We start from the raw sequence: 288,358 nt of genomic DNA, 5'->3' as shown, positions 1-288,358 counted from the left end.
AAAGACATGTGCTCCTGGTAGGGAGTAGTCTGTGTCAGTAACATGCTGTATGTTGTCAGGGCTGGAGGAGGTGAAGTGGGTTGTGCGTGTGCAGTGCTATATGCATGAAACACCAGGCACATTGAGAGCTCCTGCATGATTAGCAGTTGCTATACAAAAAGATTTTCTGCTGTCCCTGTCAGAGCTGAGGACATGGTCAAGATAAATTGGAATCAGGACTATATCATCAGAGCTTTGATGGGATTAACCTGCTTTGCCAAAGTGCACTGATTCCCATTATTGGTGTTTGTGTGGTCACCTATTGTGTTGATTCCTGGCTTTTCAATGCATCTGTCCTCTGCTACTTCAATTTCTTCTCCCCTGTCCCAAACCCTCTAATGGCAAAACAGCAGCTTGTTCTGATCTTGCCATCAAGCTAGAGAGTAAGATTGTTCCTCTTCAGAGACCGATATTTACTGATCGGTCTATTAGGGCAATGCTTCTCAACCCTGCTTCTGGAGTGTCTTTTACTTTTCCTTCTGGCTGATCTCTAAATGATTGAGGCTGAGTGATTCTTTTTATTTGGTGATTTGACCTTTTCAACCTGTTTCTACTTTTAGACTTTGGTTTCAAAGACTCTGCTATGGACATGTTATGCAAAAAAAAACTGATCAATAAAATTCCTCCTACTCTGCCCTCAGGTTGCTTATTAAGTGGTAGTTGCCTTATTTGTTTCTAAGAATCTCTTAACAGGAGAAAAAATGTTGGTATGATGTTAATTAGTATTTGGTGATGCCACTTTGTCAAAGACTTAAACCAGGTGATTTCAATCATTGTATCATAGACTGCAATGAGAATTTAATCTCAAAAGGTCCAATCACTTCATTCAGTCCATTACTTGAAAGAAGGCAGGTGTGAAACTCAAAAACTGAGCATTGATGCTATCCAACTACTTTTGAATTAGCTTAATCAAGAGCTCAGCTGGCATGGGGGTATTCCAGTACTGGGGATGAGTTTTTACCGAGTTAAAATCTGTAGAATATTCAGTAGAATTTTCCAGGGTTCTTCCATAGTTGAGTTCCAAATAACTGATGAAGTCTGCATTTGGGATATACAGTAATTGGGAATAACTATATGTAGATCGCTATTGCGGTTGGGTTCCTAGATAAGTGTGTAGATCTTATGGGCAGCATGGTGGTACAGTGCTGTCTTGCAGCACTGGGGCTCTTGGCTCACTTCCTGGTGTGCTATCTGCAATACTAAATTAAATAAAGTGGTTAGAAAATAAATGTGATCTAGTTGCTTTTTTAATTTTTTATGAATGCCTTTCCTACTGTGTCCTTCAGGTGAAGCCCATGAGAATTGCCCTGTGCTAACTAAAGCCACGCTTGTGCATTCTCGCTAGTTCTCCAGTGGAATCAAGCCTGTGCCACCGAACGCCCAACCCAGGTCTGTCCATGACACATGGCCCTCAGAAATGTACACATTGCAGACACATTCAGAGCAATTAAAATGCTGCCCTTACAACTCTAGACGGTTGTGGCTTTCATAAACAGTGCACTGAAGCTCGTTTTCCAAACTTGTAACTTTGTTTTTCCTTACTGCCACACAGGTAGGCTCCTACTTTTATGAACATCTTTTCTGTTTTTTGTGGGGGCTGGAGTGAAGAGTGTTGATAAAGATAGCTTGTTGTTCAAGCTCGCATCTTTTGTGGTTTTATGTGCTTCAAAGCAGGACTGTAAACTTGGCAAGGGAGTGAACAGAGTTGACAGCACTGCTCCAACTCTGTAAAGATGACAGAGCAGTGTTAATCATTTTTTCACTTTTCTCTATTTGTGTCTTGCCTACAGGTCCGATAACTCCCCTCCTTTAGTAGCAAGACCTCGCTTGACTGGAGTCCCATCCAGAAAGCTGATGGCAGCTTCCAGAGTGGAGGACAGCCCCAACCAAGGTGCTGACAGCTGGAGCTGCTGGCCTGTCATTTGTTTGAATGAGTTTGCTTGTGTGTATGAGTGTGTGCTGAGAAACCAGCCGTGAGACTGGGCAAAACTGAACAGTAATTAATCATTATACTGTAGGTTGGGGTTTGAATGGGGCACAGTCGGTTTCAGTTTTTTTCTTTTCTAGACTACATTACTGCATTTCCTAGTCAATGTCTTGGGTGAAATAACTGTCTTTGTCCACAAAAAACACAGTAAGTGTTCATTATTGCTGCCTACTGGGTCTTATTTGGAGATAAAGAAATAAAGAATAACAACTGCCTATATTTCTTCTCAGTTGATTTTGGCATTTGTACTTCGGCATGAGTGTCAGTGTGTCTGCTGCTGTGGGTTTTGACAGGTGAAGGGTGTTGAGAAATGTGGACTTTGTTTTGCAGGGGTGACCTCGGATGTGAGTGTAGTAGGACAGTAACTGACTTGTTCTAATGGGCCTGCCGAGCCTGAGGAGGACAGGCCAATAGTGGTGTCCCCTCCTGCTGACACACCCCCGGGCCGAGTGCCCCGCAGGGTGTCCAGAATCCCCAGACGTGAGTCGGCTGCACCATTGGTTAAGATGTCACTGATGATAACAAGGACTGGCTCAGAAGGATAATTTAAAAACACAGACATCCCATTCCAATTGGTCAAATTCCCAGGAACAGAGGAAAATTAACTATTAAGCCTTGATTCTTTGTTAAATTATATGCTATGTGATGCATTATGTGATAGTTTGCCCACAGAGGAATGATAATATCAGATGGGAATGCAGGCTTTAACTAATCTAATGTAGTCAATGGGACTCTGGATCATGATGATAGACTGTGATGCTCTGTGTCAACAAATATGTAACATAGGTAAGATGTGATGTTATTAAAGTCATAATTTGTTGGTGTAATTTCTGACCCTCAATTTGGTGAGTTGCTTTCAGTCTAATCTGGTTATTACCACATTATTATTTTACTTTTGTTGCATCCATTTCAGTGATGCCTGTCAGACTGTGTCATTAAATCATATTTTCCAACTCACTTACACTTTAAAAATAGAACAGGTGATGCAGTTATTAATATTGTTTTTGAAATGTTGAGCATTTCTTTGTGTTGGGTACATAGAAGGTACCTTCTAAGAAACAAAATTGTAGAGGATGTTTCCACCAAAATATTTACATTAGTTCATGTTATTGCTTATGACATGACTTGCTTCTACTGTGTTGCTTTTTATTCATAAAAGTTTTGTAACTCAAACATTCCCCTTATTTCTTAAATTCAAGTATCTCTTTTGACCACAGAGGTAGGGTGTTTGTCTTAAAAAGGCTCTTGTGTATTTTCTCCATGAGATTTGTTTGAAACTGGGACAGAAAATCAGTATTTGTAAGGTTAAGTATGTAGCAGTTAAGATTTAGAGTCTGTCAGTGTTGCAACTTGTACTGTAGATCAGTGTGATGGGCTGTGCTGCAGTTGTCTTTGAATAGGATGGAGTTCATCAACTGAACCAAAGGAAATAAATGGCAGCTACATGGAAGTGCATTTAAAACCAAGAACAGGAGGCCCATCTTTATGCAAAAGGTTGTAGGAGTCTGGAACAAGCTAACCAGCTATGTTGTCAGATCCAATACCCTGGTTTCTGGAGGAGATTTTCAAATCAATGAGTCACTAATTACCAAATAGGTTAAATCTGCCAAATGGCCTCTTCTTGATTCTAACTGATTCATGTGTTCATATGTTCTCATGAGCTAAGTCTAAGTCTCAGGGCTATTGTTTCGATCACTTTGTCTCTATAGGAGTGTTGGGGAGCTCCACTCGAGATGCTTCTCAGCAGAACCTCATGTCGTGCCCTGGGCATGGCACCAGCACTGGCAACACAAGTGTCGAGCCCCTGTGGGCAGGCAGTCCAACACAACAGTCACCCCTACGTTGAGGAGGTGAGTAAGAGGCTGTAGTGCCAAACAAATGACAAAGTTCAGGTGTCTGTGAAGCAGAAGTCTCTTTATTCATATACATATGGATGTCCGGCTTGCAACCACCAGACTTAAAAAATAAGTAGCTGAAGATGGTCCTTTATACCTTAAAACACAAAGAGTTACTATGACATATTCTAAACAAATGATGAAACAGCAACACCTGCCAATTAATTACATCTAAGTTGCAGACTAGACAACAGTTAGTTCTTTTCATATTCTGGGCGTACAGCCAGCTTACCAAATACATGCCCTTATCTTACTGACCAAGGACAGGCAGCATCTTTATATACATTTGAGCACAAAGCCTACGTCAAGCCACTAGACTGCATAGTTTGCAAAAACATACAAAATCAAGAAAATGATATTATTATCTCACTTCCTGGGCATCTCTCTTATCTCTTCATTCTTCAGTCCTCCCTTAGAACCTTATTGTTCTACCAATTATGTTCTACCTCTAGATAAGAGATGTAGAAACCTTTCCCAGGAAATCATTCTTGACCTCTGTGTTCCCTTCATGGCGTACAATTAGCACAGAAGCAGCAACTTTAGTACACACGTTTTTCAAGCAGGATGTTAAAAATATGATCATTATAAATAATACCAGGCCCACAAATAATAATCGAACCAGAGACCCTCCCCATGTTCCTAGCACAGACTGTAGCCACGCACCAATGCCCCAATCATCTGGATTATAATTATGATATATTTTTATTGTTCTTCATCATAAATGTGCTGTGCTAAGTCATTAATGTGCTCAGAATTGTCTGGAATACAAGTAGTGCTTAGTCTTCGCTCACCTAAACAGCTGTCTATCACCCTAATAGAGGATGGTCTAGAACTGTGATTATAGCAGGGAGCATACGGTTCGTTCCATTCTAATACATTTGAGTTACACTCAGACTAAAAGCAGAACTATTTACCCATGCCAATAAACCTAAATAATCACCTCTATCAAAGGGGATTACTCCCATGAGCATCTTTTATAGCCTTACAAACCCAACATGAGCTCTGATTATTATTTGTGGCTGATTGATAAAGTATTGATTCCATATCCCCATTTATCAAAGTAAAACTCCTTACACTTAACAGGCACACTGTCGGCCCCCCTCAGGAAGCCCATCAAACACAGAAACAGTCACAGCATAATAATTCATGTTCACTCAGTCTCTGGTGCAGTGGCTCGGTGGCAGTGCGACGTGTAGATGGCAGAGTCGGTTGTCAGTTGCACTTGATATGGTCCCTCCCCAGCGGGGTTGCAACATCTGGCAGGGTATATCTTCCTCACCCACACCCACTCGCCAGGCATCAGGTCGTGTCTTCCCTCTACTGGAGGTCCCCAAACGTCCAGCACCTGTTCACCAGCCCCATGCACTGCTTCAATTAACAATCTACAATACTACAATAGAGAATTAGCAAATTCAATGATCCATTAGCCAGATTTGGCCCTCCCGGAAGGTTCGTTGGTTGGCCCGTGATGATATCAAACAGGCTCTGTTACACAGTTCTGTTTGATCCAGCCCGCAGGCTACACAGGACCACAGGCAGAACATCTACCCATGGTGTTCCTTCAGTCTGATGTTTCGTCGATCTTTCAGAGTTCTGTTCCTTTGTTCCACTGTTCCAGCAGACTGAGGGTGATCTCAGTCCATCTCACCCCAAACAATGCAGCCACAGCCTGACACTTTCCCTGTGAAGTGCGTCCCTTCATCATAATACAAGCGGCAGGGCAGTGCCCACCGGGAAAGCAGATTATAAGAGCCCAGGTTTCCCTTTACAATTGTCAATTTGCCAGTGCATGAAAGGTTCCTCAGGAGCAGGCCTTTTGAGCTGTTGCACCCGCACCTGAACGGTAGTTGAGTTCCTTTGATAAGCATAACATCGAGATACCACAGAAGTGGCTACTGCTTCAAACCAGGTCCCCACCCAGTTTTGGGTAACCAGCACACCATTTGACTCACACCCGGGTGTCCGACAGAGTGCATTTGTCGGGCTACAAAGGGCATTAGGCTGTGAGGGCATGCAGGGCGTCCAGTGTGCTGGCAGCACCATACCCAATCATCATGCAGCCCCACATTCTTTTCTAACCATGTCCATTTCTCTGCTTTAGAGGCCTCAGCCTGAATGTCCTGTAGCTGTCCCCTTTTCACCAGCAGAGGTTTCACAGAGGTCTCAGACTCCTGCTCTACCAGGACTGCTCACCTGACAGCTGCATCTGCAAAGTTGTTCCCTCGAGTTACTGGAAACATTTCTTTATTATGTGATTTACACTTTACCACAGCTACTTTAGTCAGTAGCTGCAATGCGTCTAACAGTTCAGAGACAAACCCAGCATTCTTAACTGGAGTCCCTGCCGTGTTGAGGAAATCCCTATTCCTCCACCGCCATCCAAAATGTTTCAATTAAATCTTTTCATTAGGTCTGCTGGTTCTACACCAGATTATTCACAGTTTATACAGGCACAACACATAAACATGGCCCCTTGGCCACCGCATCGAGGGGTCCTGAATAATAACCCACCAGACGCTGCCTACCTCCATGCTCCTGCGCCAGCACAGCAGCTCACAACCCATTTCTTTCACTCACACACAGATTACATACAGATGATCCGTCTGAGGGAATCCAGTCCAGGGCCAGTGCCTGCAAAAAAGCTTGTTTCAAAACATTAAAAACGGTTTCTACTGCAGGGGTCAAGGCAATTTTGTCTTTAGACTGCACTGCCCCCCTTAAGCCAGTTCGTCACCGGGCGAGCTCGTTCTGAGAAGGCATTCACCCTGGCTTTATCATGTAGTTGGTTTTATACCCTTTTTTCCGTCCGAAGATCTAATACTTGGAGTAGCCCGGCCTTATGGATTCCCTCATTAGGTAAAACAATCACAATATCACATAGCTCTATTAAGGTAGTTCACATAAATGCTATTTCATACAGAAATTCCTTATAAATGCTGCAGGGCATCCTAGCCCAATAGGACTAGATCTCTCAGCCCTGCTTATACCCCTAACTGGGCTTGGAGACTCTTGTCTTTTCCCTGTAAAAACGTTATGACCTGGGGGTTGCCAGGACCCGTCTCTATCTCTATTATATGAAGTGTCTTCCCAATCCGACCCCCCTTCTGGATACGGCCAGTCCGGATATCTGTCCCAGTCCTCATTTTTGCCTTTTAAAGGTCTCAGATCTGGATATAATTTAGGTGTTACATTCACATTACTGCATTTCCCTAATTCGTTCTTGAGGCGTTCTATTTCTTCTTTTGCTTTTGCTTTTTCAGTATATATAACTTCATGTCGTTCTGCCAAAGCTTTTAGCTTCACATCAAGACATAAAAACAATTTAGACATCAAGAACCATCAAACATAATTAGTAATAATGTCTTCATCAGCATATGTACTCTGTATACAGTATATAACTGTATTTTATATTAATTTAATTTTTATTCCAAGCATCTTCTTCTGTTTTAATGCTGTATTAGGCAGTTTTCACAGTTAGTGACTGTAAAATATATTTAATTGTTCAAGGATTTTTCAAAGAACTTGTTAAAACCTGAAAGAAATGTGACATTATAATGAAAAGCAATGTTAATCAGTATTGAATAGGAAAATGTGTGCCTATCAGTTCTAAATTAACTTACATTACTAATTCTTCAAAACACATGATGCCATAGCTTCAATGCCATAGCACACAAGTGTAACTACACTATATTATGATCAAGTCCTGTCTATATACGGGCCTAATATTCACAACTATAGTATTTGAAGCCCTAAACAGACAGTATTCTGGAATAGAATATTAGAGTGGTTTAGCTATAAAAAATACAGCCTTGAAATGAAATGACCCAATAATAACAAACAGCTAAAATCTGTTCAGGGGTTCAGTATATAGGAAATAACAATGAAACAGGACTAATACAGTATGTTCTTTTTCCATCTACAGTATATTTGGTATTTGAGGGATTTGATCATTTTGGGACCAGCCAGATTGCTTACAATGATCAGGCGCAGTTATTTATCTCAGAAATTAAAACATTTTTACATTTTTGTAGACTCTGGTGGATAACTTGTGAAAGCCTTTACCTGGCTTTTAGAAAACACCTATCAAATCCCTTGCATGGCACTTTCATCTATGTACTGTACTTAGCTTTTATCAGCAGCATTATAGAGTTGCTGTCATATGGCTGTAAGTTATGTTACAGCAGCAAAATATAGTGGAAACTCAAAATAAAATGCAAAAAGGCTTGCCAGATATAACAAACTATGGAAGATATTAACTGACGTTCGGGAGGGATAACAACGACAAGTCAATCTCACACAGCTGTTCCTAATCACCAGCATTATAAAACTAGCTGCATACAGTATACTGAACTCCAACACCTCCCTTCGCATTTATCTCAAGCATTCCTCCTACGCCCCATCTCCACCTTGCAGCTACCCCTCGGTTCACTCAAATGATTGGGGTTCGAGACTGCTTGTCTTTTGGCCAGGAGGCTGGCTGCCTACTAACCAAATGGGTTAAACCACATTTTTCTAGGTAGTGTTGTAACAGAAAGAATAAGGTTCTGGATCCCGAGATGAAGTTAAACAGAAGAGTTTATTGCATGCAAGGAACAATAAAGCCGAAGTCTTGTTTCCTGCAAGAAACAACAAAACCAAAGTATTGTTCCAAGTGCCCGTACAAACTTTTAGTTTATATAGCCCTTCCTTGCCGCTTCTGACGTCACTCGTTATTATAGTAAACGGGGGAGGTCACGTGTTTGGCCAGTTTACAGCCTTTTGGCCAAATGGTCAGGGATTAAGTCCCCAGGGAGTTTCCTAGCTCGCATCTGGAATCCTTATCAGTTAACCCCCTTCCTGCCATAAACTCCAGCCTTAGAAGTCTAATCTTCATTCAGAAAGGACTTAAAATTAACCTCGTCTTCACATCTTGTATCCTACTTCAGTAGGTATTGCAAGCACTCACAAAACATTCAGTTCTTGGATGTTGTTGTCCCTAGTGAAATAAATGTTATGAACACAACTCTAACGGCATCCAATAATAATAATTATAAGACGCAGTAGAAAAAATATATAGAATTTATGGAAGTGTTTTTATATTGTGTTTGTGTCTTTAATGATTGGGATTAGACTCTGAATATACTGTATGTGTATGTGAAAATGTTTTTATACTGTACTTCCCCAAAAATACAAACAACAGCAACCAAGTCCTAAGGGTGACAAGTAGTTACAAAATGTTTTATTCTTCTCTTTTCAGAAAAGTAAATTAAATCAGATCTGTTCTGTCAATTTGTATGAATTCTTTTTTTTACAATCCTAGGTGTTTATGCTACAGATGATATATTCTTGTACAATTTAGTTTCAGCTGAGATCTGAGCAGCTGATTACTCTAAACACTATCCTATCCTATCACTATCCTGTTCCCAGGGTGATTTTGTTGCTGGCTACACAATTGTAATTTCTGTTTCTAATTTGCTAATACTGGCACTGACATTGATACTGACAACACATCAGTATTGTTTTTTTTTAGGTGGAGCAAGTACAAGTAAAAGTATATGAATACTATGAATTACTATTCAATGCTGTGAAACAATTTACGTCTTGGGGTCCTAAATATTTCAGAGGACTCAAATTAAAATCTTTTACCAGGACTGGTCCAGCTGGTCTCAAAACCGAGCCATGCCAGGATTCCCCAGGGTTAACTTGTGCTTGTCTGTTATTACAGGAGAAAGCAAAGCTACCAGTAACAGCCCACAAGATGGGGCACGTCCAGGACCAGAAGAGGAGCGTGGGGAGTGTTAAGAAACGCCTGCGCATGATAGGGGGGGATGGATCTGCAGAGGAGAGGGATAACATCTCTTTTCCGCCTCTGAACAGTACCCCCCATATCACAGGTCAGATCAGCATCTCCCACACATGTGCACTGATTTTCTTTCTCACTTTCTTCCACCACTTTCTTTCAAGGTCAGGATTTTTTCCTTCTTCTAGAGCTTTTTTACTGATGCCCCGAGGCAGAAGCCTTTCACGATCTGCTTTAGTCAAATCAGTGGTGACCAAACTGATCACAGAACGTTTCCCCACTCTGTTGTGACCTTTAGATGAGCTGTCCCCTGCCCTTAAAGGGAAGAGGAGAAATGGTCCAGAGCACCCTGGGCTGCAGTGCTTCTCTAGGCCCTCACTGGCCCTCACCCAGAGCCTTCAGTTTCTGGCCTCTGACGACTGGTAGGCATAAAGCAGTACAATCAGCATCCAACTATTCCGTTTTCTACGAATACAGTTCTGACTAGTGAAAATACAGACCTTGTTGCCCATAGCTCTATACAGTTAGACCTCTTTCCTTATCCTGGTTGATGTATTTCTTTCTGTTCACTGAATTCAGAGAGAGGAAGGTTGACGGACTGACCTTCATAAGGCGTCTGTCCCTGCATCACCCTGCCATCCTGATGAGCAGACTGCATGATGTCTCCCTGGCGCTCGTGCAGGAGGTGTGATCTCTCCAAAATATTAATTGTTCATTTTTATGATTGCTTTTCACTGTTTTTGTATCCATTCTGAACCATTTATATAGAATGGTTCAAGAGAGGGGCACAGACGAGGCTCTGCAGTGCTAACAGTGGTTTGCATTTCCCCAGGTGAAGAACTTGCGATCAGCTGTGTCTAGGATGGCAGTGGTGTGTCTGGGAGACATGTTCACCTGCCTGCAGAGAGGGATGGACCCGGAACTGGGCAACACAGTTAAGGTGCTGCTACACAAAGCCGGAGAATCCAACACCTTCATCCGACAAGGCGTAGACAGCACACTGGACTGCATGGTGCAGAGCTGTACCCCTGCTTGTGCAATCAACGCACTGCTGAATGGAGGTCTGAGGTGAGGGCAGAAATATACAGAATAGAATAACACCCAGAATCTTAGGGTCTCACTCCAGGAGCTGTGAAGGGTCATTTACATTTCATGGAGCTTGAAATCAAAGCATGTAACAAAGAATGTTTACTACAATACTAATATCCATTCATTTTCTAACCACTTTCTCCAGTTTAATAGGGTAGCTGGAGCCTATTTCTGCAAACAGCGGGTGTAAATCAGGCCAAACCTTGGACTTGTCACCAGTCCGTCACAGGACAGACACATAGACACGGACACGTGCGCACTCACACCAGAAACACATGAGAACACACAAGCAGATAGCACCATAGGTCCAAAATTGAACCCATTGGACACTGCGTGGCAGCAATGCTAACCACTGCGCCACCATGCTGCCATACAATGCTAACATACAGTACTTAAAACAAATATAAAAACAACATTAGACGGCGAAATACAAACTTTTATCATTTTAAAAGCAATCTGGTTAAGCATTGGAAAATGAGGTCCACATTGCCAATAGTTAGGTGACAAGCTGATATGGTTTCAATCAAAGTAACAGCTCAGTAATATACAATACAATGTTCTGTGTGCACAATCACCTGAACTCCAGAGTGAGGGCATGTATGGCTCATCACCTGGCAGACCTGGTGGAGAGGATGGGTGCACGTAACCTCCCCAGGGACCTCACCAACCGCATCCTGCCTGCTGCCACTCGGCTGGCACAAGACGCCTCCCAGGAAACCAGGTACAAGCTCGCGCTTTTCCTAGACGGATAAGATGGTGACTTCCTTCAAGGAGTCAGCTTTGCAACTCCCCAGTGCAATGAGTCTCATGCAAAGATTTGTCATTTCAGACACTTTGGACAGCGGTTGCTGTCTTCCCTGAAGCACCGACTTTGAGCAAAAGGTACTGTCTGTGGTCTGCGGTCCTGTATTTTATAGTACAGCTCTAATTTTTAAACTGAAACATTTCATTTCCTTTAAATTGAAAATGTAGGTCTAAAATGTATAAAATCACAATCTACATTCACAAACACTTAATAGGGGACAATATACATCATTAATAGTCAGACTGTTTATTTTGTTAAAATGAATATTACATGTAGTATGTGCTCTAGAAACTTATAGATTATTAAATATTGTAATACATTTCTACCAATGCATTTTTTAGGTTATTCTTTTACATTTATAGTACTAATCTGGAATATGTTTAGCTTCCAATGTATTTCAAGGTATCACTCACTAATTAAAAACAACTTTATTTTTTTAAATGTCTGTTATTCATAATCAGTGAATGAATTAAAGCAATTACTGAATTGTGTGAAAGATGAAAAATGAAAGTACTGTGGCAGGCCTGTTCTGGTACACCCTTAATTAAATGCAGATGGGCTGGAGCTTGAGGCTCCCAGTGATGTTGCTTGACTGATTGATGGACGTATTGTATTCCGTATGCTTCATGTACATGATCACCCAGCCCGTTTGTCTATCCTGGTGCCAACTTCCACCTTTACCAACTCTCCCACTTTTGTGTCTGTTAGACTTCCACAGAGAACAAAATCAGAAAGTTCACAAAAAGCAGGATGTGAGCTGTTGACTAAGTGCACTGGAAGCAAGCGCTCATGATTGAAGGCTGATTTCTAGAAAGTAGTCCCCAAAATGAATAAACCGATAAAAGAAAACATAAGAGAAATATATGTAGAAAGAAAAGTCATTGCTTATTGCAAGACAGAAGTTAAAGATGCAATTGTTAAATGTTCTGAGTAGCCCAGGGCACAATACATAGAGGTTAGAAGAAGTGTTGTGCTGTTTTTACAATTGGCTTTGTTAAACCAATATGCTAACAACAAAATCAGTTTGGTTTCTTTCAATTTGATTTAAAAATACAATTCAAATATCAAATGCTATATTAAATGTTTATTGCTGCATTTAGTCTTAATCTATTCAAATTTATCAATGAATAGATGGGGCAAAAGACAGGGTTTTTAGTGACAGAATAAATGTTTATATTTTTTATAGAACATTTAAGCTTGTCTGTCCTTCAGGTTTCATTACAATATGGGCTTTGTTGTTTAAAAACATGTTTAACAAAATATTCATCAGGAAACAATGGAGTGTGATGGAAGTGAGCATTTCTTTACAAAAATGACTTTTGTTCATCTTTCTCACAGGGTTACTCCACCGTCCTTCGCTCTTTGACATCTAGCACTGCCACCTTCACACCGGAACTGTCCAGCTACGAAGCCATGACTGCCCATGATCAGAACACCCTTCTCAGCCGAATGACAGGACTGGCATGAAGCCTTCAGCCAAACATGTTTGAAACAAGGAGTACAAGAAACTGTTTCACTCTTGAAAGCACCAGGCTCATACAAAATACAAAATGGGCTTTGTCTTTTAAGAAGGTGTTGAATAAACCTACATTTCCTTTCATGTGTTGTCATCCATTTTGCTACAGGATATAACCTTGGAAGCACACTAAACAAAACCTATGTACAAAACCTCTGACTAAGAGTAGGATAGGTGATTGTTATGGATAAATGAAGATTGTTACGTCCCAGTGTGTGTTCTCTGTGTGTTTTTTGTTATGTCCACACTGCTGACCTTTGATTGTTCCCCCTTCCCCATTGGCCAACCATCACACCACTGTTTCAATATGATGTCATCATCAATCAGCCTCAGCCAGTCAGAACTCATTTTATTCACTATATAACATGGAGGCTTTCAGGAAGAAAAGGCCTTTTGTTTGACTTCGGTCCCGTTTGGTTTTGGTTATCGCTTCGCTTCGCTTCTGGTTATTGCTTCGGCTTCGTTTGTTGGTTTGTTTTGCTTTGTGTGTGTGTATTTTCGTATTGCTTCGGCTTTGTTGTTTTTTTGGTTTTTTTGTTAGTTTCTTTGTACTTTTGTTTGTTTGTGTGTTCATCCTGGTTTTGCCATTACCTTGCCCCAGTGTTACATGTTCAACTTTTGTGTTCTTTTGTACCCTGCTCCTGTTGATTACTCTTGTTTTCCCTTATTTGTATTCCTGGTTCACTTGTGTTTTTGTGTGAACTTTTGTATATAAAGTTAGTTTAGGTGGGTAGCTGCGTCAGCATGCGTAGGCTGCAAAGGAACAAGTAATAGGTTTATTCCATGCTGAAAAAAAGAAGAAAGAGAACACAACGTTTCGGCCGTGGAGCCTTCTTCAGGTGGAGCCTTCTTCACACCTGAAGAAGGCTCCACGGCCGAAACGTTGTGTTCTCTTTCTTCTTTTTTTCAGCATGGAATAAACCTATTACTTGTTCCTTTAAAGTTAGTTTAGGTTGTTGGGTACACTTACACACTTAGTTGATTTTGTATTAGTACACTAGTTTAGCACGGGTGAGTGCCATTTGTCTTGTATGGTTTTGGGTAGTCAGTGCAGGTTAGCTAGGGTGTTGAAGATGCCGAAGACTGTGTGTTTCGGGTTTTCTTTTGTAGTCAGGTTAGCTTTCCCTCACTGTCCTAGCCAGCTCCATTTTGTTTGTTATTTTCTTTCCTTTGGCACCACTCTAGTTCCTTACCTTTGTTATCACGCTTCCTAGTCCCTCACCAAAACCCACCTGCTTCCAAAAGAATTATTCTAAATGTTACACCCCTTTACCCCTAGACACTTGGGGTCGTAACAAAGATGTACTGAACAAAGTAACATTTTACACACATCAATAAAAATTTAAAATGCAGACGCATTGAAAACTACCCCAAGAAAGCTAGCGCCTTTTTCTTTCAGTCTTACTTCCACAGTGGAGTCTTAGATCATGGTTGAACTGAATTGAACGGGACATATTTTAACATGCAGTGTTGCTAGGGCTGCAAACATCAGTACCTCTTCCAACAGGAGACACTTTTATGTTAAAATGCGGAACTTTGTGGGTCACAAGGGTCAGCTTGCAACCGTACTCGCCTCAAAAGCTGAGGAGTCCTCACGCGTCATTCTGTTGCGGTGGGAGACATGAGTGAGCACAGTGTCATGTGCTGATGAGCAAGTTGCTCAAACCTAACGTTTCTGAAGCGGTGGAACGGGCAGTACGGGAATAATTACGAGGGTGGAGCATTGATAGTGTTACGCCGAAATAACAGATTTGCAACTTTTTTTTAGTCAAGAAGCAATACAAAAAAGAGAAAAATCTCCCACTCCTCCTCACTGAAACATTAATCGCAGTGGCAGCTCCTCCACCTTCTTCGTCTCAAAACGCGACTCCACAAAAAAGATGAACGAGGTCGGATCTGTAATTGGAATCGCATTTTCCAAATTCCCAGGTTGCAGATTTATTTTAAGTTGTATTAATAATGTATAATCTTCGGGTAAAATATTTTTTTCACCTGAGCATTTGTTTTCAATTAACCTGAACGTCATTTTCGCAGATCGCGTCTCATGTAGGTCACGTGCTCAATCTGTAAAGTGCCACGCAGCAATCAGCGTGTCGTCTCTGAACTCACAATTGCGTTATTACTGAGAGAGTGACGCATTGCTCAAGGGGTTAAAATGATCGTAGTTTCTCATATGTTATTACTTTAGCTAATGCTCTTCGCCAGGGCATATGTAAAAAAAAAAACGTATTGTACGCCCAGTAGTAATGGTCAAGAGAGTGGCAAGCTATTGCAGCAAAACCTTCCCGGATTAGGAATACCGCAGCAAAGCAGAAAGGTACCTATAGATTTAAGGAGTAGTTACAGTAACCTTTAAGAGAAGTTGCTTTCACTGAGACTTTATCTGGTATAACATTAGGGTTTCACTATAGGTCTACTAGTTAAAAATAGTGTAACGCTTCGGGGTTTAGGCAGGCACCCTTGCCTTCTGCCTACACAGGTTGGCCCCGCACCGTGGGGGACACGAACCCAGGCCTCTGGCGGCACTCAACAGGGATCCAGCTTGTTGAGCTAAAGAGAGACCTCTCTTTGAAAATCTCTATGAAAAGCTCCCAAATACAAATAAATCAGAGCAAAACACCATTTATGAAAAACTCAAAATTTTTGAATTGGCTATCAAAGACAACCAAAACCCCTTAGACTCCCCAATCACTGAGCAGGAGCTACTGGACAAACTCCAGGCCCTCAGACCATGCAAAGCCTGTGGCCATGATGGAGTCATAAATGAGATGCTGAGACACAGCAGCCCAAAGTTGCAACAAGCCCTGCTCAAACTCCTCAATCTCATCATGACAGCTGGATGTTTCCCCGAGGCCTGGAACCAAGGACTGATCACGCCCATCTATAAGAGTGGAGATAAACTCGATCCCAACAACTACCGGGGCTTCTGTGTGAACAGTAACCTATTACTGGGGAAGGTATTCTGCAGTATCCTAAATACACAAATACTGGCCTTCCTTTCCGAACACAGTGTCCTGAGCAAGAGTCAGATTGGCTTCTTGCCAGATCACCGCACATCTGATCACATTTACACCCTATACACACTGATAGACAAACACGTCCACCAAAAACACAAAGGAAAAATTTTTACCTGCTTTGTCGATTTCAAAAAAGCATTTGACTCGATTTGGCATGAGAGATTGTTTTACAAACTACTCCAAAGTGGCATAGGGGGCAAAGTGTACGACATAATTAAATCAATGTATTCAGAGAGCAAATGTGCAGTGAAAATTGGAAACAAAAGGACTAAATTCTTCACCCAAGGCCTTGGGGTGAGACAGGGCTGCAGCCTGAGCCCAACACTGTTCAATATCTATATCAATGAATTAGCAGGAATGTTGGAGCAGTCTGCAGCTCCTGGTCTCACACTACACGACACAGAAATCAAGTTCCTGCTCTATGCAGATGACCTGGTCCTGCTGTCGCCCACAGAACAGGGGCTGCAGCAGAACCTGGCACTGCTGGAGCAGTACTGTCAGACCTGGGCACTGACAGTCAATCTGGACAAGACCAGAGTTATGGTTTTCCAGAAGAAAGCCAGACCTCAGGGAAACAGGTACAAATTCACACTGAACAACAACACATTGGAGCACACATCCAGCTACACATATCTCGGTCTCACCATCAGCTCTTCCGGGAGTTTTGACCTGGCAGTGAAGGCACTGAGGGAGAAGGCACTCAGGGCTTTCTACGCAATAAGAAGGAGGCTCTTCAACATCAACCCACCAACAAGAATCTGGCTCCAAATATTTGAAAGTGTAATCCAACCCATTGCCCTATATGAATTAGGCCAGTACCCACTATTGTTAAACATACAGAAAAGGATATTAAAGTATTGAATATCGGTATTGGCTTTCGTATTAGCCATACAGAACATTAAAGTGCCCCTTTTCCATTCAGCGGGTGCCTGAGCCGCTGTGTCCTATCTTCTGACAGTTGCCGTTGTGAATGTCTGTAGAGTGTATCTTATTTTTAGTAAATAAAGTGCATTTTTGCACACTATATGTGCAAACGTTTTATGATATGTCGCTGTTGTGAATGTCTGTGGACATGTGCTGGCTGGACAGGAGGCTCTACTGTACACAGAGAGCTTAGAAGACAAAGATATCAAAAATTTATATATCACCTTTAAAAGTGGAATCTCAAAGCAAAGTAAATACCCAACACTGATTGAACCCATCTGCCATGCTAATAAAACACCTTGAATTGAATTGAATTGAGGGAGAGAGGGGGGGAGGGTGCGCGGCAAATAAGATACACTCCACAGGCATTCACAACAGCAACATATGAAACGTTTGCACATATAGTTAAGTTATTACTTGGTTTTCAAAGTGCAATGAAATACAATATTGTTGTTGTTGCTGTTCTTGTTGTCTTTATCCTGTAAAGCGTTTTGAGAAGCCACCTTTAAAGGCGATATATACTGTAAAAGCGCTGATTCTTATGGAATGTGTTCCGCCGGGGATTCAAATTTTTTTTAATTTTTTTTTTAATCGCGTATCTAAGGAAATCTCAGTGTAACTTTGTTCATGAACAAACAGTGGCATGTTACATTATTATTCGTTTTTTTATTTCGAGAGACTGGATAAGTAGTTCAAGTGTTTTTTTTAACTTCCTGAAAAACAACTAATAATTTAACTATATGTGCAAACATTTTATGATATGTCGCTGTTGTGAATGTCTGTGGACATGTGTTGGCTGGACAGGAGGCTCTACTGTACACAGAGAGGGGTGGGAGGAGGGGACAAGCCGATACATTCTCTTAGAGTTTGATTAATAGGGAATATAATACAAAAATATTACTAAAAATAAGGTACACTCTGCAGACACAACGGCGACTGTCAGAAGATAGGACACAGCGGCTCAGGCACCCGCTGAATGGAAAAGGGGCACTTTAATGTTCTGTATGGCTAATACTAAAGCCAATACTAATATTCAATACTTTAATATCCTTTTCTGTATGTTTAAATATAGTGGGTACTGGTCTAATTCGTCCCTGCTCCCGTTGTTAGGTGTTAATGTGTTGTTAAGTGTGAATTTGTACCTGTTTCCCTGAGGTCTGGCTTTTTTTCTGGAAAACCATAACTCTGGTCTTGTCCAGATTGACTGTCCGCGCCCAGGTCTGACAGTGCTGCTCCAGCAGTGCCAGGTTCTGGCGCAGCCTCTGTTCTGTGGGCGACAGCGGGACCAGGTCGTCTGCACAGAGCAGGAACTCGATTTCCATAATTAATGCAGATCAGTAAATCAAGGGACAAAACAATTATTGCGCCCGGGTCCTCAATGGGCTTTGACGTGCTAATGCGTTGGTTTAACAGTCTGGCTGTGGCAAGCCTCTAATGTCTCCCGACTTCGGCAAAAGGCACCTAGCCTTCCTAGGATTGTTGACCGGGGCGGAGGACATTCGGGAATGTAAGTCTGAGAAAGACAGTCTCACGTTTGTGGACAGTCTGTCCACAAACAAAACATGTAAAAAAAATGTTTTTGTCAATGGAAACCGGTGTGTGTGTCTCTCTCTGCTGGATGTCCCTCTCACTCTCTGCTGAATGAATAAAAGCATTTTATTAAAAACGTATTTGCGTTTGTCTGGTATTTACTTTGGTCCCTTTTAACTGTTTTTCGATCTACTGTATTGCTTTGAGATGCCACTTTTAAAGGTGATATGTAAAATAAAGTTTTTTATTATTGTTATAGAGAAACATGATCAGATTTTCCCTGGTTCAGAAAAAAAGATCTAAAGTGCTACACCTAACATTCTTAATTCGATGTATTTAAAGCAGTGAACTACTGTAGGTGTAACATAACATTCAGAAATACAATCGAGAATAGTTTTGTGGTGTTTGTTTAGATTAAACGTTCCTAAAACGTATAACGTAACAAAATTAAAGACGATTAAAATCTGTAATCTTTCCACTTGTACCGTATGTCATCGGAAAGTTTCTGCTTTGTGTAAGGATGGTATCAAAAAAGTAATCTTAAGTGGTGAGAAAGCTGTGCTCAATGTATTTAAGGGACTTAAAAGTAAAAGGAGATGCTTCATATTGCTTGACTAATTTTAAAAACTAAGTTATAAATGCAGACGCTCCCTCGGTGCCGCGCCGGGTGTAAATATCAAAATATACATTCGTCCCGGGCACAGGCCGAAGAGCGCCCGGCTGGGGTGCGTGGGGAAGAGCAGGACACTAGTGAAAGGCGGAGTTTAGGAAGGCGTACAGTCTGGGCAGGTATAGATTACACTTTTCTAAAACGTATTTGAAAAATAAAAACGATTACAATCTAATCCTTCCACGTTTGATCCCAAAATCCCAAGAAATATAAATCTAAACAGGTAGAAAGCTATGCTGAAAGTTTATTAAGATACCTAGAAGACAGAGATACTGTATCAATTTATGTTGCATTAGCCTGATTATGATTAAAAAAACACATATAATTAAACACGCGTTTGCGATTTAAATCAAAACACGATTTAAATCAATATAAATGTTTATATTGTATCGCATACTGTCCAGCCTCCATTTCTCTATAAAAATTTACTCTATTACACACACACACAATAGAAGCAGGAAGCAGAAGCAGGGACCGTTGTCAGAAGGGAAGAAGGTGACTATTCATTGTTATCAAAAATGACTTAGAATCGATCATGTTGTGATATTTTGAAATATAAAAGTCAATTGATTGTCCATAATATCGCTATTCTATTTTTCCGAAGAAATGTTTGTTAAAAGAAAAGTCCAGCACCAGCTGGATTTGAACACACAACCCGTGAGTTGGTAATCGGGCACGTAGACCAGTAGGCTACAAGGGAAGTCGCATGAAGAGAGAGGCGAAACAGCCCTACACAGCCCTGTCGCAGTACATGAATATAATCATATCATTATTAAATTCTTTAGATATGCGATTCCATATTATATTCCCTTTTAATCAAATTCTAAAAGTATGCTTGTTGACTCCGGTATCTCTTTAGTTAAAGACTTCGATGCTTAAAATGTTTAGGGAGAAATGGAATACTGGTGTGTATTTTTTCTTTAAAGTACCAAGACCAGCCATATACTGTATGTTTATGTTCCAAAATTAATATCGTTTATGGCCTTCACACGCGTTACAGTATGCTCCTATTCTTTTTATGCTCAGCTACTAAGATTTCCCTTCAGTGGTAAAATTCAATATCTACAACGGGCACAGCAAAGACGTTTACTATAAGTCTTTCTACGACAGACCAACGGACCACGAGTGCCCCTGTCGGTCAACCAATCACGTACTGCGGTGCCGCGCGTCATCTTGCGTCACACTGCGCGACGCCACCTGCGGTACGTATCTGTAACGCACACTTTGAATGGCTGCATCTGTAGTATGTGCTCTAGAAACTTATAGATTATTAAATATTGTAATACATTTCTACCAATGCATTTTTTAGGTTATTCTTTTTACATTTTTAGTACTAAGCACAAAAAAACTAATCTGGAATATGTTTAGCTTCCAATGTATTTAAGGGTATCACTCACTAATTAAAAACTACTTTATTTTTGTAAATGTATGTAATTCATAATCAATGAATGAATTAAAATAATTACTGAATTGTGTGAAAGATGAAAAATGAAAGTACTGTGGCAGGCCTGTTCTGGTACACCCTTAATTAAATGCAGATGGGCTGGAGCTTGAGGCTCCCAGTGATGTTGCTTGACTGATAGACGTATTGTATTCCGTATGCTTCATGCACATGATCACCCAGCCCGTCTGTCTATCCTGGTGCCAACTTCCACCTTTACCAACTCTCCCACCTTTGTGTCTGTTAGACTTCCAAGTGGAAGAAGAGACTTAATGGTGGAGAATGAAACATCACAGTGAAAACATCAGAAACAGACAGAACTTGCGTTATTTGTGTTTAAACTATTCTCTGCTGTTTCTTGGTGGTTTCAAGTGCTTAATAAAGTCGTTATTTTGAAATCATAATTGACCTTGCTTCTTCATTCTTTATGTATTGCCCGTGGCTCATATGCCTTAGAATGTTGGCTCAGTGCTTGTTCAAGCACATCATGGAAACTAAATGCAAGTACAGCAATACCACTGCATTTATTTCTCCACTCTCTCTGTACTGTATGTATTGTAATGCTATAGTTATTTCTAGAACTAATTTCTGCCTCTAAAGACAGTGTATGAAGTTAACTAGATGTTCTGTTATTTTTTAGTTAAAAGATTAAGAACATAAGGTCTCCCAATGTGAAGAGGTCATTTTGTAGATTGCACCTAAATGATACAAGGATCTCATCCAAATATTTGTTGCAGGCTATCAGCTTCAGCAACACTGAAGTACTGTAGCTTGTTCTTTACTTCATGGTTTTAGATGCACTTCCTTTTTCATTTCTACTTTTACTCCCAAGTTTGATTTACTGTTTATTATGAAGATGTCTATGGAGTTAACTCTGTCTATCAATGCCTTTGAGGATTTGGAATACTTGAATGGGTCCTTCCGAGAGTTCTTTTAACCTGTCAGCATAGGATATTCCTTTCAATCCCAGAAAGTATCTGGCTATTTTCTTTTGACTGATTCAATAGATCTCTTGTGTAAACACCATTCAACACAAAATTTCCAATAACAGTATACTTGTCCAAAAACAGAATCTTACCATTGTTGATACAGTATGTTCTCTTCAGTTTGGCTTGGATGCGTGGTCCCTTCAGACTTATATTTTGATTGAGTGAAGGATATTTTGCACGATCTGAACCCTAACCCTAACGCAAATTCATAGCTAGGGTTATATACACTGCATTGCCCTGAGGGAGAATGCTGTCAAAATTGCCCTCAAAGCAAACGTTTGCAAGAAATTGATAACACTTATCAAACCCTTGCATTTTGCATTGAATGTACATGTATTTTATTGAATAAAGCCCAGAGTTTTAAGGTATACCTGACTGTTACCATAGTGCGTAACTAACTGGAACACTGCGGGAAATACTGCTCAATATGGGTTCGTGCAAACAACCCGCATATGACCACAGGAAGTCAGAACAGCATCAAAACAAACTCAAAGTAGTCTCCAGTTATCTAGCCTGTAAGCAGGGAATAAAGCTTTGTTTGATTTCTGAAACCCTTTCTTTATGTCCTGTTTTCATTCAGGTAAGGGCCAACTATATACAGTACTGTACACAATACTGCTGACAGACAGACACAGCCTTTTGTTGTGAATCTCTTTTTTTCTTGGTTTTATTTAATGTGGCACTATGCAGTGGGATGCTGTTCACAAGCCAATAACATTTAAACCACAATACCCACAATGCTGCAACTAAGTGTTTTACACACTAGGCAAGTCCTCTGACCTTTCCCAGCCTTGCTTTGGGTTGTGAATCGACACTTGACACATGCCTCCAATGTAATGAAACTTTATTACTTTTTCTTATCAAAAAATAAATTTAAGCTCTCTAGTTATTTTTAAACTTCTTACTAAACTATGGAACAGTTGCAGGGTTTTAAACGTAAAGTTGTTTTTTTTTCATTTTAACACAACAAAAGTCTTAATATCTGAGGAAAAACTGAAGACATAACTTAGGAGAAGTCCTCATTGGTTGCAAAAAATGATCAATTTTAACAAAACATTTTGAAATATAATCAAACAAATTAAACATTGCTATTTCTCATGGCCATAAAAACAGCCACACACACACAAAAAACCCTTTTCAGGCTACGCTGCGTGTAAGTTCAAAACATCTACCGCTAATCCATGGAACAAATGAAAATATGTAGACCTATGTTTGTTTACACAGTCTGAGTAACAAGCAAAACAAAATCCCAGACAATTTTTGGAATTTAATAAATCCCAGTCAGACCGATGTTTTAGGTCTCAAAAAGAGGACATGCTAAATGTCACACGCCACACTCTCCCTCGCAAAGGCCACTACATTCCCAAACCCACTGTTTCACAATCTCATTCCTAATTGAACCCATCACATTCCCACATGCACCAGGTTCCATAAATTATCACTCAGACCAATTATCCAACCACGTCCCTTTCCCTTCAGTATTTAAAGTTCCCTCACAGACAAATTTTTGTTTGCTATTGAGAACCCTCCCAAAGTATTCTTTTGTGTGTGTGTGTGTTTCTAAATTTTTTTTGATTGATCTCCTGGCTCCTAATCTTTGCTCCTGCCTTTTTGACCATGCTCTTTGGATTTTGTTTTTTGGATTAGTTTTCTGAGATTTCCCTGGTTACTGGACTCAGTGCTTCTCCAATTGACCAAGTCCCTGGATTATGTGTTTTGGATTGTCCCTGTGCTACTCCACATTCTACAGGATTTGTGGTTATGCATAAGGATCCTCTTATTCTACTGATTGGTTCCCTGACACTAAATACTCAGCAATGACTTTTAATTAAATGCTCTCTTTTAATCAAATTGACATAAGATTGTTTTAATGTTGCCCTTGACTAATAAAGTGAGCAATGTTTTAGGTTTAAGGTGCATTCAGACCCAGCTAAAAGCCTTTGTTTTGGCTGTTCTGGAAGACTTGGAGCATGCCCTGACTGGCCTGCAAAGGGAAGACCCCAGCCTGAAAATTAGGACAGTTGCTGACTCATGACAGGTGATAATGGCCAGATTTTTGTAATACTTCCCATGTTTTCAGCTTGAATAAAAAGAGTAAAGATAATGTGCACACCTTCCTTTGATACGTCTACTGTGGAGTTGTCTGTCTTTCTATAGCTCAGTTAAACCTGAATGATTAATTGAAACAGTTTTAGAAAACAGAGGATGTTGGATAGCATAGCTGTGTTTTAGGACAGAAAGGAAAAGTGGTTTTGCAAGGTTGCTCATTCTATTCAAGCTCATATTTTGATGCCCTGAGATCTATTTTCTGCTCAAATGAGTGGAAGGTTGCATGAGTTCTTTGGAGAAAATCTGACCCTTAACCCTAACTTGCCAAAACCCTTAGCTAGGGTTAGGATTAGGATTTTAGAAAACAGAGGATGTTTGATGGCATAGCCGTGCTTCAGGACAGAAAGGAAATTTAGGAAAAGTGATATTTCAGTGTTACCTGCACTTTTTTTTCTTGCATTTATTGCTCTATACACTGCATTGCCCTCAATGGGAACCTTGTGTAATTTTCCCTAACAGCAAACGTTTGAAAGAAAGTGGTTAAACCTTTCAAACTATTGTATTTGGCATTGAATGCACTGGTATTTTAACAGGTGTAGCTAATATGTATTTGGTTTTCCTGACTCTTAACCTATTTAACGCTGATACCATGCTCATGGAGAGTATGATTCCACACAATTTCCAATCAAAGAATAATTGTCAAAAAATGGAATTGTACCACAGTTGATACATTTTATTTATTGTGGCAAGGTTTCTAAGTCTTTTCAGACTAATACTTTCATGCCCTGAGTTATATTTTCTGCTTAAATGAGTGTTGGGTTGCATTGAAGAAAATCTGAACCCTAACCCTAATTACCCAAACCCTTAGCTAGGGTTAGGGTTAGTATTAGAAAACATAGAGGAGGTTTGGTGGCATAGCTGTGTTTTAGGAGAGAAGAGAAATGTAGTAAATGTGATATTTTAATGTTCTTTTGACTTTTTTTTTTCTTGCATACAGATGCAGCCATTCAAAGTGCGTGGTACAAACCTGTACTGCGGGCAAATCATTATGTCATAGCGCATCATACCGCGGTACGTGATTGGCTGGCCAAAATGACCAACAGGGGCACTCGTGGTGCGTTGGTCGGTCGTGAAAAGATTTAATCTCTTTACTGTGCACGTTTTAATCCGCTTAGTATTGAGTATTTATATGGAATTTTACTACTAAAGGGAAATTTTAGTAGGTGAGCATAAAAAGAATAGGAGCATAACGCATCTAAAGGTCATAAATGATATTAGTTTAGGAACATAAACATATTATGTAAACTGTATATTGCTGGTCTTGGTACTTTAAAGAAAAAATACACACCAGTATTCCATTTCTCCCTAAACATTATAAGCATCAAAGTCTTACATGTGGTTATTTTGGATACATTTTTACGTGCTCCTTGCTACTTCTGACCATGTTACTGTACGTTTATACAGTATTCGGTACTTTGTGAGAAAAGTGATAGTTTTAAGCTTTTCTGCGAATACCCTCGATATTGGTGTAAACAGAAGCATACTTTTAGAATTTGATTAATAGGGAATATAATATGGAATCGTGTATCTAAAGAAATGAACAACGGTATAACTATATTCATGTACTGTTGCACAAACAGTAGTATAAGACTTTCCATTGAGATGTGCTTGTCACATGACTGCCTCGGTGGTGTTATTACTTAAGTGACTGACTTGTAACCCTGAGGTCGAGTGTTCAAGCCCAGCTGTTGCCATCAGTTTTCTTTTAACAAATAAACATTTCTTTGAAAAACTAAAATAGCAAATATTACTGGCATTATATTGAGATTTTTATATTTCTAAATATCACAACATGTTCATACTGTATGTACACAGCGGTACCGAAGGTTTTAGTGTAGGGCGCAAATTCACGTGAGCCTGAAAGCTCTACATTAATGTGCAAAGGGTATCATCTCCCTCTCCCTCGTAAAGAATAAGGGCAAGTCCACCTCCCCCACTCACGTGTTTTCTTAGCAAAACAGATTCACAATGCAAAGCTGTCAGTTTTCTGTGTAAAAAAAATCAGTTTGAACACCATGGGTGCTGGTTTTAAGACGCTGCTGAGTAAAGAATAGGAATTTTCCTGCGGTCAGCAGTATTGTGTATATAGTTGACCCTTACCTGGATGAAAACAGGACATAAAGAAAGGATTTCAGAAATCAAACAAAGCTTTATTCCTTTGTTTTGTGGTCTGGGTAACCGAAGGCTACGCTGTTATGCTTCCTATGGTGATATATGGGTTTTTCGCACGAAGCCGTATTGAGCAGTATTTCTCGCGTGGTAAACCTGTGTACACAGCGGTCCCCCCCGGGTTCCAGTTAGTGCGTAATTACGCACACTGTAAAAAATGTCCGTAGTTCTAACGGTGAAAGACTGTAAAGTAGCGAAGGTAAAAAACTGTAAATTATAAAACATGAAATTACCATTTAATTAACAGTTAAACACTGTTAATGTAAAATACAAGAAAATTTGATACTTTTTGCATTATTGCTTTGTAAAAACTGCATTATTTTACCGTAAAAACCCTTAAAACAACAGTAAAGTACACAAAAACACTAAACAGTAAATCACTGTGTTTACTACAGATGCATGCTGTTAGAACTGTTTTTTTCCCTTTGTGTTTTTTAACAATAAATCACAATATGGTCAACAAGAATATGTGTGTACCTCTATGAAAATAAACCATTTTAGGCCTGCCCTGGTCTCTCCCATTAATTAGATTACATGATCATTTAGATTTCAACGACTCCTTTAGATTCAGAGAGGACTTAACTTGAAGAGTGTTTATGATTATAAGTAATGATTTGTTATTATAAGTGATGACTCCAAAGTCTTTACAAATAAAAACTAATGCAGTGTCATGGAATTATTATTAAATTGATATAAAATGTAATGTGTGACATGTTTTAAAGTCCAGTCTTTATTTTATTGGCCATATGCATTATATTGCATGTATATGGCATTGCATCATATTAATAAAATAATATGTTAAAAAGCATAATTTTATGTTAAATCATATTTTTAACAAGCATTTTATGTTTTAAAGTTATTGCCTTTTGACTTGTCCAATCAGCGCTCAAGACGTTTTTCTGGAACGGACATAAGCAAGCAACACACCGACCACGGCGAGCTGCTGGTATTAAATTTTGTTTTTACATGAAATCTGTCTGGTGAGCACAAATAAACACATTCTGTAAAGTTAAAGTTCAATAATTGTTTTAGTTATTTGAATACAGCTTTTGTGTTGTAAAGCGTTTATTTTATTTTCACATCTTTAATGTCATAGTAACTCACATGACGTGGACCTGTTGGCTGTCTAGATGGTAACCTTTTATCCTTTTAATATATAACCTTACACATTGGAAATGAATGAATTCGCTCCCATTTCTTTGATTTGAAAGGTTTGTAACGCAGTTTAGCAGTCTGTCGTGCTGTAACCATGGCGAGGCGAACTTCATGTTTAAACGATATCTCGCATTGGTTTTTGGTTGAGTTCAGTATGAGTAAGTTTTGAATATGCATTAAAATGTGCACTTGCTGCTTTTGTAGTTTAACACTACAAAGTCTGAGGGAATATGTTCTGCACTGCAGACTGCATCGCAACGAACCTCGCACCATTTTCAAATGTGTCGCAGTTGATTGCAAACAGTCGTTTTCCAAATACGAAGCATTTAAGAGTCATTTTTATCGGCACCATAACAGCTCTACCACTGCTGTGACTGCACATGCAGTGGTTGATACAGCCTTGACATGCAGTATTTCACTATGTGGTCATCAGTGCCGGGATGTGCCCAGTCTTGTTGCTCACTTAATGAACCATATGAAGGAAGGTCGTGCAGTTAACTGTCCAGTGAGAAGGTGCAAAAGTGCTTTTCAAATCAAGTCCTCTTTTACCTCTCATATGTCTAGGAAGTAATGCTGGGCGATAATTCGATAATGATAATTATCGCGATATAATTTTCCTCGATATAATTTTAACAAAAGTTCGATAAATGTTCGATATATATGTTTATGCTTTGCGCATGATATGCGCATGCGCACAAAATACTGCACGAGTGCGCGTGCGTGTTGCAGAGCGGGCAGCTAACGTGGTGTTGTTGACCCACACGGTGGTGGCTGACAGGATTGGAGTTAGAGTGGAGAAATGAGCGACACTGAAGCAAATGTAGTGCTGCCAACGACCAGCTCGAAGGACGGTGACATTCGTCATTCAACTTCGGTAATTTGGAGATATTTTGGCTTTTTACGATCAGACATAAAACAGAGCAGCGTGCACTGCAAACTGTGCCGCAGATCTGTGCCAGCAAAGACAGGCAACACCACGAACCTATTTCACCATTTAAAACAACATCACCCATTAGAACACGCAGAAAGTAAAAAATTACAGTCACAAACTAGTGTTGTTAGTGGAAGGGGACCATCTATAAGCACCAGGCCAGTATTCAGTGCGACTACACAGCAGCAAACCATAGTAGCATCATTTTCGAGCACCGTGCCTTACGTCAAAAAAACAAGAAGACATGAAGACATCACAAATGCAGTTGCATATTGCTTTGCAAAAGACATGCTTCCCATTAGCATGGGACCCCTGGATTGGTGGAAGGTGTATGACAAAAACTTTCCAAGAGTGAGCCAACTAGCAAGGCGCTACTTGTGCATCCCTGCCACCAGCTCCCCCTCTGAGAGGATTTTTAGCACAGGAGGGAACATTGTGACCTGTCATAGGGCAGCTTTAAAACCTGAGACTGTAGACAGACTTGTCTTTCTTGCCCGTAACTTGTAGGGTAATGGCTTTGCTTGTTTAAAACTTGAACAGAAAATACTGACCACACTTGAGATTTTTCTTTTGTCTATTTAATTTGCTTACATTGTCAGTTAAAACACCTATAAAATGTTGTAGGTGTTTGTACAGTCTATACAAAAGGTTTGGCATGCTGACCAGGATGAACATTTCTTTGTCTATTTTTTTTATTGATATTATCCTTTAAAGCACTTTAAACTTTGCAGTCTGTCTGAGCCATCTTCTATTTATCTCACTGCAGTATTTAATTTTTCAATTAAGATATTTATTTTGTAAATTTTACTCATGCATATTTGGACAAAGACTTAAATACTCTCTACCTCAGATTTGTTTAATGTTTCTGCTGTTTAGAAAGTGTTTGTTGTGTTCTTAAAATAAAGAGTTGTTTAATTTACCAATTAACTGTCAAGTTTCTTCAACTTTCACTCAGGAGAAAAAATCTGCCTTTAAACTTAATCAAAATAATGATTTGACATTTATCGTGATAATTATCGATATCGACTGATATGAACATTTTTTTCGTGATAATGTTTTTGGCCATATCGCCCAGCCCTACTAGGAAGCACAGGAACTGTTCAGTTAACAGCATTAGTGATTCACATCGGCATTCTGCATCAGAGATACCGTCTGTTTCAACTGAGCAATGTCCTGCTGACCTGGATGCAAATACAGGTGAGTCAGAAGAAAGTGAAATGGGCTCGTTTCAAAACTTTGACGATTTGTATTTGAGAAATGTTAGCCTATTTTATCTGAAATTACAAGGACAGTTTCTTCTCCCAGCTTCTACAATACAGAATATTGTAGATGAGATACAAAATATTCATGAATTGGGACAGACATATACTTTTAGTAAGCTACATTCACTTTTGCAGAATTTGTCGTTACCCAAGGAGACTATTTCTAAAAACTTTGCTACTGTGAAGGAATCAGACTTGTTTTCTATGTGTCATAAGGGACCGATGCAAACAGAGTATTCAAGGAGTCGGACCTTTAAAAAAGTATTCAAATATGTTGAACCAAAAAGAATACTTTTAGGCAGAGATGAGAATCGGACAGAGCAATTTGCATACCATGTACCTGTGAAAGAGACATTGAAGTGTCTGTTAAATTCAGATGTTGGGAGGAATTGCATTTCGATGTACCTGCCTGAAAAAAAACACTACTGATGTCCTTTGTGATTGCACAGATGGCCAAATACTGAAGTGCAGAGATTTCTCTCAAGACAACCCAAGCCTCCAGCTACTGCTCTATCAGGATGCTGTTGAGGTGGTTAACACTTTAGGGTCTGCACGAAAGAAACACAAAAGTTTGGCTGTATACCTCTCTCTTTTTAATTTGCCAGCTCATCTCAGGTCAAACACAGATCATATGCAGCTGGTTATGTTGTGCAGAGAGAGACTTTAAAGACTTCGGCCATGAAAGTGCTTTCTCACAGCTAGTAGCAGACCTGAAAGACCTTGAGGAAAATGGAATTACTTTGTCACATCAATCTGTTATAAAAGGCACTCTTGACTGCATTGCTGGAGACAATTTGGGATCCCACTGCACTGGCGGATTCACTGAAAATTTTAGTCAGTCCAGCTATTTTTGCAGGTACTGTCTAATTACTAAAGATTAATTCCAGAGTGTTGACCCAAATTTATGTGGTCCGCTACGCACCAATTACAGGCCGAAAATGCAACAGAAGTTCAAGGCATAAAGTCCGATTCAGTTTTCAACTCTTTGAAGAACATTAAAGTGTGCCAACCTGGCTTGCCATCTTGCCTTTGTCACGATATTTTTTAAGTCGTATGATGTTGGTCTTTACATCAAGTACTTTAAGAAGAAGTGGTTCACCTACCCAATTCGTAACCATCAAATCAGGCAGTTCAAATATAATGGCTCTGATGCTTTCACAAAACCTTGTGAGGTCAGTTCACATGGACCTAAGCTGGCAGGTCAGGCCATTCAAAATTGGAATTTTTGCAAATGAAAGATAGTTCTCCATTTTATTCTGCGCTTTACAGTGAAACTGTCAAAGATGCAGTCAGTCAGTTCAGCTTCAGTGAAACAGAAACAAGGGTTTCTGTGGAAATACAGTATAAAGGAACTGTATTCAAAAAGGGCCAACTGTTTGTCATTAGAAATGATGAGACAGTGGAGTTTGGTGAACTTTTTCTCATGTTTATCACAGAGGAGCGTGTTGATTTGCTGACCAGGGTGTTCATAGCCGATTTTCTTCCTGAGTATCATTTGTACTCGCTAAGAAACACCAGCGAAAGGGTTCAGTGTCTGAACATTGAGAACTTGCCTTGCAGATTAGAATGGCATATGTTTAGCAATAATATTATTTATGGTACCTGAAAGTTTCAGGTTGTTGCACAAAGCTAAGGTATGCGTATACGTGATCTGACAACTGGAATCAATTTCCTGTCGTTAAACTCTGTTTATTTTTAATTTTTTTTTTTTAATGGCATCGACATCCTACATTTTGCAAGGATGTAGGGTAGTTCCACTGAAACACAGCATAGTGTCTTATTAGGTCAATACAAGTCTTGTAACATTGGATTGTATTGATAATCGATGCTAAAACTAAAATAATACAAACCAAAATGTGATATTTTTTGCATCATAATATTTCACTGTTTGTTGTTTGCACAGCTGAACACACCCCACAAAATGAAATTTCTGTCATCATTTACACACCATCAAGCTGTTACAAACCTTTATGAGTTTCTTTCTTCTATTGAACATAAAAGAAGATATTTTGAAGAATGTGTGTAACCAAACGTAGTATGAAAAAAATACTATGAAAGTCAATGGGCACCAGTAACTGTTTGGTTACATTCTTCAAAATATTTTCTTTTGTGTTCAACAGAAGAAAGAAACTCATACAGGTTTGTACAGCTTGATGGTGTGTAAATGATGACAAATTTCAGTTTTGGGTCAACTATACCTTTTAATAAATTTTAAAGACACCAAATTGATGATTTTTCTCCGTTTTAGTCATGGATGAGTGAGAGCAAAGCAATGTAACCAGTGCAATTGTTGAGTTACTCAAAGATCTTTCATCCTCGGTGCTGCAATCAGTTGTGGAGACACTGAACTCACTTGGAGTACCATCACCTGAAGATTTTCAATATGTTCAGGAAGCAGATCTCCTGGCAGTATTACGACCCATTCAGGCCAGAAAACTTGTATCTGCCTGGACCCAGATCAGTAAGTACATTTCATCTTACGATTTCATAATGTATAAAAATGTAAAAGTGTTCTTAAATAATCTGGTTTCATAAGTGATCAAATAAATGTCATTTTTTACCTCTTTGTCTTTTATGAACAAAGTGCTGATAGCTTGTCAAGTTCTAGAGAGAGCAGCAGTGGCACACTTTCATCTCTATGTTCGTCATCTCCATCATGTGGCAAGGCTTCCAGAGTTGCTTCAGACTGGGCCGACGATTTTAAGATTCTATGGCAGAAGTTTCCAGGAGCATTGACTCAATGTTTAGAAAGGAAGAAAAGACCAAGTCCAAGATTGCGACGAGATATGGTCAGAATTGTCGTGTCTGAAATGATGAATGTACAGATGCAGCCATTCAAAACAAGCGGGCGATACCGCATTATTTTGCGGTGCAACGCAAGTTACCGTATATTCTCGCATAGTACCGCATGATACCGCATGTTACCGCAAGTAAAATAATAGTATCCGGAATTTCCGCAAGGTGGAGCTAATAAAGCTCAACCTCTCATGTTTGAGCTGTCGCCATCAAAGTCTTTACCGAAGATATTACTAATAGTATTTATAATGAATGACCTTGGACAAGCTGTAAACTCAAAGTATTGCCCTGGTCCACATTCTTTTTTCCATTGACCGTCTTTGTAAAAGTAACACCACAGCATTTCATTGATCCAATCACGCATTTGTTTCCAATCATGCAAAGTACAGTAATTTTTGAGAATCTCCGATTCACCATGCCTTTCACATGCTCATAAAAGATATTGATTTAGGAACATAAACATATTACTGTATGCAAACTGTACTGTATACAGCATGCATATGTATATTTAATGTCTTTACTGTGCCCGTTTAAGTATTGAATATTTATATGGGATTTTACCACTGAAGGGAAATCTTAGTAGCTGAGCATAAAAGAATAGGAGCATAATGCGTGTGAAGGCCATAAACAATATTAATTTTGGAACATAAACATACAGTATTACAGTACGCAAACGTAATTTGTCTGTTTAGGTTTCTGTAGCATTCCACACGGCTGGGCAGCTTGTTCCCCCCTCCCGCCCCTCTCTGTGTACAGTAGAGCCTCCTGTCCTGACTGGTGGAGCTCATTCAGCTGTGTCTGGAGAGAATCCAGGGTATCAGCTTCAACCACATGGCTAGGCAGCTTGTTCTCCCCTCCCGCCCCTCCGACAGCGACATATCATAAAACATTTACATATATTGTTAAACTATTACTTGTTTTTCAGGAAGTTAAAAAACACTTGAATTACTTATCCAGTCAATCTGGACAAGACCAGAGTTATGGTTTTACAGAAAAAAACAGACCTGACCTGCGCCAAAAAATAAATAAAAACCGGTCTGACAACTCTTAAGCATACTGTGGTTTCTGTTAACACAAGTTTATCAGTGAAAAGACAACGGGCATTCTCAGAGTAGAATAGTCGTGCTTTCCAATCAAAGACAGTCCCCCTTCCCCACACGGAAAGACAGACAAATGTTTTCACTGCCTATTCAGCTACAGGCTACAGGCGTGCGAAAAAGCTACAGGTGTGCCAATTGCAATTGTTTTTATTTTTAAATACATTTTGGCAAAGTCATGTTCCATAAAAGTACGGTAATTAAAAACCATTAATACTTTCGCTTAGGTTTAAATAAAGTCGATGTTTTCTCTTTTGGCTAGACTTGACTATTTAGCCATGAGATATACAATAGATTGTCATTAAACAACCTTATGTTTATTAATCTTCCTTGTTATGCACAGTGGGAATGATAATGTAATGAATTAATTTAATCACAGAGTGCTCATAAGCTGGATTCTCTCCAGACACAGCTGTATGAGCTCCACCAGTCAGGACAGGAGGCTCTACTGTACACAGAGAGGGGCGGGAGGGGGGAACAAGCTGCCCAGCCGTGTGGTTGAAGCTGATACCCTGGATTCTCTGCAGACACAGCTGTTTGAGCTCTACCAGTCAGGACAGGAGGCTCTACTGTACACAGAGAGGGGCGGGAGGGGGGAACAAGCTGCCCAGCCATGTGGAATGCTACAGAACCCTAAACAGACAATACACACTAGCCGAATATTTGACCAAGATAAGAAACAACAAAAAGAAACAGACTCTGATTAAGTACAGGCTCAGTGACCACAGCCTGGCTATAGAAACTGGGCGACACAGGCAGACCTGGCTGCCCAGAGGGGACAGGCTGTGCTCCCATGCCAGCAGGGAGAAATAGAGACAGAGGTGCACTTCCTACTGCACTGTGACAGATACTCTGGGATTAGAGAAACATTCTTCCCGAAATTCAGAAATCTAATCCCAGAGTTCCCACACCTGCCAGAATCACAACGGGTCCCAATCCTACTGGGAGGGGGAGGAGGGAACTCAGTGGAACTGGCAGCCCAGTACGTGATCTCCTGTCACAGCCTGAGGAACAGTGAGCCTGTCTCCCAATAATACTCCCTCTGTCTACAGTATATGTCAATATTTTATAATGTCTTTGTTGTAAATGTCTGTAATATGTCTGTAGATTTGATATTACTTTTATTTTTTGTTTTGTTTCATGTGAATCTCATTATTTTATTTGCTTTGGCAACACTGATTGTACGCATCGGTCATGCTAATAAAGCAACTTGAATTGAATTGAAATTGAGAGAGAGAAAGAGAGAGAGGGTGAGCGAGAGAGAGAGGGATAAATACCCAGGGGTGCAGAACCAGGGAACTATTTACATGGAAAACGGGCAATCTCCCCAGACTGTACCCCCGTTTCACTGTGGGACAGCTGCACTGGTCAGCGGCCTTCCTATACCCCGCCCTGACCACTTCCACTCCTGTCCTGCCCCTCACCGCGTACCCCAGCCGGGCGCTCTTCGGCCGCTGCCCGGGGCGAATTCACTATAATAGATTAGCATACTGTAGAGGAAAACACTATAGGCATCGTTGATATGAGGACTTTTGAAACCAAATTTCCCAAATTTAATATGTGCTTTTCTATATTGGTACAGTAGGACTAATAGGTTCTAGTAAAAACTTACAGTATTCAGAATTGGTAATGGTTACAAATCACATTTTATGATAAGGGACTCTGGTCGCAATCCTAAACGGAAAGCAACTCAGTTTATACTACAGTATATTTCGCTTTGCTTGGTGAAATTGGCATGGTCACTTGTTCTCAATATTTATAGATATCCATCAATACCACATCAATCAACGCTATTATCAGTTCAGGGAAAGATATTCTGCTCGCAATATGCATGAAGGTGTGGCTTTTAACAGCAATTGTAACAGCTCTTATCCATTACTAAAGGGTGGAAATATTCCATTGTAACAAGAAAAGGAAGTAGATAGATTTTTATATAATACATGCATTTAATTTACTATCCTCAGATGGCTGTTTATTCTTATTATGAGAGCTTGCTTTGTTGGAATTAGCTTGCTAATTCCAACTGAATAAATTAATTTTTCCTCAAATATAACAAAGAGAATTATGTTTAGGGAGAAATGATTTTTTCAAAGAAATGTTTGTTAAAAGAAAAGTCATGGCGCTGGCTGGATTTGAACAGCCGACCTCTCACTTACAAGTCCGGCACTTAGACCACAGCGCTACTCGCAAGGTCACGTGAGGAGTGGTGAAACAGCCCTACACATACTATGTCAAGAGACATTGTACAGCGTGTACTATTGTGTTGTAGTACATTAATATAATTATATCGTTATTAATTTCTTTAGATACGCGATTCCCTATTAATCAAATTCTAAAAGTATGCTTGTTTGCTCCGGTATCAAGCGTATTCGCAGAAAAGCTTAAAACTACCACTTTTTATACACGTTATTTCACGTTAAAGACTTCGATGCTTAAAATGTTTAGGGAGAAATGGAATACTGGTGTGAATTTTTTCTTTAAAGTACCGAGACCATACTGTATGTTTATGTTCCAAAATTAATATCGTTTATGGCCTTCACACGCGTTATGCTCCTATTCTTTTCATGCTCAGCTACTGTACTAAGATTTCCCTTCAGTGGTAAAATCCCATATAAATATTCAATACTTAAACGGGCACAGTAAAGACATTAAATATACATATACATACTGCATACAGTACAGTTTGCATACAGTAATATGTTTATGTTCCTAAATCAATATCTTTTATGAGCATGTGAAAGGCATGGTGAATTGGAGATTCTTAAAAATTACTGTACTTTGCATGATTGGAAACAAATGTGTGATTGGATCAACGGAATGCTGTGGTGTTACTTTTACAAAGACGGTCAATGAAAAAAAGAATGTGGACCAGGGCAATACTTTGAGTTTACAGCTTGTCCAAGGTCATTCATTATAAATACTATTAGTAATATCTTCGGTAAAGACTTTGATGGCAACAGCTCAAACATGAGAGGTTGAGCTTTATTAGCTCCACCTTGTGGAAATTCCGGATACTATTATTTTACTTGCGGTAAAGACATTTACAGATGCAGCCATTCAAAATGAGCGGTAAAAACCCGCGGTACAGTAACCTACCCGCAGGGCACCGGAGGGCACCGCGGTAAGTGATTGGCTGGCCAAAATGACCGACAGGGGCACTCGTGGTGCAATGGTTGGTAGTGAAAAGATTTAATCATTTAATGTCTTTACTGTGCACATTTTAATCCGCTTAGTTTTGAATATTTATATGGAATTTTACCACTAAAGGGAAATTTTAGTAGCTGAGCATAAAAGGAAGAGGAGCATAACGCATCTGAAGGTCATAAACGATATTAATTTAGGAACATAAACATTACTGTATGTACATAAACTGTACTGTGTATGGCTGGTCTTGATAGTTTAAAGAAAAAATACACACCAGTCTTCCATTTCTCCCTAAACATTTTAAGCATGAAAGTTTTATGAAACGGTACCCAAATATGTGATTGCTGTATAGAATGAATTTTAATTTTTAAAAATTATTTAACACGAAAATTAAGCTGTTTACATCTTCCGCCTGAGAACAGTCACCCGTTGCTACCCAACGCAGAAACACAGCCACTAACTAGCAAAGAGAGGACATTAGCTAGCCAATATGATAAAGAAATAAATGATTATTTTGTTAATTTCTTTTGCACATTTATTTGAACATTTCCATCGATTGTACAAGCACTTGGAAACTGTCCAATCCCTAGTTCATCAGGCATTTTGTGTCTTCAGGGATATAATGCCAGCGAACTCTTGTTTTTATGTCCACTATAACTACGCTGGGCAAACGTTCCGAGGTCAAATTCTTCCAGCACGGGGGTACCTTTAAAGCGGAGACGACGGCACCGAAATTTTTGGCGCGCCTTCTCTTTAAAGCCCTGGCCAAATATGAAGACAGTACGTACAGTTATAATTCAAACGGAATTAAAAACTACACATCCCAGTTACCATGGTGGTGCTTGTGATCATTGCGTTTAACCAACGAAACAGGGCGGAAAATCAGTCACATGACTTTGGGGCAGAGTTTCGAAAGCTTAACCTATCAGCAACAAAGCGAAATTTACACGATAGGATACCTCAAACTGTCAGTTACACGACTGTGTATGTCGCTTAAGCCACTCCTATTTGGCATTTTAGTTATGGAGGCGAGAAGAAGCCCCCCCCTCTGGGTGTCTGATTTGCCGCCATCTTTAACTGTTCGGTGTCCGAATCGGAGTAGCTACGCTTACGAAATAAAGTTAATCCCAACTACAAAACATATATTTTTGTGGTAAGAGGGCGCAAAACATCAGTATTTACTGCTATTAATTACTGTACGATTTATAGTTGAAATCTGAGCCTAGATATAAAGTTAGATATAAAGTTAAAATCTCGACAAAGCAATGTAGGAAATACAGAGAAAATAAATCCTTTCTGACATCTAAAATCAGTTTCGATCAAGGTCTCTAAAACGAACAAGAAAAAGAGGATTTTCGGAGGGCAATTACGCTGTGTTTATATAGAATAACTGATTTATGAGCAATCTAATTTCTTGTTCGTTTAAAACAGTGAAATGTCAGCTGCAAAAGATCGCACCAGAAACAGCACTCTCTCTGCCTGTCATAGACGTTCAGGAAAGGCTGAATGAAGTCATGTCAAGTACAATAATTTGGTGATCAATAATAACAGTTGTAGGACAGTGTATAAGGAGGATAAGGATTTTGAAGTTGACTCGAAATCTGATAGGTAACCAGTGCAAGGACTTGAAAACAGGTGTAATGCATCCCTGATAGGATTCTTGCTGTCATATTCTGAACATATTGAAGATTGCTCAGTGTGGATTTAATTTCCCCAGTGAACAGGATGTGCATTTATTAATTCTAGAAAAAAAAGCCTTTCTTGATTTCTCTAGTTCCCTTTAAAATAAACTATTATTCCACAATCCAGAGTATTACATGGCCAGTATTTACACATGATATTTGTGATTTAAAGAAATTAACACAAGCAGCTTTTGGAGATTTAAGTGTTGGCTGAGTTATTGCAGGATAAAAGACTAGAGATGTTGGTAAGAAGAAGATAATTTGGGGAAAGCTGAGGAATACACTTATAACAAGAACACTTCCTAATGGGGTTAGGCATACTTTTGATGAAGATGATGAAGTTAACAGACTATATGTTTACATAGATACTGAAATAAGGATTGTATTTTAGATTATGTGTAGTTGCTGGCATTGAACTGTGTGTTGGATGCACATGAATTGAAGGAATGGGCAAACATAGCTGATGCGGATCCACAGAGCCAGCATATTAAGATGTTTATAATTAGAGGCAATTTGTTTAAATAACTAGGTATGGATACTGATGTGCAAGAGAGGTGGAAAGGCTGTTTCCTTAAGCCAGCACTATAAAATATTTTATTCTCAGTGAGATGCTGCCATTTCATAGTGGGTTTCTAACACTGTGTATAGTTCCATCCACACAGTGCCTTTACTTCCATCCATTTCTAATCTCTTTATCCAGTACAGAGGATTTGGAGCCTATCCCAGTAAGCAACGGACACAAGGCAGAATACACCCTGGACATAGCGCCAGTCCATCACAGGACAGACAGACACAAACACACACACACCAGGGCCAGTTTTCCCATAAACCAATTAACTTACCAGTATGTTTTGGAGTGCGAGAGGGAGTCATATCACACATATGGAGAAAAACCATGTAACCCAGAGAGAACATGTAAACCCCACACACACAGGATGGCAGGAATTGAACCTAGGACCCCAGTGCTGCAAGATAGCAATGCTAACCACTTCGCCACCATTATAAATGGATGGATATCTTAGTTATCTTTCTAGTTCACAGGTTTGCATGCATAATTTAATTTTGAAAGCCACTGAGACATCAGGTACTACTGTTGTATTTATGAAAAAGAAACAAAACAAAAAACATACTAACAACTGTGCCATCCTACTCCTTAGTTAATACATTTTATTATTCATAAACAGTTAACATTGTTAGCAAAATATTTTGAATTATATTTAACCCTATTTTTTCTTTAGTTTTGTATTTAACTTATTATATGATAGTCAGACTTAATGTATATTTGAACAATGAAAATATATTTTTACAAGATGCGGGGGAAAGTGCAACAACTTATTACAGTGCTAAATTTAATATTATTGATTGCTAATAGTTTATGCTAACACCTAACTTTCTTAATTAGATGTATTTAAAACAGTGAACTAAGTGTAACATACTATTCAGAAATACAATCGAAAATAGTTTTGTGGTGTTTGTATGGATGAAACGTTTCTAAAATGTATAACGTAACAAAATTAAAGACGATTAAAATCTGTAATCTTTCCACTTGTAATGTCATTAGACAGAACAACACGTTTCTGGTTTGACTAAGGATGGTATCAAAAAGTAGTCTAGGTGGTGAGAAAGCTGTGCTTAATGATAATTAAGGGACTTAAAAGTAAAAAGAGATGCTTCATATTGCTTGATTAATTTTAAAAACTAAGTTATAAATGCAGACGTGATTGCTGCCATAAGCGCTCCAGGCAGCAGAATGTTCGTTCTGTACTGCTGAGCTCCGCGCCTCCTCCCTCTCTGTAAAATCCTGAGTTCGGTAAAATGTTTCAGGCATTGATGTGAAGGACAACAGAGCTTTCACTGGCCGATTATCATTATTATCATTATAATCATTATTATTAATAATGATATTAATTTAAGGGTCTAAATATCTAAACATATGTATCTGTATAGCAGGTAGTATCACTGTATTCCACTTTCTTTGTAAACACGGAAAAACAGATTCACAACGCAAAGCTGTATCGCTGTGTAAAAAAACCCGGTTTGTAATGAGCTGCTGAGCTAAGAATAGGAATGTTCCTGCTGGCAGAGGGGGTGGAAAGTGCCTGCGGTCATTTAATTAGTATTGCAATTCGCACTGATTCCCTTGCGAAGATATGGACTTAAGAATATTCGTGCCTGGTCAAAAAATGGCATTAAGCACTTAAAATTAATATGGTTAATAATAGTAAACTGTAACATGCTGTAACAAGATCGGCTAAACTGCGAAGAAAATGCTTTCAGAGAAAATGTTTCAGGTGTGAAGAACATAGATCTCCAATGCAATTTCAACCAAACCTGTTCCCACACACCCTGCCCCCACTACCATTAGAATATACACAAAGCACTGAAATATTTCGAGCTAATGATCAGGTGACCCGAGAGAAAGCGAGAGAAACACCAAGGGGTGCGGAACCAGGGAACTATTTACATGGAAAACGGGCGATCTCCCCAGACTGTCCGCCCGTTTCACTGTTACCTGGATACCTCTTTATTTAGAACTCACTAACACTGATTTTTAGTTTAGAAGGATTCAAGTAGGGTTTTACATGAAAGGCAGCGACCTTAATCAAGCCCAAATCATAATTGAACCCATTCAGAGCCTACATTACATTTTAGCGTTTCATTCTGAGCAGAAGACCCTCACACCTGAAGAAGGCTTGCGTTTTCTCTCTTCTCTTTTAAGCATGTGTACAATGTGTAATACAATTACAATGTGTAATTACAATGCTGTAATACAATTTGAATAGTATGGGGGGGGGGGGTGTCTTTCGCTGGAAATCTCGCCTGCTTCTACTTTACGAGTACAACCCCCTCTCTGCCAGAGTGCTGGCTGTGACGAATTAAACCGGTTTCACAGGTATTTTCAAAGTAGGAAGTACAGTGTTAACTGGTAGCTGGTTCAAAACGCGATTCAAATCAATATAAATGTTTATTTTGTAACGCATAGGTGACTATTCATTGTTATTAAAAAGACTTAAATTCGATCATGTTGTGATATTTAGAAATATAAATTTGTTTGGTGCGAGTGAGGTTTTATTTAATCTCTGACCAAGGGAAACGTTTCATTTTTTCAAAGAAATGTTTGTTAAAAAATAAAGTCATAGTTCCATGGGATTCAATCACAGACCATGTGACATGGGAGTCAGGAAACTAACACACAGCGCCACCGGATTTGATAACGCTATAAAAACGCTATAAAATAATGTGACTAGGCACAGAACAAGTTTACAGCACAGTACAATAATAAATGCTGACCATGACTTTAGAAGCATAAATTGCCTTACACTCAATTTAAACACAAGCTGTCTTTAGCCCTCTAAGCTGGTTCATACAGAAATGTAGAGATCCAGGCTCAGAACACACAGCTTCATTAGCGAATACATATGCAGGACAACTAGAGAAGACGTTTTACAGAGGATGGATTTTTAGAAACATCCCATCAGTGACATCACTGAAGTCAACTCCTAGGTACTGTAACTGTCGTGTGGATAGTTTCACAAGAATCGGACAAAGGTTTAAGCATCGCTTGTTCTAGATAAAACTGCAAAAAAAAAAACAACAACCCATAATGTACTTCTTTGCGGCTCTGTTTGCCCAAATCATATATTCACAACGTGAAATCTAGAAAATAATATTACGTAACCAAAATCCGCAATATGGAAACAGAACCTGTGTAATTGTTGATAGATGATGTACTCGTAACATTTTTACAAGACGAACTACAACATTTAAAAAATGACTTGTATGTACTTGATATCTCTTATCAATCCACGGCGACATTGTTAAAAGCAGAGTCCCAGCACAAAACGAAACTAAAACGCATACCGTTTCGAGCTTCTTATTAGTTGCTCAAAAGTAATTTGACCGTATGAAATGCATAATATAAACCTAGAAACATATACGTGAGCAGTATTTACGCACTGTAGTATCGGTGTTAAGACATACCTCTCAAATACTGTAAATCAAGTTAAAAAAATCTCAAGACCGATTCTGGTCATAATGAAACCATGTTTCGTGTATGTTTTCCTTAAAGTACCGAGACCACCCATATACTGTATGTTTATGTTCCAAAATTAATATCGTTTATGGCCTTCACACGCGTTGCAGTATGCTCCTATTCTTTTTATGCTCAGCTACTAAGATTTCCCTTCAGTGGTAAAATTAGATATGAATATTCAATACTTAAACGGGCACAGTTAAGACATTAAATATACATATACATACTGTATACAGTACAGTTTTCATACGGTAATATGTTTATGTTCCTAAATCAATCTCTTTTATGAGCATGTGAAAGGCATGGTGAATCGATTCTCAAAAATTACTGTACTTTGCATGATTGGAAACAAATGCGTGATTGCGAAATGCTGTGGTGTTACTTTTACAAAGACAGTCAATGAAAAAAAGAATGTGGACCAGGGCAATACTTTGAGTTTACAGCTTGTCCAAGGTCATTCATTATAAATACTATTAGTAATATCTTCGGTAAAGACTTTGATGGCGACAGCTCAAACATGAGAGGTTGAGCTTTATTAGCTCCACCTTGCGGAAATTCCGGATACTATTATTTTGCTTGTCATATTATAGGAGAATTTACGGTAACTCGCGGTATTTACCGGTAGCTTGCGGTAGACTGCGTACAGCGTACCGGAAAATAATGCGGTATCGCCCGCGCATTTTGAATGGCTGCATCTGTAAATCTTTCTACGACCGACCAACGCACCACTAGTGCCCCTGTCGGTCAACCAATCACGTACCGCGGTATGACGCGCGATGACGTAGACAAATGCCCGCGGTACGTGTTTGTGCCGCGCACTATGAATGGCTGCATCTGTATGTGACTGTCCCAGTAAACAAAGCTCTACAGCCATTGCCAAAAAGATGGTGGCCAAATACCCTGCATCCTTGCAGGATGTTATCGAAGGTGATATAGTTGGTTCAGGGTATCACTCGCTGGTCAAGCAGATTCAGAATCGCATAGAAAATGTGAAGAGACCCAACGTACCGAAAATCAGAAAACGCAACAGAACAAAAGACTCTGACACAGAGGAGATTCCTGCTGAAAAAAAGGCAGCGGTTCAAGACACTTATGGCTGTGTGAATTGGGATTTAAAATGTATGCCACACAATGAAACTAAAGAGAGCCAGTTGCATAAACAAGAACGGATGAAGATCATGTCTAAAACAACAAATATTGACCCAGAGGAAGTTAGCAACCTTCTGAAAGCAACATACTACTCTCAACGCAAAGACATAAACAATGGAGCAAGCATGCAACAGCTTTGTGAGAACTGGCCTTTTCTATTTCAAGAGGTTGGGACGTGTGTACACTGCAAGCAGCTAACCGGAATTGATCTGAAGGAGATGTTCCTTAAAAGCTTGGATAAAAAGGGACAGTGGCTCCTGAACTTTCTTAAAACAGTTGGTGCAGAAAAGAAGACAAAAGTACTGCAAACTGCTGCAAAACTACAAGTTATGAGGTGTCAAACTGAGGGATGCAGTGAAGATTTGAAAGATGTGGTGCTTCTTCTGCTTACCTACTTTGATGAAAAGGAAGAGGTGATGTTTCATCATGTGGAAGAGTCTTGCCTTGTCGAAGATGTGGAGGTAGACAAGTTACCAGGCAACACCCTGCATCATTGTCTGTGGGAAGTTTGAATGAATAACATTTAGTGTCATATTTTAAAATTTAAAGGGATAGTTCACCCAAAAATGAAAATTCTGTCATTTACTCACGCTTAATTTGTTCCAAACCTGTATACATTTCTTTGTTCTGCTGAACACAAAGGAAGATATTTGTGGGGCACCATTGACTTCCATAGTAAGGAAAAAAAATACTGTGGAAGTCAATGGTGCCCCAAAACTGTTTGGTTACAAACATTCTTCTAAATATCTTCCTTTGTGTTTTTGGGTGAACTATACCTTTAATAGGGAAGGTTACTGCTACAGGTCATTCACGGTTACATTGTCAGAATGGCTGGTTGTGAATGTCGGCACACTGAGATTAAAGCTCCAAAATATATTAAAACCAACGGCATTTTATTGTTTGTTTATGTCTGTAGGCTCTTCCTGCTACACATCGAAACTATTCATGCTGAGCATCGACCAAAAGATTACAACTCAGCACATTTCTACATTCATCTCAGCAATGTGCATGATGTTTGGCAGTTACTACTGTTTTAACATTCATTACCCTTCGGAACTGGGTTCTACTCTGGAGTTCATGCAAAGGTAGGCATTAAACCATTTCTTTTACATGAAAGTGGTAACACTTTACAGTAAGGTCTCATTTGTTAACATTAGGTAATGTATTAACTAACATGAACTAACATTTGTAACAGTATTTAATCTTTGTTTTTGTAAGAAATACAGTCGTTCATTGTTTGATCATGTTAGTTCACAGTGCATTAACTAATGTTGAAAGTAACTAAGATTAATAAATGCTGTAGAAGTATTGTTCATTCTTGGTTCATGTTAAAGGGTTAGTTCACCCAAAAATGTAAATTCTGTCATTAATTACTCACCCTCATGTCGTTCCAAACCCGTAAGACTTTCGTTCAACTTCGGAACACAAATGGAGATATTTTTAATGAAACCTGAGAGCTTTCTGTCCCTCCATTGACAGCCTACGCAACTAACACTTTCAAGATCCAGAAAGGTAGTAAAGACATCATTAAAGTAATCCATGTGACTCCAGTGGATTAACCTTTAATTTATGAAGCGTCGCGAGTGCTTTGTTTGTGCAAAAGAGCATAATTTACTACTTTATTTACAAAAAATATTATCCAAAGCACGTTCACACAATGTCTGCTCTCGCATCAATACAACACACGCGTCGTGATGCTCTCGTGAACAAGTGTTACAGATCAATATTTTTGTAAATAAAGTGGTAAATTGTTTTTTCCCCAAACAAAGCACTCATGTTGCTTCATAAAACTGAGGTTAAACCACTGGAGTCACATGGATTACTTTAATGATGTCTTTACTACCTGTCTGGACCTTGAAAGTGTTAGTTGCGTAGGCTGTCAATGGAGGAACAGAAAGCTCTCAGATTTCATTAAAAAGATCTTCATTTGTGTTCTGAAGGTGAACAAATGTCTTACGGGTTTGGAACGACATGAGGGTGAGTAATTAATGACAGAATTTTCATGAACTAACCCTTTTACTAAAGTAGTTAACTAATGTAAACATATGATACCTCATTGTAAAGTGTTACAGAAATTGTTGAAATCTTCACCAAAAAATGGAACATTGACTAGATGGTGAGAAAATAATGACATTCTAAATCCATTCTGACTGACTTCTGCAGATCACAAATGATATATATTTTAAAGAATGTTGCAATGCTGATTTCCATAAAAGTTGACTAATAAATGACTTCCTTTGCAGTGGTACTCTCTAAAGAGTACACAAACGTTTTGTTGTGGTTAAAGGTATAGTTCACCCAAAAATGAAAATTCTGTCATTATTTACTCACCCTCAAGTGGTTCTGCTGAACACAAAAGAAGATATTTGGAAAAATATGGGTAACCAGACATTATCTAGTCCCCACTGACTTCCATAGTCATTTTTCAATTACTCAATGGGCACCAGTAACTGTTTGGTTACCCACATTCTTCGAAATGTCTTTTATGTTCAACAGAAGAAAGAAACTCATACAGGTTTGGAACAACTTGGGGGTGAGTAAATGATGACAGAATTTTCATTTTTGGGTGAACTAACCCTTTAATCAGTGTATATTTGTGAGCAACAAATTCAGTTATTAAATTCTCTTTTTAAGGTGCTTCTTCAGCATAAACCCAGAGAAGGGCACCAAAGTTGAATCGAGGAAAAACAAAAAACAGCTCCCAGTGAACCCCCGAGTCCCTGCACTCATAGCAGACCTTGCTGATCACGAATGGAGAGCAGATTAAGGATGGACAAAACCTTTTTTGACAGATGTCTGAAGATTACGTTGGCACTGATAATGCTTTACAACTTTGTGTTATCTGGATTTACACTGGAAGGTGCTTGAACTTTAAATGTCAAAAACGACTTAAATGTGAGTCCTGTCCTCTTAGAAAGCTATTTTTTGGCTTAAATACTGTTTTGTACTTATGGTACGTATGGCACTATACCAGTAATGATTTGGGCAGCCAACAAAACATTATGTGTACCTAAAATAAAATGTCACTTTTTCATTAATATTTAGATGTTTTAACACTGTCTCTACAAAAACTTTTTTTCTTGGATTTCCTTGTTTAACCTTCTGTTGGAAAAAGAAGGAATTTCTAGAGTGTGTTAAAAGAGTAGTTCACTCATATTTAAATTACTGATGATTTACTCACCCACAGGCCATCCAGGATGTACATGACTTGCTTACTTCATCAGAACAAAAATGAACAGTTTTTTAGGAATGATCTCCCACCTCCAATGCAAGTGAATGGGCATCAATTTTGGATCGTCTGAAAGGCTCCTTTAGGCACTATCAAAATAATCCACACAGTAATCCACATTTCAGCCCACCAATGAACATCTTCTGAAGTGATGTGTGAAACAAAGATTAATGGGGAAAACGCCACTGAATCCTACTTAATCACACCAACCAGTAGAAGTGAGACATCAGTGTTTTCATTGAGCAAATTTTTAGTTAATAAAGTTTGAGTCATTTTATTTCTCACACAAATGTATTGATTCATTTTAGAAGACGTTCATTGCTCGACTGGACTTGTGTGGATTATTTTGATACTGCCTAAAGGAGCCTTTTGGATGACTAAAAACTGATGACCATTCACTTGCATTGGAGGTTGGAGATTAATCCTAAAAAAATGTTAATTTCTCTTCTGATGAAGAAAGAAGGTTTTGTACATCTTGAATGGAGTAAATTATCAGCATTTTTTTTATTTTAAGTGATTTTATATCTGAGAAAGATAATGTTCATATGGTTATGCTTTTCATGTCCTTTCAATTTATACATTTAAGTTTTCCTACTGGAAGTTTTGTTTTGTGCATCTGAGATTGTAAAAAGCTGTATGTTTATGCTTCCAAGCATTTGGTTCATGATTAATCCATTCTGATAGTAGAATGGTGTGCTGTCTTGTTCAGGTTATTGAATGTGTTGCTTTCTGGTAAAGATTGTAATTATTCCAAATGTTTGTTCTGCAAGTTGAAGCCGACATGGAGCACTTCTTTTACTGCTGTTTTAAGGAGAAGAATATGGTTGGCCAAAGTATGTATTCACTATGTTTGTGGTATTTAAATAAAAAGTGTATTTGCTTTTCATACCAGTTCTGGGTGTCTTGTTCAATTTACATTTCTTTTACACAAGTACTTTTTTCTGGCAACCACAGCTGCCAGTTTTTACCATAAATTTTACAGTTCACTTTTAAGTATACCCTAAACAGAAGAACATTTCAACAGTATTTTTTTAGGTTAGATTTCTGGCAACCACAGCTGCCAGTTTTTTACCGTAAATTTTACGGGATGTTTTTTACAGTGCATCGATGAAAAACCGGAGGTTTAAAAAAAGAGAATTAGCTCACTGATAGTTTTATGTGGAGGCTGTGAACATTTTCACATGTCGTCGTCTTTAAAATGCATTTGGTTTGAAGGCTTTCTGTGTTTCCCTTCCAAAGATATGGACAGAAGAATATTCTAGCGTGGTCAAAAAATGGCTTAAAAACGACATAGTGAAGGCCGTGAAAACAGCCACATGTATTTTGTACGCACACAAGTGTTTTCGTAACTCTAGGAGTTATCGTGAAAAAGCTACAGGCGTGCCAATTGTAATCGCTTTTATTTTTAAAGACAGTTTAGAAAAGTGTCATCTATGTGACCCAGTGGTGAATAGCGGCCTGTTGTGCCAAATCCACTAGATGGCGCTCCCTCTTAGCTCGCGGCTCCTGTCAGTTGAGTTCAGCGTTCTGCGCATGGGCAGTAGGGACTAAGAGGCAGTGAGTTACCGTTAAAAAGAACCCGAAATGACTACAGAGAGTTGTAACGGTAAATACGGTGTTGTTTCCCTATTTACACCCTAAATGAGTATAAAGGGGTTTCATAGGATTGAGACAAGATTAGCAAGATGGATATTAGATTTTAACGGAGTACACTGAGGCGGTAGCCAGTTTTTAGACAACTTCTCGGGCTAGGGATATCTGTTTATTGATTTGTAAGTAATGGGTTTCACATGCTCCTTGTATTTTCTGTTCCTTCATTCTTTACAGAGACTTATGTTTAGCACCGTTTGTGAAGTGTACGCAATTGTAAGTATTATACTAATTATTGTCGTAATGTAGTTCTCAGTGAGGTGACCTGCGCAGCCTGTGAGCGGCTTATTTCTGCGCGCGCTGCGTGGCGAGTTGTTTAAACTTCAGCTGTGACGTCATGTATTTATTTTGTTGTTGTTCAGTGTAGACGCGTTTCTGTAACGGTCAGATGGAATGTAAAAAACTGTAAAACTAAACGTTTTCTTTGTTTTCCCCTCTGCGTGAAAGAACCACTGCCGCATTTTGTGTATATACAAATATCGTTATATGTCATTTCTTTTATTTTTATTTTTTAAAACTAAGAACAGATCAGACCACATACTCACCTAGAAATAAAGAACCCCAAAATTATATTTGTGGCCTGTGCTAATTATTCTTTGCCAGGCTACATCTATACAAAAAAGTTTAATACCACTCGATATTAATATATTTACAGAGAGAAGCTCTCGGATCGTGGTCACCGGTGACCACTCGTGTCGTTTCTTTTTTTTTTAAAGATAAACGCAAGATTTTTTCAAACCGCTCCACAAAGTTTCTCATATGCACGTATTCTCCAATATCATCACAACAAAACCATAAAGTTTGTTTCCACAGATATGACACTATTGTGCAATAAACCAGTAAATTAAAGAACTAGCAGAACCCCAATGAAAACACCCGGCCAGGACAGCATGTCAATATCATACCTTTTTACCAACAAAACCGCAAAAGCTTAAACCAGCAAAATATATATATATATCCCATGTTTTTACCTTATTCTGAAGCATGATGTTTATCCAAAATAACCCAGACTAGCTCATCTCCAAACCTGGAGGCTATTGAAGGTTATTGACTTTGTAGTAAATGTGTGAAGAAGGACCGCGAGAAATAAGGCGATCTGATTGGTAAAAAGCGCTGTCATTCATTGTATTTTCAGCCATTCAGAGGCCTCAGGGGGTAAGACTTCCTCTAGAAGCCTCAGTTTGCATTCCACCTGCCTTTTAGCTGTCAATCATTGACTCAGAAGGGGTAATCAATCAGTTTTTTATCAGTTTCTTCTCAGTGCTCCTTTTTTTCACACCGGAAGGCAATTGTGAGGTTTTTTTTCATTGTATAACAGCAGATAAAGGCTCTTTAGCAGTGTCTAAAGGTTTTTATAGCAATTGCAATGGTTTTTATTCTTATTATTTTCAATATTTTTATGATTTTTTATTATAGGCGTGAAATTACATTCCAGGTCCAGTCTTCTCAAAACATGATGTAGAATTTTTTCTAATTGATCAATTTGTCCCAGATTTTTATCCAAGCTAGTAGTCACCTAGAACAAGGTTTTCAAATCATTCCCAGGACCCTGACAGGCCTAGAATTGAAAATTCTGACCTCTGAATACCAAAAAAACATTTTTGCCTGCTGTTTTTTGTTTTGTTTTTTTTCATATGTTTGTCTGCAGAGTGGACACATTAAGAAATATAAGAAATTTGTTTACACTCAAAGCCAAGGGGGTTCGTTTCAATTTAAGACCTGAACCAGGCTCTTGCTATGTTCTGCTGCAGAGATATAACAAATGTTTAAGGGGGAGGAAATTCCAGGCGGAAATTGGCTAAATGTGTCAATGGTTAGAAGTGGTTCAGATCAAAGATCAAGCACAGATCAAACAGCAGGATCTCACACACTGGGACTGATCTGTGATCTGTGATGTGGTTGAGTGTGAATTGTGGTGCTCTAGCAGCACAGTCTGTGCTGTGCTGAAAAAAAATGGTTGAACAACTCTTAAGCTTACTGTAGTTTTTGTTAACAAGTTTATCAGTGAAAAGACCACGGGCATTTTTCCTCCCCCCTATGTTGTCAGAGTAGAATAGAATTTATTATTAGCACAATTTATTACAGTGCTAAATTTAATATTATTGATTACTAATAGTTTATGCTAACACCTAACTTTCTTAACGCGAGAAATACTGCTCAATATGGCTTCGTGCAAAAAACCCGTATATCACTATAGGAAGCATAACACCGTAGCCTCCAATTACCCAGACCACAAAACAAACGAATAAATGTTAAATGAAATGTCAAAAGAAAACTGAGGACATAAAGCAAGGGTTTCAGAAATCAAACAAAGCTTTATTCCTGTCGCCTAAGTTGGGAGACATTAGAAGCTTGCCACACCCGGACTGTTACAGTAACGCATTAGCAAGTTAAAGCAATTACGTTGAAAAGCCGGGTGTAATAATTGTTTTCTTCCTTGATGTTCTGATCTGCAAGGCAGTTTGGCCACGGTGAATGTGGATTCCGTCTGGCATTGCCAGATTGTGAAAAATAAAAGTATTTTATGAAACACACGTTTGCGATTTTAATCAAGATGGGGGTAAGGGAGTCTTCTCTATGACACTCTCCCTTATAAAATTAACGTGAAACAAAACAAAAACTAAAAATAAGATACAGGTACAATCGACAGACATTCACAACATGTCAATGTTTTATGATATGTCTATGATGGGAATGTCTGTCGATTGTATCTTATTTTTAGTTTTTGGTCAGACCACAGCCAGGACCCGCCAGGCCCCACAGCCCCATCTGCACATACCCCCACAAACCCACCCGCACACACCCCTTCTCCCGCACCTCACCGCGCCCGGCCACCACTGCGTCACGCAGCTGCCAGCGCACCTCACCGTGCCCGGCCACCACTGCGTCACACCACACAGCTGCCAGCGCACCTCACCGTGCCCGGCCACCACTGCGTCACACCACACAGCTGCCAGCGCATCTCACTGCGCCCGGCCACCACTGCGTCACACCACACAGCTGCCAGCGCACCTCACTGCGCCCGGCCACCACTGCGTCACACCACACAGTTGCCAGCACACCTCACTGCGCCCGGCCACCACTGCGTCACACCACACAGCTGCCAGCGCACCTCACCGCGCCCGGCCACCACTGCGTCACACCACACAGTTGCCAGCACACCGCACCATGCCCGGCCACCACTGCGTCACACCACACAGCTGCCAGCACACCGCACCGTGCCCGGCCACCACTGTGTCACACCACACAGCTGCCAGCAGACCGCACCGTGCCCGGCCACCACTGCGTCACACCACACAGCTGCCAGCTCACCGCACCGTGCCAGGCCACCACTGCGTCACACCACACAGACGGTGTGACGTGAAAGATGGTGACGTCACCGTGCAGGTGAGCAGACACACTCTCTAATGTCAGGCGTATGTGTTAAATATATTTAGATCTTTGAATTAATATAATTATTGATTTCTTTAGCCTCACAGCATTGTCCAAAAAATACTCTTCTTGTGTCTAATTTTTAGTTAAGCAGGATTTGAGCTACAGACCATAAAAAAACAGGATTCACTTTTTTCACATATTGATGATAATGATATCGGTAACAGTCTGAAACTATCCGTTGTTGTTAATAAATGACTTAGATTCAAACATGTTGTGATATTTAGAAATATAAAAAAGTCAATAGAGTGTCCATAATATTGCTATTTAAGTTTTTCAAGGAAATGTTTGTTAAAAGAAAACTCATTTTAATAGCTGGGTTTGAAAACCCAACCTTTTGCTTAGAATTCAGGCACTTAAACCATCACGCTACTGATACAGTCACATAACAAGTGGTGAAACAGCCGTACACATCAATAGATATGTGTATATACTACTGTGCTACAGTACATGAATATAATTATATTGTTATTCATTTCTTTAGATATGCGATTCCATATTATATTCCCTATAAATCAAATTCTAAAAGTATGCTTCTGTTTACTCTGGTATCGAGCGTATTCACAGAAAAGCTTAAAACTATCACTTTTCTCACAAAGTACTGAATACTGTATAAACGTACAGTAACATGGTCAGAAGGAGCAAGGAGCAAGTAAAAACGTTTCCAAAATAACCACATGTAAGACTTTGATGCTTAAAATGTTTAGGGAGAAATGGAATACTGGTGTGCATTTTTTCTTTAAAATACCAAGACCATCCATATACAGTACAGTTTACAGACAGTAATATGTTTGTTCCTAAATTAATATCTTTTATGAGCATGTGAAAGGCATGGTGAATCGGAGATTCTCAAGAATTACTTTGTATGATTGGAAACAAATGTGTGATTGGATCAATGAAATGCTGTGGCGTTATTTTTTGTCAATGAAAAAATAGTCTTTAGATTTACAAAGAACGTGGACCAGGGTAATACTTTGAGTTTACAGCTTGTCCAAGGTCATTCATTATTAATACTATTAGTAATATCTTCTGTAAAGACTTTGATGGCGAAAGCTCAAACGCTGTACATGAGAGGTTGAGCTTTATTAGCTCCACCTGGCGGTAATTCCGGATACTATTATCTTACTTGCAGTATTATACGGTAACCCGTGTTATACCCGGACACTCCCACCGCGTTTTACCGCGGTATAATCTGCTCGCTTTGAATGGCTGCATCTGTAGGAAGATAGTTCTTTGAGTGGAATATTGTGAAAAGCCTTTGATAAATATTTGACCTCTAACCCTGACTAGCAAAACCCCAAGCTAAGTATCCCTTCCTAGAGCATGGCAGTGGATCCCAATCCTCCGCAGTCAGCCCCAGCGTGACACTAGGGTGAGGGTTTATTCCCATACAATGTAGATAGTTTCTGATGGCATGGCTGTGTTTTAGGGCTGAAAGCATACTTAGGAATATAGTTCTTTCAATGTTTTCTAAACATTTTTTTCTGACCTATATGGCTGTATACAGTGCTTTGCCCCAAAAAGGAATGCTGTCTGAATTGCCCGACAAGCAACAGTTCGAAAGAACCTGTTTTAACTTTCAAACTCTTGCCATGGGCTTTAAAATCACAGGCATATTAACAAATAAAGCCAAAATGTATTAGTTGTTTCAGACTTTTAGGCCACTTAAGCCTAAACGTACATTCATTCAGGACTCCGTTCAATACGAAATTTCCAATGAAAGAATACCTTTCAACAATGAATTTGACCATTCCTGACACACTCTTTTGGTTTTGGCAGTGTTGTATTGTCTTTTCAGAGTAATACTTTGATTCAGAGAAACAAATTTTCCAGTGAAATGAGTGGAATATTGAGAAAAATGTCTTTGAGAAATATTTGAACCCTAACCCTAACTAGCAAAATCCGAAGCTAGGGTTAGGGTTTTATTGCCCGACAAGCAACAGTTCGAAAGAACCTGATTTAACTTTCAAACTCTTGCCATGGGCTTTAAAATCACAGGCATATTAACAAATAAAGCCAAAATGTATTAGTTGTTTCTTTTAGTCCACGTAAACCTTAACTTACATTCATTACGTTAAGGGGTGGAACGGGCAGTACGGGAATAATCACGATGGTGGAGCATCGATAGTGTTACACCGAAATAACAGATTTGCAACTTTTTTTTAGTCAAGAAGCAATACACTCCTCCTCACTGAGACATTCATCGCAGTGGCAGCTCCTCCACCTTCTTCATCTCAAAACGTGACTCGAACTCCACAAAAAAGATGAACGAGGTCGGATCTGTAATTGGAATTGCATTTTCCAAATTCCCAGGTTGCAAATTTATTTTAATTTGTATTAATAATGTATAATCTTCGGGTAAAATATTTTTTTCACCCGAGCATTTGTTTTCAATTAACCTGAACGTCATTTTCACAGATCGCGTCTCATGTAGGTCACGTGCTCAATCTGTAAAGATGACACGCGGCAATCAGCGTGTCATCTCTGAACTCACAATTGCATTATTACTGAGAGAGTGACACATTGCTCAAGGGGTTAAAATGATCGTAGTTTCTCATAGGTTATTACTTTCGCTAATGTAGGGTGCCGAAAAAAACATGCATGGCAGCGACAGAGTTTTATTTTTGTGCGGTTACTGCGCATCTGCAACCCTGCAACCTGGTAAAGATCAGGCGAAGTCTATTTTCTAAATTAGACTCCAGTTTTCTACACTGTGTAACCAAAGTGGTAAAAAATACTGTTTTTTACATTGGGTGTCAGCAGAAATCTCTGTCGATTTTCCGTTAAGACCAGCTTCAGAAAAACGTCGTGCAAACGGTGCCCTTCTACACGCTACTTTGTGCAGAAGGTATGCATAGGAAGAAGCATGAGAGCGCCAGAATGAGCTCCCGTTTTACTATCCTGAATGCAACGAATTCGTTTGATAAAAATCGATGTGTATATCAATGAAGATAAAGAAAGAACCCAGAGAAACCCAGAGAAAAAAGAGTAATTTAGGTTCACATTAACTGCACCAAAATCATTCCAAACATTTCTGTCCATGGTGTGGTAAAGGAAAGTGAAGTACATTTCCCTCCTTGTGTGAGGAAAAAGACATGTGCTCCTGGTAGGGAGTAGTCTGTGTCAGTAACATGCAGTATGTTGGCAGGGCTGGAGGAGGTGAAGTGGGTTGTGCGTGTGCAGTGCTATATGCATGAAACACCAGGCACGTTGAGAGCTCCTGCATGATTAGCAGTTGCTATACAAAAAGATTTTCTGCTGTCCCTGTCAGAGCTGAGGACATGATCAAGATAAATTGAAATCAGGACTTTATTAACAGAGCTTTGATGGGATTAACCTGCTTTGCCAAAGTGCACTGATTCCCATTATTAGTGTTTGTGTGGTCACCTGTTGTGTTGATTCCTGGCTTTTCAGTGCATGTGCCCTCTGCTGTTACTAATTCTTCTCCCCTGTCCCAAACTCTGTCATGGCAAAACAGCAGCTTGTTCTGAACTTGGCAGCAAGCTAGAGAGTAAGATTATTCCTCTTCAGAGACTGTTATTTCCTGATCAGTTACAAAACTGATCAGTATTAAAGCAATGTTTCTCAACCCTGCTTCTGGAGTGTCTTTTAGTTTTCCTTCCGGCTGGTGGTACAGTGGTGAGCATTGCTGTCTTGCAGCAGTGGGACTCTTGGCTCACTTCCTGGTGTGCTATCTGCAACACTAAATTGAATAAAGTGGTTAGAAAATAAATGTGATCTAGTTGCTTTTTTTATTTTTTATGAATGCCTTTCCTACTGTGTCCTTCAGGTGAAGCCCATGAGAATTGCCCTGTGCCCTCAGAAATGCACACATTGCAGACACATTCAGAACGATTAAAATGCTGCCCTTACAGCTCAAGACGGTTGTGGCTTTCATAAACAGTGCACTGAAGCTTGTTTTCCAAACTTGTAACTTTGTTTTTGCTTACTGCCACACAGGTAGCCTCCTACTTTTATGAACATCTTTTCTGTTTTTTTGTGGGGGCTGGAGTGAAGAGTGTTGATAAAGTTAGCTTGTTGTTCAAGCTCGCATCTTTTGTGGTTTTATGTGCTTCAAAGCAGGAATGTGAACTTGGCAAGAGAGTGAACACAGTTGACAACACTGCTCCAACTCTGTAAAGATGACAGAGCAGTGTTTATCATGTTTTCACTTTTCTCCACTGTCTCCATTTGTGTCTTTCCTGCAGGTTGATAACTCCCCTCTTTTAGTAGCAAGACCTCGCTTGGCTGGAGTCCCCTCCAGAAAGCTGACGGCTGCTTCCAGAGTGGAGGACAGCCCCAACCAAGGTGCTGACAGCTGGAGCTGCTGGCCTTTCATTTGTTTGAATGAGTTTGCTTGTGTGTTTGAGTGTGTGCTGAGAAACCAGCCGTGAGACTGGGCAAAACTGAAAGTAACCTAGTAGCTCTAGGTTTGAACAGTATAGAACAGGAGAGATTGAAACTTCCTGTCTGCTGGGACTCATTTAGAGTTAAAGAGATAAAGAAGATAAAGACCTTGCCGATTATTCTTCTCAGTCAGTTCTTGCATTTGCCCTCCTTGTGTTGAGGTTGGTGCGAGTGTCAGTGTGTCTGCTGCTGTGGGCTGTGGTGTTGTAAGATAGGTGAAAAGAGTGACAGGTCTGAAGGGTGTTGAGAAATGTTGACCTTGTTTTGCAGGGGTGACCTCGGATGTGAGTGTAGTGGGACAGCAACTGACCTATTGTAACGGGGCTGCTGAGCCTGAGGAGGACAGGCAGTTAGTGGTGTCCCCACCTGCTGCCAGACCCCCGGGCCGTGTGCCCCACAGAGTGTCCAGAATCCCCACACGTGAGTCGGCTGCACCATTGGTTAAGATGTCACTAATGATAACAGGGACTGGTACCAGAGTTACATGCAAAACCTCACTGGTAACAAAAACTCTCTAATGGCCTGTAAAGAGGGTTTTATTACAGACGTGACACTATTCCTTTCTAAAATCCCACCTTCATAACTGTACAAAATGAAAATAAACTTACCGTACCTTTTTATCTATGATCCATGATTCTCCAGCAGCGCTGAAAAGAAATGTTATCATACTCGGTGCTGCTCTTTCTTTTTAAACTCCCGTGCAACAAGTAAAGGCTCTACTGCTGCTGCTGATGTGGTAAAAACATTATGTTTCTAACATTAGTTTTCTTGAATGTTTTTTAGGAGTCCTTTGGTAAAAGTTTAGAGGATAGTAAGACTTGCCTTGGGGATCATTGTATTGTTTTATTGATTTTGAGGATCGTTTTGAGTTTGGTGAGTTATTAATGGGCGACATGTTGGCTCAGTGGTTAGCATTGCTGCCTCACAGCACTAGTTTTGATGGGTTTCCTCCAGGTATTCCAGTTTCCTCCCACAGTCCACAGACATGGTGGTAGGTTAATTGGCTTCTGGAACAAGTGGCTTTGGTGTGAGTATATGAGCATGTCTGTGTTTATGTCTGTGTGCCCTGTGACTCCGGCTACCTCCATCATGACCTTGTATTGGATAAAGTGTTTAGAAAGTGGATGGATGAATGAATTGAGAATTGATCAAAATTGGTTCCTGAAAAAGAAAAATTCCTTAAGATAATTGCTCTATCAGAGGGGGTTGCAACAAATCAGTTTCAAAGACCTTTAGAACTGTATTGTGAACTCTCAGGGACATGTGAACTGATCTGTAGACAATGGGCATAAATCAAGCCGCGCTAGAGATAGCAGCACAACCCAGGATTTATTGAACTCTTAGGAGTGGCCATGCCAGTACACATTTCTGTACACATTACAGCTCCAGCTTTAGCAACACACCAACAGATGGCGTGGCAGAGTTTTAGAGTATTGGGTACGAAGTTTTGGTTCTGTGAGGCAGTAGATCATCAGGTGACAAAAGCTCACAAGGTGATGATATCTCCAGATTCACAGAGAAAACCCCAAGGAGCTCCTTCAGAGTAAGCAAACTCATTTGCAGTAGATTCTGGCCAGAATTCAGGTGGTTTTAGTTTTTTGTTAACCCCAGCAACTCTGCTTCCCCCACCCAGTTATCCCAGAGCCTTACCAACCCCAGGTTTCAGGGAAGAAAGGGCTCCTGAGGATGTCACAGAACAGTGGTAGAGAGGACTCGGACATGCAGTTCCTGAGCCCCACCAACCCTTCCGACAGAGAGAGAGGTGAGCTCACAGAGGAGGGTCAGGCCTGAAAGGGGAACTGCAGTCCCAATTTCTCAGGCCGGTTATTAAATCTTGAAATTTTTTTTTCACAAAGAAGTGAGAGCCTGTGAAATTTTCAAAGCAAAAAGCAAATCCTTGATAAGTAGCCCAAGAGTCACAGCTGAAACTGATTCGGGGAGTGCTGCTTCCTGCTATTGACATTTCTTCCCACCAGATTGCCTGTGCCTTGGTTGAGTCTTTGGCTCATAGATGTAACTGGACTTTTAGATAAAAAAGGATTTGATATCTCACGAGCTGTTAAATGTTTTTTTGATTTCTCAACAGAACTTTAGTCATAGCATTAAAACTCGCAATGGATTTTGGATACACAGTTCCACGCATATGCATTAGTCAATAGCTAAGGCTTGGGCTGTCTAATGATATACTTGATACTTGATGTCTAATGATATACAAATGATGCTTGGGCTGGTAATGATAATGCTATGCTAGTTAATAATATTAATCCTTTACAATTCAATTCAATTCAATTCAACTTTATTGTCATTAAACTTACACAGGTGCATAGTATAATGAAAAGTGTTTCTCATTAGTCACTCAGGTGCAGTATATAAATAGGACAGAAGATAAGACAATAGACAGTAACACAATAGCAATAACAGTAACATGTAATAACATAACATAAATAACATGTAATCAAGTGATCAAAACTGTGCAAAATTCCACAAACAGAGAAAATATAACAGGACAAAAACAGTGCAAGGTAATTCTTGGAACAGTGCAAAAATAGTATGGTTAAAAATAGTATGGTTAATTAATATTAATCAGTATGCTCTCCACCGTACATCTGTAGAAGTTGGTGAGGATCTGTGGATGTAGGTGTATTTTCTTCAGCCTTCTCAGGAAGTACAGCCGCTGTTGTGCCTTCTTGATGAGACTGGTGGTGTTCAGTGTCCATGTAAGATCCTTAGAGATGTGAACACCTAGGAATTTGAAGTTATTCACCATCTCCACCGCAGACCCTTCTATGTAGATGGGGGAGTGAACTTTTCCTTGTACATCTTTCAATGTTTGGGTAAACCAAGGAATGAGCTATGTTTGGCTGGTTTTGACAGCTCCCGTCCATGGTGGGGACAATGTGCCTACCAAGACTTCCTGCCATCTCTGCGGACATTCCAGTGTAGAGCGTACCTTTCCCACAGCCCCAGGAGCTGCTGGGGGTCTGGGCTCTCAGCCAGCTTGCAGGAATGTGGACCCCAATGTTGGCATGTCCAGCACCTGATCCAGCAGGAAGGAGAGCAGTCTTCTGTGCAGATCCCTCTGCCCCAGTTTCCAGAACACTGCAGGCAAAGATACACATCCATTCCTTTTCTTTCTCCTTTCTTTCATCTTGTTCAGTTTTTATTAAGTGATCATAAAAATTGAGGAACATTGATAATGGTAGTTTGGACGATTTTTGACAACTGCAGTTTTGAATCCAATTTTGGTGATAGTAGTACTATTGATTACTGTTAAGTATCAGACTGAGGACTGATGGCCTATTATGAAGACTGGTAGTGGTTACAGTCAGGTTGGTTGGCACAATCTTGACTTCCATGTGGTGAAAGAGCAGGGGACTTGATGTAGTGTTTTAGCCACAATGGCAAATTGTTAGGAAGACTGCCATCCTGACTAACCACTACAGCCTTCACAATAGACAAGCAGTCCTCACCCTTTATTCTTATTAAAGGTCAAGTGGAAATATATTTTCCTCTCAGAACGTTATGTACAGACAGTATGTGTAAGCCCTGTCTGTGTTCTTCAGGTGAAGCCCAGGGAAGGACCTTCCCAGAGCTCCTCAGAGCCTCTCAGATGTGCTCCACAACCTGCCGCTGTGTCTTCAATGGAATCAAACCCGTGCCCCCGATCTCTCGAGGCACCAAGCCCTTGCCCGACAGGGCCCAGGGCATGCCCAGGGACTCAGGAAAGGCCGGCCAGACAGGGCGCCCCTTGGAGCGCCCAATGGAAAGTAACCTTCAGCTTTATGGAGAAGAGGAGGCAGTGGACTACGAGGAGGTCAGAACACACCAGTGGTGGACATCACAACATTCTTGCCTGTGGGGTTGGAGATCTCAAAATTGACGGCTCTGTTCCAGCTCTGTAAAGATAACTGTCAGAGCAGTGCTGATTGTTATTATTTTTTTCACTTTTCTCCTCTATGTCTCTGTGTCTTCCCTGCAGTTCCGATAACTCCCCTCCTTTAGTAGCAAGGCCTCGCTTGGCTGGAATCCCCTTCAGAAAGCTGATGGCAGCTTCCAGAGTGGAGGACAGCCCCAACCAAGGTGCTGACAGCTGGAGCTTCTGGCCTGTCATTTGTTTGAATGTGTTTGCTTGTGTGTATGAGTGTGTGCTGAGAAACCAGCCGTGACACTGGGCAAAACTGAACAGTAATTAAACATTACAGCTTGGGTTTTGAATGAGGCACACTCTGTTTCAGTTTTTTCTTTTCTAGACTAGATTACTGCATTTCCTAGTCATTTTCTTGAGTGAAATAACTGTCTTTGTCCACAGAAATCACAGTACAGTAGCTGTTCATTATTGCTGCCTACTGGGTCTTATTTAGAGATAAATAAAGAATAACACCTGCCTATATTTCTTCTCAGTTGATTTTGGCATTTGTACTTCGGCATGAGTGTCAGTGTGTCTGCTGCTGTGGGTTTTGATAGGTGAAGGGTGTTGAGAAATGCGGACTTTGTTTTACAGGGGTGACCTTGGATGTGAGTGTAGTGGGGCAGTGGCTGAACTATTCTAATGGGCCTGGTGAGCCTGAGGAGGACAGGCTGATAGTGGTGTCCCCTCCTGCTGCCACACCCCCGGGCCGAGTGCCCCGCAGGGTGTCCAGAATCCCCAGACGTGAGTCGGCTGCACCATTGGTTAAGATGTCACAAATGATAGGAAGGACTGGCTCTGAAGGATAATTTGTTTTTCTGAGAAAAAACAGAGGAAAATTGACTATTAAGCCTTGATTCTTTGTTAAATTATGCGTTATGTGATGCATTATGTGATAGTTAGCCCACAGAGGAATGATAATATCAGATGGGAATGCAGGCATTAACTAATCTAATGTAGTCAATGGGACTCTGGATCATGATGATAGACTGTGATAGACTCTGTGTCAACAAATGTGTAACATAGGCAGAGATGTGATGTTTTTAAAGTCATAACAATTTGTTGGTGTAATTTCTGAGCCTCAATTTGGTGAGTTGCTTTCAGTTGAATCTGGCTATTATCACATTATTATTTTAATATTTTTGCATCCATTTCAGTGATACCTGTCAGACCATGTAATTAAATCATATATTCCAACTCACTAACACTTTAAAAATAAAACAGGTGATGCAGTTATTAATATTGGTTTTGAAATATGTTCATATGTTCTCATGAGCTCAGTGCAGGTCTAAGTCTCTGGGCCATTGCTTTGGTCACTTTGTCTCTATAGGAGTGTTGGGGAGCTCCACTCGAGTTGCTTCTCTGCAGAGCCTGATGTCGTGCCCTGGGCAAGGCACCAGCACTGGCAACACAAGTGTCAAGCCCCTGGCGCGAGTCTATGGGCAGGCAGTCCAACACAACAGTCACCCCTACGTCGAGGAGGTGAGTAAGAGGCCTTTATTTCTCTTTGCTTTTGTTTTGAGTTTTTTACAAACAAAACTTTTGAGTTTGAAAATGAAAGGTCTTTCATTTTTGTGTTTCAGTTTTTGATAATACCTTCTACAATATATTTATTTATAAACACTTCACATCAAGACATCAAAAACAATTTAGACATCAAAAACAATCAAGATTACTAACAATGTCTCCATCAGCATATGTACTCTGTATACTGTAATGCCATAGCACACAAGTGTAACTACAGTACTGTATATTATGATCAAGTCCTGTCTACATACTGACCTAATATTCACAACTATAGTATTTGAAGCCCTATACAGACAGTATTCTGGAATAGAATATTAGAGTATTTTAGATCTAAAAAATACAGCCTGGAAATGAATTGACCCAATAATAACAAACAGCAAAAATGTGTTCAGGGGTTCACTATATAGGAAATAACAATGATACAGGACTAATATGTTTCTTTTTCCATCTATAGTATATTTGATATTTGAGGGATTTGATCATTTTGGGACCGGCCAGATTGCTTACAATGATCAGGCGCAGTTATTTATCTCAGAAATTAAAACATTTTTACATTTCTTGTAGGCTCTGGTGGATAACTTGTGAAAGCGTTTAGCTTGCTTTTAGAAAACACCTATCAAATCCCTTGCATGGCACTTTCATCTATGTACTGTACTTAATTTTATCAGCAGCATTATAGAGTTGCTGTCATATGGCTGTAAGTTATGTTACAGCAGCAAAATATAGAGGAAACCCAAAATAAAATGCAAAAAGGCTTGCCAGATATAGCAAACTATGGAAGATATTAACTGACGTTCGGGAGGGATAACAACGACAAGTCAATCTCACACAGCTGTTCCTAATAACCAGCATTATAAAACTAGCTACATACAGTATACCGAACTCCAACACCTCCCTTCGGATTTATCTCAAGCATTCCTCCTACGCCCCATCTCCACCTTGCAGCTACCCCTTGGTGCACTCAAATGACTGGGGTTCGAGACTGCTTGTCTTATGGCCAGGAGGCTGCCTATTAACCAGATGGGTTAAACCAAATTTTTCTAGGTAGGTATTGCTAGCATTCACAAAACATTCAGTTCTTGGATGTTGTTGTCCCTAGTGAAGTAAATGTTATGAACACAACTCTAATGGCATCCAATAATAATAATTATAAGACGCAGTAGAAAAAATATATAGAATTTATGGAAGTGTTTTTAAATTGTGTTTGTGTCTTTAATGATTGGGATTAGACTCTGAATATACTGTATGTGTATGTGAAATCTTTTTTATACTGTACCCCCCCAAAAATACACACAACAGCAACCAAGTCCTGAGGGTGACAAGTAGTTACAAAAATGTTTTGTTCTTCTCTTTTTAGAAAACTTAAGTAATTTAAATCAGATCTGTTCTGTTAATTTGTATGAATTCTTTTTTTACAATCCAAGTTGTTTATGCTACAGATGATATATGCTTGTGCAATTTAGTTTTAGCTGAGATCTGAGCAGCTGATTACTCTAAACACTATCCTGTCACTATCCTGTTCCCAGGGTGATTTTGTTGCTGGCTACACAATTTTAATTTCTGTTTCTAATTTGCTAATACTGGCACTGACATTGATACTACAATATATCAGTACTGTTTTTTTAGGTGGAGCAAGTACAAGTAAATGTATATGTGTATGAATACTATGAATCACTATTCAATGCTGTGAAACAATTGATGTCTTGGGGTCCTACAGTAAATATTTCAGAGGACTCAAAATAAAAACTTTTACCAAGACTGGTCCAGCTGGTCTCAAAACTGAGCCGGGCCAGGATTCCCCAGGGTTAACTTGTGCTTGTCTGTTATTACAGAAACACAAGATGGGGCACGTCCAGGACCAGTGGAGGAGCATTGGTGGTGTTAAAAAACGCCTGCACATGATAGGGGGGGATGGATCTGCAGAGGAGAGGGATAACATCTCTTTTCCGCCTCTGAACAGTACCCCCCATATCGCAGGTCAGATCAGCATCTCCCACACATGTGCACTGATTTTCTTTCTCACTTTCTTCCACCACTTTCTTTCAAGGTCAGGTTTTATTCCTTCTTCTAGAGCTTTTTTACTGATGCCCCGAGACAGAAGCCTTTCACGATCTGCTTTAGTCAAATCAGTGGTGACCAAACTGATCACAGAACGTTTCCCCACTCTGTTGTGACCTTTAGATGAGCTGTCCCCTGCCCTTAAAGGGAAGAGGAGAAATGGTCCAGAGAACCCTGGGCTGAAATGCTTCTCCAGGCCTGAGCTGGCCCTCACCCAGAGCCTTCAGTTTCTGGCCTCTGACGACTGGTAGGCATAAAGCAGTACAATCAGCATCCAACTATTCCGTTTTCTATGAATACAGTTCTGACTAGTGAAAATACAGACCTTGTTGCCCATAGCTCTATGCAGTTAGACCTCTTTCCTTGTCCTGGTTGATATATTTCTTTCATTTCACTGAATTCAGGGAGAGGAAGGTTGACGGACTGACCTTCATAAGGCGTCTGTCCCAGCATCACCCTGCCATCCTGATCAGCAGACTGCACGATGTCTCCCTGGCACTCGTTCAGGAGGTGTGATCTCTCCAAAATATTAATTTTTAATTTCTATGATTGCTTTTCACTTTTTTTGTATTCATTCTGAACCATTTATAGACAATGGTTCAAGAGAGGGGCACACACGGGGCTCTGCAGTGCTGACAGTGGTTTGCCTTTCCCCAGTGTGTCTGGAAGACATGTTCACCTTCCTGCAGAGAGGGATGGAACTGGAACTGGGCAACACAGTCAAGGTGCTGCTGCACAAAGCTGGAGAATCCAACACCTTCATCCGACAAGGTGTAGACAGCACACTGGACTGCATGGTGCAGAGCTGTACTCCTGCTCGTGCAATCAATGCACTGCTGAATGGAGGTCTGAGGTGAGGGCAGAAATATACAGAATAGAATAACACCCAGAATCTTAGGATCTGACTTCAGGAGCTGTGAAGGGTCATTTATGTTTCATGGAGCTTGAAATCAAAGCATGTAATAAAGAATGTTTACTACAATGCTAATATCCATTCATTTTCTAACCACTTTCTCCAGTTTAGGGTCATGGGGTAGCTGGAGCCTATTTCTGCAAACAGCGGGTGTAAATCAGGCCAAACCTTGGACTTGTCACCAGTCCGTCACATCTGGAATATGTTTAGCTTCCAATGTACAGTATTTAAAGGTATCGCTCACTAATTAAAAACGACTTTATTTTTGTAAATGTATGTTATTCATAATCAATGAATGAATTAAAGCAATTACTGAATTGTGTGAAAGATGAAAAATGAAAGTACTGTGGCAGGCCTGTTCTGGTACACCCTTAATTAAATGCAGATGGGCTGGAGCTTGAGGCTCCCAGTGATGTTGCTTGACTGATGGACGTATTGTATTCCGTATGCTTCATGCACATGATCACCCAGTCCATCTGTCTATCCTGGTGCCAACTTCCACCTTTACCAACTCTCCCACCTTTGTGTCTGTTAGACTTCCAAGTGGAAGAAGAGACTTAATGGTGGAGAATGAAACATCACAGTGAAGACATCAGAAACAGACAGAACTTGCGTTATTTGTGTTTAAACTATTCTCTGCTGTTTCTTGGTGGTTTCAAGTGCTTAATAAAGTCGTTATTTTGAAATCATAATTGACCTTGCTTCTTCATTCTTTATGTATTGCCCGTGGCTCATATGCCTTAGAATGTTGGCTCAGTGCTTGTTCAAGCACATCATGGAAACTAAATGCAAGTACAGCAATACCACTGCATTTATTTCTCCACTCTTTCTGTACTGTATGTATTGTAATGCTATAGTTATTTCTAGAACTAATTTCTGCCACTAACGACAGTCTATGAAGTTAAGTTGCTGAAGTTGAAGTTGCACTTCCTTTTTAGTTTCTACTTTTACTCCCAAGTTTGATTTACTGTTTATTATGAAGATGTCTATGGAGTTAACTCTGTCTATCAATGCCTTTGAGGATTTGGAATACTTGAATGGGTCCTTCCAAGAGTTCTTTTAACCTGTCAGCATTGGATATTCCTTTCAATCCCAGAAAGTGGCTATTTTCTTTTGACTGATTCAATAGATCTCTTGTGTAAACACCATTCAACACAAAATTTCCAATAACAGTATACTTGTCCAAAAACAGAATCTTACCATTGTTGATACAGTATGTTCTTTTCAGTTTGGCTTGGATGCGTGGTGCCTTCAGACGTATATTTTGATTGAGTGAAGGATATTTTGCATGTAAATGAGTGGAAGATTGTGGAAACTCTGAAGCAATCTGAACCCTAACCCTAACGCAGATCCATAGCTTGGGTTATATACACTGCATTGCCCTGAGGGAGAATTTGTCAAAATTGCCCTCAAAGCAAACGTTTGCTTTGATATCACTTATCAAACCCTTGCATTTTGCATTGAATGTACATGTATTTTATCGAATAAAGCCCAGAGTTTTAAGGTATACCTGAGTGTTACCATAGTGTGTAACTAACTGGAACACTGTGGGACCGCTGTGTACATACGTTCACACTGCGAGAAATACTGCTCAATATGGGTTCGTGCAAACAACCCGCATATGACCACAGGAAGTCAGAACAGCATAGAAACAAACTCAAAGTAGTCTCCAGTTATCTAGCCTGTAAGCAGGGAATAAAGCTTTGATTGATTTCTGAAACCCTTTCTTTATGTCCTGTTTTCATTCAGGTAAGGGTCAACTATATATTGTATACAATACTGCTGACAGACAGACACAGCTTTGTGGTGTGAATCTCTTTTTTTCTTGGTTTTCTTTAATGTGGCACTATGCAGTGGGATGCTGTTCCACAAGCCAATAGCATTTAAACCACAATACCCACAATGCTGCAACTAAGTGTTTTACACACGAGGCCAGTCCTCTGACCTTTCCCAGCCTTGCTTTGGGTTGTGAATCGACACTTGACACATGCCTCCAATGTAATGAAACTTTATTACTTTTTCTTATCAAAAAATCACTTTAAACTCTCTAGTTATTTTTAAACTTCTTACTAAACTATGGAACAGTTGCAGGGTTGCTATTTCTCTTCCATATTGGCAAACATGGAAAAAACTAAAATATAGCCCTATTTTAAATGTAAAGTTTTTTTGTTTTTCATTTTAACACAACAGAAGTCTTAACATCTGAGGAAAAAATGAAGACATCATAACTTAGGAGAAGTCCTCATTGGTTGCAAAAAATGATCAATTTAAAAAAAACATTTTGAAATATAATTAAACAAATTAAACATTGCTATTTCTCATGGCCATTAAAAAAGCCACACACACACAAAAAACCCTTTTCAGGCTACGCTGCGTGTAAGTTCAAAACATCTACCGCTAATCCATGGAACGAATTAAAATATGTAGACCTATGTTTGTGTACACAGTCTGAGTAACAAGCAAAACAAAATCCCAGACAATTTTTGGAATTTAATAAATCCCAGTCAGACCGATGTTTTAGGTCTCAAAAAGAGGACATACTAAATGTCACACCCCACACTCTCCCTCACAAAGGCCATTACATTCCCAAACCCACTGTTTCACAATCTCATTCCTAATTGAACCCATCACATTCCCACATGCACCAGGTTCCATAAATTCTCACTCCCAGACCAATTATCCAACCACGTCCCTTTCCCTTTAGTATTTAAAGTTCCCTCACGCCAATTTATGCTTCCTATTGAAGAGCCTCCCAAAGTATTCTCTTGTGTATTTCTAAATTTTTTGATTGATCTCCTGGTTCCTAATCTTTGCTCCTGCCTTTTTGACCATTCTCTTTGGATTTTGTGTTTTGGATTGTCTTTCTGGGATTTCCCTAGTCACTGGACTCAGTGCTTCTCCAATTGACTAAGTCCCTGCAGTATGTGTTTTGGATTGTCCCTGTGCTACTCCACATTCTACAGGATTTGTGGTTATGCATAAGGATCCTCTTATTCTACTGATTGGTTCCCTGACACTAAATACTCAGCAATGACTTTAATTAAATGCTCTCTTTTAATCAAATTTACATATGTTTTTTTAGTGTTGCCCTCTACTAATAAAGTGAGCAGTGTTTAGGTTTAAGGTGCATTCAGACCCAGCTAAAAGCCTTTGTTTTGGCTGTTCTGGAAGATTTGGAGCATGCCCTGAGTGGCCTGCAAAGGGAAGACCCCAGCCTGAAAGTTAAGGCAGGTGGTAATTGCCAGTTATTTTCTTTTTTTTGTACTTTCCCATGTTTTCAGCTTGTAGAAAAAGAGTAAAGATAATGTGCACACCTTCCTTTGATATGTCTACTATGGAGTTGTCTGTCTTTCTATAGCTCAGTTAAACCTGAATGATTAATTGATGCAGAATTCAATGATACAGTAAAAGATGGGCATCTAACAAACTCAGTTTTATGTTCCACTCAAGGAAACTCAGTTACGGTTGGCCATTTAGAAGAAAAGATCACTTTATTGGCCATATTCAATTTCTTGTATTAGGAATTTGTCTTTTTGCATACTCCAACTTGCTCTCCATGAGACACGGACTGGGAGAGGAGCTTGGGGCTAGAGCGCAGGCTCAGCCATTTACAGTATAAAGCACCCCTGGAGCACGTGGGGGTTAAGGGGCCCTTACTCAGGGGCCCAAGTAATAGTTGGAGTAGGATTCCCCTGACGGTTGTGGGATACAACCTGGCAACCTTCCAGCCACAGGTCCAGATCCTTAGCCACAGAGCCACGGCACCATATTGGGTGTATGCTATCCTTGTATAATGTGTGATTGGATGTGCAGAAGGATTAATTTATTATCTGTATGAGCCTACAGTATGTGGGATTAAGATCTAGTTATGACCATAAGTGAAAAGAGATGGGAGTACTTGCCTAGTTATTTAGTTAACATAAACTAATTTTCAACTATAGTCTTTTGATGTTGTTAAGGAAGGGCTAAGGCATTAGCAAGCAAGGCATTAGCAGGACACAAGTGCCCTGCAGACTCCAAAGTTGTTACAACTCAAGTAATAGCACCTTGGTACAGCTAACTCTTGTAATTCAGCACCTTCATAATTTCTACTGTTTTGTCAAATTAATTTGCCTTATTCTTTCAAAGACTGTACTGTGTGGAATGGGAGAGCTACACATTGAGATCATTCATGATTGAATAAGAAGAGAATATGGCATTGAGACTCACCTTGGACCTCTACAGGTGGCCTACAGGGAAACCATCTTGCAGTCTGTTTCCACCACAGGTATCACATTCACACCTCGGCACAATACGCCAGTAATATCTTCACTTTGACAGGTAACAATTGCTTGTACTGTATATCAGTGTTCATCAGTTTCTTAGAGGACTCATCATTGATAACATGTCACAATTCCTCTTCACAAGGATATAGGATGTGTGCTCTGCAAAATGACTGCAGTTTTTTTAGGTATCCCAAATCACGTGTCAGCATTTCTGCCTGGTGTGCATTCCAGCCAATATTTATGAAAGTATGGATTGTTTCTTCTTTCTGTGTCTGTTAGTAGCTAATGCTTTTGGGTTTTTTTTTCATTTCCCTACCCTCTACAGAAGCTTGACCCATTCCTGCAATATAGCAAACCGTAATCTGCTGCAGAGCCTGCTGTTCTGAAACTATTCCTGAGTGTCGTTGTTCTCCTCTGTCAGACACACTGGACAGGAGCATTGGGGACAAGAGACAACTGGTGACAGTGGAGCTGGGAGGGAGCCCCTGCGCAGAGGGTAGCTCCACTGCTGCCCCTGCCATCAGCTTTGAGGACAGTGTGGAAGAGCAGCTTCCTTTGGATGTGAAAGAGGCACTGGAGAATGGAATACAAAGTGCTTATCTCCAAGGTAACAGGGCTCTTAAATGGACTTGGGCTGTCAGTGACAGGCAGTTTTCTCTGGTTATTGAAGCACCATTATTTGGTTCAGTTTCAGATTCTGATACCTGAATAGCTTCCTATATAGAGGACGTGTACTATAGTATGACAAAATGTCCAAAAAAGGTTTATCCCTTTTGATATTGCGATAATAAAGTCATGTATGTGAAGGCTCACCTTGAAGCATTATTTTTAAGCACTATAGTTTGCATAAACTCTGGTTGTTCACATATCTTTTGTTTTGAACAACTTTTCATTTAACTTCTTAAGAGTCAGTAGTGGAGATCAAGTTCTGGTGCTACAGTGTCAGTTTTTACTGACGTGTTTGAAATAGTGATGTACATTCTGTACATTTTATAAGTCCTTTAGAATTATACTTTCATATGTTATGCTGTCTAATTAACTAAGGTAAGGAGTATTTAATATTCATGGTTTATACACAGTTGAAGAGAGGTTTTGAACTACTCAGCTTGAATTAGGTAGTGTTAAATGATGATGTATGGGTGTGAAAGCTGGACCCTGAAAAAAGCTGACCGAAAGAGGATGGATGCTTTTGAGCTATTGGTGCTGGAGAAGACTGTTACGGATACCATGGACAACAAGGGTCACCAATAAAGAGGTTCTGGAGCGGATCAAGCCAGAAATTTTGCTTGAGGGAAAGATCACCAGACTCCAGCTCACTTATTTTGGTCACGGGATGCGATCAGATTCATTGGAGAAAGCAATGATGCTTGGAAGACAAGGCCGCCAAAGAACGCGGTGGCTCGACGCCATCAAAACGGACACTGGCTTAGGTATAGAACAGCTGAAAGGGAAAGTCCAAGACCGGAAAGGGTGGCGAGAGATGGCCTATAGAATTGCCGAGAGTCGGATCCGACTGACCGGATAACATCATCATCAAATGATGATGTGGATGTGTAGGTGCACTGTGAAAAAAGCTTCTAAAAAGCTGTAATTTTACATGTTTGTCCATGTGCTTTCTACATATGCAGCCATTTCCTGATTCTCCAATGCCATTCAATGTAATTCCAGGTCCACTGCTGAGGTTCCCGGTGCAGAATGTGGTCACTACAGTTTACTCTGTCAGCATACAGCCTGGGACATCAATGGCCATGGTCTCAGCCTGTGTCTCGCTGTAAGCACAAGGTAACATTTACTCAAAAGGAAAAGATGAAGACTAGGATAATCATGCAGCACAATACAATTTCTTCAACCTGTTTGAAATCCGCAGAGAACAAAATCTGAAAGTTCACAAAAAGCAGGATGTGAGCTGTTGACTAAGTGCACTGGAAGCAAGCGCTCATGATGGAAGGCTCATTTCTAGAAAGTAGTCCCTAAAATGAATAAACCGATGAAAGAAAACATGAGAGAAATATATGTAGAAAGAAAAGTAATTGCTTATTGCAAGACAGAAGTTAAAGATGCAATTGTTAAATGATCTGAGTAGCCCAGGGCACAATACATAGAGGTTAGAAGAAGTGTTGTTCTGTTTTTTACAATTGGCTTTGTTAAACCAATATGCTAACAACAAATCAGTTTGGTTTCTTTCAATTTGATTTAAAAATACAACTCAAATATCAAATGCTATATTAAATGTTTATTGCTGCATTTAGTCTTAATCTATTCAAATTTATCGATGAATAGATCGGCCAAAAGACAGGGTTTTTAGTGACAGAATAAATGTTTATATTTTTATAGAACATTTAAGTTTCTGTCCTTCCGTTTCCGAAGGGGTGGAACGGCAATACGGGTATAATCACGAGGGTGGAGCATCGATAGTGTTACGCCGAGATAACAGATTTGCAACTTTTTTTTTTAGTCAAGAAGCAATACAAAAAATTAAAATCTCCCACTCCTCCTCACTGAAACATTCATCGCAGTGGCAGCTCCTCCACCTATTTCATCTCAAAACGCAACTCGAACTCCATAAAAAAGATGAACGAGGTCGAATCCAAATTCCAAGGTTGCAAATTTATTTTAATTTATATTAATAATGTATAATCTTCGGGTAAAATATTTTTTTTCTCCCGAGCATTTGTTTTCAATTAACCTGAACGTCATTTTCACAGATGGCGTCTCATGTAGGTCACGTGCTCAATCTGTCAAGCGCCACGCGGCAATCAGCGTGTCATCTCTGAACTCACAATCGCATTATTACCGAGAGAGTGACGCATTGCTCAAGGGGTTAAAATGATCATAGTTTCTCATAGGTTATTACTTTAGCTAATGCTCTTCGCCCGGGCATATATAAAAAAACGTATTGTACGCCCGGTAGTAATGGTCAAGAGAGTGGCAAGCTATTGCAGCAAAACCTTCCCGGATTAGGAATACCGCAGCAAAGCAGAAAGGTACCTATAGATTTTAGGAGTAGTTACAGTAACCTTTAAGAGAAGTTGCTTTCACTGAGACTTTATCTGGTATAACATTAGGGTTTCACTATTTTTCTATTAGTTAGAAATAGTCTGGTATAATATTTTAAAAGTTAATTAATATGACGAGCGTGTAACACAAGAACAGTAAACTAGGGTGCAGAAAGAGAACTTGCATGGCAGCGACAGCCTTTTATTTTTGTGCGGTTACTGCGCATCTGCAACCCTGCAACTTGGTAAAGATCAGGCGAAGTCTGTTTTCTGAATTGGACTGCTGTTTTCTACACTGTGTTACCAAAGTGGTAAAAAATACCACCCAATGTTTTTTTACATTGGGTGTCCGCGGAAATCTCTGTCGATTTTCCGTTAAGACCAGCTTCAGTAAAAAGTCGTGCAAACGGTGCCCTTCTACACGCTACTTGTGCAGAAGATATGCATAGGAAGAAGCATGAGAGCGCCAGAATGAGCTCCCGTTTTACTATCCTGAAAGCAATGAATTCATTTGATAAAAATCGATGTGTATATCAATAAAGATGTAAATTTGTACAGTTCAAGATTTGTAAAAACTCGTGGGAGGGCATGGGGGTGTAGCGACGCTTTCCAGCACGTGGTGAACCGAAGCGACCGCCGGTAAGAGATGGGAGTCGCAAGCGCATCATTGGCCGGGGAACTGAGCAACATAAACGTTTCTTTAAAGCGAAGCAGTATCTTCATTCATATTTTTATAAATGGAAATACAAACATAAACAAAAACGATAACGAGTAAAGAGTGGGGTGTGAATTCGAGCACTGGTCTTGTTACTTTTGGATGTGTGCTTACTTCACTCACCTACTGTAAGTCTGTTTCTGCACTGCTGAGTACATTTCCAGGAGCCGTTTTTTTACACCAAAACCACACATCGTATTAAGAAAATAAGTCTTTCCCACAAGACTGTCACAGAACACTATACTAAACATCTAGTAGTTCAAAACAGCAGCCAGTTCTGTCTAGTTCTTGTGCCAGTTCTTCTAGAAAATGTCACCCATGTCATGAAATACATACTCTGTATGCTCAATCCGTATCTCTACTGAATTTCTTTATGACTTCAAAATACCTTTTTTCCTTCTTATGTTTTATGGTCCCAAGAAACTATCTCTCCTGAAAGTGCACTTTCCTAAGAATGTTTTTTGAAAACTGCTATGTAAAATAAAGATTAATAATTGGTATACATATCACATGGCAATATCAATCGCCAGACAGGATTGTACTATAGGCATCTGGGTGTTCATGATGATTTTTTAATTTTCAAATTAGAACAATAAAATTACAAACAGAATGTTTGGGTACACTGTATAACAAGAAGTGTGTAGCTTACTCCCTTCAGCATTGAAGCTATACATAAGGTTTGCAACACTAGTAAAATCTCATTTATAATACTGCATTTATTCACCATACCTCTAAAATTACTTTAGGTAATTAAATGTTCAGACTTTTATAGTTCAGTGGATTGGTGAATCCAAAAAAATGGAGTGTGGATAGATAGGTTCAACCAGTTTTTTGTAGCAAAAGAGCCACAACTTGAAACTAAAAGAGAATGAATTCTTGAAACATGCCGTGGTATTGATGCTTCAATAAAATGGCTGGGCTGCTTGTTACTTTGGAGAGCTGTGGGTGCTTTCAACAGGATTCCTAGTTAGGTGTCTTAAGGCCCAATCTGGGCTCCTTGAAGTAGCAGCTAGAAGTGGGATCTATATACAGTTAGGGGTGGCTTCTCTTTGTTCTTCAGATTACAATTTATGTGTTTAATATTTTTTTTAAATCATCATGGAGTTGAGTTGTATTAACACTCATCTTTTATAAACATGCTGCTTATAAACTCTGCAAGTACGAATCTGCAAATTGACAACGTTGGCAGTAAGTACAGCCCCCTATTACTGTGTCTCCAGTTGTAAATTATAGAATAGAACTGCCTCCTTAGAGTTTGCTGCATTTTGGTTTATAAAATCATTAAGAAGAGATTTAGGATCGTTTATACAGGTCTGAATGTTTGTAATCCCATATTTTTCATGTTTGATTTATACATTCTGTTACATCTGTCAATATGCGATGTTACTGTTGTAATGCTTGAGTTGAGTACTGATAACACATCACAACACTTCGAGGAGTTTTGCTTGAGCGTCAGTTTTAATACTTGTCATTTTTAAAGTAGTAAATCAGAATAGTTTGTAATGAAAACTGTGTTAAGTAAGTAGACTGGATCCAGTGATATCACTGTCCAAATTTGGACATTTTATTGAAATAAACAGGATTTTACTGTTTGGACTCTGTGGAAGAGAAGGAGATTGCATAAGCTTCTACTGTTCTTGAGTCCTCAGGTTCATGTTCTCCAAAGAAATGAAAGTGGAAATGATGAGCTGAGAACTGTACTTAAATTGAATACAAATTATCACTATATTAGTTATCTGTCAACATGGTAGCTAAAAATGATCTACAGATTTAAATGTCTCTTGCACTCTTTCTACATAACATATTTAAGGATATTCAGATTCAATTACAGTACATGGAAACAATAAGATATGTAAATTAGTAAAACATGCATTTGCTACAAAAACTGCTGTTTTTCTGGAAATCATACATTAAGCATTAACAAGCACTGAGAACTTCATTGTTCCTGCTCTCAGATGGACAGAGATCCCCGCTCTCCCCAACTGAGTGGCTCCTCTGAGAAAGACCTGCAGTTCAGAACAATGAATATAAGTCAGAAAAATACAAAACGTGCCAAACGCATTGGTAAGTACCTGATTTATGCTTCCTAGACTATTAATTTCAAGATGAGTGATGAGTTGAGAACTGTAGTTATCACTGTGTGTACAGTCTATTTTGAATTCTTTAGCTAATTCTGAACCCAGAGAAAAAAGAGTAATTTAGGTTCACATTAACTCCACCAAAATCATTCCAAACATTTCTGTCCATGGTGTGGTAAAGGAAAGTGAAGTACATTTCCCTCCTTGTGTGAGGAAAAAGACATGTGCTCCTGGTAGGGAGTAGTCTGTGTCAGTTACGTGCAGTATGTTGTCAGGGCTAGAGGAGGTGAAGTGGGCTGTGCGTGTGCAGTGCTATATGCATGAAACACCAGGCACGTTGAGAGGTCTTGCATGATTAGCAGTTGCTGAACAAAAACATTTTCTGCTGTCCCTGTCAGAGCTGAGGACGTGATCAAGATATATTGCAATCAAGACTAAATTAACAGAGCTTTGATGGGATTATCCCACTTTGCCAAAGTGCACTGATTCCCATTATTAGTGTTTGTGTGGTCACCTGTTGTGTTGATTCCTGGCTTTTCAATGCATGTGCCCTCTGCTGTTACTAATTCTTCTCCCCTGTCCCAAACTCTGTCATGGCAAAACAGCAGCTTGTTCTGAATTTTGCAGCAAGCTAGAGAGTAAGATTATTCCTCTTCAGAGACTGTTATTTCCTGATCAGTTACAAAACTGATCAGTATTAAAGCAATGTTTCTCAACCCTGCTTCTGGAGTGTCTTTTAGTTTTCCTTCCGGCTGGTGGTACAGTGGTGAGCATTGCTGTCTTGCAGCACTGGGACTCTTGGCTCAATTCCTGGTGTGCTATCTGCAACACTAAATTGAATAAAGTGGTTAGAAAATAAATGTGATCTAGTTGCTTTTTTTATTTTTTATGAATGCCTTTCCTACTTTGTCCTTCAGGTGAAGCCCGTGAGAATTGCCCTGTGCTAACTAAAGCCACGCTTGTGCGTTCTCGCTGTTTCTCCAATGGAATGAAGCCTGTGCCGCCGAACGCCCAACCCAGGTCTGTCCATGACACACGGCCCTCAGAAATGTACACATTGCAGACACATTCAGAGCAATTAAAATGCTGCCCTTACAGCTCAAGACGGTTGTGGCTTTCATAAACAGTGCACTGAAGCTCGTTTTCCAAACTTGTTACTTTGTTTTTGCTTACTGCCACACAGGTAGGCTCCTAGTTTTAGAAACATCTTTTCTGTTTTTTTGTGGGGGCTGGAGTGAAGAGTGTTGATAAAATTAGCTTGTTGTTGTCCAAGCTAGCATCTTTTGTGGTTTTATGTGCTTCAAAGCAGGACTGTGAACTTGGCAAGGGAGTGAACACAGTTGACAACACTGCTCCAACTCTGTAAAGATGACAGAGCAGTGTTTATCATTTTTTCAATTTTCTCCACTGTGTCTCCATTTGTGTCTTGCCTGCAGGTCCGATAACTCCCCTTCTTTAGTAGCAAGACCTCGCTTGGCTGGAGTCCCCTCCAGAAAGCTGATGGCAGCTTCCAGAGTGGAGGACAGCCCCAACCAAGGTGCTGACAGCTGGAGCTGCTGGCCTGTCATTTGTTTGCTTGTGTGTATGAGTGTGTGCTGAGAAATCATCTGTGAGACAGGGCAAAAGTGAAAGTAACCTAATCAGTACAGCTCTAGGTTTCAGCAGTACAGGACAGTAGTGGTTGAAACTTTCTGTCTGCTCGGACTCATTTAGAGTTAAAGAGATAAAGAAGATAAAGAACTTGCCTATTTTGCTTCTCAGTCAGTTCTTGCATTTGCCCTCCTTGTGTTGAGGTTGGTGCGAGTGTCAGTGTGTCTGCTGCTGTGGGCTGTGGTGTTGTGAGATTGGTGAAAAGGGTGACATGAAGGGTGTTGAGAACTTTTGACCTTGTTTTGCAGGGGTGACCTCAGATGTGAATGTAGTTGGACAGCAACTGACCTATTCTAATGGGCCTGGTGAGCCTGAGGAGGACAGGCTGATAGTGGTGTCCCCTCCTGCTGGCAGACCCCCGGGCCGAGTGCCCCGCAGAGTGTCCAGAATCCCCACATGTGAGTCGGCTGCACCATTGGTTAAGATGTCACTAATGATAACAGGGACTGGTACCAGAGTTACATACAAAAGCTCACTGGTAAGAAAAACTCTCTCATGGCCTGTAAAGAGGGATTTATTACAGACTGGATACTATTTCTGACATCCCACCTTCGTAACTTTACAAAACAAAAATTAACTTACCTTTTTATCCATGATCCAGGATTCTCCAGCAGCACTGAAAAGAAATGTTATAACTAATAACAACTAATCAGTTTCAAAGACCTTTAGAACTCTCAAGGACTTGTGAACTGATCTGTAGACAATGGGCACAAATCAAGCTGCGCTAGAGATAGCAGCACAACCCAGGATTTAATGAACTCTGAGGTGTGGCCATGCCAGTTCACATTACTGTACACATTACAGTTCCAGCTGTACGAACACACCAACAGATGGTGTGACAGAGTTTTAGAGTATTGGGTATGAAGTTTTGGTTCTGTAAGGCAGTAGATCATCAGGTGACAAAAGCTCACAAGGTGATGATATCTCCAGATTCACGGAGAAAATCCCAAGGAGCTCCTTCAGAGTAAGCAAACTCATTTGAAGTAGATTCTGGCCAGAAAACAGGTGGTTTTTGTTTTTGTTAACCCCAGCAACTCTGCTTCCCCCACCCAGTTATCCCAGAGCCTTACCAGCCCCAGGTTTCAGGGAAGAAAGGGCTCCTGAGGATGTCACAGAACAGCGGTAGAGAGGACTCGGACATGCAGTTCCTGAGCCCCACCAACCCTTCCGACAGAGAGAGAGGTGAGCTCACAGAGGAGGGACAGGCCTGAAAGGGGAACTGCAGTCCCACTTTCTCAGGCGGGTTATTAAATCTTGGTAATCATTTTTTTCACATAGAAGTGAGAGGCTGTGAAATGTTCAAAGCAAAAAGCAAATCCTTGATGAGGAGCCCAAGTGTCACAGCTGAAACTGATTTGGGGAGTGCTGCTTCCTGCAATTGACATTTCTTCCCACCAGATTGCCTGTGCTTTGGTTGAGCCTTTGGCTCATAGATGTAACTGGACTTATATGGAGTTAGAGATAAAAAAGCAGTTGATATCTCACGAGCAGTTAAATGTTATTTTTGATTTCTCAACACAACTTTAGTCGTAGCATTAAAACTCACAATGGATTTTAGATACACAGTTCCACGCATATGCATTAGTTAATAGCTAAGGCTTGGGCTGTCTAATGGTATACTTGATACTTGATGTCTAATGATATACAAATGATGCTTGGGCTGGTAATGATAATGCTATGCTAGTAAATAATATTAATCCTTTACATCTTTCAATGTTTGGGAAAACCAAGGAATGAGCTAGGTTTGGCTGGTTTTGACAGCTCCCGTCCATGGTGGCGTCGATGTGCCTACCAAGACTTCCTGCCCTCTCTGCGGACATCCCAGTGTAGAGCGTACCTTTCCCACAGCCTCAGGAGCCGCTGGGGTTCTGTGCTCTCAGCCAGCTTGCAGGAATGTAGACCCCAATGTTGGTGTGTCCAGCACCTGGTCCGGCAGGAAGGAGAGCAGTCTTCTGTGCAGATCCCTCTGCCCCAGCTCCCAGAACACTGCAGGCAAGGATACACATCCTCTCCTTCTCTTTCTCCTTTCTTTCATCTTGTTCAGTTTTTATTAAGTAATCATAAAAATTGAGGAACATTGATAATGGTAGTTTGGACAATTTTTGACAACTGCAGTTTTGATTCCAATTTTGGTGATAGTAGTACTATTGATTACTGTTAAGTATCAGACTGAGGACTGATTGCCTATAATGAAGGCTGTAGTGGTTACAGTCAGGTTGGTTGGCACAATCTTGACTTCCATGTGGTGAAAGAGCAGGGGACTTGATGTAGTGTTTTAGTCACAATGGTAACTTGTTAGGAAGACTGCCATCCTGACTAACCACTACAGTCTTCACAATAGACAAGCAGTCCTCACCCTTTATTCTTCTTAAAGGTCAAGTGTAAATATAGTTTCCTCTCAGAACGTCATGTTCAGACAGTGTGTGTCAGCCCTGTCTGTGTTCTTCAGGTGAAGCCCAGGGAAGGACCTTCCCAGAGCTCCTCAGAGCCTCTCAGATGTGCTCCACAACCTGCCGCTGTGTCTTCAATGGAATTAAACCCGTGCCCCCGATCTCTCGAGGCACCAAGCCCTTGCCCGACAGGGCCCAGGGCATGCCCAGGAACTCCGGAAAGGCCGGCCAGACAGGGCGCCCCTTGGAGCGCCCAATGGAAAGTAACCTGCAGCTTTATGGAGAAGAGGAGGCAGTGGACTATGAGGAGGTCAGAACACACCAGGGCCTTTCTAACCCACATATCATCATTTAAATGTGCAGAAAAAGGAAGGGATAAGAGCTTGCTTGTGTAGTTTTATTTGGTTATGTTCTTCAGAAGGTTTCAAGGTTTCATTCCCAAGTCTTTTCTATTTTGCTTTGCACAGAGAGTACAATAAGCTGTGCGAATGCACTGGCAGTGAGAGCCTAGCTGGGTAAGGAACTGAGAAGGAATGTTAAAGGCTTGTGTCTTTTGTGTTCTTCAGAGGCCGAACTCCCTCAGGTTCCTGCAGTACACTGTGGCAGAGGAGCAAGACTTGCTCGGCTCACCCCCACACAACTTCCTCGATGGCATCAAAGCCGGGTTAGTCCACAACAGCTCATGGCCCACAGACACACGCCACCTTTACAAATAACAACACCTACAAAAAAAGCTGAAACAAAAAAAACACAAAATATACTAAAAGCAACAGTTAACATAGTTCAGGTGGGTAGCTGCGTCAGCATGCGTAGGCTTCAAAGGAACAACTAATAGGTTTATTCCATGCTGAAAAGAGAAGAAAGAAAACACAAAGTTTCGGCTGTGGAGCCTTCTTCAGGTGTGAGTTAGTTAACATATTCAGAATGATGAAGTTGTCTGCTTGTGGATCATGCTAGCATCTTTATCTTTAGTGGCTTTTACATGCTCCATAGCAGGGCTGTGAACATGGTGATTTTTTAATGCCTCACTGACAGAAAGTGTCATATATTTACAATGTTTTTGTGGAGGGCGCGGTGGACATCACAACATTCTTGCCTGTTGGGTTGGGGATCACAAAATTGACAGCTCTGTTCCAGCTCTGTAAAGATAACTGTCAGAGCAGTGCTGATTGTTATTATTTTTTTCACTTTTCTCCTCTATGTCTCTGTGTCTTGCCTGCAGTTCCGATAACTCCCCTCCTTTAGTAGCAAGGCCTCGCTTGGCTGGAATCCCCTCCAGAAAGCTGATGGCTGCTTCCAGAGTGGAGGACAGCCCCAACCAAGGTGCTGACAGCTGGAGCTGCTGGCCTGTCATTTGTTTGAATGTGTTTGCTTGTGTGTATGAGTGTGTGCTGAGAAACCAGCCGTGAGACTGGGCAAAACTGAACAGTAATTAAACATGGAACAAGTAATAGGTTTATTCCATGCTGAAAAAAAGAAGAAAGAGAACACAACGTTTCGGCCGTGGAGCCTTCTTCAGGTGTGAAGAAGGACACCTGAGGAAGGCTCCACGGCCGAAACGTTGTGTTCTCTTTCTTCTTTTTTTCAGCATGGAATAAACCTATTACTTGTTCCTTTGCAGCCTACGCATGCTGACGCAGCTACCCACCTGAGTAATTAAACATTACAGCTTGGGTTTTGAATGGGGCACAGTCTATTTCAGTTTTTTTCTTTTCTAGACCAGATTACTGCATTTTTCCTAGTCATTTTCTTGAGTGAAAAAACTGTCTTTGTCCACAGAAAACACAGTAGCTGTTCATTATTGCTGCCTACTGGGTCTTATTTAGAGATAAAGAAATAAAGAATAACACCTGCCTATATTTCTTCTCAGTTGATTTTGGCATTTGTACTTCGGCATGAGTGTCAGTGTGTCTGCTGCTGTGTGTTTTGATAGGTGAAGGGTGTTGAGAAATGCGGACTTTCTTTTGCAGGGGTGACCTTGGATGTGAGTGTAGTGGGGCAGTGGCTGAACTATTCTAATGGGCCTGGTGAGCCTGAGGAGGACAGGCTGATAGTGGTGTCCCCTCCTGCTGCCACACCCCCGGGCCGAGTGCCCCGCAGAGTGTCCAGAATCCCCAGACGTAAGTCGGCTGCACCATTGGTTAAGATGTCACAAATGATAAGAAGGACTGGCTCTGAAGGATAATTTAAAAACACAGACATCCCATTCCAATTGGTCAAATTCCCATGCATGAACACAACCTATGTGATTTCTTCTCCTATTATTATTTTCTGAGGAAAAACAGAGGAAAATTAACTATTAAGCCTTGATTCTTTGTTAAATTATGCGTTATGTGATGCATTATGTGATAGTTAGCCCACAGAGGAATGATAATATCAGATGGGAATGCAGACTTAACTAATCTAATGTAGTCAATGTGACTCTGGATCATGATGATAGACTGTGATAGACTCTGTGTCAACAAATGTGTAACATAGGCAGATATGTGATGTTTTTAAAGTCATAATTTGTTGGTGTAATTTCTGAGCCTCAATTTGGTGAGTTGCTTTCAGTCGAATTTGGCTATTATCACATTATTATTTTAATATTGTTGCGTCCATTTCAGTGATGCCTGTCAGACCATGTAATTAAATCATATATTCCAACTCCCTAACACTTTAAAAATAAAACAGGTGATGCAGTTATTAATATTGGTTTTGAAATATGTTCATATGTTCTGATGAGCTCAGTGCAGGTCTAAGTCTCAGGGCCATTGCTTTGGTCACTTTGTCTCTATAGGAGTGTTGGGGAGCTCCACTCGAGTTGCTTCTCAGCAGAGCCTGATGTCGTGCCCTGGGCAAGGCGCCAGCACTGGCAACACAAGTGTCAAGCCCCTGGCGCGAGTCTATGGGCAGGCAGTCCAACACAACAGTCACCCCTACGTCGAGGAGGTGAGTAAGAGGCCTTTATTTCTCTTTGTTTTTGTTTTGAGTTTTTTACAAACAAAACTTTTGAGTTTGAAAATGCTCTGTAGGTCTTTCATTTTTGTGTTTCACCAATGTCCTAGTTTTTTATAATACCTTCTACAGTATATTTATTTATAAACACTTCACATCAAGACATTACAATTTAGACATCAAAAACAATCAAGATTAGTAATAATGTCTCCATCAGCATATGTACTCTGTATATTGTAATGCCATAGCACACAAGTATAACTACAGTATATTATGATCAAGTCCTGTCTACGTACTGACCTAATATTCACAACTATAGTATTTGAAGCCCTATACAGACAGTATTCTGGAATAGAATATTAGAGTATTTTAGATATAAAAATACAGCCTGGAAATGAATTGACCCAATAATGACAAACAGCAAAAAATGTGTTCAGGGGTTCACTATATAGGAAATAACAATGATACAGGACTAATATGTTCCTTTTTCCATCTATAGTATATTTGGTATTTGAGGGATTTGATCATTTTGGGACCGGCCAGATTGCCTACAATGATCAGGCGCAGTTATTTATCTCAGAAATTAAAACATTTTTACATTATTTGTAGACTCTGGTGGATAACTTGTGAAAGCCCTTAGCTTGCTTTTAGAAAACACCTATCAAATCCTTGCATGGCAAGGCACATCAGCAGCATTATAGAGTTGCTGTCATATGGCTGTAAGTTATGTTACAGCAGCAAAATATAGAGGAAACTCAAAATAAAATCAAAAAGGCTTGCCAGATATAGCAAACTATGGAAGATATTAATTGACGTTCGGGAGGGATAACAACGACAAGTCAATCTCACACAGCTGTTCCTAATCACCAGCATTATAAAACTAGCTACATACAGTATACCGAACTCCAACACCTCCCTTCGCATTTATCTCAAGCATTCCTCCTACACCCCATCTCCACCTTGCAGCTACCCCTCAGTTCACTCAAATGACTGGGGTTCGAGACTGCTTGTCTTATGGCCAGGAGGCTGCCTAATAACCAGATGGGTTAAACGAAATTATTCTAGGTAGGTAATTTGCAATTTAGTTTTAGCTGAGATCTGAGCAGCTGATTACTCTAAACACTATCCTATCCTATCCTGTCACTATCCTGTTCCCAGGGTGATTTTGTTGCTGGCTACACAATTGCAATTTCTGTTTCTAATTTGCTAATACTGGCACTGACATTGATACTGACAAGATATCAGTACTGTTTTTTTAGGTGGAGCAAGTAGAAGTAAATGTATATGAATACTATGAATCACTATTCAGTGCTGTGAAACAATTTATGGGGTCATGGGGTCCTACAGTAAATATTTCAGAGGACTCAAAGTAAAAACTTTTACCAAGACTGGTCCAGCTGGTCTCAAAACTGAGCTGGGCCAGGATTCCCCAGGGTTAACTTGTGCTTGTCTGTTATTACAGACACACAAGATGGGGCACGTCCAGGACCAGTGGAGGAGCATTGGGGGTGTTAAAAAACGCCTGCGCATGATAGGGGGGGATGGAACTGCAGAGGAGAGGGATAACATCTCTTTTCCGCCTCTGAAGAGTACCCCCCATATCGCAGGTCAGATCAGCATCTCCCACACATGTGCACTGATTTTCTTTCTCACTTTCTTCCACCACTTTCTTTCAAGGTCAGGTTTTATTCCTTCTTCTAGAGCTTTTTTACTGATGCCCCGAGGCAGAAGCCTTTCACGATCTGCTTTAGTCAAATCAGTGGTGACCAAACTGATCACAGAACGTTTCCCCACTCTGTTGTGACCTTTAGATGAGCTGTCCCCTGCCCTTAAAGGGAAGAGGAGAAATGGTCCAGAGAACCCTGGGCTGAAATGCTTCTCCAGGCCTGAGCTGGCCCTCACCCAGAGCCTTCAGTTTCTGGCCTCTGACGACTGGTAGGCATAAAGCAGTACAATCAGCATCCAACTATTCCGTTTTCTATGAATACAGTTCTGACTAGTGAAAATACAGACCTTGTTGCCCATAGCTCTATACAGTTAGACCTCTTTCCTTGTCCTGGTTGATATATTTCTTTCCTTTCACTGAATTCAGGGAGAGGAAGGTTGAAGGACTGACCTGCATAAGGCGTCTGTCCCAGCACCACCCTGCCATCCTGATCAGCAGACTGCACGATGTCTCCCTGGCGCTCGTGCAGGAGGTGTGAGCTCTCCAAAATATTAATTGTTCATTTTTATGATTGTTTTTCACTGTTTTTGTATCCATTCTGAACCATGTATATAGAATGGTTCAAGAGAGAGGCACAGACGAGGCTCTGCAGTGCTGACGGTGGTTTGCCTTTCCCCAGGTGAAGAACTTGCGATCAGTTGTCTCTAGGATGGCAGTGTTGTGTCTGGGAGACATGTTCAGCTTCCTGCAGAGAGGGATGGACCCGGAACTGGGCAATACAGTTAAGGTGCTGCTACACAAAGCCGGAGAATCAAACACCTTTATCCGGCAAGGTGTAGACAGCACACTGGACTGCATGGTTCAGAGCTGTACCCCTGCTCGTGCAGTGAACTCACTGCTGAATGGAGGTCTGAGGTGAGGGTAGACATATACAGAATAGAATAATACCCAGAATCGTAGGGTCTGACTCCAGGAGCTGTGAAGGGTCTTTTATTTTTCACGGAGCTTTAAATCAAAGCATGTAATAAAGAATGTTTACTACAATGCTCATATCCATTCATTTTGAAAATGAGGTCCACATTGCCAATCGTTAGGTGACAAGCTGATATGGTTTCAATCAAAGTAACAGCTCAGTAATATACAATACAATGTTCTGTGTGCACAGTCACCTGAACTCCAGAGTGAGGGCGTGCATGGCACATCACCTGGCAGACCTGGTGGAGAGGATGGGTGCACATAACCTCCCCAGGGACCTCACCGACCGCATCCTGCCTGCTGCCACTCGGCTGGCACAAGACGCCTCCCAGGAAACCAGGTACAAGCTCGCGCTTTTCCTAGACGGGTAAGATGGTGATTTCCTTCAAGAAGCCAGCTTTGCAACTCCCCAGTGCAATGAGTCTCATGCAAAGATTTGTCATTTCAGACACTTTGGAAAGCGGTTGCTGTCTTCCCTGAAGCACCGACTTTGAGCAAAAGGTACTGTCTGTGGTCTGCGGTCCTGTATTTTACAGTACAGCTCTAATTTTAAAACGGAAACATTTCATTTCCTTTAAATTGAAAATGTAGGTCTAAAATGTATAAAATCACAATCTACATTCACAAACACTTAATGGGGACAATATACATCATTAATAGTCAGACTGTTTATTTCATTAAAATGAATATTACATGTAGTATGTGCTCTAGAAAGTTATAGAGTATTAAATATTGTAATACTGTACATTTCTACCAATGCATATTTTAGGTTATTCTTTTTACAATCATAGTACTAATCTGGAATATGTTTAGCTTCCAATGTATTTAAAGGTATCGCTCACTAATTAAAAACGACTTTATTTTTTTAAATGTCTGTTATTCATAATCAGTGAATGAATTAAAGCAATTACTGAATTGTGTGAAAGATGAAAAATGAAAGTACTGTGGCAGGCCTGTTCTGGTACACCCTTAATTAAATGCAGATGGGCTGGAGCTTGAGGCTCCCAGTGATGTTGCTTGACTGATTGATGGACGTATTGTATTCCGTATGCTTCATGTACATGATCACCCAGCCCGTTTGTCTATCCTGGTGCCAACTTCCACCTTTACCAACTCTCCCACTTTTGTGTCTGTTAGACTTCCACAGAGAACAAAATCAGAAAGTTCACAAAAAGCAGGATGTGAGCTGTTGACTAAGTGCACTGGAAGCAAGCGCTCATGATGGAAGGCTGATTTCTAGAATGTAGTCCCCAAAATGAATAAACCGATAAAAGAAAACATAAGAGAAATATATGTAGAAAGAAAAGTCATTGCTTATTGCAAGACAGAAGTTAAAGATTAATTGTTAAATGTTCTGAGTAGCCCAGGGCACAATACATAGAGGTTAGAAGAAGTGTTGTGCTGTTTTTTACAATTGGCTTTGTTAAACCAATATGCTAACAACAAAATCAGTTTGGTTTCTTTCAATTTGATTTAAAAATACAACTCAAATATCAAATGCTATATTAAATGTTTATTGCTGCATTTAGTCTTAATATATTTAAATTTATCGATGAATAGATGGGGCAAAAGACAGGGTTTTTAGTGACAGAATAAATGTTTATATTTTTTATAGAACATTTAAGCTTGTCTGTCCTTCAGGATTCATTACAATATGAGCTTTGTTGTTTAAAATCCTGTTTAACAAAATATTCATCAGGAAACAATGGAGTGTGATGGAAGTGAGCATTTCTTTACAAAAATGACTTTTCTTTTGTTCATCTTTCTCACAGGGTTACTCCACCGTCCTTCGCTCTTTGACATCTAGCACTGCCACCTTCACACTGGAACTGTCCAGCTACGAAGCCATGACTGCCCATGATCAGAACACCCTTCTCAGCTGAATGACAGGAGTGGCATGAAGCCTTCAGCCAAACATGTTTGAACCAAGGAGTACAAGAAACTGTTTCACTCTTGAAAGCACCAGGCTCATACAAAATACAAAATGGGCTTTGTCTTTTAAGAAGGTGTTGAATAAACCTGCCTTTCCTTTCATGTATTGTCATCCATTTTGCTGCAGGATATAACCTTGGAAGCACACTAAACAAAACCTATGTACAAAACCTCTGACTAAGAGTAGGATAGGTGATTGTTTTGGATAAATGAAGATGTACTGAACAAAGTAACATTTTACACACATCAATAAAAAATTAAAATGCAGAAGCATTGAAAACTACCCCAAGAAAGCTAGCGCCTTTTTCTTTCAGTCTTACTTCCACAGTGGAGTCTGAGATCATGGTTGAACTGAATTGAACGGGACATATTTTAACATGCAGTGTTGCTAGGGCTGCAAACATCAGTACCTCTTCCAACAGGAGACACTTTTATGTTAAAATGCAGAACTTTGTGGGTCACAAGGGTCAGCCTGCAACCGTATTCGCCTCAAAAGCTGAGGAGTCCTCACGCGTCATTCTGTTGCGGTGGGAGACATGAGTGAGCACAGTGTCATGTGTTGATGAGCAAGTTGCTCAAACCTAACGTTTCCGAAGCGGTGGAACGGGCAGAACGGGAATAATTACGATGGTGGAGCACTGATAGTGCTACGCCGAAATAACAGATTTGCAACTTTTTTTTAGTCAAGAAGCAATACAAAAAAGAAAAAATCTCCCACTCCTCCTCACTGAAACATTCATCGCAGTGGCAGCTCCTCCACCTTCTTCATCTCAAAACGCGACTCGAACTCCACAAAAAAGATGACCGGGGTCGGATCTTGTAATTGGAATAGCATTTTCCAAATTCCCAGGTTGCAGATTTATTTTAATTTGTATTAATAATGTATAATCTTCGGGTAAAATATTTTTTTCACCCGAGCTTTTGTTTTCAATTAACCTGAACGTCATTTTCGCAGATCGCGTCTCATGTAGGTCACGTGCTCAATCTGTAAAGCGCCACGCAGCAATCAGCGTGTGATCTCTGAACTCACAATCGCATTATTACTGAGAGAGTGACACATTGCTCAAGGGGTTAAAATGATCGTAGTTTCTCATATGTTATTACTTTAGCTAATGCTCTTCGCCAGGGCATATGTAAAAAAAAACGTATTGTACGCCCGGTAGTAATGGTCAAGAGAGTGGCAAGCTATTGCAGCAAAATCTTCCCGGATTAGGAATACCGCAGCAATGCAGAAAGGTACCTATAGATTTTAGGAGTAGTAACAGTAACCTTTAAGAGAAGTTGCTTTCACTGAGACTTTATCTGGTATACCATTAGGGTTTCACTGTAGTTCTACACGTTAAAAATAGTGTAACGCTTCGGGGTTTAGGCAGGTATCCTTACCTTCTGTCTACACAGGTCGACCCCGCACCGTGGGGGACGCGAACCAGGGCCTTTGGTGGCACTCAACAGCTACACAGCATGTTGAGCTAAAGAGAGATCACTCTACAGCCCAGTTGCTGTAGTCCTGCTATTACAGGGAAGGGCGGTGACGTCACCGCTCTCGTAAGCCGGCTCTTACACACCACTGACGGCCGTATGCGTTACAATAGTCTGGTATATGATTTTAAAAGTTATTTGATATGAAGTGTGTGTAACACAAGAACAGCAGGGTAGGGAAAAAACTTGGATGGCAGCGACGGAGATTTATTTTTGTGCGGTTACTGCACATCTACAACCCTGCAACCTGGTAAAGATCAGGCGAAGTCTATTTTCTAAATTAGACTCCTGTTTTCTACACTGTGAACCAAAGTGGTAAAAAATACTATTTTTTACATTTGGTGTCAGCGGAAATCTCTGTCGATTTTCCATTAAGACCAGCTTCAGTAAAAAGTAAAAAGTCGTGCAAACGGTGCCCTTCTACACGCTACTTGTGCAGAAGATATGCATAGGAAGAAGCATGAGAGCGCCAGAATGAGCTCCCGTTTTACTATCCTGAAAGCAACTAATTCGTTTGATAAAAACGATAAAAATCGATGTGTATATCAATAAAGATGTAAATTTGTACAGTTCAAGATTTGTAAAAACTCGTGGGAGGGCATGGGGGTGTAGCGACGCTTTCCAGCACGTGGTGAACCGAAGCGACCGCCGGTAAGAGATGGGAGTCGCAAGCAATGGCCGGGGAACGGAGCAACATAAACGTTTTTTTTAAAGCGAAGCAGTATCTTCATTCATATTTTTATGAATGGAAATACAAACATATCCAAAAACGATAACGAGTAAAGAGTGGGGTGTGAATTCGAGCACTGGTCTTGTTACTTTTGGATGTGTGCTTACTTCACTCACCTACTGTAAGTCTGTTTCTGCACTGCTGAGTACATTTCCAGGAGCCGTTTTTTTACACCAAAACCACACATCGTATTAAGAAAATAAGTCTTTCCCACAAGACTGTCACAGAACACTATACTAAACATCTAGTAGTTCAAAACAGCAGCCAGTTCTGTCTAGTTCTTCTTGTGCCAGTTCTTCTAGAAAACGTCACCCATGTCATGAAATACATACTCTGTATGCACAATCCGTATCTCTACTGAATTTCTTTATGACTTCAAAATACCTTTTTTCCTTCTTATGTTTTATGGTCCCAAGATATTAATTCCCTAATCACACTGTCTTTTCTTCTGATATTGCCAAGTTTTTGTCCTCTCTACCAGATTATGAACAGTGCATGATAAGGCTTTCTAGTAGTCTCACCTTGTAGTCTGTTTTCAGATGTGACCTTAAGACCCTGGCAGTCACATAGATCTTATGATGTATTCTGCATATTGTCTTCTGTATATTGATTTATTTGGTAAAATTATCTCTCCTGAATGTGCACTTTCCTAAGAATATTTTCTGAAAACTGCTATGTAAAATAAAGATTAATAATTGGTATACATATCACATGGGCAATATCAATCACCAGACAGGATTGTCTAATGTTTTTAATGTTCAAATTAGAACAATAAAATTACAAACAGAATGTTTGGGTATATAACAAGAAGTGTGTAGCTTACTCCCTTCAGCATTGAAGCTATACATAAGGTTTGCAACACTAGTAAAATCTCATTTATAATACTGCATTCATTTTTATTCACCATACCTCTAAAATTACATTAGGTAATTTAATGTGGCTTCTCTTTGTTCTTCAGATTACAATCTGTGTGTTTAATATTTTTTTAAAATCATCAAGGAGTTGAGTTGAATTAACACTCCTCTTTTATAAACATGCTGCTTATAAACTCTGCAACTACAAATCAGCAAATAGACAATGTTAGCAGTAAGTACAGCCCCCTATTACTGTGTCTCCAGTTGTAAAATATAGAATAGAACTGCCTCCTTAGATTTTTCTGCATTTTGGTTTATAAAATCATTAAGAAGAGATTTAGGACAGTCCATACAGGTCTGATTGTTTGTAATCCCATATTTTTCATGTTTGATTTATACATTCCATTACATCTATCAATATGCGATGTTACTGTTGTAATGCTTGAGTTGAGTACTGATAACACATCACAACACTTCAAGGAGTTTTGATTGAGTGCCAGTTTTAATACTCGTCATTTTTAATGTAGTAAATCAGAATAGTTTGTAATGAAAACTGTGATAAGTAAGTAGACTGGAACCAGTGATATCTCTGTCGGAATTTTGACATTTTATTGAAATAAACAGGAGTACTGTTTGGACTCCATGGAAGAGAAGGATATTGCATAAGCTTCTACTGTTCTGCATGCAGTCCTTAGATTCATGTTCTCCAAAGAAATGAAAGTGGGATTGATGAGCCCAAGAACTGTACTTAAATTAAATGGAAATGATCACTATATCAGCTTACTGTCAACATGGTTACTAAAAATGATCTACAGATTTAAATGTCTCTTGCAGTCTTTCTACATAAAATATGTAAGGATATTATTAAAGTTCAATTACAGTACATGGAAAAGATAAGATATGGAAATGAGTAAAACATGCATTTGCTACAAAAACTATACCGGTTTTCTGGAAATCATAGATTAAGCATTAACAAGCACTGAGAACTTCATTGTTCCTGCCTCTCAGATGGACAGAGATCCCTGGTCTCCCCAACTGAGTGGCTCCTCTGAGAAAGACCTGCAGTTCACTAGAACAGTGAATATAAGTCAGGAAAATGCAAAACGTGCCAAACGCTTTTGTAAGTACCTGATTTATGCTTCCTAGACTATTAATTTCAAGATGAGTGATGAGTTGAGAACTGTAGTTATCACTGTGTGAACAGTCTATTTTGAATTCTTTAGCTAATTCTGAACCCAGAGAAAAAAGGTTCACATTAACTGCACCAAAATCATTCCAAACATTTCTGTCCATGGTGTGGTAAAGGAAAGTGAAGTACATTTCCCTCTTTGTGTGAGGAAAAAGACATGTGCTCCTGGTAGGGAGTAGTCTGTGTCAGTAACATGCTGTATGTTGGCAGGGCCTGAGGAGATTAAGTGGGCTGTGCGTGTGCAGTGCTATATGCATGAAACACCAGGCACATTGAGAGCTCCTGCATGATTAGCAGTTGCTATACAAAAAGATTTTCTGCTGTCCCTGTCAGAGCTGAGGACATGATCAAGATAAATTGGAATCAGGACTTTATTAACAGAGCTTTGATGGGATTAACCTGCTTTGCCACAGTGCACTGATTCCCATTATTGGTGCTTGTGTGGTCACCTATTGTGTTGATTCCGGCTTTTCAATGCATCTGTCCTCTGCTGCTTCTATATCTTCTCCCCTGTCCCAAACCCTCTCATGGCAAAACAGCAGCTTGTTCTGATCCTGCCATCAAGCTAGAGAGTAAGATTGTTCCTCTTCAGAGAGTGATATTTACTGATCGGTCTATTAGGGCAATGCTTCTCAACCCTACTTCTGGAGTGTCTTTTACTTTTCCTTCTGGCTGATCTCTAAATGATTGAGGCTGAGTGATTCTTTTTATTTGGTGATTTGACCTTTTCAACCTGTTTCTACTTTTAGACTTTGGATTCAAAGACTCTGCTATGGACATGTTATGCAAAAAAAACTGACAAATAAAATTCCACCTACTTTGCCCTCAGTTTGCTTATTAAGTGGTAGTTGCCTTATTTGTGTCTAAGCATCTCTTAACAGGAGAAAAAATGATGGTATGATGTTAATTAGTATTTGGTGATGCCACTTTGTCAAAGACTTAAACCAGGTGATTTCAATCATTGTATCATAGACTGCAATGGGAATTTAATCTCAAAAGGTCCAATCACTTCATTCAGTCCATTACTTGAAAGAAGGGAGGTGTGAAACTCAAAAACTGAGCATTGATGCTATCCAACTACTTTTGAATTAGCTTAATCAAGAGCTCAGCTGGCATGGGGGTATTCCAGTACTGGGGATGAGTTTTTACTGAGTTAAAATCTGTAGAAAATTCAGTAGAATTTTCCAGGGTTCTTCTGTAGTTTAGTTCCAAATAACTGATGAAGTCTGCATTGGGATATACAGTAATTGGGAATAACTATATGTAGATCGCTATTGCACTGGGGTTCCTAGATAAGTGTGTAGATCTGATGGGCAGCATGGTGGTACAGTGGTGAGCATTGCTGTCTTGCAGCACTGGGGCTCTTGGCTCACGTCCTGGTGTGCTTTCTGCAACACTAAATTAAATAAAGTGGTTAGAAAATAAATGTGATCTAGTTGCTTTTTTTATTTTTTATGAATGCCTTTCCTACTGTGTCCTTCAGGTGAAGCCCATGAGAATTGCCCTGTGCCCTCAGAAATGTACACATTGCTGACACATTCAGAGCGATTAAAATGCTGCCCTTATAGCTCAAGACGGTTGTGGCTTTCATAAACAGTGCACTGAAGCTCGTTTTCCAAACTTGTAACTTTGTTTTTGCTTACTGCCACACAGGTAGGCTCCTACTTTTAGAAACATCTTTTCTGTTTTTTGTGGGGGCTGGAGTGAAGAGTGTTGATAAAGATAGCTTGTTGTTCAAGCTGGCATCTTTTGTGGTTTTATGTGCTTCAAAGCAGGACTAGGAACTTGGCAAGAGAGTGAACACATTTGACAACACTGCTCCAACTCTGTAAAGATGACAGAGCAGTGTTTATCATGTTTTCACTTTTCTCCACTGTCTCCATTTGTGTCTTTCCTGCAGGTTGATAACTCCCCTCTTTTAGTAGCAAGACCTCGCTTGGCTGGAGTCCCCTCCAGAAAGCTGATGGCAGCTTCCAGAGTGGAGGACAGCCCCAACCAAGGTGCTGACAGCTGGAGCTGCTGGCCTGTCATTTGTTTGAATGAGTTTGCTTGTGTGTATGAGTGTATGCTGAGAAACCAGACGTGAGACTGGGCAAAACTGAAAGTAACCTGGTAGCTCTAGGTTTGAACAGTATAGCACAGTAGAGATTGAAACTTCCTTTCTGCTGGGACTCATTTAGAGTTAAAGAGATGAAGAAGATAAAGACCTTTCCTATTTTCCTTCTGTCAGTTCTTGAATTTGCCCTCGTTGTGTTGAGGTTGGTGCGTGTGTCAGTGCGTCTGCTGCTGTGGACTGTGGTGTTGTGAGATAGGTGAAAAGGGCATGAGTGAGTGTGTCTGCTGCTGTGGGTTTTGATAGGTGAAAGGTGTTGAGAAATGTTGACCTTGTTTTGCAGGGGTGACCTCGGATGTGAGTGTAGTGAGACAGCAAGTGACCTATTGTAACGGGCCTGCTGAGCCTGAGGAGGACAGACTAATAGTGTTGTCCCCTCCTGCTGCCACACCCCCGGGCCGAGTGCCCCGCAGAGTGTCCAGAATCCCCAGACGTGAGTCGGCTGCACCATTGGTTAAGATGTCACTAATGATAACAAGGATTGGCTCTGAAGGATAATTTAAAAACACAGACATCCCATACCAATTGGTCAAATTCCCGTGCATCAACACAGCCTACGTGATTTCTTCTCCTATTATTATTTGCTGAGGAAAAACAGAGGAAAATTAACTATTAAGCCTTGATTCTTTGTTAAATTATGCATTATGTGATGCATTATGTGATAATTAGCCCACAGAGGAATGATAATATCAGATGGGAATGCAGGCTTTAACTAATCTAATGTAGTCAATGGGACTCTGGATCATGATGATAGAGTGTTTGTAGACTCTGTGTCAACAAATGTGTAACATAGGCAGAGATGTGATGTTATTAAAGTCATAACAATTTGTTGGTGTAATTTCTGACCCTCATTGGTGAGTTGCTTTCAGTCTAATCTGGCTATTACCATATTATTATTTTAATTTTGTTGTGTCCATTTCAGTGAGTCCTGTCAGACCGTGCTATTAAATCATATTTTCCAACTCACTTACACTTTAAAAATAAAACAGGTGATGCAGTTATTAATATTGTTTTTGAAATGTTGAGCATTTCTTTGTGTTGGGTACATAGAGGGTATCTTCTTAGAAACAAATTTGTAGAGAATGTTTCCACCAAAACATTTACTTTAGTTCTTGTTATTGCTTATGACATGACTTGCTTCTACTGTGTTGCTTTTTATTTATTAAAGTTTAACTCAAACATTTCTGCTTTTATTTCTTTAATTCAAGTATCTCCTTTGCCCAGAGAGGTAGGGTGTTTTTCTTAAAAAGGTTCCTATGTATTTTCTCCATGAGATTTGTTTGAAACCAGGACAGAAAATCTGTTTGTAAGGTTAAGAATGTAGCGAGTAAGATTTAGAGTCTGTCAGTGTTGCAACTTGTAAATCAGTATGATGGGCTGTGCTGCAGTTGTCTTTGAATAGGATGGAGTTCATCAACTGAACCAAAGGAGAGAAATGGCAGCTACATGGAAGTGCATTTAAAACCAAGAATAGGGGGTCCATCTTTATGCAAAAGGTTGTAGGAGTCTGGAACAAGCTAACCAGCTATGTTGTCAGATCCAATCCAGTACCCTGGTTTCTGGAGAAGATTCTCAAGTCAATGAGCCACTAATTACCAAATAGGCTAAATCTGCCAAATGGCCTCTTCTTGGTTCTAACTGATTCATGTGTTCGTATGTTCTCATGAGCTCAGTGCAGGTCTAAGTCTCAGGGCCATTGCTTTGGTCACTTTGTCTCTATAGGAGTGTTGGGGAGCTCCACTCGAGTTGCTTCTCAGCAGAGCCTGATGTCGTGCCCTGGGCAAGGCACCAGCACTGGCAACACAAGTTTAGAGCCCCTGGCGCGAGTCTATGGGCAGGCAGTCCAACACAATAGTCACCCCTACGTCGAGGAGGTGAGTAAGAGGCCTTTATTTCTCTTTGCTTTTGTTTTGAGTTTTTTACGAACAACACTTTTGAGTTTGAAAATGCTCCGTAGGTCTTTCATTTTTGTGTTTCACCAATGTCCTAGTTTTTTATAATACCTTCTACAGTATATTTATTTATAAACACTTCACATCAAGACATCAAAAACAATTTAGACATCAAAAACAATCAAACATAATTAGTAATAATGTCTTCATCAGCATATGTACTCTGTATATAGTATATAACTGTATTTTATATTAATTTACCTTTTATTTCAAGCATCTTCTTCTGTTCTAATGCTGTATTAGGCAGTTTTCACAGGCAGTTACAGTAAAATGTATTTAATTGTTCAAGGATTTTTCAAAGAACTTGTTAAAACCTGAAACAAATGTGACGCTATAATGAAAAGCAATGTTAATCATTATTAAATAGGAAAATGTGTGCCTGTCAGTTCTAAATGAACTTACATTACAATTCTTCAATGCCATAACACACAAGTGTAACTGCAGTATATTATGATCAAGTCCTGTCTACATACTGACCTAATATTCACAACTATAGTATTTGAAGCCCTAAACAGACAGTATTCTGGAATAGAATATAAGAGTATTTTAGATCTAAAAAATACAGCCTGGAAATGAATTGGCCCAATAATAACAAACAGCAAAAATCTGTTCAGGGGTTCAGTACATGTATGTAGGAAATAACAATGAAACAGGACTAATATGTTCTATTTCCATCTACAGTGGTATTTGCATCTTTGGTATTTGAGGGATTTGATCAGTTTGGGACCAGCCAGATTGCCTACAATGATCAGGCACAGTTATTTATCTCAGAAATTAAAACATTTTTACATTTTTTGTAGACTCTGGTGGATAACTTGTGAAAGCCTTTAGGTTGCTTTTAGAAAACACCTAACAAATCCCTTGCATGGCACTTTCATCTATGTATTGTACAGTACTTTAGCTTTTATCAGCAGCGTTATAGAGTTGCTGTCATATGGCTGTAAGTTATGTTACGGCAGCAAAATATAGAGGAAACTCAAAATAAAATGCAAAAAGGCTTGCCAGATATAGCAAACTATGGAAGATATTAACAGATGTTCGGGAGGGATAACAATGACAAGTCAATCTCACACAGCTGTTCCTAATCACCAGCATTATAAAACTGGCTACATTCAGTATACTGAACTCCAACACCTCCCTTCGCATTTATCTCAAGCATTCCTCCTACGCCCCATCTCCACCTTGCAGCTACCCCTCGGTTCACTCAAATGACTGGGGTTCGAGACTGCTAGTCTTATGGCCAGGAGGCTGCCTATTAACCAGATGGGTTAAACCAAATTTTTCTAGGTAGGTATTGCTAGCATTCACAAAACATTCAGTTCTTGGATGCTGTCCCTAGTGAAATAAATGTTATGAACACAACTCTAATGGCATCCAATAATAATAATTATAAGACGCAGTTGAAAAAATATATAGAATTTATGGAAATGTTTTTAAATTGCTTGTGTCTTTAATGATTGGGATTGGACTCTGAATATGCTGTATGTGGATGTGAAAAAGGTTTTTATACTGTACTTCACCACAAATACACACAACAGCTACCAAGTCCTGAGAGTGACAAGTAGTTTCAAAAATGTTTTGTTCTTTTCTTTTTAGAAAAGTAAATTAAATCAGATCTGTTCTGTCAATATGTATGAATTCTTTTTTTACAATTCAAGGTGTTTATGCTACAGATTATATATTCTTGTGCAATTTAGTTTTAGCTGAGATCTGAGCAGCTGATTACCCTAAACACTATCCTATCCTATCACTATCCTATTCCCAGGGTGATTTTGTTGCTGGCTACACAATTGTAATTTCTGTTTCTAATTTGCTAATACTAGCACTGACATTGATACTGACAATATATCAGTACTGTTTTTTTAGGTGGAGCAAGTACAAGTAAATGTATATAAATACTATGAATCACTATTCAATGCTGTGAAACAATTGATGTCTTGGGGTCCTACAGTAAATATTTCAGAGGACTCAAAGTAAAAACTTTTACCAGGACTGGTCCAGCTGGTCTCAAAACTGAGCCGGGCCAGGATTCCCTAGGGTTAACTTGTGCTTGTCTGTGATGGAGCCTGCTAATGGCTTTTACATGGTGAACTGTAACAATCACACCTGCTTGATCACAGAGGCTTTCTCCCCCTGTACTTACCCCCAAATGGTGAATGTTTACCCAAATGGTAAATGTTTACACTAAACTCCTGATGACAAAGGAAGGTTTCTATTTCCTTCGGTTACAACAAAGACAGGAGGGGGAGGAGGGGGGGAAACCTGTATATATAAGTTCTGTAGGACCAAATCCACTTTGAGCTGCAATACGTACTATAACTATTATGGTGCTTATTGTGGTTCCTTGTATGCATACAATAAAGCTTGGCCGGACAAACGAACACTTTGCTCAAATTTCTTGGTTTCTACATCTGTTATTACAGGAGAAAGGAAAGCTATCAGTCCACAAGATGGGGCACGTCCAGGACCAGTGGACGAGCGTGGGGAGTGTTAATAAACGCCTGCGTATGATAGCGGGGGATGGATCTGCAGAGGAGAGAGATAACGTCTCTTTTCCACCTCTGAACAGTACCCCCCATTTCACAGGTCAGATCAGCATCTTCCACACATCTGCACTGATTTTCTTTCTCACCTTCTTCCACCACTTTCTTTCAAGGTCAGGTTTTTTTCCTTCTTCTAGAGCTTTTTTACTGATGCCCCGAGGCAGAAGCCTTTCACGATCTGCTTTAGTCAAATCAGTGGTGACCAAACTGATCACAGAACGTTTCCCCACTCTGTTGTGACCTTTAGATGAGCTGTCCCCTGCCCTTAAAGGGAAGAGGAGAAATGGTCCAGAGCACCCTGGGCTGCAGTGCTTCTCTAGGCCTGAGCTGGCCCTCACCCAGAGCCTTCAGTTTCTGGCCTCTGATGACTGGTAGGCATAAAGCAGTACAATCAGCATCCAACTATTCCGTTTTCTATGAATACAGTTCTGACTAGTGAAAATACAGACCTTGTTGCCCATAGCTCTATACAGTTAGACCTCTTTCCTTGCCCAGGTTGATATATTTCTTTCCTTTCACTGAATTCAGGGAGAGGAAGGTTGACGGACTGACCTTCATAAGGCATCTGTCCCAGCATCACCCCGCCATCCTGATGAGCAGACTGCATGATGTCTCCCTGGCGCTTGTGCAGGAGGTGTGATCTCTCCAAAATATTAATTGTTCATTTGTATGATTGCTTTTCACTGTTTTTGTATCCATTCTGAACCATTTATATAGAATGGTTCAAGAGAGGGGTACAGACGAGGCTCTGCAGTGCTGACGGTGGTTTGCCTTTCCTCAGGTGAAAAACTTGCAATCAGCTGTGTCTAGGATGGCAGTGGTGTGTCTGGGAGACATGTTCACCTGCCTGCAGAGAGGGATGGACCCGGAACTGGGCAACACAGTCAAGGTGCTGCTGCACAAAGCCTGAGAATCCAACACCTTCATCCGACAAGGTGTAGACAGCACACTGGACTGCATGGTGCAGAGCTGTACCCCTGCTTGTGCAATCAACGCACTGCTGAATGGAGGTCTGAGGTGAGGGCAGAAATATACAGAATAGAATAACACCCAGAATCTTAGGGTCTGACTCCAGGAGCTGTGAAGGGTCATTTACATTTCATGGAGCTTGAAATCAAAGCATGTAACAAAGAATGTTTACTACAATGCTAATATCCATTCATTTTCTAACCACTTTCTCCAGTTTAGGGTCATGGGGTAGCTGGAGCCTATTTCTGCAAACAGCGGGTGTAAATCAGGCCAAACCTTGGACTTGTCAGCAGTCTGTCACAGGACAGACACACAGACACGGACACGTGCACACTCACACCAAAAACACATGAGAACACACAAGCAGATAGCACCCCAGGTCTGAAATTGAACCCATTGGATACTGCGTGGCAGCAATGCTAACCACTGCGCCACCATGCTGCCATACAATGCTAACATACCTAACAAAAATGTAAAAACAACATGAGACAGCGAAATACAGACTTTTATCATTTACGAAGCAACCTGGTTAAGCTTTGGAAAATGAGGTTCACATTGCCAATGGTTAGGCGACAAGCTGATATGGTTTCAATCAATGTAACAGCTCAGTAATATACAATACACCTAAACTCCAGAGTGAGGGTGTGTATGGCACATCACCTTGCAGACCTGGTGGAGAGGATGGGCGCACGTAACCTCCCCAGGGACCTCACCAACCGCATCCTGCCTGCTGCCACTCGGCTGGCACAAGACGCCTCCCAGGAAGCCAGGTACAAGCTCGCGCTTTTCCTAGACGGGTAAGATGGTGATTTCCTTCAAGGAGCCAGCTTTGCAACTCCCCAGTGCAATGAGTCTCATGCAAAGATTTGTCATTTCAGACACTTTGGACAGCGGTTGCTGTCTTCCCTGAAGCACTGACTTTGAGCAAAAGGTACTGTCTGTGGTCTGTGATCCTGTATTTTACAGTACAGCTCTAATTTTAAAACAGAAACATTTTATTTCCTTTATATTGAAAATTTAGGTCTAAAATGTATAAAATTACAATCTACATTCACAAACACTTAATAGGGGACAATATACATCATTACCAGCCGGACTGTTTATTTTGATAAAATGAATATCCCATGTAGTATGTGCTCTAGAAACTTATAGAGTATTAAATATTGTAATACATTTCTACCAATGCATAGTACTAATCTGGAATATGTTTAGCTTCCAATATATTTAAAGGTATCGCTCACTAATTAAAAACTACTTTATTTTTTTAAATGACTGTTATTCATAATCAATGAATGAATTAAAGCAATTACTGAATTGTGTGAAAGATGAAAAATGAAAGTACTGTGGCAGGCCTGTTCTGGTACACCCTTAATTAAATGCAGATGGGTTGGAGCTTGAGGCTCCCAGTGATGTTGCTTGACTGATTGATGGACGTATTGTATTCCGTATGCTTCATGTACATGATCACCCAGCCCGTTTGTCTATCCTGGTGCCAACTTCCACCTTTACCAACTCTCCCACCTTTGTGTCTGTTAGACTTCCAAGTAAAAGAATGAAGGCTAGATAACACTTATCAAACTCTTGCATTTTGCATTGAATGTACATGTATTTTATCGAATAAAGCCCAGAGTTTTAAGGTATACCTGACTGTTACCATAGTGTGTAACTAACTGGAACACTGCGGGACTGCTGTGTACATACGTTCACACTCCGAGAAATACTGCTCAATATGGGTTCCTGCAAACAACCCGCATATGACCACAGGAAGTCAGAACAGCATCGAAACAAACTCATAGTAGTCTCCAGTTATCTAGCGTGTTTGCAGGGAATAAAGTTTTAATTGATTTCTGAAACCCTTTCTTTATGTCCTGTTTTCATTCAGGTAAGGTTCAACTATATACTGTACACAATACTGCTGACAGACAGACACAGCCTTGTGTTGTGAATCTCTTTTTTTTTCTTGGTTTTATTTAATGTGGCACGATGCAGTGGGATGCTGTTCATAAGCCAATAGCATTTAAACCACAATACCCACAATGCTGCAACTAAGTGTTTTACACACGAGGCAAGTCCTCTGACCTTTCCCAGCCTTGCTTTGGGTTGTGAAAGTTTTTTATTTTTTTAATGAATTGACACTTGACACATGCCTCCAATGTAATGAATCTTTATTACTTTTTCTTATCAAAAAATAAATTTAAACTCTCTAGTAATTTTTAAACTTCTTACTGAAACAGTTGGAACAGTTGCAGGGTTGCTATTTCTCTTCCATATTGGCAAACATGGAAAAAACTAAAATATAGCCCTATTTTAAATGTAAAGTTTTTTTTTTCATTTTAACACAACAGAAGTCTTAACATCTGAGGAAAAAATGAAGACATCATAACTTAGGAGAAGCCCTCATTGGTTGCAAAAATGATAAATTTTAACGAAACATTTTAAAATATAATTAAACAAATTAAATATTGCTATTTCTCATGGCCTTAAAAACAGCCACACACACACACAAGAAACCCTTTTCAAGCTACGCTGCGTGTAAGTTCAAAACATCTACTGCTAATCCATGGAACAAATGAAAATATGTAGACCTATGTTTGTTTACACAGTCTGAGTAACAAGCAAAACAGTATCTCAGACAATTTTTTGAATTTAATAAATCCCAGTCAGACCGATATTTCAGGTCTCAAAAAGAGGACATGCTAAATGTCACACCCCACACTCTCCCTCGCAAAGGCCATTACATTCCCAAACCCACTGTTTCACAATCTCATTTCTAATTGAACCCATCACATTCCCACATGCACCAGGTTCCATAAATTCTCACTCCCAGACCAATTATCCAATTATCCCAGGCTGAAATGGACTTTTCGGTTCCACTGGATGCATGAGGGAGAACCACCGGGACGGCGTGAGTTTGAAGACTATGTTTTGTTTGAGGTTTTGGGCCTTACGTCCAATGATGTGTGGTGTGTGTAAGGGAATAGACCCTTGAAGTATATTGATGTTTCTTTGAGAAATGAAGAGATGTATAAGAGGGCGTCTGTTAGAGTTACGAACAAGAAAAAGGAGAATTGTTTGAGAGACTATGAGGTGTTGGGTTGCTACAACGACAATTTTCGCATGGTGATAGTGCATTTATATGACCCCTTTATTGGGGATGACGACGTAACGGCTTTCCTCCTACGACATGTCTCAGTCATGGGTCAGCCAGAGAAAATTGTGGATAGCCGTTATATCTGGACTGGGAAAAGAAAGTACAGTGCTACTTCGATCTGACGCACGTGGGGCAGGCCCCCAGCATCCTTTTCTTTGGGTTCCAGCAGGGGCTTTTATTTTATCAAAATCAGCCCCAGTTCTGTAGGAAATGTTGTAACTTTGGACACCATGTGGCCGAGTGTAGGGAGAATGTGTGTACGATATGTGATGAGACCGGGCATGTTGCGAGGGAATGTCGAAAGAAAGTGTGCACTTTATGTGTGTGGAAGGACACTTGTTCAAGGGCTGCAAGTGGAGAAACATACAAATGGCATGGGAATATGACCCAGGCACACTTAGAGTGGACGGAGAGGAGGAGGAGGCTAGGCCGGAAGTGGGTGTGGCTCCAGTTAATGAGGGAGCACAAGAGGTCGAGCTTCAGCAGCAAGCAGGGCACGGTCCAGCTGGTCACGATATGGACAACGAAAACATTACAGTGCCGGAAACGACAGAAAGCGATCAGGAACCTGGGAAAGTGATAGCTAAAAGACGAAGGGAAGAGGATGAGGGCGATTCCGGTGCGGAAGAGGAGAAGGTGAGGGAGGAACCAGTGAAAGAGGGCCAGGACGAGGAGATGGAGGATCAACCAATACCAGGAATGGAGGTCGAATCAGAATAATCAGGTGACCCTGTCGAGGAGGAATCTCCAGCTTCGGCCAGGAGGAGGGAGAAAACTTACCTGAGGTTCCAGTCAATTGCCCCGGACATCATCGACACAACGTCTGGGGAAGACAGTTCGCGCCATCTTTCTGTGAGATGGTACTCACCTGTGACGGATATTTCAGAGGATTCCAGCTCTGACCAGTCAGATGGCATGGAGAAAGAGACAGGGCTGGAACCACCATAAGTCTCCGTATCTGTACGGTCAATGCAAGAGGACTGAAAGACAGAATAAAGAGGACTGCAGTTTTTTAAACTTTGAGGAAGCACAGGTTTGACGTGTGTTTCCTACAAGAAGTTCATTTAGCTGGGGAATATGATATCCACAGGTTCGCGAAGAATTGGGGTAGTCTGAAGTTATGGTGGAGTGTGGGGGGAGTGCATTCAGCAGGGGTTGAAATTGTTTTTTGGAGCATGGTGGTGGAGGTAACAGAGTATTTTGTGGTAAGTCCAGGAAGGGTGATTGTGGTGGATGGATTGTGGGCAGGCACCAAAGTCCGTTTGATATGTGTGTACGCACCAGCACAGCGCAGTGCGCGGAGGGGTTTCTTTGCTGACCTAGCGCCTTGGTGCACTACAAACAGGCGGGTCTTTTTGGGGGGGGATTTTAACGAAGACATTTTGGCAAGGACAACAGGGGCAACCGAGATTAATCAGCTGTTGCGTGACTTTGCACTAAAAGATAGTTTTAAAGGCTTCTTCTCAAACTTTCCGGTCACGTGGCAAAATACTAGGGGAGTGGGGAAAAGATTGGATTATATGTTTGTATCCTCAATCATTTCAATCCAAAGTGTCACAGTGACTCTGACATAGTTTTCGGAAATTAAATACAGCCGTTCTGCAGGAACACGATTACATCCAGCTGATCAGAGACAAACTGCAATTATGGGTAGCCCAGAAAAGCAGCCGGCCAGCTTTAATTGAATGGTGGGAAGGTGTGAAACGAAGGCTTAAAAGGATCTCTCAGCAGTATTGCACGCTGAGAGCACGTAGAAAGAACATGGAGGTGTGGCGGTTACAGAAGGAACTACAAAAGATTTATGAGCAAGGGAATTGTGGTCTGGTTTTTGATGTTCAAAGAGCTCAAGAGTTGAGGGTTCAACTGAAGGAGATTCACGTTAGGAGGGCACGAGACTTTTTGTTTTGTTTGGGTGACCGTGTAATGGAGCAATCAGAGGATGTGTCAGGCCAGTTCTTCAGGTCAGTGAGGGCAAAACAAGTAAAGAGAAACTTTGAAGGTATTAGAGTGGGCTCCGATAAAGTGGTGCGGTCACCAGAAGGAATGGTAGAAGCTGCCTCGAGACATTTTGGGGCATGCTTTCAAGAAGAGAGTAAAAACATAGAACCAATGGAAGAAATAGTTAGATTGGTGGTTGTTATCTTGTAAAGCGCTTTGAGAAGCATACTGTATTTCATTGCACTTTGACAGATCGTCTTATCACTTGTCAGAATATCCCCCCCCTCCAAAAATCCTTTTTATTTGTTTTTTTTACAGTAGTACTTCTCACGTTAAGAAAGTTAGGTGTTAGCATAAACTATAAGTAAAAAATAATATTAAATTTAGCACTGGAATAAATTGTGCTAATAATAAATTCTATTCTACTCTGAGAATGTAGGGGGTAGGAAAAATGCCCGTGGTCTTTTCACTGATAAACTTGGGTTAACAAAAACTACAGTATGCTTAAGAGTTGTTCAACCGTTTTTTTTCAGCTCAGCCAGTGGACTGATCACAGATCAGTCCCAGTGTGTGAGATCTTGCCGTTTGATCTGTGCTTGATCTTTGATCTGAGCTTTAATAGAGAGCTTATCTCTGTAAATATATTAATATCGAGTGGTATTAAATGCAACTTTTTTGTATAAATCTGTATTTAATACCACTTGATAGTTATATTAATAGAGATAAGCATTCAAGTTGATACTGTTTAGACTTTTAATTATTTTAAACTGTATTATAGCATCGTACACATGCTTAAAAGAGAAGAGAGAAAATGCAACGTTTCAGCTGTGAAGTCTTCTTCAGGTGTGAGGGTCTTCTGCTCAAAATGAAACGCTAAAATGAAATGTAGGCTCTGAACGGGCTCAACTATTATTTGGGCTTACTTGCCCTCACACCTGAATAAGGATTCACAGCCGAAACTTTGCAGTATTGTATTGCAGTAAATGTTTATATTGTAACGCATACGGCCTCCATTGCATGTTTCTTTTTTGCATCCATTGCTTGTGAGAGCCAGCTTACCAGTGCGGTGACATCACTGCCCTTCCCTGTGAGTAGCAGGGACTGCAGCTGCTGGGCTGACGGGAGATTCCCCTTTGGCTCAAGAAGCTGGGTCCCTGTTGAGTGACAGCGGAGGCCCGGGTTTGAGTCCCCGACGGTGGGGGGCTGACCTGATGCAGCAGTGGCGAGGGTGCCCATGTAAACCCTGTAGTGTTACAATATTATATCAAATGTATTGCTTTTTTAAAAAATTTAAAAAATCGTTTATCCAGCCTAAGAGGGGGGTCTGCTCTGATTGACAGCTGACACTCCTCCATACACTCAAGTGAAAAATTAATAACGCCAATGTAAATGTCGTATTTACAATTTGTTGATAATAAAAATGTTAAGCGCTCTAAAGCTTTCTCAGTCAAGTATGATAATTTACCTAGGGAGCTGTGTAAGCATGCGTAGGCAGCTAAAGATCAGCTAAACTGGGAAGATGCGACACTGAAGATATATTAATAACCTTTTAAATCTGGAGGGAGATCTAAAGGGATCCACACGATAGAGGTTCCTGCTACTGGAGCGATTCAGAGGGAAAGACGGTGACTATTTGGTGTTATTAAAAAATGACTTAGATTCGAACATGTTATATTTAGAAATATAAAAAAGTCAATTAATTGTCTATAATATTGCTATTTTAGTTTTTCAAAGAAATGTTTGTTTAAAGAAAACCTGTGGCGCTAGCTAGATTTGAACAGCCAACCTCTTGCTTATACGTAGATCAGGCACTTAAACTATCACACCACTAACATGGTCACATGACAAGTGGTGAAACAGCCATACACATCAATAGATACTGTATGTGTATACAGTATACTACTGTTTGTATTACAGTACATGAATATAATTATATTGTTATTAATTTCTTTAGATATGCGATTCCATATTATATTCCCTATTAATCAAATACTAAAAGTATGCTTGTTTACTCTGGTATCAAGCATATTTGCAGAAAAGCTTAAAACTATAACTTTTCTCACAAAGTACTGTATACCGTATAAACGTACAGTAACATGGTCAGAAGGACCAAGGAGCACGTAAAACGTTTCCGAAATAACCACATGTAAGACTTGTAAATGTTGAGAAATGGAATATTGGTGTGTATTTTTTCTTTAAAATACCAAGACCATCCACATACAGTACAGTTTACATACAGTAATGTTTATATTCCTAAATTAATCTTTTATGAGCATGTGAAAGGCATGGTGAATCGGGGATTCTCAAGAATTACTTTGTATGATTGGAAACAAATGTGTGATTGGATCAATGAAATGCTGTGGTGTTACATTTAGTCAATGAAATATTAGTCTTTTCGTATACAAAGACGGTCAATGGAAAAAAAAGTATTTTCGTTTACAAAGACGGTTACAAAGAATGTGGACCAGGGTAATACTTTGAGTTTACAGCTTGTCCAAGGTCATTCATTATTAATACTATTAGTAATATCTACGGTAAAGACTTTGATGGCGACAGCTCAAATGCTGTACATGAGAGGTTGAGCTTTATTAGCTCCACCTGGTGGTAATTCTGTATACTATTATCTTACTTGCAGTATTATGCAGTATTATACAATAACCCGTGTTATACCGCGACACGCCCACCGCGTTTTAACGCGGTATAACATGCTCATTTTAAAGGGCTGCATCTGTAGAAATATAGTTCTTTCAATGTTTTCTAAACATTTTTTTCTGACCTATATGGCTGTATACAGTGCTTTGCCCCAGAAAGGAATGCTGTCTGAATTGCCCGACAAGCAACAGTTCGAAATAAACTGATTTCACTTTCAAACTCTTGCCATGGGCTTTAAAATCACAGGCATATTAACAGCTAAAGCCAATATGTATTAGTTGTTTTGGACTTTAAGGCCACTTAAGCCTAAACATACATTTATTCAGCACTCTGTTCAACACAAAATTTCCAATGAAAGAATACCTTTCAAAAATTAATTTGTCCATTCCTGACACACTCTTTTGGTTTTGGCAGTGTTGTATTGTCTTTTCAGACTAATATCTTGATTCAGAGAAGCAAATGTTCCAGACAAATGAGTGGAATATTGAGAAAATTGTCTTTGAGAAATATTTGAACCCTAACCCTAACAAGCAAAACCCGAAGCTAGGGTTAGGGTTTTATTCCCATACAATGTAGACAGTTTTTAAAGGCATAGCTGTGTTTTAGGGCTGAAAGGATACTTACAATGCAGCCATTCAAAACAAGCAGGCAATACCGCATTATTTTGCGGTGCGCTTGACGCAGTGTATCGCAAGTTACCGTATTAATACCGTAAATTCTCGCATAGTGCCGCATAATACCACGTGGTACCGCAAGTAAAATAATAGTATCCGGAATTTCCGCAAGGTGGAGCTAATAAAGCTCAACCTCTCATGTTTGAGCTGTCGCCATCAACGTCTTTAACGAAGATTTCGCTAATAGTATTAATAATGAATGACCTTAGTATTAATAATGAAGGACAAACTGTAAACTCAAAGTATTGCCCTGTTCCACATTCTTTTTTTCATTGACCATCTTTGTAAAAGTAACACCACAGCATTTCGCAATCACGCATTTGTTTCCAATCATGCAAAGTACAGTAATTTTTGAGAATCTCCGATTCACCATGCCTTTCACATGCTCATAAAAGATTGATTTATGAACATAAACATATTACTGTATGCAAACTGTACTGTATACAGTATGTACAGTATATGTATATTTAATGTCTTTACTGTGCCCGTTTAAGTATTGAATATTTATAAGGAATTTTACCACTGAAGGGAAATCTTAGTAGCTGAGCATAAAAAGAATAGGAGCATAACGCGTGTGAAGGCCATAAACGATATTGATTTTGTTACATAAACATACAGTATTACAGTAACTAACACATGAAAGAACATGTGTATAAAAAGTGGTAGTTTTAAGCTTTTCTGCGAATACGCTCGATACCGGAGTCAAAAAGCATACTTTTAGAATTTGATTAATAAGGAAAATAATATGGAATTGCGTATCTAAAGAAATTAATAACGATATAATTATATTCATGTACCGCAACACAAGAATAGTACACGCTGTACAATGTCTGTTGATACTGTTTGTGTAGGGCTGTTTCATCACTTCTCAGGTGATCTTGTGGATGGTACTGTGGTCTACATCCCCCAACTACTAAACTGGAAATTGTGTGTTCAAATCCAGCTGGCACTGTGACTTTTATTTTAACAAACATTTCTTTGAAAAAATAGAATAGCAATATTATAGACAATTAATTGACAATAAATATAGAAAAGCACATATGAAATTTGGGAAATAGTTTTAATATGTAAATAGTTCCCTGGTTCTGCACCCCTGGGTGTTTCTCTCTCTCTCTCTCTCTCTCTCACTTGCTAAAATGTATTTAAAAATAAAAACAATTAAAAAACGCCACCAGAGAGAGAGAGAGAGAGAGAGAGAGAGAGAGAGAGAGACACACACACACTTTTTCAAGTAATTGTGTTTTACTTTGTCAGAGAGTCTTCGTGACTGTTTTTTACTTTGTCAGAGAGTCTTCGTGATTTTGGCCATAGTCCGTTTCCTTACCAAAGCGATACAGTGGTGCAGCTTGAAGTCTGTGCCTGTATACAGTATGGTACAGATAAACTTGCACCATACAGATAAGCTAATACCTGGGAAAGACACTCCTATCTTATTTGAAACACAATACGCAAGGAAATGTGTCTGATGCATTAGCAAGTTAAATAAAAATTGCGTTGAAAAGCCAGGCGTAACAATTGTTTCCTTTTTCTGATCACTCACTGTTTGGATACTCATCTCACCTGCCCTGTTTTTTGTTTTCATTTGCTGTGTATTCCTCCTGCGATCCACTCCTGCCCTCACACCTAAAGAAGACTATTTTACATTTCTTTGTGTGGTCCCTAGTGCAATTAGCCCTTGCTACTGTAGTATCTTTGCGGCCTTCTGAGTCTGTGCTGTCCTCTGAAAGCGAGATGATCTCTGGTTCTTTGACAAAACAAGGCTCGCCAGATAATGTGAAAAAGACACGAATCGAAACCTGTTTTTATAGCTTTTAAAGTCATGCAATGTGTAAGCAGGAACACATCATTATATCTTATATATGAAAAATACATACTGTAATATAGCTCCCAAACAAATGCAAATGTGTTACATACTGTATATTGTTAAATTATTACTTCTTTTTCAGGAAATTAAAAAACACTTGAAATACTTATCCAGTCTCTCGAAATAAAATTATTTTTCAAGCTATGTGATGCAAGATGCTTTTTTAACGTCGGGCAATGTGTTTTTTCTCGAAAAAAAAACTGCGAGCCTGCACTACAGCGACCATAGTAATGTGTTTTTTTTTAATCTAACATTGATAGATTAAAAAATCATTCCTAATAGAAATGATTCCTAATAGAAATTATTTACCTAAATTATTTAATCCCGGTCCCGCCAGGGATAAAAAAAAACACGGAATCGCGTATCTAAAGAAGATGCTTAGACTTTTAATTATTTTAAAGTGTATTACAGCAGCACAATGTGCTTTTTCACAAAACATCCTAGAGTAACGAAATGTCTTGCGTTGTACAGCTTTTCAGCTAAATATACTTATCGTTTACGCCTGACATAAAAGGTGCCCGATAAAAACGGGTTGAACAGCTTTGTTGGAGGTTTCGTGAAAAAGGAGGTTTCTCTCTAGGAGGTTTCGTGAAAAAGCTACAGGCGTGCCAATCGTAATCGTTTTTATTTTCAAATACATTTTAGCAAAGTCATGTTCCATAAGAGTACGGTAATTAAAAACCATTAATACTTTAGTTGTAGTTTAAATACAGTTGATGTTTTCTATAGGAGCTGCTCACCTGCGCGGTGACGTCACTACATTTCCCTCTGAATAGCAACTAATAAGATGTGAAAACATTTGTCTGTCTTTCCTTGGGGGGAAGGGAATCTGATCTGCAAGGCCCTTTGGCTACAAAACTAAAAATAAGATACACTCTACAGACATTCACAACAGCAACATATCATAAAACATTTGCACATATTGTATGGTTAAATTATTACCTGTTTTTCAGGAAGTTAAAAAACACTTGAATTACTTATCCAGTCTCTTGAAATAAAATTATTTTTCAAGCAATGTGATGCAAGATGCTTTTTTAACGTCGGGCAATGTGTTTTTTCTCGAAAAAAAAAACTGCGAGCCTGCACTACAGCGACCATAGTACAGTATGGAGACCAAAAGCTTTTACGGGAAGAGACGAGGTGCTTCTGCCACCCCAGCTTGCAAAGAGTGAAGGATGAGCAAATACAGCAGGCTTAATCTGAAATACGCGATTATAGCGCATATTACAAGGTATTATTGCCGTTTTGAATTATACATTCAATCATAAATATTTCTTTGCAGCCTGTTCTTCAGGAAAACACTGCACGGGCGAAACGATCTTCGAAATCTAACACCAGGACAGTAAAAAAGAAAGCGGTAACACGGATGAAAAGAAAAGTTTATTTTGATGCCTGTTCCGCAACTGATGAATACTACTGTGTGACTTTATTTCTTACATGAATTATTTTATTTTGCCACAGGCTGTGGGTCTCTGCTCTCGGCCACTGGCCAGGGTGCCAACCTGTAGAAGCAGCACCTGTATGGAGACTTTTCGGCAGCAGCGGGAGCAGTATGACGCATTACTGGGGAGGATTGGGAGGTTAGAGACACTCCTGAAGATGCAGAAGAAGGAGACAGTATGTTCCGGCATACTTGTGACTTTTGAAATTTACTGGGGGTGGACCAGAGTGCTCATAAATTGTGCTAGGAAGAAAACAGATAGGTGTTCTGAAAGGTCACATATAAACAGGTTCTCGATGGACAGAATGATAGTGTAACGATGACGGACACAAAAACTCAGAATTGCGGAGTTAAAAGCTGCCTTTATTTTCTTCTCCGTCACCCACCGCCTGCCTGCCGGTTCTCCCGCGCCCCGACCAGAGAGATCTCTGTGATTAAATTAATTCCCATTACATTACCATTCCCACTGTGCATAACAAGGAAGATTAATAAACATAAGGTTGTTTAATGACAATCTATTGTATATCTCATGGCTAAATAGTCAAGTCTAGCCAAAAGAGAAAACATCGACTTTATTTAAACCCAAGCGAAAGTATTAATGGTTTTTAACTACCATACTTTTATGGTACATGACTTTGCTAGACCCTTCTACTTTGAAAATACCTGTGAAACCAGTTTAATTCGTCACAGCCAGCACTCCCACAGAGAGTGATGAAAACCGCACTGCGCCACTCCTATTTGGCATTTTAGTTATGGAGGCGGAAAGACACACCCCCCACCTCTGGGTGCCTGTTCGAGTCGCAGTAGGTAGAGACACGTATGAAAAAAAGTTCATTCCAGCTACAATACATATACATTTTTGTGGTAATAGGGAGCAAAACATCAGTATTTACTGCTAGTAATTAGTGTACGATTTATAGTTGAAATCCTGAGCCTAAATATAAACATCTCAAATCAGTTTCGATCAAGGTCTCCAAAACGATCAAGAAAAAGAGCATTTTCAGAGAGCAATTACGCTGTGTTTATGTAGAATAAGTGATTAGATTTATGAGCAATCTAATTTCTTATTTCTGAACATTATTACGCAGAAGACAAAGGTAGCGATTTACGTTGCATTGTGCATTGTGCTGCTGTAATACAGTTTAAAATAATTAAAAGTCTAAACAGTATCAGCTTTATTTATGGGTTGTAATTTAAAAAAAGTCAGAAACCGCACTCAAAATGCAATTTAGAGCTTTCTGGCAGGAGGAGATACCCAAACTAATAATGTAACATGCTACTGTTTGTGCATGAACATAGTTACAGTATACTGTTATTTCTTTAGATACGTGATTGCATGTTTTTTTTTAATCCCTGGCGGGACCGGGCGTCCATAAGAATCAAGTTATAGGTTTCATTGTACTTTGACAGAAACCAAATTTCCCAAATTTAATATGTGCTTTTTTATATTTATTGTCAATTAATTGTCCATAATATTGCTATTCTATTTTTTCAAAGAAATGTTTGTTAAAAGAAAAATCATGGGGTTGGCTAGATTTAAACACACAACCTGTGATTTAGAAGTCAGGGACGTAGACCACAGGACCACCTGCAAGGTCACATGATGAGTGGTGAAACATGTACATGAATATAATTATATCGTTATTAATTTCTTTAGATACGCGATTCCATATTATATTCCCTATTAATCAAATTCTAAAAGTATGCTTGTTTGCTCCGGTACGGAGCGTATTCGCAGAAAAGCTTAAAACTACCACTTTTTATACATGTTATTTCACGTTAGTTACTGTAATACTGTATGTTTATGTAACAAAATCAATATCGTTTATGGCATTCACACGCGTTATGCTCCTATTCTTTTTATGCTAAGCTACTAAGATTTCCCTTCAGTGGTAAAATTCCTTATAAATATTCAATACTAAAATGGGCACAGTAAAGACATTTAAATCTTTCTACGATCGACCAACGCACCACGAGTGCCCCTGTCGGTCAACCAATCACGTTATGATGCGCGATGACGTAGCCAATTACCCGTAGTATGTGTCTGTACCGCGCACTTTGAATGGCTGCATCTGTAGGAATATAGTTCTTTCAAAGTTTTCTAAACATTTTTTTCTGACCTATATGGCTGTATACAGTGCTTTGCCCCACAAAGGAATGGTGTTTGAATTGCCAGACAAGCAACAGTTCAAAAGAACCTGATTTAACTTTCAAATTCTTGCCATGGGCTTTAAAATCACAGGCATATTAACAAATAAAGCTAAAATGTATTAGTTGCTTTGGACTTTTAGGCCACTTAATCCTAACATACATTAATTTAGCACTCCATTCAACACAAAATTTCCAATGAAAGAATACCTTTCAAAAATTAATTTGACCATTCCTGACACACTCTTTTGGTTTTGGCAGTGTTGTATTGTCTTTTCAGACTAATATCTTGATCCAGAGAAGCCAATCTTCCAGTCAAATGAGTGGAATATTGAGAAAATTGTCTTTGAGAAATATTTGAACCCTAACCCTAACTAGCAAAACCCGAAGCTAGGGTTAGGGTTTTATTCCCATACAATGTAGACAGTTTTTGATGGCATGGCTGTGTTTTAGGGCTGAATGGATACTTAGGAATATTGTTTTTTCAATGTTTTCTAAACATTTTTTTCTGACCTATATGGCTGTAGACAGTGCTTTGCCCCAAAAAGGAATGGTGTCTGAATTGCCCGACAAGCAACAGTTCGAAAGAACCTGATTTAAGTTTCAAACTCTTGCCATGGGCTTTAAAATCACAGGCATATTAACAAATAAAGCCAAAATGTACTAGTTGCTTCGGACTTTTAGGCCACTTAAGCCTTAACGTTTATTCATTTAGCACTCCATTCAACACAAAATTTCCAATGAAAGAATACCTTTCAATAATTAATTTGACCATTCCTGACACACTCTTTTGGTTTTGGCAGTGTTGTATTGTCTTTTCAGACTAATATTTTGATTCAGAGAAGCAAATTTTCCAGTCAAATGAGTGGAATATTGAGAAAATTGTCTTTGAGAAATATTTGAACCCTAACCCTAACTAGCAAAACCCGAAGCTAGGGTTAGGGTTTTATTCCCATACAATGTAGACAGTTTTTGATGGCATGGCTGTGTTTTAGGGCTGAAAGGATACTTCCGAAAATAGTTCTTTCAATGTTTTCTAAACAATTTTTTTCTGACCTATATGGCTGTATACACTGCCTGTCTCGCATTTGACATTGAAATCACAGGCATATAAACAAATAAATCCAAAAATGATTAGGTTTTCCTGCCTCTTATCACAGTTAATTGTGAATCTGTGCTCATTGAGAAGACCATTCAACACAAGATTTTAAAGCAAAAGAAAGAATTTTAATTTGTCCACTCTTTATCCTTTTTGTTCGTTTTTTTTAGGTTATGAAGTTAGTTCAGACTAATATTTTGATTTTAATATATTGAGTGAAGTATATATTTTCCATTCAAATGAGGGGAAGGTATCATAAGCTCTTTGAAGAATGTCTGAATTCAAACACTAACCTATGCCAAACCCTCTTACCATAGTTATGCCTTAATCATTGCTCATTCAGAAGAACATTTCAACAGAATATTTTATATGAAATAATCATAAAGAGTTTTGCTTATTTTACGAATTGTTCCCTATTTTTAACCTGTTTAAGTGTGTGAATATCTTTTCGAAAATATTAATAAGCATATATGGACATACATACATACTGCACTATCCATTTTAAGGATACAAATTTAAAAGGAGATTATAACGTTTTGAGACTTGCTACTGTATTTGGGCGTGGGATGAATATGAGTAGAGTGACATATTATTCCTAATAATATACAATAAGTAACGGTAAAATAAAATAACACGCTTTACACTGATTTATTTGCTCTTATTCCATGCAAGACTAAGGTACTGTTCAATTCAATATAGCAACGTTTAAATGGTTAATTTATAGAATAAATGTAAATAAATAACCATGTTTGATGGAGTTCTGCGTTAATGGTAATGTACTCTGAGTTCCCATTCAGAGCAATTTCCTCCTAACCTGCCAATACCTTGATACAAGAACAAATGTGCGTGGTCCCTTTAAGCGGATCTGCAGCCCTGGATATGAGGTAGCAACAGTGACAAACCCGGAAGGGAAAGGAAAATAACTTGAAACAAAAAATCCCTAGCGTGAGTGGCTCTGCAACAAAAGGGGAAGCAGAAACGAGTATATTATGAGCAAAGCACAAGAAACCAAAAAGCAGAGGCGAATGAGCTGTGGACAGCGAGCGGATTGTTAAGAGACTCGCGAGGGTCCATTGTTCCTGCAGTCTTCACAGTAACAGGTTGTGCGGGGATAACTGAGGGATATGAACTGGAACTAGCGTATATACAGAGATTCCTTCAACTCATACACTTAATTTTTCATTTATGCCTCGACCGAAACCTTTCAATGCTCTAACGAAGCGTTTACCACTTTTTAAACGCTAAAATGACTTCTGCGTTTTAACATGCGATTAAGTACTCTTTTGATTTGATTTTTCTTTTTAGATTTCACAAAGTTTGTAAATGGTAGTTAGATAGCAATGACTGTTGCTGTGTTTTTCGGGTGTACATTTATCGCCTTTGGGCCAGCCTTCGCCCTTTTTATTTTCACTATCGCCAGGGACCCTCTCCGAGTTATCATTCTGATTGCAGGGTGAGTGAACTTCAGCTGTGGTCGTGCGGACTCACATGCGCTGAAAAGAAAAGCCTGGATAAAATTGTTGTATTGAAGTCGATACGTGTTCAAATGTATTGTCTATGACTACAGTATGTGTGATTCTGCTGTGTTTATGAAGTATGGTCCCGGTGTGCTGAAAGAAATAATCTAATTAGCATGACGCGATCTGATCCTAGAGACAATCAGCAAACGTAATTTTCTTGGTAGCTCGGGGTTATTGCGATTATCCTGCTAGAATAGTTAATTGAACAACATACGTAACTATATTATAAGTATGTCTGTTACGGACAATTTGAATTTAAAATTACATATTCTTAGTTTCTTTCTCATAACGAGACAATTCATTGTCATGTGGGTTTCCAGACATTCATCACGTGAAACAAAGGCATATGTCTGTAATACAGTTTTGTATCATCTCAAGTAAGAAACTTGTAGTAAACGGGTTATTAGTATATTCGCAAAATAAGATTTTACTCCTAGGTAGTAGCCAGAATAATTGAAAACCTTTTGGTTTGTATATTATAAATGATGTAGTTTTCAATTTTCTAGTTCTCCTTTTTGGCTAAATGTAGTACATAGGTAAGAGAAGATCACTTTATTGGCCATATACATCTTGTATTAGGAATTTGTCTTTTTCACATACCACAACTTGCTCTCCATGAGACACACACAGGGAGAGAGAAGCTTGGGGTCAGAGCACAGGGTCAGTCATTTATACAGCGCCCATGGAGTAGTTGGGGTTAAGGGGCCCGGGGGCCCAACGAAGTAGGATTTCTCTGCCGCCTGCAGGATTCGAACTGGCAATCTTCCAGCCACAGGCGCAGATCCTTAGCCACAGAGCCACCACATCGTACATTTATGTGTCAGCAGGTTCTGTCTTGTGTACAATATAGCTTCATTTAGTAGGGTAGTAGCTAGTTTTAAGTCCCCTCACAAATGTTTTGTACGTATGTTTATCGTGTATCTACTGAGGTATGGTGACTTCGGAACTTCATATAGGATCACATTTTCAATTTTAGGATGAACAACTTGTTAAAATGACATCTTATTGCATGTGAATGTTAACCTGTATCAGTGGGCATTCTGCAGGTTCAACATCAGACATCATTCTTGGCATCACCTGTTGAATCATATAGCTGCACAAGCTAAAAGATCAGGGGGTTTTAAAAAGCTTACTAAAACACTGCCCCGAATAAAAACACTTTGTAAAAAAAAAAGTATAGATTTCTTGCATACTTGATCAAAATATATTTGAAACAAAACAAAGTACTGGCAAAACATGGGCATTACAATTTGAGGTTCGCCCTGCCCTTTGCATTACATAAAACAGCCATGTGCTCATTAGTTGTAAATGGTGTTCCTGTCCCTGGTACAGCCCATATATGATCAGTGGGGTTTACTTCTTGAGACTGGTGAAGCCAAGTTGTGATGCCCTGATTTTTTTTTCTTTCTGCCTTAAGCAGGGACATCATTTTCTATTAAAAAAAAATACTGTACTCTTTAGACAGATGGCCACTAGCATTGATAGGCAGCAGTCCCTCCAAAAAAATGTTATTGTTTCAAGTAAACGTTACCGCACCCTTGCAGACCACTGGGTGGGTATTTTGTAGTTCAGTTGCTGTGCACCTTGGGGCAGGAAGCCATTTGGTATTGTGGCCTTATGATTTCTCCACAAGGAATCCCCATGTTGGGCAATGCTGTAGCTCAGCACAGCCACCATCTATGATCCATTAAAGCCTGTCCTGTATGAAATGCACATTATAACACATGCTTTGGTACAGTGGTACAGACTGAACATCTGATGTCTGTTAGAACATGGGAAAGTGTCGCCTCCATATTTGCAGCTTCTGGTTTCTCTTCTCATTGCCAGTACAGTCTTTTGCAAATATATTTAGGGCCATTTTATTGTACCACTCATATGAGACTGCATGCTTCTTTTTTTGGAACAGTGTGGCAGTATCCTACTTTTTTCAGTGTACTAGTATATGATGTAACTAGCATCATAGTAGCTGATCACATCCTGTTGCGAAAATTGGCAGGTTTAAGTCGATCGGGAAGAATAATATGATGCAGACCTTTCCCAGTCAAAAAACTGTGTGCTGGTCCCTCCCAGTTGTTTAAGGTAGAGCAGTGAATCTTCAACCCTGTTCCTGGAGAGCCCCAGTCACACAGATTTTGTAGTTCATCATTAAATCAAAAACTACTAAAGATATGGAACCGTTCCATTGTGATCAGTGAAACAGGTGAGGTAACTATTGTAAAGATCATTTAGAACTAAATTCTAAGTACTATTTAGCCCTTAAGAACCAGAGTTCTTTTAATTGATCGCATTACTTGATGGTTAATAAGTATCATCCAGGTGTTGCTAGTCTTTAAAAACAGGTGACCTATAACAATAACTGGGTATGTACTCTACAGGACCAGGATGTGAGACCCATAATCTAGAGGCTCCCTGGGGATTTTTCCAGTGGTACTATGACTGCAGTTAGCTCAAAGTATAATGTGTTGCTATTTACTGACAGTAGAGTGATCTAGATCTTGGAAAGCCTATATTTTGGAAGAATATGAAAACTTAATTTGTCCATCCAGCAATCTGGTCAGTCTGTATTCAGGGTTAACTAGGATTAAGATCATTAGCACTTTAGGCTGTGGCCTAGTGAATGTGCTGTACTTTGGTCCTTGGGAACGAAGAGATAAGAAATGTACGGAGGCAGAAGCTAAGCCTAACTTCAATTCTAGCCTGGACTGGATGGACAATATTAGTTTTGTTTTTGAATTTTGGGGGATGTTGAAACTAAATTTGATCAATGCATTTGAGAAACAATTTTCTGGAATTGTGCTGTTGTAAAATAAATGAATTTGTCAAACAGGAACATAGAAATGAGATGGGCACTAACATTGTGAGACATTTTAGTACCACACCATATGAACATTCTATTATACTAAAAGCTTTTAAGGATTTTGACTTAGATGCAGGTGCCAGAATTTTAGGAACCCCATCTTGTAGTTGTAGTGATCTTATATTGTATAAGTGTCTTCTCTCATTTGCATATCTTGTTTTCTGTTTTGCAATACAAAATCTGTTTTTCAAGTTAAATTTTATTGCATTTATGTTGCTACTACTCATATTAAGTAATTATAATTAGTCTCTTATTTGTGGCTTTATATAATTGAAAGTGCCTTTGAATTGTAGTTTTTTAACACTTTGATCTTATTTAAGGTTTTCTTTGTGGCTGTATATTCACACCATGAAGAGTTTCTCTCAAGGATCATTTTATTGCAGATATGGCCCATAGTGTACAGTGGGTAGGAAAATGAGAGAATGTGTCCTTTGCTGCAATATAATCAGCCTTGGAAAACAACTAATACCTTGATGCTTCATGTTTAGACATGTTAAAAGTAGTTGTTCATAACCCTCTGGGTTATTGCATTTTGTGGAGAGATGGACACACCCTTGTATATTTGTCTTTGATATCACACCTTAATCATGAGTTTACTGTGTTGGCAAAAAAAAGTGCTTTATGCTTCCTGGTAATTCACTTTTAGAGTAGTCTTTCCGGCTGCACTCCACAAAGAAAACAGCATTTCATTCAATTAACCGTTTCCTTTATTCACATTAACATTTTTATTTTATTTATCCCTGATGTGCCTGCTTAGAGATTTTTGGAGTTAGGCTTTAAACTCAGGCATACTTAGTTTACTGTTTTAAGTCCAGACTGATTTTTTTATTATCAATCCTTAATTGATTAAAAGATTAACCTGTCCCTCAAAACCTTACTTTGCTTGCTGCTTTTTTCATGCAGTCCACCTTCAAATATTAGGTTTGTAGTTTCTAAATTTGTATTTATTCCATTCCTAATTAAACTAAACACAATATGAACCCTAAAGGTTGCATTAATAAATGTATGTACAGCAGGGCCTTCCAAAACACTTTCCTTGTGACTGTCTAGTGTTCTGGTGCACATTTCTACTTATACAGGTCACCAGTAATAATGGCTTTTGTGTTGCTTAGTCATTGAAAGGTTTAAGTTCTTCTATAAAGTCTCCCCTGGTTGATCACCTCTCCTGTAATCCCGCACTGAGTCAAATTATCACAAATGTTTGTCTGGCTTGTGCGTGTTCTGACTTAGTATTATAGGTCAGTCTCTTATGTGTTGTTTAAAAAAAAGCTAATGCCTTGTAAAGTAGAGTTTTTATTGCTCTGACAGAAATTAATATCTTAATGTGGATGAAATGTGAAGCACTATTTGTATTTTCAAGACTGTACTCCTGTTCAGAAAAACAAGCACTGGTACAAAAGCAAAACTGAAGTTTTTTTTTCCATGCAGAGGACTTTTGTTTCATTCCATTTGTTGTCTATGGATTTCTGTTCCAGAAGTCTCCTCTCACTGCCTCTCACTTGCTTCTGTCCTGCAGAGCTTTCTTCTGGCTGCTGTCCCTGCTGCTTTCTTCGCTGGTGTGGTTTATTGCCATGAAAGCCACTGGTGGCCAGGACTACCAGTTGCAGAGGGGGCTCCTCATTTTTGGGGTGATGTTTTCTGTGATCCTGCAGGAGGTGTTTCGATTTGCCTACTACAAGCTGCTGAGGTGAGTTCAGATTTTTATATTTTTTTCAAGGCTTAAAATCCCGGTTCATGTTGATGCTACAAAACCGTCAGATTTGCTAAGCCTGTGGGCTGTCGTGTGTTGACACTGGCAAGGTGTCAGTGTTTTTATTACTGTATTTAGGTTTTATAGAGGAAATGCAACCAATGTCACTTTAGTATTCCGGGATGCCAAGAGGTGTTAATCATAATTATTAAATCGTATCAATAAACTTTTCAATCATGTAAAACTTTCGGATACACACTGCCTTGGAATGTACTTATGGCTCTCCATTTTTGTCTTTTTTTAAATATATGATTTTCATTTTAATTGTAATCTAGAAAATGCCAAATTGCTTTATTATTTCCAATGTGAGGATATTAAGTCAGAGGTACTTTATAAAATCTATCCATTTTGACCAGTCTCTGAAATTTTGCATCCCCTGTTATTCTGTGTACAGGAATTTCAACCTAACTGTAATCCATTTGTTCCAGAGCTAGCAAAACTCAACATTTCTTGTGACAGATTTTCTTTAATGTTTTTACTGATCCACATGCTCCCCATTTTTTAATTGTCTGCTTCCTTAATCACTCAATTGGAGACTTATCTTTGGTCTGTTGTCCCAGACACAATTTCCTCAATTCATACTGCTTTGTTTTTGCTGCTGACATACAGTAAGTATATAATAAAAGCAAGAAGCTAAAGCCTTTTGTTCATTTTATCCTGCTTTACAATGAGATGAAATGTGGAATTTAATTGTTTTAAATTTACTAAATATTATCTCATCTAATAATCTGAAGTAGTTCAGGTGGATAGCTGCGTCAGCATGCATAGGCTGCAAAGGAGCAAGTAAAGATTTATTCCATGCTGAAAAGAGACACAACATTTTGGCCGTGGAGCCTTCTTCAGGTGTGAGCTTTCTGAGTGTTATTCTGGGTGGTATCAGAGTCAAAAGAAAAAGTGTTAAATTTCAGGTGAAATCCTTTAGGAATGATATTATGTCGATGACATCTGTAAAGGTATAGAAGGTGATTAGAAATCCTGGTCCTGGAACAGATCGCTGTGAAGAGATGGAAAGCTAGTTTAGTAAGAGTGAGGGGCAAGTGACCCAGGGAAGAAGAGAAGGAATGACAAAGAGATCTAGAAAAAGATTTGGAGGAAGGCATAGTGGGTCGCAGCAGGTGTAGGTTGAAGTAGTTCACGTGGGTAGTTGCGTCAGCACACGTTGGCTGCAAAGGAACAAGTAATAGGTTTATTCCATGCCGAAAAGAGAAGAAATAAAATGCCTTCTTCAGGTGTGAGCTCTTGAATAATTTGAATGCTATGACCCTATTAAAGATTAAAGATCCCCAGGCATAAAAAGTCATTTGAGTTTATTTGGATGCGAAGTGCGGAGCTTTCAGCCTCTGACATTCAAGGAGGACTTCTTCCAAACCCTGTAGTAACAACAGTAAAACTAGAAGTTATAATTTCATTTTGTTGTACAGTGCAAAAGCTATGCAGTTGTACCATCAATGATGTCAGACATGAACTGGAAAATAAAAAGGTGTTTTTTATATGTATAGTAAAACATTCCAGCAGGCAGCTTATTTATATTCGCTGTTGATAGTTTGGGAAGAGAAGGGTTATTGTAAGACCTTGTCTCGTTGTCATTAAGCCAGGTAAGTATCCAGCTCCTCATGCACAACATAATTAATTACATATTGTTTAATCAAGCAAGGAAAAAAGTGACATAAGAAATGCAGGTAGTTTAAAAATACTCTGGATGTGTGCGCTCACACTCGTGCATCTGTCTTGTGGAGTACGTTTTCTGAACAAGAAAAGCAGCTTTTAGAAGGAACTTGACAAGTGTTTGTGATCTTTATTTTTCAATGTATGAAATGCAGAGAACAGTCAGCTCAACAAGAGTAAAGAAAGTGACATGTTTTCAGTAATGTCCAATGAGTAATAGATGTTAAGGGATTAAGGGGTATAAACTTAATAATTTATTTTTAAATTATTTACTTTTCAGGATCACCACATTTATTAATCATTTAATGGACCTCCAGAATGCAAATGTTTGGAAAACAACTAAATCAGATTGTTATTTGGGGATCCTGACAAGTAAATAGTGCAGGACCATTATTTAATTGTACATTAATAGCTCTTTAAAGTGGCCTGTCGGAGAGATTTTCAGCTTGGGGGTGAAGAATTATTATAACCACCTGTAGATTTCTGGCATCTTGGCATCTTGAAAAACTAACAGAAGGTAGGGAAGAGACGAGAGACAAAACAGAGCTCCTATGTCAGAAGCTCTTGCAGACTTTTTCATTCCTGAGCACCCATGAAATGAAACTAATACTATTGAAGGGGGGATTTTCTTAGCAACATCTGTTGGTAATAGCCCTTGCTTTGTGAAAGCAGTATTGTTAGTGGAGTATAGATGTGTGGAGCTTTGCGGTGACAAATTATTGTAACCACCTGTAGATTTCTGTTGCTGAAAGGTAACTTGGCATCTTGAAAAACTAACAGAAGGTAGGGAAGAGACGAGAGACAAAACAGAGCTCCTATGTCAGAAGCTCTTGCAGACTTTTTCATTCCTGGTCACCCATGAAATGAAACTAATACTATTGAAGGGGGGATTTTCTGAGCAACATCTGTTGGTAGTAGCCCTTGCTTTGTGAAAGCAGTATTGTCAGTAGAGTATAGATGCCTGGAGAACTTTTCAGTGACTGAGGCACAAATTAAATTTCTCTTTGTTAGCCTTTTCACTAAATAGAGAAATTAAGCAGAAAACAGAATCCGTAAACATTGGAATTCCAGAAACATTATTTTAAAAGAGATGCTTTTTTATGCATTATCCTTACAGTTTGAAACCTGTCTCATATTTCTGCCTTACAAAGTGCCATCTATTCAGGGAGTGAGACACCATCATACTTGAAAATGTTATTTACTGGTGGTCCTTCATAGGCAAGCATGTTCTTCTTAATGACCGTTTTAGATTGAATCCATGCACTTTTCTTAATTTATTTGGTAAGATATATGGTAAAAATGCCTTTTTGTAAAAATATTATAGTAAAAATGTAATAAGAGAATATTGTCTTCAATAAGAAACCCACAGGAATGGCAAATTGCTTTTAATTACTGTATATACAGTTCATTCACCTTGTAATTTTTGAAAATGTATTGTGTTACAGTATGGAATCATTATGTATTTGTGATTTTTTTACCATTGATCAATGCAAAACACTGCATAATGTCAAAATGAAAACATAAACATCTGCAAATCCTCCTAAATTAAATCTAATATAAAAAATAAAATGACAGACTGAATAAGTATTAATAAGTATAAGTCTAAATAGGCTCTGGTACAACCAATTGTCTTTCGAAGTCATGTAATTAGCTAAATGGGATCCACCACTTTACCCATCCTATTTGAACTGCCGATTTTTTTTAAGACTCAGCTTTCAGAAAACTACTCCTGTACCACTTGGGACTGAGTGAGGCTCCAATTGCTCACCAACATCACTGCAAGCCTGCAGGTTCTAAACCTATCCTAGAGGCACTCTGCCAGTTGTGCAATGCAGAGAGTCAGGTAGATGTCATCACCCAGGTACTTCACTTACACGTCTTTACCAGAAATCCATCCATCCATTTTCTAACCGATTTTCCAATTCATGTTGGTGGGGGAACTGGAGCCTATCTCAGCAAGCAGCGGGCACCAGGCAGGATATATCCTGGATGGGATGCCAGTCCATCGCAGGGCAGACAAGACACAAACACAGACATAATAATAATAATAATAATAATTGCTTACACTTATATAGTGCTTTTCTGAACACTCCACTCAAAGCGCTTTACAGGTAATGGGGACTCCCCTCCACCACCACCAATGTGCAGCATCCACCTGGATGATGCGACGGCAGCCATAGTGGGCAACACATCAGCTATCAGTGGGGAGGAGAGCAAGAGTAATGTAGCCAATTCATAGATGGGGATTATTAGAAGGCCGTGACTGGTAAGAGCCAATGGGAAATTTGTCCAGGACACCAGGGTTGCACCCCTACTCTTTTCAAGAAACACCCTGGGATTTTTAATGACCACAGAGAGTCAGGACCTCGGTTTTACATCTCATCTGAAGGACAGCGCCTGTTTACAGTATAGTGTCCCCATCACTATACTGGGGCATTAGGACCCACATGGACCGCAGGGTGAGTGCCCCCTGCTGGCCCCACTAACACCTCTTCCAGCAGCAACCTTAGTTTTTCCCAGGAGGTCTCCCATCCAGGTACTGACCAGGCTCACACCTGCTTAGCTTCAGTGGGTCACCAGTTGTGAGTTGCAGGGTGATATGGTTGCTGGCAAAGAGTCGGCTTGCACACCTCAATATGCACACCAGGGCCAGTTGTTATGGATACCAGTTAACGTAACAGTATGTTTTTGGACTCTTGGAGGAAGCATCCAGAAGAAATCCACATGAACCAGGGGAGAACATGCAAACTCCACACAGATAGCACTCCAGGTCCAGAATTGAAACGCTGAGAGGCAACAGTGCTAACCAATGTGCCACCATGCTGCCCTTTACTGGAAATTCACATTTTAAAATAATCATGCTGGTAGTATTACAGAGGTTTTTAATATCCATTTCATTCAGCTGCTGTTTAAGGAAACTAATGACTGCTCTGACTACTCAAACTATTCTGACTGTTGGAATGTGTTCAGACAACTTCTATCTGTTAAAAACTCTTGTGTTTTTTTACCTGCAGAAAAGCCAATGAAGGACTGGCAGCACTCAGTGAAGATGAGCACTCACCTATATCAGTCCAGCAAATGGCTTATGGTATGAAATATGTCTTTGTTTATTTTCTAATGCATATATATAAAATATAAAATATAGTCAATAAATGTTCAATATTTTTTTCCTGTTTCTGTAAATATCTAGCTTTTGAATTTATTGACCTTTAGAAACAAATGTCTCATTGGAGTTTCCATTACTGAACAAATCCCATAACCTTTGAAAACATTTTTTACAAAAATAATATTGCAACCTAAAATAGTTGTATACATACCCTTTGCAGATTTTGTATACTCAGATCCTATGTTTCTCTCTGTAAGTTTTGCTTTTTAGAGTTGATTTATGAACATCTTCAATTCACCTGGATTTTTGAGCCGTTGCTGCTACAAGTGTAAGACTGTGTATAGCAGTAATTGTGTACTTTCTTTGCTTCATGTAGCTTGTTCAAACCCAGTGAAATTTGTTTGCATTTTAAGGTATTGACATTTTTAACAGCATCCAGGGGTATGTTTCTGGCAAACTTGTGTGTCTTGAGGTTTTCATTCCAACTTAGTTTTTAATTAGTTCTTAATCGTTTAATTATTCGCTTAATTGGACCATTTGAACAGGTTCTCTCAACTTTTCAGGTTCTATTGCTTTAAATAGATCCAGATCACTCGAGTCCTTCCTGACCAGAACTCAATAACAGAGTCTTATACAATCATGTCAATTTAACAATGGTGCTAGTGTTCTGACGACAACAAAAAATAGTTTTTCACTTAACGTTCCCACTCTTAATAAGCATACTAAAAAGACATAAAAGAGTATTGTATTTTCATTAAACATTGTAATTTGTCATTTGGTTGCTAGTAGCTACAATGCCTTGCAGAATTATTCAGACTATACCAATGGTGTCCCATTTTGTCAAATTACTAAATGATGCATATTCAACTGGCTGAGTATGGCTGTATTTAGAGGAGGGGAGTATAACATGGCTCAGTACACTATGGTCTCCTATTTTATGAAATTAAGATATATGCACATTTTAAACAATATTTTATTTGAAATCTGAATGCTCAAATTGTTAACTGATAAGACTTAGATAGCTTATAGTAAATGTCAGACAAAATTGAAGAGAAAAAACTGAAATATGTTAATTGGATAAGTATTCAGACCCATGAACTCAATTTGGTGGGAGTACCTTTGGCACCAATTGCAGCCTAAGTCTTTTCGGGTGTTGAATCAAATCAAATCAAAGTTTATTTATCAAATGCACAAAAATACAGCATGCAGCAGTAGTTGCTGGCAATGAAATGTTTTTTCTGCGAGCTCACAAAAATCACAAAATTAAGGTTACGAAAATAAGGTTACATGATAATAGATAATAATGTTATAGAAATTGAATAAAACACAATATGAATAGAGCTGCTATGTGTCCATGGTGTATGCAGTATATTATGTCCAAGGAGTGCAGTATGCTGAATACAATGAAAACTGCGTGTCCATATAGTCATTACGGGTGATTTGCTAAAGGAGCTGCAGGTTGGCTGTTTAGCAGTCTTATTGCCTGGAGGTAGAAGCTGTTCCGTAGTCTGCTGGACTTTGACTGAACGCTTTGGTACCGTTTACCGGACGATAGGAGGGAAAACAGTTTGTGACTGGGATGACTGGGGTCCTTGAGAATGGACTTGGCCTTCTTCAGGCATCTAGCTGAGTAGATATCCTGGATGTTTGGTAGCTCACAGCCGGTAATGAGCTGCGCTGACTTCACCACCCTCTGCAGTACTTTGCGATCCCGGGCGGAGCAGCTCCCATACCAAGCAGTGATGCAACCAGTCAGGATGCTCTCAATAGTGCACCTGTAGAAGTTGGCCTGGATATGTGACGGCATGCCAAACGTCTTTAGCCTACGGAGAAAGAATAGGCGCTGCCGTGCTGGTGTTGGTGTGGTGGGTCCAGGTTAAGTCCTCCGAGATGTTAACTCCCAGGAACTTAAAACTGCTGACCCTCTCCACTGCAGTCCCATTGATTTAGATAGGTGATAGGTTTAGGTTTAGATAGGTGTGTGATCTCCTCCCTGGTGTTTCCTATAGTCCAAAATCATCTCCTTAGTCTTACTGATGTTCAGAGAGAGGTTGTTGTGCTGGCACCATGCTGCCAGGGTTTCAACCTCCTCCCTGTACGCAGACTCTTCACCATCTGTGATCAGACCGATGACTGTTATATTGTCCGCAAACTTGATGATGGAGTTTGAGTTATGCCTGGCGACACAATCATGGGTAAATAAGGAGTAGAGGACAGGACTAAGCACACAGCCTCGGGGGGCTCCAGTGTTTAGAGTCAGGGTAGAGGATATGTTGGTGCCCACCCTCACCACCTGCGGACGTTCCGTCAAGAAGTCCAGGAACCAATTACAGAGGGAGGTGCTCAGTTCCAGGTCTTGGAGCTTGATGACTACCTTTGAGGGCACTATGGTATTGAATGCTGAGCTGTAATCAACAAACGGCATTCTCACATACAGTAGTGTGAAAAAGTGTTTGCCCCCTTCCTGATTTCTTATTTTTTTGCATGTTTGTCACACTGAAATGTTTCAGATCATCAAACAAATTAGACAAAGATAACACAAGTAAACACAAAATGCAGTTTTTAAATGAAGGTTTTTATTATTAAGGGAAAAAAAAAATCCAAACCTACATGGCCCTGTGTGAAAAAGTGATTGCCCCCCCTGTTAAAACATGAATCAACTGTGGTTTATCACATCTTTGGAAAGCTGAGTTCAATTTCTCTAGCCACACCCAGGCCTGATTACTGCCACACCTGTTCTCAATCAAGAAATCACTTAAATAGTGATTGACCTGCCTGACAAAGTGAAGTAGACCAAAAGATCCTCAAAAGCTAGACATCATGCTGCGATCCAAAGAAATTCAGGAACAAATGAGAAACAGAGTAATTGAGATTTATCAGTCTGGAAAAGTTTCAAAGCCATTTCTAAAGCTTTGGGACAAATGGCAAAAACATGGAACAGTGGTGAACCTTCCCAGGAGTGGCCGGCCGACCAAAATTACCCCAGGAGCGCAGCGACGACTCATCCAAGAGGTCAAAAAAAACCCTACAACAACATCCAAAGAACTGCAGGCTTCACTTGCCTCAGTTAAGGTCAGTGTTCATGACTCCACCATAAGAAAGAGACTGGGCAAAAATGGCCTGCATAGCAGAGTTCCAAGACAAAAACCACTGCTGAGCAAAAAGAACATAAAGGCTCGTCTCAGAAAACATCTTGATGATCCCCAGGACTTTTGGGGAAAATACTCTGTGGACTGACGAGACAAAAGTTGAACTTTTTGGAAGGTGTATGTCCCATTACATCTGGCGTAAAAGTAACACAGCATTTCAGAAAAGGAACATCATACCAACAGTAAAATATGGTGGTGGTAGTGTGATGGTCTGGGGCTGTTTTGCTGCTTCAGGACCTGGAAGACTTGCTGTGGTAAATGGAACCATGAATTCTGCTGTTTACCAAAAAATCCTGAAGGAGAATGTCCGGCCATCTGTTTGTGACCTCAAGCTGAAGCGCACTTGGGTTCTGCAGCAGGACAATGATCCAAAACACACCAGCAAGTCCACCTCTGAATGGCTTAAGAAAAACAAAATGAAGACTTTGGAGTGGCCTAGTCAAAGTCCTGACCTGAATCCGATTGAGATGTTGTGGCATGACCTTAAAAAAGCGGTTGAGGCTCGAAAACCCTCCAATGTGGCTGAATTACAACAATTCTGCAAAGATGAGTGGGCCAAAATTCCTCTACAGCGCTGTAAAAGACTCATTGCCAGTTATCGCAAACACTTGATTGCAGTTGTTGCTGCTAAGGGTGGCCCAACCAGTTATTAGGTTTAGGGGGCAATCACTTTTTCACACAGGGCCATGTAGGTTTGGATTTTTTTTTCACTTAATAAAAACCTTCATTTAAAAACTGCATTTTGTGTTTACTTGTGTTATCTTTGTCTAATATTTCAATTTGTTTGATGATCTGAAACATTTCAGTGTGACAAACATGCAAAAAAATAAGAAATCAGGAAGGGGGCAAACACTTTTTCACACCACTGTATGTTCCTCTCTTATCCAGGTGTGAGAGGGCAGTGGCAATAGCATCTTCTGTTGACCTGATCTGGCGATACACAAATTGCAGTGGGTCTAGGGTGTCAGGCAGTGAGGAGGTGATGTATGCTTTGACCAACCGCTCGAAGCACTTCATGTTAACTAACGTGAGTGCAACAGGGCGGTAGTCATTCAGGCAGCTGACTCTGGGTTTCTTAGGAATAGGGACAATGGTGGTTTTCTTAAAGCAGGAAGGAACTATAGACTGAGCTAAAGAGAGATTGAATATGTCCGAGAAGAATCATAATCAGAAACTTAACTTGGGTTCGGTCAGAGAAAGGAGTCTTTATTGTGTACACAACGAGCAAACACTTAGCGGGTTAGCAAGAGAAGCTCAAATTACAGTGGGTCTTTCTAGCTTATATATAATATTGTAAGCAGGTTTGGGTGAATCATTATCACTCGTGTTTCTAAGCAACAGAGCGGTAGCAGAAGTACAAGGACAAGAAATAAGGAAAACAAGGTGCTAGTGTTGCATACCAGATGTACCAAGGAGTACTCCCAGAACCTTGAGGCCTTGTGTGACTACTGAATTGCAAACCTTGTAGCTCGCTGAAAACCTTTTAACTCTTTATTACCTCATGAGTAAATCTCTACTAACATTGTACACTGGCTTGATACAATTTGTGCCTAATCATCTAGGTTTTCCTGTAGTATTTACCTGTATTTTGCACCATCCATTGTTCCATCAAACCTGACAATCTTCCCAGACACTGTGAATGAAAAGCACCCCATTAACATGATGCTGCTACCACCATGCTTTCGTGTTGGGATGGTGTTGACAGGGTGATACATAATGTTGGATTTGTGCCAGGTGTTGTGTTTGGAATAAAAAGTTAATCTCTGGTCTTCCCACAAAGCTTTCTGCCACATCTGCGGTACCATTTACATTCTTTGTTGCAAATTCTATCAGTAGTGGCTTCTTTCTTGACAAATTCTTGAATTATCGCATACAAACATTTTAACTCCTTATACTTTTCACACTAATTATTTACTTATCGCTCCTCAAAGGGCCATTTAATTACTGCAGATGTCATGAACATTATAGATAACATAAGAAACATGTTTCTCCTTAGTTCTAAAGCAATGCAATTGTTATGCTGATTTCAAAGTGTGAAGAGTGTGTTCAATAATACCTGCCTTATTGAATTTTTCTTTAATTGTGTGCACAGTCCTGCTTTTTTTTTAGACAGTGGCATATCACCCTGGAGAAGCGGTTTACCTGTAACTTTGTAATTTCTTCCAGCAGCTAGTTTCTGAGGACTCCTCTGGGGTTAGCCCTTAGGAGCCTCTGGCACAGTACATATTTGTGCATATTTGTTAAGCCTTTATTCTGGCTAAAGTATTTGATGTGAATTTAAAATCTATAAATTTGTACATTTCAGAGTCGAGTTTTCCCTTTCTTTTGTCTGATTTATAGAGACGGTTTTTGATTCATTTTAGTGACTTCTAACTGTTGCATCATAAGCCTCAACTGTTACATCAGCATGACTTTAGAAATAATAGGTCTTGCATAACAAACTTAGATTTATTTCAGATTCAAATAACTGTAGTTATTTAAGCAAGCAACAACAGTAATAGACACAATGGTGTATTTCCAATTGTTAAACTTCCTCATAAAAGATTAATTCTCAAATCACAGGCTTCAGGCATTTGGGGAAATGTGTGTATTTTGGACTAAAATTGGCTGATAGAAGGGAGTACAGATAAGGGAAGAATGCTCAGACTCTTGTGATGTAATTAGGTGTGAACCACTGTGATCTGAAATTGGACCACTGTTCTTATAATCTATGTCAATGATCTGTATTCTGGTTAAATAAGTAAACTAGTCACATTTGCAGGTGATGCTAAATTAGAAAGGTTAACCGTAGAAGCAGTAAGACTTAAAAATAAATTAGAAAATACTCAAGACTGCACAACCTGGAAGATTGTTTAATGTAGACAAGTGCAGGGTAATGCATGCACATGTAGTAAAAACAAACTATAAACATAAAATGGACAATTCAGAGCTTAAAAAGGCTACATATGGTTTTAATGTTGACATAACTTTTAAACAACTTGAACCCTTTTAGTTTCGAATGGTGAAGGAATCTGACACAAGTTTTTAAAATCCTCAAAGGCACTGACAGAGTAAACCCTGTGCAGCTCTTCAGTGTCAAAAGTGAAACATGAACTAGTGATCACAAATGGAAACGGGACATGCATTTAAATCTCACAGGAGGCACTTATTCAAGTAAAGTATTATGGGAGTATGGAACAAGCTTCCAGTCATGTTGCTGAAGTGGAAATCCTGGTTTCTTTCAAAAAACAATTGGAAGAGATCCTCACTTACTTACAGACAAACTTGATGAATAGATGGGCCAAATGCTCATGTCTCAATAGCTGAAATAATTCCAGTAGGTTGGGTACAGACAGTTAAGCAATATTTTGCAGTGAAATCAGTAGTGAGGAAATTGTTCTTAACAGCAAACGGCAAAAAAAACAAGGCTTGATTTACTCTGCAGCCGCATTGTGAGCAATTTTTTATCTAGTAAATTCAAGTTAGCGGTTTGACCGCAAGGAGTATACACCTCAGTGTTTAGTCAATCCCTTAATTATTCTTAATGTATTGACAGTAGTATTGACGGTAGTGATCTATGGCAAAAACAACTGGACTTTGATGCTTTCCAATGCTTCCTTCTCAGAAAAAAATAGCATTAACCTCAATGGATTGTGTGTGGTATATTGCATATACCTGGGTCTGCCACTGTGTGGCATGTGCATATCTTTATAAACTTAAGGTGTTTTAAAGTTTTTCCTTAGTCTAAATACTTGGTACTTCTAGTTACCCTGTGCTAGGCAATACTGGGCCACCGGAAAGAGCCACCTTTCCAGCATAAAGACAGGAAAAGGTTCTTGCAGCTGACAGAAATTAATAAAATATATTTTTTGCTACTGTAAGCTATGTACAATATCCATCTTAATTAAACCTCCTGGGCAGTACTTGGCTGTAGTTGATGCCTGTTACCAAGACACAGTCTTATGTGGTGCCTTTTCAAAGGAAATGTAAAAATGGAAATTGTAATAAAAGTAAAACTACTCTACTGTCTTGTGTAACAATTTAGATATGTATCTTTCAAATGCCAGTAACAAGGAAGGGGTCCTATTGCTGTTTGTCAAGTCAGTGGCAGGGCTGAGCCAACATTCAGCTTTCATTGATGGCAGATCCACTATTACCACCCTGTTTATACATGTTTGTCCATTCACTGATCACACACTAGAATGAAAAGAGTCCGATGATAGGCAGCATTTATTGCTTTACACTTTCTTTATATTGAGCTGCACAATTTGGCATATTTGTGATGCTGTTGTAAATGTGCTTTATAGCTGCCTTCAGTCAACAGTCAATTAATGTATCTGTTTGTTCTCTGATTTTTCCTGACTGCCTTGGCACTGTTCAAAAGAGTTCAGGTTTTAACCCCAGGGTCCCAGCCAAGTTTCACTTGGACATTGTGCAAGCCCAAAGTTGTACGATCAGGCCTCCCTAAATTTCTCCAAATCAAATGAATGATTTCCCAATTCACCTCTCTATTGTGTAGTGGGGCAGCAGCATTAATCACTGCTGCCCTCTAGTGGTGAATTAAGTTAATCCTCTTTTATCTGTGAAGCACTTTGGGATCCTTGGAATTAAATTCTCCTCAGTCAGAACACTGAGAGGAAGTGTCACCAATGTCTTGAACACGTTTTATAGAAATTATTGATAAGGTTGTTTTAGTTTGTTTCTCTTAAAGGGTTCATGCTATAGTGTTCACATCCAGAGGCAAAATCTTTTATACTTTGATCCAAATATCAGTCCAACCAGACATTTCTTGTTTTCAGGACTAAATTTGTGATGCATACCTACATGAATACTTAGTTATTTGTTTTTGTCTTGGGAAAGCTTGATCCTCTGATCTACAGCTTTTAAATTCATCAAAAAATTGACGATCCTGAAAATACTGTCTAAATACTGTCGATTGTTTTTTCTGTAGCAAATCTACCTGAAACGAAGAAAATAAATACTCAGACCATTTTCAAACTACAGATTATAAATGATTTATGACCTTATGACCATTTTAATGGTCTGTTATTGCAGTGGGTGCAGTCTTTGGTGTCAAGTGTTTTAATGAATCCAAAGTACATCAAGTGTAGATTGTACTTTTTCCATTTTTGACTGCTTCTAAAGATAAAACCTGAAATAAAAAAAATCAATTTGTCTGTCCATAAGAAATTGAGACTTAAGCATCTAAAATGCAAGAGTGTCGCACTTAATATTTCATTTAGAAATGGTTGTTTTTATAACTCATCAAATGTACTCTTATTTATAACTAGGTAATAAATGACAAAAGTGATAAGTCTTTAACCTAAGGTTTTATCTTTGTGCACATTCCGCACATTCTTTCTATCAACATGTGATGATGACTTTGAAGCTAAGAAATAGCCTAAATGAAGCCAGTTTATCTGAAAGTATCAAAACTACAGTTTTAGTAACAGTTGAAGTGATGTGCTCTTCTTCTGACTGCTTTTACAGTGGCTGGGCTGGGGTTCGGGATCATGAGCGGAGCCTTCTCCATGATCAATATTCTGTCGGACTCTCTAGGGCCGGGGACTGTGGGGATACATGGGGACTCCCAATACTACTTCATCACTTCAGGTGCGTTGCCTTCCTGAGCTTTTAACGAATCATTCAGCATCAGTAACAGGTTGATCCTTTAAAATGTGTTTTTCCCCTACAGAGCCCAAGAGTAATCATCTTCACAACCCATCCCAATGCTTTGCACCTGTTAAAACACCAATTCTGCTGCTTTCAATTCAGATATTTTATGGAATCTGATTTGCAACATGCGTTAGATTTTTATTTAGATGTGACATTTACTGACAAAAGTGTCACTGAAATGTTTGTGTTTCTTTTTTTCTCCAACTAAATTATATTTCAAAATGGTTTATTTCTCTTCCAACATATTGGGGTGCTTTTTAATACTGGACATTTTCTGCCATTACACTGTTATAGTAACTTCGGGTCATTCTCTGGGTCTTTTTCTAGGTCTTTTTCTTCAGTGAAACTGATCTGTTCTTTTCATAATAGTCTGCTGCAATTTTATGTTTGAGCTGGGTTTAATCAAGTAAAGTCAAAAGGCTCCCAAGAACAAAGAGAAACGCTTGTTGACTAAATTAATCTGGATCAGTATACATTGTGTGTTAGTTGTTTAACAGTTGCATGTAATCTTTTCCTTACTTATTGTTTCAGATGCATATGAAGTATTACTGCATAATACCAATAAAAAGTATTGCTAAACTCACAATAAAACTGCTCTGCCTCAGCTGTAAGGAAAAGTCTTTCTTCATTCTGTCTTGTTCTTGCATTTTAACTTGTAATATTTGTCTTTATGGTATTATAATCAGTACTCTTAAACCAAGACTCAGGTGGTTTTTTAACCACATTTCACTGTACTTGAAAGCAACTTTCTTAGTATCTTGCTGCTTCCAGAGGAAGTTGTGCATCTAAAGGCTGTGTGTATTGGTGAGATATAGAAGGTGGTATAGACTGCAAAATTACTGATGGGTAAAGAAGACCATCCTAAATTGTATAGACATCAGTCACTCCCATGTCTTCACATTATAGGCAGCATGTAAAGCACTTGCACCTCTTAGAGGCACACATTGGTGTGGAGCACATGTGGAATGTTATTACAAATGTTGACCAGCTCCAGCCACCTGCACAGATGATGCATTTTGGCCTGCGTGTGTTTATCATGAACTAGTTGGCCCTGAAAGGATCAAATCTCTGGCAAATTCTGTGGACAGTAGGTCATGCAGAGGCAGGCATTGTGCAGTTGTCTGTACTGTGAACAGACATGAACAGAGCTGTTTTAGAATGATACACAGTACAGGTTTCACTGAAGGAAACGGTTATTTGCTTCTACCTGCCATCAATTATGATTTAAACCAAGTAACATACTGGATATCAGATGGAAAAGAATCTACTGTTCCTGTACAAACTTGATCAAAGGGCAACAGTTTCCTCACACAATTATGTTTACTTTGCTTTGTTTCTGACATTGACACTGGCTTCCTCACATGGTGAAAATCTCTTATTAATGAAAATTACATGTAAGTGTTTGAAGGCGTATTTCATTTGACATTAATGATACTATACTTGTATGTGTTGGCAAACAGGTTGAAGGAGGAGGGATGGGGAGGGCACATGTGGGTGGCTGGACTTCAGTGATAAGCTGGGGGAAAGTGAAATTCTCTTCCAGGTTTCAGAGGAGCCGTGTTCAGTCCCTTGTGCTCTGTCCTCCCCGTAGCCTTCATGACGCTGGCGGTGACCTTGTTGCACACGTTCTGGGGCGTGCTGTTCTTTGACGGCTGCGAGAGGAGAAGGTGGTGGGTCATCGTCCTGGTGGTGGCGCTGCACCTGCTAGTGTCAGGACTGGTAAGACAGCCTCTGGAGGGAGACCAGTGGGGGGATGGTGGATGTTACAGAAACTCAACCAATTTAAAGCACAAGCTGCTATCTTAAAACGGAAGAACAAGTAAAGGTTTATTCCATGCTGAATAGAGAAGAGAAGAAACACAATGTTTCAGCTGTGGAGCCTTCTTTAGGTATCTACATGAACTACTTGAACTATCTTAAAACTGAATTGTTTATTTTACTTTTATTTGTTGCAATACAACCTTCAGAATACCAGTGTTTGGCTCCTTTTTCTTTATGATCATATATTTAGAAATTATTCTTCTACTTTTTAAGACCTTAACCCATCTCAGTGTAATACTGTTTTTCTGCCTGATGATTTATGGCAGTATTTTAAATGCATCCTTAAATGTTTTATTAATATTAGCCTAAGATAATGCTTTTCAAGGTCTGCCATGTTGGTCTGTCTGTCTGAAGCCTCCTACTTTTTCTACTTAAATATTAAACTAACATTGTAGGAAAGAAAAGCTTTTTTGTTGTAGATGGAATTTATTTAACTTAGCGATTTGTGATAAAAGAGTCTGTTTTAATTTAAATCCATCATGCCACTATCCATCTCTGAGCTCAGAAGTGCCTGAGCACTGCTATGTGCAGTGCTGTCTGTGAGTCAGGAAGTTAAGCGCTGTCCTCTCCATTCATCACTGAACACCCAGTACCTGTGACATGTTAAAAGAGCAGTGGGCTCAAATTTGGGTGGATTAGGGGAGTCTTTCCTCACTTTCTCATTCTTCCCATGAGCAGTTGTGGCATTTTCTTAGCTGCGAGTTGAGACATGAAAAACACTGATGGATATAAAAAATGCCAATTCATATTCCTAGCCAATTAAAGAACAACATTCTTTAGTGCTTTAATTATTAAAACCAACATTTTATTAGTGGGCTTAAGCTGTGGTGGTGTTATATGGACTCTTCCTTTTTTTTCCAGACATTCCTGAATCCATTTTATGAGGGGAGTCTACCGCCTGCATATATAATCATGGTAGTAATGGGTATATGTGCTTTCTTCTCATCCGGAGGATCTCTTCAGAACATACTGCACGTCTTGTCGTGTAAGTCCAGATCTTACATCTGTAGTACTGTAACTCAGTATATTTTTGGTCAGTTTTATTTTAAATGGACTGTAGCCATCATTGGATGTATAGTCTGTGTCTGTGAAAACAGTTGAAGATCATCTTCTGCTCTGAGTTTCCCTCAATTCACTTTGTAACGTACTGTATAGGCATACCCAGCTTTTGTTTTGTGTACTTAATTATCATCCATTTCAGTTATGGAAGAAAAAATGTTTTCATTTACTTTGAACTTCACTGATTTTGCTCGAGTACACCACTGATATTTTACAGAACTGATAAGAAACCTTAGCGCTACATTATTTATGATTTTACATGTACTACAGTTGTAGAATGCTGATAGTGTGCAAGGAAGGATGCACTGTGGATGGGATGCCAGTCCTTTGCAGGGCACACACACACTCTCACATGCCTGTCGGGGACAAAGTACAAGTTCACAAAGAAAGCATGTCTTTGTACTGTGGAATGAAATCCACATAGCCATGGGGAGAACATGCAAACTCAACACAGACAGTGAGACCAGAGGCCAGAATTGAGCTGTGCCATGCCACTGTGTCTCTCCTGATAGAATTCATTGCTAATTAGTACTGTAATCCTGTGCTTGATCTTCTTTTGTTCTTCATCTTCTTCATTGATATGGTAGAGCAATCCGATAGCACCTACTTTTTTGTAATGTATTTATAGTAAACTCGTGTAAGACCTGCCTAAACTGTAAACCATCCTTTAGTGTGATTCAAGTCTGCTGTAATAAATCGCTGAGTTTCTAGAGATTGTATATGTCTTGTCCTCACAGGAATTTATGATCAGATGCGTGCAATACAAGTACCTTTAAATAGCTTTGTTTAAAATGTATCTCCTTAAAATCAAAGTTGATGTGTTTTGTGCAAAATGTGATACTCATATTAATTGTGTGTGTTTTTTCAGGTAGGAAAAATGGCGTGGATTCACAAGTAACTTCTTAAGTCAAACACATTGTCATTTCTGGCCAAGTGATCGTAACGAGACTTCCAGGTTTTGTCAGAATACTTTGGAAGAATAAATTATACGGGAGGCTCCAGCAGTGTATGGGCAGCAATATGGGCACAATATTCCATTGCCCCTCACAGACCTGTCTGAAGAATTATTCTACAGGGAACTGAGTAATACTGTAACGTATGTAAATGGACTAAGTAGTTTTTTATGTCTCTGTTGACCAGTAAGTGTAACTAAGAACTTGTGCAGTGTGAACGTGAGGTTCAAAAACACAAGGGATCAGTTTTTTATCCATTTTGATTTATATTCTCTGTTTTTTGTTTCTTGATTTTTGTTTCTGGAATAGGTCTGTGCAACATGTACTAAAATATAAAAGCCAAGCCCTAATATCTTTATTCTGAGAACAGATTTTATTAAAATTTTAGATGTTAAAAAAGTTATACAGTGGCATAATTGCTTCATTGTAATTTTTCTAATTAGTATTAACTAGTATGATTTCAGTTTAAGCAAAAAATGTTCCTGTAGAGGAGCTAGGTGGCATACAGCCAGGGATAACTTCCTAATACTGCTGTTCTGTTTTTAAAGGCCTAATTTCAAATCTTGCTGCTGTCACTGGTATGCTCCATTTAGTGTTTTTGAAGATTTGTATTTAGTAGTTTTTCTGGACTCTTGGGTTATGCAAAGCAGCCCCTGAATTTTGAATCATGATTCTTTTGATAAAGTTTAACGTCTCCCATAAAGAGTAGGACATATTGTCAGCTTTGCTTCCCTTTTACATATGTGACATTAGATTCTGGCTACTGGAACAATTATGTTGAGGTACATCACTCAAGAGTGCAATAGTGTCTCACCTAGGGGCTGAACCCACAACCGTCCAAAGCCCTATTCACTACTCCACACTGCTGCAGTTCTGTTTTATATAGATATAACTTTCTTTACCTCCCACATGAGTCGCGAAAGAGGGTAAGATGCAGTGTCACATTATCTGTAATATTTCTGCCAGCCGTGCAAATTCAACAAGTACTTTGAAATTTTGATCAAGGTTAATGAAAGATAAAGCTTTACAAAACACTCCTTGTATCTTTGGGATAGGAATAAGAACCTATCAGAAAAATGCACTGCCACCCTGAAAGCCTTTTTTTTTCCCCAAGACAATGTATTTGAAAATGTAGTAGTTTTGACTGGCTTCTGCTTAAATACTGTACATTACCTTTAATTGTCATTCAGCTAGTTAACTTATTCTGGTGCAATGATAAAAAGGTTGCTCAGATTACTTATTTCTTTGCACATTGTAATTTATAGTGCCGTGTTATCAGAAATGCATCAGAGTGGATAATTATGAATCCTATAGACTTTACTTGATACTTGTAATTGTCTCCATATGTTTAATGTCATTTGCCAAGATCATTAATTTGGGTTTTTGAAGACTCACGTTTATACCTACTTTTGTTTTTTTATTACAGTATTTTTGTCTCACACTATTTTTTCAAAACCAGATTTTCAAAATGGGCTTAAAAGACTTTTGTTTTTTTAGGGTGATTTTGTTTGTTTATGGTGATGAAAGTAGTTTCTGAAAATACGATAGGAAATGTTTATGGATGCACATCCTTAACTCCAAATGTATGATCTTTGTATTATCTGCAGACTTTATAGTTACAAGGCTGCTTTGGTTTTACTTCTGCTCTGTATAATTAGTTTTTGTTGTTAAAATCTTTAAGGAAGTCCAAAGGAATGTTTAAATAAATACTGCTCCTTTCAGTCCATACATAAGGCAAAAAAACATGCATGAAAGCCCCCAAACATCACTAGCAAACCTTTGGCAATCAGTTAGGAACATTTGTACTCTTAAGATGCTAACAAATAAAACAATTGTGTTTTGAATTATTTTGTTAATAGAAGTATTAGAACTTTGATCTTAAGAATAACCACGAGGTGGCGCTGTTAGTTGACAATTGGAAATCTGAGCTCTGAAGGACATCCAAGCCTTAGACAGATGCTACCTTAGCCTTGAATTCAAGAATATTTCAAGTTTTTTTGTGGTAAAGAATGAATAATCATTTTGAGAAACAGTAAAGAATGTCCCCAACAACATCACCACATGTCTTGGCTACAGATTTTTTTTTAATATTCAAATTATATAAGTCATGCACATTTAAAATCATAACAAAATTACATTAGTGGTTAAGATTGGTATTTCATTTTCTGTTGTCAAAAATCTAATTTTTGTACAAGCAGGTTTGTTAGAGAAATAAACATTTCAATCATGTAGAAGTTTTTGTGGAACCACTGCAGTTTTGGGAGAACTTATAAAAAATGAACACCAAAGAAGCTTCTGTTGCTATATATGGTTGCCAGTAAGTAGCAAAGCTCCTTTTGTAATACACTGAAAAGCAGCCAAAGACGGAAAATAGTGCTGACAGTGTGTCAGCTCAATACATTTCAGAAAATAGCTCCCTGTTGTAATTCTCAAAAGTGGCTTCTCTTGAGAGCAGATTTGGAAGTTGAGTGTTTTGTGATTATGCATAAAGTGTGTCAAGGCAGCTGACACTGGAAAGGGGTAGGGTTGATGTCCAGCAAAGCAATACAATAAAGATTACAGTGTTATTTTAGGGGCAGGTAAGATGACATCGGCTGCCTGCACGTGTAATATTGTTTGAAGAGACAAAGCTCCCTCTTCACTGCACCTGGAAGTCTGGTTCTGCAGAAAGTTGTTTAAGGTAAAGATGTGAAACCAGCTGTGGAAATAAGTGTATATTCAGGCTGGTTTCTGGTTTGGTTGGACAAACCCTTTGATTTAATTGTGGTTGTGTGAGCTTTTATTAAGCTGTGTGAGTCTTTGAGTCAGTAAAGTTTTTTTTAAATAATTCTTTGAAAAATAAATATTCTCAGGTCGGTTCTTTAAACAGATATACAGGCTCAGAGGTAACCTGACTTTAAGCTTGTACAGAGAAAAAGTTGGTTCTGCTTTTCTACTACTTTTAGACCTTTTTTACATAATGTATGCAGTATTAGCAGGAACATCTGCAATGTTATCTCTCTGGTTATGGTAGTATTATTTGCAACCTTTTCTTTCCTGATAAGAGGCATAGGCAGATTAACTATTATAGTTTAAAAAATAAAGAATCTTCCAGATACTTTTACCCCCACCTTCCCATCTCCTTAGTATTCATAATACTTGTGTTTGTCTAGTTTCTAACACACTGCTCCTCAGTGTTTCTTTAGTCCATGTAATGTGATCCGTTGATTCATTTGAATTGTAAACCTTCAGAGTCCAGAGAGAATAAGAGGACTAGTTTTCTTTGAAATGGCTAAAAAATTAAGCTTACAGCATTGCAGAACAGTTTCAACACCTAACTGCACCATATACAGTATAAAGCAGATGAAATTAAATTGGCTCCAAGCTAACAATTTAACGGGTGCAGTCTTAACAATGGAACAGGGAAACACAGCTGTGTACTACATATGGATTATGTATGCAAGATTATTTTTCTAAGTAGCAGAAATATCCCAGAAATACTTTCTTTTGCTGTTTTCTTGTTTTGGCTTCTCGGTAGTTTAAAGCATTAATTTTAATTTGGTGCTTCAATTTCAAATGCATTTTGTTAAGAATTGTTTATTAAAATTAGTTAGGTTAAAAAGTTTATACACAAGAGCCCAAGTTGAATAATACCACTGCATTTAACAGTGTATAAAATGTGCCAAAAATATGGGATTAAAGGTCCAGGTCACAGAAACAAGTAATCTCTTGAATTTTGTAATAATAATAAACACATTGTACAGTTTATGTATTTGATTGTCATATTTGTTTGTTTTTGTTTTGCATAGGACCATTGGAATTAGAATTTGTTCCTTATATGTAGTTTTTCATTCATATTTCCTTCTTGGACTTCGTGCAAAGATTTACATTCAGCTCTAATGATAAATTTAATGCTGACAGCTGGTATCCAACCTCATAACTCTTATACTTATTACCATTAATGACCATATTATATGATACATGATGTAAATAAACTGTTACTCTTTAATAAATATGTGGCATTTTTCCTGTAACACCTTCTTAATCTTTTTAAGGTTACTTAACCTTAAAACCTTTTTAAAGTCATACAAGTAAACATTCAAGTAAATTAAAGCTTCCAAATTGTGATAATTAGCGATTACATCATTATATTAAGTTTAATAAACAGTTTTATTACTTATCATGTGGGACTATTGGTAATATTAATGTTGAGAATTTGGAAATAGAAACATTCACAAATGTACAAAAATAAAATTGTAATGGATTATGCAATTTTACACTGTTAAAAATATGCATTTAATAAAACATTTTAACAATATGTTGCTTAAGCTAGCTGTAAATTTCCCTGAATTTGTTTTTTGTTCAGTTGTTATATAGCAAATTGGATATATTACTTGGTATTGTGTAGTTTTAGATTGATATCCATTCCCATGTTACAGAATTATTTATTCTGATGTAATCTTGACCTTGAGACCTTTTTCTTCTTATGAAATGTTTGATTCCTAATACTTATGCTTTCTAGGATCAAGTGGATTTCTAAGTATTACTTTGGAATGAAATCATTAATTCTTCTGGAAATGCCAGAAGCATTTTAAAGTGTGACACACTCTTCCAGTAAAATGGAATCCCTGAGGTGTTAGTCACTTTCAAGGAATAACAGGCTAAATCAATTTTGAATAAACTAGAATATATCTATATTGAATGCATATTGTATTATTTTCTTTTGGGAGTCTAGAAACTATTAAACTTTCTTGGAAGCCCAAATACAGATTTAAATTCAATATTCATTTTTTTCAAATTGCTTATCTGTAGAAATTTTCTACTTCTACAGATGAGGGCAAGAGAAGCAAATTTATTCTGATCAAGGTCTTATAGGCAAAGACATTGATTAGCATAAATTTGCTGTCGGTTTGCTATAACAAAAATGTATGGTGTTGTTAACTTTAATTCTGTTGTGACACATGGTATTTTGAAGTGCAGCACCGGAAAAACTTCATTTGAATTACTTCTCTATTGTAAAAGCTAAAAGTGGCTTTTCAGTGCTGTTTGTATATCCAGAGCACATTTTTTGAATGTGATCATGTTTGAAAATGCCAATCAAGCTGAAGACAGTACAGGTGGGGATATCATACAATTTAACACATTTTTATGATGTTACTGATATCACATTTTTGTAACTGCAATAGATTCAAAGGTTATTATTAGGGAAATTATTAATTTTGTTGCTACTGTATTGACATTCATGACATGAATATCACATAACATCAGTATATTGCTGTACAGTCAGATTGCCATCAATCACTGCATGTGGTTCACGGAACAGGAGTTCAATAGGGACGAGACACTCCTGCCCGGCCCATTCCTCTTGGACCTCTCCATTGACTTTTGTGGTAGGCGACAATTAGCATATTGTTTTACTCACCTGCACTACAATCGCAGAATCACATGACATTTGTCAACTTAAGACCTCGAGTCATGGCTAAAGAAACCTTGACTCCACAGCTGGCAAGACTACCTGGAGTGACGCTCATACCATCTCATTCTGTCGCTTGATGGAACTTGGTGAGTACTGGGCTCCTGCTTGGTCCTCCTCCTTGTTGAGATGCTGATGTGCTTATTGCTGCGACCCACAATTTGTGATGCACTGGAACTGACAGCCCAAAAACAATCAGAAATGGGCGGCATGATGATGCACCAGTCTTTGTGAGGTGTGCCTTGTGGTTTTCTAGATCGGTGCCTGGCATTGTGAATGGACTGCGTTTGGCTGAAACATCTGGCCAGGATAGAAATTGCTGACCATGTAAAATACCCTAGACAGTAGGGCAACACTGCTCTGCCTTAGCCTAGCCTCCAACATCGCTCCAACAACACAGGCATGAAGGCACTTTTCTCTTCATAAGCAGGGCATATTGGTTACCTTCTGTGTTTTTCTGACTTTGAACAGGTCAGACCATTTCATCTCCTGTGAGAAGGTCTAGAGCTCATGTAGCAATTACTCATGTGTCATGGTCACAGTCAGTTATGAAAAATGATGTCAATTTTTTTAATACACAAAATTCTGTTTGTTCTTCTAAAATCTGACATGCTTAGGGAAACGTTTCTTATGATGCTCAACATTTTTGTTATTTTCAATGAGCATTTCTTTAGAAAGTAGATTGATGGTTTAAAAGTTTCCCAGAAAGTCTATTCGCCCAGAGTTCATAATTCCTTTTTGCCTATGAAACTGAATCATATGACATTTCCCTATATACCCATCTCTATTACTCTACTTATGTTTAGAAATCATTGTTAATGCAAAATTATAAAAACCTGAGTTAATAATTATAAAACAACCTTGTTAATAGTACGTCTGAACAAGCATCGTGCAGTCACCTAATAAAGAAATGTTAGGATGGTTGTTTACAAAATGTTGTCTCATTGAGACCAAATGGTCATGATGATTCTTTAGTTGTCTTGCTTAGTGTTTTTTGAAAGTCCCAAAACTTTTTCTTTAACAACTGTTCTACTTGAAGATGCTTATGTAGATTGTATTGTCAGATTATATATGACAATAATATTGTTCACTGAGAACAATCTATACATGCACCTGTAATTGTTCCTGGTCAACTAGCCTTGGACAGCACTTAATTAACATACTCTTTTTTAGATTTTTTGTAAAGAATGCCTTCAGCCAGGCAACTTAAAGAATTCATGAAGTTTGTGCAGGTACCAGTACAAAACAGAACGATACATACCAAGCAGAATTACAATAATGCGAGTGCAAACATAGCACAAAACACTATAAAAACACAAATGTACATTTGCAATTTGTGTTTTAAATGAATTAGATCAGCAAACTGAGGCTAACATAGCAACATACAGACAAGAATCTTGTTTACATTTTTAATGAAACAGAAATCTGCTGAAGCACATGGACAATGATGTTTGATATTGATGTTTTATAATCAGTATCACATGTGATTTTGTGTACAGAATTTGAAATATGCTGGCAACATCGTGTGTTTTTCTGATCATGACAGGAGATAGGTGTTGGCGCCAACAGGGAAATTTCAACAAAGTCACAAGATTTGAAACACCAAAAAGAATGTGGTTTTTGCAATAAAACAGTGTAGCTGAATTTTAAGTTGGACATTGATTTTTACTACACAATTTTTTTTAATCAAAAAGTAGGAAATATTACAAAACAGACTAGACTACTAATGATTTTTACTCTCATCATATAGCTGTTTACATATAGCCAACATTAGATCCTTCAGAAGAGGCCAGGCTTCAAGAGATTGTGCTTCAGTGTTAGAATGTATGGGATGTATGCTGTAATTGATTAATAACTACTTTTGTGAAAAGCCATAAGAAGACATGTTGATGAAACAAGCTGCCTTCTACAAATACAGTGGGTGTACAAACCATTGACCCCACAGGGATAGGGATAGGTTTTTCTTACTCGTATGCTATGGTGGATATCTCCACATTTGTCACTCTATTAATAATTTTTAGATACATTTAATTTAATTAACCACAGCACAAGACAGCCATTGTCTATTTGATGTTGAACCTGAATCTTCCAACCTCATTGTTACATCTCGGCTTATCACTTATCACTGCTGCTTTGTGCCCTACTGGCATCCAATCTTGGCATCTTGGAATTCTCCGTCACCAGGTCCTTGGGGCTCAAAGGAAGGGCATCATCATTTGTAATGTGAGTGTTCTTTTAGAGTTTCAGAGGTCAACTATTTAAAGAATGCAAGATACATTTAGAAAAGGTCGGGTTAAGTGCCTGTGAAATCATTTAATTTCAATTAAACAGTTCTGTGTAAAAGGTTTGTGTAGCACTGTTAAACTATATATATACTATTGTTATTTCATTTTAAAAAATTTAACATTAGACACATTTTATCTTATGTTATATTTTCAGTCCTACTGTAAATACATCACCTGTTAATGTAAAATTGTAACCTCAAGACCTAAAGTCATCCTTGGAAAATTGTGAATATCTTCATTGATTAGTCTCATTTATTAATCTTTCTCTGTAAAGTATTATACTGTATATCTGTGTCTTGGGATTTATTAATATCACTTGTGTAACATGTTGACAATCAAACATTGTTTTAAATCACAGATCTCCATCTTTAGTCCTGGAGAGCTCCTATTCAGTTACTTATAGGTCACCCTAAATCTCCTTTTATTTAAAGATTAAGAACACTTGGTTAAGCAATTGATCAGTTAAGTAATGTTTCAATGAGGGGGACACTGGTCTTTAGTTGAAGATTCTGATATATATTCCAATTGATCTCTAAATTTGTTATTTGAACACCTATTTCATTGATCATTAAACTGTTTCAGTTCTTTCAAAATGATGATTTTAAAGGTCCTGTCTGAAACCTGCCAAACTGGAGCTCATCAGGACCCGGCATGGAGAACCTGTCTAAATTATTTCTCAAGCTACAATGGTACTATATGATCATTCTAAACGTATTTCCAAAAATATATTCTTTCAACCCTATGACTATGCTTTCTTTTAAGCTTTCCCACATTGTTTAAGTGAGGAACAGCACTATCTCATGGGTTACATTTTCTAGATCAGTACAGGACAAGCCTGTTTGTCAGCTTGCAGGTAGTCAAAAGATTAAAGTTGGACATATAAAAGTAAACAGAATTGGCAAGATCACCTTCGCACACCTGGATTAGGGCAATTTTGAAATACAGTATCTTGGAAGTAAATACTTTCATGGACTGCCCTTATGTGGGCCTACAGTGCTCTTACATTTTGTGTTGGTAAAATCAGTGATCTTAATCTGCAGGAATGCAGCCCATTTTTGACACATTGCCTGTATGGGGGAGTCCGTGGACAAGTGCCAACTGAGCAGTACAGCCCAAAGTTAGTCAGGATTAGAGCTTGAATGTGCCATGTTTTTTTATCTTAAGATCATACAGTATTCCATAATATGTTGTCTTTGGACATATGACCATAAATATAATAGGTTCATCTCAATACTTAATGAGTCTTGATGTGTAGGACATTTTTCGTGTATAACCAACTCTGATCATTCTCTAATGGAGACCTCTCAAAAAGCTTTTGATACATTTTCTAGCTTTTCCTGGGAATGTGTTTGTTGTAGTTAGTTTTACTGCTTTGAAATATATCTGCAAATGCAGATATTTCACTTTTTCTTCATCCATTTCAGGGTCATGAGGGAGCTGGCAAGCAACAGGTATAAGGTGGGATACAGACTGGATGGGATGTTATTCCATCACATACAGTAGCACACATAGAGACGCACACACTCACACAAGGGTACGTTTTCCCAAAATTCAGTCAACTAACCAGTATGTATTTGGACTGTGGGAGTAAACCAGAGCAACTGGAGAAAATCTGCACTAACACAGGAAGAGCATAACTCCACATACTGTACAGTACGCATATAGTACATTCGAAATTGAACCTAGGGCTCCAGCCTTGTGAGGCAGCAATGCTACACACTGCTCCACAGTGTTTCTTTTTTTGCTTTCTATATACGTAGGAAAAAATGTTTAAAAATGAAATGTTAATTTCTATACTAATACTCCTTTTTTTTAGCTTTCCTACTGTGGTTGTTCTCAGCCGCTCGCATTTAGATGGCAGATTTCCAGGAAATCTCTTAGCATTTCATTTAACCTTTACTCAGAACTTAAGTCTGAAAGTGGAATTTCATGGTGATTTCAAGCCTTATTATTCTAGTCTCCAGAGAAACTGTTCTAGTCACCTTCACCTACATTTCAGCACCTTTGCTGATTCAGGTCTGTAGCAGTTTTCAAAAAGCAATAGTGTAAATGAAGAGGGAAGTAGTTGGCCTGCGATCTTTATTAATATAAGAGCCATGCAGTGAACATGTAAATGCAGAAAGTTTGGACAATTTTAAAACAACTACTTGTCGCAATACTGTACATAAGTAGAAAATTATTTTTTTTATTTCATTAAAAGGTTGAGGTAAAAACTGCACATGGTCTTTGTTGTGTTACCTATCACTTGCTATGTTTACGCACAACAAGCTAACCTATTTCTAAACAAATACGACCTTTTAGCGAAATGTCACCTCTATGTATGGAAACAAACACACTCGCATATAATTTTCAATATACAGTAGTTCAATAGGTTTCATGGGAAGTTTAAATAGGTCATAATTTTACCTCTTGAATAAAAGAGGCAGGTGTTCCGCCAGACCAAAATATCCTGAGAATAATGAGTTGACAAATCTTTGTTTTCCTTAAGAAAGTATTTACATGTTCAACTTTGTCTGAGAATTGCTAACTTTTGTTAGTTTGAGATTGACACCTCAGTACCTCTATAAACCCGATGTTTTGTTCATCATGAAACCACTTTAAGGAGGAGAGCAGTATTTGGACTGTTGATCTTCTACATCGTCATATAATTTCTTAAAAATGAATTTTCAGTGGATTGTTTTTGTACTTATTTTGAACACCAAATTCCTTATTGCAGAAATCCAAATTTAAAAGCTATGAATTTGTAACTGAATCAAGGACCGTGTTTTCACTTCCATGTTAACAATCTACCTTCATATCTATTGCACTTATTTTGATCATTTACATTTAAATGTTAATTTAATGTTACTGCCTATTCATGTAAAGCTACTAACTGTTTAATTGAAGAATCACAGTAGAGCCAAAATATTTGTGAGGAAAATGTATAGATTGTTAGCTGCTTCCAATGTGCAGTATAAATGTTTTAACATACAGTATAAAGTGTGATATATTTGTTCACTTAGATGTTCCAGATATTTCAAGAGATGTTTCAAGAAGTAGTTCTACTTTAAAAATGATACTTTATACTAGTCATACCTGGTCATACCTTTTTCCAAGACAACCTATAGTTACCAATACAGTGGAAGTACTATAGATGTAATAGAATTTTATACAGTCACAGATGACTTTGTGAAAACACTCTATTAGCATTGAACTGTGTATTTTTTAATTTCCAGGATGCAGAAAAAACATAAAGTTGTAAGTTACACAGTAAATGGGGGGTAAGATTACAAAACAATGTATTCGTAAAGTAAGCATGCAGGAAAACACAAGCTCAGCAGAATATGCTTGTGATGTGAGCTTGTGGGTGTTTTTATCACTAAACCTCTTGCAGATTCTGTTGATAAGGCTGGAGTTTAGTTTCGAATGCTTGATTTCTTAGAGGAAGAGAGCTAGCATGTTATTTGATCTTGCATTATGGAGAAATCTAGGCTGTTGCTGGCATTTAGCTTGTATTGTTTCCTTGGTTTTAAATAGAAATGTGGGTTAAAAAAGATGGGTTAGTTAGGATGTCAGAGCATAAGTGAAATGGTGTTTTGATGGCATGAAGAAACATCAGCTTCCAAGGACTGGATTCCCAATTCTGTAATCTGTGACTAGTGTATCATGGGAAGCATGCTGGAAGACCCCCCAACAGCTAAACAACATCCACAAAAAACTCTGAAAAACTGAATTAATTGGAGTAGGAAATGCCAAAACTGACAATCTCACATTCATGATGATTTCTCATACCATCACAGCAATACAGAGAAACTTACAGAGAAAAGCTGCTACCAGGTTGTCAAACACATAAAATTCAGAAGCCCATCTAGTAAAACCCTACCTAATATCACTGAAAGAATTTTGCACAACTAGGGGACTTGGTAACAAACAGTCAAGTCATGGAAACTCAAGATAGCAGGTACAAGATCGCTATAATCCCAAAGACTGAAGTGCAGACGTTTGGTGTCACTGGTATTCAGACATTAACAGTGACACAAAAGCACAAGACAAAGAGACATAGTGGTTGCTGGAGACTCCATTCTCAGAAACACTACAGGTGATATATTTATTGTAAGTAAAGATATTACAGATTACTTACACAGAAAAATTGAATGAGAATCTTAAGAATATCTGCAGGGAGAATCCCAGAGAAAAATAAACCAAGTAACTACAGTACATGTATATAACAGGAGTGGCCAAGCCTGGTCCTAAAGAGCTCAATCCAGCAGTTAGAGCAGAGCTGGCTGTCCTAATTTAAATACTAGGAGTAAGAGGGAAAAAAAACAAGCATTTGAAATTACTGCATTAGTATGTGATTGTGATGTAAACAAGTGCTAGTAACATCCTACTCTGTTAGCCAGAGAAACTTCTAGAGGGAAAACCTGTACTGATCTTTTTTTTCTTTTACACACGTACAGGTATACTGTAGATAAAGAAATGGATACAGGTATACCTATAGAGACAGATAAATACATAAATTCAGGTGTGGGTACAGGTAATTATATAGGCACAGATGCTGATTCAGTTACAGTGACAAGCACAGGTACAGGTAAAGGTACAGTACAGATGCAAATACAAGTATAGGTATGGATATACAGTACAGTAGGTACAGGTACTTCCCAGGTGACACAGTTGCAGAATGAATATACCTAGTTTCATGGTTGCACACAATTTATACACAAGTGTGATATTATACGACCCAATTCTAGCATTTCAAACATTTTACGAGCATGAACATGCACATTCATGTGTGACGGTAAGATAGAAACTGCTTCTGAAGTAATTCTTTTCTCTTCCCCTTTCTCCCTTGTTCTTCCGTTTTCTTTCCTTCCTCTTTCTCCTTCCCTCTCTCCCCTCCATAGATCTAATGTTTTATTGAAGTCTTGAGAAATGGGAAATCAGAAAATGAGTTTTTTTGCATTCTAACTGTTCTATTTCTATCTAGGGGTTAATTGTTGGGTTAAGGGGAAATCCATTTAATGATAAATTACAGTTTTCTTATCAATTAGTAATTGTGGAAATTAGGTGCCTCTAGTCATCCTTGATTTTTTGCTTTTTTTGGTAGAATGGCTAATTTGATCCTGGGTTTTATTTTTCCACTAGAATTTAGTTGTTAAAGAATCTAAAAAGTGGAACCAGTTACCTGCGAGTTGAGTTGAAATTATTATGAAGAACTAGTTTACTAGTCTACTTTAGATAAAATTACTTTAACTTTAAAATCACCTAAAGTAAAGTAACCTAAAGTTAATTTTAAGAGCTAATATGCTGCCAGTTATAACTTGTATTGATCTAATGTTTTCACATAATCCTGATGGAATAATGAAAGCAGATCTACTGGAACCACACAGTCAGGACCTGTGTTCATAATATGGTTTGTTCTGAAGTATAATTTGAAACTGTACCGCTAAAACACCTGTGGCAGACTGGCCTATGAAGAGACTGTAGTAGCATCTGACATGCCACTAGAGGCCAAAGGTCCTCTGACAATTGTCAATAGGCTCACTTGGTGATAATTATTAGATTATTGGTGATGGGTTAAAGCCCACATTCTCACAGGGGGTTCTGTTATTGGTGAGTCTGTTATAAAAACAGCTTGTACATTGTTAGATATGGTTGGGTGTTAGAGGCAATTATTTAGTAGACCTTTGAATGGAAGATCTGAACCTCTTCAATAAAGACTCCTGCACCCTTTTTTCTGTTTGTGCTTGTTTCTCCAGATCCCTGAAACTCCTGTAGCGATGGTGGGATCTGCCACAAAACTAAGGTTTATAAAACTGTGAATGGGAACGAAGGAGATGGTCTTTATAAGAAGCAGAATGGGACATAATAAATGTCTGAATCAGTAGGAAATGGCTGGCAACAGTTAGTGTAAAGTAAAACAAGCAGTAGCTCATATGATTTGATATATATTTTAAGAAACATAGAAGGAGAAGTTCAAAATAGGATCAAAATAGGAATGTAAGTGTAATGAATCTGGTCAAAAAAATATAAGAAAAAGAAAAGCAGAAAAATATTCCACTGTAGGCTAAAATAACAAGATTTGTTCATTGTTATAACAGCAATGAACAGTAACAGTCTCAGACATGTTTCAGTGTTAATAATGAAGACAGTTTAAGCAATGAAAGAATAATGGCTGATGTATTAAAATTATATTTCACTAAAGTTTTTCCCAGGGAAAAAATGGTTGCATGAATTAGCTCAGGCTGAAAAAATTCTTATTAAAGTTAATATATAAAAAATTAGCATATAATTAGCTTATACATTACACAGGTACTAGAAACACTGAAACAAATCTCTATGATCTCAGTATATTCTATCAATTTGTACCTTGTGGAAACAAGAAGCTGTTAAAAAAACTCACTCACCCAAGACAAGGGTAATACTCTTTCTCTGGAAAATAACTCATGTACATGTAGCACCCATTCATAAAAATGGCAATAAAACTGAATTATAGACCAATAAGTCTTACTTGAGTTACATGCAAAGTTATGGAAATAAAGAGAACTAACTAGAGGATTATAGATATGACAATAAGAAGATACTAGAATTAATATTTTGTGTTCTAGCAGATTGTTGCTGTGGATTTAGAAAAGTTGGATCTTATTATGGTTTATTTTGATTTTCAGAAGTCCTTTAATAAATCTTTCCAGATATACAGGGAAAGAATTGTTTTGATTGAGAGCAGTATAAAAATATATAAAAACTAGTACATAAAAGAAGTGAATGTTCTAACTGGGGTGATGTACCAAGAGGATACAGTATGTACTTGATTTCTTCTTAATTTATATGAATGATTTACATTCTGGTAAACTTGTGAACTTGTAAATGATACAAAAACAATAAAATAAAATAAAAACATTGTAGAAAATGTGACAGGCATTCAATAAGAATAGTTTAAGGGAGATGGGACTGACAGTTAAATTAATTAAATATAATGGATTTTAAAAGTCAGTTTTTCCACAAAAATGATTCAGCTCCCTGACCAAGTTTGTGGTCTCTTCTTTATTAACAAAGTGGCTTTGAAATGGAATGAATACAAGGGAAAAGTTAGCAATTTAGAATAATACTGTAGGAAAAATTTGAAAAAAATAGCAGTGAGGGGAAAGGGGGTTTGTTGAAGGAACATAGAGCCTATGTGATACTTTGAAGGTCTTCATAACTGCCAACACATGGCAGTATTTTGATGAATGATTGATGTAAATCATGAGAAATACCCTTATCTGACAGTAAATAACTTTTATTGCATTTTGACTGTTTCTGTGACAGTGACATGCTGTTTAATGTATTTTAAGGATATTTTTTGTAATTAAAAAGACTATTCTTTCCATGCCTGAACACTTACAAAATTGGCTCAGAAACATTTTAAATGTAGTTTGAAGAGTAAGCACAATATATTGTCATCTGTTGGCAACACGGGTGCTGAAGTTGTGCAGTTGGTTTCAGAACATATCGGCAATATACAGTATTATGGTTTCTGCAGGTGTGGTACCCAGCAGGTTCTGTTTTAGCGCCAGTTCTATGTTTACATACAGTAGTAACTGTTGCAAGTTCTTATTATAGCCCCCCTTACTGAAGTAGGATTAGTCCCTTTTGATCCTCCACAAGACTGAGTCACTGTGCAACTGCTCCCATTGAACACCCCTGGTCTATTTACTGTAGCTGTGACTGATAACACAATATACTATCAGCTGACAACAATAAACAGAGCTGCCCACTGGTGTTACCAAGTGTCTACCAAAGTCTTATCAACTTTAGCACACACTGGTCTCTTTGGTTTAGACAATAACAACAAAAGAGTTTTACACCTCTTGTCAACATTGTTAAACCTTACAAATCCATCAAGTAGGTAGCTGCGTCAGCATGCGTAGGCTTGCAAAAGAAGTAAAGGTTTTTGAACCTTTGACCAGCCAAAGAAGGCTCCACAAGCTAAACGTTGTTTCTTTTCTTCTCTTTTCAGCATGGAATATACCTTTACTTGTTCCATTTCAAATCCATCTTCCACAATACTCAAGGATTGATGTTGTGAGTCCACGTGTTAATATGTTGACCTTACCCATAATTGTAAAAAAGCGAGCTTGTTGCCTGGGTTAGATGTGGAGAATTGCCTTAATTGGCAACTGAAGCAATTTTTGTGTCTAAAATGTCCTATTTTCAAATTTTGCCATTGAACATATCTGATTTCTTCATCCCTAAATCATCATTTTTGCCTTCATGAATTATAAAATATAGCTCTGATGGTTCAATACAAACCATGAAAAGGTTAGTGGATCCCAAAAGAGCAGATAAACAGTACTCTGCTGTTTCTATGTCTTTTTCAGCCTTGTAGCATGTATTCCTTACTACAAACTCCACAATTTAATAGCATAGCAAAGAGGAAATATGGAAGGAAAATTGTAGCACTGAACAATAAAGAGGACATATTTGAAAAACAATTTAGACTATTACCAGCAGTCACAATTCTCAAATGATGATTATTTAACTGTGATTATGCAAAAATGTGTACAAAAGACAACATAGCATTACACAATATTAAATATTAGTGATCTATACAACAGAAAGATAAATAGCATACAAACATTTTGAGATTCACAAACTGTTACATGCATGATGTTATTTTAAGGATCGTAAATACATACTTTTGAAAAATTAGCTCTGTCAAAACAATACACAATACAATTATGCTTGGTTTTGTCTGTTCATTCTTCCAGGTATTACGCAATACAGTCGTTTTCTTTTTCTAGTGACAGTGTGTACCAGTCAGGACTGATTCAGTCAAGGTTATATGTAAAACCACAAATTATTCTGAGAGACAAATAAAGGATTGGTGACTTCATTAATGCCAATTCACTGGTAATGAATGACTAAAGTATTTGCTGTGTGTTTCTATTTACTTTGGGGATTATCAATAGCAGTGGGATGAATGATGATGAAGACTTGTTTTAAGTGGAGGGTTTGTGCAACATTTTAGTCATAGTAAGTCATTGTAGTCTTTGCTTGAAAATCAGGATACGTGATGGTAACATTACAGCAAAGATTTGGATTTTTTTCCACTTTACAATATGCACTTTCCTACCATTGCAAATGCTAAATGCACTTTCCTACCATTGCAAATTTCCTACCATTGAGGCAACATCAATGCCCAAATTCAGTGTAAGTTACTTCCAATACCCTGTGCAGATTGTTTAAACCTAAAAATAAGTTTAGGTACAAACTGCACTTAATACTGTATGTCTGTATTTAATTTTTACTTCATACAGAAATTTCTTGTCATATGTGTTGAAAGGCAGTGTAGGAAAATACCACATATAACAAATATTTTTATATTTTACATAATCTATTATAAGGCCATTCAAAATATTTGTAGTTGCACGTTTTACATTTATGGGGAAATAAAACTGTCAAGTAATTAAAAGATATTTTATAATATCAATATATACAGCATATATAATGTATCTTTTAATTTGCAGACGCTTTGAATAAATACAATGCTAAAATTCAGTCACTCCTCTTCAGTACTTCAGGTCAAGCTTCTTCTTTAGTTGCTGGCTTGTAGATAACATTCTGTCTTGAATCCTTTTGGAATCTATAGAAACAGCATTTTGTGTAAGTATGAATTGAATTAAGACATTTGTGATTTATAGTATAATGATCAGTAATGAACACATCAATGGTACTGATAAAACATGGGAGCTTGCAGTATCTTGTACTAGAATACAGAGATATAATATTAAATGTAGTACTTGAGAGTGAACATTAAGTAGTGGGTCAAATGTATTTTTGCAAATAGATAAGATTTAACAATCGATGGCACTGTTATCTCAACATAATATTCTGTGACGCAGACATTTTTTTCTAAGAAAGCAATATATTGGCTCATGAGCAAAGAGATAGTACAGAGAAGGCTCCATAGTATCTAGAAATACACAGCTTATTATGGAAATATGTTATTGTCATTGTCTGTAGTCTGTTGCATAAATCTCTATATGCTTTCTACTTCTTTGCTTTACTTAAATTGTAAGCATTTAAAACAACATCTGCAAAGGAATCAGGAAATCTGAATTCATAATTACCTTGAGTATTTTTTCCGTTGCTGAACTGCATAAATTATGAACGATAACAACGTGATTGCAAAAAGTGCTCCAAAGGCAATTGCCAGAATGTATCCTGTAAGATAAGAAATGCAATCAGCAGTGACTGTTTTCATATCATACTTATCTTGATTCATACTGTACACAACAAATGATTCTAGACATGTGTGATGGGATAGGGTTCAAATAGATAAAGACAAGTAAAGGTATTTTGTGGAGTTTATAACTTTCTTTAAATTCTCAGTGTTATATTTTATGATGCTGCAATGCTGCATATTTATATGGTATTCAGACCTGGAATATTGTGGACAGTCTTTAACTACAGGTTGTTCTGCTCTGTTAATCACAGTTATTCATCATTGCAGCTGATCTCTCAGTGACCTCATTAGCCAATTATTTGAGCAAATAATTTGTTTTGTTTTCAAGGTCTGATTGACCTTTTGGGCTATCCATGAAAATTCCATGTTTTTTTGTATTGCAGGCCCCTGGTTACTATAGTGCAGTTGAGGTTAGAGTGTACTTGTGTAACAACAGGACTGTACCTCTGGAGAAACCTTCTTCTTCCCCTGTATAAAACAGAAACAGAGACTGTCTTAAATTGGTAAATTATCATAACACAATACCAAACAAGTTCGAACATCAGAAAGGCCAAACAGCTATCAAGCTCTTTTGGTTTTATTTGCCTGTAATCTCATTCATAGCCAGTACTCTTTGTATTAGGACATTCCAGAATTACATCACCTCGACACTCTTCCTTTCCTGGAAAAGGACAATTTGGAATAGCCTCTCCAACCTAATCTGAATGTCTCTAGAAGGTCTGAGAAAATTGGAGCACCTAATGAAAACCTATCAGACGACAGGAAGAACAATCAAAGTACACACAGGTACTTGTTGATGCATGGAGAACATGCAAGCTTCACACAAACAGATCCACAATCAAACTGATGGTCCTGGAGTTGTAAGACAGCAGTTGCAAGACACCACCAAGCCACCATGTCAGCCTACAGTAAAACATACTGTACAGTGCTGCATACATCTTTTTAAACTAGTATCTAGTTCATTTTTATTAATCCATTCTTTCAGGCCTCCTATAGAGAAGGTCAAATGATACACATATAATCTATATGAAAACCAAAACTAGAATTCCAGAATGTGTGCTCAGTTATTCAAATTATCATGCTATTCAACTTGAGAATCAACTCAGCCTTGTGCTTCATTGAAAAAAGAAAGTATGTAGTACTTAAAGTATTAGTTAGTATTTGGTAATTAAATAAATGTAATATGCTCTATTAAGTAGTTTTCACTAGATAAGATATAACATCCGCAGAATCAACCGTGTTTGTTTTTAATATATAAATATATCAAGTTACACGGTAATACCTGGAGAAGGCTCCATGGCCGAAACATTGTGTTTTCTTTCTTCTTTTTTTTCAGCATGGAATAAACCTACTACTTGTTCCTTTGCAGCCTGCGCATGCTGACATAGCTACCCACCTGGTTAACTATCAAGTTACTGTTTCTACTAATCTAGTTTTAGTAACTAGTTCTAGTATAACATTAATAATAATTACGATACATAGGCAGGCTTTTAAATAATACGATAATGATAATACACAAGTGCAGAGTGAGTTTATGGTGTTTCTAGAGGAGATGATTAGTACTAAGTGTATTTAGTGTAAAATAGTATTTTATCAGTTGGTTTAAAACAGATAAACCAAATTCAATGGCTAATAAATGCTACTCAAGTCACTTCCTGTTAAATCTCTTTCATGGCATGAAGCGATTAAATAATTAGAAGTATAAATCAAAGTACTAAATATTAGCATTTCGTTTAGCTTATAAACTTAAAAAACTATACAGCTATAAGCTATACAGCACTGTACATTTCTTCAAATCTGAATGTTCTGTACAGTGACATACACAAAAAACCCACCCAGCAGTGAAGATAAAATCTTTTCACTGGTAGCACAAGACTTCACATTATTTTGTACCACCAGACTGACTGTGGGCTCTCTCACTGGAGTAGAAGTTGTGACAAACCATTTCCCCCCATGTACAGCACATCTTTCAGGTCCCCACTTTTAACAGGTTATAGATAAAAAATAAGCCCTTCATAGATTAAAATATAGGGTTTTGCAATGAAGCTTTGTTGAACAAAGGTGTACAATTTGATATTGTTTATATTCAACATTCTTCACATATTTGTATGATGGCCTTGTGAGTTTGAATTGTTAGACTACAGTATATGCCTTAATATATAGACATACTGGATTTAAAGTATCCAACGCGAAAATACCACACAAGGTTATGAAGTACTGATCCCTGGCCTATAAAGAGATCAAAGACAAGAAACATGCCATTATACATTCTACTCAGACACATATTGTAAAGTGTCTATTGCATTTTGCGAAATTAAGGAAACAAGACTGACTATTGGGATTATTGTGTTTTTTGCCTTGCTATTAACTACTGCTTTAAAATTATAGTTGTAAAATAAAAAATGAAGAATTTTAGTTTTTAAAGCACTATCTCTAAAAGTCTCACAAATGAAAAATGTCAGAGGAAGAGATGTGAATATTTGAATGTGTGAGTATAAGCACAAGCCCTACTCACCCACTGCATTAGTCGAAGATCTGCCTTTACTAGGATTCTGATTCCCATTGACTTGAGACCCTGCAAAGGGCAGTAGGTGACAGTTTTACGGGTATCCCAGGAGAAACATTAATCATAGCACAACAATTGATCCTACTTAAGTGAGAAAAGGCTGGATTTCAAAACACCAAAATAAGCAGACAAATAATATGGTGACCCTAAAGCAAATAATTATAAAGCCATGCATGTGTAGACATATTAGTTACAGTTAAAGACTTTGTGACATGACAGTGGTGTAAAGGGCTGAGTGTTATCACAAAATACATACCGAGTATTTGTGAGAGGACTATTCATGATTAGTCAATTAAATGTATTTTTCACTTAAAATACTCAAAATAGCTCTCTTCGCCCAAAGTATTGTATCAAAATTACTTGTTTAAAACATGGTAAGTTGTGAAAAAATCCTATGACCAATCTTACCATCAAAATTTGGTTTGTAACCCAGTTTTGGAGAAGCGGGTAATTATAAAGACAGATGTAAGTAACCATCTGACCTGGGTAAGTTCTGAAAGGATCCAGAGGCAAAACAGCAGAAACAGATACTGCAGGCAGCATTTCAGACAAGGCTGTTGAGCTTTCTTAATTCAGATTTTCTAAATGTTAGATTTCAGTAGTTTTTTGTACTCTTATCTTTTCTATCGGTACAATAAAGAAAATATGAAATCTGAGAGCTAGATGGCATCAGGCAGTGTGATTCAGTTTTATCAGTACCATCTTTTATACTGGTTTCTGTTTCTGGTGAGAATGTGTGGTTGCACAATTCAATGTGCATACCCCGTATTACAATGCAATAAATAAAATGCAATACTAAAATTATTTTACTCAGTCAGTATCATCTGACTTGTTATTTACTTATCATAGACAGTCTTCAGGAAAAAGCACAAACAACTGTTCTACTAACGGTAGTGAGCATTCAAGATATTAGAGTTACTGTAACATTGTCTGAATCTCTCCCATGCTTACCGTACTTGCTGGGAAAGTAGCACCAGCATGTCATTGCTGATTCTGTTTTCTGTGTACTGTACTGTGTGTATTCTGTGTTTAAGGAGTGGTTAATTTAATAGGTGAGACCACTGGGTAAGTGATACAGAAAGCAATGCAGTCATGTGTAAACAAGACTGAAGTATGAATCAACAGGTTTCATATAAATAAAAACCTCTATGAATATTATTTAGCAGAGTTTATTTCTTTTTGTGGATCTGCAATGCTTTTGTACTGTATTTACAGAAATGTTGCCTCCTTTAGAGTTACATAATGCAACCAATAATTGTAATGTTATCTCTGACACAAAGTTTCTCCAGCACTCAGTTTACTTATTAACTTCATGAGGTCAATGTGTCTTCCAGCAAGGACAGCAGAATAATTTGAAAGCATTTCATTCCTTTAGTAGAAACAGTTAAATAGCATTGTAGTAAACTTGCTTGTTTACTGTTCTTATCTCCTGACTTATCTATTAAGGTCAAGTCAGATATGGCTCATCTAGCCTGACTTTCATGGGAATGCGTAGAAGGAAATTTTCCACAGTTGTTGATATCTATCCAATCTCCCTGAAATCATTTAAATTCTTAATATATATATATACTACGACCAGTTCCAAGATGCCATTAGGCGGGAGACACAAAGTGCTGCTATTATAGACTGCAATGCTGACCATTACCTTTTGTGGTTTGTAGAGTCTTGAAAGATGAATAAACTTCCCTCCCATGCAGAAGCTGTGCAGCTCTGAAGTTTCTGGAGAGCAGCGACTGTCCTGCTTTAAGTGTGTCCTCAAGTGCTGCTAACTGAATGATAGGAAAGGGAGAATACATTATCAAAAACAATTTTCAGAAGGCTGAATTTTGAGGCATTTGAGCAGCTGAAACAGTAAGGTAGAGATCAAGTCCTATGGTCTAGATGTAACGCATTCATGCCTGAGTCCTCTAGTGATTTCAGAGTTCTACATTTAACAATGTCTACATTAACAAAATCTGCTGCTCTCAGTCCACAAGTAAATAATATAAAGCACCTTTAAACACATCTGCAAAACCATGACGCGTGTAGCGCTGCACTACTCAGCAAAAGTATAGTATGTAATATCATTGCAATTAATACAAAGTACAAAAGTAAAATTAAGCATGCTCTTCTAGTAACTTGGAAGTTCATTTTTCTAGACAGTCACCTGATAGAGCGGATGTTTTAGGGAATATTTATTAGTCAGGATTTCAAAGTTCAAGAAAGATAAAACAACTGTCTAAGGTAAAAGCTGTGCTGCTTGCAGACCTGTTTCCTTGAAACTGAGATTGTGTCATTAAAAACGGTCCAGTTCACTGTCTGAAAGCAAGGAGGAGTGGTGAGTGATCCATTGTAGCGGTAGAAGCGCTCCAGGTTTGGCGGCAAAAGATGTCGGACATTGAAACCAGGAATCTCAGTGTTCATTTCTGAAAAAGCGTGTAATAGACATTGGATTTCATACAACTCTAAAAGCTCCCCTGATAATATTTATATCAGATTGTTATAGCATTTAAAGTATTTTTCTTAATGAGTTATGATTTTACAAATCCTAGGATAAACAATCTGAGGTGGAGAAAAGTAGAAAAATGTCAAGGGAGAAATGAGACTGAGGGCTGGTGATGAGGTTCTGAACTACAATGACGAGGCTCAGTTATCTTGATTGGCATGCAGCTACAGTATATACAGTACAGTAGGTCATTCTCATTTCCTCTGATGGGCAAGACAGATTCTTAAAACTATCCATCCCTCCATCAAATTTTCTAATTGTTTCTTCCAATTCAGGATCACAGGGGAGCTGGAGCCTACCCTGGAGATCAACAAGGCAGAATACACCCTGGATGCGATGGCAGTCCATTGCAGGGCAGACACACAGAGACATAAACATTGCCAATTTGAACAGAAACCAATTAACCTACCAGTATGTTTTGTACTGTGGGAGGAAACCAGAGCACTCGAAGGAAATTTACGTCAACACGGGAAGAACATACTGTAACGCAACGGGGGCTCAGGCGGGCGCCCTTGCCGCATCAGGTCAGCCCCGCACCGTCCGGGGCTCGAACCCGGGACTCCTGCGTCACTCAGCAGTGACCCAGCCCGGTGAGCTAAAGAGAGATCTCTCTACAGCCCAGTAGCTGTAGTCCTGCTATCACAGGGAAGGGCGGTGACGTCACCTGCTCTGGTACGCCGGCTCTTACACAGTGCCTGTCGGCCGTAAGTGTTACACTCTCCCCCGCTTAAATCGCCGTCCCCGGCGAAGGGCTATCCCACCCCGCTTCTGACACCAATGTAACGCAACGGGGGCTCAGGCGGGCGCCCTTGCCGCATTAGGTCGGCCCTGCACCGTCCGGGGCTCGAACCCGGGACTCCCGCGTCACTCAGCAGTGACCCAGCCCGGTGAGCTAAAGAGAGATCTCTCTACAGCCCAGTAGCTGTAGTCCTGCTATCACAGGGAAGGGCGGTGACGTCACCTGCTCTGGTACGCCGGCTCTTACACAGTACCTGTCGGCCGTAAGCGTTACAATACAAATTCCACACAGATAAAATCACAGGAATTGAACCAAGGGCCCCAGTGCTGCAAAGCAGCAATACTTATCACTGTGCCACCCAATTCTTATATTATACTTCCTGTACTAAACATTCTTCTTATTTTCATTGATTTCCAAATTTGTGTTTGCTAGGATCGTATACATCTACGAAATTACAACAAGTAGCTGAAAATAATCCCATGTCAAAAGCTTGTAGAAAATAATTAAATTATCTGCTTTGCTGAAGGAATTGAAAAAATGCAAACCATTACTCCTCTCTCTTAATTTTGTACCAAATGAATAGACATCAGTAGTGATTAGTAGTACTACGAAAAATTATATTGGAAATGATATATGATGCTTCTAAACCGTTTAAAGAAGGTACACATACACTATATATACCGCTCTCTCTATACGATTCATTTTAAATATGCCTCTATGCACAGACTCTAAATGAAAACATAACTAACTTCAGGGATATTAAAGTAATTGTCACATATAGCCAGTTCTAAACCTTCTCATGGCCAAATTTCCACAACTATTTTTTGGCAAATGTTTGATACAACAAGAACATTATTTCTGATGACGTCCATAGCTTATGCAAGAGCACATTGAGAAATATTTATTACAAAAATTAGGTTGTGCAGTTTGCAACAGAAGATGATTAACGTGGTAATAACTGGGCAACTCTAAAGTGATTCGATATTCTGTCAGTTTTCATCAAAACTCTTTTTACACACAGTGTATGATATCAATGGAGGAGTGCAGGTTTTCATTTGGATTTGTCTTAACATAACAGGAGCCTTGTGAGATCTCCTACCTTTGCCCTGACTTCATATGACCTTTTTCTAAATTTTACAAGCACACTCTCTACTCTTTGGATTATATTGGTAAATCAGCAGTTTTTAAAACCTGCATTCATTATTGAACACTATTAAAGAAAATTATAACCAAGTTAACATTAAAATTCTGCTTATAATTAGATACTAAATGTAGGTAGAACCACATCTTACCTTCTAAACTGACATCAGTAAGAGAAGAAAGGATGTTCTCATAGTTTTCATTTTCAAGCAGACCAATCTAAAATCGGTAAATAACATGAGCAGAGATCAGCACCTCTCGGGATGTTGCTAAACGGAAATGTTCAGAAAGCAGTTTTACATTGAGAATTCGTATTGTGAGCCGTTGTCATCTACACTCCTTTGTCCTTGTGTAGTTCAGAAAGAAAGGCTAGCAGTAGCGTTTATCTAAGCATGTTGTTTAATATAAGTAAACACACAGATAAGACAAGCGATTAAGCGCAATGTCACGTGTGCATTATGTTTGCAACAGCAGTGAAATATCTTACCCCGATGAACCCCCCTAGTACCGCCAGACCGTCCGGCTTTGTTGCTGCTTCTTGTAAACTTCCATACTTGGAGTTGTAGTGAACCACATGGATCTACAACAAAACGGAAGTGTTTCAACAGAGTGATTTAATTAACATTGTAGAAATACATTTAGAAGAGAAACAGAGTTTAAACTTACTAAATGAGCAACAATATGTACAGTAAATCATTCTTAATCATTGATTTTCTGTCATTTTATTACAAATGCCATGTACTGATTTGCATGTGCGGTTTTAAGAAAGCCTTATTAATCCATTAATATGCGCCCGTTATGAAAATAGGAATTTGGTATTTAGTGTTTTCTTGGTATCTTTTACTTACATCTTAATAAAAACAAGTGTTAAATTGTTCTTTAGGTGCTGACTTACAAGTTAAGGAATTTGTGATTCATGGGAGCTTTTTAAATCTGCTTTTTATTTTCTTCCGTTAAACTTTTACAAAGAGGAATTAGCATCTTTTCCTGATTTTAAAAGAACTACATGTGTTTTATATTAGTGGAAAAAAAGAGGAAGTGAAAAAAAACTAGAAAATTTTAATTTCTTAGAAAAATGCAAATTTCTGTTGTGGAGCAAAGAGGTCAGTGGGGAAAGCACCTGTGAAAAAAGACTAGCAATCTTACCTCTGCTGGGAAGTGGACATTATCAATCGTGTGTTCAGATCCAGGAACCTCTTTGGTTCCCCAATGGAAGTGAAGCTGGGCTGCTATGAATATGTTGTCGAAACCTTGGACTATGCGCATGGTGCTTGGCAAGTTTAGCTGTACTGGAGTAGACATTAAAGTACACAGTCCTGTCATTTATTGTTCTTAATATTTTCCATGATCATTTACCATAAAAATTCAGTTCTGCAATGAAGAAGCCTGTTGTGCTTTTTTAAAATAAAGAATACTATTTTTCATGCTTTACCTTCTGTAACACTGTTTGAATTGAGTCCTGAAGAAGCAATACACTACAGTATGTGCTCTTGAGTAAGACAAGGCAAATAACACAAAATACTGCTTCAGTGCTAAGCTGCAGGTGAAATAATGCCTTTTCTATTATCTTCACCTACAGATCAGTTAGATCTTCATTATCTCTTACAGGGTTGGGGGTTAGCTCAGCAGATTTTAACTTACATGTGTGCCCATTATTTTGTAACTTCAGTAACTCTTTGTCCGATAGGTCATATCCTTCAAGAACAATAGCTGGCAGACTGGAGTCATATATGGTTTTTCCAGTTTCAATATTGATTGGAGATTGAGATTTCCCACTACAGTGCTCAAATTCAGAGGGCCACGATTCTTGATCTGTCAAAGAAAAGAAAATGATTAACACACATGTGACCATGTATTATGGTATAAATGCCCTATGGTTTACTGCTGGTGGGTAATTTCTGCTTAAAATCCAATGTGAGTTTGTTTTTTTTTTCAAATGAAAAGAGAACAACTAAATATTAAACAGGTGTTAATTTAAAAAATGTCTGAACTGTATTTGCCCTGTTCTGCAGCCAAATGTAAATTACTTTAAAAAAAACTTTAAAAAACAGTTGCTATTTTAAATTATGTTTGACCTTGTAAGTAAGTATCCTGGAAATTAAATTGGCTGATTGTCTGGGATGAGGTGTAGGTTTCTTCTTCTTGTTTCGGATTACTGATACTTATCTGCCCCCTACAAAGAGCTGCTACAGTATGTGCTACAGCGTGGTCAAAGGGTGGAACAGCAGGACTGACTAAACAGAGGACACATGAATAACAACTCTTAAAAGTGCCTGTGGAGTCAGTCTCTTTGACTGAAGCCCATTGCCAAAATTTTACTTAAGATTATCACTTACAGTAGGTTTTACACCATTTTATCTCTGGAGATCAAACTCTGAGATTATCAAAGTGGACTTAGTGCTGAGGTAGTACTAGTGAGCAATAATGAATGAATACATAAAAGGTACAAACCACACAAACAAAATGTAAGCCAATGAATGAATATATACTGTAATAAAGAGCACCCTGTCTCCCCAGAAAATCAAATTGAATTAATTCAGGGGTATTTTAAAAATTATTTTATTGTAAAGCATGCCGTTAATAACTAAGTTTTCATTACAAAATTATTGCTGAAGAAAAGCTGACAGAGAGGAAAATATATTGTATATTTAAATTTGACCAATTGTAAAATATTAGTAGTACAAAAAATATTTAATTCCTTTGGAGGAAGCAGATATCTTCCATCTTTCAGGGTTATCATTTTTTTAAGAGCAAGTAGTGGCTGTGAATTTTGGGAATCTGAATATTAATTAACTATGACTATTTTAAACACAACAGAAAGCGACATAGCTAACTCAGAGTAAAGTCATACTGTACATATATCTTTAAAGGAACATCTTTACTGGTTATGGTGATTTTTAAAAGGAAATATTAACTTATTGAATTAGGGGAATCTGAATATTAGCTATATACTGTACCAAGGAATAATTTGCAAAATGCAGTAAAATAATTGATAATTACCATCGTACTTCCAATGCACATGAGGTGAACCTAAGAGAAAGGGTTGAAAACACACATCAGTTACTGAACAATTACAAAGCAAAGCTGTTATCTACAAAACCTTTATATATCAACAAAGCTGGGTGAAGATTTTCATTAATGTATCTACTCTTTTTTTTCTCTAATGTAGAATATGGAAAAGCTCTTTTTTATTACTGGTAAAATAAACACTGTTGCCCAGGACATTTTCACATTTCATTCCTAAAAATCTGCTATGGTAACTTAACTCTGTGTTAAACAATATACTAATATAGCTTAAGAAAACAAAAAAGCTCTTATTTTCAAAGAAGGTTCCGCCACTCTTCAAATATGTCAGGATATTTTCCACCTCAGGATGTACACTTCAATGCAGCGCTAAGTTTGCTGACAGCCCTCTTCCCTCTTTGTGCAGCAATCGCTAATTATTGCTACAGTATGTCAATAGTTAGCTTAATAAAATAAAAATATAATATACAGTATATATATCATTAAAGAAAGATCAAAACTGAAATTCTTATGTTGTGCATTTGAGTTTCCAACTGTGCTTAACAGCAATAAGCCATTAATAAACCTGTGTGCTGGTGAAACAGATATCAAGACATCTTGATTTGTAGAAGCTCAGCAAGGATGGGGCTGAATATAAATATATAGATATAAGCATAGCTATTTACTCTATATATAGCATTCTTTATATTAAACCAAATTCTTTAAGGTGGCTCGTGACTTCTTTGGACATACATTTGGTTCAGTGGGACATACAGTAGAAATACTGTCACAGAACTGATCCTTGCTTTACCTGAAGACTTTGAAAAAAATACATTACTGTTAAGTAAAAATAAAATGAATGTTCTTTCATTTTCAGTTCCACGATCTGAAATCTGCTTAGTAAATAAATATTGACCTTTAACAGAATATAAAGGTTAATGTGTGTACTTAAAAACTTGTCACTATTCAGTACACAATATAATGGAATATAAGGTTGTTAAAGCACTGTTGATATAAGCTGTCGCTGTTCTGGAAGGCTCAGTTAAAAGAGAGTGAGAAAGCAAGTTATAATATTTTAATACCATCTGACATTAAGGGCTAGTCCAGCATATTATGTCATGATATTCAGTTAAATCTCTGTAATGAAACCCATTGTCAATCATTGTAGTTAGCATTACTGGAGTACAATAAACAGGACTTTCTTTAGTGACGACTGTACAATATGCAGTATTTTAAATCATTAATCTAGAATTGTGTTATTGGAGGGCTTTATATGATGAAAGGATTAAGACCTGAAGAAGGGGTAAAATTACTATTAAGAAAATAATAACTTAGGCTAGGTAACCAAAGATTTATTTTTTGTGTTTACTTTAAGCATTATTGTATGTTTTTTTCAGCCACCTTGTTTAAGGTAATCTTCTTAGCAAATAAAAAATAATAACAACCTACAGGACAGAAAAAGGAAGATTTGCAGTCATTATGTCCTGTAGGTGTGCAGATGCGACCATCTAGAAAGCACAAGATGTCAGGAGGTATACATGACGAACAGTACAGTGTCACAGCATTTTTATTTTTTTGAATAATCTGATGCAGGACTGCACTACACTGTTAAACTGCCAGGAGATGCAGTGAATCTTTAAAAGTACCACTGCTGTGTGTGGCTGTCGCCCAAATCATTACAGTATTAAATGTTTATTAACCAATTAGTGCTTTCCTGTGCTAATCATACTGTATGTGCACTGTACTAGTAACATTTTTCAACTAATACACTGATTACATTGTTGAGACAGGATGTTGCCACCACACCTTTAAAACAAATACTGTACTACTGTATATGTCACCATACCACACTATAACAGTGATGTCATCATGCTGTTTGATGGCATTATCATTTTAAAGTATACAGCATTATTAGTCATTAGAAAACATAGTTTTATTCTAGATTTTGATTATAAAAATATATATTATACACATACTGTAGTGGCTTTAAAATCATACAGTATCATACTGTATTTAAAAGCAAATAAACATGGAAAAAACTAAACAGGGGCCAGATTAAAATACATTTTGAGTAGTGATTTAAATATCTTTGTTTGTTGTGAACTGTACAATAAGTTGAATTGCAGCTAAAACAAGTCTTCATTACAGAAGATTTGAATATTTAAATTACTAACATTGTAATTTAAAGTTGACATACTGTACAGTATGTTGTGCTTGAAAACATTTACAGTATACAATATAATTTTGATGATCAAAACAATAGTGTGAGTAATCTGGATAAAGGCAGTCTGCAAGAACAACGCTAAACAGTACTATACTGTAGTTGATGTTCTGTACCGTATAGTACTGTTTGGAAATCTGTGGATATGACTTCACCTGAATCTTTTAACATGTGTGGCAAGTTGGGAAATGTAGTCTTTTTGGTCACATATTCAGCTCAGGTCATCACCATTTTTAAAAAAAAAAACGGTACAATACAGGGTGCGAAGGAAATATTCCTGACTGTTTTAAAATGACCTTTTCAAAATAAAAAAGGAATTGAATCACCCATAATCATTCAGAATGGGGATGTACCGGGTATTAAACTGAGAAGAAAATTGTTATTAAAATTCATCAGATATCTGCAGTTTAAAGCAAAACATCCTCAACTTGTATCTTGCTTTGATGAAGGTTAATTCAAATTATCCCGACTTTGCAGTTTAAAGCTCAACATACAGTACATACTATACTGTATATGGAGTAATAAAGACATTTGTACTCAAGTACAAAAATAAAAGCATTTCATGTTCTTGCAGACATGACATAACAATAAGTTGTGGTTAGTGCAACAATTGTTAAACAAATTCCACATTCTAGTTATCCCAGTGTATACTGCTACTATAAATTCAGTATTGATGTGAGGGTTTTAATTTACTGTAACAATTAGTAATCTGTCTTGGCAACTGTTTGGAATCAAACATATTCAATATACAATTTACTGATATAGTACCAAAACAACAAATAGATTAAATCTGTGAAACAATCAGCTGTGATTCAAAAGGGTGAATTTTCACTTAGAGATTGCAAGGAGAAGAGCTAATAACTTCAGAGTTACAATACGTAGACTATATCATGTTATGGTCTACCTCTTAGATTTTAAGAGTCTTATATAATTACATCACATTCATATTCTCAGATACAAATAAATATGTAAATATGTATTTTCTACCATGAACTGAACTACCAAACGTGTTTGGAATAATAGTTCAACTCTTGAGAATTTTAATGTGAATAAAGAACTTTTATACTCAAAGATTTGCTTCCTGTTGAGAAGAAGCTGGCTGGCAGCTATTCACTTTGTGCAGGTAGTGTCCCCAGCAGAGAAAAGAGGAGAGAGCTGTTCCTAGCATTGCTGATGACTGCTCTGCATGAAGTTAATACCTTGCTTTGGTCTGTGCACAGTTATCTTGTTGGGTCCAGCTGCAAGTTAGACACGTGTGACAACTTGGTTCATCCCAGCTATAGCTTGGTATTGAAAATTCTCAGATGGAGAATAAGAAAGGTTCCAACTGTCTTATTTTGTTGAATGGGCAAAAATAACAGTGGGTTCACAGACACAAGATTTCTTCTATTGCAGAAAGAATATCTTGGGCAGAATTCTGTACTTCACTGACTCACTCTCTCGCCTTGATGTCTTGGAGAAAGGTCCTGACTCAAACTGCTTGCAAACACATGGTTGGAAAAGTCAGATTCCCAGTTTAGGTAGAGAGAGAAGAAGAGCCAGTCAGTTAAACAATAAAAAATAAGTTGTGTACTAGCTTTTAAAATGCGACATTACAGCTGGTGATTGTTTGAGGATTTTGTCAGATATAGTCAGGGATATATAATCACGCAGCCTGCAGGTCCCCCATTGGTGAATTCATCTTTGGGTGATGGACAGTGACCTTTGCTCTGTCTGTAGGAGAAACATACTACAATGGAGCCCATCTGCACTATACTGTATATTATTAGATTGTTTTAGGAGAGTGACAGCTTCACAATGCCCCATTCTGTGGACATCTTGGGAAATCTTTCTTATAAAATAGGAGCCCTTTTGTTGTATTCTTCTGCTTTTAAATAGAGGCTGAAGAGCAAAGCTCTTGGTCAAGGTACAGAAAGAATATCTGGAATATTAAGTAATATTTGATTCTCAGTGAAATAATGTGCTTTGCTGATACAATAAAATTGAGAGCAAGTTTTGGTATGTATAAAATTGTCAGAAAAAGTTGTGGACCCTGTATTTTTTATTTTTGGATTTAGAATAATATTTTTTACTTTGCTTCTTCATCAGTGATACCTTTACTATGAAAACGGATTTCTTCTGATACCTAAGATGGTCTAGTGAAGTAACCAATGCAATCAATGTCATTTTAAAGTGTACATTAAAAATACACTTAAGTTTAATTAAGTCATAACAATGGCTCATTTTGAAGGGTTTTCTTCATGTTACTGGTTGAATTGTATACATACTGATAATTTAAAAGGAAATTTCTTTTAATTATTGTACTTTTAATTACTTTTCATTTACTGCATTTCCTCTAATTGTGTATTATTTTTGTGTGTCGTTTTAGTTACTTGTATTGTAAGTTTTTAAGATATATTTGAAGGAAGAAACAATGAAGTGTAAATGTAGATTGACTTAGTCTATTTAAATAAGAGAAAATTAGAGGCTAAATCTTATTTTAGGGCCTCCTGCCAGGATTCACTGATTAACACTAATCACACAGCTTGAAATCTTCAGCGTCCTTGTAAAGGCTTAGTTACAGTTTATCTCTATTGCAGCTCCCTTTTAAAACATGATAGTAAAATTCTGATTATATATGATTATATCAAATATTTTTTTAGGAACAGTGTTAGCAACAATTGTTGCAAAAAAATTAAAAAATTGTAGAACAGAATGTGAAATGAATGCCATAAAATTGTGTTTTGGTTTTTAGTAGTAGTACTGTATATATATGTTTCACATTAGGTGTTAAAATATGTCACATGCCAGAACTTCAATTATAGTAAAATACCAGAATTAAAATACCAGCATTTTGAATATCATTGACACAAGAACAGAGTTTCTAGATGGGTTCTTGAGCCATTAGTTCTGCATCACTATGTTTTTTCTCAGTTAATTTGTCATAATTATATTTTATTCAATACTGTTTCAATCATGGCCTCCTAATAATCCCCCTCTATGAATTGGCTACATTACTCTGCTCTACTCCCCACTGATAGCTGATGTGTGGTGAGTGTTCTCACGCACTGTGGATGCTGCACATTGGTGGTGGTGGAGCATTACCTATAACGCGCTTTGAGTGGAGTGTCCAGAAAAGCGCTATATAAGTGTAAGCAATTATTATTATTATTATTATTATTATTATTATTATTATTATAGTGGGCTTAAAAGTCTTCCATTAAGTGACAAACATCTGCTGTATTGAATCACCTTTCAAATAAATTAAAACATTTAAAAAATCAACCCTATAAATCAATAAATAGCAGTAACTAAGCTATAAATAAGACAGCACATGGGATTACTACAGTTTACTTTACAGTGTAAGCATGGGTAGTTGATGTGACAGTCTGCATATTCAAAACACTTACAGTATAAATACATATTTGGAATCTTGAACTGATGCTATGTGTGATCTGAATGTTGCAGTCGTATTTCTCAATTGAAAAAAAACCATAACAAATGGTGCAAGAGATAATTTTAATCTTTTATAAGACTACCATATTTGTTCAAATCTAACAGTTTTCAGCTGAGTTTTAATAGTGCCTCGTTAATGCTGCCATTTAAAAAGACACCATCTCTGGAAGGCCATCACTTTGTATGCTTTGGATATCATAGAACAACCCCATGTTTTATTTAGAATAAACCTGAGCTATCCCGTATATGCTGATACCCTTTAAAATGCTATGCTTGAGTTTGTGGATCACATGCTCTAGGGTGTACTGTATAGTAGTAATGTTATAAAGACACTTCCAGCAGGGTGTAATTTCAGAACAGACTGAACTTAACCAGGCTTTCTTCATTCTTGCACTATAATAACTAATGGGCTCTGTTCTGAACAGGTGGCAGATCAGGCATAGTAAAAATGCTGTGTCCAATGAACACAATATGAGCAATCTAGGTTACTTTCACAATTGCATCTGAAATTAGTTTGCAAACATCTCCTTTAAGATAGAAGTAATTCTTCTACTAATACCTGTATCCCTGGTTCAAGAGCAAACCTTTGACAGAAGACACTTTGAGATCATCTAGAACAGCACTTTTCCAAAAAAATATTTAGTTCTTGAGTAGTTTGATTAAAGGCACAATTTTGCAACCAAGAAGATTGTAATAAGACTGTCAAAGTGCTTTTGTGAGCTGTAGATGTTATTAATGTATGGGTAAAAATAAAAAAGTTCCAAAAGAATAGAAACACAACTGAAAAATTGTTATCCCAAATAGTTGTTGGACTACAGAACAAACTACCCAGCCATAACGCTGAAGCCGATACAAAGATTTTTTAAAAGAAACTGCTGGAAGTGATTATTGGATCAAAGGAAAGGTCAAATAAAAACTTTGTATTGTGAATGTACACAAGTTCGATACAGTGTGAAGAACCCTACCAATTCCAAGTGGTTTGATTGTCACTGAACAAGCTTTAGAGGGCACAGTTGTGGAGACAAGGTGAATTGAAAAAGCAGGCACGAGTTATATGCATACTCCCTTCTTTTACTCCAATAATATCTACAACATCTGGAATCGAAATGACTCCCCCAATGGTGGGAGACATGTAACTATGTTCTGAATTAGAGTGAATCTAGGTCTTTGGAAAATGCTTCTCAGAGATTTTGTACCTTTGTTATGTTCTTGTACAGCTGTGACCATATATAGCACATTACAAGACTGTTTTAACTCATGAGTTAAAGTTCCTTGACTTGGTTTTTAACCTCAGGGTCATTGTACTGTTATATGATAAATACTTCTAAAAATATCCTGTTTGCTATACAATTACCTTAACTGTAAGCACTAGATATTAAAGAACAGTCCCTACACTGTTGGTTCTTTCTCAGAAAAATATTTTTTTAACTATGCCTTATGATTAAACTAGAGATATTGTAATGTGTTTATCTTATGTTGTAAAATGAGAACCAAAACATAGGTGTTTGCTGGAGGTGGGGGTGGTTGGCTTAAGATCATGGCTCATTTCACAAACTGTAGGCAGAAACACATATTGTACAATAGATTCTGTACCTTTATTGAAAGTGGAGGGCAAAACAGCAAATCAATTGCAGATTTAAACCTGAGATGCAAGCAGCCTGTGTCATCAAAATGGTTTCACTTAGAACTAAGAAGAGGGGATACCATAGTCTGATTGTAGTGTACAAACCAGCCATCACCCCTGTTAAAGAACAGTGTTTGTGAATACACAGGCAAAGGACTACAGATGAATCTTCAAATGGATCATCCTTCACCATGCCAATTCATTATATGTAATTATTTTATAATAAACACAAGCAGACATATAAGCATATGATCTTGAATTTATTATTTTTTAATTTTACAACTGCTACTGTATTTGATTTAGAGTTTAATAACCACTTTATATCGGCTTTGGGGAAAATTGGCCCTGGTGGGAGTGTATATATCTGTGTCTACGTCTGTCTGCCCTGCGATGGACAGGCGTCCTGTCCAAGGTTTACCCTGCCTTGCGCCCGTTGCTTGCTGGGATAGGATCCATCTCCTCTGTGGCATCCATTAAAATATGGATGGAAATTGTTATTGTCCAGAACTACATTTAGTAGAATTTACATGTGTATACTAATTTTTAAAACTCTGTGTATTGTATGTACTACCAAGACTAAGTGTAAACAAAAGTTTTAAATTGGATTTAGAACACAGAAAACATGAATTATATGCAATTTAAAATTCAAACAGATCATTCCAAATGGATAAAATGGCATGAAAAGTTTAGAAAATAACTTGTGTATTAAATTACATATCAACAACGAAGCTGAAGCTAGTTCTTCATGACAATTTAGCGGACGTTTCTGAAGGCACACAGCTCAGACAATAAAACAGTTTACTGAGGAATTTAATTCTATATGCCCTGCTCACTTCATTTTGTATAATAATAGTTTGATCATTATTTTGTTGACATTAAAACAGAAGAATCAAAATGTAGGTGTCAGAACACAGAAAATCCCAGTTTTGAGTCCCTTGTTATTAAGTAGCTTAGTTGAAATACGCCTGATCTTTTAATATATAACATGCAAAAGAAACATTTGTCAGCTTTGTCAGTTTCAAAATAGTAAACTTAGTAAACAAGAGAACCCAAATGCACCGTGGTTAAATATCTGGATGGTTTGCTTTTACACTAGAATTGTTGAAATCATGTATTTCATTGAGCTTTTATGCTGTTTGCTTTCATGACTTACTGCAAGTTCTGCTGAATCTGCTTTTTTAGTCCTTGAGTAGGTCTTTATTTTCCATACCATTGAACTATTCAAGCAAAGAAGCTTACAAAAAGACTTTGAAAATCCTATTGCCAGGAAGTGTGAAAGGGAAGCACATTTGCATCACACCATGTATTTGATTAGTTTGGTAAAGCAGTACAGGGCAGCACTGATCTATTTGCTTGGTTCATTTCCTCTCATTCACTTTTAAGATGTGTTTCACAAGCCGTTAATGCCAGAATTATGGGTTTGCATGGCCAATCAGAATGAATACAACAATGGAATGTCTTCAATAAGTGATGTCTGTTATTTAAGAGATAGTTCACTCTTCAATGAAATGAAAGGGCATTAAGGTATGAATAAGATAAACTGAGATAAAAATAAATTGCACAATACAATGATAATTAAATTTAAATGGAAAGAAAGGGGGCAAATGACAATATTTACTTAAAGTAAATAAAGCTGAAGTTCTTTTGGTGCTCTCTTGCTCATTCTAACTTTGTTTTCTCTAGGAAGAAGTGGAACATGTTGTTTTTTTCTGTAGGTTGAATTCCAGGAGTATCACCGTGGGAATATACTAATTCTGAGCTAACCACTTTTGTTGAAAGGAAATGTCCAATAAGATGTTCCTTGCATATCAGCAGGAGGTTCACAATTTCCTCAATCAGTCAACTGTTAACAGAAATGTACTGGCAGTCCTTTGAAGTTCAATCTCTGCAATGTAGTGTATTTAATTATGTCACATTGGGTTGGGCTTTAAAAGGTTTGATGCTTCTATATAATTTAATGTCATTATTGTGATGCCTTTGATTATTTGTAATTAGACCATTTTTGATGTTGGTTCACTGGTCATGCCTTCTTTTGCCCTACTTCATTCCACATAATTTCTTGAGAAACATTTTCAAATGTGAAGAAAAACTGAAACACATTACCCTGGGTTTTTAAAATGAGTATTTAATAGCAAATACCATTATTACAACTGATCTGATCATATTTAGTTGTCATATATTGTACTTGCAATAATTCATTAGAAACCTAAGCAAAATTGTATATTGCATAACATATGGTCCTGTTGGAGGTTAACTTGATATCACCAGTGGTAGTCATCTATATGTTTTAGGCAAATGTCTGCATCATAATTTACTGTAAATAGCTGTGAGGACAATGAGCACAAGCCATGAATGATGGGCTCACATACAGTACATATCCCAGAAAAATGCAATTAAATTGCTCTTTCCCTGTTGGGTTAACACACACTTGTAAGAGGCACAGAAGTGAGTCTGTTTGTTTACAGTATGTTATTCAGTCTGATAAAGTTTAAAGATTAAGAGACTTCTGTTTGTAGCACAGACGCTTAATCATGTATTCAGATCTTGTACAACAATTCTAAACAGTTAGAAAGTTAGAAATGAGAGACACACGTTCTTCCCGTCTGTTTTAATTGTTTATCCGGTAGCTAATTGATGCAAACATTTTGTGCAGCCACTTTTAGAAGAAGCCAGGACATTAGCTTGTTGGCAGGCTGGGCAGCTTGTCACGTACTCTCACAACCCCTTTAAGTAAAGACATATTTCCTTTCCACTTATGTCATCTGGTTTGTGATGAACTGCTGATTGTGAGTTCCATGGGACTTTTATACTAAAGTAATTGTAAAAGAGGAAAAAGGGAAATCATTTAATTAGATTATATTTCAGTACACATACCAGGAGGGGGCTGTACTTCCACTGTTACTACAGCTCACTGCATTTTGCAGATACGTAGACACACCTCTTTCAGGCACTTTAGTATGCAAACCAAGTATCGATACCACATCTGTAGTAGTGTACTCCTACACTGGGAATATGCATCAGGAAAGTGTTTCATTTTATTCAAATGCTTCATTCAAGTACTGGGGGATGCAAGAAGTTGAGTATTTTTTTAATATTTCATTAAAAGAAACCAAAAAAAATAAAATAATAAAGTGGACTGTGAACCAATGAATATCGGTAAAGACCAAAAACTATTGCATCTGTATTCTCAAAAAAGGGTTTCTTAACTCATATAGCAGAAAGACATCCGAGACCAAAATTATCCTGAAACTTGGTTCACACCTTCCCCCTTCTCTCAACGACAGACTCATTTTCTTCTAATCCTCTATTCATTTGCAGGTTTCAGCTTCACACCTCTCTTCACCTCTCTCAGAGGCCCAATCTGCCTCTCCCCTACTTCCGCCTCCTCCACACTCCCGGCTTTTGTTCTCCCATACTACAGTATATAATCTCCGCCGATTTCCCCGTCTTTCTCACACCCAAAGAAGGCTCCACTGCCGAAACGTTGTGTTCTCTTTGGAATAAACCTTTAACTTGTTCCTAAGGATTATTATTACTTAAAGTGAAGTGTTAGTGTTATCTTGGTGAAGACTCATGGTCTCACAGATCATGGCTTTTTATTGATACATTTTGTTTGGCTGTGACATTTTGCAAGGCTAGAATTTGCTTCCTCCAAACACCCTAGATGGCGAGAGACAGAGCTCTGACTTAGTCCAGCTTCCAACACTATGGCACAAATTGTGGTTCTCCTGGGAAGCAGGACATGTTGACTCCTTTTTTGTATTTTTCTTTCTTGATTTTGACTAGGTTTGACATTCACCAGCTTAAATCACTTCATCACCTGTACCTAGTCAACTCTCTCACTAAAATGGGGTGAGTTCTGGCTTATGCAACTCATACCATGATCCGTCAGATCTATACCAAAAACCATTCAAAGTCTTTGTATTTTATAAAACTATACATGTAAAAATAGTGTTTTCTGATACTCAGTGTACAGTACATAATGTAGTTAAATAGGTTAATTCATGGAAGCTCTGTGTAAATAGTAATGCATATATATGTATCTGTGTTCTCTCACAGTGAGGCAGACGAGGTACAGTAGAGTCACCACAGTGGAAGTGTAGAAGAACACTTTTCAGAATTAAAGGAAAATAAAAATAATTTATTTTCCCTTAATATTTGTATATAAGATAGCATGGCGGCATAATGGTTAACATTGTTGGGACCCTGGGTTCAATTCCACATCTGGACTGCTCTCTGTGTGGAGATTTAGACATGTAGTTGTTATTTTATTAAATGTGGTCCTAAGCAAAATCCTGATATTTATGTGTGGTGTCTGTTTTGGTCCTCCATGTCTGTACAGTGATATGGCATATTTTTAGGAAAGGGTCATAGTCAGGTTTGTAAAGCATGCTGTAAATGTAATAATAAGCAAAAGATTTATCTCTACATGAAGACTAGAGAGAGAGCTGTGCTCTCTGTTGAGCTGGTATGGGTTTTGTGTATTTCAGAACAGCATAAACTAGTACACATGAAGAAAGTGTGTGGAATTGTTGCTACCAGCAATAGAAGTTGTCATGCCCCTATTCTCAGACAGCTTTATCTAGGATACTGCAATATATCAGGAGTGTGTGAGGGAGTGAAACCAGCACTCTCAGCTGTCATGCCTCTCTTCTCTAGTGTTCTGTTTCGCAGACAACAGGAAAGCTGGCACTACAACTGTTTTATTTCTACATTGCACCCTCCTCCTCACAAGGTGGGGGTGGAAAACTCTTTAGACCATTAACTACACTAACAGTGATAAATGATGAATCTTGTTTATTTCCTTGGTCTTGATGACTTTAAAAAGCTACAGTACCACTGAAAAAACTGTTTGAAATTTAACATTGAGTTAAATCAAGTTAGGAACTCTCAAATATCTTTATTGATTAAGAGTCGTTATCTTTATGGTTAACATTACAAGTAAAAAGGATAATGAGTAATGTTTTGTGTTTTTTACTTTGCAGTAGAATGGTTAGTACAAGCAAATTTGTGTCAAGGTTAAGTAAAGAACACCCTAATTATACTCTACATTATCCACAGAGATGTTGAGTTGCTCTGGAAAAATTCAGTAACTATGAAATGTTGTCTTATCTACGTCCATTGTAGTTGCACACTTAACTGACGCAATATATAAAAAGACGCATGATTACTAAATACTGTCAGTAAATTATTGTCGTTAATTGTAAAAGTATCAACTTTTCCAAATTGTGAAACACAATTGGTGATTTCTTACAGTGATGCATAATTTTAAATGTGATCCGAAACAACTTTTATAGACCTACTGTGGACTAACATATTACTCAGCCTCATCTCCTTTTTTATTGTTTTTGAAAACTACCTAAATAAACAATTTTTCTGTAAATGTATACTGTAACTGTAAGAGCACATTTTAGAAAAGAAAACCACGAAAAAAAAGGATTTTTATGTTATACATAAGCTTAAAATGATTGTAAAATCATTTTTTATCAGGACTCTTCAGCAGTCCATCCCCAGCTGATTAGAAAGAAAATCCAATTACATTTCCCCAGATACTATTACTCAATGACTTTTAATAACTTAAACCTTATGTACAACACATATTTAATTCATTTGTTGCATCCACTGTTTGCATTTATAATTTCCCAAACACTTTACAGTTTACTTTACATTACTTTACATTACATGTATATCACAAAATTCCCCCAAAAAAATAATTTTAAATACACAGACCACATAGAAATCTTAGTATTTCACTGAAATTCATCAGCATTTGAAAACAGTGTGAATGGGACTTGATATTTTACAAATGTTGGCAATCTCATACTCTCTCAAATCCAGGGACAGTATGTAGTCAGTAGTCTTGTCACAGATATGTCTGTTTCTGGCTTCATAAAAGTAGATCAGGAGTCAGCAACCCTAGTTTTGGAAAGCACAGTGTTATCTGTTTTTTGTTCCAGGTGAGCTCTGAAGCACTTAATTAGATCAGTCAGTTGCCTAATTAGGAGGAATAAACATATTTTTCAGATCTTTCCTTCTTGACCTACTGAGGCTGTCTAGAAAGCCTGCAGGTCTGTGGGTATCCAGCACCAGAACTGCAGGACATTTATCAAGGACAAAAGTGTTGGTCAATAAGACACAATGAATTGTACTGTTGTGTTTTGTGATTAAAGTTGCTTTCTAGCCATGAATCAAACAATCCTATTATTTTGTTATATAATCGCGTGTATTCTCATATGCCCTGTGTAATATACTGTAGTTGTGTGCCAATAAACCAAGGGTCAGGTTTATTAAGCATTCAGGTTTGTGGTGTTTATGGCATTTGTGAGTATTAGCCATATTTAGTTATGGGCTAAGCAGCTTCGATTGAAGCCAGAATTCTATTTCAAAGCCAACTCACTAAGGAGAACATCTGAGAACCAAAGAAGTCCTTGTTCTTTGTTAATGTAACAGTCAGAGCACAATGGAAGTATAAAGCACTCTCCCCGTCTCTTTTGGCTGACATCCACATTTGCTCATTAATGCATTCAGGTTGACTCTATTCGCTTTCCACATCATGAGGTTTCATCTACCGTCCAGCTCCTGGGTGAATCATGCCTAAAGCTCGTGTTCTAATTGTTGATGAAAATGACATCTGGAAAGCTGAGTTTATACTGTATATCCAGTGTCTAACAACTCCTGTGTGTGCCGACAAAAAAAACAGAATCCAGAATAACAAATCCACTGGTAGCTGAATAAATATAGTAGGTAGATATGACTATTTTATCTGTTTTCATTTGTTTGAAAATAGTTCCGGTTTGTTTAGTCTGAATGACCCCTCATTTAAAGAGAATTTGCATAGAATACACATATGTTAATTTCTGTCAGAAATAGAATATTTTGGTTTAAATGTGTTAAACAATTTAGTCCACAGCATTAATATTCTCTTAAAAACTTTTTTTTAGAAAACCCAGCTGGTGTGTTTATGGTTGTCTTTTGTTGCCTTTTCTAAGGATACTAACAAATAGGGTGCATTTTAAAAATTCAAGATTTTTTTTCAAAATTTAAAGCTTTAAAGCATTTTCTATCTTTGTATAGCCTGCTAAATTAGTAAACGAAACAAAAACTCTTCATGCTGGTGTTGTGTTTCCAAGGAAGAGAGATTCTTATTTTCTATTTTCCTTCTCTGTAATTTCACAGCTGGCACAGTACAGTATTCATGATGAAATACAGTGATGTAGTGTAATATCCCTTTGATTCATGTCAAAACTCACTGAACTGCACGTAGACACTGGCTCCTCACTGAAAACCACCGTTAGCTGTTAAACTGTAAGCATGAATCAGCAATGAAATGCATTTGAACTATGTTAGAAATTCCAGCATACTAAACAGAATGCAAGTGCTTTCGGCACTTGGACTCACTTAGACTTGGTTATTTTTTTACTATTAATGCAAAAATAATTTTTAATTAAAAGTAATGATAATAAAATTAATGTTAAGATATGTGTTCTGGACATGTTTTGTTTTACTTGTAGTTAAAATAACTCGTGCCTTTGCTCTATTTGCTCTCACTGTTAAGAGAGGTATCTTAAGAGTAATTCCCTTCACAGTGTGCCAGGAGAGTGATGATAATCCAGAATTGTAAATAGGACTGGACTGCACACCTCTTCAAGGTAACAGTTTAAATTCACTTAAATCATAATTAGTTTACTTATAATTGCCTTTCATCAGAATATCTTTTCTAATTGAATAGTTTATACTAAATTTTTATATATTTCTATCAGGAAAGGTGAAATTTAGGCAGGGGTCAGTAGTTTTATTTACTAAATACCTTTCTTTTCTAAGTTGCATGTTAACTGATCCACACCAGTAAGTGGCAGTTTAAGACAACCTGCTGTAGTAAAGATTTTTTCTTCACGGCTCACAAGAAATCCTTATTGTGTCTGATTTTATTAAAATTGTATTATATTCTTTGGTTGTCTATTTAAAGTACTCTGACAGTGGTTTATAAAATGGTTTTAGTATTCATTTGACTAAAATTATATATAAAAGACAAATTGTGATATAAAATAAAGTGTAATCCTGAATGTTTGTGAGGAAAAAAAATCAAACCTTGCCATCAAATATCAGAAAAATCAGGGACAAAATAACTCTTTGGAGATGCCTTTTGTGTAGATGTTTTAAATTCAATATTTAAGTAAACTGTCTTAAACATTAGCTTTGTCTTTACAAAAAATGCATTTCGACAGACACTCCGAAAAAAAGTATTTTATCAAATGACACTGTTGCTGTGCTTCTGAAGGAGAAAAAAGAAGAATTGAAAACGAGGAATCAAATTGTCAGCTTACCTTTATGGTGCTCCTTACTTTCTTTTTCAACACTGCTGTCTTCTTCTGATGATGAAGTTGATGACACTACTATAGTCAGGAAAAGAAGAGTTTGTAGCATAAAGACTAGGAAAACTTTACCTAGCATCTTAATTACTACCTCTTGGAATAGCCCTCTAAGTCCAGCAGGAGTCTTTAATCAGTGCCTGCAAAACTCCCCTCTTATGTACAGAGTTATAAAGCCTTGCAGCAATGAGTCAGTAACAAATCACCCTTGTGTAATTTAAAGGCTGCAAACAGGTAAATGACACTGCTGTCACCAATCACAAACAGGCAACCTCTGAAGGTTCCCACAATGTCTTGTGTTTAAAAAGGCTAACTGCAGTCTAATCTAATCCTGTTGTCTAGTAGAGCTACACTTGCTCTTTAAGTTTTTTCTTCATTCAGAACAAAGTCCGGTGCTCTGTGTAGTGTGAAGGGGTGTGATTTGTTTAAAGGTTTTAAAGATTTCTGAGTATCAGTGAACCTCAAACATGTCACTAAATCTCCCAGTATGCACTACTGTCCAGATTCTAGAATTTCAAAGAAGGAAAAGATGCATTCTGTAGAAGTTATGTCAGTCTTTTTGAATTTATCGTTTATGTTTGTTTTAGCTTTAACTCCCGCAGGTTTTTTTATTATTACAGAGAAAAAAAATGTTTTGTTTTCAATGAAGAGATCTTGTCTAGCATCTTCATTAAAGAGAGTTAAATACAGGTCCACATGATTAAAGCACCTTTGCTACAGCAATATTTTACATATATACACATCTAACATTTTCACATTTAAATTTCACAATTAAAAGTTCCTTCATAATCCCTCTCACAATTTTCCTCACAATATCTGATAAAGATTAGAAAAATAAATAAAACGTTCAAATTAGAATGGGTTATCAGCACATTGAAAAGCTGGGTATATCATTTGTTGTAACTAACGCTGAGGAAATGTGTAACTGCTGATATAGTGTATCAATTGATCACTAACGAATATCAAGAGTGTGTATGAATTGTTCTGTTTGTAAAAGTATAAGGCAAGATGACTTTGTGGGATCAAAGACTCCTGCTGCATTCCTATCTTGAGTCAATCACTCTGTGTAATTCACATATAAATTTGCAAGTCATACAATGAATTGATTCACAGTAATGCACAGCTCCACATTTTAATGTCTTTTTTTAATTCTAAGCACTTACTGTGTTTAATTACTCAATGTATTGATTGTTTAAAGATAACGTTAATATCAAGAGTAAAACCCAAGGCATTTCACCATTTATGTTTGTAAAGTTGACACACGCTCTTAAGCTGAGATTTAAAATCCCCATAAAGAAAGTATTATATTGCTATTTTAAGCTAGGAGGAGTTTGTCAAATGAGAAGTAGACCTAACAGGGGGAGTGTTCCCTTAGGTCTTCACCCTCCTTATGTGACACAGGAGATTGCAGCTGGAAAGTTTTAAAACTGGATGGATATAAAGTCCGGGAGTGGAGCAAGTGGCAATTTCTTTGTTATTTTTGTAAAAAGGTACACCATAATATTTAATTGGGAAAATGATACAGCCGCAGATTCCTGACATTGTTTTACACTGGTCTTGAGGCTCATAAGCATGGTTGACCACAGGGTGAAGAAAGATATAAGATGTGAAAAAGGGGTCAGCTGATTTCTTTCTGCACAAAGACTTCTTGTGACACAAGACATTCCACGCTTAAGCACCTTTGAGTTATGGCTGGGAGGGGAGTTAACTGATAAGAGATTCTAAGTGCAAGATAGAGACCCCTAACTAAGGAAAGATAAAAACCTGCCATTCAAAGTGGTCAAGGTCTTGGGAATGTCCAAACACAGGTGACCTCCCCCAATTACCAGGGTAAAAATTAGCCTGAAGTTTGCTATATAAACTGTATATTTTGTACCTATATTCCGAACAATACTTTGATCTTATTGTTCCTTGCATGCAATAAACTCAGTTGTTTAAACTTTATCTCGGGATCCAGAACGCATTTTTCTGTTACAACAAGAGGTATTCAGAAATGGTACAGAAGTACACATCAGGAAGCAGCTCTAGTATAGTCTTTATTATTCTTGCTTCATTTGATTTGTAATGTGCAATGAAGCATTACCAGGAAAGAGAAGGAGATTTGCAGAATCTAAACTAAAATATTCTGGATATTTCTGTGTATGTCCTTTGCATGAGATGGTCATTTTTAAATGAATGATTTTTCTAGAATACATCCTAATATCCTAAAATTATATAAATAAATACATAATATTTTGAAATGATATAAAAGTTGCATTACATGTGGAACACCTGAAAGGTACTGTAAGGGATCTTTGAACCTGAGCATCTTGGTAAAGTGACACACAAAGGCAACCATAACGTATAAAAATAGAGCTCTTTTTTAACATGTATCTCTCTGAGACTAAAGTCTCTTTCTCTTACGTCCTTGCTCCCTTTTCCCTCTGATTTCTCTCACATAAGAGGCTCTGCTTTCCTCCTTAAGAGTAGATGTCAATGACCAATGGAAGCACCTGCTTCCTGCTCTTTAACCTTTACTTGACCAATTGTCTTCCTTCAATTATTTTCCTCCAAATAAGAAAATGGCCAATAGAAAATGGAGTGATTCTAACCTCATGCCAAAGATGTTAGTGATTTGGTGATAGGGAAGCCCTTGATCAGTTATCTCTCAGAGTTATCTCTTAGTCAGGTATCTCTAAAAATCCCCAGAAACTCTGACATGAAGTAAATGCCAACAAAGTTTGGATATAGAAAACTGAATAAGAGCATTACAGGCCAATCCCAATGGAAAGTCAGTACTGTTTTGAAGATTTTCAGTGGCAGGGAATATGATCTCCACAGCATGTTATGAAAATGACTTTGTTTGAGAAACTGGTAGATATGGGGACTATGGTGTGCACTAATTGAGTGCTGATGAAAAATATGTCATTTGTATCAATAGTAAACTAGTGTGTGATCCTTTATGGTAAGTGCAAATGAATGATATTCTCACAAGAGTATGGGTTAGTTAATAGAGTATTTGCAAATTGCCTTTCAGGGCTTTTTCTGTTTAGACAAATGATCAGGTCCACATGCTCAATGGATGCAGGATTCACTGCTATAGACCACCCAGACAGAGAGACTTTGTCTTTTTAAATCTCTTTACTTGTTAATACAGACTCGCTGATTCATTATAATAAACATTTTTATTTTCCTTTGACTCTTCTCACTCTCTGTTGTGAGACAGTGAATTTAGCTTAGCTCAAATGCACATAACATGCAAAATGCCATTTTGAATGTGAAGCCAATGCCCTCTAATGAGCGAGATGACAATTGCACTTGCAGTTTCCTTGTATTAATAATAATTGCTTACACTTTTATAGCGCTTTTCTGGACACTCCACTCAAAACGCTTTACAATGGGAAATTTGGCCAGGACACCGGGGTAACACCCCTACTCTTTTCAAGAAATGCCCTGGGATTTTTAGTGACCACAGAGAGTCAGGACCTCAGTTTTACGTCTCATCCGAAGATCAGCAACCTTAGTTTTTCCCAGGAGGTCTCCCATCCAGGTACTGACCAGGCTCATACCTGCTTAGCTTCAGTTGTGAGTTGCAGAGTGATATGGCTGATGGCTTGTATTGATATTGCTGTATTGATGATGACCAGCCTTCTGTGTAGCATTTGTCTTACATTAATTAATTTTTATAACAAAAACTGCACATTGCAAATTGTCAGTTATCTTGAAAAATAAAATTAGGAACTTGTGTAGCAAATGTTCCTAAATCTGTATTTCTCAAAAACAGTTAAATATTTTTTCTTCAGGTGTCAGGCTCCACGGCCGAAACGTTGTGTTCTCTTTCTTCTTTTTTTCAGCATGGAATAAACCTATTACTTGTTCCTTTGCAGCCTATGCATGCTGACGCAGCTACCCACCTGAACATTAAATGTATCTGTTGTTGAGAAGACTAGGGGCCTGCAGACACAAAGAATGCTTGTTTTAAGAATTCCAATTAATTGTTTTTAAATAGAAGACCAATCGCAACTACCTGCATATACAGTAGCTCAGTTTTGTAGACATCTTATGATTGTGGGCATCTTATGTTTAATTGTCGTAGACATTTGCTTAACCTATAGAAATCAAATACAATTGAAGTTTTCCTTTTTGGAGACTTAAGCTATTTGTTTTTTATCAATAAGTTTATAACAGGTCAGCTGTAACTTTTCTTGTCAGAACAATCCTCGTAATTGCAAGGAGGGTGCGTCTCTTTGGCCAAATATACTGTACAATAAACTGCTCTTCTGCTCGACAAAAAGTCTCCAGTAGATTTTTACTCTACGCTATCCAACAACAACAATAAAAATCCCCAAAGTCTCAAAGTCCTCAACGAAAGCTGACTGTATTGCTCAAGTGTAGGCTCAGGTCCATGTGTTGCTGAGGTAATTTGTAAGTTCTCGTGTCCTACGCAATACAAGGCTTCTTTTAGCAGCAAGTAGGATTTGGGCAGACTCATAGAATTTAATTAATTAATGGCGTTTGACTTTTACTTTTTTTTGTTTTAAAAGCTTTCTCCTCTTCTTTGTATGTACAGTTGTTTGACACCCTTTCATTTTAAGTGAAAAGACGCACCCAGATTTTGCCCCATGAGCACATAAATGGTCGATGAGAATAACAGAACTCCAGGTATTCCTCATGACAACAAACAGCTTCACAGAAATGAAAATATTCAAAAGGATCGTAACCTAGCTTACAAAGAGGAAAAAAGAGTGCAAAAAACATCTCAGTGAGATCAAGGTCTAAAAGAAAATGAAGAGTGATATACTCTGAAATAGTCTTAACAGTCGTAATAGAAGAGACTAGCATCACTCTTGTCACTAGGTCAGCAAATGCCATTTTAGAAGACTGTCCTGGGTCTCAACAAACACAGCAACTCCTGTGGCTTCCTGAGCCCTTGCAGGTTTTTTAGTGCTATCAGTAATGGACAGTAATGGACGGTAATGTCAGTAATATGCCTCCACTTGAATCAGCTCTGAATCTCTGGCCTGTGATCTGTTAAAGAAAAAAGGGTTTAAAGGTGGGCAGGACAGAGGACTTTGTTGATATTTCCTCATATTCCCCCTATGTGAGATATAAAAATGCACACAGCTGGCCCTTTCAAAATTTCATAGATATAACAACAAATCACTGGTCTTTCAAACATTTAAAATAAGAGGATAAATTAATTTCCCAGTGATTAATTTAAATTAATCATTAATATCCTAGAATGGCACTTCATGCCTACCACAAATGAAGGTTTGACATCCAAATATGAAGCTGGCAGTCACCTCTGCCCAGAGGCAGAAGGAGTAAATTGATCCCTAAGAGGAACAGTGCTGACACTTGCCATCAAGCTGCCAACTCCCAAAAGGAGAAGCTCCCTGGAGCGCAGCAGAGAATTGTGAATGTGTTACATTGTTCTGAAGAGGATGAAAAAGTGGATTTACTAACTAGTTTAAACATTTTACTGAAGGTGAAGAACTATACGATTACTGTGAGTCTGACCACCTTAAGGGGAATCTCTATAGGCTCATAGTCTTCATAAATCACAATTCAGTTAGGTACCAGGGAAAGAGCAAAAGCTGCCAATAACTTTGTGAGTGTCATTGTAAAGAGCAGCAGAATCCTAAAGTAGAACAGATTCACACTATGGGAAGTTTCAGTTATTTCTTCTGTGAAACTAGCTGAGTTCACCATATTCAGTCTACGAAGGTCATTTGCTATTTCTAAAAAGTAGTGTAACTGCCAGGTCCAGGGAAACAGCTTGTGATCCGAAATACCCAGTTCAAATGCCTATAGGCTGGACAAGCCAACACCACCAGAACTGACAAAGTCTAATGTACAGCCATGCTTGTGTTTGGAAGTTTGGAACATGTTAAGCCAAAACGGTCCAAAGTAACTGTGAAACTGGCATTTGCCATGCAGTTAAGAGAAATGAACAGAGAAGACACTAATCACTTACTACATTTTGAGTTATTCCAGTAATTGCTAAAAATAAATTGCAAGTGCACTTCCACAGAATACAAACACGTAGAATTTGTACTGTTAAGACGTCAGAAGCAGAGCCTGAACATTTCATGGCAAAGATTGATCCATTATATTCTGTTAGTGCTATTAATTTTTTGTTCTTATTTTTCTTGAACTTCTTGAGTTTCTTTTTTATACCCTCCTGATGAGGAATTACTTTTTTCTCAGCTCACCTCCCTATGTAACACTGCAAGTTTTGCAGCAGCACAGGTGAGATAAGGAGCGCACGCTCTGTACATTTCAAGTCATTTAACAGTTTTACGCACTGTAAACTTCACAATACCTTACAGAAGAGCTGGTGATAAACCCTCACAACACTTTTGTAGTCACCCTAAATTAAAGGGTGACGATATTCTGTATCAGGCTTATCCAAATTATATAATATTGCATACTGTAATTAACATATTAGTTGACAGTTTGTCAAATTCAGTCTGGATTGGTGAACTGTTGTGCAAGAAAAAATGTGCATTATTTTGCACAATTAAATTTGAGGATATAATGATACACTCAAGCCCATAAGACCAACAAGCACCAAAACATTTCTAGCATTTATTTTCATGGTGTCACAACTGACAACAGCTGAAAGGAATCAGACAGCTGGAGTATCTTTGTCTTAGGAACAGTTTCTTGCCTGTTAGATGACTGCTAGTTTCCATAATATCTCTTGTTTTGGTATTTCATGAATCAACACATCAAAACTGGACCAGAAAATTCAACTGCAACACCTTCGCAATTAGTTTCAATCAGATGGCTTATTTTCCAAGGCTTCTACGTTCTCACATAATCAACGTTACACATGTTAATTCGTTCATACATTCAGTGTTCAAGGGCTGTATTGGCTATCATGATCATTTGAAATTAACCCATTTCAACTCTTGTGGAATGAGTTGGGTTTTGGAGCTCATAAGTCACATCCTCAACCACAGAGAATCAGTGTTCCTGCAGCTTTTGCTGTATTATTGGACAGCACTCCCACAACTGCTTGTGAGTCATTTGTGTCAGCTGATGCCTCGTAAACGTCACGCATATCAGGGCACAGTACGGTCAAATACTCAAGCCTTACATTGTTTCTTCACTCGTAATCCACACCAGTCTGACCTATGGTTGCTTCCTCTACTTATTGCATCAACAAACTGAACCGGACTATGCTGTTGACACTTGAACCTCTGTTGAGACCTAATCAAAAGTAAAGTGATAGTCCTCTTGTGAATGTTAGTATAATAACTGACCTTGTACTGAAACAAACCAGTGAAGATTCATTGCAAGGTGAACAATTATTGTTTCTAGATAAGCCATGGAGACAGTATGGTTGGGAAGGTCACATAATAATTATATCTAATCCTGGCCACTGAAAGGTTCAGTATTGTTTCTCCTTGTAATTGCCTTATTGATATTTTTTTTAAACTGGTCTTAAACTTCTGTCATAAGTAAAACTGAAATGTTTCCTTCTTCTAAAGAGGAAACCAAAGTGCAGGATATATTTTTATACTGGCTTTGATAACAATGAAATGTTTTAAAGGTACATTTTACCCCTGTTTTTGTCAAGCAAGTTTTACAGATAACAAAAACCTTGCATGATTTTGAACAAGGTCTCAACCGCACACCAAAAAGTGCAGGGCAAAGTAATAGATTAAACAAGGACCAGGATTTAAGGATGATATTACACAAACATTTTAAGTAAATTTTAAGTAAAGTGCAAGTTGTGTTCCTAGATTGTTTTGCGAGGGTTCTTAAACAGATTGTGACTGTAACCAGCAGGGAGGCAATTTTGGAAGTGATGTCCAACTAAAAAAGGGGAAGCGAATCCTGAGCAATCTGATACACGCAGTTTGGAATATATAGCTCTCTTACCCAGAATTCACCAATCCAGATCCTAGTTTTGCTAGTAACTGATTATTTCCCTAAGCATTGACATAGATTAGGCGGAGCACCAGTTGGGCTGAATCAGTCAGGATATCCTGGCTTGCTTCACAACAATAACTCATGGGACTTGCTGGGTACCTGTGAATTTGTTGTGGTCAGTTGAAGATACAATATTTCCTCGAATTTGTGCCAACTCTACCGACGTAGGAATGAATAATCAAATATGACATATCTAGATTTTCATATGAAATCAATTCTCCATGAAACATTTAATTGGGGAACCTGGTAAAAAATTTCGACAGAGTGTCAGGAAATGTTGTAAAAAAAACATTTAAATCATTTAAAGGCTTCCAGTCAAGTGACTACCTATTTAACAGTCTGAGTGAACTGCAAATAACCTAAAGGTAAATTAGAATAAAATAATGTGGATATCTATATAGGTAAATTTAAAAGAACACTAGTGACACAAGTTGTGTTTTGCCAAGGAGGTGATAATCCATATACAGTACAGTAAATTTTCTCTGCACTGTGTGAGGTGTACAGATCGAGCAGGTTTTAATGTGATGAAGCCTGCCAAGTTTTAAGTCAATTAATGTACAGTAGCAGTTTCCAAGACAGTGGTAGTCTGAAGCTTGTAAATTGTGGACAACAGGAGCCCATACTATGACTTACTGTAATTTAACAGCATTACCACTATACCTACCAAGTTTGGCATGAATTAGCCAAACAGTCCCTGAAAGGGAGCAGTGTGCTAAGAGTCCACAATTTGCTAAGCAGTTGATCTTAAAACCTGCCAAGTTTAGTTTCAGTTAGTGATCATTTTAAATGACAGAGGCAGTTTGAGCAGTGAGAATAAAACAGGAGGTAGCACAGCCATCTTGGGATTGCAGGAAAGACAGTGTGTCAGATGTTAATGTTATGTTAACTAGGATGATACAGTTTGGATTTAATTGGCCAAAAGTTTTTAAACTGCAGTTTTTAAAATTTAAACACTAAGTATTTAGTATTAGAAGCTGTGAATAGACGGATGGGAAAAGGAATTGTCCATCAGACAGCCATCATCTTAATATATGAAAAAACTCAATTTTCACACATATTCATCCTTTTCACACACGGTCTTGCCCAGAAGTCATTTGCTTGGTCAAGCATTCATAAAAAATATCCTTGCATATTTTCAGGGAGAAATTGAAAAGGCCTGGATTGTTAATTAAATCTTCGTTGTTTCAATTCTATATCCCCCAGCAATTCAAAAAGATGATGTTGTAGTACATGGATCAGACCACCAGCCAATTTAATGGGTTATACTGTATCTCCCAGTATATCTGCCCAGTCTACAAACATGAACGGTTTCATAAGTGGGAAGTAAAGTTAAAAAAAACTCACAATCTCTGTAGCCTTCTACTACTTGCAGTATTATTTACAAAACAAATTAGTAAGACCTCATCAGAATGTTTTTGTCACCTACACGGAGTATATGTGTATGATGAAGACATTTCAAGGAACCATTCCTGTAGCCAGCAACATAAAGAGAGGCTGTCTTTGTCTTTGTTAATTGATAACATTTTTAATATATTGTAAGCTTATTCATCTCAAAGGATTGCAAAGCGCTTTATATGATTATATACTGTATAAATATATATAGGAAAGTCATGAAAAGTCAAAAGAGTACATGTACTGTATAAAGGGCAAAAGGCAGGATACATCCTGGATGGGATGCCAGTCCATCACAGAGCATATACAGATATAAACACACCACGGCCAGTTTTCCCAGAAGCCAATTAACATATTGTACCAGTATGTCTTTGGACTGAAGGAGGAAACCAGAGCACCCAGAAGAAACCCTTGTTAAGGCAATGCAGAGAGCACTGCAAGAACTGAACCCAGGAACCTGGTACTTCCAAGCCACAATGCCAACCACTGCACCACAGTGCCATCCCGGTATACACTATAATATGTACTGTTAAATGTTATTGTGAACCAATAGAATAAATGCCCCTCACCTGGATAAGTTCTGATTCTGTACTCACCCATATTGCTAGTCTTGATAGCATCTTTACTGTGGAATATCTCAAATGCATGAAACATGAGGACAAAAAATCTTGTTTAGTTGTATTCCCTTTTTATTTACATTTACTACAAATACCATTATATGTATATTACTTTTACATACATTCAGGTTCAGTAACTACTACAGTAACTGCAATTTCCCTCACGGGATCAATAAAGTATCTATCTATCTACTTTATTTACACTTTGAGGAACATACTGAGTCTAAAGTGAGAGGCACAGGGTGCAATGCAGAATTGACCTGCACCTACAAGTAATTTCCTTTCTTTCCTTAATGATGAAAGCACTATAATTTTAAAACACTTTATCGTTCATTTCCAACAAGAAAATGGTGGGTCAGTATATGGCAGCAAAATAATGAAGGATACTAAACTTATCAGAGGATAGAACATTTTTATTTTTATAGACGTGTGAAAGAAAGAGATCAGTGCAGTACTGTGTATAGTATACAAGACTTATTAAACTCTAATTATCAAACCGTCACATACACCTTTTTAAAATGCTGCTATCACAGTGATTCAAACAGTTTCTGGTTGTTTTCATGGTTTCTCAAATACATGTTTTTAAAAACAACACATGTTGGATAGCATTTCCTTGCTGGGAATTCCACTCCTTCCTGTCATGCTGGAATGCGGATTTATATTAAAATGCTGCTGAAACCTAAAAGCAATTTACTGTAGGTTTGCTGAAACCTAAAAACAATACATTGCCTTACTTACAGTAGATTCAGTGTTGACAGTGTATCTGTTTCTCCACCCTACACTACTAGTATGACTACTTCAGCTTTCTAGGTGAGGAGGCTCAAATCATCTCCGAAGTAACTGATTATGAATCATAACTACATTTGATTAGCATTATTATCTACTATTACTAACTGCTTCCTTTTAAAGAAAAACCAGGGTAATGTTCGTGATTGCAGCAAAGTTCATGAACTGGGTGATCTGTTACATTTCTGAAATACAAAAAATGCAGAAAAAAACTTAGAAAGAAGCAGCTTAATCTAAAGTATTTAGTAGGCCAGTTTTACAAAAATTAATGGCGAGGCAATCAAGCAATGTATTCTGATATTTAACTTCTTTCACCCATGAACACTTTATGCCAGCAGCCATGCCACCCTGCAACTTACACTTAGCAGCCCACTGAAGCTAAGCAGGTGTGAGCCTGGTCAGTACCTGGATGGGAGACCTCCTGGGGAAAAACTAAGGTTGCTGCTGGAAGAGGTGTTAGTGGGGCCAGTAGGGGGCACTCACCCTGCGGTCCATGTGGGTCCTAATGCCCCAGTATAGTGACGGGGACACTATACTGTAGAACAAGTGCCGTCTTTCGGATGTGACGTAAAACCGAGGTCCTGATTCTCTGTGGTCATTAAAAGTCCCAGGGTGTTTCTCAAAAAGAGTAGGGGTATAACCCTGCCGTCCTGGCCAAATTTCCATTGGCCCTTACCAATCATGGCCTCCTAATAATCCCCTTCTGTGAATTGGCTACATTACTTTGTTCTCCCCCCCCACTATGATGGCAGGCGGAGCGACGCACCTGTTGGAGTATTTCTCAGTCGCATTTAATGGCAACGTCAGCTCAAAGATTTGGTTCAAACCACCAAATGGAGACAGGAGCCGGCAAGCGGACCCTGCTGATGCGGGATTAACGCTAGGATGAGAGAGAGACCCATGAACGCTTTAAGGAATGAGAATTTAAGTTCCCAGTAAAAATATTCAGGTATAAAATGTCTTACATCACTTATACTTCAACAAAAGGGGACAGCATTGGGAGGGTGGGACTACTTTTTAGCGAAGCACTACTGTATAAATGGTAATATATTAAGCAAAGCATCTTTTACCATGTCCACATTCTGATACAAAAAGCTGGCTACTCCCTGTGTTAACTGCAAATTGGTGCATCTCCCAGATGAAACAGTGCAGGCAACTAGCCAAAACTAGCCAGAAGGAGAAAAGAAAAAGACCATGAAGATGTGGAGTTCATAGCTTCAAAAGTTCAAGGAGAGGACAAGCCCGCATTTCAAACAATCACCTGCTCTGCACTGTATATGAATAAGAAACATCTGACTTCCTTCCCTGCATTCTTTTTTCAGCAGAACTCCACCCCCACCATCTCCAGAGTACTTGCAACTGAGGCTGGGATCATATCATGTTGGTGATGAGGGGTAATCATACCACCATCTTCTACACAAGGACTCCTCTGGCCAGGTGAATAAAAAAAGGGAAGAGGGGGAAGCCAGTGCCAATCTCGGCAAGCAACAGGCACACAGCAGGATACATCTTAAATGGCATGCCAGTGCGGTGCAGGACACATGCAGACACACACACTCACACCAGGGACAGTTTTTCCAGAAGTCAATTAGCCTACCAGTACAGTGCTTTTTTGGACTGTGAGAGGAAACCAGAGTGCCTGAAGGAAAACAACATAAACATGGGGAGAACATACTGTACATACTGTACAAACTCCACACAGAAAGCAACGCAGGTCCGGAATTGAACCTACTGTAGGACCCCAGCTTTGTGAGGCAGCAATGCTAACCACTGTAGGACTATGCCGCCCATTTAAATACATCTACATTCAAAATGTATTATTGGATGTTTATGACCATAACATAAAACGTTATGTGACACATGTTCCTTCACATACTGAGCTGCCCGCTCTATTAGCGGTTTTCTCCGCCCTTCTCCAGAAAGATTGGAAGCTTTTTTGATTCTGGCAGGTGCAAGAATATTACGATTAGATTTTAGAGAATAATGTTTGTGTAATCCCAAAGTATTTCTCATAATGCAGCAGAAAGTGCATCTTTGTCTCTGCTTCTCCCTGCCAGGGTGGGTACACAGACTCGACTCTGGGTGGCCAGGTCTGCCTGTGTTGCCCAGTTTCTATGGCCAGGCTGTGGTCACTGAACCCATGCTTCGCTCTGTATCTCATAAGTTATAAGTAAAGGTAAAATTGGTTATTTTTGAAGTCAGAAAAATCAATCCACGTTTATAATAATAATTCCTTACACTTATGTAAAGCTTTTCTAAACACTCCACCCACCCGGATGATGCAACAGCAGCCATAGTGTGCACAGTACACTCACCACACATCAGCTATTATTGGGGAGGAGAACAGAGTGATGCAACTAAATAATACTGGGGGATTATTAGGAGCCCATAATTTTGATAAAGGCCAATGGGAAATTTGACCAGGACGCCGGGGTAACACCCCTACTAAAAACACCCAGGGATTTTTAATGATCACAGAGAGTCAGGACCTCTGTTTTACATCTCATCCAAAAGATGGCACGTTTTTACAATATAGTGTCCCTGTCACTATACTGGGGCATTAGGATCCACACAGACCACAGGGTGATCACCCCTACTGGCCCCTCTAACACCTCTTCCAGCAGCAACCTTAGCTTTTCCCAGGAGGTCTTCCATCTAGGTACTGCCCAGGCCCACACCTGCTGAGCTTCAGTGGGTTGCTAATGGTGAGTTGCAGGATGATATGGCTGCTGGCTATGTTTCCATATTATTATCATTTCTGTTGAGAAATGTATGTATACATTTTTTTGTTAGACATTTTTTAATTAACTGTTTAGTGTTTAGTGTTTTTTCACAAGAAATTAAAAAAAAACATTAAGTAAGCACTATACAGAACTACAGGAAAAGCTTGACCATTATTTCTAATTCCTAGTCCAAGATCCTCTGCACTGATATATTTTCAAATACCTTTGTGGGAGCTAGAAGAGTAAAATTAATTCATGGTAATACATGCCTTAATGGTAGGATATAATAACTAATCCTAAAACAAAACTCTTTCCTGGAGTCTTTATCCTATGAGAAGGCATATATTATCCCAACTGGTTTCTCTGGCTTGCCAGGCGACAGTATGTTGTTTTCTATGAGTCTGATGTCAAAAAGGCTGAATCTATTCAATTATATCTTAATAAAACACAGAAGAAAATATTGTTGTGCCTCTCTTACTGTGTGGCTTTAAGATTAAATTTAAATGCCAAGAATATTAACTGACAAAGAAGGCCTTTCAGAATGAAAGACAAACATTATAAATTCATTGTTTTTATTTTTGTCTTCAGATCCAACAGATATCAAGATATGTTAACAATGGTCTTGAAAAAGCCAACAGAGTTTTTCAAGACCATTTAAGAGTACAGAACTTCATTAAAATCTCAAAAGCCATCTTTGCAATGAAAATTTTTATACAGCATATATCCTTTCCATGTTACTTTTTCTAGGAATGTGCAGTACTGTATACTGGTATAAACAAGCACTTGTTGCTGCTGTTTTTTCAGGTGTATATACTAAAGCCCGATGGATTAATGTTAATCTATTCTGCTGTAGGAGTCTGAAATAAGGAGATCGCCATAATTGCCAAACCTCATGTGCTTAATTAAACAACACACCCTTGTGGACACCAATAGTGTTGTTTTGTAATGGAGGCTCATTTATTTAATTCAAATCACTTTTGCCCTTTAAATATTCTTGGTTTGTCCCTCAGTCACTGATTGCAATGAGATCTTGAAGATTCTAGGGTGTCTGTCTAGTGATTTTTAAAACAGTATACATGGCTTAACACACTTAACATGTATATTATGCTTAAAAAGAATAAAATTACTTCAGTGAGAAACACAATTTCCCACTGTCTTTATTAGTGTATGTTAATGCCATGAACATCTCTGCTAAGCAGTCTAAGAATACTACACATAGCTTTGGAAACCTGTTGATTAAATCTGTAGTTAACTTTCACTAACTAAATTATACTGCACAGTCCTTGTTACTACAAGGCACAGTATTACATTGATTAAATATGTTCATTTTAAAACTTCTATTTGTTTTTCAGTGCAAAGCAAATACCAAAGGATGGTTGCTGCCAAATCTAAGTACAATCTACAGCCTTTACCTGACCCTGGATCAGACTGAAAGGAAGAAATGCTGTCATTGAGCTTTGGTATTTTGTTTATACAGGTTGGGATGAGATAAAAACAAAAACATCAGGCACAAGATGTGAACACAAAGAGTATACTTGAGGTTATCTGGTGTCTTATTTTCATAAACTATAACCAGATAGAGCAGATAATTACACTATGGTAACTGAAAGTACATAAAGAAATATTATTTAATAAATGTCTGTTTTTTAACCTTCAGGTGGAAGACATGGGAATTTAGTCTGAGGCTCATTAGACTTGTGAGATGGCTATTTACAAGCACTGACATGAAAGGAGTGGTAAGATAACTTTCAGCACTGTGCTTGATCGAACTCCGTCGATACTCTCCTAGAGACCGCACACAAAATGTGATGTGAGAAAACTTGTTTGGCCTTCATGTGCTTGCCATGGCTACTGTTTCCAGTTAGCATTTCAAGACTCTGGCAGTCATTGACCTTTTTCGATTTTCGATGTTTTCGATAACATTTGAGAACAAATGAACAAGTAGGTCTTAGATGAACATAAATTCTGCTATTTCGATGAAACCAAATAAAAATGTGACATCAATAGCAGCAATAGACACATATCACTTATGACTACTACAAATCCACAAAGGCATGAGGAAGATGACTATCTCTTTTGTAGCAGGTGCACTGACATTTTTAGACAGACATGACACTGGTAAAGTCATTATGCTGAGTTTTTCATCAACAGGACAGATTGGTTGGGGGTGTAATGTGAAAGGACAATAGTGTGTCTGGAAGCTTTATGTCTGTGACACAGAATTGGTATCAGGTTGCAAATGCTAATTTCTAGTTCTGTCCTATTTCCTTAATAGAGCCTGGATAAGCATGTGTCTGCCTCCACTGCCTCCAACATGCAAAAGGTAGAAAACTTATTCTCTTGATAAGTGGTGTATCGTGTTTCCATGCGGTGTTTTCTTTATTTTTTTTCTAGTTAGTCTCACTTTAGAGGTGATTCAGTGCTTAAGCAACAGTTAGAATCACTGAAGTGAAAGTCAGCATGAATATTCAGCTTCATCAGAACCACTCCCACAAATTGTGTACACTTTTCAAACTAAACATATCAAATAGAGCAGTCAGGGAGTTAAAAAAACTCTGTCATTCAGAAACTCCTATTGCCCTACAGTTGGTAGCAGCACAATCAAAATTAAAGTACTTCTCAAAAAACAATGCCACTTATCACTGAAAGACTTGAGATGTGTATTTTTACAATTTGTTAAGGTCTGATTAAAGTCCACATTTACGTTCCTCTCCAGACTCTCCTGTCCTTTCTTTTTAAAAGTCTGGTCTCCTTTAAATTGTGGTCTGGCATTTATAGAAACCCAAATAGAAGTTAATGCCATGCTGAAAATTAAAGAAAAGTATGCACAGTTACAGTTGTGAAGTAATGTAAGGCAAACATATTAGGGATAGGAGAGCAAAAGAGAATGTGCGAGTGAGTAAAGAGAGGTGCAGTTTTCTTTCCAACTTCTCCTTACTCATTCAAAATTAGCCTCTACTTTCATAGCACACACTGGGATGAAATCGAACCATTTAAGGAAGTTCTTTTTCAGTGGTTTTATAAGATAAAACCTTTAAAGATGTCTGATATATAATTCATTTACTGCTTTTGGTTTATCCATCCATCTATTTACCGCTTTATCCAATACAGGGTTGCGGAGGAGCCGGAGCCTATCCCAGCAAGCATGGGGGAAAGGCAGGATATACTGTACCATGAATGGGATGCCTGTCCATCACAGGGCACAGACAGACACAAACAGGCACACACTCACACCAGGGACAGTTTTACCAGAAATGAATTAACCTACCAGTATGTCTTTGGATTGTGGAGGAAACCCACAGAGGCACAGGGAGAACATACAAACTTCATGAAAATTACACCACAGGACCCCAGCTCTGTGAGGCCGCAATGCTAACCACTGTGCCATCCTACCAGCCTGCGTTTGGTTTATATGAGCAAAATGTTATTATCTATTTTGTGTATATTGAATATTCACATACAGACACTTCACAGAAATACTGTAACACTAGAATGGACGATATTAGCCTTAAGATTTTAAATTCTGAACATAAAAATGAGCAAATACATGAAAACTAAATGAAGATAAAAATATTAATTTGCCCATTACACAAAGCTTAGCATGATATGGAAAGCTCACGAAGTTCATGAGCCTTCATGTTTGTTTTTTAAAATTGTCAGACAGACACTGTTAAAACTATCCACACAAAAACAACTGACAGAGCGTTTTACAGAGGAAAAAATTATATACTGTGCAGTACAGTACCACTTATGTAAGTCACTAGACTGTGTTTAAGTTACCACAGATATTAATATTTCCTATACTTCTAACCAAACTTGCAATTTATATCTTTTCATATTGGAAACAAATGTCTGCATACAGTGAGAATATTTTTTTATCCTGTTCTGACACCTTGTGGGCATGTTTTTAAAGACACATTGAGGTTTTATTTGCACTTGATTCATTGTTTGTAAGATTGACAAAACTGCCAGTAACTGGTAAAGGGACACTTAACCCTTATGACACCTTCATGTTATCTTTATAAATTCTTGGGAAATTCCTTGACATCATTACTATCAATTTATATCAAGTCTAAATTAAACAAACAACATTTCATACATTTTAAATAAACCCTTTGAATCTTATTGTATTAGTTGTTGGAATATGCCAGCAGCCAAATCACCCTACAACTCACAACTGGCAGCCCACTAAAGGTAAGCAGGTGTGAGTTTGGCCAGTACCTGGATGAGAGACCTCCTGGAAAAAACTAAGGTTGCTGCTGGAAGAGGTGTTAGTGGGGCCAGCAGGGGGTGCTCACCCTGCAGTCTATGTGGGTCCTAATGCCCCAGCATAGTGACGGGGACACTATACTGTAAACAGGCACTGTCCTTTGGAAGAGATGTAAAACCAAGGCCCTGACTCTCTGTGGTCATTAAAAATCCCAGGGCATTTCTTGAAAAGAGTAGGGGTGTAACCCTGGTGTCCTGGCCGAATTTTTCATTGGCCCTTACCACTCATGGCCTCCTTATAATCCCCATCTATGAATTGGCTTCATTACTCTGCTCTCCTCCCCACTGATAGCTTATGTTCTGGCGCACTATGGCTGCTGTTGCGTCATCCAGGTAGATGCTGCACATTGGTGGTGGTGAAGGGGAGTCCCCATTGCCTGTAAAGCACTTTGAGTGGAGTGTCCAGAAAAGTGCTATATAAGTGTAAGCAATTATTATTCATATTAAAAGTACTGGTTTCTTTTGATTATACGCATGTTTATTTATAGTAGTATCAGTATTTTGCATGGTTACTTTTTATAGTTCAGCGACTATACTGAAAGCAAGTCCTGTTGGACAAATTGGTCAGCTAAAATGGTTCATAATATTTCAATGCAGCTAACAAAACACTTCCTTGAGTCCTTAAGTATCGCCATAATTTCATATAGTGTAAAATGAAAAAAATATAATTTGTATATAAAACTGTAAGGTGTGCAACCATATTCTATAGTTTTAGCAGAGATAGAAGAGCCCTTGTAAACAAAGCATACTATTAATTCAGATTAAGGTTGCTGCTGATTAAAGGTATTTAATACCTGGCAAATTAAATTCAATATGTCTGTTGTATCCATGCACTGACAGGTCTACTGTATACAACTGTGATGTAATAATGCCTAATCTGGGGACTAGGTTTTGTTCCACAATGCTGGATAGAGGTATATACAGTATATACAATTTAGCCTATTTTTATTTAGAAGTGACATACTGTATATAGTTTTCTAGTCGAAAAAAAGGCAGTTCTTGTGCAAGTGGGGATTTGCCTGAAATAGGGAATTATTCCATAGGCAGGAAATAAACCAAACAAGGTTAGTGCCACCCTTTTTAATGTAATTAATGATACTGCTAATCTAATATTGCAAACATTTGTCAACAGGTGCTGAAACATGAAGCTACAGGAGTCTAAACCTCCACTAGTTTCAATAAAGCACAGCCTCTTTCTTTTATTGTTTTGTTGCCATTCAGGGTTAGAGTGTTTACGTGTGACTAACAGAACCCCTCCCATCTCATTATAATGGTTGTTGCTAGTAAGAATTGTTGTAAACAGACAGAACTATACAGCACTGGGTACAGAAAACCAGCTAAGGAAAAACATTCATGATCAAAGCAATATCCCTAATCAGCTGACGATAACAAGGGAGGTAAGATTAAACTTTCTGGATTTAAAATATTTGGACTGACAGAAATAGCACACTGCTATCAGCCTGTATTTGCGCATAGTAATGTCTTGTACAGCTCACATTACTTGGGCATGAACAAGCACTTTCCTTTTATTCTGAGAGTATTCTAAAGTTTTTAAGAACATTTTTGGTGTTTTTCTGTTTGAGGAAAAAAAAGGAAAAGTAGCTTAATGGCTGCTGAAAGAAACAGGGAAGTAAAGGCCAGTGCAAGTGTGTCAGGAGGAAAGAAAAGAGAAAAGTTACACTATTCCCAAGGAAACCAAACCACCATGTGTCTGAAGAAAGCCTCCATTGTTACTAAAGGTAAGTACAATGCGTCATTATTTGAAGGCTTCAAATCAAAATCAACATGTGGCTATAAATCTCATATCTCTGAAACCATCACAAAAAAGCTCTTAGTACAGATTAAGCTGGAACTGAGGCATTATTGTACTACTGGCCTGATACCAAGTGCAGTATTAGGTGTGGATTACAGTACCTACAGTATGTATACTGCTCATGTATGCATCTACAGTCATCATCACTATTACCATAACTGGTTTTTGTTGCTGTTTTTATGTTATTAATTTGGTGTTCTATTGTAATTCACCCACTTTTACACAGTGGGAGTCAAGAACATAAAACATTATACAAGTAATTAAAGTCACAGAAGTTTAATAAGCTATGTGCAGTCAAAGTGCATTAGTTTAAATTACATAATACAGGGGTTTATATGGTATAAGATCCAATTCTAATGCACCTTAAATGAAGCATGGAAGGCGTTATGGTACAGAGAATCTACACAATCCAGGTCAGGGCCACTGTTAGTACAATCAAAGGCAGTTGCAGATAATAGTTTTCAGTCAATTAATCTACTCATTTCATCTTGGGCAAAGGAACTAAGAGCTAATCACTTTCCAGCAAATGTACCCCATCCTTGCCCTGAGGGACATTTCATTCAAAACTCTGCTTTCTGTTGGTTTACATCATACTTACAGTGCTCAGTGCAAGTACTCAGATCTTTCCTGTTTAATGTTTGCATTCAGATCTGTTGGAAGTAGCAATTAATATTTCTTACATACACGCTTGTAACCGATTTCACATATTTAAAGCAAACACCCCCTCCACCCCCACAAAGAAAGAAGCAAATAGATAATATTAAGGAAAAATTGAAAAGTCATGATTACTAAGGTATTCAAGACATTTGGGTGTGGCAAATCTAAATTAAACTACTTTAGGTGCACAAAATTACCTTATTGAGCCACAATATTAATTATAGTGGTACTTGTGATTTCATAACAAAAACACCCTTTTCTGTGAGATTTCTTGGTCAGGTAGTGAATTTCAAGCAAAGACTCAACCATGAAAACTAAGGAGCTATGAAAGCAACTCAGGCTTAAAGCTGTTAAAGCATGAAGCAGGAGAACAGCACAAAAATGTAAACCATCTGAATATCTCAGTGCCCATAATCTACTTAATCATCAAAAATGGAAGGTACTTTGTAACACAGAGACACTGCCTAGATCTAGTTCCCCAGCACTCTCTGGTGACTTGATCAAAATTCCTGATAAAATCAAAAACTCATGTCAACATAACTCCTGTTTTGAGTGCTTGTAAAATTTTGAAACCATAAAGTACCTTACAAAGGTTTCATAGTGGGGGAGACTTTTCAGTCGCCTACAAAAACAATGATGAGTAACAGGTTCCACTCCCACAATCCTTTGTATAGTAAAGTGCCTCCTGTCCTCAGATTAATATGTACGTTGTCTTACTCTCAAATGTAAATCGTATTCTACACATGCTGAACCTGAAGTATTTCCAAAACAAAAGTGTTTGATAAAGTAGAGAACTTTAAAGACAGTATTTGCTTTACTTTAATACAGCACAGTAGTAAAGTACAATATTCAGTTTAATACTTCGAGACTATTCTTAAAGAAGTCATAAGCAAAAACAAAAAGGTACCGATGATTTTGGTGGTGTTGAAGCTTAAGAGCACTTGTCATTCTTTATTCAATATTTCAGATTTCAGAATTATCCTCCGATTTCAGATCAATATATTTTTTTATAATGTGTCCATTTACAGAAAGGAAACTAAATTCAGATTCTTCTTTTCATCTGCAGTGAGCAAAAATCCATTCTGTTTATTTATAGGGTATACAGTGAAACCCATAGTACCTGCAAGAAGCAATGATATTGTGTCTGTTGCCAAGGCAATGCACAGAGAGCAGTTTGGAGAGAGTGTGAAAAAACTGTTTGACCCAGAAACGGATGCAGCTATGAAAGCAATTCAGACAGGTACTGTATGCTACACTGCATAATTGTCTTACTTTGTATGTATCATCACAGGTACCATATCTGTGAATGAAGTAAATACAAAGACACATGCAGAATGGAGGCTTGTTTCATTTACAGCATAGAAATGCAGGGGGAGAAAAACAGAAAGTAGATAAAGATCAGCATTTTATAGCTGACCAAGCGAGCTATGGTAAGTAATAATCCATTATACAAATAGTGAAAGCCATCTTCATAGATGTTTTGTTGAGAAGAAAAAGATTCTGGAAATATATCCTAAACCAAACAACCTACATAAAACTAAGAGTGCAGAAGGATAAATTAAGATCAAGCATCAAGCCTTCACTCTTGCTCACCTGAAAGTCATCCTTATAATTTTCAATGTCCTTTGTATTAATAGTATTGTAGAAATGGCTGTACCTGTTTTATTCATTCAGTGTTTTGTCAAATGCACAATATTTACAATATTGAGTTTGTAATACTACAAAAACATTTTCTATGACCTTTTATGGGATGTAACAGGCATTTATATTGGATGGAGATGTCCAGACTATTTGTGGGACTGTTTCCGTGTTGGAGATGAGTCCAAGTGTTTCTGTGGACATCGTCTGAATGAACACAAGAGCTACACAGGTATGCTACTGTATCTCACAGCTCAGCAGTTTGTCTTTAAACACTCCTCCAAGTCTCCCTCTCTGAATGTGTTGTTATTCTTTCACCATAGATAACAAAAAAATGGGATTTGTGCTCAGCTTTTCAATACAGAGCCCTCAAAAAATGACAGTGAAGTGTACTCATGTCCTTATCTAAGTCCTTTTGTAACTGAGATTGTAGGAGTCTGGAATAAGCTAAGCAGACAATTTGTTGAAGATACAGCCTTTTCTTCCTTCAAGAATGAAACCTTGCTTATGTTGTTATGTAATGTAATTTAATGCAATCTAAAAGCTTCATTTAAGAATAATCTAGAAATAGTTTATGTTAGGATCATTCTAAATTCTAGTTTTGCTAATGGTCCAAAGGTTCTGTACTCACTCTTGTATTTGTCTTCTTTCCGAAAATGCCTTAAGACTTCTCTTGCTTCTCTCAGGAGGTGATGTGCAGGTGTCATGCACTGTACATTCCTGCCGCTGTGCAGCCTTCGCCTTCATGCCATCACGACCAGAGGAAGTGGGTGAATTCTGGCTGAGGAAGCGACCAGGCTTTGATGCCTCTGCTTGGAGGGCAGAGTGTCAATGCAAACATTCTCACGAGCAGCATGACCCAACCACCCATAGGTGTAAGAAGAAAGGTACAAAACTCTGTAGAAGCTTCAAAAATGTAAAAGCTACTGTATGTTAAAGGCAAGTTTTATCGTTAAGTGAGGGTGACAAATTGTTACTTACATTAGCAAGCTTATACCTTGAGGTAAAGGCTTTTTAATGCAATTGCTTTCAGTGTTTCATGTTCAGGTGTTCTGATATTGTGTGGTTGCCTTCCTGTTCCTGCCATGGGACTTAAACAACATAACTGAAAAAGGCCACATAAAAGCATGAAAGTGTCTAACCACAGCTGCATAGAAGAGTCACTGCAGAGAATCACCTCTCATCCTTCAGTTTAAGATGCACATCCTTCAGTGTAAGCTGCAATACAGTATAGGGGAGCACAGTTGTTAGCATTGCTGCAACATAGCACTGGGGTCCTGGGTTCAATTCTAGAGTGCTCTCTGTGTGGAGTTTGCATGTTCTTCCCAAGTTTGTGTGGATTTTCTCGGGGTGCTCTGGTTTCCTCCCACAATCCAAAGACATATTGGTAGGTTAATAGGCTTCTGGGAAAATTGGCCCAAATGTGAGTGTGTGCGAATCTGTGGTCTGTGATGGACTGTGATGGACTGGTATCATGTCCAGGTCGTAACCTGCCTTGTGCCTATTGCATAGTTGGGGTAGGTGCTAGCCCCTAACCTAAACTGGGTGAAGTGGTTAGAAAATGGATGGATGGCATACTGTGTTGAGGAACACAGGACCTATTCAACAAGTACTCATCTCACACATCATGTTTGCATTTCTAAAATACACATTTCATTTGACGTTTTACAGGATGCCGTTGTATGTTCTTTGAATCCAGCTTTCTGTGTGCCTCCTGTGACAAGCACTGGGAACAACATGAAACTTTCTTTGATACCGAAGACTCCAGAAAAACGTCTGGCCTTCCTTATGGTAAGAGTGGAATATAACAGTGAATCAATGCAGACCAATTCAAATCTCAATGGACATACAGTCAACATTTTACTTTGATATTAGTGTGCTGACCTGCACACTAATGATCATAGGATACAAGTATTGCCAAAGAAAGCTGTCTTACCAGGCAACAGAAGCACTGTACTTATAAATCTGCATATTCGCATGTAGTACATGCTACTGCTTGTTACCCCTTGTTTTTTCACTTGATGGCTACGTCAAACAATGCCTTTGCTTCTGTTATCCAAAAGGTAAAGGCCAGTATGTAACACATTACATGTTGTAAAACCTAGATTTATGTGTATTGTGTTCAAGAGCAGAAGAATAATTGTAGACAAAAACAGATGAATTCCTAATTTAATAAGCATTTTCATTTGTCCTCAATATCACAATGCAATATTTCAACGTCATTTTCAAGTTGGCCTTAGGAAAGAAATCTTTCCTAATTGTACTATATCTCAAAACCGCAGGCAGCCTAAAGATTTTTCATAGCATAGACAAAAAAGGGGCACAACCAGGAATAACCCACACAATTATGCAATAGTTCAACTACATTGTTATTCCATTTGTACTTCCACAAAAGTACAATGAGTCACAATGAGACAAGTTTCATGCTCTCAGTCAAATTACCAGCAGATGGAGCTATAATATGCTTTTCTTTGTTTCAGTTTCATTAACCTGATTATGCCAAGTGTTAATTTTAAATGTACAGGTGAAGCCTATTTACCATTTGCTGAGATGCCTGGCCTGAGAAATGCAGTCTTAACTGGAAAAGAGAAAGGTGATCCAGCTTTCAAGTCCATTACTGGAATCCTGAAATAATTACAATCGACATTAAGCAAACATCTTCCATTAAATCTTCCATGCACTTCCATTTTATATCATGTGCTTGTTTTTTTTCCTTCTTAAATCTTTATTTATCCTTCATGAAATTTTTTACATGATAATTTTATGTGAAACTGGTGTTAGTCTGGTACTAGGCAGTCATTTTTGTTTCATGAAAACAGTATGTCACTATATAAAGAACATTGTGAATGAACACCAAAAGGCTTGTTGAAACTTTTACACAAAAAGAAAACACCACAAAACATTAAAAATGTATTTTAGAAAATTATTTTATGAAACTTAAGTTAATAAAATAAGTAATTACATTGATATGTATTTATTAAAGTGTAAATACAAATCCTTTTGTTGTTATATAGTTATCAGAGTACTCAGTACTCCGGAAACAGCACTGGTGACTTTAAATAGTACTTTCTACTATCCCAAGGCCTACATAAGGAACAAGCTTGATATCTTTTGAAACTCCTATTTCATAAATTAATCAGTAGCCTTGATTATAGGTACTGATACCACAGAAACTGTAGTTGATCTTTGGACTTGGGAGGGTACTTTTAATTTAAAAGAGAGTTGTTCATTGGACCAGACTGGTTTATTACTCGTCATACTGTATGAGCTGTAGCTCATAAACTATATATTGTTCTCATCAAAACTCTAACGGCTCTGCCATGAAAATATTATTAACGGCACTTAAAAAAAGAGTGCAGTATTTCAGAAATAAGTTCTAATCTTTCATCTCAAACTAGATTTGGCATTACTGCTGTATTCATCAAGAAATTAAATGTTATTGACTAAGTTTTGTGTACAATTTTAGCACTGTACCATTGGTTTTAATAACTAATTTGTTGTGTAACCTACTGACTTTAATTTACTGTATGAATTACACAGTGAATACACTCTAGTAAAATGAAGTTACACAGCAAAGTAATGTGATATAAGTAAAACATAAACAAAACATAAAATAAATTAATAAGAAATGTAATATCTGTGAATTATAAATTAACCTTAGTTCTTAATATATAATATCTGTTATTGTGTGGTGTTTGTGCTCCTTAAGGAAATGTAGGATCTTGAAATGTGAAACTCCCTGGCTTTATTCTACTTCCTGTGACGTTTTCTGATCGTAATAGAAACTGCATAGATAAAGCATATAATAAAGTTAACAATTACATAATATTTATATGAAGTATCAGTTTAGCAATCAGTAGCACAGAAGATTTTATGGGTTTTCCTCACATGTAATGATATAATCACAAAACCTGTGAGTTTTCACATTTATCCTTCATCCTTCTCTAAGTGAAACAAAATGAAAACAAAAATACAATAGGCAGAGTTGAATGTCAACAAAAAATACAAATAAATTTAAAATGTGGTAAATAAGAAATACAACAGATAATGAGGACAAGATTGACAATAATGATTTCTAGACTTATGTGGATAATCTATCAGGGAAAGCAGAGCGAGTTGGAGTAAAAAAATAAAGTACTTTATAAGTGAGAAAAAAACACAGTAAAGTGAGGCCAGATACTAATGCACACCAGATTGGGTTTCTAGGACACAATAGCTTGACAGCATTAACCCATTACAGGGCGGTGCGATGTGGTGGCTAAGACTCTGCACCTGTGGCTGGAAGGTTGCTGGTTTGTATCCAATGGCCGGCAGAGGAATCCTACTCTGTTGAGCCCCTGAGCAAGGCCCTTAACCCCATCTGCTCCAGGGGAGTTCTATAAATGGCTGACCCTGCTCTCTGACCCCAAGCTTCTCTCCATGTCTGTCTCTCGGTAAGCAAGTTGGGGTATGCGAAAAGACAAATTCCTAATACAAGAAATTGTATAGGGCCAATAAAGTAATCTTATCTTATTATGCACATGGGATTAAAGAATAGTCTCTTCTTAGAAGTCACCTTCACAGATGATACCAAAATAGGAGCATTAGAGAATACTTTAGAAGCTGAAAAGTTAATTCAAAAAGACTCAAACAAAATTCAACACTGGGGAAATAGACAAGTACAATGCATTGCATCCAAATAACACCAACATAAACAATAGATACTGTACAATGGGAAGTGTTGGGCTTGGATAATGTAGTTTCGAAGGGCCATAGGTGTTTGACACATCATTTTCATGTTCAAATCTAGACATTATGGAAAAGCAATTGAAAAAGGTATATGGTTAAAAGTATCAGATTTAAATCAAGGGATGGTATGTAAAAACTTTAAAATGTACCAGCAAGACCTCATTTAACATGTTAGTGGGGCCAGCAGGGGGTCCTCACCCATGTGGGTCCTAATGCCCCAGTGTAGTGACGGGGACACTATACTGTAAACAGGCGCCGTCCTTTGGATGAGATGTAAAACCGAGGTCCTGACTCTCTGTGGTCATTAAAAATCCCAGGGCATTTCTCGAAAAGAGTAGGGGTGTAACCCCAGTGTCCTGGCCAAATTTCCCATTGGCCCTTATCAATCATGGCCTCCTAATAATCCCCATCTATGAATTGTCTTCATTACTCTGCTCTCCTCCCCACTAAAAGCTGATGTGTGGTGAGTGTTATGGCGCACTATGGCTGCTGTAACATCATCCAGGTGGATGCTGCACATTGGTGGTGGTGGAGGGGAGTCCCCATTACCTGTAAAGCGCTTTGAGTGGAGTGTCCAGAAAAGCGCTATATAAGTGTAAGCAATTATTATTATTATTACTTTCTGTTCCACATCAATGCAAGGTTAACAGCAAAGTCCAGGTTATCTAGCCTGAAGAACAGAATCTGCGGGATTCCTCTTGATCCTTCTTGATTTGTCTACAGTGGTTCCCCTCGTGTTACAATTGGTGATAATGAAAGAGAATCAGAAAAAATGCCGCCTTGACAGACAGCAATGAACATTGAATACCAATCTGCTAGTGATTTACTGAGGAAGATGATTAACTTTGCAACACGTAACTTGCTGCAAAGCAATTCGATCATTTTCTCAGAGATACTGATGTATGCACTCTACAGTAGTTCTGTTGGTATATGAATGATCTCCCTTTCTTCTCACTAAAACGTATACAAAAATAATTGGGAGACCTTACAATAAAATTTCAGCATTCAACCCATACTGAAATGCTATTACAGGAGACAAAGACATACTGTAATGTGAAATATAAATATTAATCTGTCAAAGCTTGCAACACTGAAGTTAGTGCTCTAACCCTAACCTGTAGAATACAGTAAGTGGATCAGAGATCCAGCCTATCAAATGCGAGGACACAGTTCTCTTTCAAAATACTGTTAAGGCTCTTGTGAAAAATATCTACTGTACATAAAAATATATACTGTGCCCCAAACAGCTGTCAGGAACATTAACCAAACAATTTAAAGATCTATTAATATAATAACAAAAGTAAGGTGTTAGACATTGTCCCAAAGTTCAGGATTTCTTTCTTAAAGTTTCCAAAATATGCCTCAGTAATTACACACTAATTCAAAACATATTTAAAGAAACTTTACAAGATTTTGTGCTACAATTGACCACTTGTTAAATAAAATTTAGTCAGTGGAAAGGTGATGGAAGTCCTCTGGGTAAGAAAACAGGGATTCAATACAGCGAACAGTTGAGTGAAAAACTTGTCATATTAACAACTCCATTAGTTAACTTGCTCTAATGTGTTGCTGTGATACTATCAGGACAGTTGTTCATTTTCATATTTTATTGATGTGAATGACTGAGAATGGGATCAAAGGGTTTCACTGACTGAAACTCACCTGTCATAAAATCTTGAGTCATAGTTACAGGTTCAAAGGGTGACTCTCATGTAAAAGCAAATGACATCTGCTCAGTTATAGCACATACACAATTTGTCAGAGAGAGCTTGAAGATCCATAGCATTTGCATCAAAAACAAAAATGAAGACACTTTACTTTGTGCTTTATTTCATCGTGATTGTTCAAGCTTCATCTGAAAGTGAGTAAAATTCTTTTCGTTCTCAATTTCATCTAAAAATTCACTTTTGATCATGCAAATTTCTAGCAAGTAATATCATTTTCTGTTCACAAGGAAAATACATTAAATAACACATTAAATGTGTGATTCTATTGAATATAAATACATATGGTTTTATTTACATGTACAAGGTATTCATAGGAAGAACATGCAAGTTCCTGTAAATTAGAAATAATTTGATTTACCTTTGGCAAAATGTATTCATGTCACAAATTAAAAAAAGTTTCCAGCATGATCTAACCAAGATCTGAACAAACTATTGAAGTTATTCCTAGAGTACCATTTCTCATAGTCAAAAGCACATGATATATATTTTTTTCTTTTTCTCATTTGTCAGATTGCACTCAACCAAAGGAGGAAGGTATCGGAGATAAACAAGATTTAACATTTTACTATGATCCAACAGCTGGCAAATGTTTACCATTCTATTACAAGGGATCAGGGGGCAATGCTAATCGTTTTAACTCAGACAGAGAATGCATGAAAGCCTGCTCATTGGAAAAAGAAGATCTGTACCCAACTGGAAGTAAGTACAGCCTACCAAGAGCCTGTGATTTTAAGTACAGTATATTTATCCTGACTTGAGACTAATACCTGGACACAATCTAACAGTGTGCAAGTGTATGATTCCATTCTCTTTTACATGTGACCTCTTCCTTCTGTCCAAAACAAGAAAATGTTCCTCCATTAAGTGAAAGGCTAGTAATTTCCAATGCATGGGTAGGATTCTCATGTGCTGAGGAAAATGCAATTATAAAATGATCCCTCTGCCAAGGTCTTTGGAAGCAGAAATATTTAATTCAGAATTGATATTGAAACCGAGACAACGAGGAAAAGACATTCACCACTTCAGTTGGTTTGGAGGTTTTTTATCATAAGGATAATTAAAGAGAAAGTCAGTTCATAAATTAAAATATAATACATTTATTTTTGGTATGGGTGGTATTGTGGCAGAGTGGCTTGCATTGCTGGTTCCAGTTATGGGGCCCTGGGTTCAATTCTGGACCTGGGGTGCTATCTGCATGGAGTTTATGTGTTCTCCCTGTGCTCGTGTGGATTTCCACCTGGTGTTCCAAGTTCCTCCCACAATCCAAAGACGTACTGTGAGGTTAATTGGATTCTGGGAAAATTGGTGTGAGTGTGTGCATGTCTTGTATTTGTTCATGTGTCTGTGCACCCTGCAATGGACTGGCATCCTGTCCAGGGTGTAACACAACTTACGCCCATTGCTTGCTGAGCTAGACTTGGGCTTCACCGCGACTCTGTATTTGAATGAAGTGGCTAGAAAATGGATGGATATATGGATTTTTGTTATGATTGTCTTTTACTGTATTGTTATGTGTTCACCCAATATGGAATCAGCAGCTGTGTCTGTACACAGTACAAACGCCCAGTGTGACTATATGGATGAAGCAGTACAGGCTCCTCTGGTCTGTCTGCCCATTGGTCAGCTCTGCAGTGCAGGAGGGTCCAGAATGAGGGTGAGGCACGTGCCTTGCTGATGTCACTACTAGGCACCAGATTCCTAGGACATCACTGATTTACAAAGTGCAGGGAAAGACGAAGCATCATGCCCATCCCTAATCTAAGGCAACACTCATCCAGTTATTGTACAGTATGTGCTACAGCTTGAGGAAGGGTCACACCCAGGGTCACACTATGGATGATCATTCTGGCACCAGCCCACAGAAGGTTTTCTTACTCATTGAGAACATACTGTACCTGAAAGTTCATTGAAACTCATTGAGAATGTCCCTGAACGTTTTCTGATTGATCAATGCCCACGCTTAGTAGCAGGAGAAATATTGAAGGAAGAATGTGTTGAATTATTGCTGTGTCATATTTTTTTTAATGTGCATTCTACATTTTACAATGTACAATCTATATTCTACAAATCCTTTTAAGCTTTTCACGTCAAAAACACTCTTTTTTGAAAATTATTTTCCAATTGTTTTTCTGAAGGCAGGTCTTAAAGTGCGACTGTGATTTCCAATGGTATCGACGGTGTTGAGCAGCTGCCTTACTAAACAATGGAAATGTAATCTTGTGATGGTGCTTGTCACAATTCTAGCTACACTTTTATCTTAAAAACACCCACATGAGTCAAAATAATCAGTGCCTATATTAAGATCTTATTTTTCATGTCCTGGTAAAGTTAGATTTGTGGTGCTTTTCTGATTTACCCAATTTTTTATTTATCCATTGATTAAAAGTTTGTTTTTATATTTTTATATTTATAAAACATATATTTAAAACAATCATGACACTTTGTAAAAGATTACATTCTTTCATTCTTTTTTTGCAGAAATTATTAACTTTAAAATTCAGTGTAACCTATTTTTCCTAACTAATTTCCAACCTAATTTATTAATCAGAAATGTAAAAACAGCTCTAGTATTAATGTGATGTTTTATTTTTCTCTTTGAATTCAACATAATACTAGAATATTTCTCTTGTCTTTCCTACCTTTTCTAATCTGGGTATTTCTCAACATCATGCCCTCCTCATGTTTGCACCAGGTATAAGACTTGGAGATAAAAACTTTTTTTTTCCTTTTTCGTTTCCTCCCAGGGGCAGTTTGTGAAAAGCCGATGGATCCTGGAATGTGTTTAGGCAGGACCCCCATGTTTTACTATGACTCAAAAGAAAATATCTGCAAGTCCTTCTTCTATGGAGGCTGTCAGGGAAATGGGAACCGATTTCAGAGTAAAAAGGAGTGTAAAGAAACATGCCAAGGTCAGCATTAATTAATGACATTAGTTTCTTGATACATTACTTGATCTTATGTATCATTACTTTCATATTTCCGAGCAGTACTAGTATATAGGAGATCACAATGTTTGTATAGAATATTTTGTAAAGTTTATCTTGTAGTGTAATTATTTTTTTAACAAAGAATACAAAATACAACCATGGTAAACCTGCAGTCTAAACTTCTTAGATTTAACGTTTAAGATGTAAAATTTAACAGATAAGGAAAGTTTCTAAAACACACATGAAAACATTTCAAAATATACTGTAGGTTCAAAATGACATGCTTTTTTTTACCATCTTTCAAGTAGAATTAGAGGTCCCTTCTTGCCTAGGAATGTAAGGTCTTTAAAACACAGTCTTATTTAACTTACTTACACACTTCATCTTATTTCAGGGATGTTAAATAAAATGGCTGTTGTGTCAACATTCTGGTTTACTTTTCAGCTATCACTGTTGATGAAAGGAGTGGCTATTGCTCTGAGCAGAAAACCAAAGTTAATAAATAGCAGAAACTACCATTGTGCAAAACCAAAACTCAAAGGTGAACATTTGAGCACAGGAGTTATAATTAAAAGACCATCTGCTTATTTGTGATGGGACAGTGTGCCATATTAGCATTTTTAATACATCTGTGTTATATTGGGTGAAATTTAAATTTAAAAAGCAAAACAACAACTAAATTAGTGTATCAATTCTGTAGCAAAGGCTAGGAAAAAGAATTGTGCACTATTACAGTGTTTGCCCTTGCCTTGCTATAGTATGTGTGATGTATTCACCTCCCATCCATAAGGGACATTTTACAGACAAGATGAATATTTAAGGAAAAACGCATGATGTTTGTAAATTGAATACAGTTAAATAAAACTATTACTCCTGTAAAAAACTAACACATAAAATACATTTGTGTTATAGGTCTGTTTTTAATCAGGGAAAAAGTCCCAACATTTTTTTTGCTCTCATTCTGGGTTCTAGTTTTAAGCATTTGTGATCTACAATAATCACTATATCGAGTTTCCACTAGGTGGCTGCTCTGTTCTTGATTCCACAAGTTCACTTCCTTGTTTTTTAACAGCATTAATATCAGGAAGATCTGGTGGGAGCGGGAAAGAAGAACTTGAAGAACCTGAACCAACCTCTGTCAATCTAGGTAAATTCTACACATAAGGAAATAGAATATTTTCTGCTTGAAATTAGATGGCTCCATTTTGTTTGCAATTTCTTTCCAAAACTTGTAACTGTATTATTAGTCTATATGGGGTTTTCAAGCATGGTCTGCAGATCCCTTTGGTTCCTTAGACACTGTTCATGGAGTCCCCAATAAAGAAAGTGAACTTCTGCACTTGAAGATTGGATTTGGGCCTCAATATTCTCAAATTGTGGGTTTGGATCTAATAAGTTGTTCAGCGGGTGTGGAGACCCTCTGCCTCACAGTGTCCTGGTTTTTCAGGACCAGTTTATTGATCTTTGTAGCATTATATCTCTTTCTCCAAGCGACTTCTGAGAGAGGACATCTCCAGTAATGCTGAAAGCAACCAGAGGATCTTCCTTACTCAAGCAGGACCTGGTGATAACCTACCTGCTAGCTTTTTAGAATAACGTTGTGTTACTTAAAAAAAAAACTAAGTTTACATCAAAATCTTATTGAGCTATTGATGTAAACATTTTCATTGTGCATAAGTACATTGTTATAGGAAATGACGAGTAATTATGAATTAGGGCGAGTGAAACAAATTGAACCTGACTGCTGTCATCCCACCAGACTTTAGTTGTAAACTACATTTGTACAAGAAGAGCACAGTAGTACGTTTAAAATCATAATGAGGTGGGAAAGCACTTCTAGAGATTAATTTGTTTTTTGTTGTTTTTACCCTTCCAGGACTTTCAGTAGGAATTGTAGGTGGAGTCATTTTTGCAGTGGCACTCATTTCTCTCATAGTTGTTACTGTTCTCCAAAGGTAAGATTCACATAATTGGTTATTTGTTTAGACATAATAGATATGAAACATAGGTATATTTTGTCCATTGACATCACCAAGGAGGAATGAACAGCTCTTTCCCATTTAAACAAACTGAGACTTGCTGAGACCTGCTGTCCATGGCTGCGAACGTTGACTTTCTATATGCAAAATGTAGTCATCATAAGTCTTAAGCCAGTCTGTATACATCTTACTGACATTTGCAATTTTGAAAGGGCTGAAAGTAATCAACATTGATTACTATTACTAGTTTGGTTTTGGTATTTGTGCATGCCTAAAGTATATCAATCATCAAAATAAAATGATTGAAAAAATATTAAGTTTTTTTAACTTCAGATTACACTGCATTGTTCTTGTGAATAACAGTAAAGATTAGAAATTAAAATGCAATTAACGGACTTCAATAAAGGCTCTTTGCACACCTACAGTACAGAGTTGCAGACAATTGTCTTGGAAGTTGCATTCATTCAGTTCATTATTAAATTGAATGAATTTATAAATAAAGTTTCAAATGATGGATGCATATGCTTTTTGTGATACTGTAATCTTACGATGAATCTCAAAACGCAATAACATACTGTAACACATGTCACAATGCTTTCTAGGAAGAAGAAAAGAACACGCAAACCTGTACCAACAGAAGTAGAGATGGCGTAAAAAGAGCATGGAACAGAAGTCAAAAGGATTTTTATACTGTATATTTGTGTGACTAGCTACAGTAAATGCTAATATTTTTAATTTGATCTATTTTTAATTTGAATACTAACCTGACCTCTAAAAGGCAGTTTTAGATTAAATTGTAGTTACTTTTTTGCCAAAAGTGTTGCTTGCATTGTTGATTGTTTAGACGTTAATAGCTTCTTCATTAATCATTATACAGTATGAACACTCACATTTATTGTTACACAAAACCACATTGGAGGGTTAAAGCAAGCACTACTCCAACAGAAACAGTTATAAATGTACTGTAATACAGTACTTTTTTTGGTTCAGTTATTAGTTGAATCAGATAATGCAAATACTTGTGTTACAGTATATCCCAACCCATTTAAATCTCTCAACATTTAATTGTCTTCCTGCTCGGTGAAATGGGTGAGTTTTCTTTTCCATAATTTATACTTGTTCTGCATAGAAAGAAAATAAAGAAAATATTTTGTTCATTTGTTTCTTTTCTTGAAGATTTATGAGTCTTAAGATTGCTTTCTTTTTTTGCAATTGAAGATAAGGATTCAAATTTACAAGTGGGTCTCAAGAAGCAATATTTATTTGCAACACATCTTCAAGTATGAACTATGCAGTTCACAACAGACGAATGTTTGCTAAGCTTTGAGGAGTAGATTCTTCCAGGTCTTTGCATATATCTTTCATTTAGGAACTGAGTATGTCTACAAAAGTAACATATCTGATTTCTTGTTAAATGAAGTAACACACATCAAAAGCAAAAAGAAAAATAGTGCTTTTGAGGACAGAAATTACTCATTCCTCATCTGAATAATGAGGCATCTGCTGTTTTGGTGGTAGCCTTCTTTGCTATCCCTGTTGCACCACTGACAACAAAGCACCAAGTGCATCCGGTGTATACAGTTTGCTACTTACTGGCTATAAATTACCATCTTAAAGTTAAAATATATTATTTTTAAACTAATCTCATTTAAGCTATCTCATTTTTTTTTGCTCTCTGGGGAGGCAATGGTTATCTACTGTATGTAGTGGCTTATTAACACTTGACTGATACTACAGCTTTGTTACCCTGTTCCCTCTTAGTCGTATTCCTAATACCCCATGATGCCTTAACTTTAACTCCAAATGTATTTAGTATTTCCTAACTATTTCTTTCTCATTTTAGCAAATTTGAAAAAACACCCTCTTGCTTTTTTTTCTCCAGTGATATTACTGTACATTCAAATATGGAATGAAGACTCTCCTGAAACCAGTTTGCCTTTTTTCATCCTTGTGTACTTCTATTGTTGTACAGCCTTCCAGTGTTACAATTCTATTCCACACAGAGAAACAAGGACACCATTTTAAAATTGATCTTTGCATTACTTAAAGTAAAATCATAACCTTATGGCTAGATTCACCAGATATGGATTATTGGTATGAATAATGATATTATTATCCTCCGGCTAAGGCTTTTACAATAAAGGAAAGTGTAATACTAACAGAAAGGAGACTTTTTTGGGAGAGAAAAGGAGAGGAAGGCAGAATTACAAAAAAACATAACTTCAAAGATTAAACAGAAAACACACGCGTTAAAAACAATAAAGCCACACAAAACAGCTGTGATATTGGTAACTGTTGCAACACTGTCTACCTATGTATGCCTCCTGCTAACTCCAATGGCATTGACCTCTTACTACAGAGGATCATGGTATGTCTTTGGTAACTATTGTACACTTGTTCTGGCAAAGGCATCTCTTTCTTTCATGCTGGTGTCACGATCGCTACTCCTCCTCTTAAGGGCGCTCCAGCCCTTCCTTTTTCTGCCCCATTACCTGCACCTGTTTCTGATTTCCGTTCCCCCTTAAAAGCCAGACGCAGACGTCACCCGAGGTTCCTCATTGACTTCTGCTTCGTGAGAGTCCGGGGTCCTGCTGCGGCTGGCTCCGTTATGCTTTTAACCTTCTGTTCCTGATTCCCCTCCCTTCGCCGGTCCCGACCCGGTTCATGGTTTTAATCCCCTGGATGGATCTCCTGGCCTTGGACTTTGCTTCTGTCTTGGATTACCAGTTTGGATTTTCTCTTGGATCGTTCGCCCCGGACTTACTCTCCCTGGACACCTGCACCCCTTGGACACGCCCCCTGTCTCCATACCCTCTCCTGCATGACTTTTTCCCCAGTGTTTCCTCACAATTCTGGATCGTGTTGTCTGCATAGGGCCCGGAAAGAACTGTTCGTGACAGCTGGCTTACCTCTACTGTAAGGACTCTTTGCAAATAAGTCCTTCGTATGTCTTGAAGACTCAGCTACCCTTCCTATCATTTTTAGTTTGTTTTTGCACTTGCACCATTCTCTGTTCTATTCTCTAACCTCCTCTTACCTCTGCGCTGTAAAAGTGGCCCTAAATAGCCCAGTGTCTATGGAAATACAATACTTATCTTATTTGCTTCTACTCAAGAAGTTCCTGATACAGGACGCAGCCACACTGCAGAGTACTTGCCGTGCCATGTGTCGATTATTTTACACCACACGATACACTTTTACAATACATTATTCTTACATTACCTCTGAAATTTCATATTCACCTTTCCTGTTGTCACTTCACCTTTTTAGAGAAGCAGTGCTCCTGGGTCTTGTTCAGCCCTCAGTAAAAAGTGATATTTTCCGTTAATAAAAGTAACAGAGCTACATGGTCTACTTCAGCAAACATTGATGGCAAGTAAAATTTGATATAGGCTGCTGACTGCCCCATTATTTCTTCTATACTATAAATAGCAAAAAAGGCAGAGTGGTTCTATGAACAATAAGCAATTTCTTTTTACAATAATCAAGGCTAAAGAGTACAAATAAAGCTAAAATAACATGTCTGGGAAGTGTACACAGAGAAAACAAGTTATACGGTACAAAAGAGAAGGAAGAGCAGCATTCTTTAAACTTCAGCAAAATTAGGTACTGACTTTGGTCAGTGAGTTATGACCACCCGGGACCCCATCCACACCAGAAAAACAAATTCTTGAAGAGGTATTGGTATGTGAAAATCTGACAGAAATATCCAATCACTTACAGACTCATTTGTCAGAATATGGAACTTCAGGAACAGTAAAAACAGTACCACACAAATTAACAATGGCTATAAGAAACCTTTAACTGGCAGGACCAACAGTAATTACAATAATAACAATTGCTTACACTTATAAAGCACTTTTCTGGACACTCCACTCAAAGCGCTTTACAGGTAATGGGGACTCCCCACCACCACCACCAATGTGCAGCCCCACCTGGATGATGCGACGGCAGCCATAGTGCGCCAGAACACTCACCATACATTAGCTATTAGTGGAGAGGAAAGCAGAGTAACGAAGCCAATTCATAGATGGGGATTATTAGGAGGCCATGACTGGTAAGGGCCAATGGAAAATTTGGCCAGGACGCCTGGGTTACACCCCTACTCTTTTTGAGAAACCCTGGGATTTTTAATGACCACAAAGAGTCAAGACCTTGGTTTTACATCTAATCCGAAGGATGGCGCCTTTTTATAGTATAGTGTCCCAATCACTATACTGGGACATTAGGACCCACATGGACTGCAGGGTGAGCGCCCCCTGCTGGCCCCACTAACATCTCTTCCAGTAAGAACCTTAGTTTTTCCCAGCAGGTCTTTCATCCAGGTACTCACCAGGCTCAGACCTGCTTAGCTTTAGTGGGTTACTAGTTGTGAGTTGCAGGGTGATATGGCTGCTGGCTAATTAATTTCCATGGATCTTTTATATAGAAGTTACTTTCATTAAAGGATAGAATGCTCAGAACTGATAAGGACAGTTCCTTCAAAGGCACAAAACAGATTTACAGTATTCTGTGTAATAGAAAAGGAAAATCTTTCTTTTCGATTATATTACTATTTGTAAACAAACAGAATGTCAGTTTTGGCTTTTTTTAGTAATACCAATGATACAATGTATTACATTATTTCATTGTTAGATTTGGCTGTTGTTATTTGCTTCTGCCATATGACTCTAAGTGCATAATGTGAAGCTTACAAAATAGGGTAAATACATTTGGTTCTCTCTTACAGAAGACAATTCTTACAAGAATTTCACATACCATGCAAAACATATGCAAAATGTAAGTGTATGCCAGTTCCAGAAGTGTAACCATGGCAATTGATCAAACTAGAATAGTGGCCTGAATGTCCTCCTCTCGTTTGCAAAATGTCTTTTGTTTTTATTCATGCTGAGTTTAACAACCACTGTTGCATTACAGCAGGTCAATAATGTTGCTTCAGAGTTAACACTGTACAGGACTGATATTTCGTACATTTTCCTCTGATAATGTACCACTGCATAATATACTCTGTATTATCTGTACTAGTTTAATTAAACATTTTTGTTAGCATATATAGTATGTTTTATTTGTAAAATTGTGACACTTCCTATGGTGGAATTACACCCTCATTAAACTTAAATGAGGCTTAAATGTTTTTAAACTTAAGAGAGCTCAATGCACAAAGAGGGCTCAGCCACTATCAGTCACACAAGATCACATGCTTTCAATAGACAGACCAGTGTCAGTAGCTCTGAATATTTTAAGGATTTTAATAATGATACAAAGAATAACTAAAAAGATTGATTACACTTCTCTGTTTTAACACTTTTATTTTTTTTAAGTGTATGTAAAAAATTCTTACATATATCAGAAACATTTCATTTTCTGTGAGTTTCTGGAACAACAGCTACACTATTAAAAACACATTCATGCTAATAGTTTGAATTAGATATATGGGATATAAACTTTCAGAAAAAATAATTACAATAGGAAGCTGGAAAAAATGTGTTGACTGCATGGTATAGATTGTGTATCTTCTTATAGAAGTAGAAAATTTAAACAAATGTTCCTTACTTCACAGGAAATGTCTAATCTCAGAAGCTGGCAGATTCAAAGCTGGTGTAATGCCACTTTATGCTACTTTGTCATAATTTCTTAGCGGTAGCAAAATGTGGCCCGTACAGTTATCAGAATTTAAACCTCATCAAAAATTCCTACAGGAACTAAAATGTTGTCTCAAAGCATAAATATTTGTTGCAACCAGGAAAGGGAAATAATTAAAATAAATAAATATGAAATCCAAGCAGTTGGTATAATTTGAGGCAGCTGAGTTCTTTAATCTCTGTCACAGCTGCAGAGATAGAGTAATAAACCAAATCAAATATTGTGTTGCTGAAACAACACAACTACACAACACTAAACAAAAACACATATACCAGTTACACTATATACAAACCAAAGTGTCTCCAAGGCCTATGTTTTACAGGTCTACACAATAGGCTAGCCTTTTAACCTGAAAGATACAGTATATCTTTCAAAAATTCAATCCAAGACTAACTGTAACTGCCCACAACCTGGACGCAAACAGTGAATGTGAATCTATCTCCCTATTTTAAAGATGCATCACCAAGTAGGAGAGAATATCTTTATCCTCTTTATTCTCCACTAAAGAAACCTGAATTTCTTAAATTAAAAACTGTAGGATCGCAATCTCTTTATAATATCGTACAGATAACATAGCCAGAAGATTTCCAAGACCGATCAGAAAATGGTCCTCTCAGCTGGCACAAGATTTGAGCAAGAGGATGATGGTAGTGTTTCTTCTTTCTTTCTGTCTTCTGATTCCTTCTTTACTCTTCTGTTGCCTTCTATCCTCCCTTTCTCGTCCTGTCTTTTTGTGCCATGTTTCTGTGTATTGAGCCTTCAAATCAAGAAACTGATTATCTAGGGTAAACCGCAAAATCCCCTTTCATCATTGGTGTTCACCTACAGTACCTGTAAACTCACCTGTAACTAAGCAAATGCCTGATTCGACCCACTGTTCCCAGGCTCCCTGTTTAGGCTTTAATTAGAGCAATAAGATATTAAATGCAAAATATAGATTTAATGATCAAATCATGGATTGTAACATACTGATAAGTGTGTTTGAAAAGAATAATCTAAAAGGATGTACTTTATTACTCAGGAAAAATGTTTTTATATATGTTCAAAAGTGTTCAAGACAATGATTCATCCTTCAAGAGCTGAAGCCTATCCAGGCAAGCAAGGGGCACAAGGCAGGATACACCCTGGATGGGACACCAGTCCATTGCAGGGAACACACACAAAATCAAACATGTACACACTCACATCGATTTTCTCAGAAGCCAGTTAACCTACAGAGTGTCTTTGTACTGTGGGAAGAAATCGAAGCACCTGGAGGAAACCCAGACGAGCACGGAGAGAACTTACAAAGTCCGTGCAGATAGAGCACTAGGTACATAATTGAACCCAGGGCCCTAGTACTATGAGGCAGCAATGCTGACCACTGCCCCACTGTGCTACACTTTTATCATCACAAGACAACGATGATCATAATTCGTAATAGTCATACAATGCTTTCCATGCCATTCAACAACACTTTAACATTTAGGTGGGGAACCACTTCACCAACCGCTGAACTGCAGTACCTACCTGGGTGACACACAGCCCACAGCAGATCAATAGATCAAGTGGAGAAGTTTTAATTTCACCAGTTTAATTAATGAGGAAGTTTAGGTAGGGAACAGTGAGCAAGCCCAAAGTAGAATTTACCTTGGACAGTGGAGTTAAAACAACTTTTCTTATGAACAATACTATGAGATACTGAAGTCCCAAACAATAAATTTCTTATCCGAAGGGGGACAGCACTTAAAGTAGAGTGTCTGCAGTTACCATACTAAATAATGGGTTCGAACCGATCCAGAGGAAACAGTGCCACCTACAGGTCAACTAGTTAATTACAGCAGCAACTTCATTTAGCTCTGGAGTCCTGTTAGGAAAAGGCTACAAAGTAGTAACACAGCTACTCTATAAGTAGTCATTTTGTTAGCAGCATATCATTATCAATCTAAATTTCTCATTATTGTCTATTAATTGGATTATGAAAAAAAATTCATGGTTAATAATTATTTGCCAGTGATTCCAACGCAAGATGAATAGACCAGGGCCGCAAGATCTGACAACTTCTGATCTCCTGTCTTTTATTTCAGTTTTAGGGGTTAAATGAATGTTTTCTACATCTCTTTGAAGGTGCACTTTTTTTTTCTTTTTAAGAAGGCAGCTTATGAAAGTTACAAATGAAAAAGTTATAAAAAGATCATAAGATGGGAATGGAATTCTGTATGCTACTCATGGGTAATAAAAATAAAACCAATATGTAACATACAATACAATTTTTGTCGACTATCCTAGCAGGTTAAAATTAAACAGATCATCAATACAAGCTTTAATTGTTTTGGTGAGCTACAAATGATTAATTGTAAAGAAAAAGGGAAGTTCACTGAGATGTTAAACACCGTTTTAAGAGTTTTAATGTAGTAAGTTATACTGTAGGGGGCGAGTGTCAAGAGAGAGGCCCCGTATCATTCTCTAGGTAACCTTCGCCCCCTGCAGCAGAATTTTCTTACTGCAGCGTTAATATTTTAACAGACCGTACAAGGCAACTACCGTACAAACTCTCAAAACATGCATGTAACACACACATACACTCCTCTCCCTACTTATTATTACTATTAAGAAATGCAACGTGTAAAATTCCTTAGTGATTTAGTAGTGTATGTTTTTTTTCCTCATTGTAATATGATCTCCATTGTCATGTATTTGTGTGCTAAGAACTTTCAGACCATGTCGGCGACTTAGGAACCATATTTAAACATCCCCAGCCACGTTAATATTAAAGTTCCGTCTGCAGTCGCTTTTCCAAAATTGTGCAGGTTACCCTCCTTCACAGATGTTTTGAGAACCTAATCTTTAAAAAAACGAAGCACTTGAAAATGATATTTTCTTAATTTAAACATGCACTTATATTTAACTGTTGAATAAGGCAGAAGTCCGTGTTTGCCCCCGTTATGACCAGCTTTAAACGGTGGACAAAATATACTGGTGTTCCAAAACATGAAAGTCTCCTGCTTCACTCCATACTTCTGAACAGTTTCGTGCGGGGAACAATGGACAAGCGCAGCTCACAGGGTAGTTAAAATTGACGCTACACAGGCTTCTGTTTAACAATATGGTCAAAGCTTTATGCCCTCTTAGTGCTTCTCCCAAAAAACATTGTTAAACGAGGAAACCAGAACACCAAGCAGGGAAGTTATGCATCATTTATACATGAACGTCTTTGACAGCGGTATAACCAGCTGAGCGTATTTAATCCATTTATTGGGACCCACCTTAACTGAGGTTTTTGCTGAGAGAGAGAGGGGGAGGAGTTGCACAGCACTTTAAACTGAACTCGGCGCAATCAAAGCACAAGGCGAATAGTATTTAACGTTTTATTGTAAAACTAGCTTAATTTATGTATTATATTTACTGTGGTTTGTTATGAAAACGGGATGTGACATGCCCACAGGAGGAAACGGTGTGCGTTTTTCAGAAGCTGTAGATGGAAAAAGAATTTAAACATTTTTGTTTAGTTAGTTAGGGGGGCAGGAAGCACAGAATCTCACAACGCCGCTTTAAAGAGTACTGAGAAGGAGAGAAACTTAGCAGTCATTTTTTATCATTACAACGTGTCACTGAAAGAAAATGCCAGCAGACTCTCAAGAGGATTTGGCAACTCTATCTGATCTGGATGAGAAAAGCTTGTTGGAATCTCTAAGTAATCGATTTCAGCAAAATCACATATATGTAAGTACATTTTCTAAAATACCATTTTGAGCTTTCATTTCACTGGAGATAGTAATTGGACGGGAATATTGTGCAGCACTGTATGTATATTAGTTACCAACGAAGCGGGGAAAAAAAACATTTCTGAAACTTCATTGACTGACAGTTGTGATATAGGCTTTTATAATGGTAATAGACGAGTTTATTCAACAGAAAATGTCAAAGTAATGATGGCAATACTGGGTACAAGTAATAGAATAGCAAAGGCATGGATGAGTGTAATGTCAACTAATGTCTTTGAATTCTATTACATTTTATTATATTATTCTATTAAATTTCGTATTCCTATCAAATCGGAGGGCGAAAGATACCCTGTTGCTTAACGACTTTATGGAGTCTGTGTGTTGCTGCTTGGCTTGTTTGACCTTCGGAAGACTAGAGTTTTTTTGGGATAGGGTTGTCCTTCCATCAGATTCTCTTTTGGTTGTGATGTTAGAGTCCTGAAAATCTCATTGTCCATTCACTGACCGTATTCCTTTGCAAAGTACAATATAGTAGAGCGGAAGACAATGGGCGCTTTATGAATCTTTCCCATGTGGAGTAGTTTAAAAAATATATACTGTAGGTGTATTATACTGTATTTGCACAACAAAAATAAGTAAGGTACTGTATATGAAATGCGTAGGGGCTTTTGTGGTCAAGGATTCGTTCCTTTGATTCGAACAGACTTCTGTAGCCGTCCACTATTTTCAGGTGGACTTCAGGAGGTTAAAGAGCTACTGAAGTTCACATTTCTCTTCAAGTGGCAATTGCATGAAGTTTTGCTTAAGGTGCAGGAGAATGCAGAAAATAATTAAAATTGTTTTAACAAGTTGCTTGACTTTTGACCGTCAGCTGCGGATGTAACTTGTAATTTGTCAGACGTGCCATGTGCCTGTATAAAGTGCAATTAATGTTACTTTCAAAATGTGTGTAAACTACGGGGTTTAAGTAGCCTTGTTAGTTCAATATTGAGTGTTTACAATACGTTTTTCTCATTCTATTATTTTCTCACAAGCACGAGTAGGATTCAGTAAACACTGCACTATGACTATTTCATTGAACAGTCGTAAGTTTTGGCAGTTACATTTTTTTTAACAGTTTGAAACACTAAAGACCAAGAATAGTAGGATGATAACTTTGGAATAATTTTCAAAAATGATATTTTTTTTGTCGTATTAGCACAGTGGCACGAAAGGAAGTGTGTTATAATTCTGTAAATTAATTTACGACAGTTTTGATCTGTAATTTTAAAAGGCAAATATTCTGTCTGCATGCCTGTACTTAACAACTATGTGCTCAAGACTGAAATAGTTTTATGGAAGTGTTCCAGCATGCCCTGGAAAAGCCTATAGGAAGAGTTCACATTTTTCAAAAACACAGGAAGAAGAAAGGCATCTCAAAGCAATTAATTCAAAACAGATACTGGATGTGTTTCTAGACTCCCAACTGCATGGCAGCTACATCCATTTAAGAATTTTTAAGATATATTCTAACAATCTTATTGATTACATAGAAAATCATTATATTAAGCATAATTTTATTTCTTTACATCTATCAGTGTCTGCTTATTCAAAAGGTGGTAGCAAGATGGCATTGTCTAAATACAATTTCACATCTTATCAGACGACAACTTAGTCTAAATGTTTGGTTTTTAATGTGATGTATTAAGTGGTCTTGAGGGTGTCTAGGAAGACTGTCAGCCAATGGAAAGAGCTGTATTACGGCCTCAAATATCTAATACCTGATTTTTTTTGTTGAACATAAGCAGCATTCTAGTAGTTTAAGATATGTGGACAAAAGTCTGGAAAACATAAGTCAGCCATAGAGTAATTAATGAAACAACAGTTGTCAATTTAAAAATAAAAGTGGAATAATGTGGTTTCCTTGTTTGCAGTCTGGCCTACAGTATGTAGGATCCACTGTGTGTTATAGAAAAACAAGTTATGTGATGGTTGTTGTAAGTCACGTGGGGAATAAGGGTCTTTCACAAATGTGGTGAACATCTAAAGTTGCACAGCACATATGACAGCGGTTAATTTATATACAAATAGGAGATCCAAATGTGTTCCTATTAGCTCTATTTTTAATGTCCTCATTTGTGCAAATTTTCATATTGCATAATCCACACTATATGTCCCTTCAGCTGGGTTTGTATAGTGGCATAAATGTTGCTGGGGAAACACCAGATTACTGTATGTCACTCAGCTCCTGATGGTAGAACTGATGTTTCTAGAACAAAAGTGCACAACTCCAGGCCTTGAGGGCTGTAATATATCAGGTCGTTCTGGTCTATTTATAGCTCGGGCACCTCAGAAATTGAAAAAGGTATTAAATTAGTTCCATTAAGATGACAAATGTACCAATTCATTGGTCGAGAGTTGACTGAAGTGTGAATCTGCTCACACTACAGCACTCTTGAGCTGCAGTTGTGAAATACTGTTCTAAAGTGACTGTATAGTCTCTGAGCACTGGAACTTCTTTATAATTCATACCTCTGTCAGTCATAATGGACCAAATTAAGTCCCTGCACAGGTTATGGAAAACATATCAATGTGCACATGTGACCTTTTCGGTTCCGCGCGGGCTCGTGCCCTCCACCGCTCCACTCCACCCGTTTCGTCCCGCAACACCTGGGGCGTGAACCCTGGTCTCCAGCGTAACGCAACGTATCGCATGAGCTAAAGAAGACCTCCCTCAGCCCAGGCAGCTGAGGTCACTGCTACACGCAGGGAGGGCGATGACGTCACCGTATCCAAACTAGCTCCGCTACACACACACAACCCTCAGTTAAGCCTCATCGTTTTGGTGTTATTCAATGTTTTCGTTTATTTCCAAGGCTCTGGAGGGTGTAACACAAATGATACACAATCAACACAACTAAGTCAGCATTCAGCCCTGGTTAGATGCTGCAATGTAGGCCAACTTCTCTGATTGGGCCTATATTTTTTTAAAAACAAAAAAAAAACGACTTTAATGTTAAGAAAAATAAGAAAATGTTTCAGGCAGAAGCCAAACCTAAGAGTTCCATTTGTCTTTTGTTTTATTTTTACCATTTAAATTTCTTACTGACTTCTCCAGATTCTCATATAGAAATCTGCTGTACACTTCTATTATCGTGCTGCCTTTCTTTTAACACTAATCTTCCATAAGAAGTTCTTGCAGCAATGGAAGCAAAAGCACATATCGGAGTTCTTATATTTTCTTTACAAAATCCCCCTTAAAACACTTTTTCTTCTTTCTTTGTGCCATTGTTCTCCCATTTGAGCCAAAGAGGTCTGTCCACAGCATTTGCTGAAGTTATCTTCTACATAGATTTGTTGTAAAAAGCTAACCTTTTCTTCCTTCAGACTGCACTGCTTAAGAACTTATTTTTAGCATATGACTGCTGAATGAACTACTTTAAACTTCTGAAACGCCTTTTGTATTTTCCGTTATCCAAGAATCTCATCTAGTTGGTTCTTGAAAGAAGCCACGTTCTTGAAAGGTTTCAGCCTTAACAGATTAGGTAGCTTGTCCCTTACTCCCACAGCCTTTGGTGTAAAGAAGTGCTTCCTCTTCTAACTGAGGTTCCACATAGATATCACCTTTCAGCTCTGTTAAGTGTTTCACTGTTAAATCTGAACGAAATTCGCTGGGTTGACTTGTCGATGTCTTTGAGAATTTTGGAGGCTTGGTTCCTTCTACCTGTCAGTGTAGGACATTCTCTTAAGACCTGGAATGCATCTTCTATGGATTGACCTCAGAGGAGCAATATCTTTTTTTTTTGTATCTTAATGCTAAAAATCGCACACGTATTCTAAATGAGGTCTTACTGATTTCTAACATGCCTTGATTGAAATTGTACACTTTGAAACCTATTCTAATCTTTTAGCCTTTTTTATTGTTTCCCCACATTGTCTAAGATGTAAATGAAATGTCACAATAAATTTCTGTCTTTAAAGGTTTAAAAGTTGCTTGAATACATACTTAATATGGACATATAGCTCTTGTCCTCACATTCAAAATTCATGCCACATACTGTTTATGAAGTTGTGCAATGTAGCACTGCCTGAAGACTGCCTGTTCTTTCTGAGCTTTTGCCTCAGAAAGTGTTGCAAAACTTACTTCCTGTAAAACTGATTAAAACGAGGGAACTGATGTTGTGAATAAACTGTAAGAAACATTTTATATTGTTCTTGATTACGGTTTCCTAGCAAAAACTACTGTATTACCTAGGCATAGTGTGGTAATAGTGACATAGAAACAAATATGCATGCTTTGTATGTGACGTCTGTATTTTTCAAAGTTGCAAACAATTGACCACATTTTAGTTTAGGGATTGCAGCATTGCCCTTTAAAAATGAAAAATAGTGAGTCAACTGGTAATACATTTATAAATGGAAAAGCTACCTTCTGAAAATAACTCCAGGGTGAGGGTATGGTTCAGGCTCTGGTTGGAATTGGTTTTGCCACTAACATGCAGTTAATCTACAGCAGAGGTTGCTTATTATTACATTTATGCCACTGTGGTACATCTATGCCACTTTATTATGTATTCGATTGATTAAATGTTTATAATGGCATCAACACCCCCAATATTAAGTGTTACAAAACATGTTTGTCTCCTTCTGTTTTGCAGACATACATTGGGGATATCTTGGTAGCCATAAATCCATTTAAATATCTTCCACTCTATGAAAAAGCGGTAAGTATTTTCCTAAGAGAAACCAAGGAATTAGTCTCTTAATTTTCCATTCTTTTTTTGGCAACAAGCAAGTGTTTAAAATATCTTGCAGCACAAGGATGGCAAAACCGTTTTGGAGCTTTATTCCTTGGTGTTATCACTCTTTGTTGTGACGTTTTGTCAATCAACCTAGCAATTCCTGAATAATGGAGCTGTGTTGCTTGTTTACCCTCTCGAGAATTGGTACCTTCAAGGAACCAACATTTTGTAATTGTGGACTTCAGATGTATGAACATGTTGGAAGACAGTGTTAATATGTAAAAATAATAATGGGTCCACAAATGCCATCCTGTTTTGCAAGTTGTGCACGCTTGGTTTGCTGATCAGATGAAATCATGCTTTCCCCAGTAGAGAGTCTTTCTGGGCTGACCAAATGCAGGGGCCTCCAGGCTTGGATTTGAGTCTCTGCCGTGTTGAAACTCCTTCAGCCATCAAGTCACTGTGGAGTAATGTTTCCCCTTATACAGCAACCATATAGTCTTGGATTTGCTTTATAGAGTGGTCTTCCTTCACCAAAATTTGAGGTCAAATTGCTTGATTCAGAATGCCACTTGATTTAAAAGTCCATAATTAATTTACTCAGGAAGGCACAAGACAACCTGGGTTATATACAACAGTCATTGAGTAAGGATCAGAATGCAAAACTTTCTGAACACCCCTCCTATGTGCCTAAAGACAAAGCTGATTCCTGGGAGTAGTATTTAATGCTTCCAGTTTAACTGGCTTTATCTAGGTAATTCAAAGGTTTAATATGTGTTTGAGGTGATTAAGTAATTAAGCAATTCTCTGTCACACCTATGGTTGTGAATCAGTATAATATTCTGACCAAGTTGAGATAAAAAGCTTTCAGTAATAGATATAAGAAACATTTTTTTGGAGTTTATTATTTTGAAAAGAAGATGAGCGTAAATTTACTTTTACTTTATAATTTAGGATACTATTATATGTAGTATTAAAGAAAACTCATATAATAAGTCACTGTTCATTGTATGCCTCAAAATTATTGTTTAAGTTCAGTGTCAATGAGGAACCCATGAAAAAAAAATCATCAGTCAAATGTAAAATTATATTTTTGGTTTGTATGAGGCATCTTTGTTCAACACCAATGAAATCTAGCATGAAACAAATTATTTTTATTTTTTAATGGCTGCTTTGATTTTTTTGATGGTTGAAATTTTCGTTAGATTCCATCTTGAGATCTAGATTAAATAATATCCACCAGCACACCACTACCTTTAAACCAGATTTCTCTTAGTGACTATGTGTTCCCGCTTAGTGACTGGATTGAATTGTGGATTTAACGTGTACAGGTATTGGGAAAAATAGTTGCCCAGATTAGTGAAGAGTTGGTGTTGAAGAGTTGATTGCCTTTGAACAACCCATTCCTTGGATTTTTCCATTGAATGATGATTAGATATTTCAAAACTGTTGATAACATTATGAATGTGATTCATTTGCTGTGCAGTAAGTACTGTTTTTTTGTGTACCCAGGTATCGGAAAAATATAAAAACCATGAAAAAAGCTCTTTGCCTCCCCATATTTTTGCCATCGCTGACAGATCTTACCAGTCCATGCTAGGAAGGCTGGCAACTGGACCCAAAAACCAATGTATTGTTATCAGGTAAGCTTAGTCCTTCATTAATTCCTTATGTTCTGAGTCTTGTCAAAATGTGGTATTGAAATTGACAGTGTTAAACACCATACCGAGAAGAACATCTCACAAAACACACAAGCACTGCCATGTAAGAAATGTGAGAGCTTCAGAGAATTGAGAAAACTGAAATTGGCCAAGGGGACTTGTGACTTTCTTTTCTTTTTTTTTTGGCCCAATGGTTTCTTTTCTTTTTTAAAATTAAATAACACGAAAAAACAGACACACAAATATACATACAAATAGATGGAAAAAAGCCATCCACTGAATCAAAAAAAAAAAGTACTCAAATATTAATATTTAGATACGTTTAGAAGGCTTATGATTGAAGCCAAGGTAAAAAAAAATAAATAAAAGCATCAAAGATAGTTCGGTTTTTACCACATAAGCACAGATAATCATGTATAGAAAAATATCTCGTTTAAAATAACATCACTTCTTTAACAGAAATAAGATTTTTACTCAGTACCACTTGATTGCTGTCAGGACCTGGGACAGGACAGTGTTGTTTCTGAAACATAATGTAGACTGCTTTCTACCAGCCTCAAATCCAAGGAAAGAACAAAGTTACTTACAAAGCAGTGCTGGATTTCTTTTGCTACCTTGCTATGCAATGATGTTTCAGAATCGAGTACGGAAAATGCTCCAAGCCCATGACCCCAGTCCGCTCTGTGAGCGAAGACAGGAGTGATCTACATGTCTGAGTTCTGCAGCGGTGCCTGGCCTTGCCAGGCATTACCACTGCCCTTTAGAGGCAGTAGTTCTAGGTATATATCGACCACACACTAATATGCTGGTCTTTGGATCCAGCGACCAGCAGCCTCTGACTAGCCTCTGCTGGTCATGCCGAAGCCAAGTTTGTCTGGTCCTCCCGGATAGGCAGATAGGAAATCTCTACTGAGACCTGCAGCTGGAGTGTTTGCTCTCCATCAGGTGACCAGGCCCAGATGATGGTTTCCGCAGAGCCCGCAATGCCTATCGGCTTCCCCTGGTTAAAGTTGAGGCACATAAGCAGCTGTGCAAAGACAGACAGGCGGCTCTACAGCCTCCGCATGGGAAAAATCTACAGCTGTCCTCATGGCCCACAAGTAGCCAGGGACTGCAGCCAGAGTCAGGCTGCCAGAGCCTCGGACACATGGGCATGCCCAGCCAAGCCTTCGGGTTCGGGCTGCAGACTGGCACCTGCTGGGCAGCACGGACACCCAGGCATCGGCCATATCTGCTCTGGTGAGCGCTAGCAGCCAGTCTCCTAATTCAGCACAGATCCCTGGTAGAAGCCCACGCTCCCTACGACGAGGTAGCTGGTCCACTGGCTCCTCCCCTTGCTCAGGTCCCACGTGCACTCATGCATGTCTAGGCCCCGGCTGGACAGTTACTCGGGCTGCATACGTGCATGTACCAGCCCTGGCTTCAGCACACCTGGAGTCACTCCAGCTGCACATGTACGTGCCCCAGCCCTGAGCTCTTCACACCCGGAGAGACACTCCGGCTACTCGGTTTCAACATGGACTTTAGTATTTTCTAAGGTCATGCTGTATGTCTGCATACACATGCTGCATATACACAGAGTTAAACTTAGTTTTTACTTATTTTGGTTTGAAATAAATACATTTCTATCTTTTAAATCTTGTGTACAATTCCTAGCAGTAAAACGGAACTACAATGCCCCTGCACACTTTAGTTTTGCTGTGTGTTTTCTTATGTACTTACACAGGTAGGGCACACTCTATGGGTAATACTGTATATTAATGTAGTGTTGTATACTGAGGTGTCTAGTCCTTTCTAGAATTTGCAAGTTACAAAACATGTACTGTACAACCATGTCCTTTTTCAGCTATTTATTTTAATGTTGAGTTTTTCTTTTTTGTCTCGGGACGTTTCCTTTTCTTTTTGTGTTTTACTGTTAAAAACCTTTGTCTAAACTAAACAAAATATGTATATTTATACAAGATTAAGCACATTCAGTAAAGTTTACTGTTTATTAATATCCCATAATTGAGTGTGAAGAAATGTAAAATATGTGAACCCAGGTTCTTAATTTGGATCTGTCGTTATCCCTGAGTACACTGCTCACAAACCAAGCTTTTACGGTAATTGTATTAAGGAAGATTTTGCCATTTGCTTACACAATGGATGTTTTTTTCCAATGGTAGTATATAAATTGCAGTTGTGATTTTTAAGAGATCTATTAGTAGAACATCATATCACTATATATAGTAGGGTCATAAATATAAGCAGGTGTGGCCTCATAAAGTTTCACTACCTGTGTCATCGCTTATCTTTATTCTTGATCATCCAGTTGTTTGGTGTGCATGTTTTCCACATACTGGAACCTGCGTCATTTCATTGAGTAACACCTTTGGAATTTAGAAGGACAAAAAAATTTCATGTAAGATGTACACGTAGCGAAAGTAAGATTTGTAATATAAAGCACGACTCATCAAGTAGTTTGTGACATACTGTAATACAGTTTATAAATAATACGAAAATACAGATAGAGGGGAAAAAAAAGACAGTGTTAAATGCTAATCTAGAACTTTTTAAGGAGTCGTTTTGTTTAAATGCTTGGTCAGGGTTTTTGCAAATATATTTTACTTTTTGCAATGATAATCACTTTGATAAATGTGAATCCTACAGTAGTACTTTATTTTACACGCACTACATTTTTGTTTAACTGAAAGGCCCTTTTGTTTTAACAATCCATTTACGGGGTGGAGAAATTTTCTAAAGTGTTTTTACATACTACTGTATGTTTTAATCCTTTATGATTGCATGCCAGCTGGAAAACCAGAGGATACAAAATAAACAGTAGCAGGGTTTTTCATTGTGTTTCTGCACTACAGATCCTTTCTTTTTGTAGCCTTGGGTTTAGGGTATAGTCTGATGGCAGAATGTGGCTTTTTAAAACTAGAAAAAATGCAGAATTTATAAGACCCTCTAGTGCATGTGGAGTGCATTGAAATTCTGGCCCCAAAATTGAGTAAAGAGTGTTTTCAGTAGTTTTGAAAACCATAATTGCAATGCAATTGCAATACTAGTCAGTAGCATTATATTACATCACATACAGTAGGACCCAGCAGTCCCTCATCTCATCAATGAAACAGTCAACAACAGTCTAACTTCAGAACCACAGCCCAAGGAAAAGACTTGTACTGTAGCTTTCCAGTTAAAAAATAACTTACAATATTAGATTATAATTCAGAGTGTGAATATACAGTAAGAATTTGGAATATGTATACTAATTTTCCATCTCAGTTTTGTACCATGTGCAGTGCATTGTAAAAGTATTCAGATCCATGCAATGTTTTTACATTATATTAAAGCTAGCAATTAATATTTTGTGTATACGCACTTTAGTTCACACTTTCAAAGCCAAAAACAATAAATTATTAAATATTTCATTTATATTAAAGAAAATTTGAAAAGTCACGATTGGATTAGTAATAAAATCCTTTGACGTGGCAAACCTAAAGCAAGTTGGGTGCTCAAAATTATATAAAGGAGCTAGACTTTGAGTGTCCTCTGTGTTCAATAATAGTGATTCTCATGTTTTTAGAATGAAAACGCTTAACTCTTTTAATGTTCCTTGGTTAGTTCATTACTCAGTTCAAGTTCAATACTCAACCATAAGACTAAAGAACTTTCTAAGTAAGTCATTGATAAAGTCATTGAAAGGTAAGGCGAATGGTACAAACAATATTAGTATTATATTAGTCTCTCAGTAGCCCTGTAAGTACAGTCTACTCAACAATCAAGAAATGGATAATCTCACTCAGACACTACATTGATCAAACCTTTACCCCAAACCGAGCAAGTGGGCAGGGGGAAAACTAGTAAGGAGTACCACTGTGTGGCCAATGATAGCTTAGAAAGAGCTACAGAGCTCAATGGTTAGGATTGGAGAAAATATACATCAGTCAACAATATCCAACACTTGGCAAAAGTAGTCAGAATGCCAGGGTGGCAAGATGGAAGCCATCATTAAACATATGCCATCTCCAAGTACTTGAGTGATTCTGCAAAAATGTGCAAAAGGTGTTCTGGTCACACAAAACAAAACTGGATCTTCTTGCTCTAAATATCGGGCATTACATTTGATGAAGACTCAACACCATCCCTACAGTGAAGCATGGTGATGACGGCATCGTACTGTGGGACTGGAATGCTTCGTCAGAATTTAAGGAAAGATAGATGAAGCAAAGTATAGACAAATACAACATGATAAACTTGTTTCAGTCTGCTAAGTACATAAAACTGGTATGAAAATTCCCCATTCAGCAGGACAGTAATCCAAAGCACAAGGTCAAAGTTAAACTGAAGTGGTTGAGTTGAATCCTACTGAGGATCTGTAGAAAGACTTGAAATCTGCTGTCCATTAGTGATACCCAAGCAACTGGGAAGAGCTCAATCATATCTACCTATAGATAGATAAAGCCTGAGCGCAAAGTTGGTAGAGATTTACCCAAAACGTCTGGCAACTGTAATTGCTGCCACATATTTGAGTTCACGTGTCTGAATACTTTATGCAGTTGGCATTTTCTGACATATACTGTAACTTGTTTTATCCTTATAAGTCCTCAGTTTGAGCATTTAGGTTTTGAATAAAATACTAAGTTTAAAAAATATGCATGCATCATCATTTGTAGTTTTATAAAATGAGACGGTATATGAAGGGTCTCAGGATATTTGAAAGGCACTGTAGGTTAGAAATACTGGCACTAATAGCTTACCTATCTAAGTAGGTCCTTAATAACTATTTTTAATATTTTTAGAAAAATGTTGTCCCATAAAAATTTTTGTATGTCATAAACATATGTATTGTCTTTTACTGTTATTTATACTGCAAATAATAAATGTATTTTTATTTAATATGCTTCATGCTAAGATCCCAAACTGCAGTAGAGGCCAGATTCTGACTGCACTTAACTGTTCTGCATACTGGCTAAGTGGCATCTTCCTTTCAGTTCCTTTTCAGTCTTGTTCATTTGAATTTGAAAGGATAACATTTTAAGACAAAATCCCAAATGTTATCCCAAGAATCAACAGAAAAAAACATCCTATTGGTTATGGGTCTCTCATTTAGCGCCAGATATTAAAAATAAATAAAATGTATGCTGACATACTGTACCAAGCTTCACATCTGTTGAAATGTAATTCAGCTAAAACTAAAACTGCAAGTTTGACACACAGACAGGAAAATGGCTCAGCAGATTCAGATGTCCTGACCTAATATTCACAAAATCTGTGGCAATTTGCCTGACATTTTCTTTGGTCTTTCATAACATTTACCTCTAAGTTCAGTCAGACATCTATGATTTGTGTAGTACATATAAAGCATACCCTAACACACTTCCAGAGGAACCTGTTCAGAATTGATGGGCGTATAGATGCCTTTCCACCTGTAATTCTAAAAAATTGTCCAGGTCTTTTTTTTTTAACATAATAAAGGAGAACTGCAATGGCATTTTTGTATTTCGTGATTAGAAAGAATCAGCATTGATGAGTGCATTTCAAACTGCAATACAAGTCAAATATACACAGTAACTTGTAAAACCTCCAATCTGCACCACAACATAGACAGAATTACCAGGTCGCGCAGTGCCGTGTTCTGCGATTCAGAAAAAGGCAACAAAACCCCAGGCTTGGGAATATAAGCAGGCTTGGGGAATACATCTCTTTAAAAAAGACAAAAGACACTTGTAAGATATCGTTAAAATATGCATATTTGGAATACATCTGTATATTTGTCGGTTATTTTTTTTATGAGGTATTTTTGCCGCAGTCTGGTAATTTGTTTTAAACTTACAAACACTGCAATTTGTTGGTTTAGTCTTTATATGTGATGATTTTCTTTAGCATTAGTTGTTTCTTTAGCATTTTAGCAAGACTTGTCATACATGCTGATCAAGCAGCAGTTTTTTTTGCTAGCAAAGTGTTACAACTTAGCCAAATATCTAGCTCAGTCTGTGTAATGTAACTGAATTTTTTAAAGACAAGCAAAATGTTATTTGTGTAAGGTGGCTGATTGTGTGAGTTTTGCATGAGGATGCACAATGAACTGGAAATCTGAGCTTTGATACTTGAGGTGTAACATTTAATGGGGGGGAAAAAATTGAATTGTTCTGTAAAGATTATTCAACTATAGCAGAATGTTTTCAGTGTTTCTTTTAACTATAGAACAGGCTATCTGAATGGAGTCTTTAAGGTTTGTCTAAAAAGTATTGCACACATCATATTTACATAGTTATTTTCTCTTTAGGGGCACAAAGAAGCTTTATTACCCATCCACGGTTACTTATCTTGAGTATCCTAAAAAAGTGGCAGATTAATGCCCTTCATTGCTTCAAAGATGGAACAAAAAAGCAATCCAAAATTGTTTCTTTGTAGTGAGTTAATTATTGGTGGCAAATGAGAATTCTAGGGCTACAAAATGAAGTATTGCAATGTTCCGCATGTGAATACTGTATGTTGTGTATTGACCATGAAGTACCTCAGGTAGTTAATTGATAGAACACAAAAAGGCTTAGATAGGAGGCCTGAGTTTCTAGACAGTACAGAAGGGTGATGTACATTCATAGATGTTGACATTTGTTTATTTGCAATTTTGTCTGGCTGAAGGAGTCTTGGATGGAAGAAGGGCAGAATGGGATGAAACCAAGCCAAAGGCTTTGAATGCAACTTTCAGATATGCCATGCGATACACTAGGAACATGAGACAGGTCTAACAAATGAGTGAACCTCTCACTGCCCCCCTGCAGAATATTTTAATTAACTTAAAGCCATGTATTGATAATTTAATTATCATATAAGGGAGGGTTATGTCTGTCTTTTAATCATAATGTACATACCCTATACTAGGTACTGTCCATATACTGCCATTATATGACAGAATAAGGATGGACTTGGTGATATTCAAATTTAGCTATTTGTGACGGTTCTCTGCACTGAATCCTCATGAACGTACTTCTCAAGACCCTACTGAAAAACTTACTAAATGTAGAGTTTGCACATGAGAGCACAAAAACCCCATTCTACCTTGGGTGGCAGGAACGAGACGTGTGCAAATACTGTATAGTTAACCTCGTCTTGTCAAATGATCTGTTTTCACTGAAATGAGGTTTCACTTATAACAGGCAGGCATTATAGAAGAGTTATCTAACACATGGCCTGCGGGCTGCATCTGGCCTGCCAAACCAATCTGTCCCTTCCAGCCTGTGTGTCATTTGTGGTCAGAGATTCGATCTGCAAAATGCCTGAGCCAGCAAAGCCAACTCCTGAAGCAAGTGTTTCTGCATAAGATCTGCATACACAGTGCCCACTGCAGTGTTTTACCTCTGTCCAGTCAGATGGCTTCTGTTTGGTGATGTGGAGGATCTACTTTGACAGGGATGTGTCTGAATGAAAACTGCAACGTCTTCCAAATGTCTCAATTCTGGAGCAAACCTAGTGACTGAACCATGACTTCTCTCAGAAACTGGGTCTTTTATTTAATAATGATCTCAAAACAAGATTTTTGAACATGGTAATGAGGTCTTTGTGATTGTTATTGATGAAAAGAAAACTAATGTGTGGTTCAAGAGGACAGAAGAAATTTCTGTCTTTTCCTAGAAGTGAATGGAAAGCAGACATCCTGGATATGTACACAACAGGTTGCTTTCCAAAGATCTAGCACTAGTAAATTTGTTGTATTTATATAAAAGATATACTCCAAATAGTATTCTGCTAGTTAGAACTTTAAAAAATTCTAACTTTTCTGTGTTTTATTTTCTGTCATGCGCTGTAACTTTGCCTTTTTGCCAATTTCTGTGCCCGTCTAATAAAGTAAAACTCTGCTAATTATACAACAAGGAAAACTCACTTAACACAGAACCTTTTAGTGTCATCATTCCCTCACATGGAATATACCAATGGTGTAACCCTAGAGTCCATTTAATATATATATTTCAATCCTGCAGTTAACCAATTCATAAAAGATCCATCCCTCAGTTCACAAAGGTAATTCACCCTCAAAAATTGTTTGTAATAGCATATTTTGCATAAAGTAAAATAAGTTCCCATTAATTGTAAAAGCTGATGACTTTTTCCGCAAGTCTAGTATTAAATTATATTACTCAATGTTCTTATTTTGACATTTCAGTACCATTAACATAATGATATTTCATGTTGGTAGTAGTTTATTATGTTTTTTTAACTCAGTACGGTAGTCACCTAGACAACATGTATAAAAACTGTAAACTGTTGAGCAAATGCACAGCCAAGTTGAAAGCAATGCAAATGTCTTTCAACAGCTCGTCAAATCTGTCCCTCTGTGAGAGCAATGGGACAGAATCCCACAAGACCTGATCTGTATTTGTAATCTGGTGCAAAACAGGCTGATGGCCACACAGACTGCTAGTCTATCACATTAGACTGTTGGCCAGTCCAGTTGTTGATCAGCATAATGAATTTATCTATTACATGCTTGTTCATATGTTATTAGTGCATGCTCTGTAATCTTCCATTTTTCTGATGATAACCTTGTGAATTCATTTCACTTGCACTTCTTCTGATTCTTAGCATATTTTTCAAGAAATAAGCATAATTCTCTCAACGTTATTTTGCGCTTTTGAGCAACATGCAGAAAATCAGCATATTCCTCTGTCAATGTCTTCCAGCATATGGCTTAAAATACTTGGCCATATACAATCTTATAGTATAGAGCAGTGTGCCTGATGAATCCTATATGCATGGAATACCTTGTCTAATTGGTACTGTTTTGTAGTATCTGGAATTTAGTTTGTATTGGTTTTAGTGGTCCATTGTATTGCAGGTTAAACCTTCTTAAGAACACTGACAAATTACAAAGATGCCTGACAGAGATCCCCTCGTTGACTCTAAATAGCATAACAGAACAGTATTTATCCATTATAACAATGTGGGCTCAATGCATACAGTACGTGGAATAGACTGTTGAAAAATGTTTGCTCTTAATCATTTTATATTGTTTTTCTTGTATACTGCAAATTATGTCTAGAAAATAATTTTAAAGACATTTATCCAGTCCTGGTAATAGTGTACAGTTTATACCTACACCGACACCAGCAAAGCACTGCAAACCACCAGTTGCAAGCTTTTTAAAACATTGTGTGAGGTTTCCTAATACATATAATGTTATTTGGTGTTATTTATATATATTTGGAATTTTATCCTTATACCCAGTTATCCAAATGGAAAGTGAAAGCAAATGCAGAAAAGCAAATCCAGTTTTGAAAAAAAAATCCACTGCTTATAGTGGAGAGGAAAAGTACTGGCTGCTCAGACAATCCAAATAATTGAAGAATTGTCAGATTACAGATAATTTTTCAAGTCCCTTGGATCTATTACTCACTCAAAGGAAACGCAGACATCATGAAAGAAAACAATTTGCATTTAATATTAACATTTTAGACATTTGCAAGTCTTATCTCTTAAGCAAATCAGTAGATTTGCTTTTAAATGTTTGCTAGGATAGAGAAGGCTCTTATAGGCATGTAAAATATGTGGTGCAAGCTTGATTTCTTTCCATTCAATTTGAATGTCATGGTAAAATGTTCCATGTTTTTTTGTAAACTATTGCATTTTGTTATTCATGTACAGTTTTCAAATACAAAAAACACACCTACCAGACAGATGGAATAAAGTTCAGTCTGTGTTTTCACTAGTTATATTTATACAAATATATACAGTATATATTTTTGGTTTGCTCCTGAATCAATTATAACCTCTTTTAATAAATTATCAGACATATACAGTATCTAAAGGTTGACCAGACTTTTTACACAGTATTTTTTTAATCCACTTATCAGTATAAAAATGGGTTAAATTGTTAAAAGCGAATTGTTCTACTCAAGCAAAGACTTCTGGCACTCTTGTATGATGGTGGACTAAGCTACAGTACAGTATATGTTAGATAACTACTTTTTATACCCACTTTATTTAAATCATATGTTATGGATTGTTAATAATATGACCGTCATTGTACCTTTAATTTTTCTGTATCTTTACTTTTAGGAGACTGTGTCTAATCAGTACGTTTCAAATAAAATGATGCATATTCTCGAATGTCATTGATTTGCTTAGGGATCATGCCAGCTCATTCTTCATGTCCTGGCCTGTACATAAAAATAGTTACTTCTTTTTAAAGGACTTCTCCAGCTCCTGCTGTGAACTCACAGTATTTGTTTTTCCTCCTGTCCTCAGTGGCGAGAGTGGTGCAGGGAAGACAGAAAGCACCAAGCATCTGCTGAGACACCTCATGGAGCTGTGCAAAGCCAACTCTCAGCTGGAGCAGCAGATCCTCCAGGTTAGTGTGGAGCACAAGTGCCAAGGGTCCTGGAGCTGCTTTTCCAAGGGCTGCTTCTCTCTCATCAAAGCTAACCAGATGAAAGTGCTCATACTTTACATGAGTCTGTAATCACAATAATTAGAATATCTGCATGCTTCTGTTTCTAGCTAAATTTTGCCACTTCGGCGCTGCCCTATAATAAACTTGACGGGGACAAAATTGTACCCTTTTAAAGTTCTTATGTACTCTTGAAGTCTGGTTTCGTTCACGCCACTCAGCATTTCAATTTCTTGTGATTTTTATAAGCTCATTTCCTGAAGATTTTTCTTTGGTACTCCCTGATTACATTCAGTAGTAATTTTATACCCTGACTGAGAGAGCAAACTGAAAGCAAAGTAAAAAGAAAAAAAATGTGCCAGTAATGAACAGTTTATCCTATGTGGTTTACATGTCCGCAAATTATAATGTATCCTAGTTAATCCTTTTTATTCTGAAAGTAATACAGGAAACGTCTACTGCTTACATTAAATTGTGAGATGTTACTGTATATTATAGCTTAGAACCACCAAACCAATATTGTTTTCTGCTACAGTCCTGTGGAGGTTTTGATGTCTCTGCTAGAATAATAAAGAAAAGAGATTATCAATTTGGAGATTATCATTATCATTGCCTTCTGCAATGAGAGATGCATCAGTGCACTCTCAGAAACCAACATTATGCTTTCAATAAGACAAACGGGCCTTTTCAGTAAATCACATGAGTTTCTTAGTGCAGTGTCTCAGATCACATGTGGAGAGATGAGAAGAAGGCTATTATTACTAATACAAAATGGTTGTCAGTCAGTACAAAATTCCACTGATGACTCGGGAATGGAGCTGTAGTTTAGCACTGTTTCAAGCCGTGTTAGCTGTTTCAGCAGTTGTGGTAAGTTAAAAAAATGAGAGGGATGAACATACAGTGCAGTACTTCTTATGCTAACCTCTCTCTGAGAAGCTCTCACCAGAATATGCACAATGTACTTTAAGCTTTATAGCTGTGGAAGAAAAGCAGGTGATATTTGTTAGGTGGCATAAGTTATTTTGACATTTACAAAAAGTATTTAATGTAGTTAAAATTTTAACTATGATACACTCTCATGCAAAATGACCAAAGGTATTGGATTCAAGGAAATGCTTAAAAGTGAGTCGTGTGTGAGAGCCTCATTGCTTTCTGTAGATCCGTCCCGTTGCCTGGTGGTCGCAGTTACAGTCAGGAGTTGTGCTCTTCAGGTGGTTAAAACCAAAGCTTTTTGCAATGCAGTTTACTAGTGGAAATGGTAGGCTTGGCAGTACCCTTGTCTCATCCACCTGATACAGGTGCTGGGGATTCCAGGAAGAGAGAAATTTGCTTGTGACTCAGGCAGGTAGCTTAACCTTTCAGACGTGTGGCTACATGCCATTTTCAGACATCTACAGTATGCCTCATTGTCGCTGAGTAAAATTGACAAGCATAACAGAGAAGAGTAAATCTGTATGTGAATGCTGGTGAGCAAACGTGCCCTAAAGGATAATAGAGAAACAAGTAAAGGTTTATTCCATGCTCAAAAGAAACACAACGGGTGTCATATACCTGAAGAAAGCTCCACAGCCAAAACGTTGTTTCTTTTCTTCTCTTTTCAGCATGGAATAAATCTTTACTTTTTCCTTTGCAGCCTACGCATGCTGACGCAGCACTACTTGAACTACTGAAGTACTATAGTTTAATCTGTACCTGTTTGATATCTAATCCCTGACAATTGATCTTAGATTAAGGCAGTTAGCAAGTGGAATTGTTTGTTCTGTAGATTTCAGTGGTAAACTGAAATCTACAAAAACAGGGGTGAAATTGCCCTTAAAATGGTGATCATTTCATTATAGGGATAAAAAGTTTAGACAAAAAACAATTACCAGTTGCAATTGCAATCTGTACGAAACATTACTCTCACAAAAGAGGTATTTTTTTAGTTTTTATTTGCACTGAAAAATAAGTGGCTAAAACATACTTTATTCAAATATAACAGCTTGATGTAATTTATTAAGAATGTTATAGTTAAAAAGCAATTACTCTCTCATAGTTTTAACCAGAGAGACCCCAAGTGTCGCTGAGAAAATTCTTCATGTATAAACATTGACAGACGAGCAGCGTATTGAAGAGAAACCCGTTTCTCTCCTTTTGAACAATTAACATTAGAGGGAATCATGTCACTTTATTATTTCCATTAAAGAAGTATCACATGTTTTGTTGCATCATGTCTCTGAAGAAGCTGTTTGTTTAGAAAATCCAGACTGTTTTGCCAGTTTTCTTAGAGTTGCTGTTCCAGAGGTGACACAGTGCATCTCTTGACAACTGCATACAGTATACTGTAATAGTATGTCCCCCATTGAAGCATTTGAGTACTTTTGTGTGAGCAGACGTTCTCCAAAGATCATAAAGATGAGTGTTGATGTGGTCACTATGGAATATTTTTTAGCCTTGTATGATAACTTTTTAATTCTATACAAGTGTTTTCACAACTGATCTACTTTCTCCCAGTGATGGAAGTGGCAGCTGGATGATGTTTATTAAAACTTTAGTGCCAGTGGCAGGTATCATGTGTTTTCTTTTGCATCTCCTCCAGCAAATATGTCAGGCATCTGATCCTGCTGAGTTTATAATGTCACATTTTTTAAACATGAAAGGAAGTTTCTGTTTCTTTAAAATCGGATCAAAAGGAATTCCCAAACCTGTTCTGCAGGTCAGGCGGACATGTCACAAGGGCATTTTTATAAGTGAATGGTGACTCAACAAATATGCTTCTTGTCCACCCTTTTTTGTTTGTGTTGTGATGTGAAAGATTATTTTACACAAGTTGACAGTTTACTCTAGATTAATGTTATGTTGACAAGTGACACAGACTTTGAATAGTTTTATCTATGGGATGTATTTTTGTTAAGTTCAGGAAAGATCAGGTAATGTTGTTTTATTCCTTCATTTTATCATTGTCTAAATTATTCATTTTGTGAAATATGAATAATATAAGTTATGTATTATTCATATTATGTTGTCTGTGTATGATGTATCTTAATGTATTTACATTCTATACGACTTGGAGTTTGCTATGGTAATCCACATAAACAGTACGTCAAATGTTAAATGGGTGGTGCAGTGGCTAAGGATCTGCGCCTGTGGCTGAAGGTTGCTGGTTTGTATCCCGTGGCCAGCAGAGGAATCCTTCTCCATTGGGCCCCTGCGCAAGGCCCTTAACCCCAACTGCTCCAGGGGTGCTGTATAAGTGGCTGACCCTGCATTCTGACGCCAAGCTTCTTGCCCTGTTTGTGTCTCATGGAGAGCAAGTTGGGGTATGCGAAAAGACAAATTCCTAATAGAAGAAATTGTATATTGCTAATAAAGTGATCTTATCTTAAAAGCTAGTAGAAAATGGCTTGTTCGGGTATCAAAGACAAAGGGTGCCTGGGGCAGTTATTAGGTTCTTTGTGTACTACACAATATACTTTTAAGGGCGTAATATAAAATCGTTTATTTTTATGAAAAGATTGCAGTTTACAATTCTGATGTTCTTTACCGATACAGTCTTCTCTAAGATGAGCAAGTGGTCTGTTTTGAAATACATTACACTAAACAGTGATTTGAAGGAAGCTTAGCACTTGTTCCTGAACAGCAGCTTTCAGTTCGTCATTGGAAAACACTGAGCCCATTCTAACAGGCATTTCTCACAGGCGCCCTGGTCAGGATTCACATGGCATGGGGTTTTAACTGTCGCCACTATAGATGGGTGATTTAAATTGTTTAAGGCAAGACAGCTGTTATTTGGAAAAGTCTACAAAATAAATAATTTAAAACAAAATCTGAAGTTATGGGGAAAAAAACATCTGACATGGAATTGTAACCAAAGGAAAAGGGAGAGAAATTGTTAGAATTTCTTAAATGAATTTGGTACAGTACATGTAGTCCTCTCAGAAACGAGTTTTAAACAAATTTTGGAGAACAAGTGTTAGAGAACTGTAGTACCTACTGTACTAATCTCATACTCTCCTTTCTGTTACTCTGTAACTTTTAGCTGCTGAATTAAAGATCAGTTTCTGTGTGACCTCAAAACAGTTTTGTTTCTGTTCTGGTGAAAGGCTGTGAGGAAATTGTGAAATGTTTTTCAAAACTTTAGGAATTACTTTCCATTGATCATTCTAAGAATGGCATCATCAGTGTTTAAAGTAAAAAAAAAAAACACTTGAAAGTGTTACTGAACGTCAACAACAGTGACTCTGAGGTACTGTTCACAATTGAAGTACCTGTATATTTTTGACATGTCAAGTATACTCCCAAAAAGGTATCAAGTCAGTTTGTCTATGTTTTCCTTTTATTATATGAATGCATAATGTTGACCATAGAAACAAGTAGTTTTTATTTATCACTAATATTTCTTAGGAAACATTCTGTTAAATAAGAAATACTCAACTTTTCTCTGTAGGGATGTGACTGGGTATTTGGACTGAAATGTTCTTCCTTGTGTTTCTTGTATTGCACCACTATGATGTGCAACAATATTATAGCCTGGTGTGGTGCATGCAGTACTCTGCACATCTCTGAGAGGATGGACAACTTTTGATTGGAGTCTTTTCAGTGTTGTGGAATGACCCTGAATTGGATGAAGTGGTTACAAAATGAATGGATGTTAGAACTTCAGAATTCCATGGAAAAAATCATTATACTCAATATATGCAAGTCATTTTTATGCAAAGGTTTTACAGTTCAATCAGAAATGAAACTGTTTGTATTTTAAAATATTTTTATCTGCCATTAAAACTCTTTGTTCAAGGTTTCAAGTTCATGCTACAAATCAGTATATTTCTTCACAAGTATAGCTATCATTAAGAAAATTTAATGTAAATGGTGCCACATATAAAAGGAGATATTAATTTAGAATGTGTTGATCAGTGCTTTTGCATTATAGTTTTGAGTAGTGCTGATCCCAGGAAAACGTGTACAGTAAGTTTACAACATTAATAGAAAAAGAGGCTTATTTGTCATTTACCTTTGTAAAGTCAACTAAGAATATTTGGTGCTGTCCAGCTGAAATAGCTAGTTTTGTGTTGTCATCGCTAAATGAATATTCAGATATGTTGTCCCCTCTGTTTTTTAGTACTCACATACTGTAAAGTAAAAATTTGGAATTATATTTTTAGTTTTTATTTGGTACAGTAGCAGCCAAGTGAACTTTGAGGATGATTGACTCGATTTTAATTGAAAGTAATCAAAATAATTTGTGGAGCTCTTCTTTAGTGAGTTAGACATACTGTACCTGTAGTTTTCCAGACTTGATTGGAATTTAAAGCTTAGTACTACTGTCTTAAGGCCATAAATGACTTAAGACAAACATGTTTTGCACTAACCCTGCAAACCAATTTTCTTCTTTTCTATTAGTCCTGGAAAGCGCTTTTAAGTGTCATAAACTGTATCTTGAGGTCTGCAGCCTCCTCCGAGTTTAGTATGATGTTGTTGAAAGTTGTGGTTCTCTCAACTTCTTTACCATAGCCTCAGAGTATATACTGTAAAGAATGCAGAGTGGGTAAATTAAAGCTTGCAGCGCTGCTGGTGGTTTTTATCAAAGCATGCAAATGTAGTCTGTTTTTTTGCATATGATATTAAATGTGCACACTGTATAGAATGAGGTAGGAAAAGACAGTGTGTTGACTCTGCTGTGTGACTGATTGAGATGAGGGACGGTAACGAGAGTTAAGTGCTGGATCTTATAAACAATTGAGAAAGAAATTACTTTTTTACAGTCATTGACCAGGTTTAATTACATTAGCTTCAAAGAGAGCCTTCTTAGCCTGTTGTTATATGTGCCAGGGTAAACACTGTATTTTTATATCATTCTTTGTTGATTTGCTTATAGAACAATGTATTTTGAAAGTACAATTTAAAAAGCTTGCCATTACCTTAAAGTACTTTTATATTTTGGAATTAAAAAGTATTTCATTTCAACAGGAGCGAAAGACTTGCACTAAGACATACTGTAAATGTAAGATAAAACAATTTTCTTTTTAACAACTCAAACATTTCAAAGGTGTGGTTAATAAAACTGAATAGAGCTGCAAATCTTTTGATTATATGGGTGTATGTTGAACTTTTATCAAGAATTGAACTCTTACCTTTGAGCAATGCACACTGACTTGTATTCTCCTATTCTTCAATAAAATAAGCTTACTCAGGTAAAACAATGACATGCATGAGGTACAGTATATGTGAATTATTTGGTCTTCACCTTAACTAGGCATTTGGTTACAAAATGGTACACCAGCAATGCTACTGTAGTAAATGTCAAGTTCCAGGAACATGAAAACTGATGTAGTACAGCCACAATGTCTGTCTTCTACACACGCTCAAGATCTGTTGATATACAGTAAACTGTTGATACAGTATCTCTTCTGGTTTCAGTAAGTAGTGTTTTTTTTTTAGGTAGACATTTTTCCAAGTCATGCTTGATCACATTAGTGGCACTTGTAAGCCACGTGTCTCTATTAATTTATTAATCATTTTGTTTTTTTGTGCTTTGGTCTTTTGCAAACCACAGAGGTCACAGCTGCTTATGTTTGGCCATGCATAATGTCAATACAGGTGGAAGAACACGTTTTGCTCTTGGTGTATCCTGTTGACACTACAGTGTTGGGGTGGAGCTGGAAAGGCAAATCTACTTACTGTACATTATTAGCAGGTTTGCTTTCAAAAGGCTGCACTAGCTTTCCCATGAAACATCAGGCAGTGAAGTCAAAAATAAACTTTTTTCAGGGGGGACTGAACATTATAAAAGCATACCAAGAAAGGTAGCCCTTCAGTTACTTTCAGGAAATCCTAAGAATGCTAATGTAGTAGTGGTACAGTATTTAGGTGTTGGCTTAACATGTTAAAGGCTTCTGCCATTAACACCTCCCCTCTAAGCAGTCATTTATTTACATATATAAAGCAGAAAGCCACATGATCACGCTAATCAGGACTTTCTCCTTTGGCATGGTGTTGTTTTGGTAACCCCACAAAAAAGCCTATTAATGTAGTAATATATAGGAAACCAAAAAAAAAAGTACAGCACAGTAGTGGAACATTCTATCTAAATTAGCTTCAAGTTTTTTTTTTGTCCAGAAAGGTAAAAAAAATAATGTTGAGAAAAGCAACATTCAGTGCTCAATGTAGAATCTCTACTGCAATCATCCTAAAGGAAGTGGCGATGTGCATTGTTAATCCAATAAATTGTTTATTTATTTATATTTATTAAGGACTCATTGGTGTCAGCATCTCTGGGGAATAAATCCTTTGATTTGTGAATGTACATTCTGCAGATGCCAACTTTGTTTTCCTGTGAAGGTTATACTACTTATAATTTTCATTTAATACTGCAGTTTCTCTATACAGTATATAACCAATATTCAAGGAGTTGTAGTAGTTTATTAGCAGAGGACAAACAGAATCAGACATGGAACATCATAACACCTCCGAATCTCAAACACTGGGCTTGACCACAACTGCTGTCATCACTACTTAGAATCCAAAAAGAGAAGTGGTGGTTGTTGGCGATTCCATTCTCTGGAACATGGCAACAGAAATTTGTAGCAAGGACCATGAGACAGCAACATTGTGCTTTCTCTTGGGAGTAGAGGCGACATAAAGTCCACATAGTGTACAGGGCCAACAGTGACCTACTGGACTTGCTGTTGTCCATGTGGGCACAAATGTGATTGGTATGAACTGAAAATTTGATCCAGGACAAATTGAAACTACAGTACTTAGTAAGATGCTGAAGAGCAGGATTTATTTAGTCATTTTCTCAGGAATGCTTCCAGCACCAGGCTGAACAGTTGCAAATGTAAATGTGCCAATCAATGGATGTTAGATGTTATATGTTATGTTATTTTTAGGCCCCATGAAGAAAGTTGGCTATTGCCAAAAAAAAAGGATTGTTGTATTACTGTGCTACAAAAATATTTCTGCTCATGAATCAGTCCAGAGAACCATATCAGCTACATGTATTCTAGAACTTAAAAAATAGCCTGCAGTGTAAAAGGGGTAGAAGACCTTTGATTCTGATGTTCTGTTGTGATCCCACGGCTTGGTATTTCAATCTGGATCTGTGTACACAACTAAAAATGAATCAAAGTAGAAGCAGTGTTACCTCCTTGCAGCTGATGTCATCAGACAGAACTCTGAATCTAAGCAAGGATGGGCCTGATTAGTATTGGGAACGGAGACCTTGAAGGAAACCAGGTTGATGCTGTAAGTGATCTTGGTGGCTCAACAGGTGACACTCTATCCTCTAGACAATAATTTACAAAATACACTGTGCTATTGGAGCCGCCATCCTTTGGATAAAAGTACTAACAATCTTCTCATTAAAGTTACTCTTTTCATATGCATAGAGTGTTTACCCTCAGAGTCCTGACTAATCGCTATGGCCTTGCACAATCTAACCTCCCTAAAGTTCCTAAAGCACTGTCTTACTTCTCCATCTGATCTGCTGTGTAGTGGGGCTGCTGGTGCAGAATAGCTGGTGCACATCACTTGAATGCATATGAAATATTCAATAGTTTTTTTTTTATAATACAAGGTGTAATTCTGTTTATTTTTGCCAGTATTTGTTAAGGAATGCCAACCTGAGATGTATAGTACATACTGTAAAATAAAAAAAACCTAATTGGTTACAGCTTTTTTTTTTATTTCAAAGCCAACTAAATTCAGAAAAATCTGCCTTTTATTTTGCAGGTCAATCCCCTGCTGGAGGCTTTTGGTAACGCTCAGACTGTCATGAATGACAACAGCAGCAGATTTGGAAAGTACATTCAACTCCGTTTCCAGAACGCGTCAGGTGGGGTTTCACTTCTGTTCATGGGTTTACTGGAAAGATTTCTGGTATTGTGGGTATTTGCATATGCATGAGATATTGCATGTTTGTGTTGGTGTCTGTACCCTGTGACTGGCATTCCGTCTAGGGTGTGTCCTGCTTGCACCTGTTGCTTTTCCAGGGTTGGCTCTGGCTCCCCCAAGACCCAGTACTGAATAAGGCACTTGGAAACCGGATGGTTAGATGGATGTACTTAAAACTTTCAAAGAATATTTCTTTCCCATTATTTCAACTAGTTTTTAAAAAGTGGTTTATTATCCACAGCGCGGTTTTGTTTAATACCAATGACAAGGTCTTACTGTAGATGGAAGCTCAAGAACTCACCTTTATGAATCTTCAAATCGGTATATTTTAATATGATTCATAATAAACTTTAAACCCACCTTCGTAATGTTGATTTATTAATGTATTTTCTTATTCAGACTTTTGACTCCTTCCAAATTATTCAAATATTGTCAATAACATATCTATGTTGTACAGTATTTTTTAAAGACTCAGAAGTACTTTTTTGCTCTCATTTGCATTGAAAAGAAACTAGCAAAAATTGGGGCAAATGGAGAACTTTTTGTTGTAAGCAAAACATTTTTTAAGGTTAGTTTGGGCATTTATCGGTGGCATTTTTTTTCTGTCTCAATGGAACATTTAATGTTTGCAGTAAAGGGTGCCAAAATCAATGAATACTTGCTGGAGAAATCACGTGTGGTACATCAGGATGAGGGGGAGAGAAATTTTCACATCTTTTACTGCATGCTGGCTGGGACTTCCAAAGAAGATAAGGAAGTCTATGGACTCTTGGATCCAACCCAGTACAGGTGAGTTACCATTTCTTGTCCCTACCAATGAAATCAAAAGTTTGTTAGTTAAGAGGGAGCTGTCTTCAGTTGCATCATTTGATTGAAGTTTTACACAATTGTTACTCTTTCTTATCATGCTAATATATTCTTTAATACATCACGTTTCCTGGGTGTGTGCAGACTCATAAAAACATACTGTTGTTACATATTTAAGGCTAGAAACTCTGTCACCTCAAAATAAAAGGTGGTTTAAATATTTGCTGCTTTTTAATAATAAAAAGGTTGCCTTAGTAAAAAGACTGCATGTTGTCAATCAGCCCATATTATCAGTGGTTAAAAATATAAAAGCAATTGTGGTTGCTTGTGCCTGTAGATTAGATAAACTTTAAATTCAGCCTCGCATAGTTGCTGCTGTTAGAAAAAAGCATTTATTTCATATGGATTTGCAAGGTGTTTTAATTTAATCCATGAATGTCCCACCAGGTTTTCTGTTTCATTGTTGCTAATAGAGTACCTGTGCTAACAGAGCACTCTTTTACATTTGAATATTGATTTATCTGTATTAAGAGAAATTACAGCTTTATTCACATTCCTAAAGGAATGATGCTCCTTGTATTAAAAATAATACAGATAACATGGCTGTTTATTTCACAAAACCATCCTCTAATGTCTTGTTCAGTGACCTCTGAGGCAGTGTAAAAGGGGTAGAAGACCTTTGATTCTGATGTTCTGTTGTGATCCCACGGCTTGGTATTTCAATCTGGATCTGTATACACAACTAACAATGAATCAAAGTAGAAGCAGTTGTTACCTCCTTGCAGCTGATGTCATCAGACAGAACTCTGAATCTAAGCAAGGATGGGCCTGATTAGTATTGGGAACGGAGACCTTGAAGGAAACCAGGTTGATGCTGTAAGTGATCTTGGTGGCTCAACAGGTGACACTCTATCCTCTAGACAGTAATTTACAAAATACACTGTGCTATTGGAGCTGCCATCCTTTGGATAAAAGTACTAACAATCTTCTCCTTAAAGTTACTCTTTTCATATGCATAGAGTGTTTACCCTCAGAGTCCTGACTAATCGCTGTGGCCTTGCAGAGTCTAACCTCCCTAAAGTTCCTAAAGCACTGTCTTACTTCTCCATCTGATCTGCTGTGTAGTGGGGCTGCTGGTGCACATCACTTGGATGGGCACTGCACTTCAGTGGTAGATGAAGTGGGCCCCCCTTGTATAAGTGAAGCAGTTTGGATGAAACAATATACAGTATATAAATGCAAGGAATTTTAAAGTGCAATATACTGTATGTAGACACACCCCACTCCATATATCTTTTGCAGTTATTTCCAGTTAGTTTACCATGGAAAGCAAGAATTGCACTGAAACATATTCCTCTTTAATGCTGTGCTCAGTATAATAACATTTAATGCAATAAATTCATTTGTCAGTGCTCTGCTTTCTCTTTATTATTATACACACCTCACAGTAGAGATACAGAGATACCCCACAGTAACCAGTTTTAACATTTTATTATTTTAGCAGTAAGTAATGTTAGTGATATTCTTAATGTGGTCTTAGAACATACTTCCTAATCTTTCTTAAAGCAATTTTAAAATGTAGACAATGTTTAAATTGAAATGTAGCATTAGATAAGCTGCATGTTTGTACAGTATACTGGACACTGACAGAGGTTTACAATGTTGCTGTTTTTCTTGCAGATATCTTAATGGCCAATACGGCACAGAGGAGATGGTGAGCTACTGGAGTAAGAAGTACAGTGAGGTGTGCAATGCTATGGATATGGTTGGATTCGAAGAACAGGTGAGAGGTTGTTTTGTGCTCTAGCATTCAAGAAGAAAAGGAGACTTAAATATTTCATGCATACCGTAAGGTTATTCAACAGATTAGAATGAGCAGTGAGCTATGACGAAGCAAAATGGAAGGTATTTATTTCATACACGACACTCCTTCATTTCTGTCCTTCAGGTGTCTGGTATTTCTTTTTCAGACTTGCTTTTATTTGCTTCTACAATGTTAATCCTAAAACACTTCTTCAGTGAGGGTATTTGTTTTAGTGTTTTGTGTGTCTGGTCTCAGAATAATTTTGCGTAGCCACCACAGTTAAGAGTAGCACAATCTGTACATTTAAGACAAGTGAAAAAATAATAAAAAATCTACATTGTTGTATACTACAGTATATACTGTATATTACAGATATTACAAATATTTTATCTGAAAACCTGGCTAATGCTGTTTTGTGATTTCCAGCATGAATACACAGCTCCTCTTCAGAAATGCAAAGTGGAGAAAGTCTTAAATGTGTCAGTTTTTGTCAAAGTTAAAAAAAAAATCAATGCCTTTATTTATTGTAAAAGATAATTATTATTCTTTTATTACAGTTTTGGGAAATCTCTTAATTGTACTTAATGGTCCTTCTGGCAAGTTCCAACTGAAGTATTAATCCAGCAAACAGATGGCACAAAGGTTTTGTTTTCTTGATTAGGGTGGCATAAATATTCTATTTTGTGCTTTTATTTCTTGATTTCAATTAGGCTTGACATTTAACAGGTTAAATCACTTCTAGACATTGTCAGATAGTCTAGGTATTTTCAGATATTGAATGTGGATCTCTGGTTCTGTAAGTAAGCTCCTTATCACGTCAGCAGAAGGCCCAGAGCATCCAGGAACACCACAACATGCTCAATGGATCTGTACCAGAGCGCCTGTGCCCAATTAATTCTCAAAGTAACGTGGACAGATCACAATTAGTCACAAATGATCAATTAATCAAATGACACCATGACACCAAAACATATACTTGAAATTGAAAGTTTGTGTACACTCTGTCCTTGATTTAAGAAAGGATTATTTTCCAAAGTCCCATTCATAACCTTTCTTAAGTCAAATAAAGTTAAAAATAAGAATTTGGCCTAAGTGATTAACAAATTTTCCACTTCTCAATAGAACCACTTCCATTTTAGTAATTAATGTTAACTACACCATTGTAGGTTTTACTTTTTTACTTCTTTTTTAGTTCTTTTTTTGTCCTTAATTGTTCTAGCTAGTGATTAAGGCCAGACACATTGCCAGTGTAACAGTCTTTTCACCTTGTTATTGCCCTTAATGTATTTTTTAGGATTTGATCTTTTTGACATTTACTTTTCTCAGCTCTCAAAATAGATGCAAAATCATAGAGCACAAGTAGGATGTAAATGTACGGTATATACTAGTAAACTATATGTTCATAAAACAACCAGGAATAAATTGGGTGCAGGCTTGATATGCTGATCATCTTTAGAAAATTATGGTTTTGTGTAGTTATGATTACTTTTACATTTTCGTTTTAGGAGCAAGTGGACATGATGACAATCCTGGCTGGGATCTTGTCTCTAGGGAACATCATGTTTGAGCCACAGGACAATGAGATGCTGAAAGTTACAGCAAAGTCTGTTGGTTGGCTCAAAGCTGCTGCAGTGAGTGTAACTTATCTCTCTGTGTGTCAAAATGGTGGAAGAATATATCTAAATGTTCAGAATCTAGAAATAAGGATAACAATGTGTTCAACTAAATTAGAATCTCTAACAAACTCTCACAACCTGTGTAAAAATAGAGGCGGTGTTCAGTATATGTTCTCATAATTACTCACATCCAAACAAGTCATAGCTTGACTTGTTTTTCTGGCAATTAAAACTAAGCTTTGAATTGCTTATCCTTTGAAAAAGCATACATTTCACAAGATATTTGAATATCATATGTAATATCAAGAAGCATTTTTTAAAGAATTTTAAACAAAAATTGTATTGTCTTTATAATGGCATTTATTTTCCCAGAATAGTTTCAATAAAATAAAAGCAATTTGCTTTTTTTAATGTTCAACAGTAACGTATAGCAAAGGACCCTATCCTTTTAATGAAATACTACTTTTGCAGTCTGTGGTAACTTTGATGTGGGATAATTTACTAGAGCTGAAATATCTCTCACGTTACAATTACAATGCTTAATTTTCCCTTTGCTTCAAACTTTCCTGTGTTTTTGGAATTTTACTCCTTTTTCATTGGCTCATATCGGTAGCATCAGTTTTGCTTCCCCTAATCTTCCTTCCAAAGGAAGTTTGGTTAGCAAATTTAGCCCTTTGAAAGTAATAATCCTATAGAGTAGGATAAAGTGTATTTAAGCTGCATCCAATGTATTTGCACATGTTTGTCCATTTCCTGTGAATTGCTATGGCTTTCTTTCTTTCAGAAAAGCCAGGTTAATGGCTTGAACAACATGGATGAGCATCTTATTTTAGACATATCTGTGATATGTCTATCCTATCCTCAGTCTGAATTGCGCAAACTGTTGACTTCCATTTTGAATTCCTATGTTTTTGTTTCATTGTCAATGTTTTGGAAGTTGAATAAACTTTAATACCTTTCAGCACTTTGAGTACTGCTGGCGAGTCCCACTCTAATCTTCTGTCACAGACTGAAGAGATTACATTTTTTAACCTTTCTACAGTATGAAACAAATATCCATTAGACCAGAAATGAACCTAGTATCTCTTTTTGTACAAGTGTAACAGTGCTAAAATTATGAGGACGATAAAAGTGAATAGCTAATATTAATATTCACCTTGAACGTGAATTATAGAACATACAGTAACAAATACATGAAATATATATAGGAAGGTACATTAGAATGTGGTTTGAACAGATTGAGTCTATTAATGGAAACTACAGACAAGGGCTTTGCAGCTATTATAGCCCATATTGACTGTGTTTGAAAACATTAATCAGATTTTTCTATATTGCTTTTCTTTTGAGGCTAGATGATAAAGCATGTTGAAAATGGGTAAAATGTGTTTCACTTCAGATAGCACTTTGAAGGCAAGCCAGAGTGAAGCCTGCATTTTCACACTATGGGTTTCTTGTTGCTTTTCTTCTGGTGCTACAGTTTCACCCTTCCTACCAAAGACACGCTGGCTACTTTAGTCAGACATTCTACTCCCTTCTTTGTGCCCTGCAGTGAGCTGGTGTCCTGCCCAGGAGCCTGAAGTCCCACTACAGTTCTGGGACACACCTAATGTGTTAAATACATTCAGAGGTCTTCATGACACATTTAAGGATGTGTACCGTAAAACCAAAAAGTGCACAATCTCCGTGCTGAACAACTAAAATGTAATATTTTCTTGTGTGACACAGGCTCATACTGTACATTAAGAACATAAGAAGGGTTACAGACAAGAAGAGACCATTTGTCCCATTTAGGTCATTTCACAGTAATGACCTTGTAATCTCTAAACCTTGTAATCTCTTTACAAAAAATTTAGTTATCGCACAATTTCGTCATTTAGTAACTAAACATGAAGGGATCTATTAGAAGGCTTTGTTCAGAACAAAACATGTTTAGGAGCTAAGACCAGACCACACGTTGTTTTTTTTTCCACCCTTGCCCAACCGTAACACATGGCAAGAAATAAACATCTATTCTTGCTTGACCTTAAATCTGGTGTCAGAGTTTCCATGAGAAAAGAGGTGAAGTGTGATTTTGGCGATCTTGATTTTAAAAGCACTTTTGCCTTCCATTAAACAGTTTTCAAGTTAAAAACAGAACTGTTTTATGTTTTATTATAAACATACTGTATGAACACCAGTGCTTGGTGGCAGACGTTCTGGGCAATAGAGAAGACCACAGTATGGTCTGAAAATCATTAGGTGTGAGTGTGTGTGTTATTAGAGAATAGTGAATGCAAGCTTTCTACAAAAGAAGTGTCAAAATAAAACTTCTGATACAATGTTGTGTCAGAGCTGGCTTGTTCAAGGCTGAACCTCCACTCTTGCAGCCCCAGGAGTGTTGCAACAGCCTGTTGCTGAGGAACAGGGTAGAGGTGTGCAAAGGGACAATGCTAGGTTATCGGCGTCAGACATGCGAAGTGAATGAACGGTGCCCATTGTCTGGCTGCACTAAGGCGACAGTTATACTATAACCTCTAACTGGTTAAGGTCTAACTGCAGCCCCTTGCCATGGGGTTTCAGCCTTCGGTTTCCAGTGCTCAGTTTCCTTTGTCGATATTTAAACATGAGTTATTGCTGCCCTTCACCAGTTTAAAAGCTTTTAACAGATCATTGGGCTTAGTTTACATCTGGTCGCCAAAGATAAGCTTCATGCATTTGTAACAGAGCATTGATGCTATATTTGGAAGCTGCAGTCTGTGTTTCAAGAGCCAAGGCAGACATTTATTAAACTGTGTTGTTGCACGTCCCACTCATAATCAGCAATATCTCTTTTGTGAAAACATTGAGATTATCGCATTTAAGGGGTCAGAGCAAAAATTTCCTTTGTTAAATAATTGTCACTTACTCTTCTACAAATAGTTTATCATTTTAAGCATTCTTAAAATCTCCTTTTTATGAGCTGTTTGGTTTATATTAATTATTTTGGTAGGACATTTATTTAATTTTTGAATTTTTACTTTTTTCCAGGCAGTGTGCATAAGTGTCATTAAATTATTTAGAAAAAATAAATTGTTCTTTACTACTGAACATCTTTTCTTACAGTATCTGTCACTTTCTTTTTTAGTTGTTTTTTTTTGCCATAGCCTTGCTTCATCAACTTTTAATATTATGTACTGAATATCCAGTGCTGTCTGGTTTTTAAATACTTAGGGTATTATAGTGTATAGATGTGCAATAAGAAAAGTCGAGAAAACCCACAACAGTGCAAACACAACAGCGGATTTTGTTGGCAACTTGGACCGTACTCTGCTGTTAAGTCTTTTTCATTGATCGCTATTGTGGTGCACAGAACACAGGAAAAAACAGATAAAAATATGTGGTGGTTAGTCTTTTAAAGACATTAAACAACTTGGAGATGTATATCAGTATATATAGATGCTTCACAGTAGATGATATAGAATAATGCTTCACAGTGGATAATGTTTAAATTACTAATGTAGTGTTTGTTTTGTTCTCTTGCTGATGAGGCATTCCACTATTTAAACAATAATAGTAATAATAATAATTTCAGTATTTTATGCAACAAACAATAGATAATGTGATTAATGCACTTCTGAATAAAAAAGCAGCAGTGGATATAATCTGTGGCTAAACATAGTTTCTGTGTCTTTAAAATGGTTACAGGCTTGCACTGTGGTCTGTTTCTACACTATAAAACAAAACCTGTGCTGAATTAAAAGTTTCACATGTTACTGTACTTGTGAATTTGTCAAAAATTAAATGCATTTGCCAGTAGCTTAATTATTATTTTGGATAAACTGCTGTAATGTATACCTTAATGTAAGAAAATAGCTTATTACAGTGATGTATCTTTACTGGGTCACTCAGGAGTATTCAAATCCTTCCCAAGAGAGGCTTTTGGTGTGATGGCTTTTGCTTTTATTTGGTCTGTGAGATTTGAATACATAAGATGTAAAGTGGCTTTAAGTTAGGGTCCAGCCACATGGTCCTATTTTTGATATTTTAACATTTCTAAACCATTGTTTTTCCTTGAGGGATAATAGCATACAAAGTGTAATATGAAACATGATCTTGATTCAGTAAAACAGCATTTGGTCCACTGGCAGTTTCTAAAGCTTGGCAAGGTGAAGAAAACCACGTTTTGGCTTTAGTTGCAAAGACGTGCCATAGCCTGAGCCATTGTCTCTGATGTTATGTGTAAATCATACTCTTTTTTTTAAGTGTCAGCTTGCCTCACGGTGCTGAAAAATCACAACCGTTACCCAGTGAACCTTGGCTGTTTGTGAGAGCAAACATTTTATCTGCCGTCTTACCTGTTTTTTTCTGTGTGGGTTTCAGGGACAGTTTGGGGTCCAGGAAGAGGAACTGCTGAAAAGCCTGATTTGCACTATGTCAGTTACTAGAGGGGAGTCCATTCGCAGGTACCACAATCAGCAGCAAGCCGAAGGTACAAAATAAATTTGCCTTAAATCTCATGTCTCATTGTGATAAGACCATGCTGTACTGTTGCTTTGCATTGTTACTCTTCTGACTTCTACACAGCTACTTAGCACTCTGCTGCTGTAATGGTGAGGAGATAATAAAAGCAGCTACAGCTGGTCTTTTTGGCATAATCTTGTTGACGTTCCCCTTATTCAGTGTAAGGAAGTGGACTTGAAGAAGTCAAAATGTGAGACTTGATTTGAGTAATGCAGCTCTTTCTGCCCTTTGCTTGAGAGGCACTTACTGTAAATGGGTACAAGCGTTGCTTCACATCGGTTTTTTTTCAGCAGTACTTTGCTCTCATCCTCTTGCAATGTGGTGGTCATGCATGTTAACTCTTCATTTTGAAGTGAAGAAGCATTAGTGATTGGGCTTGTTGTTTATTTATTTTCAGACGCACGTGATTCCATTGCCAAAGTAGCCTACGGTAGAGTGTTTGGGTGGATTGTGAGTAAAATCAATGAACTTCTGGCCCCCAATGTGGATTCTAATGTAGAGCTAATGGAAATAGGTGAGTGAGTGAAAGTTTTGCTATTAAACAGATTTATGTACTTGAAAAGCTGCTTTGTAGTCACATACTACAAAGCGCTTTGAGAAGCCACCTTTAAAGGCGATATATATAAAATAAAGTTTATTATTATTATACTCAGTAAGCAATAAGAATTAAATTAAAGGCAATAAACCTATCATTTAATTTCTCTCTACTGTTTTGCACAGAAGTGCTGCAGATTGTGGAACATTTTTAACATCACTATGTAATTGTCAGTTTTCTGTTTTCGCTGTATTAATAAAGGGGTATTTTATGTTGTAGTAATGTTGAGGAATCCATTTTTTTTTCAAGTCCAGAAAGAAGAGTTGGAAACTCTTTAATTTGAGAATAGAACTCAGAATAAATTTAATTTCAGAATAGAACCCACTCCAAGTAAGTTAAACATGATAGCTCAGAACTTTGTATCGATGTAATCTCTGCCATTCTTTTTAATACAACTTTCGTACAACTAAAGATGTCATCAAATCAAGTTTTAAATGTCTCTAAATTATAGTTTTGCTTGTCTTACTTATTTCATGTAACTCCAAGACACAAAAACAGAATGTGCACCTGTACAGACAAATTTTACTTATGCAAACTTCATATACTGTATATTGTGGGATTTTCTGTCCATTTAAATATAAATTGCACCTGTTACGTTTTTCCTCAAGAGTTTTAAACTAAAGAATATTTATACAATGGTATATACAGAAAGCAGTAATATTTTGTGAATGTTGCTCATTAGTGCAAGTTCCTCCCTGTAATTGGGCAGGTCATTATCTGACCATGCATGTGCTCTTTGTCCTACAAATGATTTATTTTCCGTTCTCAGTTGATACTCTGTGTCGACACTGGCTTTGTTGTCATGTTTACCTGCACTGCCTTGTCCACAACAAAGTCTAAAAATGGAACCAGTAATAGGTTTATTCCATGCTGAAAAAAAGAAGAAAGAGAACACAACGTTTCGGCCGTGGAGCCTTCTTCAGGTGGCTCTTCAGGTGACACCTGATGAAGGCTCCACGGCCGAAACGTTGTGTTCTCTTTCTTCTTTTTTTCAGCATGGAATAAACCTATTACTTGTTCCTTTGCAGCCTACGCATGCTGACGCAGCTACCCACCTGAAAGTCTAAAAATGTTCTTTTTTGTTTAGAGATACCCTTTGTTTTCTTTTATTTCAATATGCAGTCTCATTTCAGTGATGTCTGCCAAACAGTTTCCAACCTCTAATTGGGAAGTGAGTATATCTGGGAATTGTCAAACAAATCAAAGAAGACTGCAGTTCTTTTCACTGCCCAGTTTGTAGCAATTAAGCAAGATGGGCAATATAAAATATGGCCTCATGAGTAAAAAATTCACAAGACAATATGTAAGCAGGAGGAAGGAAATGTTCTGACGAAATAAGTGTACAGTTATTATAAACCTTTGTTTTATTTTTTAATGTTTGCTTCACTGACTTCTTATGCAGGGATCTTGGACATCTTCGGATTTGAGAATTTTGCTGTGAACCGCTATGAACAGCTATGCATTAACCTTGCAAATGAACAGCTGCAGTATTTCTTTAACCATGTAAGTTGATAACTAGTGTGGTTAAATATGAGTTGTAAGTCAAGTTCTTAATTGTGTGTTATATTTGGTACTCTGCATTTTAAGTACCTAGCTTTAGATAAGGAGCTTCTTTTGAATCTGGTTGGGTAAAAAACTATTGTAGTGTCTTGTGCACCACAAACGTTCTTCAGTGCCTCGGTTTAATGCAATGTCCTTTAGTCATAGCCAGCATTTGTCTGCCACGGTATACCGTATAGCAGTGGCACACAAACCTGGTCTTGGAGGAGCACTGCATCTTCTGGTTTGTGCTCCGGCTGAGGTCATAATCACAGACTAACTGATTTCAGTACAGAGCATTTTGAAAATTTGCTTTCAGTTCTTAAAATGTCTTGACAGTTGTAATTAGTATCAAGCCTGTATACATTCCTCTGTTTATGTACTGCCCTCATTCAGGTGTGTTGCCTGAAATGTAACCAGCTGGACCTCTGCAGAACTAAAAAATGCTCTTTGTGAGCTTGTCTGATATACTGTCATTTCCACATGTCTGTTCATTAGTCAGAACTAAGGGCAAGGAAGAAAAGAACAGGCTGTGTAACGTTTTGTATTCCGAAATTATTCGTTTTTGAAACTCAGGACTGACTGAAGAAATAATTTAAATAAGTCTAATCAAGCAAATAGATCAAACGTGTCATCAGTTAACACTGGAGATGTAGAGCTCAGCTGTAATGAAAACCAGCAGACACAATGTTCTTTTAGGGCCAATGTTTGGAAACCACTGAAATACACAGAAATATTTTTTTCCCCCCACTGTTGTTGTTGTTTTTTTCCACATCAGTTTTTGAATATCTGAAAAATTGTAAACCATGACAAGTCAGTTTTTAATGGCTTCATTAAGATTTTCTTATCATACCTTTTGTCTAAGGTGAATTAATATATATATATACAATATAACATTTAGATACAAATATATTAAGTTTATAAGGTGTACTGTAAGAAGAATATACAATATAGTATATACAATACCCCACACTGCAAATAAAAATGGCATATAGAACCCATATACAGCACCCTCCATAAGTGCTGGGACAGTGAAGTCAAAATTGCTATACTGAAGCAAATAGGATTTGAGATAAAAAGATGAATATGAGGCAAAAGTACAGGATGTACAGAAAGTACAGAAGAAAAAAGTACCTTTTATTTCTGGGTACTTCTGTGCATATACTGTATGTTCTAATTATTTTATCATAATACCACTTTTTGTTTTCCATCCCCCCATTTTAGGTGAGAATAAGTAATGGGACAAATTAATGTAAATTAAAGAAGTATAAAACTTAGTATTTGGGTGAAGATCCTTTGCACAGGATAAGTGCATCCAGCCTGTGACTTACTGATATCACTAAACTCTTGATTTGTTCTTTTGAGATTTTTTGCCAAGCCTGTGCTGCAGCCATTTCAGTTGTTGTTTGTTTTGGGAGATTTCTGAAACGCATGCTTGATTGGAATTATATCATTGATTTGGCCAGTCTAAGACTTTCCTCTTTTTTTCCTTGATGAACTCCTTGTTTGTGTTAGCAGTGTGTTTTGTATCATTGTCTTGCAGCATGATGAAGTGCCGGCCAATGACTGGAGACATTTTTTGAACATAAGCAGGAATTAGGCTTTGCCATTTAGTGCTCTCATATTTCACATTAAGAAATTATTTTAAGATGGAAAATACTTCTTTGCCAAATATTTTTTTTTATATTTTAGCAGCTCATTTTTCTGAATTTTTTTTAACAAGAACAGGGCCATTTCCAAAACATTACAATTATAGGAAAGTGATCTGTAGTTAAATTTTAAAAATAGAATTATGTTTTTCATGTTGTTCTGCTGTTATTAGTTTCTGTCATGGAGTAGGAAAAATATACTATCTCATCCTTTTTGTGATAAAGCAGTGATATGAACGATGATTTTGTCTCATTCTGCTTTAATTCGTTATCTAATAACACAAAAAAGTTCTATTGATATTAGTAAATCATAGTGAGGTGTGGAGTAGTTTTGGGGGTTTTGGACAGAGAACCATTCTGTTGTACCCTTAAGTAAGGATCAGTAAAATACCCCAGCTATTGTATATACTGTAAATAAATGTGTACAAAATGTAATACTCTTTGAATAAAAGCATCAGCTTAAAATTAAAACATAATTAATCAGTGAAAATTATGTTTTTATTGTTTTTTAGCACATCTTTTTAATGGAGCAAAATGCATATAAAGAGGAGAACATTAAATGGAGCACAATTGAATTTAAAGACAACAAACCCATCCTGGTAAGAAAACAGTTTTGTAGTCTTTTCTTGCTCACAGTTGAAGTTCACGCAGTCATACACACAAATAATTTCCAAATGCACCATGGAATGCTCTGAGTAAGCTGGAGAATGGGAAATGTTGTCAAAGTGGTAGAGAATCACAGTCCTCAAATGGGTACCAGGCATAACAACACTTAAATCAGTCAAATTTGTTGGTTATAACTAAGCCATTATTTATTCATTTTACAAGTCAGTGTTTGGTATACAGTACATAGCTTATTTGGGACCAAGAGATATGTTGTCTTTTAAAAAGTTTAAAATGTTCTCTATTCTCTCTATAGCATTTGTCATCAAACTCTGGGATTTTACTCAGGATAAAAAGGAATGTGTTTTTGTTCACAAATAGCGATGTCTTGTGATCTCTTCTGGCACTGCAAATAGCACTTGTCGGAGACCCTGTGGTTTTGAAAGGGTATATGGGTAGTCTGCTTTTATTTGGATTCCTAAAAAATAGAAGAAAATAGAAGCTATTCTGATAATGTGTTTTTTAATGTGAGAATTAGAATTAAGAATTAGCTGTTCTCTTGCCTTGTCTTAAACTGCTAAGTAGCATTTGGAAAACTACAGACTAATGTTTACATTTAAAGGTCATTAGAAGACATTAATGCAATTAAATGTAATAGTAATATATTTTGCCATTTATTACCCCCTTATTTCAGATTGAGAAAGAAACCGGAAAAATGAAATAGTATTTCTTTACCGAATATTGTTTTATATTCTACCAGCTCTTTTTTAGAAGAAAAACTTGTGATTTATATAAATAAATATGCCTGGTTTTCAAAGAATGCCCAAATGTACTTGAAGTTCCATGATTATTGATGGTAAAAGGAGGACATCTAGTGGCCACTATTAGTATCAGTTCTGTCCTGTTTTGACCACAGTGCAGAGTGCACTTCATACACCATTTACCAGAGCGAGGACTCCTGCATTTTAACGTGTTTGTTTTAACTCGTATATTTTCTTTCCATAATTCATAATCGTTTCTTTTGTTTTGTTTACTCAGGATCTCTTCTTGGCAAAGCCTTTTGGGATTTTCTCTCTGCTGGATGAGCAGAGTACATTTCCTCAGGTGTGATTTGATTAACACATTTTAACGAATCACATAATTGAAATAGAAAGGCACTTTGTATTTTTTGTGTATTTTGTGTAAATCCATGTGTGGAGTTTCTTTAACACAGCTGCCCATGATAACAATCCAGTTTTTCTTCTAGTAAGCTCTTATAATGCATAATAACTAATTGCTAAAGGATTTATTTCCTTATTCCTTATTTATATTGAAGGCAGTCATCTAGAGTCATTTGCTTTAAAAGTGATTTTGAGCAGATGGCATGGTGGAGCAGTGGTTAACATTGCTGCCACATAGCACTGGGGCCCTGAGTTCAGTTCCAGTCTTTGAATGCTGTCTGTGTGGGTCTGTGTTTGAGTGGGTCTCTTATGGGTGCGCAGGTTTCCTCCCATAGTCCAAGAACATGTACAAGTTTTAATTCTAAAATTAAAATGATTAATTATTAATATTGCCCAGCAGGTGGGAGCATGTAGTCATTGTACAAGATCTACTCATATGACACCCTATTGTGCTTATTAACATGATTAAATACTCATCAAGCAGTTGTGATCTCGGGAAAATGTTAACAAATGATTTGTCTGTATAAAAACTTTAATATACTTAAAAGTAATTAATATGTCTGGCAAAATATTTAAGAAGTTACTTTAATGACTTCAGTTTTAAGTTTCTGATATTCAAGTGTAAATACATTTGTTCTTAACCTGAATCTCCCCTTGTCCTTTTTTATCTTCAGGCGACAGACAGTAATTTTGTTGACAAGCTCAACGGCAAATTCAAGGGGAACCCACACTACGAAATTGTCAGAGGTCATAACCCTCTGTTCACGGTTGTGCACTATGCTGGAAAGGTGAGTTTGCTTACCTGTATACCTGCAGCACACCTAACTACCTGTGCTTCTCACACAGACCTCTCAAGTTAACCTTTGTTCATCAACACAAAACTTTTTTTAGTTTTTTTTTACACGGTGATTTTAAAGACTTGAAAAAAGGCAAAACCACAGGAATGTCATATAGTGTCGCAAGTAGAGAACGGAGGAGGATCTTCTTGTGAGATGTCGGTGAATATAAAAAAGGCTTTCTCTAATCTTGTGGGAAAAAAAGTTGTACACCCACCTGTCTTTTTAGAGCTCACAGCAAAATCACTATAAATATAAACATAAACATATTGAAACTATATATCATTCTTACTTAGTGCCTCTAGTTACAACTGAGTGACATATTGAGTGCTGGCCTGTGTTGTTTTTCCACTGAGTTAGGAGGAACTATAAGAACTGTCTTCCAATGTGTGAAAAACCTCTTGAGTGGTGTTCTTGCCTACTGTTTGCAGTGTCAAGCAATGTGGTCAGTGTCATTTTTCCATTGTGGTCTAAAGTATAGTACGCTTCTGATCGGTGGTTTACCAGCTTTTATCATGATCTCTTCTTTTGGGTTAGATGTTTACTTGTTTTTGATAGCAAGGACAGTGGAGTTTCTTCCTTGTAACCTAATCTCATCAGACTTCAGCAACTACGATAGGCTGGGTCTGGTCATTTCTAGTCAGTACTGTTGTGCAGAACTCTAAGCCAGGTTCCCTGGTCCTTCTTTGTCTTTTCTTTTTGTTACCAGAAAGGCCAAAAGAGAAATTAAAATGGATCTTGCAATAAATAAGAAAAATAAATAAGACATTCCTTCAGTACTACAACAATAAATCAACCATCAAGGATGAAGTGAAATTTTCCATGACAAAAACAGTAGATGGTGAAAGAGAAGTAGTTATTGTTCTAAGCAAGTATTTGGGTTCTTCAGTCTTAAGCAACTGAAGAGGGAGAAATGTTGAAACACTTAAGATTAAGAATTCCAGGGTTCAATGGCATCTTACCAGCTGTACTCAGTGAAATAAGAGGTGTTATTTAGAGGCCCTTAACACATCAGTCATTTAAGACAGGTGTAATACCCAGAGACAGAAGAATTGCTAATATAATCAGAAAAGGGGTGAGAAAACTGGAACAAGCTATTATGGACCAATAAGTTTGACTTCTGTCAAATGTAAGTTAATAGAAACAATTATAAGTCCTACATTTGAGAATCATGGAGATGACGTTATATGGAGATAAGAGAACCGTCAACATTGATTTAGCAAAGGTTTATCTTGCCTAAACAACTTGTTCAAGTTCTTTGAACAGGCAACAACAGTAAAGGATTCACTGAGAGTATATTATTTGGTATATTTAGATTTTCAGGTGTCTTATTTTAAAATTCCACATAAACAAATACTTCTCAAATTGCAGGCAGTAGTAGGTATTCAGAGAAACACGTGTTAGCATGGAGTATTGGGGTGATGTAATTAGTGTAATGATGCAGAGATTTGTACTAGGACTACTGCTGCTCTAGATCAGTGATCTAGTTTCTGGTATCATTATTAGACTAGTTAAGTCTACAGATGATGTCATATTGGGAAAACTAGCAAACACTGTAAAAACAGCAAAAGCAATTTAAATAGATATTTGTATAGAATTCTTTCAAACAAATTGGATCAAATTCAAGACCATGCAAACACCTGGCAGATGATGTGAAATTAGGGAAGTGCAGGGTTTTGCATGCAGGGTATAGAAATGTAAGCTATAAATATGAAGTAGGAAACATTGAACTAGAAAAAGCTACTTTTAAAAAGATTTATTACATTGACACATTTATGTGTTCTAGACAATTTTGGGATGCAAATAAAATTATAGGGTATATAATTAAAACTGTAGAATTGAAATCAATAGGTGTTATGATAAAACTGTATATCGCACTCGTAAGGCCTCATTTAGAATACTACAAGTTTGGGTACCACTTTATAAGAAAGATATTGCTGCTCTGGAACCAGTGCAGAGAAGAACCAGTTACATTGTGGGGCTTAAGAGAATGCCCTACACTGACAGGCTGAAGGAACTGAACGTTTAAGTCCTAAACAGAGAAGACTACATGGGGACCAGGAACAAGAATTCAAAATCAACAAAATCAACCCAGTGAATTTCTTCAGTGTAGAAATCCATATTTAAAACTGAGAATAGGGAACACTTCTTCTCCCAAAGTCTTGTGGAGTATGGAATGACCATGTAGTTGAAGGTGATATTTTGGCTGCTTTCAAGAAATGGGATTCCTGAATGAAGTAACGTCTAGATGAGCCGGCTTTCTCTTGGCTGTGACATTTCTGTTTTTTTGCACTCATATACTATGGCACCTTTGGAAATATTCTGGGATCTTCTCTCCAGTGCGATAGTCCACTTTATACTTGCACTGTCTAGTCTTTCTGAGTTTACCTCTTAGTTTAGCTGTTGATGTAAGCTCTCAGTTCTACACCCCATCTGCTGTATAGTGGGGTCAAAGGCACAGATTGTCTGGCCCATGTCACTTTACTGGTGGATGAAGATGTTTTTTTCCTGTAAGTTTAGCAGCATGGTGATCTGGCAGGTAGTATTATTCCCTCACACATGTGGTTTCATTCCAGACGGGGGCTTCTTTCTCAATTTAACATGTTCCCCATTTCTGCACACGTTTTCTCTAGTTTGAACCCAGCTTCCAATGACATGCTGGCGTCTCTGGTTAATTAGTGATGTACTGCGGTCCCACCTTGTGCCCTATGCTTCCAGGATAATCTCCAGGGTTTCACGATCCTTACTGGAAATATGTGGTTTTCTGATAACAGAAGAATGGAATCCAATGTCAGCAAAGATTAACACACTGCATTCAACATTTACATCTATCCACAGAGCCCTGTTTACATGACCTCATTTAAGAGCATTCCTCTTAAACTTGCTTACAGGTTGTTACTTGTTTTGAGTTTCTGTCCTTGGCTGCAGAAAAGACGTTGCCTGGAGTTTTGTTTTGAGAATTGTAATCATGTAAACATTATGGCAGTTTATGTATATAAGACTACCTCGAGTCATCAACATGTTTTTTGTCATATGACTTAACATATTAAAGTTTAAAAGTGCTTTCTCACAATGCCTTGTAAAAAATGTATTCACCCCTTTTCAATGATGTCCCTTTGTTTCATTCCAAACAACATTCACAGTGTGACATACAAGTACAGTATACACAATGTAATTGAAGAAGTTCAAGTAGGTAGCCGCCTCACACCTGAAGAAGGCTCCACTGCTGAAATGTTTGTGTCTCTTTTCTGTTCAGCATGGAATAAACCTTTACTTGTTCCTTTCCACAATGTTATAGTGTATACTTTAAAGTAATATTTTTAACTAGAACTTGAAATGTCAAAAGAACATTTTCAGGGGTGAAAAAAAGGTGAATGCAAAGCAAAAAACTAAATTGCGTCAGATGCTCGAAATGTGTTGGGCAAGTTGCACAGTTAGTTGAGTGGCTTTTGTCTATGTGTAATAGTGGTTCAGGTACTTTTAGAATAAAAAGACATGTTTTAAGGTCCCCCAGTCACGCAGTGAATTTTAAGCAAAGATTCAGCCATGAAGATGTCCTAGCAGTCTTCAGTCCAAGAGACACACTCTTCGAAACAGTGTCTTAGGTTCGTTAATTGCTAGTCAATACCTCCCTTTCACGCCTGAGCTGAAGACTTACACCTGCTGCAGCACATCATGATCAAACTGCAGATTAATCCTTCATGTACATAGCCATGCCCTCCATATATATCTACATGATATATATGTTCCTCATGGAGTACAGGATGACTCTTAACATCCATGGCTTTTTGAAAGATAGCTCTTAAATGTCTTTAAAATTAGGTCTGTAGTTGTGAAGTACTTTATATGGGAATTGACTGGGCCAGAATAGCCAATATAGTTCAAATTTGCTTGCAGACCAGGGTCCTGTCTGTGGAGGGGGGGCTCTCTAGTCGTCATAACACCATGGAAACCAGGATGAGCTCTGATCTGATGACCCACTGTGGTTCTGGTCTGCACTTTGCCTTTTTGTATTGGAGTTACTTGCAAAAATACAAGTAAATATGCCTAAATACTATCAGTATGCATAATATATAGTATAAGCTCTATTTTACATTCAATTTAATTGTGTACTTTTAAACTATGAGTGTTCCTAATAGCACAAACAATTAAGATGCATATTACAAATAAATATAGTAATGTTTCTTTAATGGTCTGTGACAATGCAGTGAACTATCCCATTGGAATAAAATTGTCAACATGACATTAAAAAACACTGTACTGCATTGTTCTCTTTTGTATATGTACTGTAACTTACCAGTTATAAATATCCATATTTTAACTTAAAAAATTAGTCTATTAAAGAGAACAAGAGGAATAGTACAGTACATATCACAGTTTATTTTTGTGATTCAGTGGCAGACCTTCAAACTGCATAAAATAAAAGTCACCTTTTATTCCTAAAAGCACACCTCCTTAGCTTCTTCCTCTATCCCTGCAATCTGTATATTTTTTTGTCTTTATGAAATAAAAAGCTGTATTTTTCCATATATCAGCCAATTTTAAAATATTTATTACATTGCCACCTGGCATTGTGTTTCACTTATCACAGCAATCAAGAATTTCATTATGTGTTTAGTTATTTTAAAACAAATAGCTTCAGAATTTTTTAGGCCAACATAAACTACTGGTTTATTTGAAACTAGACCAAACTTATTTAGGATTTTTTATAGCTGAGTAATTTTGTGACCTCATTATTTTCCCCTCCCTCTCTCTTTCATTAGGTTCAGTATAATGCCAGCGGATTTTTGGAAAAAAACCGGGACACGATCCCAGCCAGTATCCGAGGGCTATTTATCAACAGTGTTACACCCTTACTCAGTGTGCTTTTTGCAGGTATGCTGTCAGGGATAGTTCAGATTAAAGCAGTGGCCAAATCAGAAGAATGAAAAATTTTAAGCAATAAATCGATATGAACAGTGAATCCTATGCTTTGTATGTTAAAGTATATGTCTGGCAAGGCAAGATCTGCCACTGTTCTTATTACTATTATTATCATTATTTTTAATGCAGTCCAGGTCAACTTGTATGTCTCAGAATTTAAGGGAAATTTTACACAAGGGAGTACCTGTAATGTTTTGTCTGTCATTGTATACTTAATGCACACAGCCACTCAAGAATAGAGAACAAATACATTATCAAAAGATATTTAAAAGCTGTTATTAAGACTCTTAGACCTGGATACCCAGTTTGTTATTTGCAGATTTCGGTTACAAATTAAATATTAAATTCCAAATAATTGAAAGGCTTAGATCATGTTTTCTCGCTATAAGTTAAATCACATTCTTGTGTCAAATTTGTCATCACCCTAGGCTGTCATAATGTGAATTTTGTTTTATTGTCACCCTACCTCTAATCAGTGTGTTTTATCATTTGAATTTCAGCTACAATATCCAGAACTGGCACATTAATGCCACAACGAAGAGCCAAGGTACTTAAATTGTTAAATCAGAGTTTCACATTTAAATTACTCTGTGTGTTTTTTTGGTTTGTCTTTAGACAAACACACCCTTTTTCCTGTTTAGAGACATATTTTCCATTGTTTTTAAGGGATCATGAACAAAGATTTCCAAGTTAAAGTCGGAATTAATTCTAAATGCAAACTTAGTTATAAAAAAAGTAAAACAAGTGATGCATAATCTTACAAAATAATAAGGATTATTTTAATACACGAAATAAGTCAAATTTAAATGCAGATCACCTTTATTTGTAAAAATTGAAAAGCCTCTATGAAGCAACAGCAGATAAAATACTATGTGAGTGAAATGCATAGTACTGTATGTACACTGTATTGGTTCTGACATGTCATTGTTAAGAAAAAGTACAAAGAAAATAAGGGAGTACAGAAAATGAAATTGCAGCATTGTATGCAATTAGAAAATTGTAACGGACATTTTAATAAAAAGTTGTTTTCCTAAAATGCACAAAGAGTACATTGATTTTTAGCCTTTCTGTTCTGTCACATTTGTTTAATGTTTTTGTGTTAGGTCTTACAGGCTGCAGAAGACAATTTTAACTCGACCAGAAAGCAATCTGTAGGTGCCCAGTTCAAGGTATGTAACCCCAGTAAAACTGAGTTTTATTGTATGGCTACAAAGGTTTATTAAACACCATTTAATAAACCTTTACATGTCTATTAAATGGAGCCAAAATTACAGCCAAAATTCAATCAATACTCCTGCTCCTTCCTTCTCAAAGTGAAAAGAGACGTCAGTTTTTCCTTCCCATCATGCTCTGCTCAACAGCACTCTGCCAAGCCCATCTTGACCACCCTGGCAGCAGACTTGGCTCTTCCCTCTTGATTGGTGAAGCTGGACCACTTGTCCTTGTGTCCATTTTGCCAACCCTCTAGCTACGTGGGTGAAGGCTAATGTAATGATTGTGAAGGATTCTAAGGCAGGATCGGTAAGCCGCCAAGATAGAAAGTAACAGTCCAAGCACAAACCAGGCCAGGGTCAAAACCGTAAGCAAATTAGGTTCAAAGTCTGGAGCAAGCGAGGGATAAAACCAGAGGTATCAGCCTAAGAAGAGCAGAGAGAATGCTGAGACCAAAGCAAGATTCTAGACCAAGCAGTAAATGAATAGGAAAGCTGGTTTGAATAGAAGTCTAAATGATAATCGGATGCAGGTGGAGGTGATAATTACTGAGCCAGTGCAGTGGAGAGTAGCCACAGGAAAACTTCTGATGCGAGTGAAACATGGCAGCTTAGAGAGCAGAGTGGTGATGGCAAAAACTCCCAATACTCATCGTTGCACAGTGAGCAGAAAATCATAATTTTAAACTGCAATATTATCATGCCTCACAGCTAAAGTAAAACTCTAGGCATGTGACTGTACTGTATATCACTCTCCATGGGGTTACTGTATGTCTCATAGATTGGAATAGAGAAAAATAAAATTGGACACATTGGGATCACGTTTTCCTGTGATTTACTTGATCATACAGTAGATTTATTTTTTTAATTGACTGTGACTCATTTTAGCATTTGTGAACTTTGAGTCCTGTCACCGGTGTTTCAGTATAAGCCAAGGTGGGATCCACAGTAGAAACAGAGCAATGACTCAGACAAGTGCACATTTCAATGAACTGTTTGGTGATTCCAGAAACAGGGAAATTATAATAAGCAATGTAACTGATAATTCAAGATTTAAAAGAAAATAATTCATCCTAATTAATAATCCAGCTAGTCAGTAAATATGTGAACAAAGGCTTGGAAAGTAAGGAAGTATGAATCAAGTTCTACTAATAAAGTAGGATTAATCCATCTTTCTAATCTGTCACAAATCACTTCGATTCATAGATCCCAATATAAAGTTTATTTCCACATATAATTATTTCAGGTGTCAATGATTTACATCATAGGGTTTCGTTTTCTCCTTAGGCATGAAAACAGAGACTGTAAAATGAGTCAGTTTGCTCAGCACAAGTTCCCTTACACAATCATATCTATAGTTTGTAAGGTTTTTTTTTCCTTGGCATAACAGGATTAGTTTCTGTAAGGGTCTAGTCAGTTTCTTTAATTGGTGCTTTATTTATGTTTTCACATTCATCTTTGGCTTACAGCCAGACCTCACACATTGTTCTTCACGGCTCAAGTTGCATCTGGAAAAAATGTTCTCAGCATTAGTTATTAAGATGCCATAAATTCACTTTGTACACAGGCGATCCTTCAATCTGACAAAACTTATAAAACGAGCATATAGGAACAATTGACTTCTTGTTTAATGGTGTCCTGAAGACACTAAAAGACAAGATATTATTTTTTAAATTGGTGGATTTATATCTTTATATTGAGATGTTGAATAATGTTCATATTAACTTCATTTTCAGCAGTGTCCACTTGAAGGCTTTGTAATAATCAGATTGTTGATCTACAGTAATTGTAATTGTCATTGTCATTTGTGCTCCAGTACAAACTCATGAAAAGTCCTATTCCCTTGTAGGATGGACTGTAGGATGGGACAGTCTGATCTATTATGTAGTGACATCTACATATCTTATATTGTAATATACAGTAAGTGAGATCTTATATTGTAGACATACAATATAAGATATCTTTATAAAATGTTATTGATTATTTTTCAAGCAAATCTCCTAAACACATCTTAATGACTGTCTAAGGTTTGTTTTGGAGTTTTATCACCACTGTAGCAGTATTCAGTTGAGATCCTTTTGTCTTTTCCAGCATTCTTTGGCTGTGTTGATGGAGAAAATGTTTGCAGCTAATCCACATTTTGTTCGGTGCATAAAACCAAACACAAACAAGCTGCCAGATAAAATGGACCCAAAGATTTTAATGGACCAGGTTTGTGGAAAACTTAACTTTTTGTTTTGAATGTCTTTTTTTCACTAGGAAGTTTTATATTTAACACAGTGAGTAATCTGATATATCTGCAGTATTTGTTTTAAAGTAGAGTGCCTTTTTTAATTTATGATGTATACTATAGTGAGCATCAAAAGAAACATCACTTTATGTGTATTTTTAGAAAAAAATACTAATACAGATTTTGAATATTGTTGTCTTTGTCAGCATTTGCTTGGCTATACATATGACTCATCCTCTTCCTTTGTATTACAGTTAATCCTTTGCAGCTGAACATGTTAAATTCGTATTATATGAGGCCACGTGCATTTGCTGGGCATGTGATGATGCAAGGGGAAGTGAAAGTTGGGAGGCAGGACTTGAAATTAAGTTGATATGGTATAGCTGTCTGAAACATATAGGAAGGAAAAGAAAGTGTTTGTGTATCCAGAGTGAAGGTCTGGATAGTAAGTGTTGTTAGGCAGAGAGAAGGTGCATTGGCTTCAATGAACTACTTTAGATGTTTTTATGTTAGGAGCTCTGCGAGGCAGAGAGCATGCCCTACAGGTTTGGGCTGAAAAATACAATCTTTTTAATATAAAACATTATTAACATGTCAAAACCTTCTTGGTATTATTATACTAATTAATCTGTTTGAATGCCAGGGAGAATCGAGTGTGTTAAAACACTTAGGGATATTAACAGAATTCAACACTTAGCTCTAATTATCTGCTATTTTAAGATGTTTTTAAAGGGGATAATGACCAGAAATACCCTTTAATAGCTGCAGCTTCCTCTCAGGGGCCTCGTGTGTATTCAACCCTAAAGCAGCTGTGTCTTCAACCCTAAAACTCTTGAAAGCTGGATAGTAGAACACATTGTTATGTTTTGGCAATTTCAAATATTTCCAATGTTCTTTTTTCTTTAATCCGTCTCCTACATTGGTAGACCATGGGTAATGTGGCCAAGCGCTCTAAGGAGATGGATTAAAGCTCCAGTCTCTTCGGAGGCGTGGGTTGGCATTCCACCACTGCCAAAATCTCCTTGTTAAGAATCACTTTTAGGATAGCAGTCATCCTGGTTTCTCACTTTTCTCTCCCCTTCCCCCTGGTAAGGGTTATAGCAGCATAAAGGCACGAACCTCCAGATTCAGAGACATTTTCTTCCCGCAAGCTTTAAGATTATTTAATTCTTCCTCCACCACTGACTCACACTGATGTTTTTTTGCACACTGCTTGTGTTTTTAAGTTGTTTGTTGCTGTTGCTGCTGCCATTCTGTGTTTGTTTTGGTGTTTCCTTAAATGTCTTTGTATTGGAGCATACACACAAATAGGCATTTCACTTCACCTGTATATGATGCATAAAATATGTTGAATGCTCATTACTCTTCAGATGGTTAAGTATTTCATGCTTTCTAAGGTATTTGTAAAGGACAATTTAGTGCTCCTAAATTTAATTTTGTGCTCCTTTGCCACCATGTCTGTAGCTTTTCAGCAGAGTGAACACAATTGCGTAATTTAACAATTAGTGTTAAAAAAAGAGGAAAAAATTATGTGCAAAGTGGTTTACAGATAATTACACGTACTAATTCACTATAATTAAGATTAATTGTTCAGTTGTTTTTTATTTAAAGTTGAGGTATAATGGCTTATTGGAGACCATTCGCATACGGAGAAATGGATTTTCCTGGCGGCCCTCCTTTGAGGAATTCGTAAAAAGGTATGTCCTGTTTATCATATTTGTGCAGCATTTCTAGGGCCTCATGTTCCATTCTCTGTGGAAATATAAAGTTATCTCCTTTTCAAATAATTTTATAACCTGGTTTCAGATCAGGAACAATGAGGGGTAACGAGTTAATCCAGCTTGTTTGGCATATTTAGATGACTGATATGAAATTATTGATTTCATCCCATTTTTTGATTGGCTGTTTTTGTACTAGGGGAACCTATTCCGTCTTTACAAGAATATTTAATTTTCCACTTTGTTGTGTACAGGTACGGCATTCTCCTGATTAAGCCAGATCTGCCTTTAAACAAAGAAAGGTAAGAGTAAATTATATAGCTTTATAAATATTAATGCTGTAACACTAGGTAGGGAGGATATGTGTCTGTGTAGGCAGAGGAAAGCAGTCCTGTACAGTCAGCAGTAAAGCAGCACAGTACTGCTAAACACAGTACATTCATTGGAGAGAATATTGAAGATTTGTGATTGTTTAGAGTAGGTAAGATTTCAGTTTAGTGGCTGCATAAATTCATTTATAAATCCCTTACAACCTTGAATTCATTTTTAGAACATGAATAAAGTGGTAGGATGTGTCACTATTAATCACCTCTGTTGTTCTTAACTGGGAGATATTTATCAAGTAACAGCTGTGGTTCTTTGTTGTGAGAAAGTGAGTTGCACCTCTTAATATAATTTTTTTTGTTACCCTTACTTTCTCAAAGAATTTTATTTGTTCCGTTTTCATATGACCCACACATTATGGGTGAATTACAGATAGTGAAAATGCTATACATTGATGTCCATAAGTTTTAGGTTTTAGTAGATAATAGATCTCAAATGTTTTAAGGTTGTATTGTATAAAAAGAGACTTATTTTCTTGTAAGCATCATATATATTAGCAGTTCTCAGAATGCACACTGCCCCCTACACACACAGTATGTCACCAGCTCAAGCACAGTAATTATTATTATATTTTATCCTGACAGGAACATATGACAGTGGCACAGAACTCTTTCTCAATCACTTTTAGACATTCTCTGTTTTTGTTATGACTGCCTGTCTTAAATCTCACCTCACAATATTCCAATGTGAACAGTTTTAGAGCATGGGCTCTGTCCCTGTGTATGCACAGAACTTGCAACACAACTTTTTGTTCACTCTACCAAACTTGCATATAAACAATTTTATTTTAGCTCTTTTTTGATATGCGACTTTTCCACATTTCCATGGAACACTAAGCCAGGATGTCTGTGTCATTGCTAAATGGTAATGTCATTGGAATAGAAATGGCTATCTCAAATATAAAACAAGCAAATTTCCCAATTTATTATGTGCAAAAATATTGTGTTTGAGGGATCTGTCAAAATCGGTATTGTTAGGAAAAATTGGCCCTAGGTGTGAATGTCTGTGTTTGTGTCTGTCTGTCCTGCGATGAACTGGTGTCCTATCCTGCCTTGCACCTGTAGCATGCTGGGATAGGCTACACCTCACCCATGATCCTGAATTGGAAAATGTGGTTTGAAAATGGATTGTTGATATTAATAGGATCTTGCAAGTAGAAGGGAAGATGAATTTAGACATAATAATCTGTTCACAAAGCTGCATTTTCTCCACCCATGCATCTGCTTGGACTGACCTAGTGATTGATTTTTCAACAAGAAAATGGCCCTAAACATTGTCCATACTTCTGCTTGGCTCAAGAGAAATAATTATATGGTTTTTCAGTGGATATTTCAAGATCCAGGCTTGAAACGTACAGAAAATGTGTAGTTTAACATGAAATAAACCGTAAGTTCAAAGGTGCTTGTAAAAAATTACATTTTGTATTAACTGTTGGAAATACAGCTGGAAGTCATTGCCAGGGATTATTCTTCATCATTTTCAGGAATGAAGGGATAATTTATTCCTTGTATAGGTAGGATTATAGTAGCTACTGGAAAACATACTAAAGAGTTTCCAAACCTTATTCTCCTTCTTTAGTTGGAGCCCAGCTTTTGGAGTCATTGCATCAAACTTGATCGGGTCAAAACAATAACACTATTACAGCACGTGATTTCAACGCATGAATGTCTGTACATACTGTACACATGTTCATACACTAGAACGCATAACCAAACATAATTTGATATACAGTATGCAGACACTCAATTTCTGGTTGAATCCATCAGCGATTTGTATCAATTTCATCATAGTACCTTATCACAACTAGCTTGAATGGAGTTTGTGATATTCTTAAAATATCACAAATATTTCCTAGAAGATTGACAGAACCTTTTACATAAAGTGACTTCCTTTTCCTACAACACAATTTTGAGGTCACAATTCTGATTGTCTTTATTTATTTTTCTCATTTCATGCGTTATATGTTTTTTTGGTGTTTGTGCTTTAATTGCTTAAACTAAATTTCATAAAGTGAAAATATTCCCTCCAGTTATTTATAAGTCTGGGGATGTGTAAAATAATTGTACTAGCCTTAATCTAAAAGGCTTATCCAAAGCACAACAAAGGCTTGTGCAAAAATTCTATAAAACAGAAAATGCAGACCTACTGTATGCACAGCATCCTTAGATTGCACCATATAAAAAGACATACAAATTACATTTTGGTTATATATTTCACATACTGATTTCGCAGGTTTGTTCTGAGCATTTGTGCATAGATGAATAAAGGAAACAATCTAAAATCTATCCATAAAGACATTACCACACATAATATGTGCATTAAAACTATAACATATTGTAGAAATTGTAAGGTTTTGTGTTACTTTGGCTAGACTTTTTTTGTAAAGCGTTCTAATTTACATAAAAGAGATCAGGAAGTATTGTGCGTCTAGATTTAATGTTTTGTTAGCTTGATCAGTGGATTGAATTGATCGTATGAGCAATGCGTTTCCTGTGCACCAAAAATAAAATTGTTGGGACTCCGATCGTTTCAAATTGTTCTAAAGTTATGATGATAGCCCTTTTGAATCAGGCACAGTTACTGTATGTTCAAATCAAAACTAAAACGTTTGAATTTCTGTGTTTGGCTTGATTATGTTTATTTCATTGTGATCTTATATAGCTGATGTAGATGACGCCAATGCATGATATTGTTTTCCCTGTCTCCAGCTGTTTACAGATTCTGAATACCACTGACCTCAAAGACTGGAAATGTGGGTAAGTTGGACCAGTGAAAACAACTTTTAAACAAAGGCCAAAGGTAAAATGTTAAAAAGTGTTTTACAAAGTTTATACCAAACTGGGCGGAGCGGTGGCTCTGTAGCTAAGGATCTGCGCCTCTGGCTGGAAGGTTGCCGGTTCAAATCCCACGGCCGGCAGAGGAATCCTACTCCGTTGGGCCCTTAACCCCAGCTGCTCCAGGGGTGCTGTACAATGGCAGACCCTGCGCTCTGACCCCAGGCTCTCTCCCTATCTGTGTGTCTCATGGAGAGCAAGCTGGGGTATGCGAAAAGACAAATTCCTAATGCAAGAAATTGTATAGGGTTAATAAAGTGATGTTATTATTGTTATTATTATAGTGTTCCTTTATGTAACAATTCCTTTTCATCCGATTATTACAGTAATCCAGCTGTTTGCTGAAAAACTCTCATTATTAATATTGAATCTAGAAGCTCAAGCTTTCATTAGGAACCTGAAAAATATCCAAATCCAAATAAAACATATAATTCTGAAAACATTTTTTATGAAAGATATTGATTTTAACTCTCTACCTCTTTTTTTTCTGCATTAGATCCTCACGGCTGTTCTTTAAATATTGGCACCAAGAGCAGCTGACTAAACTCTTAGACAGACTGGAAAAGGCAGCCATAGTCATCCAGAAAAGTAAGTTTAATTACACAGGTGAGACAGGAGTGTGGATGTGTGTATATAGAAAATGTGAGATGTCTTTTCAAGGCTGAGTAATTAAACTTCCCAGTATTTGTCAATTATTTTTTGCTGTCATTTTTAATGTCTCATTATATAATATAAATTTGGTTTGAAAGTAAAATTTAGACATAAATTTGGTTCTGCACATGGAAATCAATTTGCATTCAGCTTATTTAATTATTTGCATCAAGTTACTTGATTATTTAATGACTCTCCCTTTAGATTTTAGAGATGCCCCATGGCAAGTTCACTGCACGTGACTTATAAAAAAACTAGTTAAACCTCCTTCACGAGTCTTCCGAATTTCTTAACTTGTGAAGACTCTTGATAAAAACACAGAGCATACAGGCATTGCAATTATGAACTACAGACATGCCAGTAGTTGACTGTCAGGTTTCCCCAAGCAGTTGGCCAGGGACCCAGACTTTGATGGGTTAGAGTTTGAGAGAGTAACCGTGGCAACTTCTGGCAACTTCCAGACACCTGCAAGGTAACAGTGATCACAGTGAGAGATGTGCTGTTCCTCCTGTTGGTTCTAACCCTCCTGTGAACATGTCAGGGCAATCATTCTCTCTCTGTGTTACAGGGCATGTAGCAGTAAGTAGAAGTGTGAAGGGATGCAAGATGTCATAGCACACTTAGGTGCAGTTTGAAGTTGTTGTTTTTTTACGGATAGCCATCAGGAAAGGAAAGCAGGAGTGTGTCTGCCGACTGTTCTGAAAACACCAGCACTTCCGAGGGCATTGTATAACCCAAGCACAGCCCCGGTGTACCTCTTGTGTTAATGTAAATGTCGCATTTGGGACAAGGAGACAACATATACTGTATTTAAACACAGGATGCAAAAGGGAATATGTGGTATAGTAATCATTTTAAGTCTGACAGTCAAGATGGTGTCCTTCTCTCGAGATGTCCGTGCAGCGAGAGGCCGGAGGAGGTACATCGCGCTCCAGGCGGAGCTGCGCAAGCAGAGGCAGCTGCAGCTGGAGAGGGAGGAGGAGCAGCGGAGGCAACAGCAGCAGCAGCAGCAGGAGGAGGAGATGAAGAGACAGCTGGAGATGGAGCAGGAGAATCACAGTGAGGACACTTCCTGTCTCAACCCGCACAGTTACTTCCCTCTTTCAATCCTGATAGGTTTAGGTTCAGTGAAGTCAAAGCCATTTACAATTCCATTGCAGTATTATTTTAGAATTGGTCAGAGGGATTTTGTGGCCGTTTTGTTTAATCCTGTAAAAATGTTGTATGCGCATAGGAGAGCCACAACCCTAAAGACTACCAACTGCTTTAGTTAATTTGTAGAAATGCATTTTACCACAAATTTACTTTAAATAACAATTGTTTTAATCATTCAAAGCTTACCTAAAATGAAAAGAAGACACTCTGCAACTGCTCTGTATTAATTGTTTCCCACCCCTTCATGTCTACCACTGATCACTTATCAGTTTTGTTGAAGGAAGGGCTGTAAAAATGAACTCCTGTAGAGTGTGCTGGTGTATTTATACTGTAGGACCACCTGTGCCTTTGCCAAGAACGAAAAAGCCTCACCCTCAGCCCAGACCACGCACCATTTTAGTGGAGGACAACATACCTCCCCTGCATCCTCCAGTGCCCAGGCCTCGCAGCAGACAATTTATGGTATGAATCTCCTGATTACAGTCAATGTATAGTATCGTCAGTATTCTTTTTTTCACACCATCTCTTGGTCATACTTTCTGTACACCACGTGTGCTTAATGCTCTTCTTGGTGGACCACAGTATCCTGTCTGTATCTGAAAGCCTACAAAAAGGTTTAGGTCTTACAATTAAATTTAGAAGTTCAAATCAAATCAATTTTAGCAAAATCTAACCCTCCTGTTCTGTAGAGAGCAATATAATCTGAATCATTCTTTTCAAGAGCATCGTCTAACAACTCTTTCATATAGGCAGATGTATTGTTGATTAACAAGTCCAAAGTTATTGCTGTGAGTGTGCAGAAAATATAACTTATGTTGAACGATATTCCAGGCCACACCATTTGACAATGACCTGAATATAAAGAATGGTTTTGTCACACTGGGAAACACTGAAGTAGAGGAAGCAGCGACAGAGCGACAGATTAAAAAGAAGAACACCATCCGATGGTTTAAGGAGACACAGGCCAGGAAGGTGGTCAGAAACGGAACCTTTCCAAACTGGTTTCATGGCATGATTACACGCAGGTGAGAAATTTAACACTAAAATATTACCTTTACCTCAGTTACTTTTGTTGTGAGGATGGTGGTTAGTGTTACGTAACTTAGCAAGTTAGATAGGGGAATTTCAATATGGTAAGGGAAAACCAAAAGGACGTTACTTATTTATTCGACTGGAATGCTAAACGATAAACTGAAACTATGTGTTTGATTGATTGAATTGAAAATTGTTGCTTCTTTTCCAGATTTTTATCTGCTGTTCATTCAGACATATTTGAAAGACAGTAGAACTATGGATCTGATTTACTTGTCTTATCCTATTACTCTCTAAATGTGCAGTCTAAAAGAAAATATTTTTTCAGTTTTCACGTTTTCCAGAATAACTTTGCTTTCATGCCTTTTCAAAGTCTGTTCTATGGACTGCATAATCTTATTTGTAAATATCATATGTAGAACCCACACAGTACTATAATGAATTTTTTGTAGTCTTACATTTTTTTTTAACACACCAAACACATTTTAATATATGGCTTTCCAAAAACTCCATGCAATATAATATGCATTTTAAGGTTTGCTTATAAGGATAACCTTATAAGAGTCTTCACATTTTAAAAGAAATCTAGGAGGCAGGAGACACACTGACAACTATAACAATCATGGATTGCATTATCCAAAATATTCTACATGGGAATTAGAAAAACGAATCCTCAAAATGGAGTTTAAACAGGGGTTTGGGCAGAAGGTTAGACTATAATTTCACACACTTCTGCTCGCCTGCGTATATAAGTTTTGCACCAGGTCTTCTTTTCAGGTACCTCTCTCTCATTCCGCCCACTTTCCTATCTACATCCTTGCTCAAATTCTAACTCTGTCTTTGTAATAGTGAGCAGGGGTTCGGGCAGCCTATATCTTCAATTGGCTGCCAATTCCTCAATTATGTGGGTCACGCCAAAAGCTTGCTAAATATTTCATCTCTCTGTCACTTTCATTAGGGTCTAACCAAACTACTGAACATGGCCTATTTAAGCATACGATTAAGATCATTGTTGTTAACCATTTCAGTAGTGGTGCTATATAAAACACCTAATTACCCAAGTTCTTCTTGGTATGAAGAGAATGAAAAATATACATACTGTAAATACTTGTCTGACCCTACTTTTCAGTGTTAGTGTTCAGCACTTCAACAGATTGCATCTAATGAAGAGCTCTGGTTAAATTTCTGTTTCATTTTTACTGTTAGTTTAGCCTTTAAAATATATAAAAATACAAAAAGTAATTAAAATATATCATTCCTGATTTTTGAGAATATTGTTTCATTCCATTGTTTCATGATCATTATTTGTATTCAGCACAAACAAAATAAATGGGCAAAATTTCCCCAGTTTTGTCATTCATTTTTTTATGATCAGATAAAGCAAGCTTTTCTATTCTCCCCAGTTTTTCTCAGGCATGAAGCCAGGAACATTTCGGTCCTGACAGAGGGGAAAGATGCCAAAATTAACATCTGTCACCACCTCTGAAGAAATATCTGAAACATTCTGCTAATCCTTTGTGATTTATTTTCCCAGACAAGCTGAAGATTTCATTGCTGATAAGCCCCTTGGCTGTTTCTTGATTCGTGTTGGCCAGAGTCGAGAAGGATACACATTAACGTACAGGTAAAAATTTAACCTCCTCCCACCCCACCCAAAAGACCTGCTTTTAATCATACAGTAAGCTAATCTCCTCAGGTGAATCACAAATGTGATAGCGGCATGTATATTGATGTATAACAAGTCCACAGTTACTACTATGAGTGTGCAGTAAACTGTTGATTCATTAACGAAACCACATAGTTACAGTAATTCAGGTATGAAGTGTAACATACAACAATTAGATAATTACTGTATTATAATATAATTGTCAAATGTAAAACTAAGTAAATTTATTCCATAATTTTGATAATATTTTTACTACACACAAAAAACCCTGGCTTTTAAACATTTGAGTTCAAAATTAATTGTTTCAACAATTACATATAAGATCACTTTATTGGCCATGTACAATTTCGTGTATTAGGAATTTGTCTTTTCACATACCCCAACTTGCTCTCCACGAGACACACAGACGGGGAGAGAAGCTGTGAGTCAGAGCGCAGGGTCAGCCATTTATAAGGTGCCCCTGGAGCAGTTGGGGTTAAGGGCCTTGCTCAGGGGTCCAACAGAGTAGGATTCCTCTGCTGGCCGTGGGATATGAACTAGCAACCTTCCAGCCACAGGCACAGATCCTTAGCCACAGAGCCACCGCACCGCCCCTACAGTATATCTAACTGTGCATACCAACTAAGTGTATAGCAATTTGTTTCTCACCTTTTGAAAGAAGTATCACAGCCACATTAAGACATGAACAAAAAATATTGGTATTCAGTTTGACAGCCTCCCCTGCCACGGACACATTTAAAAAAAGTATGAGTCTATAATAAAAAGGAAAGGGAAATCAAGATGTCTCACTTTTTAATATAGAAAAATAATGTAATATGATCATTTTATATGGATAGGGCCCCATATTTCAGCCCGAGAATGTACAGTAATTCAATTTATTCATTCTATGAATGAGGAATTAGTTTCACAAATCTTGATTAGCTTTAATCTTGGACAGTTTGTTAACTTAGGTAAGAAAGTCCAAAACTAGTGCTGGTCAGGGTCTGTGAAACCTATCTGTGGAGTGTAAAAAATAATTGCAAATTTACCTCCCCACAAACTAGACAGAAACCACAGTTTTACCATACAGTTGCTATAGTAAATCCAATTCTGTAGACATTAAAAGTGAGCTTTGGGGTTTTTGTACTCTTCAAGCTCACATACTTTGCCTGAATTTTCTCAGAAAGCCAATCACAAGTAGGTTGTTATAGGTTGAAGGTTTCACATAACAATCTGCACTTTTGCACTCTATTCCCAGTTTGCATTGTTTCACGGTTTGCAAATGTCACTTTCCTTTCCTTTCCTAAATCCTGAACCTATCCCTCACTGTTATCTTCACTGACAGCCTGCATAAGGGATTTCAAACTTATATCTGAACACTCATGGGTATGTGCCTGCATGCTGGTTCCTCATGTATAGTGGTACTTGAAACGATTATTTTCTGGCATTCGATGTTTATTTTTATTCCATGTTTGGACTTTCACTTTAATATTTTAAAATTTCACTTTAATATATACATTTTAATATGAGAATGATTTTAAACAATTCAGTTGATCAAACTCATTAGATTTTTAAGTACAGGAAGAACCTAACTTGAGAGTTGCCTCCTGTTCTCAGTTTGAATTGTACTTGTGTTCACCAGATCATGTTTAATTCTTAAGAAGAAGTCCACTAGGTTGGCTTTTTTGATGCCTTTGATGATTTTGAATAATTGAATCAGGTCCCTTCATCCTCTTTTTGAGATAAAAAGGGATTCAGTTATTTTATCCAATCAGCGTAGGGTAATCCTTTGAGCATGTATGCGATTGCTCTTTTCTGAACAGCAATGTTTCTGTTGTATCTTGGTGACAGGATTGTACACACTATCTTAACCATGTTCTTGCTTAAGCAATGTAGAGTTCTAGCATGAAACCAGATTATTTAAATTTTAGGCTACGTACAGTATGTACCCTAACTTTTGCCTGTTTCATTGTTTCCCCACATTATCTGGAAGATGAAAAGGATGTCATCGTAAACCCATTAGTCTTTTTCCCAAGTAGCCTCTTTAATCTCAGCCTTTACCATTTTATATTTGTATGTTATTTGTAATTTTTTAGATTTGTATGTTATTTGTTAACTATGTGAGTTACAACATTAGATTTCCTTTCTCAGTTGGATCACACTGTTTGAACTGCAGGCTCTCCTACAAACTGATGATATCCTCTCAGATTGGTCACAAGCTAATAATGAAGCTATGAAGCTTCCCTAAAATGAACCCTGCATGGCAATTAGGTTGTACTTCAGAAGCAGCATTATTGTAACAAAACGAGGCACAAGACTTCCCTAAATGTCAGCAAGGGATTGTAAATCCCAAAGCACGTTGGTGATTTTATTGTAATGCTTTTGTTTTATCATGTTGTGTGATGACATCACAGTGCATTTCACAAAAAGACAAAAAGCTAGAACATTTGAGTAAAAATAACACTGAATGATTTCTTCTTGTTCTGTGTTCTCGTTGTTGACAGGGGTAAAGACCGTTGCCGACACTACATGATTGAGATGCAGACGAACGGCAAGTATGTCATACTTGGAGAAGACCGGGCCCATGCCTCCTTGCCCGACTTGGTGGAGTACCACAAGAACGTTGGCATCAAACCCTTCATGGAGCTGCTCACGGTGCCCTGTGGACAGGTAACCCACTCACATCCTGTACACTTTACTCCTCCCACTCACAAATGGCACATTGATTCATCAGTTTCAAAAATAATACCAGTTGTGACACCTTGGGGTTGATGGGCTCTTTCAGGCTTGTCCTCTAGCATATTGCAAGATTGTACTGTGCTACAGCAAAATGCAAGACCTAGAGTTTCCTAACATCTTTCAAAAAGAAAAAAAAATGGCTCTTTTTTTTGGACTAGCTATATTAAATATATTACTATGCAAACTATATTTAACTATATGTTTATTTTATCACAAATCACAATTCATCCCAGGAAAGGGCCAAACACTTTCTCTCTTTGTTCTCCAGAATAGTATTTTCATAAATACTAAAAAAAAAAGCTTCTTCTTTCCTTATATTGTTTAATTTGCTATTTTCCAGTACAACTACCAGGTCTCAAATGGACTCCTCACTCCGTTCTTTCATAGGATTATGTACACTGAGCACAGACTGTCTTTATGTGAAGCTTTATTGTGCTTTGTTTCTTTAAAGTGTAGTAGAGAATAAAATGAAAAACAAAAATCCAAATCACCTTGTTTTAATTGCTGTAGATATGCGAGCAGGAGCCTGACTATGAGGAGCTGAAGAACCTCATGCTGAAGCCCTGCTCACAGGCTGATGGAGGCCATGACAGCTCGGATGAGTCTGTGTCTGACCGTGGCCACCTTGAGCTCCTAAAACTATTTATTCCTCCCAATCCAACCCACACAATGGAGGCCCAAGTGCCCCCGGTACTGAAAAAAATTTCAGAGAGGAAGCTCCGGACTGAAGCTCAGGAAACCCAGAAAAATGTGACTGGAGGCCAGGAAACAAATGATGACCAGAGTAACAAGGGTAATCGCCCCTTCCCTCGCTTGTATCCATCTATCCGCCTTGCCATGAGAGAGATTCAGCAGGTCCAACAGGTGAGTCCACCATACGAGACTCTGTATAGGAGAAAAAAAATGAATTTGCAAAAGGCTGAGCTTGTTGATTTATGATCATCATCGAATTATTTTGGTTTTTGCTCATACATAAATAAAACAAAATTTGTATATCCATAATCTCGCCCCAGTAATCAATTTTAGTTGTCTGCTACAGTAACTGGTACTGCTAATCAAAATGTAATTAAATAGTAGCACAAATTAGTAAAGAGGTGTAATGAACTGTCGGGTTCAGCAGAAATATCCTGGGTTTTAAATGCCCGAAATAAAAAGTATCTTGATGGTTTCACTTTGTTACACTAAATAACAATTTTTATTGACAATTATGGCCAATTACAATAATTACAGTTTGTTCAGAATGGAAGGTAGAATAACAAGTATCTGTCAGTCTAGCCCTCATTTTCTTAAATGCTGACCTCACATTAACAGTCCTTTCTTGAGCAAAATAATCTTTGGTTTTAATCAAACTGTGTTTTCAGTCTTCAACCAATGATAACAGAACTAGACCTTGGCAAGCTGTATCATTGTACTATAGCAGAATACATTAGTAGAATGTATAGACAGGTTCTGTAAATCATTGTCATGTTATTGAAGGGTGTTTCCTATAACAAGACTTTTCTGAAACCTTTTTGTTACACAGATTAGTGTTCCCTAAAGCATTATAATACTTTACTCATGGAGCTACCATATAATTAAACATTTAATCACTTTATATAAACATGTATGCCACCCCAGAGAGAAATGTAAATTACTTTTATTAGTTCTGCACTGTCTTTCCTTAAAAATTATTTCCAAATCATGTTCTTCACAATGTGTTGTGAACTTGGCCTGGGATACACAGTGAAAAGCTGCTTTGCTGTAACGGACAGTATGTGCTAAAATAAAATTCTCTCCTTGAAACAAAGTACACATCATCAGTACTTCTCTGTGTACTGGTATTTTGAACTGTGAAATGTATTCTTAACAATGGGCTTACAAGATTAAGTCTTATTCCAAACCTGTTAGTTCTCTCTGGAGTGAGGCATTCATTTATTATGCATTAATAAACATCAACATTCAATTATTTTGTATAGGACTGTTCAAATATTGGCCTCTTATGATGATAATGTGTGTTCTGGGTATCAAATGTTTACTCTAAGAATCACAGTTCTGCTTGCACACTGTAGTTTTCACCTTGAAATTATTTTTAATTTGCAATATAGTTATTGCATTAAACTGAACAACACAACACATTTTTTTCTACATTGATTATACACTCTGGAGCTTTAGTCATGAAATTCAAATCAGAATGAAATATCTCTTAAGAACACCTATGAACACCTAAATAGAATTCTATTTTACCTCATTCTTCAGAATAACAACAGTACAGAAACTACCCCTTAGTTCCTGGTTTCATTTTAGTTCTTTACTTAATTTGCCAGGATAATATTCCACAGTAGTTTTCATATAGCAAAAGGAAAAAGGAGAAAAAGATTAAATGTCAACTACAGTACTCGTTTTTCAAAAGTTGAATGTGTTCTTACATCATATCATCAAAAAAGCACAAATAGTGGTTAAATGACCCATATTTTTACATTTTGTCTTTCCACAGCACTTTTCTGACTGCAAGAAAGATCTAGAGGTGAAACATTCCAGTCACAGTTCCTAGCATAACAAATAAAGGTGAGTGAATATACAGTATAGAACATTTGAACAGGCAAATTGAATATCCCTTCTAAAGCAATTGGATTGAATATTGTGTCAAAAATACATTGTTTAATACATTATTCTTTCTAGGGATAGTTTATTTTTGCTTGAGTACAGCAACCAAATGAGTTACAGTGTTAAGTCTGTAAAATCACTTTAATGTTCAACAAACTGTTTATGACCTCATTCCTTAGCAGGTGTCATTTTTTGTATCTAAAGTATTTAAAATTAAATCGAGGATGATGATAATTCGTTGTATGGATAATAGCTCTTTTCATCCCGAAGAATGAGAATACATTATCCACTCATTAGTTGTTTTTTTAATTCACACTTTTTGAGTTATGTAATTTGTTTTTTTTCTTCTTCTGTTTCAGACTCCTAACACAAATGCAAACTTTTAAACCTCCAGATGAACATGCACTTTTTACAGTAGTATGAAGCAGGGCAGGGAATTATTTGAATGTGAATTAGAGAAATCTATTAGCTGACCCTGATTTTAAGGTTATCTCATGTCATAGTTGTATGTTTTGTAAGTTCCTGTGTATATGTAAGTTTGAATTCTGTACTTAGTGAATAAAACCTTTTTTGTATTATACTGTCCCATGTTTTGATTATACACTTAATTCTGTATTCAGAAACAGGCAGTCTATCTGGTAACACAGGATTCTGTGTGCTGTAGAAAATATGTAAGCCAGTACTCTTGTTCTCAACTTTTGAGGTTACAGTCCTGGAAATGTGTTTGTATGCAGAACCACAGTACTGGTTCTTCATGATATCAGTTGCTGAGATAATACAAAGAAAACGTTTAAAGGTGCACAGAAAGCGAGCTTTTTCAATATAGATATTATCTGGAGACATTAAATGCTGGCTAACCTCTAGCTAGCTAAATAGAGAAAAATTAGAGCTTCAAGGCTGGAGGGTTTCTCGCAGACTCTGGACAAGGCTTATTTTTCACTTGGGTGTTCGAATAATAACATTTTATTGAAATATGAAATATCCCGTATTTAGTTCAGTCATTAATCCATTTAACTTTTTACTGTATATTGTTGTTGTTTAACAAATGTGAACCAGGAAACTGCCTAGTGAACTAGGAAGTCCAATCTGTACTTGACAAAATATGCTATGAAAAACATTTATGGCATGGTATTGGCAAACCCTGTTTATGCTTATTGTTTTCAGATTTCCAGAAAATCATGTGATGTGATTTGCATTCTGTGAAGAAAAAAACAATTTACAACATTATTACTCTGATAATTCAGCTGTTAGTGCTCTGTCTACCCAGGATAAATTTTAGATTTTCCAAGGCTCTCATCTACAGTACCTGAATGTCATATTTAAAATGAGTTGTTTTTTTCTTTGATAACACCTTCAGGAAATGCAAGCCTGTTATTTTTCTTGTTGTAGGATTTTGGATCATTGAGATAAAGCAGTGGATCCCAGCCATGGTACTGGAGGAACACTGCATCAGCTAGTTTTCGTTCAACTGAGCTTCAAATCAACAGTGCTCTTGGCAACATTGTAATTCACATGCTTGCTTGTTTAGACTTATAGTTAACTTGTTTCTGCACTCAGTGTCTGCAGAGTCTTAAAAAATGTATTGCCTCAGAAACACTGTTTCTAACAACCTCAGCTCATGGCATTACAGATGCTTATTTCTGTCTAGACAGCTCTTATTAAGTGATCAGTGTACGAGGAACAGACACAGGTAGGGAATACATTTTATCAAACCCTCCCACAATGGAATCTTTTTCCCTTCTGCAGATGTCCAAGTGGTTAAATTTCAGACATGATTGAGAGGATTTCTGAAACTTGGATGCATTACAAACCCCTTTCAAAATTTGAAGAGCAGAAATTAATTTAAATAGAAAATGGAAATCAATTAGTCTGGGATTAAGAATTTGGCTGGATAAAAACCTAGAAAACAAAATGGTCACCCAGGAACATGGCTGGGGACCACTGAGATAGTGTTCCTAACATCTGCATCTTGCTTGAATAGTACACCTAACTCTGTAAACATAGGCCAGCATTAATGTACAGTAGAAAAGTAATACGGAATGTATGATGAAGTTTAAAAAATAGTTACAAATTAAATTCAGGTGGCTTTATCAGATGTTACACATTTCAAGATTAAAAGTTAAAAACTGGAGCTGGAACTCAAAAGTAGTGAAAAGTAATTATAGTTTCAGTTACAATATCAAGGGGAGGTTGCAGGGGCTACTTTTGATATGAACAAGGAA

General features: G+C 37.7%; 6 protein-coding genes, 3 long non-coding RNA genes and 1 pseudogene across 11 annotated transcripts; 8 read left to right on the top strand and 2 right to left on the bottom strand.

The window, feature by feature from the left end:
• The first annotated feature begins 13,623 nt into the window (after positions 1 to 13,623).
• Positions 13,624 to 14,909, top strand: LOC148837672 (uncharacterized). The gene is made up of 2 exons (XR_016090866.1): positions 13,624 to 13,836; positions 14,063 to 14,909. It is a non-coding gene; the product is annotated as an uncharacterized LOC148837672 (long non-coding RNA).
• A 12,299-nt stretch (positions 14,910 to 27,208) lies between these two features.
• LOC148837671 (uncharacterized) lies at positions 27,209 to 45,975 on the top strand. Its single transcript, XM_088911129.1, has 6 exons — positions 27,209 to 27,216; positions 27,319 to 27,681; positions 29,121 to 29,325; positions 43,589 to 43,669; positions 44,073 to 44,293; positions 45,843 to 45,975. The coding sequence occupies exons 1-6, from the start codon at positions 27,209 to 27,211 to the stop codon at positions 45,973 to 45,975; spliced, it is 1,011 nt and encodes a 336-aa protein (XP_088767255.1).
• Positions 45,976 to 63,833: 17,858 nt separating this feature from the next.
• Positions 63,834 to 64,895, top strand: LOC148837670 (uncharacterized). Its single transcript, XR_016090718.1, has 3 exons — positions 63,834 to 63,928; positions 64,076 to 64,564; positions 64,867 to 64,895. It is a non-coding gene; the product is annotated as an uncharacterized LOC148837670 (long non-coding RNA).
• Positions 64,896 to 113,657: 48,762 nt separating this feature from the next.
• On the top strand, positions 113,658 to 140,258 carry LOC148837669 (gamma-secretase subunit APH-1A). The gene is made up of 7 exons (XM_088910256.1): positions 113,658 to 114,184; positions 118,625 to 118,795; positions 123,538 to 123,611; positions 132,248 to 132,370; positions 134,025 to 134,152; positions 135,116 to 135,239; positions 136,182 to 140,258. Exons 1-7 carry the CDS (start codon positions 114,072 to 114,074, stop codon positions 136,217 to 136,219), a joined length of 771 nt encoding a protein of 256 aa, XP_088766382.1. The 5' UTR covers positions 113,658 to 114,071; the 3' UTR covers positions 136,220 to 140,258.
• A 10,987-nt stretch (positions 140,259 to 151,245) lies between these two features.
• Positions 151,246 to 180,288, bottom strand: ca9 (carbonic anhydrase 9). Its single transcript, XM_088910255.1, has 12 exons — positions 179,748 to 180,288; positions 164,141 to 164,170; positions 162,782 to 162,952; positions 162,287 to 162,429; positions 161,628 to 161,720; positions 161,293 to 161,359; positions 159,024 to 159,181; positions 158,422 to 158,545; positions 156,726 to 156,785; positions 154,655 to 154,678; positions 154,095 to 154,188; positions 151,246 to 153,607 (listed from the first exon to the last, which is right to left on the bottom strand). Exons 1-12 carry the CDS (start codon positions 179,872 to 179,874, stop codon positions 153,547 to 153,549), a joined length of 1,152 nt encoding a protein of 383 aa, XP_088766381.1. The 5' UTR covers positions 179,875 to 180,288; the 3' UTR covers positions 151,246 to 153,546.
• A 14,630-nt stretch (positions 180,289 to 194,918) lies between these two features.
• On the top strand, positions 194,919 to 196,387 carry LOC148837667 (uncharacterized). Its single transcript, XR_016090794.1, has 3 exons — positions 194,919 to 194,969; positions 195,509 to 195,556; positions 196,345 to 196,387. It is a non-coding gene; the product is annotated as an uncharacterized LOC148837667 (long non-coding RNA).
• A 2,384-nt stretch (positions 196,388 to 198,771) lies between these two features.
• On the top strand, positions 198,772 to 206,034 carry LOC148837666 (protein FAM221B-like). Of its 2 annotated transcripts, none has more exons than XM_088910349.1 (7): positions 198,772 to 198,899; positions 199,086 to 199,241; positions 201,069 to 201,212; positions 201,732 to 201,842; positions 202,297 to 202,497; positions 203,282 to 203,401; positions 204,135 to 204,307. In XM_088910349.1, exons 2-7 carry the CDS (start codon positions 199,109 to 199,111, stop codon positions 204,242 to 204,244), a joined length of 819 nt encoding a protein of 272 aa, XP_088766475.1. In that variant the 5' UTR covers positions 198,772 to 198,899; positions 199,086 to 199,108; the 3' UTR covers positions 204,245 to 204,307. The 2 variants fall into 2 exon arrangements, with proteins under 2 accessions (XP_088766475.1, XP_088766476.1); XM_088910350.1 differs by lacking the exon at positions 204,135 to 204,307 and adding an exon at positions 205,851 to 206,034 and having other exon boundaries at positions 198,779 to 198,899.
• Positions 206,035 to 208,052: 2,018 nt separating this feature from the next.
• Positions 208,053 to 214,128, top strand: tfpil (tissue factor pathway inhibitor-like). The gene is made up of 6 exons (XM_088910351.1): positions 208,053 to 208,199; positions 208,576 to 208,764; positions 210,810 to 210,974; positions 212,065 to 212,139; positions 212,869 to 212,947; positions 213,574 to 214,128. Exons 1-6 carry the CDS (start codon positions 208,142 to 208,144, stop codon positions 213,623 to 213,625), a joined length of 618 nt encoding a protein of 205 aa, XP_088766477.1. The 5' UTR covers positions 208,053 to 208,141; the 3' UTR covers positions 213,626 to 214,128.
• Positions 214,129 to 221,902: 7,774 nt separating this feature from the next.
• On the top strand, positions 221,903 to 286,713 carry unm_sa41569 (un-named sa41569). Of its 2 annotated transcripts, XM_088910347.1 has the most exons (30): positions 221,903 to 222,316; positions 226,956 to 227,021; positions 228,552 to 228,682; positions 238,931 to 239,033; positions 247,782 to 247,884; positions 248,576 to 248,732; positions 250,431 to 250,533; positions 252,060 to 252,185; positions 256,509 to 256,617; positions 257,047 to 257,163; positions 258,647 to 258,747; positions 260,945 to 261,031; positions 262,074 to 262,139; positions 262,870 to 262,983; positions 267,795 to 267,906; positions 268,455 to 268,501; positions 269,058 to 269,123; positions 271,257 to 271,376; positions 273,007 to 273,092; positions 273,368 to 273,415; positions 276,206 to 276,253; positions 276,828 to 276,919; positions 277,874 to 278,041; positions 278,472 to 278,599; positions 278,969 to 279,162; positions 280,704 to 280,793; positions 283,319 to 283,484; positions 284,064 to 284,417; positions 286,027 to 286,097; positions 286,496 to 286,713. In XM_088910347.1, exons 1-29 carry the CDS (start codon positions 222,215 to 222,217, stop codon positions 286,081 to 286,083), a joined length of 3,261 nt encoding a protein of 1,086 aa, XP_088766473.1. In that variant the 5' UTR covers positions 221,903 to 222,214; the 3' UTR covers positions 286,084 to 286,097; positions 286,496 to 286,713. The 2 variants fall into 2 exon arrangements, with proteins under 2 accessions (XP_088766473.1, XP_088766474.1); XM_088910348.1 differs by lacking the exons at positions 221,903 to 222,316; positions 226,956 to 227,021; positions 228,552 to 228,682; positions 238,931 to 239,033 and adding an exon at positions 241,905 to 241,981.
• LOC148837664 (guanine nucleotide-binding protein subunit beta-like protein 1) lies at positions 229,476 to 230,218 on the bottom strand (annotated as a pseudogene).
• Positions 286,714 to 288,358: the final 1,645 nt, after the last annotated feature.

This window comes from Atractosteus spatula, chromosome 3 (genome assembly GCF_055471065.1).
Source record: "Atractosteus spatula isolate fAtrSpa1 chromosome 3, fAtrSpa1.hap1, whole genome shotgun sequence".
Classification (NCBI taxonomy): domain Eukaryota; kingdom Metazoa; phylum Chordata; class Actinopteri; order Semionotiformes; family Lepisosteidae; genus Atractosteus; species Atractosteus spatula.
Note: the sequence above shows the minus strand (reverse complement) of the source record. Positions and strands in the feature narration are given on the sequence as shown.

What these genes read in the sequence shown, in the direction of transcription:
- ca9 (XM_088910255.1), bottom strand. Translation starts at nt 179,874, where the DNA reads ATGCTAGGTAAAGTTTTCCTAGTCTTTATGCTACAAACTCTTCTTTTC. An exon ending in ATGTCCACTTCCCAGCAGAG is followed by an intron (nt 161,721 to 162,286) that starts GTAAGATTGCTA and finishes GTTTTGTTGTAG; the next exon opens with ATCCATGTGGTTCACTACAA. An exon ending in GACTCTACAAACCACAAAAG is followed by an intron (nt 156,786 to 158,421) that starts GTAATGGTCAGC and finishes TGCCCTTTGCAG; the next exon opens with GGTCTCAAGTCAATGGGAAT.
- LOC148837671 (XM_088911129.1), top strand. An exon ending in TTAGCCTATTTTATCTGAAA is followed by an intron (nt 29,326 to 43,588) that starts TTACAAGGACAG and finishes GATGTGGTGCTT; the next exon opens with CTTCTGCTTACCTACTTTGA. An exon ending in ACTCTGGAGTTCATGCAAAG is followed by an intron (nt 44,294 to 45,842) that starts GTAGGCATTAAA and finishes TCTCTTTTTAAG; the next exon opens with GTGCTTCTTCAGCATAAACC.
- unm_sa41569 (XM_088910347.1), top strand. Translation starts at nt 222,215, where the DNA reads ATGCCAGCAGACTCTCAAGAGGATTTGGCAACTCTATCTGATCTGGAT. An exon ending in TTGGATCCAACCCAGTACAG is followed by an intron (nt 248,733 to 250,430) that starts GTGAGTTACCAT and finishes TTTTTCTTGCAG; the next exon opens with ATATCTTAATGGCCAATACG. An exon ending in TTTGAGGAATTCGTAAAAAG is followed by an intron (nt 273,093 to 273,367) that starts GTATGTCCTGTT and finishes TGTTGTGTACAG; the next exon opens with GTACGGCATTCTCCTGATTA.
- LOC148837666 (XM_088910349.1), top strand. Translation starts at nt 199,109, where the DNA reads ATGGCTGCTGAAAGAAACAGGGAAGTAAAGGCCAGTGCAAGTGTGTCA. An exon ending in AGCCTCCATTGTTACTAAAG is followed by an intron (nt 199,242 to 201,068) that starts GTAAGTACAATG and finishes GTTTATTTATAG; the next exon opens with GGTATACAGTGAAACCCATA. An exon ending in CCATAGGTGTAAGAAGAAAG is followed by an intron (nt 202,498 to 203,281) that starts GTACAAAACTCT and finishes GACGTTTTACAG; the next exon opens with GATGCCGTTGTATGTTCTTT.
- tfpil (XM_088910351.1), top strand. Translation starts at nt 208,142, where the DNA reads ATGAAGACACTTTACTTTGTGCTTTATTTCATCGTGATTGTTCAAGCT. An exon ending in TGTTCAAGCTTCATCTGAAA is followed by an intron (nt 208,200 to 208,575) that starts GTGAGTAAAATT and finishes CTCATTTGTCAG; the next exon opens with ATTGCACTCAACCAAAGGAG. An exon ending in GTGTAAAGAAACATGCCAAG is followed by an intron (nt 210,975 to 212,064) that starts GTCAGCATTAAT and finishes GTTTTTTAACAG; the next exon opens with CATTAATATCAGGAAGATCT.
- LOC148837669 (XM_088910256.1), top strand. Translation starts at nt 114,072, where the DNA reads ATGACTGTTGCTGTGTTTTTCGGGTGTACATTTATCGCCTTTGGGCCA. An exon ending in AGTCCAGCAAATGGCTTATG is followed by an intron (nt 123,612 to 132,247) that starts GTATGAAATATG and finishes CTGCTTTTACAG; the next exon opens with TGGCTGGGCTGGGGTTCGGG. An exon ending in ACCTGCTAGTGTCAGGACTG is followed by an intron (nt 134,153 to 135,115) that starts GTAAGACAGCCT and finishes TTTTTTTTCCAG; the next exon opens with ACATTCCTGAATCCATTTTA.